General features: G+C 39.2%; 4 protein-coding genes and 1 pseudogene across 13 annotated transcripts; 3 read left to right on the top strand and 2 right to left on the bottom strand.

The window, feature by feature from the left end:
- The first annotated feature begins 33,392 nt into the window (after positions 1-33,392).
- On the top strand, positions 33,393-124,885 carry LOC127643740 (ankyrin-2-like). The gene is made up of 49 exons (XM_052126596.1): positions 33,393-33,518; positions 41,727-41,828; positions 49,792-49,890; positions 54,918-55,016; positions 55,159-55,257; positions 55,833-56,018; positions 58,744-58,767; positions 59,233-59,241; positions 59,797-59,895; positions 60,508-60,606; positions 60,881-60,979; positions 64,316-64,513; positions 64,618-64,716; positions 65,036-65,134; positions 66,219-66,317; positions 66,503-66,700; positions 66,850-66,948; positions 67,120-67,218; positions 67,621-67,818; positions 69,322-69,420; positions 69,596-69,694; positions 70,008-70,106; positions 71,891-71,989; positions 72,203-72,275; positions 73,444-73,567; positions 74,395-74,479; positions 75,132-75,235; positions 75,742-75,777; positions 78,882-79,106; positions 79,377-79,475; positions 79,885-80,039; positions 81,705-81,916; positions 82,225-82,417; positions 83,289-83,385; positions 84,210-84,438; positions 84,707-84,832; positions 88,470-88,592; positions 88,746-88,778; positions 89,026-89,047; positions 95,943-96,020; positions 96,586-96,717; positions 96,851-96,991; positions 97,162-97,363; positions 97,541-97,607; positions 110,905-110,988; positions 111,183-111,347; positions 117,340-117,513; positions 121,971-122,062; positions 122,888-124,885. Exons 1-49 carry the CDS (start codon positions 33,393-33,395, stop codon positions 123,084-123,086), a joined length of 5,796 nt encoding a protein of 1,931 aa, XP_051982556.1. The 3' UTR covers positions 123,087-124,885.
- A 5,249-nt stretch (positions 124,886-130,134) lies between these two features.
- Positions 130,135-179,156, bottom strand: LOC127643717 (calcium/calmodulin-dependent protein kinase type II delta 2 chain). Of its 10 annotated transcripts, none has more exons than XM_052126545.1 (22): positions 178,832-179,156; positions 177,477-177,571; positions 161,356-161,415; positions 161,219-161,273; positions 157,923-157,988; positions 156,883-156,955; positions 156,051-156,153; positions 155,277-155,360; positions 154,068-154,162; positions 146,969-147,091; positions 146,777-146,860; positions 146,440-146,482; positions 144,529-144,569; positions 143,078-143,137; positions 140,225-140,269; positions 138,551-138,599; positions 138,135-138,233; positions 135,907-135,927; positions 134,545-134,620; positions 134,105-134,199; positions 132,041-132,269; positions 130,135-131,737 (listed from the first exon to the last, which is right to left on the bottom strand). In XM_052126545.1, exons 1-22 carry the CDS (start codon positions 178,891-178,893, stop codon positions 131,734-131,736), a joined length of 1,662 nt encoding a protein of 553 aa, XP_051982505.1. In that variant the 5' UTR covers positions 178,894-179,156; the 3' UTR covers positions 130,135-131,733. The 10 variants fall into 10 exon arrangements, with proteins under 10 accessions (XP_051982505.1, XP_051982507.1, XP_051982510.1 ...); XM_052126547.1 differs by having other exon boundaries at positions 144,529-144,566; XM_052126550.1 differs by lacking the exon at positions 138,135-138,233.
- Positions 179,157-202,339: 23,183 nt separating this feature from the next.
- Positions 202,340-203,641, top strand: LOC127643719 (interleukin-8-like). Its single transcript, XM_052126556.1, has 4 exons — positions 202,340-202,568; positions 202,744-202,876; positions 203,176-203,262; positions 203,471-203,641. The coding sequence occupies exons 1-4, from the start codon at positions 202,505-202,507 to the stop codon at positions 203,481-203,483; spliced, it is 297 nt and encodes a 98-aa protein (XP_051982516.1). The 5' UTR covers positions 202,340-202,504; the 3' UTR covers positions 203,484-203,641.
- Positions 203,642-204,974: 1,333 nt separating this feature from the next.
- On the bottom strand, positions 204,975-227,441 carry LOC127643551 (cGMP-specific 3',5'-cyclic phosphodiesterase-like; annotated as a pseudogene).
- Positions 227,442-231,040: 3,599 nt separating this feature from the next.
- Positions 231,041-243,205, top strand: LOC127644109 (serine/threonine-protein phosphatase 2A 55 kDa regulatory subunit B gamma isoform-like). Its single transcript, XM_052127129.1, has 9 exons — positions 231,041-231,808; positions 233,124-233,221; positions 236,697-236,871; positions 237,152-237,264; positions 237,500-237,677; positions 240,374-240,538; positions 241,171-241,340; positions 241,555-241,646; positions 241,848-243,205. Exons 1-9 carry the CDS (start codon positions 231,745-231,747, stop codon positions 242,137-242,139), a joined length of 1,347 nt encoding a protein of 448 aa, XP_051983089.1. The 5' UTR covers positions 231,041-231,744; the 3' UTR covers positions 242,140-243,205.
- The last annotated feature ends 5,040 nt before the right edge of the window (positions 243,206-248,245 follow it).

Below are 248,245 nucleotides of genomic sequence, written 5' to 3'. Positions count from 1 at the left end.
CCTGGTCTCCACCTCAGTTTAGCCAGCCCAAGCCTCCACCTCAGTTTAGCCAGCCCAAGCCTCCACCTCAGTTTAGCCAGCCCAAGCATCCACCTCAGCTTAGCCAGCCCAAGCGGCCACCTCAGCTTAGCCAGCCCAAGTGTCCACCTCAGTTTAGCCAGCCCAAGCCTCCACCTCAGCTTAGCCAGCCCAAGCCTCTTTTCCAGTTGACCAGGCAGGTCAAGCCTTTTCTCAGACTCAGCCGGACCTCTCAACTCAAGCTGCTCAAAAAGGTTTCTCCATCCATTTCCCAAAGCAGGACCAAGGAAGACTGCCAGTGGGAAGAGAAAGATGAAATCAGAAATCCTGACAGGCACTTGAAGAGGAAGCAAGGAAGAGGACCATTAAAAAAGTATATAAAAAAAAAAAAGAATAACCCTGCCATCTGGAAAGTGGCAAAAGAAGAAAGCAGAAAGAAGAAGAAAGAATAAATATGGGTGTGAAAACTGTCAGTTCTGGGCCCACAAAGCCTGCACTTCAGGGGCAGCAGTCTACATTCGCCACAATTGTGAGTAATTGAACCTGTGACACATGCACACACACACACACACACACACACACACACACACTCTCAAACACACAGAAATATTTTTTCAGTTAATGTAAAATTTGGAAAAATTAAGTGTTTTTGTAACTTTAAATTGTTCATCTAATTTAATACAATGTCTTCTTTATTCTTCAATATAGTTCTTGTATAAATTGTATAGTGTGGATCTCATTTTAACAAATTACCTCTCATTGTTACATCCATCCCCAGCTAGTGTTACAACTCACCCCAGTTGTGGGGTGGGTTGTAACAACGGAACTCTTTGTATTTGACACTAACTCACATAATCTGTGATTGTGTAGTAGATGTCCAAGTGAGTTATATTTGTAGAAGACAGATATGGGTAGTATGTATCAAAATTTGAGAGACCTAGCACAAACAACCACTGAGTTACTGGCGCTCAAACAAAAGGTGTTACTTTCATCCCCGGTCTCCCCTATATATATATATATATATATATATATATATATATATATATTTGTGTGAATTTGCTCTTTTTAAAATGTTTACCAAACACAAATATGATTCTTAAATAGGATACAATGTTTTTCAGATGATGCACTCTTTCACAGACATCTCAACAACGTTAAAGGAATATTCCATATTCGATAAAAGTTAAGCTCAATTGACAGCATTTGTGACATAATATTGATAACCGCAAAAAAAAAATAATAAAAAAAATAAAGACACTTATAATAAAAGTGAATGGGGCCAATCCGTATACGTTAAAATACTCTTTCAAAAGTATAGCCACAAGACACAATATGCGTGTGAACATGATTTTATTGTTATAAACCCTCCAAAAATTGGCCCATTTTACTTCTATTGTAAGTGCCTCAATATTGTCACCTCGATTTTTGCTTTTTTAAAGAAAAGGAGGGACGAGTCGAAATAGTTTCTTGTGCTAATCAACATTATGCCACAAATGCTGTCGATTGAGCTTAACTTGTATTGAAACCAGAATATTCATTAAAGCTTTTTGGCTCTCAAGTCCCTTTCTAGCAATTGTGCTCTGCCAATATAATGCATTATAAATTTAATGCAATCTCTCTCTATTTTTACAGCATTCAAGTCAATTCACAAAGCAATATTGCATTGTGTAATTCGATTAAAGAGTTCCTAAATTCTGTGCACCAATCGATTTGTGCACAGAATTTGTACAGATGTGTACCCCTCTTCCTTAATCAAACCATTACCATAAACAAAGGCACTTCCTGTAAATAAATGTGAAAAATGAAAATTAGCCCTATCATTATCTCTACTTTTTTGCATGTACAAATCTGCTTTAGTCTATATAATATTCTGGTTTACTGGGCATTGTGGTACTGCAAATATTGGATGACTGAATGATAAATTGTTAAAGTCATTGTGGATTAAAAAAAAAAAATCATTACAAAATTTACAGTAAATGACTCATGAATGGATGCCTTATAGACAAGGAAGGAAAGCATCAGGAATTTAATAATTCTGGTTCAGATTACAATTCCTCTCAACAATTCCATCAACAATTCTTTAAGAACTTTAAAGCAGGGGTCTTCAAACCTTTTCAGGTGGGAAAATGGAGAGACCAAGAGAGTCTTAGAGCACTCTGAGGGAGACTCATGTGAGTGGTCATGATTTTATAACATATGTTTCAAAATGACTGTTAATTTAAAAGAGTAAAAGTTTGTAATGAGGAAAAAATACTTTGTGCACCTTTAATTATGTTGATTTGAGAGTCATTGTCGTGTGTGTGTGTGTGGAATGTAGACAGATTGATAATCTCAGTTGTTCCTATTTATTTGAGTAAGCCATTGTTTTGAAAGCAAAATGCAACTTATTGTACAAGAAACTGTTGGCTGTCATCTGCTAAACTGCACAGCAAGACCGACACAAAGCAGACAAATTTACTTGAATCAAGTCAAGTGGTTTTTATTGTCGTTTCAACCATATACAGTTAGTACAGTACACAGCGAACGAGACAACGTCCTCCAGGACCATGATGCTACATAAAAACAACATAGTACAAACACAGGACCACATGAGACTACACAACTAAATAAAATACCTACTGTATATAAAATACCTCTATATATATATACCTATTTACCTATATAAAGTGCATGTTCAAACATGTGCAAAAAGTACGGGACAGTACACGAAATTTCTGACAATGAACAGGACAATAGGCACAGTGAGAGTAGTGCAAAAAGAAGACAGTTTCTAAAAATGTAAACATAACATACTATGAGATAGTGTTCTATGCACATAGCATTTATTGAGGTAGCAGACAGTTATAAAGTGACAGTAATTAAAGTGCAACTCAGGACACGTGTGTGTGTGTGTGTCAAACCAGTCTCTGAGTAGCGAACCCTTTATCACAGTGCTGCTTAAACTGATCTGACGACAGTGCAGAGAAAATATCAGCTAATCCAGTAAGAAACAGCTGTGAAGAAGCGCTTTGCAGAACTTTACATTTACCTAGCCAGGTATTATAATAATAGGTCATGTTCGCTAGTCATATGAAAGAGGTGAACATAACAAAAACACCAGTAGTAGGCTATTGAAACAGTATGTCTGTGGCTACACTGAAGTTACAGTTATGATACTAGTGATTTAAATTTTAGAGCCTAGTCAAGCTGATGACTGATTACATTTGAAATTATTGTATTAACTCCAGTTATATGTAAACACACGTTAAGAAAAATGCCTTTATTTTACACAATATAAAATAAACAAGAGCTGTTCAATTATATATTAATGAAACCAAACTTTAGAGTTTTGTTTAGACCTTTTTAATTAGTGAACAAAAAGTAGTGGATATATAGGATTACTTGTTTTTCTAAATAAGAGCAACTAAGGAGCTGCAACAAGTAAAAACAGTGAAAATAATGTCCTTTGAACATCATTAGTATAGTTTTATGCTGGTTCAGAAGTGAAGGCACATCTGCCCTCCCCCTTTCCTCAAATTTGTTAAATGGGATTAAAGCACTGCCCTCAAACTGCATGGCCGCAGGAACATAGCCTTATGAAGGCTAGGCGACAGCCGGAATAACGTCACTTTCTGCACACAAACCCTAAAGAACAAGTGGACGCGTCAATTTAAAACCAGAACCCGGTTGAAGATCCTTGCTTCAAAGAAATACAAAATTTGGAAATGAGAAATGCAATCCTATTGCATTTGCTGCACTCAAGCAGTCCATTGCCAAATGTATACTTTTTGCAAAATGCTTTTTTATTTTTTTATGAAACCAGTTCTTGGTTCCAACCTCTACTTATATAGGGGAGTGGTCCAGCACTACTCACTGAGAACAACAGGCCTGCTTCAGTTTGTTATGGTGCTTGTGTTGCAGGTCTAAAAATAGGCGACCATCAGTCTAGTCATTCCTGCATTCACACTCTGGATCCCCTCAGGAGTGGGTAGTATATTTCTACCTGCAGGGCTGGTTGGAAGGTAGCTTTCTGCACGGTTTTATCTGCACTTCATCTACATGGAACCAACTCTGAGCCTAGAAGAATGAAAGCAGAAACATTCCTGTACAGAACTCTATAGGGGTGAAATGTTTGGTATCTTAGGGCATACTGCCTGGGAGGTTCAAGCTAGCAATTTACACGTCCAGGCAAAATTTATGTCAAGTCAAAGATATGAAAATAGACAAACTTATTGGAAAAAAACCTTGCTTTAAGGTCATTATAATATGATAATTTTGCGGAGCCAAGGCTTTAACTGTCGGCATAAAGTCTGGTCCACTCTTGTAGATTATACTGTACAAGAACTGCTCACTTAGACAGGAAGAGACTATCTACTTGGCATGTAAAACAACCAACTACCAACTACTAAATAATTTCACAGCAGTATCAGTCTTTGACCGAGTGGACAGAAAACCCCAAAGAAGTTAGCAGAAATGTGTCATATTTATATGAAAACTGTTCATAAAGATTCTAAACCAAAAAGAATAATTCTATTAGATTTGTGAGAAGTCGAATATATTATTACATTTCTGTTATTAGAGAGGCCATCTGCCACACCCTTTCCATCTACACTATCTCTGTTTACAGATCACTGCCTCCCATTCATTAATTCATGCTACATTAACTTAAGACCAATAGGTGCCCTTTAACTTTCCAGCCTCTGCAACTTCTCATACATATTAACTAACTAGTATAGTACTGATAATATTAGACCTATAGAAGAAAGTGGAATTATTCAGCAATTAATCTGACCATATCTTTAATATTTGAAAAAAAAAATTGAAATTAATTATGAGTCTTACATGCTGCCTTTGATGTTTTCACATTATTTAATGATTAATCTGACTTTAAATCTTTGATGTTTTCTTAATAGTGAAGCCTACCTATTACTATTGCTCATACTTAAGGTTAGGGATCTGAACAAGCATCAAACTCAGCATTGCTGTGATTACCTGGAGCCACGTGCCTATAGCTGAATCACAGCCATGCTGATATTCAGAACAATTGCACACTTCCTTGTCTGATATGGCTTAATTCTATTAGTGGTGCCCTTTTCTTTTCTTTTTTCTTTTTTTTTTTGTGCTTACCCTTGGCCTCTCTCTTGGTCTATCCATAACACTCCCTTTCTCTTTCCTTGTGGGGGAGGTATGATGTGATGTACAGGAAGGAGACTGTAATGGAGCAGAAGGATTTTATTGCATTACACAGCTGCACAATGTTGTGTTGTGGGTGCCAGGCCAGGCCTGCCCTCTGAGGACTGTTTCCATAGCGACCCTGCTACCTGCTGTCTTAATATGACTTAAAAATTTAATGATCATTATTACTGACAATGATCATCCACTATCATCATTGCCTAGATTATGATTTTGGTTTCATGCTAATGTTTTCGCACATAAGCTACAATGTTAGCAGTATATGATAGTTTGCCACTTCTTTGTACCACTCAGACATCAAGACCAGAATGTTTAGATTATCATTAGGTTACCATTACAAGATTACCAGGCCACATGCCCACTTTGTAGCTTACGAGTTGTTGTGTGTTTCTGGTGTGTAGGAAGTTAGAGAATGACTGACAGGTGGAACTCTGGCCAGAAAGATTAAATTTAGTTAGCCCAGATATTCAATTAAGGTTTTTTTGAACTTTTTGCTAATGTATTGAAAGTGTCCAGGCATTAATTTAACTAAGAAAGTATCTTGAATAGAGGTGCATTATATCTTGTTACATTGACATTGTTTTTGTTAATGCTTAAAGGAATAGTTCAGCCAAAATGAAAAATCATGCTATTCCAGATATGTATGACTTTCCTTCTGCAGAACACAAACAAAGATTTTTAGAAGAATATCTCAGTGAATGGGGTCCAAAACTTTGAAGGTCCTAAAAGCACATAAAGGCAGTGGAGTTATGACGACAATGTTGACAACAAAAAAATGTATGACAAAAATTATAGCAAAAAAGTCCATCGTCGAATAGTTGTTTTATCTTATTTTAACGTAATATGAGATAATAATGATGGTGCATGAGAGGAGCACTTCAGCTCACGCTGATTGAGGAGAGAACAAAGACACAGCTCACAGTCCAGACACACTTAAGGTGATGTAGATCGCAAAATCTGAGGAAATTATACAAAATACAAAATAAGTAAATTAATAAAGCAGAGCCGGAACTACCATTCCGCTAAAACGAAACTTGCATGCCGAGTGTCTTTAAAAGAAACACCTTGGCATTATATCTTTAATGCATCTTTTATTACATTTCAAATAATAAAGAAGCAGATATTGTAAATAAGTACAAACTCCAAAACTGGCATTTCTCTGTGCTCTCAGTGCCTCTTCTATGAGTGTCGTGAAGTGACTTGATCTAAGGTGGAGAGGTTGAAACTGCACCCGGCTGATCTACACTCTGGGGCTCGTCCCTCATGCGCACTTGCTGCAGCTAGATTATAACGTGATGGATTGCGTTGCTGTGTGTATCGTATTGTGAAGAAAATCGGCAATACACAGCATTATTAAGCAGAGAGAGTTTGTTTTTTTGTGAGTTAAAAATGGATCGAAGTGAATAAAAAAGTGAGAGAGGGTACTCTTCACCCCATTCTACAATGCAACAAAATACGTTTTTGATTTGTTTTTGTTTTGGTTTGTTTTGCAATATAAATATCTAGAACTCCTTTAAAGGTGCTATATGTAATATATTTTCTGTACTAAATCATAAAATGATCATAATAATTCATTAGAGGATTAGTAAACATGCTAAGTTTTTTTTTTTTATATATATATATTTTTAAATGGAAAACAAGAGAAAACACTTTATAACAATATATTTTTTTTTGCAGTGAAGTTAAACTTAAAAGTTTTTTTCCCCTTTAATTCAGTGAATGTCATTGAGAGGTATATTTAAAAGATGATTTTGTCCTCTTTATTGTTAGTAAGCATGTTTAATACAACCTTTTAAGACAGTTAAGAGCTAATAATGAATTGTTGCAATAATGGACCAAATAGTCGAATAATCTTTCTAATAATCGTTATGCTAGTCGATTATCAAAATAATCATTAGTTGCAGCATAAACGTAATTCATAAGACTCCAGTGGTTTAATCCATGTCTTCTGATGTAATCCTTTTGGTTTTGGGTGAGAACAGACCAATCACTGTAAATCTTGACATCAGCAGTCTGCTTGGCAATCATGATTTCAAGCTCGATTACGGTTCCTAGTGCTCTGCGCATGCGTCAAGCACTAGGAAGTATAATTTAATTTGAAATCATGATTGTACCTTGGCAAGATATAATGTAAAAAAAAAAAAATAGTTACATTTTGATCTGTTCTCACCCAAAATTGATTTGATCGCTTCAGAAGATATGAATTAAACCACTGGAGTCTGGGTTACTTTTATGCTGCCTTTATGTGCTTTTTTGGAGCTGGAAAGTTTTGGATCCCGTTCACTTGCATTGTATGGGCCTAAAGAGCTGAGATATTCTTCTAAAAATTTTTGTTTGTGTTCTGCAGAAGAAAGAAAGTCATACACATCTGGGATAGCATGATGGTGAGTAAATTATGAGAGTTTTCCTTTTTAAGCTCACTAAATATAAATGTAATCAGAAAAATTTGAATTAAACTACTAAAACAAGATACATTTATCTGAGAAGCAACATATAAGATATTCTGACTTGCTTTCAGATAATTTATCTTGAATAAAAGTATATTTTGTCTACTCCACTGGCAGAAGTATAACCTAGGTTATGGGGGGTTATGGGGCGTGGAAATCTAACATGTTTAAATATTTATGAAACACAAATCAAGACTACTCACAAGAATGGAATATGGAAGTGATCTATGATGGCTTGAGGATGGGAGAAAAACAGATGGACGAATGGATGGGGTGTAGGAATGATTTGAAAAATAGGGTGGAAATGTGGGGTGGACACGTGAAGGCATGGGTCCTTGAAAATTAATAATTGCCTCCCATGGTTGCTATGCCCCTGGATGGAAGAATGGATGGACAAACAAAATGCTTGTCTTTATCTCCTAATAAAGTAGAGGTGGTAGAAATCTGCTCTCTGTACATGGAGTTTTTAGCCAAATACAGGTTTTGCTCCCACACAGATGGAAAGCGTCCCATGGCTTTATGTGTCTGACAAGGTGATGCACTGTGCTGCATGACACTTAAGAGCATTTGTAAGGAGAGGGCAGACAGCATGGCTCATCTCACACACACAATAGTCTGCCCTTTCTAGAGAGCTAACTGAGTAGAGTGTGTTTACAGAGGCTTGCTGATGCTCTGATGTGATTGTCTACATACATTTATTGATCCGTCCTTCTCTCATTTCTCTCTCCCTCCCTCTCTCATTTCTTTCAATATTCTCCTCCACTTTTTCCATTTTTCTATTTAATTTTAGGTCACATGATTCATTATTTATCAGTTGTTTTAGGGAGCGGCTCTCGCTCTACCACACAATAGATTGCTAAACCTTCTATATTTTAGAAACCAACTCAGATGACTGCAGAACAGTTCCTCAGCATCAAGGTCACATTATCACAGTATGAGGGAAACAAGATAATAAAAAAAAGCATCTATGTATAATGTATTAATAAATACATTTATATACCCCTGGACTGCTTTAAATATTGCAAAAACTATTTTATCTGATTTTATTTTATTTCTGATACATTCCACATAATACAAGCAACTGATCAAGAACTTAAGATGTGGGATTGTTGTAAGCAATATCCGAGCAAGTCCCAATTAAACTGATATATACGGACAGGCTAACTTCAACCCATGTCTTATTTTAGAGTAAATAAGTTTGTACGTGTTTTCAGATTCATACTGAATTTATCTGAGGCGAAGTGATTAGCCCCTTTCACACATGCAGCCAGGTAAATTACAGGAAAATCGTGAGCTGTTCACACATACCGTCAAAATGGATATTTGTAGGTACTAATGATACAAAAATTAATAAAAAAATGATGTTCAGTTTAGGGTTGTTGTTATCTGAAATAATTGATACACACACAATTATTGGCCGGTGTCTGGCCATAAGTAATAAGTATTGATCATTTCACTGACGAGGTGAATAAGATACTGTATAAGCTGTCATTGCATGCTTAGTCTTCAGCACTTCCATTGTCATATACAGTATTCGCGCTCAGAAGAAAGATGTTGTATTTTAACTTTTTATTGTATATTTTTACCCAACGTATGTTCAGAATAGGAAACTAACTCAGTCCAGCTCAGCCAGAGGGATCCATGTGAGATCCAGACCAGGAACGAGCAACCAGACTTCAAAACAAATTAGTTTACATACAGTTGCAAATCTCATTTGAATTGCACATGGCATTTCCACCAGAGTACCGAGGAGAAAAAAAGAAGCTTCTGGAATCAGAGTCCCCTGCCTTACTGCTATTGGATTCCAATAAAATAGTTATTTCTTTGATTGAGGAAACATGACTCTAAGTTAATGTATCATGATTCAGACCTAAGCCAGTGGTGCCTTAAGCCCAAAGTATACTTCAGTTTTAACACAAACACTCAGCATCAACAATTGAACTCTCAGCCTTTCAAAGTATACTTCATTTGATTGTGCACGCATTGTGCATGCATAAATAGGCAGATTGTGCACACATCTGTGTACAATTGAACTCTCAGCCTTTCAAAGTGTACTTCACTTGATTGTGCACGCATAAATAGGCAGTTGGTGCATGTGTGCTACGACTAGGGTTGCCACCCATCACGTAAAATATGGGATAATCCCGTTTTTAAAGATGAATAGTCATGTCCCGTATCGAATTAATACGGGATGCAATTTGTCTTGTATCTTAAGCTGGTCAGTTGGCATCACGGCAAAAGCATTCAATACCATTAATGTAACCTTGAGATTCATTGTAAATGTTGCCTAATGTGGGTAAGGCACACATCTAAAAAGTCACACATTGTGCTAAATTGTTCTAATACTGTTGCAGGTAGTAGGATGTCCTCACCATTAATTCCTCCCAAACTCGCTGTCCATTCACAAACAAGCTTTCGGCCATGCCTCTGCTTCCACATACCCCCACTGCCCGACTCAGGCAAGGGACCATCCCCCCTTTTTATGTAGAGGAAATCTGCATCAGCCATTTGCGCCGCAGGCCTGTGGACCACCTTTAACTTAAAAGGGTAGAGAGCCAGATATCAACGGGTGATCTGTGCACTTGCACAGCCACTGGAGCGGGGCATGGTCTGAACAGAGGATGAAGGCCCATCCCAGCAAATAGTATCGGACCGCCCATTTGATCGCCAAGCATTCTTTCGCAATCATGCATGGGCCCCTCCACCCTCTGAGACAACATGGCCCCCAACAATGTATTCGATGCATCTGTCTGTAAAATAAAAGGGAGAGAGAAGTCGGGAGCATGTAACAATGGTCCGCCACACAGTGTGGCTTTTATTTTCGTTAAAGCCTGTTGACATGACTACACCCTCTGGTGAGTCTCGTGCCCCCTTTTTAGTGAGATCAGTCAGCGGGCTGGTAATGGTCAAATAATTAGGCACAAACTTTCTATAATACCCAGCGAGCACCAGAAAATGTCTCACCTCCTTTTTGGTCTTGGGTCTCGAGCAGGATTTTGCTTTGGTCTTATCAATTTGGGGACATACCTGGCCATGACCCAAGTGGAAGCCTAGATACTGTACTTCCACCCATCCAATTGCACACATCTTAGGATTCGCCGTGAGTGATGCCCATCTCAGCGACCTCAAGACTGCTCTCAGATGTTGAATGTGCTGCTGTCAATCATTTCTATGAATAATAATCTCATCAAAATAAGCAGCAGCATAAGCAGTGTGTGGGCAGATAATTCTGTCCATGAGCAGCTGAAATGTCGATGAGGCCCCAAACAAACCGAAAAGGTGACAAATTTGTGTGTGGTCTGCATACCCGGCACATAAAACGAGAGAAAAGAGAATGTCTACCGAAAGAGACTCCATTGATAATCACATGCTCAGCCGCTACAGCAGCAACATAGACTTTAAGCATTGCCGGGGAAACCCCTGGCCCCAAAATGTCCTTGCAAAAAAATCCAGAACTGTACCGACAGGGCAGTGAACTGGATTTTCACCTTGCGCTGTATACCAAGAAGACAAAATATGCCACTTAAACGTATACAGCTTCCTAGTTGATGGAGCTCTAGCATTCAGAATGGTATCAACCATAGTGGGGGAGGACCAATCATTCAAAAGTGCACTCCTTTAAGGGGCCATACCATAACTGTCACATGTCCAGTTGTGGGTGCCAAATGCTGCTCCGATCAGTTCCATAATCTGAGGATGTAATGTCCACTCTCCGGGCATCAAGCCCTGTCTGGACAGGAGAGCCGGCCCCAAATTCAATCGGCCCATAACCACAGAAGAATACGACGTGCAAGTCTCAGCATGGCACGATAACACACTCCTCTCTGGCGATTAATGTAGGACACCACCGTACTGTTGTCCGACCGGATGAGGACATGGCTGCCCTGAATCTCTGGGAGGAAAATCTTTAATGCCAGCAGCACCGTGAACATCTCTAGACAGTTTAAGTGCCAATATTTCCACCGGCTTGTTCAAACCCCATAGGCTGGATGACCCTTGTATATGTAACAGGTGTTCCCCTTCTGTCGCTCTCTCCACGTTGTGTCGGAGAAGCGACACTAGGGGTCTCTCTTGAGCGCCGATATCCACCTCTGATCTATGAAAAAAGGCCAATGAGAGTTGGCAGCCGGTATTTGCATGTCCCGCCCCCGGACATACGGGTATTTAAGCGGCGCAAATACGGGAGTTCATTCAGAAAATTTCTTCGGAGCCGATGGTCTGTCTGCAGTTTGCTGCGAGTTAAACACCACTAACGTTCCTGTTTCCTCTGACGATCTGCATGCTGTTGGATTTGACGGCGCACAACGGTGGCTTTCTCCTACTTTGCACGGCGTGCATTGTTGCCCCTGAGCGCTTCGACAGCGCAGACACACACACACATTGTGTATTTAAAAGAGTAAATTCCTATTAAAAGAGTAATTTCTCTAAAAGAGCAAAACACAGCGGCGTTGAACGTCCTTTTCAGGACGCGTCTTTTTCAAGATGCCCTTCCGCCCCTGTGTTGTTCCTGGATGCGTAGAGTGCTCTCCGCTTCAGACGGCCACAGGCGCTGTCTCATGTGTTTGGGTCGCGATCACACCGAGGCGGCGTTATGGATGGCTCATGTTCTCACTGCGAGAACATGACCATGACCACGTTAGCGTCGCGGCTTGCTTTCAACAGAGAGCAAGCCACCCCAGCTGCACCCGCATTGCTCCTTCTTCCCACGGGATTGAGGACGATGCAGTTGGCGCTGGGGCGATTTGGGGCGGCAGCGGGTGCAGTTTTGCCGGGTAGCCCCCGCGAACCTCCCATTCCCGACACGCTCGCTGGTCCCCGTCTCACGCCATGGGCGATAGCGGCTCGCCTCACGGCCCGGCTGTCTATCCTCCTGAGCCCGAAGCAGATGAGCTCGCCGCTGCATCGGAGAGTGTGATGTCTGATGCCGAGGACTCCCCTGGACTGCCGCCTTCGGGCCAGCAGGCCCAGGCTGAGGCTTACGCTCAGATGTGTGACATGCTTTCCTGAGCCGCCGTGAGCGTGGGGTTGGATTGGAGCCCTCCATCCTCCCCACAGCCTTCACGGTTGGATGATTGGTTCCTGGGGGCAGCGCGCCGTTCGCGGCCTCGCATCCCCACGGTCCGGTTTTTCCCGGAGGTGCATGACGAGCTGACATCTACGTGGAGAGCCCCACTCTCCGCTCGTCTAGGTGCCACCCGCTCCACTCTCACCACCCTCGATGGCGGAGAGCGCCACGGGTACGGGGCGATTCCCCAGGTCGATAGGGCAGTTGCGTACCATCTATGCCCCGGTAGCCCTACCTCCTGGCGTGGCCGCCCCGTACTCTCATCCAAGCCCTGTAGAACAACATCCTCGCTCAATGCGAAGGCCTACAGTGCGGCTGGACGCGCTGCCTCCACCCTGCATGCGATGGCCCTCCTGCAAGTCCACCAGGCCAAAGCACTCAGAAGCATGCACGGGGGTGGACCTGATCCTGATGTGCTGCAGGAACTGTGCTCAGCGACCGACCTCGCCCTGAGAGCGACGAAGGCCACAGCGCAGGCACTCGGAGAGGCGATGGCCACGCTACAAGAATCCTTTGTTTTTTCATTTGCCACACCCCCTGATGGGGGCTGTGGTACCCACATTCTCAATAAAAGAGCTATTTCCTTTGCCTCTGGGTCACCTGGCCCGCAAATGCCGTTCTCACGGCAATCTGCTTTCAGATTACGACTGTCCCCCGGCCGGCCGGTTCAGACGAGTCCAGAGGACGCCAGCATCAGACCTCCTCCTCAGTCACGAACCCGCCCCCTGCCGGGTGCGCGGAGCAAGGTAAGTGCTTTGAGTCTATTCTCAGCACCTCAGCCTCAGGCCGCAACGAAGCCGCCCGACGCTGCACTACCTGTTTCGCCCCGCTGCGAGGCCCCGCCGGGTACGTCCAAAATACTCGTCCCTTTGGTGCCCCTAGCGCAGAGCTGGGAAGCTGAACGCCAGCGTCCACGCTGGCTGCACCGGACCATTCGACTTCGGTTACGCAATTCAGTTTGCCCGGCTCCGCCCCCTTCAGGGGCGTCCGCTTTTCCGCAGTACACGGCGAGCATGCCAGTTCCCTGCGCACGGAAATTGCGACCCTCTTAGCCAAGGGCGCGGTAGAGCCGTCCCTCCAACCAAAATGAGGAAGGGTTTCTACAGCCCTTACTTCATTGTACCCAAGAAAGGCGGCGGCTTACGACCAGTCCTGGACCTGCGAGTTTTCAATCGGGCCTTGTTAAAACTCCCGTTCAAAATGCTCACGCAGAGAAATATTCTGGCTGGCGTTCACCATCTAGATTGGTTCGCAGCGGTAGACCTGAAGGACGCGTACTTCCACGTCTCAATTCTGCCACGACACCGACCCTCCTTACGGTTCGCGTTCGACGGCCAGGCATTTCAGTACAAAGTCCTTCCCTTCGGCCTGTCTCTGTCCCCTCGCGTCTTCACGAAGGTCGCAGAGGCGGCCCTTGCCCCGCTACGAGTAGCCGGCATCCGCAGAGACCAGGTGCTCTGGCACCTCAGCCATTTGTGGCTTCAGGTCAACTGGGAAAAGAGCAAGCTCACTCCGGTTCAGAGCATCTCTTTTCTCGGGTTGGAGTTAGACTCAGTCTCAATGACAGCATGTCTCACGAGCGAGCGTGCTCAGTCGGTGCTGGACTGCCTCGCTTCCAGGCACAGTGGTCCCTCTAAAACTTTTCCAGAGGCTCCTGGAGCATATGGCGTCCTCCGCGGCGGTCGCGCCGCTGGGGTTGATGCATATGAGACCATTCCAGCAGTGGCTCCAGACTCGAGTCCCGAGACAAGCATGGCACCACGGCACGCATCGGGTAAGGATCACCCCCGCCTGCCTCAAAACACTCCGACCCTGGACAGACCTCCGCTTTTTACGGGCAGGAGTGCCCCTGCAGCAGGTGTCCCGACGCATTCTGGTCACAACCGACGCCTCCCGGTCTGGGTGGGGTGCCGTGTATAGCGGGCACGCAGCAGCGGGCCATTGGAGAGGGGCCAAGGCGGCGTACGCTCATAAATCGCCAAGGCGGCGTACGCTCCCGCCACATGTCACAACTCGCCTGCCGTCTCCTCCTATGGAGCCAGCAGCGACTCAAGTCGCTGCGTGCCACTCACATCCCCGGCAAGCTCAACGTCGTAGCGGACGTGCTACCACGACAACGCCTGCCCGGCGGGGAGTGGAGGCTTCACCCCCAGTCGGTACAGCTGATTTGGGAACGGTTTGGCAAGGCCCAGGTAGACCTGTTTACCTCCCACTGCTCGCACTGGTACGCCCTAACAGAGGCTCCCCTCGGGACAGACGCGTTGGCACACAGCTGGCCCTCGGGGCTGCGCAAGTACGCATTTCCCCCAGTGAGCCTTCTTGCACGGTGCTGTGCAAGGTCAGGGAGGACGAGGAGCGAGTCACGTTAGTGGCCCCCTACTGGCTCACTCGGACTTGGTTCTCGGAACTCAGACTTCTCGCGACAGCTCCTCCCTGGCAAATTCCCCTGAGAAAGGACCTCCTCTCTCAGGGACGGGGCACGCTCTGGCACCCGCACCCAGACCTCTGGAACCCTGGACGGGATGCGGAAGAGCTAGCCGGCTTACCGGCGACCGTTGTGAATACAATCAACCAAGCTTGAGCCCCCTCTACCAGGCACCTTTACGCCCTAAAGTGGCGCTTGTTCGCAGATTGGTGTTCTTCCTGAACTGAAGACCCACAGAAATGCGCGATTAAGTCAGTGCTCCTGTTCCTACAGGAGAGGCTGGACAGGAGACTGTCCCCGTCCACCCTCAAGGTGTATGTTGCCGCCATTGCTGCCCACCATGATCCTGTAGACGGCAAGTCTTTGGGTAAGCACGACCTGATCCTCAGGTTCCTGAGAGGCGCCCAGAGGTTGAATCCCTCCCGGCCAGGCCTAGTTCCCTCCTGGGATCTCTCGGTAGTCTTGGCAGGACTCCAGAGACCCCCCTTCGAGGACTCAGGGCCCTCTCTCTTAAGACGGCCCTGCTGATCGCGCTCGCCTCTATCAAGAGGGTCGGGGACCTGCAAGCATTCTGTGTCAGCGACACTTGCCTGGAGTTCGGTCCGGCGGATACGTCTGTGATCCTAAGACCGCGACCGGGCTATGTGCCCAAGGTTCCTACCACACCATTCTGAGATCAGGTAGTGAACCTGCAAGCGCTGCCCTGGGAGGAGGCAGACCCAGTCCTTTCGTTGCTATGTCCAGTGCGCGCCCTGCGCATTTACCTGGACCGCACACAGAGCACCAGACGCTCTGAGCAGCTCTTTGTCTGCTTTGGGGGACGGCAGAAAGGGAATGCCGTCTCCAAACAGAGGCTCGCCCACTGGGTTGTTGACGCCATCACACTGGCTTATCACACCCAGGCCGTGCCCCTACCCGTGCGGGTCCGAGCTCATTCAACAAGGGGTGTTGCGTCCTCGTGGGCACTGGCCAAGGGCACCTCCCTAGCAGATATCTGTAGAGCCGCGGGTTGGGCAACACCCAACACCTTCACAAGGTTTTACAACCTCCGCGTTGAGTCGGTTGCATCTCGTGTTTTCTCAGGTCCGAGCCTGTAGAACTCGGTAACACGTAGACCGACCGGCCGGGTGGATCGCTTGCGCCCAGCGCCCTTTTCCTGACGTCAAGGTAAAGTAGTGCACCTTCTTCCCAGGGCGCCCCACTCCGAGTCGGGCCCCTGGTCGATTCCTCCCCAGCCCTCCGGGTCCGTGGTTCAGCGGAGGAACTCGCCGACCCAAGCCACTGCGGGTACCCTGATGGCTACCCTGTACTGGTATAGGTGCTCCACAGGTAAGGCCTCCTGCGCGGACTCCCCCTGTGTGTAATTCCACGGTTCTGTCCCCTTAAGAGCGGACCCCCATGTCTCCCTTAGGCAGTTACAGCTGCCCCGGTCGCCGTGCTGTAGCAACTCCCCCCTTTCGAGGCTGGATCTACCACCGCACCATACTTTCCACACGAGCCCTAAGACGGCCGTGTGACGTGTCTACCACTTTTCCTCCCCAAGAAAAAGGGCAGGTGTGGTCTCCGCGAGGGTCTGGGTAAGACCCCTTCCCTATATGCGTGTAAGAGCCCCGGCCGTGATTGCTCTATGCGAGAAACATAGAGAGAAAGAGGCCCAGCCAGGCTGGCCCGTTCCCATGTTGGCAAACATTGCCTTGTTCCCCTCCCAGGGTAACTAGAAGGATTCCGATGTTCTTATGGGGCATTGGGGAAGGGTACGTGCAGCCAGGTACAGACGATGCGTGGCACTGGATGAAATCCCTGCCCGCCTCTGTATCGGCGGTTCACGTACACGGTTCAGCACATGGCAAGATTGGAATGGGTTCCCTAGTGTCGCTTCTCCGACACAACGTGGAGAGAGCGACAGAAGGGGAACGTTTGGTTACGTATGTAACCTCCATTCCCCGAGGGAGGGAACGACACGTTGTGTCTTTCCTCCGCCATGTCGCTGAACTGAGCCACTGTTGTGGCCGGACCATTTCCGGCTCCTCAGAAAAATCCTGAATGAACTCCCGTATTTGCACCGCTTAAATACCCGTATGTCCGGGGGCGGGACATGCAAATACTGGCTGCCAACTCTCATTGGCCTTTTTTCATAGATCAGAGGTGGATATCGGCGCTCAAGCGAGACCCCTAGTGTCGCTTCTCCGACACAACGTGTCGTTCCCTCCCTCGGGGAACGGAGGTTACATACGTAACCAAACGTTATATTTATTTATTAATTTCACTCAAAATCTCTCTCCTTGTTATTATCCATCCATCCATCCATCGTCAACCGCTTATCCTGTGTACAGGGTCGCGGCTTGTTATTATCATTTGTTATATTTATATAATTATTTTGTGTTCTGGAAAATATTCTTTTAATATTTCATTTCATTTATTCTTTTAATATTGATTTATTTTAATTGAGATGTCATGTTTCTATGGTTATATGGTAATTTTTCAGTGTTGTTAAAAATGGTGCATGGCTCCTTTAAGATTCATGTTCCGGTTGCTCTCCTTCAGTTTGCGGTAAGCGTGACTGAAGAGAGGTTGGTGTTCCAATGTAAGAGAAGGCCACAGATTCGAGTTTTTGATTTATTTGTCTTTATTCATGCAGAATAAAATCTGGCCTAAGTAATTCCTGTTGCCTGGTCTTGTTCAATTATCCACACAACGCAGAGTTAATGAAGACCAGTCACATATACAGCGCCCCAACCCATGGAGGAATCGTATATAATTATAAATTTGTGGTGACACACCTGTCCCAACGGAACTCCCTATGTGGAGTTCATTCAGCACTGAAAAGGTCTCTCATGCAACATGCCTAGGGGTAATGACAGCGGAAGCCGTGATCATGAGCCCCAAAAGCCGGTGAAATGTTCTCACAGGGAGAACACATCCAACTCATGAACATCGCTACATTTCATCCATGGAGACAGAGGCAGAATCTGATCAGGCAGTACTAAAAAAACAGTCACTCTTTTATTTATCCCCTTTTTCTCCCCAATTTGGAATGCCCAATTCCCACTACTTATTAGGTCCTCGTGGTGGCATGGTTACATCAATCTGGGAGGTGGAGGACAAGTCTCAGTTGCCTCGCCTTCTGAGACAGTTAATCTGCGTTTCTTATCATGTGGCTCGCTGTGCATGACAACGCAGAGACTCTGCACGTGGAGGCTCATGCTATTCTCCACGAACCACACACAACTTACCACACACCCCATTAAGAGCAAGAATGACTAATCACGACCACGAGGAGGTTACCCCATGTGACTCTACCCTCCCTATCAACCGGGCCAATTTGTTTGCTTAGGAGACCTGGCCAGAGTCTCAGCACACCCTGGATTCGAACTCGCAACTCCCAGTAGCCTAGGCCCCCTAAAAACAGTCACTATTAATGTATTTACAGCAGAAGATGCCAGATAAACCATCTTCCCTAGCATAGAATGGGAAAGAATGTGCGAACATGGGGGGGGGGTGGATGAGAGCAATGTGGGGGTACAATGTGTGGTGCTTATGTTCACTGTGTGTTTTGTGTACATTTGTGTTTGATGAACATCGAATTCTGTTATTCGTTTCTTGAGACCCTTGGTCATAGAGACAGAGGTTAAATTTGGGAGGCGTTTAAAAAAAAAAAGATGTTCGTTCCCCAGCAAGCTGCAGGGGAAAACTGAACCATATTCTGGTTGTCGAACGTTCGAGGCACATACAACGGTGAACTCATCTCAATACTGACCGAAGGGCAAAAAGGAGAGAAACGGATACGTGTATACGATCCAATTTTGTTCACTGAATTGGGGCTCATCAAGCCTGTCAAGCCTGTCAGGCTTGTGTGTGTAGACCTATTTTTATTGTACATTGAGTTATATTGCACATACCCCAAGACCCTTGGTCTTGGAGGCAGAGTCAAAACTCAATCTGACTATATTCAGTGCGTGTTTGCCAGTATAAATTAAGGGGGACACTGAGCTAAATTGGTGTACTGAAAAAATGGGTTAGAACTAAACTGTTCCCAACATATAATGGGGGAACAATGTGTAGTTCCCAGATACTCTCACAAACAAAAGCATCGTCTTGACCAAATTGTTCCCCAGTATGAACCGCGGTGGGAAAAGTTAGGGAAATTCCAAATAGAGCCGAAATTAGCTCAAAGTATTCCTTAACATGATGCGCTTGGTTGGACTGCAAAGCCATTGTGTGTAGTTCCAACAGCTGACTAAAAAGAACGACGTCCATGCTGCCACTAAAAAATTGAGCAGAGTTAGCAATGCGCATCTCTTGTCTCACCAGAATGGCTGCATGGTCCACAAACGGGGGAAAAAAGAAGTAAAATACCTTGCATCTCCTGGTAACGTCCCAAAAGATTAATGGCACTGACGAAGCTCCCGTGCGTTGGTTTGCCTTCGCTCTGTTGAGAAACATTCTCTTATTCCAGCACCCTTGTTCTGCTGCAGGGCTCACCGGTCCATGCATGATCCCCTCTGCCATGAGCAATATGCTTTGAACGGGGAGGGGAGAGAGAGAAAGGACTAGGCTACTCCTCCATTGCCTCATTCATGTGCATTCTCCTAGAATGACCAAAGACAATAGGGACAAAGGGGCCAATTTGTTTCCTTACCATCATACAGATTCTCTTATACAGCGTTTTTTAATAGCGATGGTTCAAGATGTGCATGGTAACTCTTTTGCACACTTGTTTGTCAGAAAATGGGCACCGAGCTAGGCCTCAGAGCATGTCTGACTATACTTGTGCTTTCGCTAAAGGGGAGGGTGGCAAACACGAGGAAGAATACAATGTCCATTTGCACTTCAATCTTCTCAGACACAAAGCCAAAAATCCCAATGCATTAACGCAGCTTGAGTTCCTACAAAAGGGAACTTTCAGTGGAGTCAAACATCTGCTGAAGACAATGAACTGGCAAAAAAAGATGTCACACCTTATGTAGGATTAAATCCTAAAAGGAGTATACTTCTTGAACTTTAAATGAAAAGGTAGCTTACCCTGTGGAGTTTACTTGTAAACAAACAAGTTATGTTTACATTTATTCTTGAGGTCTAACAAGCATGCAGTTATTCCTTATTAATGGTATTAAATGTAAATTATGATAAAAACCAATATCAAATTATATGAAAATAAAATATATATGTTTGGCCATATCACCCACTTATACTTCTGAATTATTATTACCATTCCTTTTTACGGATGTGGGTGCAAGTGAGAGTGTCTGTGTTAGGTGCAAGCTCCAGAAATTGAATAAAGCATAAATCAAAGAGTAAATAATTGGACACTGACCCACAATACCCACTGAAACTCCACTATAATATGGTATATGGTATTAATATGGTCCAAAAACAAAATGGTACTACCATGATACTATGTTTAAAATCATAGTATTTCCATGGTACATTTCTGTTAGTGGTAGGGCAGAAATTGGATCTTCAAATCAAGTGTACTGTAGTCTACTGGAAGAGCAATGTTGTACATTAATTTTGAAAGGGTGTGGTCCTTAAGAGTGTATCTGTATTTACTTTCTCACTCTCTGTTTCTCTCATGTAATTACTGCCTTCATCTCTAGCCTTTTGTCTCTCTCTCTATATCCCTTCATCTGTCAGTGTGTGTTTGGGTGTGGTCACTGCTAAGAACAGAATCTCTGTTTTTACATTTCTACAATGATATTTTAAAGCCATAAAAGGGATTCAGCCAATGTCCTGACTATTATATTTTTTGTGTAATGAAATGTGTAATGAACCAGCTTGTGCGATTCACCTTTAGTGGGACATTTCAGGCCTGAGTTTGTGTACGGAAGAGGTGGGGATGTTTGTCTGCCAGCTTCATGAAATTTACATGAACAATTGCATATGGGACAGTTGCCTTCATGCTTACTTCCTCCATGGCAACTGTCTACATAGACAACATAATAATGAAATGGGACTTCACAGACAAATTTGAGACTCGCCAGAAAGACTTATAAGTCAATGTATGACACATTATTATTGGGTGAAGTAATACATCTTTAATGAGCAGGAACAATTTCCTACAAACACTTTTTGTACTGAATATAAATGTATTTATATTTAGTGACAGTTTGATATATTGACCAGGCTGATTAATTGCAAATTTTTGGTTGCCTATATTGATGTTACCCGCATTGGTCGATGTGCCTAATTGGCAGATTAGCTAACAGAAGTGGTCAGCTCCAAAATCTAAGGGCAGCTTTGTCAATGGATAGTACTCATTTTCTGTTTTAATTTATTTTTTAAATTAAAAAGTGTTAAATAAATGTTTTCATTGAAATGCAGCAAATTTTTGCACATCTTATTTGCTATAATTTAATTGTATTATATTGGCATTATTTCAGCAATCGGCTACCCTGCTTTGAAGATGATCAGCTTCAGCCTTAAAAGCTCAGAGCAGTCAACCATTAGCTGTATTAAGGTGCGTGCACACTGCCAGCGACATCGCACGCGACAGCGACTCAATACCATCCATTTTCAATGCGAGCACAGCGACTTCCGGCGACACGAGCTGTCGCGACCGTTGGCGCTAGATGTGGGCGTGTCCAGCGACGCGACAAAGTTGAAAAGTTCAACTTTGGAGCGACTAATGAGCGACAGCCAATAGGAGAGACGACTGGAGAGCTCACGTGATCCTTCTCTCTCTCTCTCTCAGCTCCTGCAGTAATGGAAAGATGGATGAAAGGCTAATTCTTGCTGTTAGAAATTTTCCAGTGCTCTATGATATGTCTCTTCCACGTACAAGGACATTTTTAAGAAAAATACTGCGTGGAAATGTGTATCTGAGATCGCGAGGATTTTATGGACCCAGACAGAGCGGCATTTGCATTTTAGCCGCAGATAAACAGCCGCTCTGGCAAACAGCACGCCTGGTTTCTCATTCATCTTTGATATAAAGCATTTTATGTACTGATTCCATTTATATTTAGTCTTTTCCTCAAAATGTTTGTTTTTAGTGGCAAGAAAAGAGATTCGCTGTCAACAGCAATGGAATGACATCCGTGAATGTCATTTATAAACGTTACTAGGCAACCAGTAGTGGGAACACTGGTGCGTACACACTGCCAGCGACTTTGTCGCTACAGGTCGCCAGTGGCTGGCGGTGAAGTCGCTAGTGGGCGTTCCCACTACTGGTTGCCTAGTAACGTTTATAAATGACATTCACGGATGTCATTCCATTGCTGTTGACAGCGAATCTCTTTTCTTGCCACTAAAAACAAACATTTTGGAGGGAAAAGACTAAATATAAATGGAATCAGTACAGAAAATGCTTTATATCAAAGATGAATGAGAAACCAGGCATGCTGTTTGCCAGAGCGGCTGTTTATCTGCGGCGAAAATGCAAATGCCGGTCTGTCTGGGTCCATAAAATCCCTGCGATCTCAGATACACCTTTCCGCGCAGTATTTTTCTTAAAAATGTCCTTGTACGTGGGAAGAGACATATCATAGAGCACTGGAAAATATCTAACAGCAAGAATTAGCCTTTCATCCATCTTTCTGTTACTGCAGGAGCTGTGAGAGAGAGAGAGAAGGATCACGTGAGCTCTCCCGTCGTCTCTCCTATTGGCTGTCGCTTCCGTTAGTCGCTCCAAAGTTGAACTTTTCTCAACTTTGTTGCGTCGCTGGACACGCCCACATCTAGCGCCAACGGTCGCGACAGCTCGTCGCTGTGCTCGCATTGAAAATGAATGGTATTGAGTCGCTGTCGCGCGCGATGTCGCTGACAGTGTGTACGCACCTTTAAGCTTGCTTGGTTCTATCTACATATAAGATTATTTTTTTGGTTGTTTCAAAGCATTTTTGGGGATTACATTATCTTTCTTATTTTGGGCAGCTTGAGATACCTTTGGAAGCAGCATACTTTGTTTGCTACAATTTGAGATGTTGGGAGTGTGCCTATGATGCCAAAAAATGGTGTCTAAGCAGGCTGATCACTAGATTTTGAGAGTGTGTTTTGGTCTGTGTGCCTCAAACTTTCACTTCAATTTTAGTGTTTGTTTAAACAACTACTAGGGATGCACAACAGTGACCATATTGGCCAATTTAATATAAAAAAAACAATGGATTGGTTTGATTAGACCCATGTTTGAAGCAGGAAGAATTAATGCTTATATATATTACCGTTCAAAACTATTGAAACACTTGACTGAAATTTGTCTCACGATCTTAAATATATTTTGATCTGAAGGCATATTAAATGTTTGAAATTAATTTTGCAGACAAAAATATAATTGTGCCACCATATTAATTTATTTCATTATAAAACTAAAATGTAAAAAAAAAAAAAACATTTTTGAAATTGATAAATTGGACCAAATAATAAAGAAAGCAGCCAAAATGTGCCCAACATAGTTGGGAACTCCTTCAGTACTGTTTAAAATGCATCCCAGAGTGACACCTCAAGAAGTTGGTTGAGAAAATGTCAATAGTACAGCACAGTTTTGATTTATTTTGGATTTTGTTTAGTCACAACGTAATTCATAAAAAAAAAACAAAAAAAAAAAACATTATTATAAAGAATTAGTAAGTGTTCCAAACTTTTGATCAGTAGTGTATATATATATATATATATATATATATATAAAAAAAAAAAAAACTATGCCTGGTTTCAAACATTTACTAAACAGTTAATTATTTTTTCACACGAAGCATGTCAATTGTAGAATGGAGATTTTATTGTGTAATAATGGCTAAAAACATCAAAACCGAAGGCATAACACTGATCTAATACTGATCTATATTTTCTGCCATCATATTGATTATTGGCCATAATAAAAATAAATATGATCTATTATAACAGCAAAAGTTTTTATATCACAACATCCCTTCTTTTAAAGTCAACATGAAATGGCATTTGCAAGTTAATTTACTTCCGTAGTGTGACATATTTGAAACAAGGAATAAATATTCAACATGGAAAAAAGTAGGGCAGGAAAAGTGGGCTTTTTTTTTTCTTCTTCTTCTTTTGAGAAGGTTTTTTGACTTGGGACATGATGGCTGAAGGTTAAGATCTTAATATCTTGATTGACATAATTTATGGGTGGGACTGGTTATACATGTCCCCCCTTTTTTTGCTTTGGCCAATTTTGTCCTGACCTCTTTTTGAAAGATTGCACAGAGGAAACATCTCCAGTTCTTCAGCAGTAATTTCCATGTTGTTTGCATTTGTTAAGAGTGGCGATCCAGCACTGGGATGTGCTATTTTTAATGTTATAATGAGTGCTTGTTGCTTAAGTGACAGCAGCAATGTTCTCTAGTGCACAGAGATGCACACTCTACCTTTTGGTAGCACTTTTTGGCAGCTTGGGATTTTTATGCACAACAGTCTCTAGAGTTTACACAGAATGGTGCCAAAAACATCCAGTGAGTAGCAGCTTTGCGGACGGAAATGCCTTGTTGATGAGAAAGGTCAACGGAGAATGGCGAGACTTGTTCGAGATGACAGAAAGGCTACGGTAATTCAGATAACCACTCTGCAAAATAGTAGTGAGCAGAATGGCATCTGATAATGCACAGTACTTCGAACCTTGAGGCAGATGGGATACAACAGCAGAAGGCCATATTGGGCACTTTTATGGATCATAGTGTTCCTAATAAAGTGCTCAGTGAGTGTATATTGTATTCAAAACGGTTCACACCACATGCTGCCCATGTTTATCGATATATCACAGTGGGTCTTTCTCAAATCTGTTGTTATTTGCTTTTATTGCAGTAAACTTTAGTATATTAATGTAAACCTGCATTAAATTACCATATAAATTACTGGCAAGAAAAGAAAGGCAGCAAAACCTACAACTAAAATAATGCTCAAGTAGCAATTTGGCTATTGGTTAACAATATTTTCCAGCCTAGCTGACGTCAGCCAAAAAGGAAAATTGTTTTAGAGTTGGAGCAAGTTATTTAGAGGACCAAAAAAAGAAAACAATTATGATGAATCATGCACAATAAGACCAGGAACATGTTTTGTTAAAAACATAAACAGGGTCAATTTTAATGCTAGTGCATTAGAGGGAGAGATCTGGGAAACAGGAGAGAGGATAGATTCTCAGTGAGCTATTATGATAGATCGATTAGTTGACTAATGGCTTAATGACAAACACTGTAAGCGGCCTAGAATGTATTATAGATGATGTATGTTGAAAAGGGCAGACTCCGCTATTAGAGTTTAAGTATACACTGCCTGCATTAACACAGGCGTAAAGTATACACCCTTAAAAACAGGCCAGAACTGAGTGCCCGTGAGCAAAGATGGCAGCAAGTAGGTTACGTACCTCAGGGGTGTTTTGGTGTGTAACCTTAGCATATATACACCAACACACATGGCTAATGTTCTGGGCTGGCAACCAAAATGTTGTAGGTTAAACCCTGTAAGGGTTAATCAATAAACTATCACCATTGCACCTTTTGGCAATTCACTAAACACTAGCTTGCACCAGTGAAACTGTAACTTGAAATAGTGTACTGTTACTTTGAATAAACTGCATCTGCTAAATGACTTTTAAAAAGCTCTCATGGATTTTTAGCATAGGCTCCTGACTCAGCATAATTTACCAGTCTATGCACTACAGGGCTATGATGGATGAAACTTAAGCATCCAGGGTACTGATATTCAGTAATTGTAGTGATGATGATAAATTGTATTCTCCTGGGAGTGTAGCTCTCTCCACACTGATAGTTGATACCTGGCGTCTCCACACAAACTGCTCATGTTTTGCACTGTATTGATTCTGTTCCTTGGATGTCCATTTATCAGAACAACAGACACTACAAGACCTGTTCAAACTCAAACAGGCGTATGTAAAAAATAAAATAAAAGCATTACTATTTCTGTTTCTTAAACTTAGTTAAGGGATTTGAACCAACACCTAATTATAAAACCTCAGCACATAACTTGTCCTGCACCGTTTGTGCTACGAATATGAATAATACCTCAAATCATGTGACTTTTGAGAAGAGTTGTGATATTAATCTTCTAAGCAATCAGAAGAGTAGTTTCAAATTTTTTCACATTCTGAAAGTGAAAGTAGAGATATATTGTAAAAAAAAAGATTTAAATATTGATCTGTTTTTCACTCAAAGTGATTGCATCGCTTCAGAATCAAAATTATACTTGTATAATGGGTTACTTTTATGGTGTCTTTATGTGATTTTCGAAGCTTGAAAGGTCTGGTCACCATTCTCTTGAATTGAAAGTACCTACAGAGCTGAGACATTTTTCTAAAAATCTTTGTCTGTTCAACGGATGTAATACAGGAATACACATATACCATGAAAGTGAGTCAATGATGAGAGAATAAGACCTTTAATTTTGTTTAGTCCTCATTCCTAATTCAACCAATTATTATTTATAGGGATATGGAAAGAATATTCTTGATAGCTTATTGTGATCTGGTTGGATATGATTGCAACTTACCTACAGTTGAAGTTAGAAGTAAACATACACTTAGGTTGAAGTCATTAAAACAAATTATTTTAGCCACACCACAGATTTCATATCAGCAAACTATAGTTGTGGCAAGTCGGTTAGGACATCTACTTTGTGCATGACATGAGTAATTTTTCCAACAATTGTTTACAGACAGATTGTTTAACTTTTAATTGACTCTATCACAATTCCAGTGGGTCAGAAGTTTACAAGTTAACTGTGCCTTTAAGCAGCTTGGAAAATTCCAGAAAATGTCTGTCAAGTCTTTAGGCAATTAGCCAGTTCTGTTAAGCTAACTGTCTAATTAGAGTCAATTGGAAGTGTACCTGTGGATGTATTTTAAGGTCTACCTTCAAACTTCAAAAGACCTGGAGGTCTGAAGATGCTGGAGGAAACAGGTAGATAAGTATCTATATCCACAGTAAAACGAGTCCTATTTCGACATAACCTGAAAAGCTGCTCAGCAAGGAAGAAGCCACTGCTCCAAAACTGCCATAAAAAAGTCAGACTACAATTTGCATGTGCACATGAGGACAAAGAGTTTACTTTTGGAGAAATATCGTCTGGTCTGATGAAACAAAAATTGAAATGTTTGGCTATAATGACCATCTTTATGTTTGGAGAAAAAAGCTTTAGGCTTGCAAGCCGATGAACACCATCCAACCTTGAAGCATGGAGGTGGCAGAATCATGTTATGGGGTTCTTTGCTGTGGGAGGGACTGGTTCATAATGGTTCACAAATTAGATGGCATCATGAGGAAGGAAAATTATGTGGATATATTGAAGCAACATCTCAAGACATCAGCCAGGTTGTTAAAGCTTGGTTGCAAATGGGTCTTCCAAATGGACTAAAGTTGTAGCAAAATGGCTAAAGGACAACTAAGTCAAGGTATTGGAGTAGCCATCACAAAGCCCTGACCTCAGTCCGATAGAAGGTTTATGGGCAGAACTGAAAAAGTATGTGCGAGCAAGGATGCCTACAAACGTAACTCAGGGGGCTTTCACACTAGCACTTTTGGTGCGCACCCCGGTTCGAATGACGTCAGAGTTCGGTTCGTTTGGATGATGTGAACGCAATCGAACCAAACCGCGGAAGTGAACCGCTATTGATGACGTATAATGTGGTCGTCAGTCTCACACGCATCACTTTCAAAATGAGCGGAAAGGGTTTACTTTCGTGCGTGCGTGCGTGCGCGTGTGTGTGTGTACGTACCTTGACTTAGCCGGATTGACGCTACGCACTGCAAGCAGAGAGATGATTTCTGCTTGCCTTCGCAAAAATTGTCTTCGGCGGACAGCCCGCTGTCTTTTGAACGATTTCAGTATTTTTGCGGCAGACAAAATTGTGTTTCTGTGTGTTTCTGTATCTTGATGTTGAAAACAAAACCAAAGGTTAAAAAAAAGAAGAACAAATGTGAACCGAGCAAGTCTATTCATTGAATTTTGACGCCTTTTCATTTCGCGGTTATCAAGCAACACGATTACGCACCAGCTGCAGCTGGATACAAATATATAATGTGAACACAGTCCATCGGGGGCAGGGGGGAGGGGGGAGCAATCGAACTCGGGTTCGGAACAGGCAATCGAACCAAGTGTGAAAGCCCCCTCAGTTACACCAGTTCTGTCTGGAAGAATGGGCCAAAATTCCAGCAATTTATTGTGGGAAGCTTGTGGAAGGCTTCCCAAAATGTTTGATCCAAGTTAAACAATTTAAAGGCAATGCTACCAAACACTAACAAAGTGTTTGTAAACTTCTGACCCAGTGGGAATGTGATGAAAAAAAAAAGAAGCTGAAATAAATAATTCTCTCTACTATTATTCTGACATTTCACATTCACACTAAGATAGGGAATGCTTTTACGATTAAATTTCAGGAATTGTGGAAAACTGAGTTTAAATTTATTTGGCTAAAGTGAAATGTAAACTTTTGACTTGAAATGTAAGAGCTCAGACAAAAAGCTTAAGATCAATAAACAGGTTGGAGGACTGTGATTTATCTTCCATACTTCCATACTGCCCTAATTTTCTCTGTAAGTGTGTGTCTTTGCGATTGTTACAGACCACTTTCCCTGCTTTTTAGAGGATCAGTTTTCATAAAGAATCAATTCTCTATAGAATTTCTTCTGCATCTGAACAGGTTAAGCTAATTGTTAGTACTTTTGCACATGAACAAATAACATGAGGTGCAGCACATCTTATGCTTTGTATTTTATAAGCACAAACAGTTAATGATTCAAGGCATATCTACAAATCAAAGATTAATAGTAATAATATACAATCACAGCAGGAGACTGTAATATCTAACTTTACTATAGTAAAGTAACACCGACTGTAGGTAACTATGGTATTTTGGTAGAAATATTGTAATTAATTCTTAATAGTTTATTGTTTTTGGATGTAAAAATGTACTTTTTTTTTTATTTATAATAAATGTGTTTAGGCTACTAATTTACATAGCTATCATAGCATGTTTTATAAAAACCATGGTCACGTTGATCTAGGCTAAGTAACGAGGAGTCATGCATGGTCACATATCCCTGTGGTTATGGTCTTACATTCAATTGCCTCATAAAGATGGACAGTTAAACTGTGGCTCAACAATATATATTTAAAATTTTCCTTAATAGTTTACTTTTATATAGGAATCACATAGAGGAGGATGTTTGGATCTCCAGATCCAATCCTATATTGCGTGGTTTAACCAGCATGTGTCAGTGTGCTGATTTCCAATCAACTCTTTATTTATACAGTATGTGTGCGATGCACTTGGATGTAGTTACTCTTGGAGACCAAAAGGTGGAGTAGATGCATTTTGGTGGAGATTGAGCACTGTCATGTAATGTTGAGTTTGACTTGATCATAAAGAGTATGTACTTGTGCTTCAGTTATTGTATTGAGTTATTGTACTGTCCTGTACTTTTTGCACACGTTTGCACTTGCACTTTATGTAGAAATGTTATTTAGTCTGTGTAGTCTCATGTGGTTCTGTGTTTGTCCTATGTTGATTTATGTAGCACCATGGTCCTGGAGGAATGTTGTCTGTCTCGTTTCGCTATGTACTGTACTAACTATAAATGGTTTAACAACAATAAAAAACACTTGAATTGACTTGACTTGAGTGTGTTCATGTGTGTATTATATCTTTATGAGCTTACTATCCTTCTGACAAAGTTAGACCAGACAACTACTGTAATTAGTGCAGAAATCACTGTTAGTCCATATTGGTATAAAAATTCCAATGATGCCCCTTTTTGCCATTGAAAATACATCGCAATATGTAAATTGTAGAGACTTCAGTTGTTGAGTGGAACAAAGCTGTATTTATTTTATTTTTTTCTCCCCAATTTGCAATCCCCAATTCCCAATGCACTCAATCCTCATGGTGGCATAGTGACTTGCTTCAATCTGGGTGGCGGAGGACGAATCTCGCGGTGTCTGAGACGTCAATCTGTGCATCTTATCATGTGGCTTTTTGAACTCATTACCGCAGAGACGTAACACGTGTGGAGGCCCACGCTATTCTCCACGACATCCACGCACAACTCACCACACGCCCCACTGAGAGCAAGAACTACATATTTTAGCGACCACCAGGAGGTTCCCCCATGTGACTCTACCCTTCCTAGCAACCGGTCCAATTTGGTTGCTTAGGAGACCTGGCTCGAGTCCCTCTGCATGCCCTGGATTTGAACTCGAGACTCCAGGAGTGGTAGTCAGCATCAATAATCGCTGAGCTACCCAGGTCCCCGGAACAAAGCTGTATTAAGATTGGCTGTATTGAAAAATGTACCTGTGATTAAAGAGGACATACATTTTTAAGACTGGCTAAATAGGACCTACAAAATGTATTTGTAAATCAAATCCTGTCAGAAAGGTCCCGAAATACACAATACAAGATGATTGAAATATGCAGTAACTAATAAATACATCTAACAACATTACAAAATAACACATATTTGTGAAATGTTTGTGTGTATTGAATTTTTTTTTAACACACTAGTGTATTTGTGGATTGTGTTTTTAGAATGTGAATTTGTTAATCATATTTTTGTAAATATATACATTTTTAGACTGTTCTGACCCCAGACAATTGAGAGGAGATCAGATGAGATCTTCAAAATGGTATATTCCCTTCTTCATAGCATCTGCATTAGTCATTTACCTTAGCAGACAGTAACTACGTTTCCATCCAAGGATTTTTTGTGAAAAAGTTTTAGCGCATCAAAATGAAGCTGATGGAAATGCACATTATTGCTAAAATGTCACAAATGTCGACATAATATTTTTCCGTTTAACTCAAGCGCATAAACTCAATGTCGCTACATCAAATGTCGTGAAAAAATGGGCATTAACGCAAAGATTTAGTGTCACATGAGTTTGCCCCAATCGTTAGCCTGTGTTTTCATGACGACAGCATTGTAAGCCCATCTATTGTTTGTGATTATGGATTGATAATCCATCTTTACGGCATATATAGCCGATCTAAAAACAGGACACTTCCAGGAGTGCCAACACAAATATCTTGTGCACATTGAACAAATGAATGGCCACTGTTTTGCTTTTTCACACCATTCACAATAATATATGGCAGTCACTGAATTGGACCACAATACAAAAAAACATATTTCTGTGTACAAAGATGTTTTAAATAAAAAAAATATATACACACTACTAGGAGAATAGCTTTATAATAGTTTTTTTTTTTTGGAACACTTACAGCCCAATTCTATTAAATTATTGTTTAGTTTTACTTTTGAAAAAATGCTGGAAGAATTCTCTGTATTAAATAAAATAAATTACCAAACGAAAAAAGCATTTAATTACAAGAAATTACTTACCAAACTAAAAATATATATATATTTTTAGACCTATATATGCCTTTTCTTTACACAAAATTAAATTAGCCGTACCCTGTTCTGTAGATTAAAAAAGTCGCCTGAATGACGTTCTCAGAATGTTCTACACTTTTTTCAAGAATATAAACTATCAGAACTATTTGCCAATGCTGAGTTCACTTTCAGAAAACGAGCTTTTGAACATTGTAAAATGTTTAAATAATTTAATCTAACCATCTTTACCTCGGATTGCATTTACTGCTTCTTCAGAAAATGTAAATTTGCATTATGAAGCTAAAATACATTTTATATGATAATCAAGTTCAGTTGGTCGTTAAAAGTTGCTGGAGAAATATACGGGACATAATGCAGTTGTGATGGCGATGCTTTTGATTAGATGAAGGATTAGGTGCCCATCAGAAGGGCAACTGTTCCTTTTTGATTGCAATCCCTCCTCTTCTGATTGGTTTTATTTGTGAAATTAAAATGTCAGTTAGCTGTCTAATTTCAATGAATTGTCTAAATACTCTCCCCATTTTACCCAAACTTCGGAGGAATAAAATATAAACATCTGATGGAATTGCACTGAACTCAATAAGACACTGAACCCCGAGTTGCTCCCAATGGCAGGCTAGCGCCTTGCATGGCAGCTCTGCCACCATTGGTGTGTGAATGTGAGTGTGTATGGGTGATTGGGACACAGTGTAAAGCGCTTTGGTAACCTCTAAGGTTAATAAAAAAGCGCTATATAAGTGCAGACCATTTACCATTACACATTTCTGAATGGAAACGGCTTCAGGGCATATTTATTTTGTGCAAAACCAAATTTTTTGCGACAAAGTGTTTTTTTAGGCATAACGTCATCACGCACATCCTTTTTATCGATAAAAGGCCATTTGAATGGAAATGGGCAGAAGGCGGCAAATGTCGATAACAGTATAGCACAAAAGGTGGATGGAAACAAAGCTACTGTCATCCAAAGGGATTAATAGTATTTATTTATATAGTATTTATAAAATAGTATTTGCTATTATGACAACCCCCCTGGAGCAACTTGAAGTTAAGTGCCTTGTTCAAGGGCACAATGATGATTCCTTGTGGGATTCAAACTAACAAACTTCCTATTACCAAATCTTAGCATTGACCACAATGCCACATATGTTTATCACCCCATGAGCAATCAGTATTGTCAGAACTTTGATTGCAGTAGCTTTGTCTTGGAGTGTCCCATTCCTCTCAAAGGAATTTGCCTGTGGCTTACTGTGGCACCTGTGAATTGTTTCTTGCTCACCCCTTCTTCTTCTTCTTCTTCTTCTTCTTCAAACTCCTCCCCATCTCAAAGGAACATGAATTGTGCCACAGGTCTCCCTGTAGACTAGCTGTTTGTTATGCTCCCCCTAGTATTTCTCATTCTTTCTCTTCTCTTATGCACACACACACACACACACTATCCATAAGCTTTACTTAGTGTAACGCACATAGATGGATGCCTCTACATCTGGACAGCCAGGTCAGCCCCCTTTCCTCTCTCTCTCTCTCTCTCTCTCTCTCTCTCTCTCTCTCTCTCTCTCTCTCTCTCTCTCTCTCTCTCTCTCTATCTCTCTGTCTGTCTCTAGTTCACAAATGGCAATATGTATTCAGATTCAGCAATTGAGGATTTTCTCTTTTCAGCAAACAACTGGACTGGAGTAACTTTTGGCAGAAAAAACATGTAGGTTAAGTAGAAATTACAGAGAACTGTAGAGAGGTAGAGTGGCACAGGCCATCAATTAATCTATACTTTCAGAGGAGATGCATTAGTAAAGAGCCATTTGACCATTGGGAAAATCAGAACAAGTGCTCCATCCATTGCAAGGGAGTTGCTTTACATCAATATTACAAACTATAGGAGACCTTTCCACCGGTGAAAAATTACGTTTTAGAGGAATATCATTGTATGTTTTTTTTGGCTGTGGTGGTTTGAAACTATGGCACATGCGGCAGCACACCTGAAAAAGGCTCGAGAACTGGAACAACCTCCTGAGCTGAAGGCTCTCGAAAAAGCCAGAGAGAGACGCAAGAGACACAGAGAGAGAGAAGAGCGCAAACGCAAGGTACCGACACTTTCAAACGTTACTAATGACACATTTTAAAGGAATAGTTCACCCAAAAATTTTATGTTAGCACCTTTCTTCAATACCATAAAAGTGAATGGTGACTGAGGCTAACATTTTGCCTAACATCTCATTTTGTGTTCCATGAAAGATAGAAAGACAAAAATGTTTTGAACAACATTAGGTTGAGTAATTAATTAACAAATTGTCATCATGGGTTGAACTATCTCTTTAAATTAAATATCCACACAATCTCAGATACAGCTGACCTAATGACCTATTGATCACACCTGGCATTGTTGGCTGGGATACTGTATTTATATAATATAACAAAAAGTATGTATGTCATAATCTTTTTAATAAACAGATTGTCTGATAAAGAAAAATATAATGCCAAACTCAAATAGACCTTCAATAGGCCTATGTCTTTCATAGTATGAAAATGTGTTGTTCACTAATCCAGTTGTATAGTTCTACATATATTAATCTTTATTTGTCCTATGTGAATTGTTCATTCTGCTGCTTTTAGTGTCAGTGAACCGGTTGTAGCGTTCTCTATAATCTCTCTAGCACTCACATGCACATCATGAGAGAGTGGTTTATGGAGGTCAGAGGATATGAGGATATCAAACATGGCATAATACATATTGTAAACCAAGTGCAAGCTGTACACTTTTCATTAAAGCTCTTGTAGGTGCTTTGTAAAACTTTATCTTGCACTGCTAGTCCTGTAAGACAATTTTTCCAACCATAGTATACTCATAAAACCAAAAGTATCGTCCTTTGAGTTTTATTTATTAATGTGACATACTGTATACTGTCTCTTTTTGGTACATACATAGATTATAATTAAAAAGTTCCAAATTGACACTACATACACAGTGGGGTCCAAAAGTTTGATACCACGGAATTGCTTATATTTACCATACAAAATGTTAATAGCTATTTATTTTACCAGTATAATGATATGAGTGATCAAATCATGATTTTCAAAGCCATTCTTTAAAAATAAATAAATAGGGAAATAAATAAAATCAGATTGTTTATGTTGTGTTAGACATTTGGGCACCACTGTGATTTATTATGCAACATTTAATCATTATTAACAAACGTTGTATTGGATCGTGCATTAAAAGTAAACTCAAGTGCTACCTATAATAATTAATGTGACTTTCTATGGTTACAATTTTTTGTATTTAAAGTGCTGCAGATGAGCTCTGGAGATAAGTCCTGTAGTCAGCTGTTCCCCACCTGTTTCAGAGCACAGCTACTGGAAGAGGCTTAGGAAAATAGGATCAGCCAGTATGCACATTTGTCTCTTGAGCATTGAGAATTTCATTGACTTAATATGCAATGACATAACTTTTTTTTATAACCTAGGTATGTTTTAGTGTTGTCCTTGCAAACAGCCAAGCAAAGTAAAAAAAAAAAAAAATAATAATAATAATTTATCTAATATTTAATTCTTCCTACAAATGAAATAAGGTATTTATTCCATTTGATTTAATTAAAATCTTGAATTATTGCGGAAGTGTGTAATTTCCGTGACACGGAATTGTAAAAATAAACAATGTTTTCAAAACAGCTTTCTGAATACGCCCCTCGCCTGTAGTTGTTCAAACAGTCAGATAACCCTGCCCCCAACTCACTCCATTGTTTGAGTAAAGTTGTTTGGTCTAAGCAGGTCGCTTAAAACAAACACAGTAATTTTAATAGTGCAACAGAGACACAGGGTTTACAGTTTTTGAGAAAAGTAATCTATGAATGTCTTATTTATAGTTGTCTCTGCATATTAAGCTGAGATAGAAGAAAGTATTTTAACACTGAAAAAGTTACATACTTCAGCTTTAAAGTCGTACTGCAGAAATAAGGTGTATTCCATTCAGAAGTGATCATCCCTAAGCCCTATTCCCTTCAAAGACTTTACCATCCATTGTGAGAGCTTTGGAGATCTAAAAGGTGTGGGGCTCAAAGATAATGGTAATTTGAAACTCACTTTTTAAGTCATTTTTATTGAAAAATTTTATTCTACAAATTCTACAAACATGAGCTTAACTGAGATTCATTTTCATCAGCACTATACCACATGCTGTTTAGTCAATGTGATAATGTTCTGTATCGGTCTTAAATTAAATCTACATTAGTGAAAATTATGAGATATTAGTGTAGAACAGTGAGTGAAAAACTGTCACATGTCTCTTTTCATTCCTTAAAGTTCAAAATTTTCAGTGTATAGTCACTGCACCACTATCAGCATCAAGTCTTCCATTGCTCAGACAAATTTGAGAGGATAGGTGTGCTATCACGTTTTTACTTATTACTTAAAGCTGATATAATTTCTGCACCACTAACCTCACCAAACAGAATTGCAAAAATAAGCATTGTTTTCAAAACAACTCTCTGAATGCATACCCCATCTACTGTTGGACAAACAAAGAGATAGTCCCGCCCCCAACTCAACCCCAACCATTGGTTGAGTAATGTTGTTTTGGCGGGTCTAAGCGGGTCACTCAAAACAAACTGAGCAACAGAAGCACAGTGTTTAAATTCTTCGAGAAAATTAGCTTATGAATGGCTTACTTATAGTTGTCTCTGCATATTAAGCTGGGATAAAATAAAGTATTTTAACACAGAATAAGTTACATACTTCAGCTTTAAGGGATCAGTCAACGATTTTTGTCTACCTAACAAAAATAAATATTTAAAAAGTCCTGTAGACTTGCATTAAGGAAGGAGGGCAGTATAGTATGTAGGGACCAGAATATCATAGAGGCTTGGTGATGTGCTTTTTTGTCTTGGTCAGTAAACAGCCACCTAGCAATCACAGAACACCCTAGTGACCGCAGTGCAACCCGCTAGCAACCATTCACAGCATACTTGCATGATGGTGGTGAGATTTGCAGAGCAATCAGCATTAACATTTTCGTCAGAAAATGTAAATATCCAACCTGGTCTATTTGAATCTTGTTAATATTTTTAATTGTTAGGGATTTTTGCACATATTGTCACAGTTTCCTGGTAATATTAACACCATAGCTGCTAAAACAGCAATGACTTTTACACATTTCTAAACAAATCATAAGTAAAACGGCAGATTATCAGTTAATAAATACTTCCTTTTCTCCCTGTTCACACAATGCAGTCTCATGGCAGCAAAACACTTTTATTATACTACATGTCTTGTAAGGCCAAAAACAAAACAAAACAAAAAACTCATTTAATTTGTGTGTGCAAGCTGACGTTTTGTGTGGTATTTGCACACACTTGCTACGCCACTGATGTACATTAAAGTGTAAAAGAAGAAAATATTTTAACGTTGAAATTTTACACAGCAACAGTAAATATGTTTTCTTTGCTTTGTTTTTAAAGGTACATTTTGTGACCTGTTCTTTGAACTCATTCATCATTATTGCCCCATTAATGGTGGTAAACCCATTGTAGATTAACAGTGGGAGCATGTTAGTCATCAGTGCAGTCAATGGTAGGTCGATATGTCAGAAGACTGTAGCTGAAGAGTGAACAGCTTGGATGCTGCATCAATGGAGTGGTCAATGTGGCCAGCCTCAAGCCAAACATGACCCACAAACACTGATACCAACATGTCAATCGGTCTGATTCATAGTAGGCATTACTTAACAAACAAATGGTGGTAGCTGTGCTTTACTCTTCATGGCTAATGAATTGCATCTGCAAAGGTGTATTAATTTAACTTGCAAGTTTACTGAGAGTTTTTGGCAAATTTCAGAACAAAATTCTCAAGGATTGTGAACTCATTGCTTTGGAGATTCTGGAGGCAGGTGTGCTGACATACATTGCACAGTATTTTTCATAGTATTGCAAGTTTTTTGAAGATCATGGATCATGGACTGATAAGGGTTGTTGTAAATAACACCCATTTCCTCCTGCTACACCGGTCAAGACTTTTTGACTTCAGTTGACCTGGTGGATGCACATTCCTGAAGTTTAGGAGGAAAAGGACAGGTCTCCCAGCTGTCTCCTCCCTAACAGGGCTGCCCCTTGCTGGGCCTGGCTACCTTGAATAGCTGCCTGGGCCTGGAGGAGTTAAAAATAACCCAACCCTGGATGGGGCGAATATTCAGCCTGATATAGCAATGGGAGACACGTTTACAGCTGCAGTTGTCTGTTATGCTGCCAGGCGGGAAGAGAGACAAGAGAAAAAAGAAATAGAATAGCCAAACACGGGTCATGCATTCTCACAGAAGGAGAACAGGGATCAGAGAGAGCATATAAGAGATGATGTTAGTGACCTGAGGAGAAAGATGGAGACATGAAAGTTTGGGGGATTTTTCATTAGCTGTATAGATGCTCTGAAGCTGATAATTGTATGGGCTCCTGGGTACCACATGAAGACTGAGGATAATGCAATCCCATAAAGCTAAGTGCATGTGAGCAAGTTGGAATCAGTTTCCAAGGGAGCAGTTCGATGTTCAGTGGTTTGTTATCATCGAAAAGGCTGGGCTTTGACTGAACTTGAGTTCAGAATATCACGAAGGGGCCATTTCGCCAGGTTTTGGTTCGTTGTTTATCATGGGAAATGCGGCAATGTGTAGGGCATGTGGTTCGGATAAAGGCCTGCGGACCATTGGAAGTGATCTATATCTGGACCATTACTACTGCTTTGTGGAAGATACTCTGGTAAGGTTAAATCAAAAATCCCTCATCATTTATTCACCCTCGACTTTCTTTCTTCTGTAGAACACAAACAAAGATTTTTAGAAGAATTTCTCAGCTCTGTATGTCCGTATACAGTGCAAGTGAATGGTGACCAAAACTCTGAAGCATCAAAAACCACATAAAGGTCTATATATCTTTTTAATCTGTGTCTTCTCAAGCGATCCAATAGGTTTTGGGTGGGAGCAGACCATAATGTAACATGTTGACATCTGCAGTCACCTTGACGTTCATGATTTCAAGCTTGTTTACACTTCCTAGCACCATATAGAACTCTTTGCATGTGTCAAGACTAGATGTGACTAGAAAGTCTAATCAAGCTTGAAATCATGAAAGTGCCTTGAGACTGCAATTACATGGTGAAAGATACAGTAAAAAAGAAGTTACATTTTGGTCTGTTCTTACCCAAAACCGATTAGATCGCTTCAAAAGACATGGATTAAACCACTTTAATCTTACTGATTACTTTTATGTTGCCTTTATGTGCTTATTGAAGCTTTAAAATTTGTATGGACCCACAGATCTAAAATATCCTTCTATATTTGTTTTTGTTCTGCAGAAGACAGAAAGTTACACATCTAGGATGGCATGAGTAAATGATGAGGGAAAATTCCTTTTTGGGTGAACTATTACTTTAAAGTAATTTTGCCAAGCTAGGTTGTGTTTTGGATACTGGTGCGCTGGTGTTCTCAGTAGGCTTTTAGCCATTTCAAATGTACCATCACACATATGTGATGGTTAATAACTGGGCCCCGCTAAGTAGCGTCACACATATGTGTTTCTGCAACAGACAGTTACGTTTCAAGCTGCCAGATTCAAATCGGCTTTCGCGTCAACAGGCTACGTTGGTCAAGCGTCTGTAATTTATATTCGCTCAAACAGTTACTCATACAGTCTTTTAAACCACAGAATATGTTTGTTTTATATACATACATCCAACTCGCCACCAAAGTATCATGATAAAAAGTTTGCAGCTCTCATACGCACAGTCAATACATCAAACACGATCTTCCTCCGATGCGTGCTGAAATGTTTGTTTACATTAGTAGCGGTTGTCATTTGTCAAACAAACAGCTACTCAAAGAGTCTTTTCGAGCACATAATATGTTTATTTTATGTAACAAACAGCCAAATTGTCACTTAAGGCTGTTTTATAGTATGTTTTCCAATGGATAATTCTTACTATGGGATGCTTGTTTTACAGATCCCACATGTTTTTAGATGTGACATTTTGAACTCAACAGGAGTTGTCATGTCTTTAATATTCCGATCAAAAGCCTGTGATGACCTGACACAGTAATGCTTCACTTGCCATGCAACCCGAGAGGTGCTCATGTTTTCTTTAGCATTGCAAATACTGCTGTACCAATGCACTATTACGTTGTAATTTAACCTAATTAAGTATTGAAGTATTGAATCCCTACTTAAATTAAAAAGATTGATTTTGGTCCTATAAAAGAAGTTTCTGAAAATGTTTTGAGCTTAAATATCTCCAAATTTTATGTTTTGTTTTATTTTTCAAAAACAATACTGTTTGTATGTGGTTAGTAGTAGGCATGACATGTCAAGCAGTGACAGCAATCCTGCTGTGTGACAAGGAATTTACTGTATGTTTACTGCAAGAAACCCTGATTAAAAACCTGAGAAATGGTGACCAGTTACATCACCTAAAATATGCACTGTAAGGGGGTTAATGATGGGCAAGGAGGAGGCGAGAACCGGCTTGTCAACATAAATCATAATTGAATGCAAACTTAAACCAAAAGCACAAACATAAACACACACACGACGGACATGCCCGTAATTCTATCTCTCTCGAACCATCGTCACCGGCCACCTTTATCCCTCGCGCACCTCATCAGGCCAATTGGGGACCGGGCGCGCTATGTTCCGACCCGGCCCCGCCCCCCTCCGCTCCACATGCACTTTCTCTTATACATAGATAAAAACTTACCATACCTTAAATTGTGTATTGAATGAAAAGTTATTTGTCAACAGCCCGTGTATCTATGGATGTGTTTTTTGCACAGCTGTTCAAGATGTGGTGCAGTGCGCCTGACCTCCTTTTCTATTAACCAGTACATAAAGGGTTTGTGTTCATTACATACAGGTTTTTTGTCACTATTACTACTCTAATGTCAACAGTTTTTCACTGGTCTAATAAAAGAACTAGATTTTTATGGAGGGTATCCTGCAGATGTGCACTGATTGATGTCAGATGTCATTTGATCTTTACATTAGCACGGTTCATATGACTGTCACAAAATTATTTTGTTTTATAACGAGCGCAGATAAATGCTATATGTTCTCTCTCTCTCTCTCTCTCTCTCTCTCTCTCTCTCTCTCTCTCTCTGTGTGTGTGATTTTCATGTCAGCTGTTGTCATGTCAGCTGCCTTCATTCTGTTTGCAGTCTATATATAATACTAATACATTATAAATGTAGTTATTTAGTGATAAGAATCACTGTCATCGAAAATAATGTATTTAATTTTTCACTGTTTAAAAAAGATCCCTTATTGATTTATTATGATTGTACAGAAATACCAACTGTATTTTCATGGAAACTATAGGTGGGATTCCATCCAACTATTTTATGCTCATTTTGAAATTGCACATAAGAAATCCTGAATGGAAACGCTTGATATGTGAATAAAATTTGCATAAAATGTAATGTTTTCCAGAGTCTCGCATTAGATAAAATGCATACTAAGGTGATGGAAACTGTTTATTCACAAAACGATGATGTGATTTGACCCTTCGTGCATGTGTTATTAGTGTGCAATAGCTTGACTAGCCCTCCGAAAGGTCTGACCTTGACACAATTCTTTGAACAGCGGAAGTCATTCTGAAGTTTTTAACCCACAGCTGGTCGATAAAGTGGGTTTTGAGAGCGGGCGCTCCCAGGTATGCCGAGACTGGCGGCGTGTGGGCATCGCAGCTGTTTCAGTCATTATATCAGATAGTACACTTCTGTGGTGTATTGTGGATGCATTTAATAAAATGAGATACTTGCTCCAATCTTGCAAATAAAACTGTCCCCAAAGCAGGGAGAGATCATTCAGCTGCTCCATCATGACAAGGTAGCTCCCTCATGATAATGCTCATTGTGTACTGGATGGAATTGCTCAACAATTTGTGTTTTCTTATGTCGAATGTTTAGAAATGCGCTTAAAAAATCCAAAACATTTTGGATGGAAACCCAGCAACTGAGACATATTATTAGATTAAAAATGCTTAAAATATAATTTAAGCCTTTATTCAGGCTTTGAAACATGGACTTAGTGTAGAGTACAGTACTAGTGTAGAACAGCTGTTTTTTTGAGAGTAACAATGCATTTGTAAAGTTGCATATTGCAAAATGTTTCTGCTGTCTGAAGTCTGAATTCTGTTGATTGGTGCATAATGTGGTTGCATGGTTGTGCTGCTTTAGGATGACTTGAATGTTGCCTTGTAATTCCTTTGTTTTACTAGCTCTGATGTTTCCTAATTTGTTCTCTGCTGTCTTATTTCTGCAGTCGGACAGTAATACCAGCTTCCTTAGAGCAGCCAGGGCAGGTAATATAGAAAAGGTGCTGGAGTTCCTTAAGGGCGGACAAGACATTTCCACCTGCAACCAGGTAACTATACACTTGAAACATTAAACTAAGACAATATGTTGTTGATACAATAAATCAATAAAATGATAACTAAATAAAACAAAATACTCCCAGCCTATTTAGAAGTCCCAAGTTCTGAAGGTAAATACAAACTGTCAGATACACTGAATACCAGTGATGGGCCATGCATTTAAAGTCTAGGCATTCAGTGTGATTCATGCCATTGAGAAAACACAGTTTCACAATGAATAAGACACCCTATGTCTTTGGACATCATACATCATGTCGCTAACTAGTAATACCAATTGCCATTTTAAAAACGCATCCACACATGAAAGCCAAAACTTGAAACGACACTTAATGCTCAAGCAAGCCTAATTTTAACTGCAGCATGACTGTTTTGTGAAATGAAAGTGTCCCGAACAGACATTCAAAAGTCATATTTTTTCATATGAATCTACCAAGGAGCTCTGTAATACCTGGAAAAATCTATCTAATAATATTTTCATTTAATGCAAATACATTAAGTTTCATCAGGGTACACGCTTATGCTACGTTCCATTCAAATCAGATGTGGGATATTCCTACTTGATATCTTCAACCATAAATGCATTCCATTCCCTGATATTCAGAAGATGACGTTTAAGGAAACAAACCTGCAATGCTCCCGTTAGCTTGTCAGGGGTTTGACTCTCATTAGAAATGTCTAGCAACCCAACTGATAAGCAACGCTGCAGCGCTAGCATTTGTGCTTCAGGTGTACGATTATCAAAAGAGATTATAATGTTTTATTCACCTGTTTCTGCAGGCATTTTTTAAACAAGCTTTAATATCATATAATGTGGAAATAAACAAATTTATCGATATTACTTTATAAAGTGTGTCTTGAGTGTCGACATGATTGTATAACATCATGCACCTGCATCTCGGCAAAATCATTGAGATTCGAAGAGTTGAGAATTTCTCCACGAGCCTACAAGTTGTAATTCTGACTTCAAGATGCATTCCATTGTACTTTTCGTAGTAGGAAGTTTTAAAATCCTACTTTCCGAGTTGAATGGAACGCAGCACTACTTTTCAAAACTTGAATTCTCAAGCAGCCTGATTTACACTTAGAAAACTCCTGTTGTTACTATAACAATGCAAAAAGCACTTAACAATTTACTTAAAGTGAAAGTCAGTCCTCCTTTCCTGTTTAATAAATTAAGGAATCACATGTGTTTTTAAATCCATAAGGATTTCTTTCTCAATGGCAATACCAGCAGTGGTGACAGCCGAATCATCAAACAGTTTAATCTTGTGCTTTTCATTCTTTAATTATTATAATTATTCACTTAAAGTGTGATTGCATCACTCATGGCCAGCTAGAAGGCCTTGTCATGGACATATCCTAAAGATCACAGCAACCAAGACCAAATAAATCAATCTGAGTGGCTGATGAATCTGACAATCTGACTTCAGTTGCCCATTTATTTGCACTGTTGAGGGATTCTGAAAAAATTCTGAAGGCCTGACGAGGTGGAGCTCAGACTCACTCTCTGCTTCGGGCATGTGATTTGTGAAACAGTTGTCACACATTGCTTGTAAGCATCAAGGAAAAAATTCTGACTGGATAAACGTTTCATTTTTCTATATTTGTTTGTAGATGAATAAGGAGTGGAAAGCAATTAAAAATACTTTGGCAAAAAGGTAAATAATGAAAGGATGAAAATAATTTATTTTATTTGGCATATTAGGCCCACAAAGAAGGCTTTGCTGGCCCTGAGAATTTGCCACTGCTGAATACTGACTAAATGAAATACTTATTTATACTTAGATTATACAGTACCAAAAACTAGCAATTTTGTACACACATAAACAACAGCAGAAGTGTGCTCGACTAACCTAGAACAAACACTGGGCCAAATATTGTGTTAGTATTATCCATATTACCAAGTGACAGACAAATTTGTGTCAGAATTTGATTGATTGGATGCACAGCCTTTGTCAACCAAAAGATTTTTGGGAAGTATTTTCTCCTTTCTTTTAGTTGATACGCCTATTTACAATATTTTACTATGCACATCTATTTGGTTTGTTGCATGTTATTATTTGCATACAGTTTTTTTTGCTGCTGTCTGCAACCCTATCAAAACAGATTTGGGACCCTTTTTCACTGTTTTATACTTTTACAGATTAGTGCAAATAATGTTTTTTTGTATTTTTTCTCAGCATTTTCCTCTCAGCCTCAGTTTACTATTACATTGGCTTTGGTTGGAGTCATTCATCTTAATGTAATATGACGCAATTTAACAGTTGGAAATTAAGCATACTATGACATTTTACATGTTGTATAGATGGTGTATTCACATGGATTTAATCTGAACTGTGCAGATATAATATGTTAGGTTCTTATAGCCAGGAAGTTAAAGATCCTTGTGTTCCAAGCGGGTGGCCATAAACTCCTTTCGAGCTTAAGAGACATGTTCTGTCAGCTGTGTTAGCTGATGGTCTCTGTATGGGGGATTATCCTGATTACTAGAAATGCTTATGCTTTATTGTTTTGCTTTTAGCAAGTGTTGTCCTGCCTAGGGACAAATAGCATTGGTTTTATGTCATAGAGAGATTTATTTACTACTGATTCATTTGAACATTTTTGTATTTCCTTTATAAAGCCTTTCACTTGTGTGTTTCTAGCAGCTGTTCACAACTCCTAACTTGCATAGTCAAACCCTTGCTAAAGTCTCACACACCATTGCTATTTTTAAATATAATATATTCAGGGTTGGGGAGTAACAGAATACATGTAACGGGATTGCGATTTTAAAATCAAAATATAAGTAACTGTATTCCACTACAGTTACAATTTAAATAATTGGTAATTAGAATACAGTTACATTCAAAAAGTTTGAATACTGAAGAGATTACTTTGCATTTTATTTTCATTTGTTTCATTTAATATTTAGTCCTTTCGAATGGAAAACATTTATACATATAAATGATGTGATCCAAAGAGCATTTGAACAGCGGTGAAACACTTTCTTATGATGTGTTACATTCATACGAGCAGACAGAAAAGTAAGTTTTAAGTATGTTTGGAGCAGAAGAAATAGAAATAAACCTTGTGTAAATTGTCAGCTTTACGCTAAGCTAAAATGCTATTTCTAGCCAGTTACCAGGCACGATCATATTTTTTTATCAAGAAAATTCACGTTTCTAGTAAGAACTTTGATATTAGGGCAAAAATTTTATTCTTGGCAATAATTTGTATATTGTTTTCCTGTAAAAATATCTAAAAATCCTTAAAACAAGATCAATTTGATGGATCTTGTTTTAGAAACAACACTGCATAAGATATTTAGGGTTTTCAGAGAATATATTTTGTGTATTTTGTCTTGTTGTACTGGCAGTTTTTATAGTCAAAATAAGTGAAAACATCTACCAGTGCTGAAGAAGTAATCCAAATTATTCAGAATACGTCACTGACCTCAAGTAATTTAACAGAATATGTTACAAATTACATTTTACAGCATGTATTCTGTAATCTTTAGTGTAATACATTTCAAAAGTTACCCTCCCAACCCTGAATATATTAATATAAGAACTTTCAAGCTCAATTACACTTCCTAGTGCTTGACGCATGTGCAGAGCATTAGATGGTGATACTGAAAGTGTAATCAAGCTTGAAATCAGTATTGCCAAGGAAACTAATATCAAGATGTTCCGTGAAAAAAGAGGTACATTTTGGTCTATTCTTACCCAAAACCAACTTCAGAAGACATTGATTAAACCACTGGAAAAATTGTGCGCTTTGTCAATGGGATTATTATAAGCCCATTATACATTATTGTGTATTACCCTTGTTTACCCCTGCTCTTATGTATATGAATTTTGCAATTAAATGATCCATTATGATGTCATCAGGAGTTGACAGTAATTAGCCTGTCAGTACAACAATGGACAGGCACTCCAGAATGTAACAAAATAATTGACATGTCCCTCTCTATCGTGCTTTACTTGCTCTCTATAAAACACCCTGTACTAATCCTCACTGAGTGATATTAAATTATAATCTGCAAATATTTTTGATGGATTCCCCCTTGCCTGATGCAAAAACTATTCTAGCATTTCATTATCCAAATAAATGAGATTAGTTTGTGTATGTTAGTCTCGTTAATTCTCTCTACTTTTTCTAATATCTCTGACTGTTAGCCACACTCATGATTTACCCATCGAATAGAGCATGCACTGAATTAGTAAATTGTGACAGGTGGTGATATTCGAACAAGGGGGAATGCTCAATTACAGCTCAAGAAAAAGAGATTAAATATGGAAATTCCTTGTTAAACATGTAAGCTTAATTTACTAATAAAATAAAAGATTTTTCTGATATGATATAATGAATTACTAATTATCATTGATTTCACAAGGGCTAAAATTTGCAATTACCTTTGCAGTTGCAAAGATGAAACTTAGCAAAGAGACATTTAATATGAGTATGAGTTTTGTTTACAAAGTCTAATTTAGACCTCTCTGTTGAAAAGATTTACAGTGTTAGAAATGTCAGAAATGTAGCCTAATTCAAATCTGGCTCATGACATTTCCTGATACTGGTTCCCCCATCATTTCTTATCCTCTAACCACTGTCTATTTGAATAAAAGTGAGATAAGCCCAGAAATATATATACAGTGAGGAAAATAAGTATTTGAACACCCTGCTATTTTGCAAGTTCTCCCACTTGGAAATCATGGAGGGGTCTGAAATTGTCATCGTAGGTGCATGTCCACTGTGAGAGACATAATCTAAAAAAAAAAATCCAGAAATCACAATATATGATTTTTTAACTGTTTATTTGTATGATACAGCTGCAAATAAGTATTTGAACACCTGTCTATCAGCTAGAATTCTGACCCTCAAAGACCTGTTAGTCTGCCTTTAAAATGTCCACCTCCACTCCATTTATTATCCTAAATTAGATGCACCTGTTTAGCTGCATAAAGACACCTGTCCACCCCATACAATCAGTAAGAATCCAACTACTAACATGGCCAAGACCAAAGAGCTGTCCAAAGACACTAGAGACAAAATTGCACACCTCCACAAGGCTGGAAAGGGCTACGGGGAAATTGCCAAGCAGCTTGGTGAAAAAAGGTCCACTGTTGGAGCAATCATTAGAAAATGGAAGAAGCTAAACATGACTGTCAATCTCCCTCGGACTGGGGCTCCATGCAAGATCTCACCTCGTGGGGTCTCAATGATCCTAAGAAAGGTGAGAAATCAGCCCAGAACTACACGGGAGGAGCTGGTCAATGACCTGAAAAGAGCTGGGACCACCGTTTCCAAGGTTACTGTTGGTAATACACGAAGACGTCATGGTTTGAAATCATGCATGGCACGGAAGGTTCCCCTGCTTAAACCAGCACATGTCAAGGCCCGTCTTAAGTTTGCCAATGACCATTTGGATGATCCAGAGGAGTCATGGGAGAAAGTCATGTGGTCAGATGAGACCAAAATAGAACTTTTGGTCATAATTCCACTAACCGTGTTTGGAGGAAGAAGAATGATGAGTACCATCCCAAGAACACCATCCCTACTGTGAAGCATGGGGGTGGTAGCATCATGCTTTGGGGGTGTTTTTCTGCACATGGGACAGGGCGACTGCACTGTATTAAGGAGAGGATGACCGGGCCCATGTATTGCGAGATTTTGGGGAACAACCTCCTTCCCTCAGTTAGAGCATTGAAGATGGGTCGAGGCTGGGTCTTCCAACATGACAATGACCCGAAGCACACAGCCAGGATAACCAAGGAGTGGCTCTGTAAGAAGCATATCAAGGTTCTGGCGTGGCCTAGCCAGTCTCCAGACCTAAACTCAATAGAGAATCTTTTGAGGGAGCTCAAACTCCGTGTTTCTCAGTGACAGCCCAGAAACCTGACTGATCTAGAGAAGATCTGTGTGGAGGAGTGGGCCAAAATCCCTCCTGCAGTGTGTGCAAACCTGGTGAAAAACTACAGGAAACGTTTGACCTCTGTAATTGCAAACAAAGGCTACTGTACCAAATATTAACATTGATTTTCTCAGGTGTTCAAATACTTATTTGCAGCTGTATCATACAAATAAATAGTTAAAAAAATCATACATTGTGATTTCTGGATTTTTTTTTTAGATTATGTCTCTCACAGTGGACATGCACCTACGATGACAATTTCAGACCCCTCCATGATTTCTAAGTGGGAGAACTTGCAAAATAGCAGGGTGTTCAAATACTTATTTTCCTCACTGTATATATATATATATATATATATATATATATATATATATATATATATATTTAAATGTTAGAACTGTGTGTGTGTCACGAACCCCTTTCCTCTGCCCCATCTCAGCTTCCTCACACACGCACACTATCTCCCTTCTCGCACACAGGCACTCCGCGAGCGTGCTCGCTTCCCGCTCCCTCGCTCCGCGTACGCTCTTTTTCCTCCATCGGGCTTCCACGCCCGGTTTTGCTTTTACGAGCTCTCGCTCGTAAACGATCTCCTCCCTCTGGCGCACTCGCCTCAATCAGCCTGAACATTATGACCACTTGCACTCACGCGCTTCCTATCTTCACACATTGTTTACACCTGCACTCACGCGCTTCTTGTCCCCACACATTAGTTACACCTGCACTCGTCTCGTCACCTGTCATTGTCTACACCTGCACTCGCCCCTATAAATACACTATCCCTCCGTTTGAATCCCGTTGGTTATTGTATTTAGATTCCCGTGTTTTGACCCCCGCTAGTCGCGTCTAGTTTTGACTTCCCCACTCTTGATTATCCCCTTAGTTTGCCAACTCCCTATTCCTCTCGTTTCCCTGTCTTTCGCTCCCGCTTATCCCGTCTTGTCTTGTCCATAGTTGTTAACTGTTTTCCCCACTTCGACCCCCGCTATCGTTCACCTCCCTCACTAGATCTGCCCCCTTGTTCATCTCTTTGATTCCCCGGCTCTTGACCCTACGCTACCCTGACCATTCTCCCCTCTGGATTTTCCGTGCTGTACATTTGTTTGCCTGCAAATAAACGCAGTTTTTGACTTACATTGTGACTGTCTCAACTTGTGTGCGTTACAGTGTGATGGCATTAGCCTCTGTTTTGTGCAGTAACGTTCTGCAAAATAATGTTAGTATTATGTTAGATTTATAAAAAAGTAATCAACTAAAGATTACTAACTCCTCTAAAATTATAATCAGATTTATTTTCTGAGTACTTAATTGAAAAAGTAATCACATTACTAATCACATTACTTTCTAAAACACTTGTCATCAAATTTATTTACATTTTTCTGCTAAATAAATTAAATTTTCTCCTTGTTCATCGTTGCACACTCTTCAACTGTCACATAAATGCAAACAGCATATGAACAAATGAATACACAGTTTAACCGTATTATACATAAATAATATATTTCTTAGAAATATTTGTGATTTGTAATATATGTAACACAAGTCATTTATTTAAAAGTAGGGTTTTATTTCATTAAAAGTCAGTAACTGTAATCTGAATACAATGAATTTAAATGATTTTAAAATGTAATGCATCATAATACTTTCTGTGCATAAAAGTAATTAGATTATAGTAACAACTGTAATTAATCTGTAATCAAATAAAACCAAACATTGGAATTAATATAGTGTGTTCAATAAGAGCAAAATATAAATTAAATTTATACTCAAAAAACATTTAATAATCAACCCATAAATGAAAAAATATATTTTGAGAGATATTTTGGAAAAGATTTAGAAATGTAAAATGATGTTTTATCCTACTAGCCTATCACCCCCATCAAAACACTGTGTCAAGTGTGTAAAAAAAAAGTACTGTAATCTACCCAGACCTTGCCATGTGGGCTTGTTAGGAGATGATCAATGTTATTCGCTTCATCTGTGAGTGGTCATAATGTTTTGACTCATCAGTGTACAATGATTTAAAAAGTATTGTTTATTTCTCCCTCTGAATGTAGAATGGACTTAATGCGCTCCATTTAGCTGCCAAAGAGGGTCACATAGAGCTGGTGGAAGAACTTCTGGGGAGGGGTGCTGCCGTGGACTCTGCAACAAAGGTACTAAATACACATCAACGCTTAAAAACTGTTTTGAAGGAGGGGCATTGAATCCCAAATGGAGTAAGAGATTAATCTGAGGAAAGAATCCCAGACATCCTACACTGTGGTATGATATGTACAGTTGGTGTCTGTGTCTTCTGTTTCACATGGCCGAAACGAGAGCGCACATGTAAGATTGGACCTACAGTATTAACAAATGGCCAACACTTGGTTTTGGCAGAATGCCTTGCAGAAAATTTGTTATTTGACTGGTTTTACTGATAATAGATCTACAGTTTCAGTAATTAAAATATCATCTTATTTAGCTCAGATGTCTTTCTATTTTTTATTTTTTTTGCTTCAGGAAAGGTTTGGATTCCTCTAAATTCTGTAATTGATCCTTGTATTTCACATGTGCCAAATGTAACACAGAATCACACTAATTATTCCAGGTTAAATACAATTTAAGCTCTATCGACAGCATATATGGCCATCATTTATTTTATTGTAAAAACAAACAAAAAACATTTTAACAGTAATGCTTGTTACCATGAGACTAGTGCAATACCAAACTTGTGTGATAACTTTTGCATGACATCCATGTAAGGAAACTGTACCAAGAAGTGACATGAACCGCTGATAAAGCACTCTTTATATTGAGCAAACCCCATGTCAGTAACGCATAACCAGACGTGCATATCATGGATGCTATTTTCATGAGTTCGGAAAGTGCAGTGCTACACGGTACGACCGAGCATTATGTCTTAATACATTTTCGTGAGAGTGCTAATTCTAAGTTACAGTTTTGTGCCAGCGCAAAATGTAAGTGGTCGTTGATAGGAGTGTTTGAGCTATCTGTGGGTGTATGTACACAAACTGTGGGTGGACTGTATGTTAATGAAATGGTGCAAAGTGCAATTTGCTATTTTCCTGAGAAATAGGTAATTGCCACTGATCTATATATATAACTGGATAGCTCATGACGTCACAACAGTGAAGCTACTGCGCCGCCATCTTGGTATTCCCTAACGTTCTGTATTCCTATGGGTCTCAATGGGAAATCGTTTGTTTTGGTGAGTAATTTTTACCTATCCAGTCACATTAAAAACAATGTTTTATGTCTGCATACACTGCATCACAATGCAATCTTCCTAAATATGTAATTCATTATTTATTTTGACTTTCATTTTTCCCCCCTGCTTATTCTAAATGTGAGCGTGTTATGTTACTCTTTATTGCAGCAGCATTACGTTCAGTGGCGCACGTGTTACTTCAATAGAAACAAGTTTAAGAAACTGAGGTAAGATATCAGTAGACATTTTCAAACATATTTTTAGCAGGCTTTAAAGTTTTTATTCTGAATACATAATTATGTTTTGTAGCTTTTGTTTACGTTGAACGTGCATTGTGGTTATTTTCTTAGGATAAATGAATATTAGCTATGCAGCTAACGTTAACTTAGGAATATAACCACAATGAATAACAGTATAACTCACCAAGTTAGCTTTTTTGGTCAAGTTGAATATCTAATTGCAGATCAACACCAGTTACATATGATAAATATAATGTGGGCTTTCATTAATTCTCTGTGTGTGATTTGTACTTTTTGCAGTGCAGGCCTGAATACGGTCCAGCTCACGGGCATCATTTATAAAGTGATCAATTGGAATAGACGAGGAGCAGGGCTGGACTGGTAATCTGGCCTACCGGACATTTTTCCGGTGGACCGACGCACTTAGTGTGGACTGGCCATCGGGAGAACCGAGCGGGCCGCTGTGTCGTCTGCGATAAGCTAAACGAGCCGCCGCGTTAGCGAATACTCTCCCCCAACAACTTTTGGGCCAGTTATGTAAAATCCCAGGCCGATTTCTCTTTCCAGTCCAGCCCTGACAAGGAGCACATGGATATTGTTGAAGTTAAACAAGGTAAGTTTGCCGTTTGGATTTCAATAAACATCCCACTGAATGTTAGATAAAACTGGAATTGGTTTGCAACAGGAGGAAAAGCTGTATGAGGAGACAGTTGTCAGCCTGGCTTCACTGAAGAGCTGTTTTAACAGAGTAAAAAATATTTTTTATTTGCAATGAAGATACTTTTGCAACATGCAGTATAAGTCTCATAAAATTACTGTGTTTCAGATAGTATAACATATATAACATTTAATATTAATAGAAAAGTTGACCCAAATATGTAAATTCTGTCATCATATACTCAACCTCATGTCCTTCCAAATCCATGTGACTTTCTTTTGCAGAACCCCCAAAAATGTATTTTGTATTCCATATAAGGAAAGTAAATGGTGAGCAAAATAGCTTGTTTTGGTCACCAATGGCATTCATTATATGGACAAAATTTTTTTTAAATGTCATCTTTTGTGTTTCACAGAAAAAGTCATACAGGTTTGGAAGGACATGAGGTTGAGTAAATAGCTGTGCGTAAGGTCTTAAGTTGGGGTATAAAGTTCAAGGCTTCAGTAACTACTAGTTAGTTTGCAACTAAGTCGGTGCTTAATTTGGTTGCTCCACCTGTTCTTAAGGCAAGTCTTAACTAGTAAGTCGTAAACTCTCGTAAACTCTACGTAAAGTGATGCGTAGTCGCATACTATGACGTTTACCTGCATTGATCTATTAAGCAGCGTTCATATTTGTACACAGAAGTATTAAAAATCCATGAACTTCAATTTGATTTTGTTACGGTTGATGTACAAACCTTCACTGCGGACGTCACAAGAGCAGCTCTCTTGAGAAACATATTTTGATAATTAAGATATTATTTTAATTATTTAACATTTTATACTTTTATATTTGACTGTCATTCATATGATTTTGAAGCCTGAAAAGGAAATCATACCCTTATTTTATTGTATGACTCAAGCTTGTAAAAATCTGTATAAATGAATTGGTGAGTTTGTATGGTAATAAATCATCATATTTATGAAACACCTAAAACAGTCAATTAATTGTCAAAATCACAATTATTTGATTGATGCCTATTATGCAAAACATGAGATTATTGATGTCGTAAAATATCAGTCTGCTTTTTTTATTCCATCAGTTACACCTGCTCGGAGTCTTCCGTAAATATTTAGTTTATACGTAGGGTTACGTCGTACTGAAGTTTAATATTTAGTAGTGCGTAAATTGTGACTTCGTGCTCATTTACGCCACAACTAGGCTAAGTTTAAACTTTTGTATAGCTGGTGCAACCGGCCCCTGATCTTTATATCAAACTTTTAATTTTTCTTCTATTTTGCAGTACGAGCTTGCCCAGAGTTTTCTTAAGCCATTTGGAGTGTGATGCAGCACATGTTTCCTTGGCAATGAAGTGGAGCCTGATGTTTGTGCAGCTTTCTGCAATGCACTTTGAGTATGAAGATGTGATTGTTGTATGGTTCTAGGTTGAACACATTTGCCTCAAGTTCCTTGAATGCAGAACCACCATGGAGATCCAGAACCTTTGTGGGGACAGAGATGGGCCTTGTGAGTGTGTGCTGTTGAAGAAATCTCTCAGCTGTCTTGCAGACTTTCAGGACGCTGTCTGACGGTCTTATAAATCCACCTCAGGACCTCATGTCGATCAGTGTGTTCATCTTGGGAAGAGCTCTCGACACTGAGTGCTGATAAACAGGTGGTGCACAGAATCATCTTCATAGTTGTTTTAACTGTATGCTATGTACCCCACCACAGCCTCTTTGAACATGGACAAGCTGGGAAGACATACAGTGATGTTTTTCTCTGTGTCTTCTGTTTCAGGCTGAACGTCACTGCCTGAAATGCCAGCATATCAGAAGATGCTGCCTCCAGTGTCACTGTGATATCCGGTGGAGAACTGTTGCCACTAGCTCTGATGGCATGTCTTGCTACCATTCTTTTGAAAGCTGAATAATGTGGGATTGTTGTTAAATCCATTAGCAGATTTGTTCCCACATATCTGCAAATTTTTATTGTATTGTTCAGTTTAAGTACATTTTTGTATGTACTTGGAAGCTTTTGTTATTGAACAAATAAATATGTATGATTTCCTTGAGTGTGCATATGTCAATAAACTTATTTCTAATTATGATTTAAAAGATCAGGGGATTGTTGAAATAATTAAATGCTCACAAGCTGATATGTACATATTCCAGAAATGAATGCAAATGGATAATTCCACTAAGTGAAAGTAAATAAATTTATGTGTGTGTGTGTGTGTGTGTGTGTATATATATGCACACACACACACTGTATATTAACTTGTGTGTGTGTATACTATACTACATTTTTATATTTGGTTTATATTTATTCTGAAGAGGTACTGTCTAGTTACAATATAACACAAAGCTAGTCGTTTTTATTAACAACTTTAAAATGTGTTGATGTGCATGAACCCCCCAAATTAGGTCACATTTACTATATAATCTAGTCAAAAATGATTAATAATGTTGGCAAATTATGCAGATGTATAATTTGTCAACATTATGAACAAGGAGCATCAACAGATTTAAACTATGAAGGCAGAGAAACATTGCATCCTGTAACAATCTGCAGATGGATAACTTTGCTTTAAAAAGGGGTATTAATACACTTTGGTGTTGTATTTTTACTGTTGATTATTAAAGATTATGATCGTTATGCCCACTCTACATGGGGATAACGACTAATTTGTGTTTAATATGTACATAGTCATAAATTACAACCTGTGGGCTCTTTAGCCTCATCCTTAAGTGAGTGTTGTTTCGCGGTTAAACGCTGCACATGCCGCGATGCCCTCTGTCGGTAGGGAATAGTAAGATGGCCGCCAGAGCACTTCCGGTAGCTTCACCTACTGCTGGCAGTTTAGAATTCTATGAGCAATCCAGTTATATATATAGATCAGTGGTAATTGCGCTAAGACATTTCAAAAGCACGTCTGTTTCCAGTGCGAAGCCTAAACTCAGTTTCTGCAATGGCAGTTTAGAGACTCCACAAGTAATGGTATTAAAGGTAATAAAGTTCATTTCCAATTATACAAATAAGTGCATGATTAGAGCTTATCTGACTTTCCTTCACTTTGATTGGCCTTTTCAGAAAGGAAACACTGCCCTGCACATCGCCTGTCTTGCTGGACAGAAGGAAGTTGCAAAGTTGTTGGTGACAAAAGGAGCTGATGTAAATGCCCAATCACAGGTGTGAAAAGCCCTTCACATTGATATAAACTAAAACATGTTTCACTCCAAATATCAATGGCTCCATGGCTATAAGCAAAATACAGTCCAGTTCTTTATTTACTAGAATGTTCATCAAGTTTTTACTGTATGTGTTTCTACAGAATGGTTTCTCTCCGCTCTACATGGCTGCTCAAGAGAATCACCTGGACGTGGTGCGATATCTTCTGGAGAATGGAGGCAACCAGAGCACGGCCACAGAGGTCTGTGTTATGCTGGTGGTCTGTTTTCTTTCTCTGCATCATGCCCATAATGTATCTGTGTCTTAAAAAATGAAATGCTGAAGTTTTTACAGTGTTCTTTTTGTTGACTAGTCTTCTTTAATTACTTCAATGAGAGTTTTGTTCCAAAATCCTAAGCAAAGCATACAGTATGTCTAAAACTAAATATGAGCGAGAGATGTCAGACCTTGAATAGTTTAATATCATAATTTTAAGCATCTTTATCCCTACTGGAAAATCCAGTTAATACCAACGTCAACTGATAACTGTTTGACATGGTTTTCAGCTGGTCCACTCTGAAAATGTATGGTCCTTAAATGGTCCAAGCTGGGTTGGATGGTTGATCAGATGGACTACTAAATGGTGGACCTGATTTATACCCCGGGAACTTGACCAGCAACAAACCAGCTTCCATGCTCCAAAAACAAGCTTGACCACCATAAGATGGAATGAGCTGACTTTTTCCAGTAAAGTTTGAGCCTCTTTTGAGGCTGGTCTGAGCGTAAAATTTTGTTCATCTGTACTAATCTTTGTCTATACGTTCTCTCGGTCTTTAGGATGGCTTCACTCCTTTGGCCATTGCTCTACAGCAGGGTCATAATCAGGTGGTCTCTCTGCTCCTGGAGCATGACACCAAAGGTAAAGTCCGCCTGCCTGCGCTTCACATCGCTGCTCGCAAGGATGACACCAAGTCTGCTGCTCTGCTGCTCCAGAATGACCATAATGCTGATGTCCAGTCCAAGGTGAGAGAGTTAATGAGAAATGATAATGGTTCTTTTGGTACCATGTTTTTTTGGACATGGTAGTCTTTGAGACATGAACCACGGTTTATGTCCACTTGTGAAAATGTTTCTATTTTGCTTTTTTTTATTTTCATTACAAATTATATTGCCAGCATAACAGTTATGAAAAATGTGTGCATATCCTGCATGTGAAAATCTTGCATGTGAATTTTCACAGAACATCTTGTGAAAGTGCTTAAATGAAAGTAAACCTGTCCTTTTGTACAAAATTAGTTAATGTCACAAATTGGCTTATTTTATTACTGGTCACGAAATTGTGTGGAATCGTAAATATTTCTTATATTATGTCATACATGTTTAACAATCACACAGAGGGGTACTCACTAGCATGCAAGTAATTGCACCTGCAAAATCCTAAAATGGTATTTCCAGATTTAATTTATACTTTGAATAGACTCAGATTTTTGGACTCCATTATGTGGGTTTATGTTTTCTCTTTTAATCTTTTAATGTAATTTTGAATGTGACCTTGTTTTGAGGACAGTGTACCTGTATGCTTGGTTGAAAATCTTAAGAATTAATAGTTTTCCTTATTACATGATGTGTTGTTCTGAAAGCAAAAAGAAACAAATGAAACATGGAATGTAGGCTTTCATCCGCGCAGCCTGACCAAAGCAAAGCAGGCGCGTTTACTCACGCGATTAACCGAAAGTGAAGGACTGCCGGCGTGCGATTGGCTTGCATGTGCTGCACAATTCTGTTGGGTATACTGCAGCCTCGTCACATTTTAACTTTTTGTTTAGCCTCCAATACAGCTCATAAAAACATGCTGTGTGATCATGAGGAAGGATTACATCAAGATGTAGATTGAAGTGCAGGTGCCGAATTTCATATGAATAAAATATTCTACTCCTCTCTCACCGTTGTTGGTGTGCCAGTGAGTACCCCTCCGTGTGCAAATGCTGGCACGTGCGCCATAGGTTGCTGACCCCTGATCTAGATTAACACAAAATAGTTATTGTTTTAAAGCTTTGAAGCTCTACTTTACAATGCATGTAGGCGTTGACCAAAACTGAACAAGTGCTTTGAAATTTGCAGACAAATCAGAAGTGTTCCATTTTAATAACTTATATGTATGTATACATATAAGTGTGTATAATAATTTTGCACTGTACATATTATTGTAATCGTTAAAAACTTCAAGCTGATCAAATAGCCATGTGTCACATGCTGATGGAAAGCTCTCTAAGAGTAGAATACAACCAGCCCATTTGTTTAACTCACAGACAAAAATCTTACAAGTTACAGCTAAGTACATATCTTTGATATACATTTTACATGTAAACAGGCATTGCTTATAAGCTGCGTTTAGCTTATAACTTCACAAAAAATTAACGGAACATAAAATATCACATACCATTAAAATGTAATCGTAATCGTAATATGTAATCAGATGGATAGATCATTTGATAATCCACACGAAGCCCAATGTGCACATAGCACATAATGTGCAATCTGGCTAAAATTAGTTAGCTTTCCTGGATCAAATAACTTCATCTGAAATGATGTAGTAGATACCAGCATCATGGAATGCTAAACCATTGGTATTAGTATTCAGATCATTGCAACCAGAAGTGGATGTCATCCAAATATGGGCAGAGAGGATCGTTCACTCTAAATTCAAATGGCCACCAGGAGATGGTGCCAAGTACATGACACAGACTCAATGATGGCTCAAATGACACAGAATGGAACTAAATGAGATATTGTTACTCATGCTTCATGCTTTGGATAGAAAGTATACCTTTAGTCATTGTTGTATTAACATGTGTAATTAGTTCTTATTTACAATTATTATGTTTTATTTGTTTGGAGATGTTTTTGGACACTAGGATAAAATATATTTGTAGTGCTATAAGTTTTGATTGCTTTGTCGTATCAACCCAAAAATGTACTTAGTTACAGTTGTTGACATGATTGTGAACAAAACAAAAGCAGTGTTTGGAGCTACCTTATTCACACCTAGAGATATATATATAATGTTGAAAAATAAGAAAAAAGGTTAATTTTTCAGCTGTTTCTAAGGCAAGAGTCTCATAACTGATCATAATCTATATTATAATTTTTTTTAAAGTTGTCTTTAAAACTATACCAAACAATTTATCCTCTTTGGGTTTTTATATTTGTATTTTTTTCAAGCCTTTAATTTTGGGCATGCCACTGATACAGGAAATCTTTAAAAACACCTTCAGCGCTTAAAGGGTTTAATATATAATTTTAATCATAGTAATAACTTTTAGAACATGGTACAAGGGTATTACCATATTTTTGAATAAGTAGCTTGGTAACATCATGGACTTGTAGAGATCGCACTATAGAACTATCATGATTTGGACATATTCCATGGTAATACCATAGTATTTTGTATTCAGTCAGTTCAAACCTTGTAGTTCCATGCAAATACTATGATCTATGAATATGATAATCATTCACTGTAAAAAGTTATGGTATCAGAGTTTTTACATTTGATTCATGAAGCTTACTTTTTAAAAAGGTATTTACAGTGTGTTTTAAGCAATCTCATATTTAGCTATTGACTGTGATATGTAACCTCTTACTCATTTTTCAATCATCCTTGGATTATATTTGTATTTACGGAAGTCCTGCTTTAAGATTGAAATGCTATACCATATTTTCTTCCTCTACTCATGTTCAACTCCTCCAGATGATGGTCAACAGAACTACAGAGGTATTAAGACTCTCTGCAGAATCCTGCATCCTTCTTGGCTCTCATAATGCTTACTGTATTGCATAACATTGACTATTTCTTTAACAGTGCATGGGAAGAGTAGAGTCTTGTCCTCTTAAACGGTGTAGTGCATGTCACATTGTTGTTTTTATTTTAGCAGCAGCACCCTGTTTCTTCAAAAATATTTCTCTTTTTGGGAGTTTCTTGTTCATTAATACACCTTTCTATGGTGATTTAACTTAAATGAACATTTCAAGCTATTTTGGGTTCATTTTTACTTGAACCTTTTGTTTTAACATAAGTAATTATTTTTACTAACTGACTTCCAGAAACACGTTTTAACAGTGCATGCTTTTTTCATGCTAAACAGTATTGTTACTCTTACTATCTATGTAGAAGTCTCTGTCACATTTTGCTGCACTTTTTTTGTTAATTCTGTTTTTCAAATTGCACCATGTCTGTCAGAATGGAAAGGTAAGACAAAAATGGCACCTTCAAACAAACTCAGTAAGACAGATATTTATATTTACATTTCCTTTATACTGTATATATTCATCTATAGAAATATGTAGTGACTAGTTGCCTTTTGTCATCTTTTGTTCTTTCATTGTTACTGAGAAACTTCATTGTCACTGAGAAACTTCTCATCTCTCTCATAAAGACTCATATGAGACTGGGATTGTGTTCATATATGATTCCTTTGATTACAAATCAAATCTATTTGTTTCTAACTGTATTTTATTCATGGTCTTTTTTCCCCCCACTAAGTGCATGGAGTAGATGGATCCATTTGTAGAAGCTGGAAATCCAGACATTGATTTTCCTTTACTTTTACATTATTTCCTTTCTTTAGTTTTTGCACAAATGTGATGATTCATGGGAATGCTGCATGGTAGATCATGAAAGACAAATCTTTATTCATCAGTCTTCTGCAGACACTTACATAGATTCTTACAGTATGTCCTCTTTCCCTTGTTCTGTTCCTTCTTGTTATCCCAATACTATCCCTCCCTTGTCTTCATCTTACAGAGTGGCTTCACTCCTCTTCACATTGCTGCTCACTACGGTAATGTTAATGTGGCTACACTGCTGCTGAACAGAGGGGCAGCTGTGGACTTCACAGCCAGGGTATGATCATGTACTGCTAAAATCACCTTTATAAAATAAAATCACCTCGTATTTGGGTGATTCTCACAAAACCTGTAAAGAAAATGTTGGTCATATTTAACCTTAAATTAAATCAATAAAAAAATAAAGAAAAATACAAAATATGATTTCTGCACTGTGACATTATTTTCAAGACAATTTTACTTACCAATTCTAAATATCGTTATGTTTCTGGACATTTTTATTTAGCTGTTCCTATGATTTTCAGTTATGATTATAACAGTAAAAAAAGATGCTTTTGTCTAATGATTTTTTAAATAAAAATCTATGAAAATTCAAGGCAGTACTAAGGGAGTACTACTATGATACACAAATACCTTATAATTTAAATATATATTTAATCTGTAAAAGGGAAAATCAGAGGTGTTTTCATGTGACGTTATTGATTGTAAGCATTTTTTAGATTTTTTTTTTTTAATCTTAAAAAATGCATTTTTATATGAGTAATTATTTGCAAAACATTTTGACAGTAATTTCCCCTGAATGTTGTTCTGTAGTGGTACAATATGTTTCAACTTCTATATTTCAAGTATGGTTACATGTTCTTTCATAAAAATGAAATGTTTTATCCAGAATGGCATAACCCCTCTCCATGTTGCCTCCAAACGAGGAAATACCAACATGATTGCCCTGCTGCTGGATAGGGGGTCTCAGATTGATGCCAAGACTAGGGTGAGTATTTCAGTAGTTCCATCATAATGCTTTAATAATGCTATAAAACAAGTCTGAACAACAGCTCTCTCTAGTGCCTTTACTTAGTAGTTCTTGTCATAATTCATATGAATAAATGAAGTAATTTATTATACAGATGGTTTCATGCGAGCCGTGCATAATGATCATAGTTTTTAGACTATTTAAGGTATTTGAATAAACATTGTGTATGCTTATCTTTAGTGTATGTTTTCATATACGCTGTCTGTGTTTGCATCTTTTATGTGATGAACAGGATGGACTGACACCGCTACACTGCGGAGCCAGGAGTGGACATGACCAGGCAGTTGAGATACTGCTTGAGAGAGGAGCTCCCATACTGGCAAGAACCAAGGTACAGAGAATGACATGCATTTACATGCTTACTAAAGATCTGCAAGACTTTTTGTGGACACTGGATTATTTTACCAAGCAAGCTCACAGACAAGTCAAAAAACAACCTAAGGTAAAGCTGAAATGGAGTTTCGGCTACTTTGGGGCTTATAAAAGCAGTGATCACAGCAGACATTAGACGTTGTCTTTGTTGTCTTACAGAAGCATATTTTCATTTTGTCATTCATTTGATAATCATTTAAACTGTGGTACAAAACTGACATAATAAACTATTCTGCACAGTAATATTCCTGAGGATGAGAGCTTTCATTTGATGTAAGGCATGGCAAGTTATTTTACATAGCACATTTCATAAACAATGGCAATTCAAAGTGCTTTACATATAAATGACAAAGAAACTACTGAATTAAATAAATGTTAAAACCAATTAAGAACAAGAAATAAGAATAAAAAGTAAAAATTATTTTTTTAAAAGTGCAAATTATTAAAATGAATAAAAAGAAAAAGAATACAGAACAAAAATGATGCAGTGCAATCAGTAAGTGCAGCACAGTGCTCAGTGAATAAATGCATTGCTGAACAGATGTGTTTTAAGTCTGGACTTAATGTGACTACTGTTGGAGAACAGTAAGCTGGTAGCATAATAGCTAAACGCTGTCTCACCTTGTTTTGTGTGAATCCTTGGAATTTCTAACTGACTAGTGATCTGAGAGGTCTGTTAGGTTTATATTCAACAAGCATATCTGCCATGTATTTAGGTCCTAGGCCATTGATCGATTAGTACATTAAAATCAATTCTAAATGTAAATGGAAGCCAGTGTAAAGCCATAAGGACTGGAGTAATATGCTCAGATCCTTTGGGTCGAGTGAGAATCCTGCCAGCAGAATTCTGAATGAGCTGCAGGTGTATAATGGTCTTTTTGGGAAGGCCGGTGAAGTGTCCATTGCAGTAGTCCACCCTACTGGTGATAAAAGCATGCACAAGTTTCTCTAAGTCTTGAGTGGATACAAAACATCTGATTCTTGCTATATGTTTAGAAGAAAGTTGGATGATTTTGTTATTGCTTTGATGTGACTACTGAAACTAAGGTCTGACTCAAAAATGACACCAAGATTCCTTACTTGATTTGTTGTCTGTAGGCCCTTGGGGTCAAGGTATGTGTTCACTTTGGGAATTTCGACTTGGTTGCCAATTACAATGACCTCTGTCTTGTTGTTGTTGTTTAATTGAAGGACGTTTTGGCACATCCAACTGTTAATTTCATCAATGCACTGGCACAGCGTGTCTATGGGGCTGTAGTCATCCTAAGGCTAGGTAAATCTGGGTGTTGTCTGCATAGCTATGGTACGTAACTTGGTTCTTTTTCATAATTTGGCTTAGTGGAAGAATATATAGGTTGAACTGGATCAGGGGGCCTGGGAGGCGGCCACAGGACGGGGACTGGATCAGGGGGCCTAGGAGGCTACCACAGGACGGGGACTGGGTCAGGAGCCGTGGAAGGCAGAGCCGTGGAGGACTCTGGGGACAGGGCCGTGGAAGGCTCAGGGGGAGGAGCTGTGGAAGGCTTTATTCTTCTCCTCCTCCTCCGGATGGTTGAAGTTGGCAATGCAGGCTCTGGGACGGACGAGACTTCCAGCTCGTTGGCCGTGGCAGGCGTTGGCTCGTTGGCCGTGGCAAGCGTGGGCATTGGCTTGTTGGCCGTGGCAGGCATGGGCGTTGGCTCTTTATGAGTACTCTCAGAAGCAAACATCTCTAAAATTAAATCCACGTACTCCTCCCACGTGTAATCACCCGTCTCCGGCAATTCCTTCCATTCATGGGCAAGGAGGCCTATCTGGTAAATGGACTTCAAATGATTATCAGCAAATCCAGTGCATCTGGCAATGGTGCTGAACAGATTATTCAATTATAGAGAGGTTTGCTCGGCTCAACTGGAGGAAGACCGCTGCAAGATCCATCTTTGGTCAGTTCTTCTGTGACGAGGCAGGCAAAGAATGAGGATCTAAGTGCAGCTTTATTAAAATAAACAAGAAAACTCAGAATAAAGAAAAACACAGGGAACCTAGCACAGAGCATAACAAAACATGCAAGAACTGACAAATTAACTGGGGGAAACAAGGCCTTAAATACACAAGGGAAAACAAGGAACACCTAGGAAAACTATCAGGGAATGAGAAATAATCAGGGGAAAACCATTCATAAAAATAAACTACAAAGAACTACAAAAACCTAACAGGAAACAGAAACTAAACGTGAACTTCAACATAAAAGCACAAAAACAAAAGACAACAGGGAATATGACACTTTATAAGTGCCGTCTCTGTGCTGCTGTTGGAAACCAGACTGGAAATTGTCCAAGTAGCCATTTGAGTTCAAGAATTTGTTCAACTATGAAAGGAAGATTTGAGATTGGTCTGCTTTTTTAGAAGAGGCTTGACAACTGCAGTTTACTGGGATTTCCGAAACATGCATTGACCATTTCTATTTCCATTTTTCCAGACAGTTACATTTACATTGTTTTTTCCAAAGTGAATAACAGTGCCCTTATTACAGGGACAATCCGTGCCCTTATTACAGGGACAATCCTCCCGGAGCGTTAAGTGCCTTGCTCAAGGACACAATGGTGGTGGCTGTGGGTATCGAACCAACAACCTTCTGTTTTACCTTCTGTTTACCAGTTCAGTGCTTTAGTCCACTATGTCACCACCACTCCACTCCATTTTTGAAAAATGGTGCGGTGAGTGTGTCAAGACAGCATGTCGACGTTTTAAGGTGCTGTACTATTTCTTTTAGGGTTTCATAATACTTGTCTATTTAAGTACTGTGTTTAAAACAGAATTTGTATATTTTTTACATTGTCACCTGTAGGTGGTTCTCATTTGCGACGCAGAATTTTTAAGGCTTTATTTAGTTTGCATAGTGATGGTATCAGATTGTAATACTGTGGCACTTTTATATAAATCACTGCATGAGTTCCATACTTATGTACCATGGTATTTACATCCAAGGTAATTCAAAGAATACTACAGTATTACTATGGTACATGTACAAACTAACATGGTTTAACTATGGCACATTTTGGTACTTATTTGTTAGTGTAGCCTTGAACTCAATAGGGGCGTATATTGCAAAATAAGTTTAAGATTAAAATGTTAAAATCCCCGGAAATAGAAGTCAGGCATATGTGGTATAATTTGAAAGTTTAGAATCTGAACCAAAGTACCACAGTATTACCATCTGATACCATCAATCTGCTTCTAGTACTAATATTGAAAGATAATCAATGCTAATTTTTTTATGATTGATCTGTGTTTGTTATTCTCTTCACACACACAGAACGGGCTGTCCCCACTGCACATGTCTGCTCAGGGTGATCATGTGGACTGTGTGAAACATCTGCTGCAACACAAGGCACCTGTTGATGATGTCACACTGGACTACCTGACTGCCCTACATGTTGCTGCCCACTGTGGTCACTACAGAGTTACCAAATTACTGCTGGACAAGAAAGCTAACCCTAATGCCAGAGCACTGGTAATTCTTTCTCTTTCTTGAAATAAAGCTTGTAAAATTAATGTGTGTATGTGTTTGAGTATTAATCAGTGTTCATTGTGATTTATTCATTGTGTTTTTGTCAGAATGGCTTCACTCCTCTGCATATTGCCTGCAAGAAGAACAGAGTGAAAGTAATGGAACTGCTGGTTAAATATGGCGCCTCAATCCAAGCCATCACTGAGGTAAGAGTATTGTTAAAGACTAATTGGTTTCTCTGCTTCCATTGTGGAATATTAAAATAATAAAAATAAAAAACCTGCACTGATGCACACTTTAAAATCTACTGGAAATATGTATCATCTGGGCACTTTTGGCATACTATTTTTTACATTATTTGGTAAGCAGTCTGATGCTCTAATTCTAATCTTTTATACTATAGGACTGAAATGCAGCATGAGACTTATTTCATTAGTATGTGATTCCAGATGTCATTACTAATCTACAGTCAGATATTGTTTCTCGCTCTCACCTTCTTACCTCCTCACCTCTCTTCCTCTTTAGTCTGGCCTGACGCCAATCCATGTTTCTGCATTTATGGGGCACCTCAATATCGTCCTCCTCTTGCTACAGAATGGAGCCTCACCTGATGTCTATAATATTGTAAGTACACAATCATCATGATGGACATGACGCATTTCAATGTATTTCTGAAGACTTTTGGGTTGGATCTGCGGCCTTTCAGTTGCTCTTAGTTGTGGTGTGTGAGTGTTTATTCAACTTCTAACCCTGTGAACTTCAAGAAAGTAAAGTTTTGTTTAAAAAAATGTTCACCCACTCATTTGTTTTTTTGGTGTGTTTGTTTTTAATTAGTCTACTAACAGTGACCAACAGTCCAACAGTGTATATGTATCACTGGAGATTGATGTAAACGGTCTGCACTTATATTGCTCTTTTTTAACTTTAGTGGTTTTCAAAGCGCTTTACACTGTGAACTCATTCACCCATTCACACACACACACTCACACACCAATGGCGCTAGCCTGCCATGGGGAGCAACTTGGGGTTCAATGTCTTGCCCAAGCACACTTCGGCATGTGGAGTCATGTGGGCGGGAATTAAAATACCAACCTTGCGATTAGTGGCCGAGCCGCTCTACCACCTGAGCCAATAAAAATATTCTGCTTATTTATTTACCTTGAATTACCTTGTGTTTACCTTGAATTTGCTTTGTTTTCCTCAAACATAACTTGTCTCATATTTCATCGGAATCATGCTCTTCTTTACTGACACCTCTGCCAACTTGGTAAACAACTATACTAACTTTTGAAAAACTATTTGGGGAAAAATGGTTTGGTGTGATGGAAATTACTGTCAAATCACTGGGACAGTCGTAGTTTGGAAAAGGTGACAGAAATAATTTTCATTCTATAAATATTTAAATGAAATGAAAATCTTTGTATAAAATATCATAGGTATAAACATTTGACTTTAAACATGGATTTTCATAATTTAATATTGAAAGTCTGAGTCTGGGACAAGGTGTAAAACTAAAATAAATAAATTAAAATAAATAAATTAAACCATAAAACAAAAAGTAAAAAGTCGAAATATGTTAATTTAAATAAACATCAAACCCTGGGACATGAAAGTGCCTGAAGTTAAAGAAACACCCCATATAATGTGTTCAATGTAGACAAAGCTGTGTATTTCCTGTAGATCTAATTGTTGTCATGTGTGTCCTTAGCGTGGTGAGACAGCATTGCACATGGCTGCAAGAGCAGGACAGATGGAGGTGGTGCGATGTTTGCTAAGGAACGGCGCTCTAGTGGATGCCATGGCCAGAGTCAGTCGCTACAATATTTTCAATATTCATGCATAACATATTGTCATAAACCTCTATATAGAGTCAGTAACTTTGTAATAGTAAATCAGTACAGAAACAATGTAATGTTACAAATGGAGGCTTTGAATAAACCATTTCTCTATTGCTCTCTCTCACGCTTTCTGATTGTGTTTCAATCCCCTCAGGAGGATCAGACTCCCCTTCATATTGCATCTCGTCTGGGTCAGATAGAGATAGTACAGTTGCTACTGCAGCACATGGCTCATCCTGATGCCTCCACCACTAATGGATACACACCTCTGCACATCTCCGCCCGTGAGGGTCAGTTGGATACGGCTGCAGTGCTGCTGGAGGCCGGAGCATCTCACTCACTAGCCACAAAGGTGGGACTGCATCTGGCATCTGATATGTGACTCAGTCAATTATACAAATACACACAGACACCAAAATAATATTTAATAAACAGTTATATTGTATATACTGTGTATATTGGGTTGTAATTAACAACAGATATTTATTATTACCATTATAGAAAGGCTTCACTCCTTTACATGTTGCTGCTAAGTATGGAAGCTTAGATGTGGCAAAACTCCTCCTACAGCGCAGAGCTCTTCTTGATGATGCCGGAAAGGTGAAAATCCAAAATATATAGTTAGTGTAATGTAGTATGAAACTATTATTTCTTCTTTGTGTACCTGGCAATGCATTCATATATATATATATATATATATATATATATATATATATATATATATATATATATATTCACTATTTTCTCTCTCTCTCTATCTTTCTAAAACAGTATGGTCTTACACCGCTACATGTAGCTACTCACTATGATAACCAGCAGGTGGCGATGTTGCTATTGGATAAAGGGGCTTCTCCTCATGCAACCGCAAAGGTAACAATCTTATTTGATTGCAGAATGACAGATATAATTTAGAATGCTGGTCTAAATCATCTTTATCATCTGTATGAACTGGTAGTCTCTGCACCCAGAAGTATGGTGACTTGGCAGCCTACAGTGATTAAATCATCTTTAGATGATTACGAAATAATACTATGCATTACTAATGGTACTGATACTAACGACTAGGGCTTTCCAATGGAATCAGAAGCTGCGGTTTCATTATCTGGTTTTTCACAATTTCTGGGAGTTAGGTTGCACATGTTTGCACAAGGTACCATGAGCTACAACGAGTGCTTCCAAGAAAGAAAATCTTATATTTAGTTTCTTGATTTGCTTTTATTTGTATTGGTCAATGTATAGCCCGAGAGTTTATTTTACTCTTTCCATTTGCAGAATGGCTATACACCTCTGCACATTGCAGCAAAGAAGAACCAAACCCATATTGCCTCTACCCTGTTGCAGTATGGAGCAGAGAATAACGCATTAACCAAGCAGGGTGTGAGCCCTTTACACCTGGCCTCTCAGGAGGGTCACACAGAAATGGCCTCCCTCCTTCTGGAGAAGGGTGCACATGTCAATGCTGCCACTAAGGTCTGTATCCTCATCAGATGAATGGATAGTGCTCATGCAAATATGGGTCTTGTCAGGTGTCTATGTCTATGCACAATCAATAAATGAAAGCATCTATGATGACATCATCAACGCTTGCAGACCGGCTCACTGTATATTGTTTAAACGAGTTGCTGTTTACCTTGCTAGTGTTTTAGGAATACAGTAATCTAACCTGTTTCCAGTAAATAATATTTTCTTCTCAAGTGGGGTATCTCTTATGAACATGCCCATATATGCCCATTTTGGGTTATAAACTAGACAGTAAATTAGTTAAATAGTTAAAATCTAGTTGTGTCATATTTTCCTGAGTAATACAAAGGTTACTAAATATTTTGTCATCCAAATTGTTTATAATAAATGCAGACATTGTCATGTGCTTTGACCATGGCATAGTTCCTGGCAAAAGAGATCTGTGGTCTTCAGTTACCCTCTACTTGGGACTAAAGCAACAGTCAAGCATTACACCTACAGGTGTCATTGTGTTGATACCAGAGGTGTTGCTAGACCCTGTTTAGGAGGGCTTCAGCCCTAAAAATCTGTGACTTTGCCATTTGCCACTTTACCATTTGGCCATTTGAGTTTTATTGAGGTGATTCGTGAACAAGTGATTATCAGCATCTGTGTACCAACTGAAGGTGGCATGTCATTCATTTAGTTCAATAATCTAATTTAACAAGGGGAGAAAGGGGCTGGTTGTTATGAATTATGACTGAAAGTTGAAATCTATACATGTTGTTAGGCTAATATTGTTGTCTTTTTCATAGCTTGATGCATGCACAGCAGTTCACAAAATAGTAGCTATGCTTTGTTGTCATTCATGGAGAAAATGCTTATGATGCTTAAACAGTCTGCTGAAGTCCCAAAGTACATTTGTAGGCACACAAATTGTAATAAAGTATAATTAGACCCATTATGATCATGAATGAATGTGCTTCCTCGATGATTTAATGACTCACTCAAAATGATTTTCATTTGCTCCCACCTACTGGTAAAAAAAGTGTGATTTGCAAAAATGGACACTAAACGAATTAAGGTAAATTTAACTTATCTGAACAAATCTTTGAATGAATTCAAAAGACATCAAATAGAGTTAATTCACTCCACTAAACAAATGTGTCGTTTATTGTAATAATAGGGTTTTGTTATGTTTTATATAAATGTAAAGAAGTTGCAAAATTATCGATTCATATTCTATAATTATTGTTAAAAATGTAGAACAAAAATGGAATAATGAGGACAGATGACGTATTGCCAATAAATAGACCTATTCAATAATATAAAGTGTCCATGGAGGGGAATACATTAAATGTGTACATCTTTAAGTGTCATTGTGGGCTGAAGCCCCCTAAGATTGATATCCTGGAATCACTGCTTGTTGACACCTGACTTTACTAGTGAAATTAGCATTACAGTATTATAGGACAATGTATACACCGTTGTAAACATTATAAAGTGCATAATAGTATTCCGTTCCTTTTTCAGAGTGGTCTTACACCTCTTCACCTCACTGCTCAGGAGGACAGAGTGCAGGTTGCTGAAATACTGGTCAACCATGATGCAAATGTAGACCAGCAGACCAAAGTAAGCTTAGTCTGTAGTTTTATATTAACATGGTTCTCTTACGGTATTGCTAGATGAAAGCACAAAATAAAAGTTTTTGGAAGAATGAATACTACCATTTATGATCAGTACAGGCTGTGGTGTTTAGCCATGTCGTATTTCTGTATCTGAAGTTAATGTTTGTTATTTCTTAAAGCTGGGCTACACTCCACTTATTGTGGCTTGTCACTACGGAAATGTCAAAATGGTTAACCTCCTTTTGCAAAATGGTGCTAATGTCAATGCGAAAACAAAGGTAAGAGTATACATTCTAGTAATGTTTTTTAATCCTATAATTATGTGATTTAATAACCTAATTATTATATAAAAAGCCAATCTTTTATTGATTTCATGATTACATAAAACAAGCATGCTATTTATTAATTTACTAATTGTTTATTGTAAGTTTTTTATTTTATTTAGCTGAATATTCTTAATTTTGAGCCTTTAATATTTTAACAGAATTGTACATTTCTGTTCAACGTTATTTGACTTGCAACCTGATTATTTATATGATTTGTTATTATTTGGATCTGTTTTCTCTATTGATGGACTTGTTTTCATTGCAGAATGGATACACACCACTTCATCAAGCAGCTCAGCAGGGAAACACACATATTATCAATGTCCTACTGCAGCATGGGGCCAAGCCTAATGCTGTCACAAAGGTGAGAGACACAAAATAATAACAGTTCTTTACATAGGCTCGGATTTTTAGCAAAGGCTGCTGCAGTTTAGGTGGACGATATACACATGCACGTGCAACGAGGGCATCAGAGAACCAAGTGTCTCCCTGGGGATTATGTCTATCACCGTGCACACACACACACACACACACACACACACACACACACACACACACACACACACACACACACACACACACACACACACACACACACACACACACACAAACATATATGTTGGTCTACCTATCATTATGAGGACTTTCCATAAATGATTTTTATACTGTACAAACTATAGATTATAGCCCCTAAACCTAACACAACCCCTAAACCTAATCATCACAGAAAACGTTCTGCATTTTTACATTTTCAATAAAACATAGTTTAGTATGTTTTTTAAGCTATTTAATTTATGGGGACACTAGAAATGTCCTCATAAACCACATTTATAGCATAATACCCTTGTAATTACCAGTTTGTAACCTAAACAATTGTCCTCGTAAACCACACACACACACACACACACACAGAATGCAAATGGAATGTTTTCACCAGCATTAGTAATTCTACCATATTCAAAACTGTTGTTGTTTCAGTGTGAATGAGAAATAACTATAAAACACAATATAATTATTCAGACAGAATACAGTAGCTGTTACAATGAACCCTTATGGCTAAAATATCAAGTTTTAAGAAATGCCCAACCTGTTACTTGAAGACCCCAAATGTGGCCTTGCACTCAGGTGTTGCTAGTAAAGGTCTTCATGAGATTTGATTATGATTGATCTCCTTGTATATGTGCATAAATCCAAAATCTGTGAGTCTTTGCTGGATCATTTTACTTCATAGCCAAGTGAAAACGAGCTCCAATAAGTTTAAATACATATGATAGGAGGCTTGCAGAACGGCCAAGCACTGCTGTCCCATTGTGTGCAAAGTGTTTCAATTACGTTTACATCCATCGATTGTACATGTGATAAAAAGTGAGGAATATAACAACACAAACAATTCACTTTAAACATAAACAAACACCATATGATGAAGTTAGGGAAGACAGATCAAAAGTACATGTCTGCTAAATCTAGGCAATGTGTGGCCAGTTTGAAGATGCTAAAATATAACATAGTTTTGATTTATTTGGGATTTTATTTGTCACAACACAATTCCCATATTTCCATTTCTATTATTCCATAGTTGTGATGACTTTATTATTATTCTAAAATGTGAAAAAAAATAAATGAATAAATAAATAAAGAATGAAAGTTCAGTGACCCTAAATATTTGAACGGTAGTGTAAACTGTAATATTGCATTACAATAGTTATTATTAAACATCAGTAATGATACAACAACACAATTTAATCGGAATTTATTATCAAATTCCTGTTTCATTGTTAATCACTTTTTGCTTTTTGTGCTTTTGTGCAATTAAACATAAAAAAGGGAGAATAAAAAGTTCACTAGTATCCATTACAACGGCTCTCTTTAGTCCGGCAGAGCCCTGCCCACAAGCATAACAAATCTCTCTAACAAAAATGGGACTTTTAACTTTATTAATATTTGTATCATATATTACAGATATACTGAAAATTTGTATTGTATTATACTGTATACTGCATAAATACAATGAAATATATAAAATCTTGTTGATACTATTTTCCAGTCTTGCTCACTAGGGGGTGCTTCAGCACCCTCAGCACCCCATTTCCCACGCCTTTGGTTCTGTATTTTTCACCTCTAACCTACAGCTCTTTCCATTTCTCTCAGAACGGGAACACCGCTCTCTCTATTGCTAAGCGTCTGGGGTACATCTCAGTGGTGGACACTCTGAAAGTTGTTACTGAGGAAATGGTCACAACGACAACTGTACGTAACCATGCCTTTGCACATTATGAACTTAAAGTGTGTAAATCCATATACAGTTCAACACTGAGTTTCCACATTGAAAATCTGGAGGGAATAAATACGAAAAATACGAAACATTTACAAATTTGTAAATGGAAGCATTTTCATAACTGGACTTTTGAATCCTTATGCAAATACATTCAATGCCCTGTTGGTTTGATTATCATTTTGTAGACGGTGACAGAGAAACACAAACTGAATGTTCCAGAGACAATGACAGAGGTTCTGGATGTTTCTGATGAAGAGGGTAAGTTTCTGTATTTCATTGGTAGCTTATATGCATAATCAGAAATTCATACTATCTGTGTAATATACTATCTGTGTAAAAGCTGCTGTGCCTCTATAGCATTACATAATATGGAGGAGGAGCCTTTTACTGATGTCTCTATGGAGATATATGAAGGTATATAGCGTATAGATATAGAGTGAACAGAACTGACCACTTTACTAACTTTACACTTACTACATTTGTCAAATATTTGTTCAGTTCATTCTGTGTCTATTCAAGCGTGTGGTTTGCGGTTTGTGTGCTAACTGGAACGGTGCATGATTGTTACGTGAAGAAAACTCAAATACCGTATGTGGAAAACTAACTTTGATTTTACTTATGTGTGCTAATGTGAGGATGATAAGCGATTTCAAAATCACAAAAAAGGAGATAATAATATTTGAAAAGTGTGGGGCACTGAGCATTTTAAGAATAATGCCAACATTAGTTATGTTAGTAATAGTTGTGCTTGCAAGCATAACTATTACTATTATCCATACCACTCATAAAATTAGGAAGTTATAAGTGTATTGTTGACTAATCTGCCTAAAAAAGATGTGAGAATACAGAAAATCAGTGGCATGCACAGTGGGAGTGCTGAGGGTAAAAGTGCCTCCCAGTAATCATTAAATAAATAAATACAAAATTGAATAATAAAAAATACTTCTACTAATAATAACTACAAAATACTAATAACAAAATAGTTCAAATGTGCATGACAGTAGTAATGAGTATTTTGTAATTGGTGAAACAGTGGAAGCAATCTGAATGGTTGGTGAAATGTGCCAGAAATCAATAAAATATAAATAAAAATAATTAAATGTTTTACCTTTAAGATTTTAGTTTAGTGTGTGTGTGTGTCTCTCTTTTTCTTTACTCTCTTTTTTTTGCAATCTTTATTTTTACATTTTATCTTAAAACTGAATTTTTGTAACAGACGCTATTTAGTCTGAATTTAAAAAGCACTCTGTTTAATTTTCATTTTATTCGGTCAAGAGTTACAACTGTTTACAAATAGCTTGCCCAAAGATATGTCATGTTTTGAACTGGGCTGTTTAATTAACTACAGCTAAGATTCAGTTGATTACATTAATCAATAAGCAGTTTATTAGTCTCTAAATTGGTTAGTTAATCTCTGTTTGATCAGGTGAGGACACAATGACTGGTGATGGAAGTGAGTACCTGAGAGCAGAGGACCTGAGAGAATTGGGTGATGACTCACTGCCTGGGCACTACCTGGACAGCATGAGCTACAACCACAACCTAGACCGGTAAACACCACCCACAGGCACAAAGACACATACATATATTTGAGAGGTTTCTGTGGACTGAAGTCAAGGAATGACACCTATTTTTAATCTGACGTTAATGCACTACTGTAATGTCTTAAAGTGATAGTCCACCTAAAAATGAAAATTCTCTTATCATTTACTCACCCTCATGCCATCCCAGATGTGTACCACTTTCTTTATTCTGCTGAACACAAACAAAGATTTTTAGAAGAACATCTCAGCTCTGTTGGTCCTCATAATGCAAGTGAATGGGTAACAAATGTTTGAAGCTCCAAAAAGACATAAAGGTAGCATAAAAGTAATGCATTTGTGTCCAGTGATTAAGTCCATATATTCAGAAGTGATATGATAGGTGTGGGTGAGAAACAGATCAATATTTAAGTACTTTTTACTATAAATCTCCACTTTGACATTCTTCTTTTGTTTTTGGCAATTCGCAATTTTTGTGTCCAGCAGAAGAAATAAAGTTATACACATCTGGGAGGGCATGAGGGTGAGTAAATGATTCGAGAAGTTACATTTTTGAGTGAACTATCCCATTAAAGTCTTACAAAATATACCATGGTATTACTTTGGTTGATTGGATTTTAAATAACACCATGGTATTCTTTAAAGTATCTTGGGTAATACAGTGGTATATAAATACGGTAGCTACTGTATCTGTTACTGTCACTGTACAGCCTTAGTACTTTATTTTAAGTGTACTCTGGAGGACATTTTTAGAAATGTTTTCCTCACAAGTATAGGAAATCAAGTACACACATACATTTTGTCATCTTGCTCACTTGCTCGCTGTCCCACCCTAGGTCGCATGATACCCCCAGTCATCTCAGCTACAGGGGTGAAGGAATGCTGATTGAGGACATGATCACCAGCCACCAGATTAAAAGGGTGAATTATCACACCTAATATTATATATATATACACACACAGCGGGCCTCACTCATGATACACAAGCAGAACAAATTTGTGTTCAAAGCCATTTTGACATAAATAATAATTAAATGAGTGAAATTAACCTAAATAAATAACATAATTTAAAGTGTTTCTTTGGTGCTTGCATTTGTTTCTTCAAAGTAAAGTATATTCCCAATTCTGCTTCATAAAATGTATATGTTCAGCAGAATTGCTTGGCAGAAAGATGCAGTTTATTTTCTTAAAAATATGAACGCCCTCTAACATGACTAGTTGGGATGTTCCTTTATCTGATATGAACTCTATAATTTGGTTTCACTAATTTAGTATTGGCATCGATACAGTATATCAAGTTCAGTTGATAACGTGTGGTCAATGTTAATGCTGTTAAAGCTATAAATAAACACGTCGGTGGCAGGTGCGTTCACACGTAAAAAAAAAGCACTGTCGTAGCTTACAGCATTTTGATCAAAGACCTTCCATTTTATACGTAATCTAATCCCAATTTACTCACATGTTTACGAATGTTTCATGAATGAGTCCCAGCGAGCATACAGCTTATTTGTATTTAAAATTTAGATTTTTTTATTTTATGATATTTTACAATCCGAGATTTTTTGTTTGTTAGGTATCTGCTTTCTCTCGAGGCAATGAGAAAGACTCATATCGACTGAGCTGGGGTACTGAACATCTTGATAACGTAGTGCTAACCAGTACTCTTCTGCAGTCAGGGTTAGTAGGTCTCACACACTCTTGAACACACACAAACACATCTAAATGGGGACATATGGCTGACTTCTATCGTTTTCCAATTTAATTCCAATTAAAGATGTCCTCAGATGTCCTTAAAGTAGGTTTTGTTATATTTAGCTACACTTCTGTGGACAATGTTTTCACCAAAATATAGCTCAGTAAAACCAGATACACTCCTATCTTGGCTCCTATCTTGGCTCCCCCTTTTCACACACTAGTACAACATACCTCAGACATGGCATACACTAAAGTACATATCCTTAAAGCTGGCATTTCATTGTGTGCAACTATTTGTAGTTCAAAATGGATGATAGTTGCTCAGTTTCCTCTCATATTGTGTTGTTTCTTTCTTTCTTTTCTTTCTTTCTTTCTTTCTTTCTTTCTTTCTTTCTTTCTTTCTTTCTTCTGTCCTTCCTTTATTACTCTCTTTCTTTTCCTCTCTCATTCTATGCTATTTGTGATTGTATCATGTGTTTTGCTTTTAGCAGATCTACCCCATGCCTTGACCATGACAACAGCAGGTGATCTTCCACTTCTCTTTTTTTCTTCCTCTCTTCATCTATGTTAACATATTATTGCATGTATTTTTAACAACTGACTGCACTGAGATTTTCAAGTAAGCCCTGTTGTTTCCATCAAAATTTTAATAAGCATGTTTTGGTTGACTCAGCAGGACATGTTTCAGCCTTCATAAAGAACCCCATGACTAATATCCAGTATTTTTCTCATTGGCTGGTGGTGCGCCGATATGATAACCATATGTGACTTTTATTATTCCTTGACATTTTCTGGGATAATATCCATCTTAAATTTATGACTTTTGGATATGCATTTACTCTAGATTGTATTTGATACATGGCTGCATACCAGCTTCTCAGCTGCAGCTGTTATCTTACAGGATTTTCTGTAGCAGAATGACTCATACTGTATGTTCCTCATTAGTATGTATTGTTAAAATTCCATCTAAGACTTTAGCTGCACTTCTATGCCTCTATTTTGATTGCGTATCTTCACTTTAACAGTTTGACCACATGAGGCTTTAATTAGCTTTGGCATATCATGTCTATGTGAGCTTGGTAGAGAAAAGTATTCTTAGAATCAAGGCTTCTTGGAATATGCTCATATTTAACATATGTATTCTTATTATGTTAGCAATGACATATACATATTTAAGGTTATAAAATCCCTCTTTTTTTTATGCACTCCTGACCACAAATGAGCTCATCAACTCTTTGAATTATTTGAGTTTAAATGGTGATACTGAATTAGAATGTTGAGACAGTACATTGATACTGAATGTAAACAATTTGAAATGTAACTTTTAAACTTTGATTCCAAATTGAAGTTTTATTCTAAAATATATTTTTGTTAACTTTATTTAAATTTGTTATTCCTTTTTATCAAAACTCATCGCCTCTTAGTCATTTATTTTTCTGCTGACTTCTTCACGCATCAGCTGGTATGAAACTGGACACATTTCCTTCCCTACTTGGTTTTCTCCTAACCCCTCTTGAGCATGTACAAGGTTATAATTTTTTATTACTCTGTATCTGTAGAGGCTTATCACAATTCATGAGCAATACATAACATAAAGCAACACCTAAAAACACATTGTAATTTTATATACAGTTGAAGTCAGAAGTTTACATACACTTACGTTGAAGTAATTAAAACATATTTTTATCCACTCCACAGATGTAATATTAGCAAACTGTAGTTTTGGCAAGTAATTTAGGACATCTACTTTGTGCATGACATAAGTAATTTTTTCAGCAATTGCTTACAGACGGATTGTTTCACTTTTAATTGACTATAATCACAATTTCAGTGGGTCAGAAGTTTACATGCAGTAAGTTAACTGTGCCTTTAAGCAGCTGGGAAAATTCCTGAAAATGATGTCAAGCCTTTAGAAAATTAGCCAATTAGCTTCTGATTGGAGGTGTACCTGTGGATGTATGTTAATGCCTACCTTCAAACTCAGTGCCTTTTTGCTTGACATCATGAGAAAATCTAAAGAAATAAGACTTCAGAAAAAAAAGTGTGGACCTCCACAAGTCTGGTTCATCCTAAGGAGCAATTTCCAAATGCCTGAAGGTACCACGTTCATCTGTACCAACAATAGTACTCAAGTATAAACACCATGGGACCACACGGCTATCATACCGTTCAGGAAGGAGACACATTCTGTCTCCTAGAGATGAACGTAGTTTGGTGCAAAAAGTGCAAATCAATCCCAAAACAACTGCAAAGTACCTTGTGAAGATGCTGGAGGAAACAGGTGGAATATAAAGTATCGATATACATAGTAAAACAAGAACTATATCTACATAACCTGAAAGGCTGCTCAGCAAGGATGAAGCCACTGAAAATTTGTGGGAAGAACTGAAAAAGCGTGTGCAAGCAAGGAGGCCTACAAACCTGACTGAGTTACACCAGTTCTGTCCGGAGGAATGGGCCAAAACTTCCAGCAACTTATTGTGAGAAGCTTGTGGAAGGCTACCCAAAAAGATTGACCCAAGTTAAACAATTTAAAGGCAATGCTACCAAATACTAACAAAGTGTATGTAAACTTCTGACCCACTGGGAATGTGATGAAAGAAGTGAAAGCTGAAATAAATCATTCTCTCTACTATTATTCTGACATTTCACATTCTTAAAATAAAGTGATCCTAACAGACTTAAGACAGGGAAAGTTTTCTACGTTTAAATGTCAGAAATTGTGAAAAACATAGTTTAAATGTATTTGGCAAAGGTGTATGTAAACTTCTGACTTCAACTGTACATGAGCCAGTAATTTTACAATTTATTTTAATGCAGTCATGCAATTAAAGGAAAAAATAATTTCTGTGCCGCTAGCAGCAACAAACGTTATTGGGAAAATAATTATGGTTTCGAAACATATGAAAGCCCACAGAAGCCAGAAAATAACAAAACTGAAAAAGAATAATAATACATGGCCTAGTCGGGCTTCCATAAGTTTGGAAGCAAGAATTTACACACTTCACATTTAAAGGATTTGTTCACCCAAAAATTCTGTCATCGTTTACTCATCTTCATGTCATTCCCATCCCAACACAAAAGAAGATGTTAGGCAAAATGTCATCGTGGCTGCTCTTTTCCATACAAAGATGTAAAAATGGACGACGGCTGAAAAGCTCCAAAACATTTAGCCATATGCGAGCCATGTGTGAGGAACAAACTGGAAATGAAATTGTAATTTGCACAACAAGATATGCAAGAACCAATGATATTTGATGTCTGATGTGACGTCAAACCTGGTGTGAAGTGCCTTGAGGTGCCATATTTGATAGAGCACAAATGAGATTTGAGAGCTACGGCGGCAGATTTCCAGCAAATGTTATTAATTTTAGTATTAAATGGAACAAAGCAGCCGGGACATTCTGCAAAATGACTGTGGTGTTCCACGGAATAAAAAAAAACGGGTTTGGAATAACATGAGTATTGTAAATGGTGAATTTTTATTTTGGATGATATAGTCCTATAATGTATTTATAGCAATAATTGATAACTGCTTAATGATAATGGAGATGTTATGCATGTTTGCAGTGCTGTGTGATTCACCGTCAAATACCCTCATTTCTCTTTCTTGTTGTCCTGAAATCAGCTTCCTCGTTAGTTTCATGGTGGATGCCCGAGGCGGAGCTATGCGTGGCTGTCGACATAATGGACTACGAATTATTGTGCCGCCTAGAAAGTGCTCAGCACCTACAAGGGTCACATGTCGTCTGGTAAAGAGGCACAGACTGGCATCTATGCCCCCTATGGTAGAAGGAGAGGGACTTGCAGGCAAGATCATTGAAGTTGGGCCTACCGGAGCCCAATTCCTTGGGTAAGGGGATGCAGAGTGTTCAGAGAAATGCTCAGTATCACTATGAATGTTTGTGTCTACCTTTATGAGTGCGCTTGAGTATGGAGGACGAGGGTATATGTTTTGTCTAATAAAGTGTTGCTTTTTCAACATGTCTAAGATCACTTGCTTGGAGGAATGACAGCAATGCTTATTATCAATGTATCTATCCTCTCTGCACATCTGAGTTTAGTGATAGGTTCACAGTTTTCTTGTATTTTACATCTTTTCTATTCGCTGCAATCGGAACAGTAAACTCCACCTTCCAACAGCCCCTCCTCCTCTAAATGAGGGAGAGAGTCTTGTGAGCAGAATTCTGCAGCTGGGTCCGCCCGGCACCAAATTCCTCGGGTAGGGCAGATCCTAATGTCAAAGATCCACTGGATACCAGTCACATATTCCCCTAATTATTTTGTATACAACTCCATCTGTGCTACATTAGTATGATGTCATATCCTTAATTTTTTAATAATTGTACTTTTTATCATTTATAAATTGAAATAACATTTTCCTCCCTTGAAACCTTCAGATATCATTGGGTTATTATCTTTTTCTTGCTGTTTTATTTGCTATGGGTTCTATGTATTTTATTATCCTTGAGTGCTTGCATTATCCATGGTTTGTTTACTTTCTTTACCTTGGCACATGTTTATCTTGTTTCCTATGTTTATTCTGTTTTTGCACACTTTTAAAGACTCCACAGACGTACGTGTTAAGAGTCAAAAGTCTAAAAATGTAAATACCCTACCTTATTTTTCAGGCCTGTAATAGTGGAGATTCCCCACTTTGCTGCATTGCGTGGTACAGAGAGAGAATTGGTGATTCTGCGCAGTGAGACAGGAGAGAGCTGGAGAGAGCATCACTGTGATCATACAGAAGAGGAGCTCAATCAGATACTCAATGGCATGGACGAGGGTGAGTGTGGCCTTAATAGAGAGCCACCTGTCTCATCTTGATTGCAATGAATTTGGTGCTACACTCAGCTCAAACACAGCTATGCAAATATTAATTCATTTGCTGTACATTTGGTGCAAAAAAGGGCGCAAATGTTATGTTGAAGCTGTCACACAGCATTGAGCAAGTGGGGTTATGGGGTTATCTATTTTTCATGGAATATTATCATGAAACGTTCTGAAAATCTAGATAGGTAGAAATGTTGTTGAATATATATATATATATATATATATATATATATATATATATATATATATATATATATATATATCATTTAAATTTTTTATTATTATCCTTAAATTAAAAGTTGGAATCATGTTTTCAACCATATTGAAATAACTTTATTTTAAAATGATTAATTCAAAAGTGTACAATCCTAGATTTTTGTAAACATTTTGAGGTCTAATTATTTTCAATAAATACAAAATATATATAGAACTGCATGCTTACAAAGTTTTGCATATATATATATAAAATATATATATATATATTTTTAATTATTATTTATTTATTTATTTCAAAACTTTGTAAGCATGCCAATCTGGTTCTGTTCACACCATCTCCCTCCAAAAAATCTTATTTTATTACACTAGATGGAAGCAAGTACTAACATTTTTCCTCTATCACCTATCCGTCACAAAAATCTGAAATGTAGGTGGTGCTCTAGCACATTTTAACCCTGCAGATGTGCTTATTAATAGACATTCAGTCAAAACTTTATTTCATGCACCACTTCCATTGTTTTATCGAATATCTCAGGCCTCTGAGTAGACTAGAAGCTCAATCTATTCATTTTAAAGCTTAAATCCTCCCCTTTACGATGATGTATAACATTTTAGCATCAATAGTCAATAACATATATTTCCGATGATTTGTTTAGCATGCTTTTCCTGCTGGACCGCATATTTTGTTGTGGACATCTAAGATATAACATTAGATTATTCACACAAGCAAGCTCACAAAGTACTCACTAAGTAAAAAATGGCTCTTTATTTTTTTAAATGCCAAAGGTAAAAGCAGATATTAAGTTTTAAGCTATTTGAGGCTCACAGCAGCAGTGATTGCCGCATAAAAGAGATGTTAGTATTTGATGTCTTACAAATATTACAATATATTTCACATTGTGGTTCTTTTGAAACTCTTTTAAATTGTGGTATTAGGGCAACAAACTGTACGTCACATTCCTTAGAATGAAAGCTTTAATTTGAAATATATTTGTTTAGATATTATTTATGTGCTATTTGAAAGACTTTAACGTTCATATTAATATTTCTACTGCAGACCTCTAGATGGCGCTGATTTGCGATGCAAATGTTTTCAGGCCTTAGTTTGCTATTTTATGTATAAAATATGTATAACATAAATGCCGAAGTGATGGTTATCTATGAAAAGTTTTGATTCTAAGCTGTCAAATGATACCCCATATGCCTAACTTATGTATTCAGAGACTTTAACATTTTAAGCTTAATCTTTTTTTGTGACATAGCTCCCCTTTTGTTGGAGTCGTTAACATTTAATGTATATGTGTTGTTTTATATCTCACTCATAATCTGATTTTATGTGGGATAAATGGCTTAATATTGTGAAAGAGTTATTCGAGATATCTTTGTATCATATTTACACCAGAACTGGACCCTCCAGAGGAGCTTGAGAAAAAACGAATCTGCCGCATCATCACACGCGATTTCCCACAATACTTTGCAGTGGTGTCCCGCATAAAGCAGGACAGTCACCTGATTGGTCCAGAGGGTGGGGTGCTGAGCAGCAAGCTTGTTCCTCAGGTCCAAGCTGTGTTCCCAGAGGGAGCACTAACCAAACGGATACGAGTGGGACTACAGGTATTTCATACAAGCTTTTTCACTAGCCTCATAATGTGCCTTAATGTGTTGTTTCTCATCATACTTTTCTCAATTGACCTTTTGTTGGACAGTTATTTAGGCCAACACTGTACAAAAAATGTGTATCACTGTGGATCCATAGTACTAACAACACAACAACATTTAATGGCTACTTTATGTTAGTTACTTCCCAACACTGCACAGTACACAGTGCAAAGAAATTCTGTTAGCCCTTCAAGAATAAATGAAAGAGAATGTTGAAGTTCCACTGAAATGGATCTCATTTCTTGGTTCTCATCCTCTCATAGGCCCAGCCCATCAGTGAGGATCTGGTGAGGAAGATTCTGGGAAACAAAGCCACATTCAGCCCAATTATTACCTTGGAACCCAGAAGACGCAAGTTTCACAAGCCCATCACCATGACAATTCCTATTCCCAAAAATTCAACTAGTGATGGGACAGACAATACACCTACTCTACGACTGCTATGTAGCATTACTGGTATGTGTGACAAAGATAAGAAAAATAAATTATCTCAGAGTTAACTTTTAGAAGTAACAACATAATAATATCAATGATATTTTGTACTGTATAACGATACTGATCTTCTGAAGAAACACCAATCAGCCACATCAGTGAAAACACCTGCCTAATATTGTGTAGGTCCCCAAAACAGCACCAACCTGCATCTCAGAATAGCATTCTGAAATGCAATTCTTCTCACCACAATTGTACTGAGGGATTATCTGAGTTACCGCAGACTTTGACAGTTCGAACCAGTCTGGCCACTCTCTGTTGACCTCTCTCATCTGTCCACAGAAATGCCGCTCACTGAATGTTTTTGGCACCATTCAGAGTAAATTCTAGAGGCTGTTGTGTGTGAAAATCCCATGAGATCAGCAGTTACAGAAATACTCAAACCCATCTGGCACCAACAATAATGCCATGCTCCAAATCGCTGAGATCACATTTTTCCCCATTCTGATGGTTGATGTGAGCATTAACTGAAGCTCCAGACTTGTATCTGCATGATTTTACACACTGTACTGCTGCCACACGATTGGCTGATTAGATAATCACATGGATGATTGTTGGTGCCAAACACTTTTTTGAAGAGAGAGGTCAACAGAGAATGGCCTGACTGGTTCGAACTGACAAAATCTACGGTAACTCAGAAAACTGCTCTGTACAATTGTGGTGAGAAGAATATCATGTCATAATGCTATTCTGAGATGCGTGATGGCGCTGTTTTGGCTGCACGAGGGGGATCTGCACAATATTGGGCAGGTGGTTTTAATGTTGTGGCTGATTGGTGTATGTCATGTGTTCTATTGTGTTCTATAAAATAGTGTTATGCATTCGCTTTTGATAGGTGGTACTACTCCAGCACAATGGGAAGACATAACTGGATCCACACCACTAACATTCATCAACCACTGTGTTTCATTTACAACTAATGTATCTGCAAGGTGAGATAAATTTATATTATTTTATGCATTTAATGTTTTAGGTATCATGAACTAATAATGAACGATATATTTTTGACAGCATTTATTAATCTTTCTTAATGTTAGTTAATAAAAAAACTATTTGTATATTGTTAGTTTGTGTTTGTTCATAGTGCATTAATTACTGGTAACATGTACAAAGTTTGATTTAAAAAATGTATTACTATATATTATACATTAACTTTAACAAAGGTTATAAAGTCTGTAAAAGTATTGTTCATATATGTAAGTAAGTATTGTTCATATAGAAGAGAGCAGAGAGGTGGGTAGAACAAGAATATAGATATTCTTATCCATATATGCACCATAACTTAGTGTCAAAGCAAATTACCAAATTAGTCTTTTTATAGCCTATATACTAGATGAAGGATTTTGTTATTATTCACAATATAAGAAGTTGGAGACACAATGTATGTGCTGAAGGTGGCACATTTCCATATGATAAATATTCCTTTGCATGCCATCACTTCAATTTAGAACACTTATGGTAGAATATTGTAAAAGATTAAATATATAGATACAGCAAAAACCAATGGGGTGTCAGTCATTGTATTTATTTCACCTATAAAGCCCGCTGTTATGCTGTTGAACCAAGCTGCTTTAACTGTAGAATCCTCCAGAGCTGACCACAGTGAAACAGAGAGGAATAATACAAATATATATAAGTATGAGTTTTTTAATGGAACCGATTGTTCCATAAAGCAACTATTGGCACTGTGTAATCGGTAAAACCAATACTACCAATACAAGGTCTACCTCTATTTAATAGATATTTCTTCTTCCAGGTTCTGGCTTATAGACTGCCGTCAGATCCAGGAGTCTGTGAACTATTCCACTCAACTGTATCGTGAGATCATCTGTGTCCCCTATATGGCCAAGTTTGTCATCTTTGCCAAAACATTTGACCCAATCGAAGCACGACTGCGCTGCTTCTGTATGACGGATGACAAGATGGACAAAACTCTGGAGCAGCAAGAGAACTTCACTGAAGTGGCCCGTAGCCGAGATGTTGAGGTAAGTGTGGATAAGGGCCATAAGGCCACAAACGTCTTGTTCTACAGCCAGAAAATGCTAATTTAGTTTATTTTGGAGTTCTAGAAATCTTGGTAATTTCATTACCAAACATTGCATGAGATGAAACTACTATAACTGAGACTGACCTTTTTTTACATTTGTCAGTGTATTTATATGAAATAAGAAAATATTATTATATAATCTGAAACTCTGCTTGCTAGTAAATAATGCATTTGATACCAAAATACTATATGCCTGATCTGTCCAGGTATTAGAGGGAAAGCCAATCTTTGCTGACTGCTTTGGAAATCTGGTCCCACTGACCAAAAGTGGACAGCACCATGTCTTCAGTTTCTATGCATTTAAGGAAAATCGTCTTTCTCTCTTCATCAAAGTAAGCACCCAGTTACCACCCATATTCAAGGCTGCACAATTATCATTATGAAGAGTTAACTTTTACAAGAAAGTGACGAGAGCAAAATTCAGATTTTTGTCTTAAGTGGAACAATTACTTAGCTATAACGTCATGGTTACTGTTGTAACCTCCATTCCCCGAGGAAAGGAATGAGACGTTGTGTCGAATGAAGTGACACAAGGGGTCTTCCTGGGATGCCAAACGTACCTCTGAACCTGAGAAAAGGCCAATATCAAGTTGGCAGACAGAATTTGCATGCCCCGCCCTGAACATACGGGTATAAAGGGAAGCGAGGCAGCGAGTGCCAGTCAGGATTTTGCACTGAGGAAATAAGGTACGGCCATTTACAGTGGTAGGTCTAGTGCTGTGGCATATAACATGTGACATAAAAACGGCACGCACTGACGGTGTTACGTGAAATGACGAGACAGGTGCAAGCAGGCTACTACGTGCTAGAGGCACCTGTGTCGGCTGCACGTAGCCCTCCCCAATGCCCCAAAGAGATGTCACATACAGACCTTAGGTTCCCCGCACCCCTGAGGGGGGGAACAGGTGCTACATGACTAGCATGGGAGCAAGCCCAGCAGCCGCGGCCTTCTCTCTCACTATGTCTCTCACATAGGACATGAAGTGGCTGGGGCTATCTTAACGCTATGAAATACGTCGGGGAAGGCGGTCTTTCCCGGTCCTATTCTTTCAGGGGAAAAGTCTATGCCCAGTACATGTGGCCGTACGTGGGAAATGGCTCGGTGGTAGGTCCAGCCTAATGAGGGGGGACTCTACAAGCACGGCGACCGGGGCAGCGGGGCTGCTCAAGGGAAACGCTGGTCCGCCGACAGGGGGATCGTACTGCGGGAAATACATCACAGCGAGTTTGCCTGTAAAGGGAACTAAGCCCATGGAGAGGGCCTTGAGCTCAACTGAATCAAGCGGCTCGAAGGGGGGTTTCTGGAGGCCCAAGAGGACCAGGAGGGGAGTAGGCTAGGCCGGGGAGTGTTCAGTCTCCGGGCACCTTTCAGGAACCTGATAATCAAGTTGTGCTTAGCTAGGGACTTGCCATCTACTGCGTCGTGGTGGGCTGTGATAGCAGTTACATACACCTTCAAGGTGCAGGGGGACAGCCTCCCCTCCAGCCTCTCCTGCAGGAATGAAAGCACTGACCGAACTGCGCACCTCTGTGGGTCTTCGGCTCGGGACTAACACCAATTCGCGAACTGGAGCTCTGGCTTGGTTGATCATGTCTACGACTGCAGGTGGTAGATCCACTAGATCTTCCACATCCCGTCCAGGGGCCAGACGTGGAGGTTCCAGAGGTCTGGGCTCGGGTGCCAGAGGGTGCCACGTCCCTGAGAAAGAAGGTCCTTCCTCAAGGGAATTTTCCAGGGAGGTGCTGTCGCGAGTAGCGTAAGATCCAAGAACCAGGCCCAGGTGGGCCAGTAAGGGGTCACTAGGATGACCTGTTCCTCATCCTCCCTGATCTTGCACAGCACTTGTGCAAGAAGGCTCACTGGGGGAAATGCTTACTTGTGCAGCCCCCAGGGCCAGCTGTGTGCCAGCACGTCTCTGTCCCGAGAGGAGCTCCTGTCAGGGAGTACCAGAGTGGGCAGTGGGAGTTGTCTTGGGAGGCAAAGAGATCTATCTGTGCCTTGCCGAATTGGTCCAATATCAGATGGACCACCTGGGGGTGGAGCCTCCACTCTCTGCTGGGCAAAACCCTGCCGCGAAAGCGCATCCGCCGTCGTGTTGTGGTTGCCAGGGATGTGAGTGGTGCGCAGCGACCTGAGTCGCGGCTGACTCCAAAGGAGGAGATGGCAGACGAGTTGTGACATATGACGAGAGCGCATGCCACCTTGGCGATTTATGTATGCTACCATTGCGGTGCTGTCTGAACGGATCAAGACGTGCTTGCCCCGGATTAGTGTGAGAAACCTCCATAGGGCAAGAGATACAGCCAACCACTGTAGGCAGTTGATGTGCCAACTCTGCCAGGGTCCTGTCCAGGGGCCAGCGGCAGCTTGCCCATTGCACACTGCGCCCCAACCCTGTCGAGAGGCGTCTGTGGTTACCACAACACGTCTGTCCAAGGGTTGAAAGTCTGATGGCAAGAAGGGGTGATTGTCACACGGTATGTGCTGTGGTGCCATGCCCATCTCGGGACTCGAGTCTGTAGCCAGTGCTGAAGCGATCTCATATGCATCAACCTGAACAGCGCGGCCGTGGCTGAGGATGCCATATGCCCCAGGAGCCTCTGGAATTGTTTTAGAGGAACCGCTGTACCGGGCTCGAAGAGAGCGAGGCACCTGAGCACTGACTGAGCCCGCTCATTGGTGAGACGCGCTGTCATTGAGACCTGGTCCTGGAAGGGATCCTGGAGACGGGGGGCCTTACACCGCCTGTGAGGTGCTTGACGCTGGGGCTGCGAGCTGGGCCCAGGTTGAGGTGGAGCTGCCTGTTGTTTGGTCGCAGTGTGTGCTGGTTGGGTGGCGCCGCGGCATGATCTGAGAAATCGCCTCCGTCTGCTTCTTCACCGCCGAGAACTGCTGGGCGAAGTCGTCGGCGGTGTCGCCGAAGAGGCCGAGCTGGGAGACGGGGGCGTTGAGAAATCGTTCTAGTCCAAGGGTTCCAGTCCAAGCCCATGCTCACAGCAGCCCGCTCTGCATGTCCGCCTCAGACTGGGCGGGCTGGCCCGAAGGCAGCAGCCCAGTCGAGTCTTCCGCGTCAGACGCCTGGACGCTCTCCGATGCATCGGCGATGTCATCATCCAAGTCCAGGGGCTCAAAGGAGAATGCCAGCTGGCTGTGAGGCAAGCCGCACTCATCCCGAGCTCGGACGGAAGCGAGTGAACGTGTCGGGGTGCAGCTGGTTCATGGGGATTTACCCGGCGAAACCGAGCATGTCGTTATCCCCATATTGCCTTCATCGCCATCCATGAACGTCACCTCGGTGTGATCGCTGTCCCGGCACACGAGGCAGCATCTGTAGCTGTCGGTATTGATGAGCAATCGACCGCATCCAGGAACAACACAGGGGGAAAAATGCAACTTGAAAAAGCCGCGTCCTGAAAAGGACGTTCAGCGTCGCTGCGTATTGCTCTTTTGTGAGTGGAAAACTCAAACTATTTTAGAGAAATCAAAACTCTTTTAGGAGGAGAACACTCTTTTAACAGTGACTGTTACACAACGTGCAGAGAGAGAGAATGCCAGCTGGAAATGCGGCGTTGAGTCAACAGCAATGCTTCTCGCTAACAGAGGTGAGTAAAACAGTGGTGAACTTCAGCTTATTTGTTGCACAACCGTTCGGCTCCGAAGAAAAATTCTGACTGGCACTCGCTGCCCCGCTTCCCTTTATACCTGTATGTCCGGGGCGGGGCATGCAAATTCTGTCTGCCAACTTGACATTGGCCTTTTCTCAGGTTCAGAGGTATGTTTGGCATCCCAGGAATACCCCTTGTGTCACTTCATTCGACACAACGGCGAGTGACAGAAGGGTAACATTTAGTTATAGAGTTTATAATCTGTCATTCTGATCAGTACCAATTAAAATGACTGATAACTAGAGTTCTAGTTTAATCATACCCTTTCACTTGGTCATCTAAGTCACAGACTCATTTCAACAGATTCGTGACAGCGCTCAAGAACCATGTGGCAGATTGTCTTTTACAAAAGAGCCAAGAACGTATCGCAGTCTAAACCACAATGCAATATGCAACCTGAACATTTGCCTACCTGTCTACTCAAAGGTAAGTGTGTACAAACAACTACATTGTAGTAGAATTATAATAACTCATAGTCAGTCCATATGCATACATAGAAACAACAAAGACACCAATACCTTTAATTAAAATTATTTTAATTAGGCAATATTTAACGTAGCATTTCACTTGCATTTTAAGGAATCTGATTCCGATCAAGATGCAGATGAAGAGGTAAAAACACATATTACTTTATTTTTTGTATTATTCATTTAAAAAAAAAATATATATATATATATATGTATATATATATATATATATGTATATATATATATATATATATATATATATATATATATATATATATATATATATATATATATATATTTTGATTTCTCCATCATATGTTTGTTTCTTTACCAAAGATAGACACATTATTTATGCTATTGACCTTCTCTGTTTTAACCTGATTCCTTTGCAGAGTCAGAAGACACATGAAAAATGTAAGCAATATTTAAGTGCAATTATATGGCTTTTAAAATTCTATACTTTTCACTTTTCTTTCTTCCATTTAAAAAAAAAAAAAACCTCCTCAATTCTTTTAAGCAGTGTTGTTGGCCTAGTACTATTGTGTTAGGACATGGGTAAACTATTATTTAAAGCACCTTTGTAAGCTATTTAAGTAAGGGAAATTGTAGTCGTGGATCCTTGATTGCTGTGCTATGGCTGAAAAACATTCCTCCTTCCATTTTTATGTTGATGGCCTGCTGTTTTGATAAAACATTACAATCAATTACAGTCACCCTCACAATGGTATCTACTTCTGGCATGATACTTTTTTTTAATGTTCAGAGTATAATTTGTTACATGCCAAAAGAGATACTGGAATCCAAACCTTTTCCCTTGCAACAAAAGAATACTGGCCAGGCAGCTCCACATATTTTGCCTCTAATGAAACAATTTGCTTGTCACAAAATTCACCTTGCATGGATCATTTTCTTTGCATGGAAATAACTTGACTTACACATATTATATTATTGTATATGTGTATAAGAGTGTCTGCTAAGCCTGGATGTGTGGATTTCTTTTTTACATGTATAATTTTTGTAACATTTTATCCCTATCACTCACATTCTTTTTTTTTATATGATTCACGTTATATGTTTATTAATGTTTTTCTTAATTGTTTCCCTATCATTTACCTTTGTTTTACAACAAATTCTCATATGCTTAATATCTCCATGATAGACTCAAAGGTCTATATAAGTATACGCCATAGCATTTGACGATTTGAAGGTGTCTAATGCGGAAAGCCCCTGATTGTATCTCAGTGCTGCTGTTAAGGGCTTAATAGTTTGGATTGCTATTAATGTATTGGTGTTTGTGTTGGCATGAGGTCTTCATGTCGAGAACAATCTTGAGATGCCACATCAATGCAGCTCCACTCTGTGTTATGTTTATTTGCCCATTTGTTCTATGTGCACAGATTTCTGTATTACTTAGTCTTATGTACTCTTTTGTTTTTCTTTATACTTTCCCTCTTGTGTAAGTGTATGAGTGGATACTTGAATCGATATAACATGTTTAAGCAAGTTATTTCCTGCCCATTTTCTCCCCTCACTCTGTAATTATCTTGCTTTGCTTAACTGCTCAAATACCTCCCCAAATTCTTCGGATCCAAATCAAGTTAAATCTAGTGATGTTCTTCATTCTGTCAAGTAGTTTCCTCATCTTATGAACTGAAGACAGTTTGTATTGCTCCTGCCCTGACTCGTTTTCCAATGTTTTTTGTCCTCTTCGTTTCCCCTTTTGTTCATTACAAACTGTTCTGTTAAAATTGAAGATTATGTCTGTTCTGAGTCAACGGAGCTCTCCACGCTGCAGATCATACATGATCCTGCCACCCTTGCAAGTCCAGATCTGCTTTCAGACGTATCTGATATGAAGCATGACTTAATTAAAATGTCAGTCCTCCTGACTTCTGAAAAATCAGAGCAATCCATCTCCTCGGATGCAGGAGAGCGATCAGACAAGGCAGGGTTTGTGGAGGCAGATGAGCCATTTGAGATTGTTGAGAAAGTGAAAGAGGACTTGGAGAAAGTAGAAGAGATTCTTCTTGAGGAAACACTGGATGAAACAAAGAGAGAAGGGGCTATTGATGAGGACTGGGTACTTCTCAGTGACACAGACGCTGATGAATCCAAAAGCAAAAGCATGGTTGAAGTTCAGGGAGTTCGAGTCTCAAGAGACAATACATTCAGTTCTCCTCCTAAGAAGAATATGTCTGGAATGGTTTCGTATCTCAGCAGTAACTTAGAAATGTGCCTACAGGAAACCTTTGTACCAATTAGCTATCCACGGGATGTCGATACTGTTCAAGAAATCTTTAAAGAGGTTGTTTTGACCCATGGTAGTAAATGTCCAGCAGAAATAAAAAAGCCAGCAAGAAAAAAGCGCAAAGATAGGGAGTTTGCAAGTGGCAGCTCAGAGGATGATTTGGAAAGGATGAGTAGGAGTCAGTCTGAGGAGTCTCTAGATGAAGATGCCATAATTGGGGTATCTGAACCCATCCTTGGATCAATTCCGGTGTCTCCTAGAGTTGTAGAAATCCCAATTGGATCCATAAAGGACAAGGTTAAGGCACTGCAAATGAAGGTTGAAGAAGAAAAGGAGGTTGAAATTCAACAGTGGAAATCCCAAAAAGTGAGTACCTTCCAGAGCAAGACATATTTCACCGAAACAGAGAAATCAAGCAAACTTCCTCCAAAATCACCTAAGTCCCCAAAATCACAGACAGAACGGCTACAGGAAACCATGTCTGTAAGAGAGCTGATGAAGGCATTTCAAACTGGTCAGGACCCATCAAAAAGCAAGTCTGGACTTTTTGAACATAAAGCAGTTACGACTATATCCTCAGGAAGTTCTGATATGACGCTAGATCTCCAAACAAATGATAACCAAATGACAGTAACAAACCAACGTTTACAAGACAGATTTGTTGTAGAAAAACAGATCTTTCCACAATTAAAATCTATTGACCCAGACACAATTCAACATAATGAGGGAATGATCAGTGATGGTGCAACACTACATGAAAAATCCCTGACGACACCAGACAGTACTTGGTCCAGCCAAAATGAAGTGAGTTATCAAGCTGTAACTTCAAACATTATTTTTAACTTTGAAGAGGAAAGCCCTCCAGAAAATCATAAAATGATTGACCAAAATGGAAGATCGTCTGAGGTACAAGGCAGATTTGAGATTGAGGAACCAGAAATGATAGAAAACAAAGACACAAAGTTGATAGCTGAGAGACTATGCAATGAAGATGACATCTGCCAGGACAGGAGATTGTCCGTTGAACCTCAGATCAGCCCAGAGAGGAAACCATCAGAGGACTTCAGTGCAGATATTAAAGCAGAACTTGAGGACAGTCCTGAATATCTGCTCTTTAGGCGAACCTCGGGTCAAGCAAATAAACGTTATTTAATGTTTACTGAATGTATGTCCTTAGAGGAGGAGGAACAAATAGAGCATGCAAATGTGGATCCATATGATTCAAACATAATAACAACATTTGCTACTGCAATGGTGCAAGGTGAGCCCTTACTTCAAAGTGAAAAAGATGATAGAAAATTGGAAGAAAGTAATGATAGTGACAAACATGAGGCCTTGGCATCCTCGCCCTGCAATAGTATCTGGACCAGAATGCCCCATTCCAGCACAGGTGACAGTGAGAAACATGAGGTACTTGCTGAAACCACTCAATCTTGTCCTGAAGCCCTTGTTTTGTCTTTGAAAACAACTACTTCAGAAGACAGACATCCAGTGGCTCAGGAGACAGAATGTACACCCCAACAACCAACTTTGGTGACAGCTTATGGAAGAGCAGAGAATGGCAAGAATGACCATTTCTATTCAGTAACTTCCCTAAAAAGCAATGTTGAATTAGCATCCCCTGATGATTCAAAGACTGATTCATCTTTCCTATCCACCAAAATTAAGTCACAATCCACAGACAATTCTAAGAGATTAATTCAAGACACAATTCAAGTTATACAACACATGGAGTTTAGAGACAGTGAAACAAATGCTCAAGATATAGAAATTGATTCAGCTTGTAGAGACAATATGAAGCCTATAGAAACTGATGTAGCTCTTGAGTCTGGGGAGATACCTGAGCATAGTCTTAACAGGCAAGATGCACCAAATAGACCCTCTAATTTGGATGCTCTACAGCCTGCAACTATGAGTGACTCTAAAATTCTCTACCAAACAGACTCTCTTGAGACAAGTCCTATCAAAGAAGATGATTCATCCCTTAAAACCCCAGACTCCATTGAGACAAGCCCAACCATGGAGTCCCCATGTCCTGATGCTTTAGAGGGTTGTCCCACTATGCAGAGACCTAATTTCCAAGAATCTGGACAATTTAGTTTTGTTGGAAGTGCCTTTTCAACAAGTCAGACCTCCATTTCTCACTCCAGAGAAAATGAAGAAAAGGAAATCATTTTCGAACAGGAAATTCATGAAGAAAGTGAATCATCCCAAGCATTAGGAACACAGGAGGCCCCAGATGTGCACAGTCTTTCCATGACCTTGGAGCTAAAAGAAGAGGTAAATCACCATGAGGATTGTGAAGATATTGAAACTTTACAAAGGCAGTTTACTCCAGAAGAGGAGATGTTTAAGATGGTGGCAAAGATCAAAACGTTTGATGAAATGGAAAAGGATGCAAAAATTAAAAAAGTAAAATTTGATTTTGATTGTGTTTCTAAACAACCAAGAGAGGAAGATGTGCTGTCACCACATAAAAGTCCAATGGACTTCAACACTGTGTCAGCCAAAGAATTGAAAGAGCAACACTTAGAGAACCTGACTCAATCTGACCCATCTGGCCCTGCATTTCTTTCTTCATTGTCAGATGCTGATTACGACAGGGCTAAATTGGCTGAGTCACCTCACAAGGTCTCAGGAGAAACCACATTGAACATTCAGAGTTTAGAGACCAAGAATATAGATGAACAGGGTGATAGCCATTTGGGGACAGTTGGTGTACAGCCCTGCACAGATATACCATCAATGCAAACACACATAGAGGACAAGGAGAAAGGCTGTGAACAGCTCCCTTCACATTACCATAGCATAGTAATCGGTGAAGCTCACACTACTGACACTACAAAGGAGGATCTAGTTGTTACATTAACAGAGAGCGAAATGGACATTGATATGGACAGTGATGTTGATCTTAGTGATTCTAAGTCTCCTGTTGAGTTTACTTCTGAAAAAATGTCTGAACCAATTTCCCCCATTGATGTTATTTTTTCTACTACTGCTGCAAAGAAAATGGAGGATGAAGCCCTAAACTATGTAGATGATAAAGGAAAACTAGAAGAAATTACAGTACCTCTTTGGAGAGACTTAGTACCCTGGAGTGCCGAAGTGGAAGATGATGAGGCATTTGATGCACAAATAGAGGTTGAAGAACAGAAGACACATGCTCTGTGTGCAGACAGACGATCTCATGGAACCACACCTGACACAACTCCAGGACGCACTCCTACTGAAGATGGGACACCAAATCCCTTCCTTTTCCAAGAAGGAAAATTTTTTGAGATGACCAGAGGTGGAGCCATTGACATGACCAAAAGGACAATGGAGGAAGAGGAAGAAAGGTTAGGCTTTTTCCCCATAAATGAAGATTCAGCTGAAGAAGCTACTTTTGAAGAAGTCACGTTTAACACCAGTGACTCTTTTGCTGTAGCTTCTTTGGAGCTGCCTGCAGATGATTTATTGCAGCAAGATAGTTTTGCTGAAGAGCCTGATGAAAAGTCTGATATCTTTAGTAAAACTGGAAGTGAGACTGATCCAAAATATCCAGAATCAACTGATTTCTCCATCCAGAGTGAACTAGAGAGACCCACAGAGAATACTGTATTCCATGAAGACATTCTCATACCAAACATTGACACTGTCACTTCTACAGTAACACGAACAGTATATTCTGAGCAGGACCTGGAATCCTCTGACTCTTCAGTTGAAGATGAACAGCATTCTGTTGTTGAAATGCCCATATCCACCCAAGAATCTATTGTTAGTAAAGAGCAATTCCAAATATCACCTTTATTTTCCACTCCATTAAAGGACATTGTTACTGAAATAAAAGACACCGCACTGAAACCAAAAATAGCTGTGAAAGCAGGCAGCTTTGACCAAACTTTAGTGCAAGGCGACTCCATTGAGCAAAATCAAAGGCCTAGATCCGAGGCAGATATTGGTGACTTAGAGTGGTCCATGTCTGTTGTGGAAAATAATATCAATATAGACAGCAGCCACCCCAAACCAAATACTTCATCCTCTAATCAACCTGAACTTCCTGCTAAATGCTCTCAGGAATTGGACCTTTCAAAGAAGACAGAGTGTAATGAAACTGTTGGAGACAGAGCCCCTCTTGACTTAGAGATAGAAAGTAGTTTGAAAGGAGTTCGACCCCCTTCCATAGGTGAGGATGTTTTTGAGACAAGGCCAAACTGGGACGATTATGTGGAGACACAGATGCAGAGAATCTCAGACAGCACTTCCCCAGACCAAAGTAAAGGTACCTCTACTTGGCTCTTGCCCCCTATTCCTTACTCAAGAATTTACCTTAATTCCATGCAAGTCTCTTTTCTTTTAAATGTGTTGTATTTTCTTTGCTGTTATGTGTTGTCTTGTGTCTGTTGTTTTCTATCTTGTGATGTGTTGTGTTGTGCTGTACTTTATCTCATCTTAACATGTTTTTGTGTTTATGTGTGTCAGATGTTTTGTGACTTTTAATGTCATGTTTTTTGAATCCATTTGCATATCAGTGTATACATGAAAAACTGAAATCTCAAGATTGACTGTCTCTACATTTGTTGGCTAATACTCATAATTCCTGTGTAATGCATGTCCACTACTGCATGTTTCCTCTGAGAAATGGCAAATAAAATGACATCACGTTACATGAAATTTAAAACACACTTTATTTGTGAAGAAAGTTTTAAAATAACTAGTTAAAGATAGATCAATCAAACAGATCTTTAGTTTCATTGTTATCCATATATGCTATTAAGAGATCAAAACATTGCTTCTATTAACATTTTTATTTTTGCACTCTGAGTACCACTATTAGAAATTTTAATGAATTTGGAAAGGATTTACAGAGTGAGGATTACAATAAGTAACAACTCTACTCACATGTTTAGTTGATATATCAAATACCCCATGAAATGGAGTTGTAAATAGTCCATTAGCAGTCCATATAGTTAATATACTCAAAAAAATGAAAAGGAATTTGTTGTGTGAAGGACCTTTCAGTTTTGAATGCATTTCTAACATTAAAATATTAATGGAACCTACATTGGCTAATGTTTACAGTGGACTGGCATGATGATGCAGATAGGAAAGAAGAGATTTTGGCCATTATTGCTGACCTTCTAGGTTTTAGCTGGACTGGTGAGTACTTAAGTATTCATTATGTACACAGGTTCTCATGCCACAGAATACCTTTACATTTTCAATTGCATTCTTAGACATTTTTTTTTTTACCAAAGCAACTTACAATATGTTTTCTGAAATGTGTTGAATAGCAGCACATTGCTATTACTGATACTCATGTAATTTGAACATGCCCCTAACCCTAAATATTACATTTTGGTCCATGTACATGAATCATACCACAAATCCACTGTAGCAATCTTAAGAAAACCATAGCAAACACATAGTAACATGCTAAAAAAAAAACACCTTCGCAGCCACATTTCAATGCTGTTGTAATCACCCTCAACACTAACAACGTGGAGGCGAGTTTGGTAGGGGCAAGCACCTCTCACACATTTTTTCCCCCAGAAAATGTACAAATCTAGATTAGTCATAAAGTTTAAATTGAGTATTTTCAGTATTCCAACATTTTAATGGTTCAGCAATTAAACAGATTTTTTTTTTTAAACAATAATATGTTAATGGGAAAGTGTATTGCATGTACCGTTTTTAAGCAGCATGCACATAACACTATTTTCAGAGCTGGCCAAAGAGCTGGAGTTTAATGAAGATGCGATTCAGCAAGTTCGTGCTGAAAACCCAAATTCACTACAAGAGCAAAGTCATGCCCTTCTACAGCACTGGGTAGAGAGAGAAGGAAAACATGCAACTGGTGGGTCCTGTTCTTATTTATTCTCTTAAAAGTCAATATGCAAATAAATGCCTGCCTCTTTAGCAGACAATCAACCCTAATGATCAGACAACATTTTAATTAATAAATTCTGATTTTGTATCAAATTCCACAGAAGATACATTGATTAAAAGACTTACTAAAATTAACCGCATGGACATCGTCCATCTAATTGAGATTCAATTGCACAAGTCAGTCCAGGAGCAAACCTCAAGAACATATGCAGAGATAGAGAGGACCCTGGATCACAGTGAAGGTAAGGCAATAGTTTGAACGCATTCTTATTTTGCATGAACACTTTAGTTTTTTTTTTGCTTGGATGGTGCGTACTTAAAAAAAATATCTTATACAGTACATACCATAAACATAAGAATAAAATCTATGTAGTTCACATAGTTTGTCAAAGAGGGTATTTTGTCTTTGAAGCTCTCTCCTCAGTCCAAGAGGATGTTGACAGTCTTCAGGTTGTGCGGAGAGTGGAGTCATCACAAAGGCATCCTCCAGCCGTGTCAGAAGAAGACTTATCAGTGGCCTCTCTCCTTGACATTCCTTCATGGGCTGAAATGATGGGAAATACCCATTCAGAGAGCATTCATGAAGATCTGATGGAGGAACTGGAGATCAACGAGTGAGTGATGCCTAGCGCTACTTGTTTCTCCAGGGGAAAATATATATAAATTGATGTTCATGTTAAAATTTTTAAATATTACATTTTACATTCTCAGAAACACTCAGTTTATAAGTCTTCTGGCGGTGCACTGCCTGATATTTGGGTAATTCACCTGCCACTCTCTATGTCTCCTAGGGAGAGTTGCACCAATTTATGGCTACCCAAAGAGGTCAAGAAAGAATCTTCAAATGAAGCTGCAAATGTAAGTTCATGACATTGTGCAGGTTTAGCAAAATCAGAGGCTTCAACCACAGCGACAAATAGTCTACAAACGACAGATTGAACAAAAAATTTACTGTACTAATTATTGGTGGTGTGCAAATGCTTAAGGGAAATTCTGAACCTCTCCGCTCATTCTTATCAATCACATGTGGCTAAACAATACAATTTTTAGCTGTTTTTTTCTTTGGGTCCCTAATTTGGTCTCTATGTCTTTGGGACCCATTTTGTTTAAAGCCTTTAGTCTATACTATTTAATCTGAGCTTGTGAAGGAAAGGACTTTGATTATAATTAGATCTTGGAGATTAGAGAACATCCATAGGAGAGTGCATACCTCAGCCACCCATTATCTCAAACTGTTACGGGGCATCTCAATAGCTGGTGGCGTTACTGGATGAACGTCTAATAGTTAGTTAGAACTTGTTTGATGGGAATGTTGTTCCAGGACCAATACGTTTTATAAAAATTTTCCAAACAAGCCTTCCACAGTAATAAGACAGAAATGCACTAAAATAGCATAAATTCAAGTAACATTAAATGTTTCCCAAAGTGTCAGTTGAAGGTTGACTAACTGAAAGATTCACGCCAGAGCATGTGAGTGAAGCAGAGCAGTGTGACACTCCACTCAATAACCCGCTCCATGCATGTGCGCTCTGCTCAACCGCTCATGGCCCAAGCGGACGCTCCGCTCAACTACCGCTCACTCTCAACGGTAAAAAAAGGTTTGCTCAAATCCCGCTCCGACATGAAATTTCTCTGTAGTATTCCTGTTTCCTAGCATATACACATGGGGGTAGCTACAGTAGCCCGAGCAACTGCCCCTTTGCCCACATGGGCTGAGGTTCCCCTCTGGGTGAAATGTAGGCTAAATTATCAAATACTTAGTAATGCACACATCTGAAATTATGTGATTTTATTGCTGTGTTTTAGTATGTAAAATCTGCTGTTTATTTTGTACTGGTTTACAACGACTGTTGTAAATCTAAAGGACAGTGGTTAATTATATAATAATTATTATATTAGTAGGTACATTGTGCCCCCTTTGTTTTTCCTTATATATTTTTAAAGCAGCATAAAGTGAATCTGGACTCATCTGTGTCAAACGTTCATGTGCTGTGCTTGCACTCTTCATATGTACAGCAGGGTTTAACAATGAATTTAACAAATAAAAAAAATCGTCCTGCATGTGAGGTTTTGTCCTATATATATATATATATATATATATATATATATATATATATATATATATATATATATATATATAGGACAATATATATATATATATAGCTCATATATATATATATATATATATATATATATATATATATATATATATATATATATATATATATATATATTAGATGAAATCATGTTTAATGATCCTCTAATGTGCAGACATTTATGGCTTTTGTCTCTGCGCATGAATGTAGCAAGCGATGTCGGAATATGTTATCTGCAACAACTAATCTAGAGTCAGTTTTGTACGTTTCACTTATCGTTAAGGTGTGGATTTGGCTTTGGGAAAATGACCAGCAGTTATGTACCACTTTATCCCGAGGCAAACATTTAAAGCAACAGGCGGTCCATTAAGTGAGAGAATTCCACTATGAAATTCTCTATGTGAGAGCGGAAAACTATACCAATCAAATGTTCAATTGTACAATGGAGGCATGAAAGCAGAATGCTCTGCCTGCAAATAAGGACGCACTGATCTGAAAGATCATACCTGTTTATTGGTTTTGATGTAGGGATTTTTTGAGTGTGTTTGCCAGGATTCAAGAAAACATGCTTTGCCTTTATACAGTATTATTAAGCTTACATATTCAATTGAGGGTGCTCTAAAGTTCACACCTCTGCAGAACCGGGCCTGCATCTAGCCGGCAGCTGCACTGACATGACTGCAAAAATAATAAGATACCTTACTATGTACTTATCTATTAATTTATTAACGAATAGTACTGTAGCCTACTAGCTCACCTTTTGCTGTGCTACCATGTTCGCATAACACATCCTTGTGCTTTCTAGCAATGTGATGCATCCGATTCCAAAATAAATATTTGCTAATTCTCACGGTCTCTCCACACTCCCTTTCGATTTCCATGTTCTTAACTTTGATTTATACTTTGCATTTATTTAGGCTATAAGGTATGCAACTTCACTAAAACAATGTCAAGTCAAGTAATTTTTATTTGTATAGTGCCTTTCACAACACACATCGTTTCAAAGCAGCTTTACAGAAGATCATGCATTTATGATAGTAAATTGTGTTTAAAATTAAGTCATTATTTAATAATAATTGTATTTATAACCCCAGTGAGCATGCCAAAGGCTTATTGCTTATTTCGCAGGTTCCAAAACCAGCATATCACAAAAGCGCATTCTGGGTTTAATGGGCTGTGCTGAACGGCCTGATAGAGCAAAGTGGAATCTTCAAAAAGGTGCTCTCCGCTCAGGTGGAATTATCACCACTCCGTTCAACGCTCAGTTCTCGCTCCGCTCACATGCTCTGATTCACGCTTCTTTGAAATCCACATGAAAAGTGTTTGCAGAAAACATCTTGTTTTGCTTTTAGCACTGGCACTGTCCATGTAATGATACTTCATCTGAATTGTCTGGTAAGACAGAAGTGCAACACAATGGCAGGGAAATGCTGATGCTTCACTCCAGCTGGTCGTGTGAATGTGGCTTATCACAAGTCCCAGCTGAGTTTGTTTTGTACAAAAAAATAATGGTTAGATTTCCTTTCTCCATCATTTGATCAATGACACGGAATCACTGTTATGCGTGTATATGTGATGTGTACATCAGTGTAATGTCCCCTGACACATTGCAAAGGTTCCGTTCTATTCCAACCAGTGTTTACAACTAACAAAGGGCTGAATAAAATTTCTGAATATAATGTCAAATTGGTAAATGCATTATTCACGTTAAAAAAAATATACGTTTAACACTTTAAATTAATTGCATGCGTTGACACGTTAATTTTGACACCTCATCATTAGTTTTACATAATTTTGGTCATAGTTAGGCCTACATGTTTATTGTTTACATGCATAATTTTTTAATATTAATATGTACTAGAACATGCGCTAAAACGGTACTGTCTCTTTAAGAAATATAATGATTGTTGAGTCACATGACTTCTTCATTCGAATATAATGGTTTTTTTTTGTTGCATTTGATCAACAACTGACTCTAAAAAATAGAAAGGGTATTAAAAGATACATTGTCGGTGACAAATGGATTGCAGGGATCTCATCTTTGGACACATTATACGGAATGTGTCAAACCAAACCTTTCCTCTCAACATGCAGATTAAGAATCAATACTGAGATCGTTCAAATAAAGACTGCGATTAATCTGAAAATCTATAGGCTATTTTTAGGCCATCCCTAATACCTATTATTTTTAAGTCATACATTTTGTTTTATAGATTAAACAAAATCTAATTATTTTCATGTACTACCTGGAACCTGCTTACTTACTTCCTAAGGGTACCTGTATACCTGGTTGGGAATCACTGATGTATAGGCAATGGCATCTTCAGTTTTATCTCTTTCCCTTTTCATACTTTTCCATGCCTCATATAATTTATCCTATAGGTTTCAGAATCATGTGAGGAGGAACATCAAGTGCATTGTGAACTTTCAGACCATGAAAATGCTTGTCTCTCTCCATCATCAGTGGGTTTGAAGAGTCTGTCAGAATTCCACCAACAACCAACAGAGCTATCTCATAATGTCTTTGATTTCAGTCAGGTTTCTATTGCCAGATTTTCGTCAGGTGAAAATTCAGTTTTGTTAACAACTGAACCTGACCACATAGTACCCGATCTATTGAAACACACTTCACCAGAGAGTCAAGTGGGAGAACCTCAACTGGAAGAACCACAGTGTCAAGATGAAAGTTCTGTGTGTCTGGATCAAGTCTCACCAGTGTATGAAAAAAGTGATTTAGAAAGTAGTGAAAAATCTATACAAGGACAGCTCTTTGAAGCTAATAAAACTCCTGACACCCCACATTCATCTCCATGCCATGAAAATAAACTCCCTGAAACTGATGGGTTTGTCCCTGAGAGCAACCAAACTCCTGGACAGGCTATTAATCCTTCATTTTCACTTCATGCTCTTCCAAGTACCATAAACAAAGCTGGTGAAACTGTCTTACACATTGTTGAAATGTATCAGGGGGTTTCAAGAGTGACTCCAGACCTCATTAAGACCTCCCCAGAATCAGATCAGGTCTTTCTTACACCAGAACAGTTCAGTGATTTGGATCCAGTGCCATCAATGCAAAGCCATACAGTAGAGAAGAAAAATCTAGCTGAAACATCTCATACAATTTACTCTGCATCTTCATCTACCCATCATGAGATCAAAATTTTAGATCAAGAGCAATCTGAAACCAACAGCTCCCAACAGCAACCCTCTGAGCCAATTTTTACCAAAGTTGCTCCTACGATAGAGGAACAAACTGATTTCCATGAACATGGAACCTCATGTCTGCAGCCATTAGACTCTCCAGAGCACAAACAGGAAACCTTGGGGGAGTATTATGATGTTAAGGAAGATGAATATTGTCCTGAGAAGGAGCAAGTATGTACACCAGTGGATTTAACTCATGGATCTCTCAAAGATGACCCTCATGGCTTTAAAAATGAACTGTTGTTCCAATCTGAGACTGACACAGACATGTGGATTCAAATGGAAACCGAACAGCTCAGAGAAACTTCACCCTTCTTTAGATCTGACATCAGTCCACAAACACCAGAAACGGTCAAAACTTTTGAACATTTTGACTGTGAGAAGAAGTCCTTTGAAGCAGGATCAGCAAGTATTGAAGAGGCAGTGCCTGGCAAGGCTGTTATATCCAAAGGTTTCAACAGACAACATTCTGAATCATTTATGTATGGTGCAACATCCCAGCAGTCAAAAGAAAAGCATTTTCGCCGTTGTCTGTCTGAGTCTTCTCAACCATTGGTGGTCACTCTTAACATGAATCCAGCACTTGCGGAACCTGTTTCCCAAGAAGCTATTGCTTTACTGCTCTCTCAAGATAGTGATGACAAGGCCATCATTTCCAAAGATTCAAAACGACTGCAGTCTGAAACATTTATGTCTGGTGCAAAATCCCAACATTTTGGCCGCTGTCTCTCTGAGTTCTCTCAACCCCTAGTAGACAGTCTTAACATGAATCTAGCATTTGAGGAACTTAAGAAAACAGCTCTAGCAGAAAACCCAACATCTGATCAACCAGACATCTCAGAGGTGTGTGTTTCACCAGTTCGTGTAGTTGAAATTCACCATCATGATATATCCCAAGTATTACATTCAACAATCGAAAAAACATCAAGAGAGTTAACAGAAGATATTACATCTCAAACTGATCAGAGTGAAAAAAAAGAATTAGAGGGTGGCTCAGACTTGCATTCCTCCACTGATGTACAAAAACCTTGCGAAACCTTGGTTAAAAAAACAAAACCCAAAGACCTATTTAGCATTAATCAACAACATGAAGACTCTGATCTTGAGACTTTCTTCGACTGCAAACAGACCATTTCAGACTACTCTGAACCCGAGGAAGAAGAGACTTGGAAAGGCACCTTGGCCCTTGGTAACAAATTCTTGAAGTCTGCTATTCATGAACTACAACAACTAGTTGTCAAAAGTCCCACCCATGAAAGCCCTCACTGGTCTAACAGATCATCAGACAGTGAAGATTTTGAGGTTCCTCCCATTATCCATAAACCCAATGATGATGCACAGAAGAAAGACATATGCTTTCCAAGTCAGCAGAAAAGTCTGGATTTTTCTGCAGAAACTCCTCAGGAGCTTCCTCCTCGAGGAGGGGATGAGTATAATGATGATGATGATGATGATGATGATGATGATGATAATCTGAGGAGGGTAAGAGTCCTGAGCATGACCCTATCCTTCTCTGAGCTACCTCATTTTAGTTCCTGATGAGTTTTCTATACACTGTAAAAATTAATAGATACTCATGGCACCATTTGGGGTTCCTCACATGCCACACAGTTGGAATCCTTTCAAGATATATTTTAAGTGCCTCAGAGTTTAATTTTTTACAGTGTACAGCAAAGAGATGGTTTGTGATTTCTTTGAGTTAACCTTTCTTTTCATTATTTAGTTGGATTTAATTAAGCTGCTTAGGAAAGTACCTAACTCTGTATGGGAACTCAAACAAAAACAAAGCAAAAAGCTCTGTTTGATGAAATTATCATGTCACATTCACTATTTAATATCATTGTAATCATTCTTAATCTACTAAATGGCTTGTTCTAATAGGGCTGATGAATGTATTACATTTATGATGGCATTTTAGTCTAGATCCTAACATATTACAGCGACAATAACTGTATGGTCAAAAATAAAACATTAAGAGTTCTTTTTTATTATTATTATTTGTTTAACTAACAACTATACAACTGATTGATGGTTCTGGTTTGATTTACATGATAATTTAAGAGATGTTTCACACAAGAACGTCATTCTATACAGATGGTGCATGATTTCAAGTTACCAATGTTTTGATGTCCCTTCTCTTATTTTATGTGTACCTTTGCCTTAGTGGGTTAAACCAAACAAAATGTCTAGGTTATGTATGTAACCTCCGTTCCCCGATGGAGGGAACGAGACGTTGTGTCAGAGAAGCGACACTAGGGGTCTCTCTTGAGCGCCGATATTCACCTCTGAATTATGGAAAAAGGCCAATGAGAGTTGGCACCCAGTATTTGCATGTCCCGCCCCCGGACATACGGGTATTTAAGCGGCGCAAATACGGGAGTTCATTCAGGATTTTTCTGAGGAGCCGGAAATGGTCCGGCCACCACAGTGGCTCGGCTCAGCGACGTGTCAGGGGAGACACAACGTCTCGTTCCCTCCATCGGGGAACGGAGGTTACATACGTAACCTAGACGTTCCCCTTCTGTCGCTCTCTCCACGTTGTGTCAGAGAAGCAACACTAGGGGTCCACTTATAAAAGTGCCATGCGCTGAGCCGTGTACGTGAACTGCTGTTACAGGAGCGAGCAGGTATTCTTACGTGCAGGACGACCAACTGTATCAGGCTGCACGTACCCTTCCCCAATGCCCCATTTAAGCCATCAGGATTCCTTATCGTTACCCTGGAAGGGGGAACAAGGTGCTGGCCGCGCCTCTTTTCTCTCTATGTTTCTCGCATAGAGCAACTAAGGCCGGGGGCCCTTACACACATTGAGGGAAGGGGGTCTTAGCCCTTATTAGGCGTGGCCTCCCCTCTCGGGTAGGCCACGCCTACCCGAGAGGGGAGGCAAGTTTAAGTGGCAAAACCATCAGAGGCCTGACTTAGGGCCTATTTGGAAAATTTGGTGCGGTGGTGGATCCAGCCTCATAGAGGGGGGAACATACAGCACGGCAACCAAGGCAGCCGTGACTGCCTAAGGGAAACACGGGAGTCCGCTCGCCACAGGGGACAGAACCGTGGTGTTACACACAGGGGGAGTCCGAAGGAGGCCTTACCTGTGGAGCACCTATACCAGTACAGGGTAGCTTGCGGTACCCACAGTGGCTTGGGTCAGCGAGTTCCTCCGCTGAACTGCGACCCACGAGGGCTAGGGAGGAATCAACCAGTGTCCCAAACCTGGGATCTCCTGGGAATGAAGGCGCACTGTTTCCCCTGGTTAGGGGGAAGGGCGCTAGGTGCAAGCGATTCACCCGGTCAGATCGTGGGCGTGCTATCGAGTTCTACGGGCTCGGTACCTGAGAAAACACAGGATGATATTGACTCAACTCGGAGATTGTAGAATCTCGCAAAAGTGTTAGGTGTTGCCCAGCCCGCTGCTCTACAAATGTCTGCTAGGGCAGTGCCCCTAGCCAGTGCCCATGAGGACGCAACACTCCTGGTGGAGTGGGCTCGGACCCACAAGGGGGGGGCACAGCCTGGGTGTGATAAGCCAGGGAAATGGCGTCGACAACCCAGTGGGCGAGTCTCTGCTTGGAGACAGCGTTCCCTTTCTGCTGTCCCCCAAAGCAGACGAAGAGCTGCTCAGAGCGTCTGGTGCTCTGTGTGTGGTCCAGATAAATACGCAAAGTGCGTACTGGACACAGCAGTGAAAGGGCTGGGTCTGCCTCCTCCCGGGGCAGCGCTTGCAGGTTCATCACCTGATCCCTGAAGGGTGTGGTAGGAACGTTGGGCACGTAGCCCGGTCATGGTCTTAGGATCACGAAAGTGTCTGCTGGACCGAACTCCAGGCAAGCGTCGCTAACAGAGAACACATGAAGGTCCCCGACCCTCTTGATGGAAGCGAGCGCGATCAGAAGGGCGGTCTTGAGAGAGAGGGCCCTGAGTCCAACTGAGTCAAGCGGCTCGAAGGGGGGTCTCTGGAGTCCCGTAAGGACGACCGAGAGATCCCAGGAGGGGAACAGGTTAGGCCGGGAGGGAGTTATCCTCCGGGCATCTTTTAGGAACCTGACGATTAAGTCGTGCTTACCAAGAGACTTGCCGTCTACCGTGTAGTGGTGGGCCGCGATAGCGGCGACATCCACCTTGAGGGTGGAGGGGGACAGCCTCCTCTCCAGCCTCTTCTGAAGAAACACGAGCGCTGACCTAACTGCGCACTTCTGCAGGTCTTCGGCTCAGGAAGAACACCAGTCCGCGAACAGACACCTCTTTAGAGCGTAAAGATGCCTGGTAGAGGGGGCTCTGGCTTGATTGATTGTATCTATGACGGTCGATGGTAGGCTGGCTAGATCTTCTGCATCCCGTCCAAGGGCCAGACGTGGAGGTTCCAGAGGTCTGGGTGCGGGTGCCAGAGCGTGCCCCGTCACTGAGAAAGAAGGTCCTTCCTCAGGGGAATTCGCCAGGGAGGGGCTGTCATGAGGAGCATGAGGTCCGAAAACCAAGTCCGGGTGGGCCAGTAAGGGGCTACCAGAATGACTTGCTCCTCGTCCTCCCTGACCTTGCATCGCACCTGTGCAAGAAGGCTCACTGGGGGAAATGCGTACTTGCGCAGCCCCGCAGGTCAGCTGTGTGCCAACGCGTCTGCCCCGAGGGGAGCCTTTGTCCGGGCATACCAGAGCGGGCAGTGGGAGGTTTCTTGGGAGGCAAGCAGGACTACCTGAGCCTTCCCGAACCAGTCCCAAATCAGCTGGACCGACTGGGGGTGGAGCCTCCACTCTCCGCCAGGCAAGCTTTGTCTTGACAGCACGTCCACTATCACATTGAGGTTGCCGGGGATGTGAGTGGAACGCAGTGACTTGAGTCGCTGCTGACTCCAAAGGAGGAGACGACGGGCGAGCTGTGACATGTGGAGGGAGCGTACTCCGCCTTGGCGGTTTATGTAGGCTACGACCGTGGTGCTGTCTGTCCTGACTAGGATGTGTTTGTTCCAAATTAATGGGAGAAACTTCTGCAGGGCCAGAAAAACAGCCAGCAGCTCTAGGCAGTTGATGTGCCAGCGCAGCGGGCCTCGGTTCCACCAGCCTGCGGCTGCGCGCCCGTTTCACACGGCGCCCCAACCCAATTTGGAGGCGTCGGTTGTGACCAGAACGCGTCGGGACACCTGCTGCATGGGTACTCCTGCCCTTAGAAAGCAGAGGTCTGTCCAGGGTTTGAAGGTTTGGCGGCAGGCAGAGGTAACTTTACGTTGCAGCGTGCCGCGGCGCCATGCTCGTCTCAGGACTCGAGTCCGGAGCCAGTGCTGAAGTGGTCTCATATGCATCAACCCCAGCGGCGCGGCCGCTGCGGAGGATGTCATATGCCCCAGGAGCTGTTGGAAACATTTTAGCGGGACCACGGTGCCCGGCTTGAAGGAAGCGAGGCATTTCAGCACTGACTGAGCACGCTCGTTGGAGAGACGTGCTGTCATTGAGACTGAGTCTAACTCCAGACCGAGAAAAGAGATGCTCTGGACCGGGGGGAGCTTGCTGTTTTCCCAGTTGACCTGAAGCCCCAAACGGCTGAGGTGGCTGAGCACCTGGTCTCTGTGTGCGCATAGTAATTCTCGGGAGTGGGCCAGTATGAGCCAGTCGTCGATGTAATTGAGTATGCGTATGCCGGCTTCTCGGAGCGGGGCAAGAGCTGCCTCTGCGACACGAGGGGACAGAGACAGGCCGAAGGGGAGGACTTTGTACTGATATGCCTGGCCGTCGAACGCGAACCGTAGGAAGGGTCGATGTCGAGGGCGAATTGAGACGTGGAAGTACGCGTCCTTCATGTCTACTGCTGCGAACCAATCTAGATGCCGGACGCCAGAGAGAATTTGTTTCTGGGTGAGCATTTTGAAAGGGAGTTTGGACAAGGTCCGATTGAAAACTCGCAGGTCCAAGATCGGTCGTAAGCCGCCGCCTTTCTTGGGTACTACGAAGTAAGGACTGTAGAAACCCTTCTTCGTTTCGGTTGGAGGGACAGGCTCTATCGCGTAATAGAAGAGGCGATTTCTTCGCGCAGGGAATGGGCATGTTGGCCGTGTACTGCGGAAAAATGTACGCCCACGAAGGGGGGCGGAGACCTGGCAAACTGAATTGCAACGTGGCGTCCCGAGGCTCTGGTGCTGAGAATAAACTCAAAGCACTTACCTTGCTCCGCGCATCCGGCAGGGGGTGGGTTCGTGACTGAGGAGGGGGGACAGGGGGTCGTGGGGCTGAAGGCGGGGACACGCGTCCATGGAGCCGGGACTGTTGAGGCCTGAAAGCAGAGTGCCGTGAGAACGGCATTTGCGGGCCAGGTGACCCCAGAGATAACAAGGAATTAGCTCTATAGAGTGTAAAGAATTTAACAAAAGCTGGGCTTGCTCAGCTCGTCATGCACGTCCGGGAAGGAATCCGGGGGGCGGCTGTGAGCAGCGAACATGCCCGCAGAACCAATTAAGCCCAGGGAAGCATAGCGGACCTTCTTGCGTCAGGCTCAGACTGGGCGGAGACCCGAAGGTGGCGGCCCAGGCGAGTTATCCGCATCCGATGCCGCTGTTACGCTGTCCGATGCAGCGGTGATGTCATCATCCAATGCCGGGGAGCTCGAGGGACCGGACGGTAGGCTGTTAAGCGGACCGCACTAATCCCGAGCTCGGGGGAAGCAGGCAAGCGTGCCGGGGAGGCAGGAGGTTTTCGAGGGATTTACCCGCTAAAGCGCCCCGCTATTCTCCCCAGATCGTTCTCCATCGCCACGGTGCCTGCCTCAATCCCGTGAGGAAGGAGGCGAGGCGCTGGGGCGGCTGAATTGGCTCTCTCTCACTACAAGAGAAAGCAGAGATCGCAACGCTGCCGCGGTTATGTTCTCACACTGAAAACATAACCCATTGGAGCCGAATGCTCATCCCGAGCTCGGACGGAAACAAGCAAGCGTGCCGGGAGGCGGGGGTTTCGAGGGGGTTCACCCGGCGAAACGGAGCCCGTCACTGTCCCCAGATCGTTTTCATCGCCCGCGGCGCCTGCCTCAATCCCGTAGGAAGGAGGTGAGGCGCGGGGGGCGGCTGAAGCGGCTTTTTTTCACTACAAGAAAAAGCCTACGACCGCAATGCTGTCATGGCTATGTTCTCGTACTGAAAACATAGACCATTCATAAAAAGGCTGCCTGTGTGTGATCGCAACCCAGGAATGCAAGGCAGTTTGTTTGGCCGTCAGAGGTGGGGAGAATCAACGCATTCAGAAACTATACAGAGGCGGAAAATCGTCTTTAAAAAGACGCGTCCTGAGAAGGACGTTCAACGCCGCTGTGTTTTGCTCTTTTAGAGCGAAATTCACTCTTTTAGAATAACTCTTTCGAGTTGTCTGCGCTGTCGAAGCGCCCAGAGGCAAGAATACACAGCCGTGCACGAATGAGAAAGCCGCTGTTATGCACCGTCAGATCCAACAGCATGCAGAGCATCAGAGGATTAAACAGGAACTTGGTGTGTAACTCGCAGCAGACTGCATGCATGACCATCGGCTCCGAAGAAATTTTCTGAATGAACTCCCGTATTTGCGCCGCTTAAATACCCGTATCTCCGGGGGCGGGACATGCAAATACTGGGTGCCAACTCTCATTGGCCTTTTTTCATAGTTCAGAGGTGAATATCGGCACTCAAGAGAGACCCCTAGTGTCGCTTCTCTGACACAACGTGGAGAGAGCGACAGAAGGGGAACTTCACTTGATATTTGATCTTTAGGGCAGATGCTCACAAATTCTGAGTTCGGTCTTAGGAGTGTATGAGAGGGGGCAGCAATACATTTATTTGTGCAAACAAATTTATGATTTTTTGTTATATCTTATATATATTATATATTACATTTCATATATACTGCTTGGTTAGGAGATTGATGATGCATTAGGTGTGCTGTCGGATAGCTCTGATGAGGATGTGCTGACCACCAGAGTGGTCCGAAGGAGAGTAATTATTCAGGTACAGACCTAATAATTAGGGTCTCAGAACTGCCTGGAGAGTGCTTGTTCGATATTAGAGCTTAAGTGTGAAAGCTCTTTCGGTGTTTCTTAACATATGCTATGCATTTGAAACTTTGTGTGCCAAGACTTGCTGAATAATCTATCCCAAAACTGTCATACAATAGTCTCTAACTGGCCTGTAATTTCTTTATGACTGCAGTATAAAAACAATGACCTTTCTAATAATTTACAATTTTGCAGACGATGGGAAATTTAAGAGATTACATTTTGTATTTCATAGTTACCGTATGTTTCAAAATACCTTTGTGAAATGTATAGATAAGACAAAGCTGACTTTGATATTGAAACCTAAAATTGATTGGTAATACAGAGCAGTTAGAGACCATCTGGAGGCTGTTTTTTGGGTGTTCCATTAACATTGGGCTTCAAAAATAGTGATATATCACTGTAATTAGCAATAATATCAAGCATTTTGACTTATTATTTACCTGAATGTGTGCAGCTCTAATTTCCTTTTGAAGAAAGTTTCATTTTGTACACTGAAACTACCTGATATCCTGCATTTTTCAGCTGTGGTTTTACCTCCCTGCTCTCCGATTGTTGATAGAAGTTGTCCATTTTACACCGACATGAAGTACATTTTACCTGAGAACATTTTATGATGTCTCCTATTATGTTTACAGTTTTACTGGAGTTGTTGAACCTAGATCACCATAAAATGGACAACCTCTACAGCAAGTGTGCTCCTTCCTATATTATTGTAATAATATTTTCATCATATTTCTACTTATCTCCTCTTTTGCTAACCCTAACCTTTACCCAAGTCCAGCGCAGCTGTTTTCTCATATGGAGAGCACTGCTTTAGTATTAGACATTGATTGTGTGTCTGGTTTCTTCAACAGGGTGATGATGTTGCAGATATTCCTCCACACTCTGTAACCGAAGAGCAATACACAGATGCACAGGGAAACTTTGTAGTAAAGAAGGTACCCATTCAAGATTTCCATCCATCCATCCATCCTAAATTTGACAGTGTTGCCTGCCAAATTTTTTTTATATATATTTATATTTTTAATATCCTTTAGAAAATTATTTTTCACATTTTATCCTTACTTTCAACCTTAAAAGTTCTTTTTTTATGGTGATTGTGACACTGAATGCATGTCTGTTACCGGTCCAGGTGACCCGGAAGGTGATTCGACGATGTGTCTCATCTGATGGTGCAGAGAAAGAACAGGTGAGGGTGGAGGGCTCCACTCAGCAGCCTGTCAGTGTGGCACAGAGTGATGGGTTTTCCAAAGTAATGAAGAGGACAGTACTGAAGAGTGAAGGACATCAAACAGAGGTATGTGTTTGTGGGTTTACTTGGCTTTACTTTGGGGACCTTTTTTTTCCCTTGGATTGAGTTTAACGGATTTGTTCACCCAAAAACATTTTCTTATCATTTACTCACCCTCATGCAACCCCAGATAAGTCTTTCTTCTGCTGAACACAAACTAACATTTTTAGAAGAATATTTCAGCTCTGTAGGTCAATGCAAAGCAAGTGAAAGGTCCAAAAAGCATATAAAGGCAGCATAAAAGTAATCCATAAGACTCTAGTGGTTTAATCCATATCTCCAGAAGCGATATGATAAGTGTGGGTAAGAAGCAGATCTAAGCAATTTTTTACTGTAAATCTCCTCTTTCACTTAGATTCTTCTTCTTTTGGTTTTGGCGATTCACTTTGTGCATGGATAATTTATAGTAAAAAAGGGACCTTCAAAGTTTTGCCCACCATTCACTTGCATTATATGGACCTACAGAGCTGAGATGTTCTTCTAAAAATCTTTGTTTGTGAACAGCAGATGAGAAAGAAAGACATATCTGGGATGACACGAGGGTGAATAAATGTTGTGAATATTGTAATTTTAGGGTGAACTATCCCTTTAATATGACTAAACCTCCCTGTAGGTGTAACGGGGCTGCCGTAGGCGGGGATCAAACCCGGGTCTGTGGTGCTCAAGTGTTTGGTGTTCTACCACTGAGCTAACTCCCCGATAGTTGAACCCAAGCATTTCTTCAAAAAAAATATAATCTTTTAATAGTTTTAATAGTTTTTTCCACAAAAACTGAGAAATAAAAGAGACACAAGGGTCAATAAGTACAACAGGGAAAAGACTTATCTGAGAACTGGTCATGGGAGGAACATGGAGCAAAGGCTCAAGACTGAACACAAAGGGGAGAAACAAACAGACTTATATAGGGTAAAACACAGGCGAAGGGAATGAGGGTTGATGAGCGGATGGTTGAAGTGGGTTAGGGGCGTTGGTGCCATCTGCAGGAGTGGAGAGGAGCATTGCATGGGAGGGCCAGGGGAAACACCCCCTGCTGGTAACAGCACCCTGAAGAGGAGATCCCTTACAGGAGTCCCTCCCCTAGGAACGGCTCCTGACATTCTCCAGTCAGATCCCTCGGGATTGGTGGAACTCTGCGATGAGGGAGAGATCGAGGATGTCTTAAGCGGGGACCCAGGTCCACTCCTCCAGGCCATAGCCCTCCCAGTCCACCAGATATTGGGTTGTCCCCCGGACCCGGCGAGAATCCAGCAGTCTATGGACGGTGTATGCTGGTTGGCCATCAATGACATGAGGTACTGGGGCAGACTTCCTAACAGGAGACAGAGTGGAGCAAACAACAGGTTTTAAGCGTGAAACATGAAAAGTGGGGTGAACCTTCATGGACCTGGGCAGACAGAGTCGGTAGGAAACAGGGTTGATCTTCTTGAGGACCTTGAATGGGCCAATGTAGCGTGGAGCCAGCTTTCTGGACTCCACCCACAGAGGAAGATCTTGGCTAGATAGCCAGACACTTTGCCCTGGACGAAGCGTGGGACCCACCCTCCAACGTCAATTAGTCTGCTTCTGTTGTTGTCGGCCAGCTTTCAGTAACGCAGCATGTGCTCTCTTCTAAGACGTACAGACATTCGTACAGACATTCAAAGGGGGACATGCCTAGGGAAGAATGGAAGAGGGTGTTATGAGCAAACTCAGCCCAGATTAATCGAGGACTCCAGGTAGAGTGGTTATCAGAGACCAGACATCTTAAAGTCCTCTCAATGTCCTGGTTGACTTTCTCAGTCAGGCCATTGGACTGGGGGTGGAAACCGGATGACAGGCTAATGGAGGATCCGATGAGTCAGCCAAACGCCTTCCAGAACTGTGATGTGAACTGTGGGCCTCGGTCAGAAAACATATACTGCGGGAACCCGTGGATCCTGAAGACATGCCTCATTAATAGTTCAGCAGTTTGGTTTGCAGTGGGGAGCATAGGCAAATGTAAGAGGCGACAAGTTTTAGAAAATCTGTCTACCACCACCAGAATTACCGTATTTCCTTGGGATTGAGGTAGACCAGTGACGAAATCCATGGAAATGTGGGACCAAGGGCGTCTAGTGGAAACAGCAGGCCATGAGGGTGGGTCTTGGGTTCCTTGTTCTGGGCGCAGGTGGGACAAACAGCGACGAATGTCCGGACATCGCCCTGAAGCTTGGGCCACCAGAACCTCCTCTGGACAAGCTTGCAAGTCCTGGTAGTTCCCAGGTGTCCTGAAGGGAGGGAGGCATGAGCCCACTGCAAAACCTCAGAGCGAGACGGATAGGAACAAAGAGGAGCTCAGGAGGGCCATTACCTGGTCCTGGTTGCTGCAATTGGGCCCTCTTGACAGCCGTCTCAAGGTCCCACTGGATGGGGGCAATCACCCAGGAGGTAGGGATAATGGGTTCTGGACAGGACTCCCCCTCTGGTGGATCAAACTGCCTCGAGAGTGCGTCAGGTTTGAGGTTTTTGGAACCTGGGTGATAGGAGAGAGTAAAATTGAAACGGTTAAAAAAGAGGGCCCGACGGGCTTGTCGGGAGTTCTTTGCCTCCTGGATGTAGGTGAGGTTCCTGTGGTCCGTCCAAATGAGGAAAGGGTGTTTGGCCCCCTCCAGCCAATGCCTCCACTCCTCCAATGCCATCTTAATGGCCAGCAGTTCCCTGTTCCCAGTATCATAGTTCCTCTGCGTTGGGTTAAGCCGCTGAGAAAAAAAAGGCGCACGGGTGAAGCTTATTATCATTCTTACCCCTCTGTGACAGGACAGCTCCGACTCCCACATCTGAGGCATCCACCTCCACTAAGAAGGGTATCTCTGGATCAGGGAGGATAAGTATGGGGCAGATGTGAAGAGTCGCTTTAGCATGTTGAAGGCTTGGTCTGCTCTGCTGGTCCACGTAAACTGTCCGGTTGATTTCTTGGTGAGTGAGGAGAGAGGCTCTGCAACAGAACTGAAGTTTCTGATAAATCTTCTGTAGAAATTGGAGAAGCCAAGAAAGTGCTGTACCTGTTTCACAGAAGTTGGACAGGGCCAATCCAAGACTGCTCGAATCTTGCCAGGATCCATCTGGAGGCAGCCCATGAACACACAGAAGCCGAGGAATGAGACTGAAGGGACGTGAAATTCACTCTTCTCCAACTTCACAAAGAGTTTATGCTTAAGTAGCCGCTCAAGGACCTGCTGAACATTCTGAACGTGTTCTTGGGAGTTGTGGGAGAAAATGAGAATGTCGTCCAGATAGACAAACACGAATTTGTAGAGCATCTCTCTGAGGGCGTCATTATTGAATGCCTGGAAGACAGCTGGGGCATTCACCAGGCCGAATGGCATTACCTGGTACTCGTAGTGGCCCGTTGGGGTGTTGAATGCGGTCTTCCACTCATCTCCCTCCTGGATTCTAACAAGGTGGTAAGCATTCCGGAGGTCTAGCTTGGTGAAGATGGTGGCACCCTGCAGGATCTCAAATGATGTGGACATGAGGGGAAGAGGGTAGCGGTTCTTGACAGTTATCCGGTTTAGACCTCGGTAGTCAATGCAGGGTCGAAGGCCGCCATCCTTCTTTTCCACAAAGAAGAAACCGGCTCCTGCAGGCGAGGTGGAGGGGCGGATGAACCCATTATCCAGAGACTCCTTGAGATACTTCTTCATGCCTAATCTCTCAGGTCCAGAGAGGGAATAGAGTCTACCAGGGGTGGGCAGGTACTGGGAAGCAGCTCGATAGCGCAATCATAAGGTCTATGAGGGGGCAGTGAGGCAGCTCTGTCCTTACTGAAAGCTTCGAGGAGGTCTGCATACTCCGAGGGTACTCGGGATAACTCGGGAAGAGGGGTTACAGACCTGGGTTTATCCGGCTCCATCTCGAGAGGAGCCAAGACTTCCGTGGACAGGGTCTCGGGAGCAGAGGTATAGTTCCGCCTGGCGATTCCTGGAGAGGGTCTTGGGAATGCTCCTAGTGGATCTGGGACACAGCAGAAGGCGGAATCAGAGACACGGCAGTTGGTTCCCCATGTTCTAACCACCCCTCGGGACCAGTCAATGTGAGGGTTGTGCGCTTTCAGCTACGCGAAGCTGAGAATTAGAGGAAGCTTAGGAGAGTGAATCAAAAGGAACGGAATCTGTTCCTGGTGTTGCCCCACCCTTAGCTGGAGAGGCGGGGTACATTGACCAACCTGTCCGGAACCCAGAGGGCTGCCATCCACTGCCATAATAAGAAGAGGTCTAGGTAGGTTAACAGACTGTATAGAGAGGCTCCTGGCCAACTCGAAATCCATAAAGTTTCCTGCGGCCCCTGAATCTACAAAGGCACTAACCTGATGATGCCGAGTGCCGTGGGTAAGGGTGGCTTGGAAGGTCAAACCAGCGGTCGCTGAGCAGGGGATGGTCCCTACTCTCGTCCTGGCTCCCCTCCTGGACGAGAGTTGGCTTTTCCCGACAATTCAGGGCATGCAGAGCGAAAATGGCCTGACCTGCCACAATAGAGACAGCATCTCTCCCTCATCCGTCGGTTGTACTCTGCCTGGGAAATCCTGATTTTACCTAGCTGCATGGGTTCCTCAGAGTTGCTAGGGAACGAAGGCAGTTTAATGGGGTTAGCAGACTCCCGCAATCTGACCTCCTGTTGGTGTTCTAGAAGGCGATGGTCTACCCGAATGGCCAGATCAATGAGAGACTCAAGATCAGGTGTGGGATCTCGGAAAGCCAGCTTGTCCTTAAGCTCAGGAGACAAAGCATGATGAAAGGTGGCTCTCAGCTCTCCGTGGCAAGGGTGCGGAACTCGATGGCGAACTCCGCTACACTCTGGGTACCTTGAGCGAGGTGAAGCAGGCGAAGATCCACATCTCCCTTACTAGCGGGGTGAAGGAAAACTCTCCTCATCTCAGAAATGAAATCTTGACAATTGGTGGTAAGTGGAGATCCACAACAGGGAAAAGACTTATCTGAGAACTGGTCACGGGAGGAACACGGAACAAAGGCTCAAGACTGAACACAAAGGGGGAGAAACAAACAGACTTATATAGGGTAAAACACAGGTGAAGGGAATGAGGGTTGATGAGCGGATGGTTGAAGTGGGTTAGGGGCGTTGGTGCCATCTACAGGAGTGGAGAGGAGCATTGCATGGGAGGGCCTGGGGAGAATGCCCTCTGCTGGTCTGGAGGAGAACAGCACCCTGAAGAGGAGATCCCTTACAGTAGGGACATTCTTTTTTTTAGGAAAAAATATAAATAAGCTGGAGTGTGTAATATCTGCACCACTAGCATCTCTAAACGAAATAGCACAGTTAATACATTTTCAAACAGATTCCAAAAAGGTACCCCATCTTCCATTGATTGTACAAAGAGATAATCCCAAACTCTCTGTCAGGCTGGATGGGTCTCTCATAAAAACAGAGGAATGCTTTGAAAATGCCACAGTGTTAAACTTTTAGGTAAAATCAACCTATACATTTCTTACTTATAGTTGATCCTGCATATTAAGATGGCATACAATATATAGACACATTAGCTTTAATTCAAATGCATGAGGTTTTCTTTTCAGCTAGGGTTCAGGTTTGAGTTAGGGTAAGTTTGTTTCATAATATTAATCTTTACATGAAAAACAATAGGAGTCTATGGTGTCCTTATATAAATAGCTAAGATAGATAGCTTTAGATGGCTAGTATTTGCAGGTATGTGTTTTAACTCTTGTGCACATTCATTTGAGAAAGAGAAAGAAAGACCTTTCTTAGTTAACCTTAGTTTGTAAAGCATTATTACAAATCATCTCTAATATATATATATATATATATATATATATATATATATATATATATAAACACACACACACACACTCTTACACACTTGATTAAATAATGGAACAAATAAAAATCACTTACACTAAATTAACTTAATCTGAATTGAATCACTTAAACTAAATTAACATTTTCGAAATTCGGGAATATGGAACATTTTGTTGAATAAAAAGACTGTGTTTAACCTTAATATCAGGTGACTTTCCATGAGAAAGACAGCATGTCAGCCTCAAAGGAGGGGCCTGCTGGAGGTCAAGAGGTCAGGAAGGCTGCCCAGACAACGATGGTACATGGAGAAATAATGGAGAAGCACGAGGGGGATCCATTCCTCGCCACAGACCTGCCCTCTGCACGAGATGACTTCACCCAGGTGAGATGCTCATTTCAGCAATCATTCTAGACATATTCATAACATCATATTGTGAATAATAATGTTATTTTAATGGAAGATTCCTACATTCACTCATCCTAACATAATGCTGATTATATTTAAGCAATAAGGTTAAGAAGCTGTACTGCAGTTGTTGCATGCAACCCCTTCAGCATCGCCTATATTCACAGTATAGCTCGGCTTCGAGTGCCTTATTGCTTTTATAAAAATGTTACTTCATAATAAAAATATTAATGACGATTACATTTTCATTAAAACATAATTTTATTAAGCATATTTATTAATGTAATCCTTACACTAGAAGATGAAGCCCCTGACATGTAAACCTGCCTAGTAATATTTATCATATTCTGCCTCTGTGGCTGTTGTGCAGAGAATTTTGCAGTAAAAAGGTGAACAGGTGTTTAACAAGCAGGGTATGGAGGGTTACTTTTAAAATGTGTTCCACTACAGATTACAGAATACCTTCTGAAAAAAAAAATTTGTAGCACATTCTGTTAGATTACTCAAAGTCAGTAACGTAATCTAAATATTTTGGATTACTTCTTCAGCACTTGCAGATTTAGTTTTTTTTACACATTTTGAATATAATCAAGATAATAACAAGTAAAACAATCTACCAGTAGAGTAAGATAATATGCAATAATAATATGCAATAAAATGCATTTAAAAAAAATACATTCTCTGAAAAAAGCCTAAATATATTATGCAGTGTTGCTTCTAAAACAAGAAAAATAAATGTGTCTTGTTTTAAAGCCCATGGTGCAGGTTAAACACCACTGTCGATTAATGGGTAGATAAAGCAGTCAAGATATGTATATAAAGTTAGAAATGTCTCCAAAATGGTGTTAAAGTCCAGTTTTTGTAGTTTTTGGTTAGAAACGGTTATTTTTTACGCGATTCGGCGATGACGTCACATGAGGTAGACGCGGTGGAATGTAGCCTCAGCCGTTCTCAGCTACTTGAACTAATTCTAGCAGACTAGCACTGGCTACTATGGCGTCTAACTGGGATGAGGAAGAACAAATATGAAAAAGGGTCAGCAAAATGCAAATGGGTGTAGTGGTGAAATAAGGGGTGGGTATACTATGAATACTTAGAACAGTGATTCGCAAGCACATTGGGTGTACAAGCACATTGCAGGAGTACATGGAAACATTTAATCATTTATTTTCAACTTGGAAGTACTGAGAATTATTTACTTATCATCTTTGAAATTCCAAGAAGATAAGTAAATATTCCCAGTCATTTCATAAGTCCATCAATAAAATGGGACGTGTGTGCTACAACTAACGTTAGTTTCCCAGTGGAAACAATAACCTATGGCACAGCCATAAAGCTTTCATGATGATATGGACTTTTACTTCAGGGCAATTTTGTTATTATTCTAATTTTTATTCGTGAATCACGAAATATGCTCTTCTAATGTCAGAGTGATCGTGCTTGTAAGTTAGTGGAGGCTGTGTCAAAGGGAACACGGTATACAAAATACACACAGAGCTAGCTAACACGCAGCTTGTAAACATTAACGTTAGCATGATGCTTACCGTGGCAATTTCTCAGCTACGACAGACGGTGTCTCTCGACCTCGGGACGGGGCAAGCAGAGAGGTTTGCGGTCACAGACGGCACGGTGTTAGGAAGTAATTTAGCACTCCTCTCACTCTTTAATCCAAGTGAGACCATCTTAGCATCCCCTGAGTGGTAATCCTCCTCTTTGAAATGCGCGCTGCATATTCTCGAGTAGGTAGTGACAGAGCTAGCTGAAAAATCTGCCCGCCTAATCTTCACAAACTGCACACAGCTTCGGAAGATCCCTTTGTCCTTGGGGAAGGAATGGACCCTACAGGGGAGTAGCACCAAATTTTGGGCCCTGGGTACAAACCATCTTGCTGGGCCCCCGTACCAAATATGTATGTATAGAAAACTGACTTCTAAGGGGCCCCCCCTGCCTCGGGCCCTGGGTACTCGGTACCCTTTACCCCCCCAGTCCGACGCCCCTGGGACCCTATGTCCAGTTTTGCTGGAGTTCTTGCACCCGCCACAAACACAGTAATAAACCATTTTGACTAACGTTATTTATGATCTACTCTTTATCTATCTCTAAGCTATCTGTTATGCTAAGCTATCTCTCACTATCTATGCTATTCTATCTATGCTATCTGTCTATATCTATCTATCTATCTATCTATCTATCTATCTATCTATCTATCTATCTACTTACTTATAAATCTGTCACTGTCACTCTTTCACTAGTTAGCTACTCCTCGTCTCACTCTCCCTCAATTGTAAGGCGGGCCACGGGCTTTCTTCTGTCGTCCAACAGTCAGCGAGTACCTCATGTGACGTCATGGAATGCATTGTGGGAGAAATAAGAATAATCGCTAAGCTGTAGCTAAAAGCTAACATATCACCTACTTTTCCGTATTATATTTCTTTTTTGTAGTACCCTACAACATCAAATACAATGGATAACTGTTTAAATGTTTATTACCAACTAGAAAATTGCCAAAAAAAAAACAAAAAAAAACCTGCACCATGGGCTGTAAGGATTTTCATATATTTTTACCTGACAACGATAAAAAAGTTCTAATCAGGAATAAGATTTTTGCTGTAATAGTAACTGTCTTACTAGAGAAAAATAAATATGATCTAACATGGATTTTCTTGATAGAAAAAACATAATCGTGCTTGATAAAAGGTGCATTTAAAAATTTTATTTTATCTCAGCATAAAGCTAAATATTCACATGACAATTTACACAAGGTTAACTATTTCCACTGCGCCAAACTTGCTTCAAAACCCCATAGTGTACAAAACCACATCATCTTCTGATCGCATCATTTATACAGATGAATGTTTTCAACTGAAAAAACGAAATACTACATGAAACAAATATTTTGTATATTAAAAGATGCTATTAGCGATATTAGCCATTCTACCTGCCACGAGACTGAGCCGTTGATTTAGCCACGACGCGTCTTTCTGAAACACCACACCGATACCATTGAAACCGACAAAAAGCATGTTCCCTCAGTTGTCAAACACAACAGTAACGAAAGAGCACCTGAACTGACAAATTATACATCAGAATTTGGCATTTAGCCTCAATATTTCCCTGCAACGGCAACACTGTGAGAACGCGCTAAATGATTGACAGGCAGAAAGCGTCAGAGTCCACGTTCCACGGACACGATATCTCACAACACTTATTTCAGTGATATCTTTCAGGGTGTAGACATTTTTTTTTGCATATCTTTGCCAAATATGAACAATGTGTTATGAGGCCCTACGTTAGGCCAGCGTTGTTTGTGCAGTATCTTTGTTGAATGATAAACAACATTTGATTATGAAAACCCTCCGACGAGAGAAGAGTTGTTTGAGATATCTTTGCTGAAGGGTGAGCAATGTGGCGTAAAGCCATTCGATAACGGCGACGTTGCGTGCAATCCCTTCGTTGAAAGAAAACAAAGTTTGATTATGAAAACCCTCTGGCGAGGGAAGAGACTGTTTAATGGTTATCACTCGTACATTGATGGAATCCCTGAGTTTCACATGAACGGGAAACCCCACTATTGCAGCAAATTCCGCTGCAGCTTTCGATAGAAAGTTAAGGAAACAAACACAGCAACAACTTTGCAATATTTGGAAATAAATTGAAGCAACAGAGAATGAAATGGTGAAGTCTTCCTCGAATACTATGTTTGTTATTTACACAAGCGTCGAGGTAAAATTACATTGCTGTGGAGAATGCAGCTTACTGACTGAACCGCATGTATACGGGAGAGAAGAGTACACCGCTTATACAGTGCATGTACTGTATATGGGAATGCTGCTTTTATGCAATACGCCGCTTTGTAGCAATAAGACGTTTTCTGTGTACATGTAAACGTAGTCACAGTTTTATAAGTATAGCTACAAATCTTTAACAATATGCATATTAACATGTATCAACATAAACCCTAAAACCATAAATCAACTGTAAAAACAATTATTGAAACAACTTTATAGTTTCAAATAAAAGAAATTTAAATATAAAGTTTTAACAGAATTAATGTGTGCTTTTATAAAAATATAAGCTTCACGTTTCTGCCTTTAAACCCTCCAAAAATGGCCCCATTCACTTCTAAAGTAAGTGCCTCACTGTAACTTCGATTTTTCCTTTTTAAAAGAAAAGAAGGGAAAAGTCCAAATACATTTTTGTGGTAATCAACATTATGCCACAAATGCTGCCGATTGAGCTTAACTTCTATTGAACCAGTAATATTCCTTTAAGGCATCCTCTGCAGCACATTGTAAATTACCAAATATAGTTGCTCTTTTTATATCTCCATTATGTTCTTGATTGTCTCTCCTATCACATTGTATCCTGTCTTGAATAACACTAACACATAAGGATAATTTAGTGTTAATGTAGTGTGTGCCTCATTTCCTCAGGCTCTAAGCTACTTTGGGGGCTTTAGGAAGGTGCAGATTCCTCGAGTGATAGAGCAGGAAATACTTCAGCCTGATGGATCTGTGATCAGGAGGTTTGGGAGACAGGCATTGCCTGTGTGTGTGGGGGTGTGCATAAGTGTGTGAGCGTGCAAGCAGATGAAGCCTTATTTAATGGCCTTTGAAGCCTTTATTAATTACTATACTGTAAATCTTTATTAACCCTCTGGTGCATGGTGTCCACCACAGTGGACAGATCTTTAAAAGCCGTTCAGGTTAGGATGTTCCAAAACACCATAGATGATCACCTTTCAACGTTTCCCATAATTCTGCATGATTGGCCTCTTTATGTGTACTTGTGATTTTTTATTTCTGACAACATAAATTCAATATAGTGGTGTACTGAGAAATATCTGGAACATTTTCCATTAACTTAACATTAATTGTAATTGATAGATGTGTCATTTTTGGGGGGGAAAATGAAAGATTTGGAATTTTTATATTGTTGCTTCCAAGAAAAATATTTTTTGGTGTACGTACCTTAACCAAGCATGTTTTTCATTGTATTTCTCTCTAATTGACTAATTGAGTGTGTCTTCCTCTCTCCAATCAGTCCCATCTGACTCTACACTCACAACAACATGCCACGCTGTCAAAGTGTTTTTTTAAGTTTTTGTTGGTCTTGTTAATACCATGTTTTTTTGACATGCACCGTGATAATATCATGGCATTCTTTGAAGTACCTTGCAGTTAACAGCATGGTATATGATAATCATTCAGTACCATTTTTTATAAGGGTTTAATCACTTGATCTTGATTAATGCCCTGTGGGAGGCTGACCTTTTTCTTTCTTTCATTCTTTTCCTTCCTTCCTTCCTTCCTTCCTTCCTTCCATACCTTCCTTCCTTTCATTCTCACAGGACGAGGATGCAGAAGTCTAGAACTCAGAGGCGGTCAGTAGTGAGGGATGCTGGGGGACAGAAGCGTGTGTGCGTGGAGCAGATAGAAGATTGTCCTGAGCACCATGACAACCTACAGCATCACATCCATCAACTTATTCACCACTACTGTGCCCAAAATGACAGAGAGAAAGAGATGGACGAAGCTGAAGAAAAGTGATGCTTTCCCCCTTAATTTTCCTTCCCCATTCTCTATCGATCTTCTCTTTGAGCACCTCCCACCTACCCACCCTATGCACCATGCTCATGCAATCCCAGAGTGCACTTCACTCACAGTCTTCCTGTCAAAACTGGTTGTTTGACCAGTTTAAGTCAATGGACAATATTTTCACTCTCTTTACTCTCTTTCACTCCCAGTTCGCCATATGTGTTTTTTTCTGCCTTTCATTGTGACCAAAAGGGTGTATGCTTCCTTTCGTTTCTTCATTTTAATCCATTGTTTCTCTTTAATAACTTAATAGCTGCAAAGAACACGAAACAAAAAAAAAAAGAAGGGGTTTTTCCGAGCAGAAAACTGTTCACTCTCAAATCTTAATCGTTCATATTCTGAACATTTAAGCTTGAATTAACAGAACTTGTATTGCACTGCCTACCACGATTATTGAACTTAAAATATCTTTGCATTATATCATGCCACATCATGACATGCTCTTGAGATGTCTTAAAACTTCTTGCCTTCTTTATCAGCTGCTGGGGTGTTGTGTGTCTGTGTAATCTGTCAATGGAGAGTATATATAATATGCATTTTTTAAAAGACAGTAGTGCACATTATCCACCTGTAAGGATATTAGCAGGCATGCTTAGCTAGCAGCAGTCACATAATAACAGTCAGACTCTTTCTATGGTTAGATGACTGTCAATTTTGTCTCACTGTCATCTCACCCCTCTCTCTTTGTGTCTGTGATCTGTAGCAACCCTACCCTCATAATTATCATTACTGGACTTCTAACATTTCAACACAGGCTTTTTGTTGTAATAGGTCACTTTAACATTTGCTTATGGTTTAAAATGTTCTTTGAGGTAATGTGGCAAGCATTTTAAGAAGGACTCAGGAAGTTAAGTTGGAATGCTCTTGGATTTTTATTCAATGAGGCAAACTACATGTTGAATGTTAAACATGCAATTCTATTTTCAGTTTTAACTAATTCATCAATTCTGTTTTCAGTTAGAATTCATGCTTTCTTTATGGGTGTGTGTGTGAGTGTGTGTAGATGTGAAAAGGAAATTTGAGATTTTATTTTTCAATTATATTACTTTCTCTGTCTTGTATATATTGCTCAATATCAGTATGTGTCAGAGATTATTGCTCTGAGGTATTTGTGAGATTTAATGCTTTCAAAATGTTTTGTTGGTTTTGAAAGTGAGTAAAAGGGGTTTAAAAAAAATTATGTTTTATTTATGTTGTATTTAATTTAAACGTGTGTCATAACGAAACGTGCGAAACAGAATGGAACTGAATGAATCTGTGCATTGTGATATACTCAACATACTGTATGCCCTTAAGGATTCACCAAATCACAATTGGCTTCAGATTCCTGGGAAGGATTGTACAATGTGATATTGTTTGATTTATTTCCTATTTAACTGCAGATAAATGCAGCTGTGTTAGTTGAGTTTGTCTTTTGGTGCTGATCTGTGGCCAGCTGTGCTTTCCCCTTATAATAGTTAAGATTAAAATAAGGATGTGGGGAAACTTGCCCTAGAACAGCACTAAATGTCTTCCTCTAACAAGAGCAATGTCATTAGGTTGAACACTGCTACTACTTTCACTGTGACTGGCCTATGTTTGATTTACTGAATCCGCATTCTGTCTGTGGAGATAAGAATATGCATATATAGTACATAAATATCTATCCATAAAGGCATGTATTAGTTTACTATATGACTTTTAAAAAAGACATTTTAACACTATAAAAAGGCTGCAGTGTGTGTATATGGCTGAACGAGAATAAAAGTGTTTAAGTGTCATAAAATGCATGTCCTGGCAATTTTTTCTCTCTCAATTTGGTATGCTCCTGAGACCTGAGGATGACTGCTGTGTGCATTTTCCATTTGACTTTTTGATTTGTAACTATTAGAGCCTAATACACATGGGCCTAAACATTTATGGGAACATATAGTATGTGGGCAGTGGGACTAAGTTGTGCAATTTTAAACAATTGTAATCAAATTGTTTATTATATATCAAGAAGTGTTGATTATTTGTGTTTTTAAGATGTTACAGACATTACATCAGAAATTAGAATAACTAATTCTGATTCAAAGTAATGGTCAGCATCATCCAATCACTGCCAACCATGTTAAAAAAATATTATACAATATAAATTCTGAATCTATTTACTGATTACTATTGTACCATGTCTCCCAAACATCTTGAGTGGTTCAAACATCATCTGCAGCCTGAAACTGAACTTTTGGTTGGATTTTAGGAGTATTTGTGCTTAGCTGTATAGAGAGCTATAGGATGCTCCCTATATAGTAAATGACTTAACATCCAGTGTGCTGTCTGTCTGCACTGGTCTCAGAACAGTTCGAAATGCAACTTATTTTCATCCTAACTCCATATAAAGCATCTGAAAGCAAAATCTTTCAGCTTTTGGATGAACCCATTGATTCTCAATGTGAGAATGCACTGTAAATATAGAACTTCTAAGAAAAGAAATATGCTAAAGTACACTTTAGTCGCTTTAATCGCTCAAATTTTTCAAATGGCAAATCAGATGACACTAGAGACTAATCTTTTGACAAAAACAGGTTTCAATGTAAAATCATATAGTTGTTCTTACAAGATGTAGTTTTGTTGGTAGTTCTCCCAAAGACAAACTCCACTGTGGTCGGCGCCATGTTGTTTTGTCAAATGACTCCATGCTTCCAAAATGTAACCTTTTACTGACAGCACAGAGTTTCCTGAACTGAGATCATTCAGTTTAAATACATTTAAATTACGTGTTGCATTTACTGAAGCCAAAATACAATGTCCATGCATGTATTCGCATGGTCACTTGAGGGTATAATATTAAAGGGGTCATGATTTTTTACTTTTGTTCCCTGAAGCTTTGCCACACTTACTAGCCAGCTGTAGGTTTGCTACCAAGTATTGTTTTCAATTGCTCCGTTCTTTAATAGCCTCTTTGCAAAACAATCTGTGCAAAAATCAAACTCCCAAGGTTGGACTGAAATGATCAGTTGTTTCTAAAATTGGGCTCTTTCAGAAAGATGTGCAGATTGTAGGTGCTACACACAGCCAGGACAGCACAAGGCTGGACTTGACTTTACCACATTTTGCTCCCACATCACTTTTTGTGTTTAGGAAGAACAGAATCTATCCTACTTCCTCCACATTATCTCACTGTGTGTGGTTGAAGGCCAAGTTTCATAATGCCAAAAATGCTGATGGTGACATAAATGTGGCCAGTTATGTTGCGAAATTTTGGAATTAGATGATTTTTAATATGACTCTTTTAAAGGAATATTGCAGGTTCATTACAAGTTAAGCTCAATCAGCAGCATTTGTGGCATAATGTTAATCAGGGCCGGCCCAAGCCTTTATGGGGCCCTAAGCAGAATTTGATTTGGGGGCCCCTCGGTGCCGCCAATATGATTGAATATTGTCAATGCTTGATTATTCGCACACTATAAATCTAACACACCCCTTATCAATTGTATTAGTTGTAGCTGTGTTGCTTACAACATACCAATGTCTGCCTGGCATGATTTTACCCTTCTACGGTTTAAATGTAACAGTAGCACACCTATATTTACCCAATCCTGTTGATCCTCTGTTACCAGTTTTGTGTACTTCCTAGAGAACAATTTACAGCAGGAGCTGTAGACAGTATCATTTCTTTTTGAATAAGTGAGCAGCTCCACTTACATTTTGTCCCCATTAATTGACTTTCTGTAGGTGTAGTGGAAGCTTCGGCCATCAGGTTTTTCAGGGAATGTGAAGTTTTCCTTTATAGGCAGTGGCCCTCTGCTTACCAGATCAGTCCTTTCTGAGTCAGACAGGATAGATGACCACATCAGTGGATGCACGTGCTGGGAAGTGCTCCTCGCCTGCAGAGGATGGACCTGATGAAAGATGAAAATAATAATAAAAGCTAGCCATGTTAGATGTCATATTAGAAAGTAATGCAACTGTCTTTCAAAAACAAAGGCATGGTTTATCCATATAAATATATTGATCTGGGATTGTTGAAAAATCATCATCAACTGTAGCACTGGAACTTGGGGCAGGTGGCGTTGGTTGTGACCCACGTCCAAAATATTTCAACAGTGCTCCTAGGGAAGTTTCATAAGAGTACATATTTGACAGAATATTTGACAAAATATGTTATTTTCTCAACACAAATTATTATACACAGCAGCAAGTCATCTGTACACCTAAACAACAACTCTTAATCTATAACTAGCTAATTGAGGCATAATGATATTGGAATATAAGCAAAGACCCCAAAATGGTAGACTAATGTAAATAATGTTAAGTTGTTATCAGTACCAAGTTTATGGAACAGAAGCTTATTTTTATTACAAAAATGTATACCCAGGAAAGTTATTTTTACACAGAAGACAAAAACTTTAATCTAAAACTTGCTAAGTAATATGTTGTACTAATAATATATTAAGATGTCAAGGCTATTTATGGATGATTAATCAAACTTTCCTAAAAAAGAAACTATGCTACATAGGCTATGTTAACTAACTAGCCAGCTAATGTTAGCTCGTATCTTAGCCTAGCTACTTAACATACCTTTATCGTGCTGTTTTTTCTCTTCCTCTGTTTTCTTCTTTTTCCTTTTCTTTGCACCAGAGGGATATGTCCTTTTTTGTGACATTGCTGTATTGCTGTCTGAATGTGCTTGCATCCTGCAGCTCGTTAACATAATATTGCATTTAATATTGCATTTTTTTTATAATTACCATTGTCCATTGACAGTATAATCACAAAAAAAAAAAAAAAGTGCTCTTGGGGGCCCCCTGGTGGCCACCGGGGCCCTAAGCAGCCGCTTAGTTCGCTTATGCCTTGGGCCGGCTCTGATGTTAATTACCACAAAATTTTATTTTGACTTGCCCCTCCTTTTCTTTAAAAAAAGCTAAAAATCAGATCCACGACAGACATGGTTTTTGTCTTGAGGCAGCTGATGGAGAAGAGCCGAGAACACCACAAAGACCTTTACATTGCCTTCATCGACCTCAGCAAAGCTTTTGATACCATCAACCGTGAACTGCTCTGGAAACACCTCTCTAAACTTTGGGTACCACCCAAGTTTCTAAGCATCCTACAGCAGCTGCATGACAGGATGCAAGCCAGAGTGCTCACGGGAGAACTCCAGTCAGAGTCCTTCGAGGTAAACGCTGGGGTGAAGCAAGGCTGTGTCTTGGCTCCGGTGCTCTATAACATCCTTCTCTCTGCCATCACCTGCCTCTTCCACCGTGTCATGGGACATGAAGACGGTGTCCATATGGAATACCGACTTGACGGAAGCCTCTTCAACATACATCGGCTCCAGGCACAAGACAAAGACAAAGACCAGCCAAATCTTCAGTATGCTGATGACTGTGCCGTCTTAGCTCACAGCCCGGACTCTATGCAGCACGCCCTTAACACAATATCCAGTCTGTACCAATCCTTTGGCCTACAGGTCAACATTAAAAAAACCGAGGTCATGTCCCATCTCACTACCCCTATATGTGTGTGTGTGTGTGTGTGTGTACATATATATATATATATATATATATACACTCACCTAAAGGATTATTAGGAACACCTGTTCAATTTCTCATTAATGCAATTATCTAATCAACCAATCACATGGCAGTTGCTTCAATGCATTTAGGGGTGTGGTCCTGGTCAAGACAATCTCCTGAACTCCAAACTGAATGTCAGAATGGGAAAGAAAGGTGATTTAAGCAATTTTGAGCGTGGCATGGTTGTTGGTGCCAGACGGGCCAGTCTGAGTATTTCACAATCTGCTCAGTTACTGGGATTTTCACGCACAACCATTTCTAGGGTTTACAAAGAATGGTGTGAAAAGGGAAAAACATACAGTATGCGGCAGTCCTGTGGGCTGAAAATGCCTTGTTGATGCTAGAGGTCAGAGGAGAATGGGCCGACTGATTCAAGCTGATAGAAGAGCAACTTTGCCTGAAATAACCACTCGTTACAACCGAGGTATGCAGCAAAGCATTTGTGAAGCCACAACACGCACAACCTTGAGGCGGATGGGCTACAACAGCAGAAGACCCCACCGGGTACCACTCATCTCCACTACAAATAGGAAAAAGAGGCTACAATTTGCAAGAGCTCACCAAAATTGGACAGTTGAAGACTGGAAAAATGTTGCCTGGTCTGATGAGACTCGATTTCTGTTGAGACATTCAGATGGTAGAGTCAGAATTTGGCTTAAACAGAAGGAGAACATGGATCCATCATGCCTTGTTACCACTGTGCAGGCTGGTGGTGGTGGTGTAATGGTGTGGGGGATGTTTTCTTGGCACACTTTAGGCCCCTTAGTGCCAATTGGGCATCGTTTAAATGCCACGGCCTACCTGAGCATTGTTTCTGACCATGTCCATCCCTTTATGGCCACCATGTACCCATCCTCTGATGGCTACTTCCAGCAGGATAATGCACCATGTCACAAAGCTCGAATCATTTCAAATTGGTTTCTTGAAGATGACAATGAGTTCACTGTACTAAAATGGCCCCCACAGTCACCAGATCTCAACCCAATACAGCATCTTTGGGATGTGGTGGAACGGGAGCTTTGTGCCCTGGATGTGCATCCCACAAATCTCCATCAACTGCAAGATGCTATCCTATCAATATGGGCCAACATTTCTAAAGAATGCTTTCAGCACCTTGTTGAATCAATGCCACGTAGAATTAAGGCAGTTCTGAAGGCGAAAGGGGGTCAAACACAGTATTAGTATGGTGTTCCTAATAATCCTTTTGGTGAGTGTATATATATGTGTGTGTGTGTGTGTATATATATAAATATTTATATATGTGTATATATATATATATATATATATATATATATATATATATATATATATATATATATATATATATATACACACACATACATACGTGTGTGTGTGTGTGTGTGTATTATATATATATATATACACACAAATAAAGAAAAGGAGGGATGAGTTGAATTTTTTTTCTGTGGTAATAAACATTTTCCCAAATGTTGTCGATTGAGTTTAATTTTTATTGAACCTGGAATATTACTTTTAACTTGAACACTTTGCTTAATGCTAGCCAAAAAGAAAAAAGAGAAAGTAGACAAAGCTGACTCATGACATTGTACATACAGTACATATCACACCTTTATTGTATTTTTCATTAAATATGTTGATTTGTTAGCGCCACCATGGCAACATATTATATATTTCACATCCTCGTATTGGCTTTGAAGTTTCTGTATCAGCCGAGGAATCTGTATCAGTCTTCTTAAGAAGAGAAAAGGATAATGAAAAAAAAGAAATATGAGAAAATATGGTGTTGGCATAGTCCAGTAGTGGTGAGGTTTTTCCTCGAGGAAGGCCATTCCATTCTGACATCGCCCTCTATTGCGTCATCTTCCAATTGAGTGGGGCACAGACGCAATGTCGCCACTAGGGGCAGTGTACCTGCTTGAAACTCAGGCTCAGCTCACTTTCTTCTTTAGGTTGGCAAAATAATGTCAGGAAAAATATAAAGCACAAATATGTGTGAACATGATACATGTAGTTTCTCATAAGCTACTTATGTTTCTTTTCTCATACAGCCATGATATAAAGTAAAAGGATAATACTTTCACAGCCACTCGATATAGGAAAATTAAGCTACATTACATCTAAAGGTATAGGGTGATAGTTCTAGATATGTTGGGTCATAATGATGATGGTCACTATCATAATTACATTAACTGATCTTTATGATATTGATAGAAATAAAACAAACATTTTGATAAGTAAACCATGAATTACACAACATAAATAAGAGAAAAATAACAGAATATCATGGTCATACAAAATCTAGTCCTCCATGCATTAGTCAATGCTTGTCATCTTGATGTATCAAATATGCTACATTTATTTTCTCATATTCTATGACATAAAGGTAATCACACAGTCCATATTAATATGCTGCAATTCTTGTAAATCATAGTAAGTAAATCAGAATATTTAAAGAGCCAAACATTGTAAGTTAGCGAATACAAACAAAGCTTTTTGACAGCATTTGCTCAAATTAAAAACTTTGCTGTGAGCCAGAATTTAAAGTACGTAGTTTTGAAAGTTTTTTTAAACAAATTTTTTTTTGCTTTTAATTTTATAATTTTTTTATCTGAATGATCACGACATATGTACATCGCCAGAACAATAGCAAGCTCAATATTAACATTCTTATCGTTCAAAATGTGAGACGTTGCACACAAATAAATAGACATAAAAATACAGTACAGACTTGGGGAGAAGTGATTCTCTTTACATATCTATACATTTAAAATGCTTACCAAAAACAGCTTAAAAAAGAAATAGGAAATAAAATGTTAAAAATACACTCCTTTTAATAATGTCCATATATGCAAATGGCCCACTGGTTTTGGTGTATGTGATGACCTTTAGCAAAATGTTTGAACGCTTTGGTCCATGTGCAATAACATGTAAACGACCCTCAGAGAGGAAGGGGAAAGGGCGTGGTTGTTGGAAAGCAGGTGTGGCTTAGAAGACATGCCTCCAGCTTGACTGACAGACAGTTGGGTTTTTGCTGATGGTTTCTCCTCGATGGGGAAAAACTGAAGCTTAATATTCCATTAACTACAAAATATACACAGACAAAGACACATTACTAAACAATTAAGAAACATAGGATATGAATTATAACTATTTATTATTATGCCTATACCTAATTATTTAGCATACACAAATTATCATATTTACTAACTGTCAAATCCTTATTAGGTCCAACAAAGCCACTATGAATCATACTGTATCCACTGCATGATTTCAATTAGACGGTCATTAATAATTATAACAATATATATTGTATAATTATAAAAAATCATAACATAATTAAAGGATTTATCCCTTTAAATAGTTGAGATGGTCTATGAGTCTTACTTGATGGGCACGCTGGGCGCTCCAGAGCGATGAAAGTGAATGTTCAGCCACTTGCCATCTCGGCGGTGCCAGACACGAGTCTCCTCTGATTGCATGGTGCGTGGCATACCGCTGGCATCCATGTACTGGGTGAGACGTATGTACGCGATACATGCTGCGTCCTCCCCAATCAGGTGGACATGAGGGTTCAGCAGGATCGTGTGGACAGGTTTATTACCTTTGGACAGTGCTAATAAAGAGAAATAAAAGCAGACTAGATGTGGCAAGAATGTAAGGAAATACTGCTTATTCTTAAAATCAATAAAGTAGGATTTTATTTATTTATATTAAGGTATTTTGCTAGATATTGTTCTGAGCGGGGACACATATTATCAAGGACTTTGGGCAAAACTGCCACCGAAAGTGACAAAAAAGCTCCTGATATGAAAATACCCCAATAAAGAGTTATTTTGTTGTTGTAATGTGTTGTTTATTATTTTATATATTTCTTACACTCCAAAAAAAATATTTTGGCCTATTTTTAAGGTTTCTGCATTTCAAGTTCATAATAACTTTCCATAAAATGTAATAATGTAATCTTTAACAAAAATAAATGTATATAATATATATATACACAAATAGTTTTGTGCAAAATTCTCACATAAGATGCTTCAAAAAAACATTTGTCTTAAGATGGTTATTTATATTTTTTGTTTTAGTGTGTCAACAGAAAATATACATTTTAGACTCCCAAAAATGTATATACATTTTAGACCCACCCACCTCCCACCCCCTACCCCACACTGAACATTGAGTCTGAGATTACAAGAAGAGACAGAAGCAATTGAGACAGCCAAAATAGATAGAAAAACTGTGGCTATATTCTCCAAGAAGCTTGTAACATCCTATCTGATAACAACCAAGAAAAACTGTGTCCAGGTGTACCTAGGAGAATTGGTGCTGTTTTAAAGGCAAAGGTGGTCACACCAAATGTTTATTTAGCTTTTTTAAGTTTACTAGACTTTGTATGACATTAATTGATAAATGAAAACTATTTATGCCATAGAAGACATCCTCACTATGAAACATTTTTCCCAAGTGCCTAAAACTTTTGCACTCTACTGTATAAATATTTTCAATTTGATGGAAATTTGTTCTGAAATTGATTTTTCTTTTTGAGTGTAATATATAATTCTAGGCTATCTTGTAATGGGTTTTGTGCCTCTGCAGAAACTATAGTGACCTATACAGATATACAGTTATCTGTATTTACTAATATTCATAACTTCTGGGTATTGTATAACATTAGTACTGTTGCTGTTTTTTTCTCTTTGTTTTATGCAACCAAGTGTTTGCCAATAAAGTATTTTATACATTTATACATCTACATTATAGGTACAAGGTGGTTCCCCATGAATTTATGCTCGTCTCAGTTTATCAATAATGTACTGATTTCCTGGCACATTAATGTTTATTAATTTGTTAAGCGTGTAACCATCAGTCTTTCAAATAAACAATTAAAAATGTGTTATTGTAATTGTTATATTACATACAGTATTTCTGTGAATTATTTTCATGTTCAATAAAGTACATCATCATTAAATCTTTGTATGGCATTATTATATTACAGTCTTTTATTGTTTGCAGTGCATAGACCTACTATTGTAGTATGACGGTTCACTTGCATGGTCAACTGAGGCTGTAGATTGTAATATAAAAATAGAGTGTCTTCAGTTGGACTCATATCGAAAAGGAAAGAGCTGCGGGCATTGCTCCAAAAAGGGGCGTGAGCTCCAAACTGCCATTGAAGATACAGGGAACTCCTTCCCTAATCCTTTCCCTAACCTTAACCGTGAGTGGAAGTTACAAAGTGTATCTTTAATGCACTAACAATGAACAATATAATTTTTATGAACTAACATTAACAAAGATTAATAAATGATGTCAAAATATATAGTTCCTTGTTTATTCATGATACCTAATGAATTATGTTAACAAATGGAACCTTATTGTAAAGTGTTACCAAGAAAGTTCATTTCTGGCACTGGTTCTGAGTTAAAAAGTCAAAATTACTGATCTACATACCGTTCTCAAAGTAGAACCTGTGGAAATCATGCCCCTCCACCAGGTTTCCCAATGCCTCCGGCTCAAAAGATGTCAGACCAGGGTCGCAAATCTTTCTGTGAGAAAAAATGAAGCTAAAATTTACTTTTGTGGTTAACAGATATAGTACAAAAGCACCAGGAGCATTCCAATATTAGAATATCAAAAATCAACACTGCATTCTGTTAACATACAGTATGTGGTAGTTAAGTTGACTATATGAATTTCTTTGGATTCCTGTCTGCCAATCAAAAGCTGTAATGAAGTGAGGCTTGGTTCTAATTACAGATGGAGCACCTGTTGTGATAAAGACAGGTGACCATTAAATGTAATCTCCATAATCAAGAGAATATAAAGCAATGCATCAGTGTTCTTAAGAGGTGCTGTGGTAGTCATAGAGACGGGTCCGTGTGTTCACTTACGCGTAAACCTCAAAGTCGCCATTGTTGATGGATTCAATCAGCTGCTCGGTCACCTTTATGATCTCCTGCTTACGAGCTGAAACACACAGAGACGCATCTAGTGTGTGAGTCAGCAACCCTCACACCATGACAATCCAAATTATTAATCAACAACCCAATTTATTTCAACACTTTGTTTTAGGTGTCCGAAATTATGCAATTCACAAAATGCAAACGTTTGTTTAGAAAGTACCAGAAAAAAAAAAATCAAAGATTTACAGAGAACCTTTATAGCTTATTTTTGGTAATTACTGACTTGCTAAGAAGTTGTTTGAATATTTTATCATGACTATGTGCAGGGTTGGGGAGTAATGGAGTACATGTAATGGGATTACGTATTTAAAATACAAAATATAAGTAACTGTATTCCACTATAGTTACAATTTAAATCATTGGTAATTAAGATACAGTTACATTCAAAAAGTATTTTTATTACTGAAGAGATTACTTGTATGCATTTTATTTTCATTTGTTTCATTGAATATTTAGTCCTTTCAGATGGAAAACATTTATCCAAATAAATGATGTGATCCAAAGTGCATTTGAACAGCAGTGAAACACTTTCTTAAGATGTTACATTCATACGAGCAGACAGAGGAGTAAGTTTGAAGTAAGTCTGGAGCAAAAGAAATAGAAATAAACCTGGTGAAAATTGTCAGCTTTACGCTAAGCTAAAATGCTATTTCTAGCCATTTTACATGCACGTTACCAGGCACGATCACATTTTTTATCAAGAAAATTCACATTAGATCATAATTTCTTTTTTCTAGTAAGATCTTTGATATTAGGGCAAAAATCCTATTCTTGATTATCATTTTTATATTGTTTTCCTGTAAAAATATCTAAAAATCCTTAAAACAAGATCAATTTGATGGATCTTGTTTTAGAAACAACACTGCATAAGATATTTAGGTTTTTCAGAGAATATGTTTTGTGTATTTTGTCTTGTTGTACTGGAGTTTTTAGTCAAAACAATGAAAAAAATCTACCAGTGCTGAAGAAGTAATCCAAATTATTTGAATGTGTCACTTACCTTGAATAATCTAGCGGAATACGTTACAAATTACATTTTACAGCATGTATTCTGTAATCTGGAGTGGAATACATTTCAAAAGTTACCCTCCCAACCCTGACTATGTGCAATTTAGTTTATTAATTTATTATTAATAAGATAAACATTTTCCACTTGATATACAATGGGCACCTAAAGGAAAGTATATTCCAGAATTCCTACTTGTCTACGTTGAGTTTAGAATGAGCAGTGTTTACTGGTAGAAAATCACAGGCAACACTTTCATTCAAAGTATTAAAGTTTAAAATTACCTTTATTGATAACTTGGCAAGCTAAGGGACAGCAAAGACATGGCTCATAATTGGTCAAAAAGGCAATATCTTATGAAAGCACCAAATAAAACTAGTGCAATGTATCTACATCTACTGATGATGACAATAATTCCAGCCCACCGGGCAAAAAGACGTTAAATGTCCTTTGTACTTTTAATATTTAACTGTTAATTTAATGTGAATACTTAATTAGATCATTAAATCACTCATTCAACAGCACTACGTTTATAGTGTCTGCAAATTAATAAGTGAAAAGAAAAAAGGAATGGATACGTTTTCTATCTGATGTCTTTCGCCCGGAAGGCACTGAATGACAAATGAGATGGAAAAAGGTTTGCGGCTCTTAAATGAGAAAAAGAGGACTTTACTTTTCTTCAGAAAAGCATTCCATATAATGCTTGCTTTATCTTACAATAGACATGCTGTGTAACATGGGGCCTTTGACATTTTTTCAACACCATTTTCATTATCCAGAATAATACAGCTGGTAGTGTCTCTGGAAACACATTTTCCTCTGTCAAGCAATGTCTGGCTCATATTTCACTCCAAAATCAGAGGAAAAAAAATGTTTATTTTGCATAAGGAATAAAGAAAACAAAGCCAGTTTTTATGATCATTAAGATTTTTTTGCATGACATTATTTTCAAGACAATTAAGATTATAATGCAAATACATCTGTATATGTAATGTATCAAATTATAAAGTTTTTAATGATATCCATCATGGTAGTTTGAGTTTGAATTAAAAAAATATATAATTGTGTCATCGTCCAGACAGGATGATTTTTAATACTCGTTAAATATTATAATTTTTATTTGATTTAATTAATTATTTATTTTTTGCATACAATTATGAGAATTTGGGGGAGATGTGCTTAATTGTCATGAAAATAATGCAAAAATCTCAATGGTCCCAAAAATCGGCTTTATTTTCTTTATCCAAAATATTTTTTTATGTCTTCTGATTTTGGGGCAAAATATGACCTGGACATGTCTTTGTGAGATTCACCAACCTGGATTTCAGAAATGACTAAAAAACATTTTCAAGTGAGAAAAACACAAGAAAACAATCAAATAAAATAAACATATTTTAGAAATAGAATTACTCACTTTTTTTTGTATATCAGATGCATTTTATCATATGGTAATGTCAACATTAATATTACTTAGAACAGAAATAATGAATCTGATGTTGAAAAAAAGTGTATTGTCCTTTCGATACTGGTTTAGGTCCATTCCATATAACTGAGCTTTAACAAATTCAAATTGTTTCTATTGGTTATATATTATCAACTTTGAATATGCATAAATGAGGCTATTTTGGGGGGGTTGGTCGTAGGGGACTCTAAACAGGAGGAGCAAACATCAGGCTCTCAGGCAAGATGCTGAAGCAAGCACGCTCCTTGTACAATATGTCTCTCCTTATAAGGAATGTTGGATGCAGTACAGGACAATGCAGAATCAAGTCCTTGGATATTGGGTCAGTCTTTTCATTTAAAGGCAGCTTTAGCTGGGTCTCTTGAGGTGACTTGTGGTGCAACCGAAAGGTCTCTAGTGCTTTCAGAGAACTGATGGGCCTTCAATGGGTTTTTCTGCCAAGAATGAGAGCTCCAAGGACAAATGATGGTTCTGCCACACAGAGAGGGCATTTGAGACAATGAGAGAGTGTCTTTTCATGTCTGTACACTTCAAATTTATTTTCCCATTTACTCAAGCATCCCTATATTAATTCAGGGATTTTCTTTTAATCCATCAGGCTTTTCTAACACATGCTACACACATTTGCATCCCCCCCTTCCTTCATAGATTGCGCTTTTTTTTGTTGCAGTTTTGGGCCTTTTCTGCACGCATTTAAAATAAATAAAAAAAATCAACATTTTAAATGCTAATTTGGATTGGATTTGGATATTCCTTCTAAAATTACTATAATAGTCACAGAGAACTTGATGATGTTGTACTTCATGGGCTTACAAAATCCAAAAATGCACAGCTGCAGCCCACAAAGGAACAGGGCTACACAAACGTGTCTGATAGAACAGCTGGATGGATTAAAATGTTCTGAGCATTGATGAGGTATGAAGAACATCCTTAACATGTTAGATTTTAGTAATTGAGGGGCCTCTCGTTCATACAAGGGGGGTCGAAGCATTTGAACGACGTATGAGGAGGAACGAGGTTATTTTTCTCTCCTGCCCATTACGGACTTACTCTGCACCGAGGAGTTGGGCACCTGCTTGGGCTCAGAGTTTTGCGGGCGGACTGCAGGTTGCCAGATTGAATTAATGCTGAGGTTTCCAAAGCGTCTGGCTGTATATTGAACCAATGAGAGGAAGAAATAACAGGAGCAAGACAAACGAAAAAGAAGACATTTCAAACAGCACACTCGACAAGAAAAACTGCAACAGATGTCCTGAAGCAGGGAACGAACGAGGGATGGAGGGGAGGAGAGTGTGGAGTGGTCAACGATGGGTTTTGTGTAAACATTGGGTGGGGAAGTAATAAATAAGGAGGAGTGCACAGATGATTGAGGAGAAGTACAAAAGGGATACGTACTTAGGAGGGGAAACATCAACAAACAGCAAATCTACAGACAGACACACGGGCTGAGAGACACTGAGTTTTACCTTTAAAGTCCTCGTCCTCGATTGTAGTGTTGGCACTCTCTGTAGATTCCTGTAGAAATATCACAAATCTATGTCACATTCCATAAAAGGTACAACATTAAATAAATATAAAATATATACAAAAATGAATAGAAATAATATTAATAACATTACATTTTTTAAAATACAAATATTTATATACAAATAATTTTTAAAAATAAAAATAGAATTATTTTTAAAACAAATCACAATTAAATCACAATTGTTTAAAAAACAATTAATTATCTTTTTATTTCTACACTTAAAAATTATAAATAAAAAAAAACAGATTTTTAGAAGAATATCTCAGCTCTGTAGGTCCTTTTAATGCACGTGAATGGTGACCAGACATTTCAAGTTCCAAAAATCACATAAAGGCAGCATAAAAGTAATGCATATGACTCCATTTGTTTAATGTCATCTGAAGCGATGCAGTTGCTTTAGGCGAGAAACAGATCAATATTTAATTCATTCTTTACTATGATTCTCCACATTCACTTTCAGAATGTGAAAGTGAAAGTAGAGATTTTGTGTAAAAAAGACGTAAATAGTGATCTGTTTCTCACCCACACCTATTAAATCTCTTCTAAACACATAGATTTAACGTCTGGAGTCGTATGGATTACTTTTATGCTGCCTTTATGTGATTTTTGGAGCTTGAAAGGTCTGGTCACCATTCACTTGCATTTTATGGACTTACAGAGCTGTAATATTCTTCTAAAAATCTTAATTTGTGTTCTGCAGAAGAAAGTCCGATGACAGAATTAAAATTTTTGGATGAACTATCCCTTTAATAGTGGCTAGCTAGCTGGGACTTATTATTGATTAACTTATATCTACCATAAATTAAAGAAAATATGTGATATATGTTTCTAAAATAACAGGGCTAAACACTACAAGTTAGATTATTTACTTGCCTTCGCTTCATAAAAAGTCTAAATGATGTGGATTTCCTGAAAGTCACAATTTAATGATGTGTTCCATTTTTAATGGGGGGAAATTATGTGGGGTAAAGCTAGATAAAAGCTAGATAAAATGCTCTCTTGTGACTTAATATTTAAAAATATTTTTACAAGGAAATTACTAAAAATGAACAGATTATACCAAAATCATGACACTGTATTGTTTAAATAATTAGATTAAGTCAAGAAGGTCAAAACCACTGGGTAGACATGGCCCAATATGACAATTTATGTGTAAATTGTGTTATGTATTGCACGGGTTGTTGTAAACAATGCTTTACTAAATAATGCTTAAATGTGTTTTATATGATTATTTTACTTTCTTAGTGATTAAGTATCTATATGAACTATTTAATTCACATATCCATTAAATGTTCTTCTGGTAATAAAACTAAAACAAAATTTAAAAACAAAACAAAAAACAAATGTTACGATTTCATGTTGGGAACCCCTAAAAGGTTCTATATAGAAACATTTCACCTGGCTCAAAGAACCCTTAAACAGGGTTCTATATAGAACCTTTTTGGGGTTCCAAATATGAAGTGTACTCATCATGTTGTTAATTTTATGTTAGGTAAAAGTACAACATATCTTTCTCTCAGAACTTGTGACTTTTTGCCTTTATTGCTCAATTTGATATTAATTTGAACCTTATATATGGAAAATCAATACAAAGTGAAATACATTATATTACTTTGTTTCTGTCCACAGGGTTGTGGATAACAGTTGTTTGTGGCTCCTGAAGAAGTGAAAAGGAATGAAGAATAGATTAACAGTGATTAAAAGTGTGAGTAGGCACAATGGGTGATAAATGTACAGTACCACTCTCAACATACATGAAATTGGCTATTGAGAAGAAACTAATATATGACCAACATAAGGCAGTCAAAAATTTTTTTAAACATCAACCCATCATTAGTGATGTATTATGTAGTGCTGTATGTGCTATTATCTGCATGTCTGTGGTTTCTTAACGAGGGGGGTCACAAGACAAAGACTGAACCTTCACCATGGCACCTTCAGCTCAAACACACACAACATTCACCCTCTTCTTTCGCTCGCTACAGACAGTGTACAGTACCCTCATAACATTGCCTGCCAGAGCTTTAGCAAACACGGTCTATAAATAAACCTGGAGTATTTGAGTCCTCTGTGTATGCTCTGTTTGTCCTCTAATATTATTCTAGAAGTCGAATGATTCGCCATATACTGATCTTTAGCATGTCTCCTTTTCCAGCTCAGCTGGTTGCCTGAGAGGTACAACTGGAACCGTCATTTACATGTTACCCACTAATTATTTAGTCTTACATAACATTTTTCTCAGCAGACAATTTCTTATCAAAATGACTTGCAATAAAGTGCACTTTAATCATGCCTATTACCAAAAGCACAAGAAAGCATTTAGCACTAACTGTAGAGATACAGATACAGTATCTGGTAGTATGGGATGTATTACATGTACAAGATAGCTCATACTGTATACACTGAAATAGTAATTAGATTATTATATTTTCTGAAGAAAATCTAAGATGTGCGTTCACATGCAAAACCCACTGCCATGATAGAACTGCTATAGAGTGTTGCTAAGCAGTTGCTAAGGTATTCTGAACATTAAGGACATTAATGTGGCCACTCTAAAGTAAGAACAATTTGGACCAGTTTACTCTTGGAATATGTATTATATCTTCTTTTTAAAAAATGTTTCACTGGACCACTGCTGATGTGATTCCTAGGTGACCCACACACACACACACACACACACACACACAACAAATGTTGGTGCGGCTATCCTTATGAGGACTCTCCATAGACATAATGATTTTTATACTGTACAAACTATAGATTCTATCGCCTAACCCTAACACAATCCCTGGCACTAGTTTGTGTAGCACTGAGTTTCTGACTCTATAGAGAGTTCCATATCGGTTAATCATGAGATTAGATGCTGCCTTAGACGGTAGCGGCCTATGTAGGCTGTACAGTACAAAAATCATTATGTCTATGGAAAGTCCTCATAATGATAGACCAACGTGTGTGTGTGTGTGTGTGTGTGAGTGAGAGAGAGAGAGAGAGAGACAGAAAGAACGATAGAGACAGAGAGAGCGAGAGAGAGAGGGAGAAAATGAAACTGTTTACATGTGTGTCAGTTTGAGTGCTTCACCGTGTTGTCAGTCCGAGAGACATGATAGTTTGCGCATGTCTGCATCATTATACAAAGCAAACAATGTCAAGCTACAGATGTTAGAATCTCTAAGCATATGACCCTACCAAAGCAATACCAACACCAGTCATGCACTGTAAAGCATTCACTCCAAGCATTGAAATTATGCCAGAGAACGACACTCAGAGCCTGATTCGACAAGATTTAAATTGAAACTAAAAGGGTAAAAACGAATGTGGAAAACAGCAGGCTAATGGCAATACACCATGACTGCGCAACCAAAACCAGAAGCATTGTATGGAATTTTGTACTTGAAATGCTGTAAAGCTACAAAACATCAATGAGTAGCAGTCGCTTTTGATGTTTTCAGAGACATATTTATTTAATACACCTATCAATTTCCTGGAATTCAAAGTTCAAATGGAATCATAACACATATGCAACATAAAGGTGACATCTGAGAGGGTCATGCAAGGTCTCAGTTTGAACTTTGGGAAATAGAAACACCAACAACGCCAGATTTACAAACCTTTTATTTTCCTTTGCAAAGCATACCTTGTCTTAAATTTGCTTTGAGTTGACTATATCACTCTGTGTATAATGTCACAGTTTTCAATTCTACTGGATAATAAGAATATTTGTGAGACCCTAAAATAGTTTAAAGCTACATCTGTTTTTCTAAAGCCCTTTCATGAAATCTTAGATATATTTTAAGTAGCATACGAAAAAAAAGTTATTTAATAGGTATTTTCCAAAAACTTGTGAATTGCCTTCCTAGACAGTATCATCGGCATACTCCAAATGTAAAGGCTGTTCCAAAACATAGGCAGCAACATTATTTTGCCATCCAAGATACCTTGTTGTAACCAAATTCTAAGGCAGCAAGATGTGTGCTTCATGGATCCGGCAATCCAAGAATGCATTGTGTCAGACAGTGAAAAAATACATTCAAGAAGGTGGATAGATTCGAGAGAAATGTTGACTAAAAATATAGGCCAACTACATCCATTTCATTCCATACTAAAGTAAATCTATTTAAAATGGACTATTTCACACAATTTACATATCTTCTTTATCCTCTAAAGTGTTGCATTGTTAGCTTAGCAACATGCTAACAGAATCAATTGTGAGTCCTGTCTCTTGTGTGCTTCACATGAATGGCACTAGTTTGTGTAGCACTGAGTTTCTGACTCTATAGAGAGTTCCATATCGGTTAATCATGAGATTAGATGCTGCCTTAGAAGGTAGTGGCCTATGTAGGCTGTAGACTATGCTTTGGTATAGAGCTATTATTATGAAAAGTTAAGTAAATCTGGCTCGTTGTTTAGCAAGGGAGGGTCTAGTGAGGTGAGGTCATGCAGGGGGTGGGGTCGTTGTCATGGGTACCAATGCTGGGGCAGGGCCTGTGTCTTTGGGGCTGCTGGCTAGGTTGGTTTTGTTGTTAACCTGTAAGTGGGATGAGGAGCAAATCACATATTATCAAGTATCTCACTGACGGGATCTACTATATCAAACTAGGGTTACAAAATTATACAAGACTGGGAAAAGAAGTGCAGGAGTTCTGTGACAAAAAACATCCACAACTGGAAATACACAGATATACTGACAGACACAGATATACATGAGGAAACTGATGAGGTCAATTGATGTGATGAATACAACAACAGCTTACACATGTGATGAACAAAAGTGTGAACATATACTGTGCCACAAATAATAAAATAATTAATCAATAAAGTTTTATACAAGCATCTAATTTTTATGCCACTAGTGGCACTAAATGGATTTGAAAAAATAATGACTGTTTTCAAACAGGTTTCCCAAACTCCACCATCTTTTTTTCTTTGGCCAAACAGATAGTCTCACCTCAAACACTATTGTTTGAGCCAATGTTTCACATTAAGTATTTTAAATAGGGCTGTTGATTAAGTGCGTTAATTCAGTAAGATTCATTATATACAAAATAATATATAGTAATTATTTAAATATAACTATTATAATTATTTCATCATTATATTTTGAATTATTGTTACTTGAGGGGCTTTCTTAGCAAATATTTATGTATGCGATTAATTGCAATTAATTAAATAAAATTATCGGCACACCACGTAACTAATTTTATAAAAAAATGTATTCGATTGACAGCCTTAATTTTTCACATTGTCAAATTTACACGAAGCAGCATTAAAATCTTGATTATTTTTGGATTCATTCATTAATTATTTTCTTATTTTGGATTATAACATTGACTTTATCGATTAACTTCATCAACATTAATATCTACCATGTAATATATCCATAATGTTTGATATATAATAATGACCACATTTATTTCCAATAGCTTGCTCTTCAATTTTTTCTTCAACTTTAATAAAATCTTTTAAAGACCAAAACATGTAACATTAATAGTGTAAAAGTACATGAAATATGCATCCACAGTATGTACATAAGTAAACAAGACAAAATAAAAGTGAGAATGAATGGTAATTCCATTTGTTTTCCGGCAAATTCAGGACATTAACTAACCATTTCAAGGTCCAAAAAGATTTTTGTTTCCAATGTTTTTTTTCTAAATAGAACCTGAAAATTGGAATTGAAATGGAATTGATTGAAATGCCTCACAGTACTCTAATTGAAACTGCATTGTTGTTGAATTGGAAATGGATCCAATCAAAAACATCAGCATTTCTTAAAATACAACCAACAAACAACAGTATAAACCTGAATGATGCACAATTATCTAATTTTAGGATATTCTCAGGCATTCCCATGAACATATGGTTTTTTTTACATCTTGGTTTTGCAAAAAAGTTTAACAGGAAACAAATTTAACCCACCTTCACACCATCTGTCTTCTTGTTCAACAAACTTTTGGCTGCTGTTGAGTGAAAAATAAGAGGGAACCATAAATATGTACATACTGGAACATTATAAATCCCTTAAGGAACATGCAGCAGGCATTCTGGGATTATCGTTCTCTTTATTGTGACAAGACCTTGGGCAGGGAACATTTTAGACAGTCAAACAAATCATTCATTTATAGGATTGGAACTCTATTGTTTGGTGCACACAAAGCAAAGCTAAGGGATAAAAAAGTTTAACGCAGGTCACAATCAAAACCATTAATCTAGCAAATTGTTTCTTAGAGGATAAGTGTGTTTGTGATTAAAAAAAGGTAATTTAGTATTTCAACTGCTTCCAAGTATAATTTGCTCCTGAGAATATTTTGAATAGATTTTGAAGGGAAAATATAGCATTCAAAATGTTACAAAGGTAAACAATTATTTTCCCAATTATTTCATATTTTGACTCTATATTTGACTCCATATTTAAACTTCAACTCATGCTCATAAACACCATATTGTAAAATTAAAAACTGCAAGAGTAACAAGAATAGAACTTTATAAATAGTGTGGCATAACTAAGGAAAATTGTTTTAAGTGAAAAAAATTATAGAATATAAATAAGAATATTAAATTAAACTCAAACATGAGTTCTTGTACAATTCTTATACAGTTCTCATACATAGAGCACAAGGTGTAAATATATACATGTAAATAAATAATAAAAGCATGCTTATTGTGAAAGATGCCAGTGTAAATATATATTTTAGCATACACTTGCTAAAGTTCATGTTGGTGATAGTATATTTTTCACAATATAGCATGCTAATATAGTTTAAAGTATTGAAACTACACACATTTGTCCTCAAAGAAAGAGTTGCTTTGAATTCAGCTTATCAAAATGACCATAAAGCTATTACAGTATGTTGGTTCAACGCTTTCTATTATTCCATTGTAACATAATTTATATTCCAAATATATTGAATTTACAGTTGGCATTTGTAAACATTTGCACTATAGCTTATATATATATAAATGTAACATTCCAGTAAATGAACATAGATGGAAATGTAACCAGAAAATGCGCAAGCACTCAAGATACTTATTTTATGAGCGAGACTCCCTCAGTAACATGAAACTAGGAATTATTATTGTGGTTACATTCATAACACACCATATATCATTACATTATTCAAAAGTAACATTTCAGTTATAATTCCTGCTTAACACGTGTGTGGCAGGGCAGAGGGCGGGGCCGGGTCGTAGGATCACGACCCGGCCCCGCCCTCCGCCCTGCCACAACGTGACCGCATAAATGTTTATGTTTTAAAGATCTTGCATTTTGAAAGATTAAATGTAAGACCTAGACAAATGTGACATTATGAATGTAACCTTGATCACATGCAAACAAGGGTAATTAGTATCTCATGGCAACAGGGAAGTGTGTCAAAGGGACAGCAACAGGGAAGTGTGTCAAACAAGCAAACCAGTTGACAGACTGGTTAGAGTAAAAACACGTCCCATTCTAACGTCGATTCAGGTTCTTACCTCACGGGACAAACAGGACCCACCAACCACCCCCCCACAACACACACACACACAAAAAAGGAGACAAAGCAATGTTGAACAGGAAGGAAATGTTAAATAAAAAGTCAGGGGGAAAAAATCCACCACACTATAACAACCTTTGTACATAAAAATAAACACCAAAATATATATGTATATAAAAAAATATATTTAAAGAATAATTAATAATAAGATAATTTTAGGATAAAAAAAAATATTATAAATCCAGAACATATGAGACAGAATAAAGTTACAGCTGTAGAAGAAATCAAAACTTTATGTTGCAAACACAAACATGAACAACCATTCACACATACAGATCAACAGTGCCAGACATACCTGAGAAGTTTCTTGTGACCAGGAGAGTGGTCAAAATTGCACCCTGATTGCATTTTAAGTTTGGAAAGTGAAAGAGAAGGGAAAACAGCAAGAGAGAAATGAAAGGGTGAACCATTTAAATAGCTATTCAATTACTATTACTATTATTACTTAAATTAAATAGCAGGAAAATGCATATCCTAATTTCCTTAAAAAGTTATTTGCAGGATAACTTGCCCACCACTTGACCAGAGCCTAGAATATCTTGGCCATTGAAAAATCCATATAATTCTAGCACAAGTCAAAATGGATATGAAAGAAGTTGACGAAGGGGTAAGAAAACCAGACAAAAGCTAACCTTGAGTTTCCTTCTGGCATTGAACTTCTTCAAGCACTCCACAGTTTCCTGTCTGTGCATCATGGAGGCTACAGTGGAGCGTTGCTGGTGAGGGACAGAAAACAATGATTACAAGTGATTAGTGAGGATTAGGAAATGATTTTGTTGTCGAAAAGGAAGATTGTGTCTATGTATGTGTGTTGAAACACATACGCAGATCCAAGGGTGTTTGAGGGCTTCAGCAGCTGTGATGCGTTTAGAAGGATTGATGGTCAACATCTTATTAATCAGATCTTTAGCTTCAGGGGTCACTGTGTCCCACTCAGGAGAGGGAAACTATAAAAAGAGATAAGATGGTTCCTTATCACAACACAAGAATCATTAATGATTATATATGACCTGAGAACCCAAGGAACCAAAGATTAATTATGTCAATTTATTATCAGAGATTTCAAATAGATTAAAAGATTATCGGCAGATTTAAAAGAAGGTTAAGTCTAGTTTGATTCAGAGGTCTACTCATGGAGCGAGATGCAGAAAAAACAGCAAAATTATCAAAGACCTCCATCTGACATATGACTTATATAGACTAACAACTACAAAATAGCGCAGACGGAAAGATCCTGTGTTAAAGACCCCTAAGGCAGCATTGTAACCCAAATGGAACCTCAAAAGTCACTGATTTGAAATTAGAGATGTCCCGATACCATTTTTTTGTAGTACCGATACTTTAAAAAAAAAATTCTGAACTGTACAGTATATCAACCATTTATTTAAATGTTATCATCAAAATGGTGTTTAAATAAATAAACTAAATAAAATTGTAATTAAATTAAAGTATAATTCATTTTCAACATGATATTATATTATTTTTTTATCAAACAAAGTTATTTTATTCAGAACCTCACATCACAATCTAAAATACATTGGACTAAACTGTGTCTGGAGCATCAATGGAAGGAAGTGACTGCAGTTCAGAAAGTGATCCAGAAATGGAGGATGAAACATATGATGGGAACATGGAGAGAGAGAATGGTGTAAAATAGTTAGTTGGGAAAGAAAAAGAAGAAAACTTCCAGTCATGGATCGTGTATTGATAGTGGAAAGCAAGACCATTCTGTCAGGAAATATAGGGAAGAGTTTAAGGTAATGTTGAAATTCACAGACACTGATACTATGATAGACCCTATCAAAATAACTAAAGCCCTGAAAAAAGCTTTGGGAGGTATAGAAAGTGCAAGGAAAATGAGGAACATAAATTTACAAATCTTGTGTAAGGATGAAAAACAGCAAAAAGCTGCATTGGACATAAAATTGATGCTAGGCAACAGTTTCATGCACTATACCATATAAGAAAGCTTGGGTAAGAGGTGTAATCACTGGAATACCAACGGATGTCTCCACTGACAGAATTAAAATTTGTATTGAAGGTGTTAAGGTGATTGAAACTAAGCATCTATTCTACAGTGTTTAAGAAACAATGTAAACATTTATAGATTTTCCATAATGCTGCAATTTGAAAAGGAAAAGATCCCTGATAGAGTATTTATTGGATATATAATTTACACTGTAAGATGTTACATTCCTGTCACTTAGATGATTAAATTGCACAAAATATGGTCATGTAGATGCAGTCTGCAGAGGGAAACAATGTTGTGCAAGGTGTGGTGGCAATTATGAGTATGGTAAATGTGAAAAAGCAAATTGCTATAATTGTGGGGGTGAGCACATTGCTGGATATGGAGGTTGCATTGCTCATAAGAATGCTTTGAAAGTGCAGAATATCTGAGTATCTGAAAATCTGACATTTGTTGAAGCAATTAAAAAAAGTGAAACAAGATGGAGCAATGATTTTCAGGTGAAGGGAAATCTCAGGCAAAGCCTGGGAAAGCTCCAGTTGTAAGGAAAGTAAATGTAGATAGCTTGGTTATTGGAAAGGTTGACTTCATTTAATTTATGGCAGAAGAAATTAACTGTTCAGCACAAACAGAAAGCAGAACTGAGAGAATTCAAATTATAATCAAAGCTGCAGAGAGGTACCTGAACATGGAGGGAGTTAAAGTGGAAAAAATAAATGAAAAATGTAAGTCTCAAATTACAAACACTCAGGCACCATGTGGAAGTACATAATGGTGTTAATTATTGTGCAATGGAATGCAAGAAGCTAGATTGTGAATGAGCTAGATTTAAAAAATGTAATAAATGAAAAAGAACAGAAACCACATTTAATATGTACAGTATACAAGAAACATGGATAAACACAATTAGACATTATGTTGCATGGATACATGGTCATTAGGAAAGATAGGAAAACAGGAAATTAAGGTGGTGTGGCCACCTTTATAAAAAATGGATCAGGATGTAGTGATATAGATCAGAATGATGAATATGAAACAGTGCTGGTTGAGATAATTGTAGGAAATCAAATTATTAGAGTAATTAAATAATATAACCAATAAAATAGAATAAGCAAAGAAGAAATAGAAACTATTACAGGGAAATTATAAAATAATATAGTGTGGTGACTTTAATGCACACAGCACTTTGTTAATAGTTCAAAGATGGTAGAGAGACAAGAATAGATATTGTGCATGGTAGTGGTTCAGCTATTGATTTAACATTGGTTTCTGAATGGATAGCAAGGATATCTGTTTGGGATATTTGGGAAGATCATACAATAGGTAACGATCATTTTGTAATCCAGTGCAAAATAGATTTAGATGTTTCTGAGAGAATAAAGGAGATGGTACCTAGATGGAAATGTATTTGGAAAGCATATAAGTATCTTTGTGAGGTAAGGCTACTAGAATTAGAGTTGTAGTTGGAAGAAGAAATAGAGGAGTCTAATGGGCAAATATGTGGGGTTCCCTGTCTGTCGCTCACTTTGACGTTGTGTTGAATGAAGTGACACTAGGGACTTTCTTGAAGGCCTCGGTAACCACTGAACTTGAGAAAAGGTCAAAGAGAATTTGGCAGACAGAATTTGCATATCCCTCCCCCGGACATATGGGTATAAAGGGAGGGAATGATGCATCTGTTCATTCAGATTTCTTCTTCGGATCACTGAGATCACTACTGTTCCATTCACCACAGTAGAGCATTGCTGTTGGATCTATGGCACATATCAGCGGCATTCTCCTTCTCTGCACGGCAGTGCAGCTTTACCCCTGGGCGCGTCGACAGCATTTCCTTAAAGAGTAAAAGAGTATATTTTCTCTAAAAGAGTATACACATTGGCGTTGACCGTCTTTTTAAAGACACGTCTTTTTAAAGATGACTTTCCGCATTTGTGTTGTACCTGGATGCGGCAGATATCTCTCCACTTCTGACGGTCATAAGAGCTGCCTTGCGTGCCTGGGCTGCGATCACACGCAGGTAGCGTTTTATGAATGTTCATGTTCTCGCGGCTTTCTTTCCTCCGAGAGCTGCCCCCATGACGTGCCTTTTGATGGGATTGGGGCCAGTGCGGCTGGCGATGAAGGTGATTTGGGAAGTGCAGCAGGCTCGGTTGCTTGCTTGTTTGACTCAGTCTCAATGACAGCGCGCCTCACAAACAAGCGCGCGCAGCCGGTGCTGAACTGCCTAAGTTCGCTCAGACAAGGCACAGCGGTTCCATTGAGGCGGTTCCGGATGTTTCTGGGGCATATGTCATCCTCAGCGGTGGCTGCGCCGCTCGAATTGATTTATCAGCACTGGCTTCAGACCGTTTGCAATGGGCACACAGCCGCCGGCTCCTGGACGGGGCCCCGGTTGGGTTGGCGCATCAACTGCTAGGAGGTTTCTCCCACTATTTCGAGGCAAGCACGTCTTAATTCACTCAGAGAGCACCACCACGATAGCATACATAAATCGCCAAGGTGGCGTGCACTCTCGTCACATGTCGTTGCGCGCCACTCATATCCCGGGCAACCTCAACAAGGCAGCGGACACGCTGACACGACAGGACATGCTCAGCAGTGAGTGGAGGCTCCACCCCCAGGCAGCCCAGCTGATTTGGGAGCGGTTTGGCAAAGCACAGGTAGACCTATTTGCTTCACAAGAGACCTCCCACTGTACTCCCTAGCGGAGGCTCCCCTCAGGATAGACGTGCAGGAAACACAGCTGGCTCTGGATGCTGCGCAAGTATGCATTTCCCCCAGTGAGCCTACTTGCAAAGATGCTGTGCAAGGTCAGGGAGGATGAGGAACAAGTCACTCTGGTGGCCCCCTATTGGCCCAATTGGATCTCACACTCCTCGCGACACCACCTCCCTGGCGAATTCCCCTGAGAAAGGACCTTCTTTCTTAGGGACGGGGCACCCTCTGGCATCCGCACCCATACCTCTGGAACCCCCACATCTGGCCCCTGGACGGGATGCAGAAGATCTAAGTGGCCTACCACCTGCTGTCATAGACACTATCAACCAAGCCAGAGCTCCCACTACCAGGCAACTTTATGCCCTGAAGTGGTGCTTGTTCATGAATTGGTGTTCTTCTCAATCCGAAAACCTGCAGAAATGCGCAGTCGGGTCAGTGCACTCATTCCTGCAAGAGAGCCTGAGGGGGAGGCTGTCCCCCTCCACCTTGAAGGTTTATGCAGCCACCATATCGGCGCACCGCAACGCAGTAGACAGGTTCCCACGACCCCCTTCAGGGACCAGATAGCGAACCTGCAAGCGAAGCTTCCCCGGGAGGAGGCAAACCCAGCCTTTTCGTTGCTGTGTCCGGTGCTCACTTTGCGTACCTATGTGGACCGCACACAGAGCTTTAGATGTTCTGAGCAGCTCTTTGTCTGCTTTGGTGGACAGTGGAAAAGGAACGCTGTCTCAAAATAGAGGCTTTCCCACTGGGTCGTTGACGCCATCACTTTGGCCTATCACACCCAGGCCGTGCCTGCCCCCTTGCGGGTTCGATTACACTCAACGAGAAGTGTGGCATCCTTGTGGGCACTGGCCAATGGCACCTCCCTAGCAGACATTTGCAGAGCAGCGGGCTGGGCAACACCCAATACCTTTACGAGATTTTACAATCTCAGGGTTGAGTCAGTCTCGTCCCATGTTCTCTCAGGTACGAGCACGTAAAACTCGGGAATGCGGAACATCTGACCAGGTGTTCTGCTTGCAAATAGTGCCTTTCCCCGCCACTGAGGTGATCACGTGCGCTCTTTTCCCCCAGCAGAGTACACCAAACTCGCGTTCCCTGAATGTTCTTCCTCCCTAGCCCTCTGGTCCGCAAATTCAGGGGAGGAATTCCCCGACCAGACCCACTACGGGTACTAAAATTACTCTGTACTGGAATAGGTGCTCCACAGGATGGGCCTTTGTGGACTAATCTCCCTGTGTGTATTTTCCGTGGTACGGTCCCCATACTGGTGGGCCCGAGCCTCCCTTGGGCAGTCCCCGCTGTCCCCTGGTCGCCGTGTTTGTAGCAACTCCTCTATAGGATCTATAGGGTGGTATAATATATACGTGCATGGTTTAATGTAATTAATGTGTATATGTATGTACATATATAATTATTATGATTATTATTATTATTATTATAAAAACATCCTATTGATGCTCCTCACTCCAGTCCAGTTGGTGGCAGTAATGCACCAAACAAAAATAATAATAATAAGAAAAAAACAGTAGCTTCCCCCAGAAAAGCCAGATGCTTTGTGACTCAAAGTGATTATTAAACCACAGAAGGCTGCAATTTAACTTTTTAAAATATGTACTCTGTATGTGCCTCACGCTAAAAAGTGAATTTGCTCTCTGTTCACTGTCATCTGCTACAAACTGAGTTCTCGATGCTCATGATGATGTTTTCCCTGTATGAGCAAAGGAGTAGCTTTAAATGGTAAATGCAGTCGGCACCACACTGTCAGCACACGCTGCTTATGTAAACTATATATTTATATAATTAAATTGCAGCTATTGTGGTAAAGTAATCTCACTAGGACATAACGTGATTTTAATTTGTGCACTGAATGTTTACGTATTGACATTTGTAAGACATATGGTATCTGAGCATTTTTATGAGTACAAGTACATAAGCATGGTATTGGACTCAATTCCGATACCAGTATTGTATCGGGACATCCCTATTTGAAATGCTTTACCTAGGTAGCAACTAGTGCAGCACACAAATAGGGCTCCTAAAGAGAAGGACACCAGAGACTCGATCCACAATTGATGCCAATAGAGTTTGAAGTTAGCAAATGTTGCTAAGCTAACAGCATAATAGGCATAAAAATACATAGGCTAAAATAGTACATTTTAATTACATTTAACTTTTATCGATAGTTTTCAGTATTTAATAAAACTGTTTTTTCTCTCTCGACCCAATAGCCATCTTGGATGTTAATATTTAGGCAGAGGCTATGGCGATAGATGCTATTCACACTAAGTGCAAATAGCTACAGATGCTATTTTCACTAAGTGTATAAAGCAACAAAAAGCATCTTCTTTGTGCAAATAGCGGCAGATACTCTTACACCCATTTAAATACTAACATATAGTATAATGGCATCACTGCAGCACCCTAAACCAACCCCTACCCCTAACCTTACAAAAATAACCATGGATTTACTGTAACCATCATATCACCATGGTATTTTTCTAGTTAAATTACATGTTAGTACATCAGAACTATATAGGTTCCACCAAAACACATGGTTACTACAAGATTACTACAGTAAAACCATGGTCAATTTTATCCAGATCAAATCCTTCTCTCAACTCTCCGACCTTCCCCGAATCTCTTTTTTTTTTATTATTATTATTTATATTTAGTAGTATTGTATGAAATATTAAGAGTAGAGACATGGTAAAAAATATGTTAAGGGGTGGGATTCAAACCCGGATCTCCAGCATGACAACACATTCACATTCCATTGTTACACCCACAACTACCACAGCCGCACATGGAGGTTTGTCGTAAAATCCAGAGTTTCCACCAGACTATTGGAGCAAAAATATTCACTTAGTTATCCAATCTCTTAATCCACTAAATGTCTAATGAATTAACCAGTTTAATGTCTTGCTTGGTTGAAAAATTGTAATATCCCTGCCTTCATTTGATCAGCAGTTGACCCCAAATAAATCTGTCATGTCTGTCTTGAGTTTGGTCTGAGCAGTGTTGGGCGGAGTAAGTGTAAACAGACACACACAAGCGATACTACCTTAGAATATTTTTTTTTTAAAAGGTATCTAACATGGCAATATAATTTTACTGCTTACTGGTAGGCATCTCAGCAGGTTTTTGAACAGAGTTTTAGCCTGTCCTTCTCAGTGAACATTCTGCAGTGAAACAGTATGCAGATCATCAGAAATACAGCTAGCCAGACTCACATCATAGGCACCAGCCTTGATCTGCTGGTAGAGGCGATGCTGGTCTTCATCCCAAAATGGTGGGTATCCAACCAGCAGAATGTAGAGAATCACACCTATATGAAACAGAGCTCCCATTACTGGTACTGTACATTCACATCTTAAAAACAAATACTTAATTGGGCACAAAGTATGATGGAATCTAGTCAATTGAGGATGAGCCAAAGGGTGAACATACAGTATGTAATCCTCCTGTTATGATTGCTGTCAATTTAGATAGTTTCTACTCTGAAAAATCAGAATTTCAAAAATCTCTTTAATGTCTAAATGGGGATGTGATGAGGAGGAGGGCAGGGCCGGGCCATCACTGCATGACCGCACCCCCACAAGGAGAGGGAAAAGTGCAGCAGAATGCGGCAGTTCAAGAGAGAGAGCCACATGAAGCTGCAGTGTGTGTGTTTGTGTTCTCTGTCTTTTTGTTTAAGTTTTTATTAAACCATTATTTTGACGGCTACCACCTCCTCCTTTCCAATGAAACTAGTAACCTTGTTACATTGGTGACGAAACTCAGGAAGGAGGAGGGATGCGCTATCGTGGAGTTCTCGCCACTACCAGCTAACCGAGGAGCAGCTGCATTCCGCTGCACTTATCCCTCTCCTCAGATGATTAGCCCGATTGGGGGCTGGACGTACAACGAGTATTATATAAAAGACATAATACAAGAGTAATCATACAGTACCAATGCAACATATACTGTAAAGGTGCCATGGTAACAGGGCTGTTTCTAACTATAAGTGGTATCGATCCACCAAGGTGCAAGCAAGGTTTACAATAAATAACTTGGAGTTTCCTAGTAGGAATTCGCTTAGGGCCCCCATATGATCAAAAATGGCCCTGCATGATATTATCATCTGCAACTATAACTTTACCATGGTACCACCTCAGTACTTTTTGGTAAGAGGGAAGAACTTATTCCTGATGGTAATTCTGAATAACTGTGCAATCACCTTTACATCAAGGCTACACTGAAATATTTACTCATCTGCTTAAAATGAACTAGTTTTAAGCTGAAAAACAGAAATACAATTTACCAGAAACACTCCATTAGGCTGATTAGATTAAACGCAGCTAAAAGGCTACAATAATCAGTTAATGATCTTTAACAATGACATCCATCAAACCTCAGTGATGAGGCTCATATTTGTGTGACCTGATCAGTCCTGTACTTACCACAGGCCCACATGTCCACAGGTTTGCCATAAGGATCTTTCCTCAAGACCTCTGGGGAGAGATACCCTGGAGTACCAGCAAAACCTGGATAGGAAGTGGGTAAAAGGAATGAATGCACATTCTACCATTTTAAATGAATGATTTTAGTATTAAAAGCTGTAGTTTGCCAAGCTGGCAAGAAAAAGCTATTTCTAGTCATGCATTTGTTGGTATTAACAATATACTGTAGCTTTATAGCAATGGGTCCTACAGAATTCTGTTTTTGCAGCTCTATGTAATACTATACTATATTATACTATACTACACATCACTATAATATACTACTATACTATACTAATTTACTAATGAATACACATTTGATGTTTTATTTTAATTTAATTTTGTGTAACTTAATTCTTTTGGGGATCCTGAAAATTTGTATTCCATCCGCCTAGGAATGTCTGTGATTGTGGTATATTATTTTTACACTTCTCATATATTTTGACCTTCGTTGAATACAATAAAGCTACATTTTTAATTTCATTGACTATTCATTATGGATTTTTCTGCCAACTTGCTAGGTAAAATAACAGTTGGTGGTTCAATTAATGCTGGCATCCCATCCAATTTAAATTAATAAGGACAGCCAGATCCTTGAAACTGAATAGCCATGGTGTGATCCTTCCCCTTTAGTTAATAATAATTGTAATTCAAAGTCATTTAGACAACCATTTCTTTTCAAACAGTGCTTAAGCTGGTCTTGCACCAGAGATGGGTGTATGGTATGATACTTACCAAACCATGCCTGCTGATCACCTTGGACCTCTATGGCCAAACCAAAGTCTGCTAGCTTAACTGCAGCCCCCTTCATCTTACTGGCCAACAGCAAATTCTCAGGCTTTGAGTATAACACACACACACATATCGATGAATGATTGTAATTCTCTCTTAGTTAATGGACTTTCTACTTAAAGGGATAGTTCACCCAAAAATGAAAATTCTCTAGTTTACTCACCCTCATGCCATCCTAGGTGTGCATGACTTTCTTATTCTACTGAACACAAACTAAGACTTTAGAAGAATATTTCAGCTCTGTAGGTCTGCACAATGCAAGTGAAAGGGTACCAACATTTTGAAGCTTCAAAAGCATATAAAAACAGCATAAAAGTAATCCACTTGACTCCAGTGGTTAAATCAATGTCTTCAGAAGTGATATGATAGGTGTGACTTTCTTTCCTCTCTTTGTGTTCAGCAGAGGAAAGAAAGTCATACACATCTGGGATGGCATGAGGGTGAGTAAATGATGATACAATTTTCATTTTGGGGTGAACTATCCCTTTAAATCAGCTATTTAAGAGAAAATCTCTTTCAACGTGTTGGATGAAGGACAAGACATTTTGGATGAAGTTCAAAACAAATGTAGATTGATTGTCAGTAGCTAAGAGGCTTTAAGAAGACTAAAGGATAAAATATTAAATTCTCAGACACAGCAGTGTGCTTCACAAGATAATTTTCTGTTAGACAATACCAGATCCGGCTACGTCAGACTGTTCTAAATTTGGCACTAGTCTGTGCTACATTGAGCGCCACTGTCTGGAGCAGAGTGTGTGAGTATGTGTGTTCTGACCTTCAGATCTCTGTGGACGATCCCATTAACGTGGCAGTGATGAACGCTCTCCAAAATTTGCTGAATGCAGTGACTGCAATAGAGAAAGAGAGAAACGTAAGACAGAAGGGAAGTATAATTATGAAAGGCAAGAAACACAATCAGTATTGAGAAAAATAAGAATGCAGTATGTTGTGGGTGATTGTACATAGAATTACACATTCATCAGAATGCTTGCAGTCATTAATCATCTATAAATAACCTGCTGCACATTGCTCTTTCTTTCCATTATGCCAAGCCCCAAAGACACACACACATTTTGCTTTACACATGCAAAATTACACTCATACATGGAAGCAAGACTGAAAAAGGAAGCAGTGTGTAATTTATTATCAGTATAAATAACTTCGTTAGAGACACACAGAGAAACAGACTTGATATATTGGACTTCACAAAAGAGTCATGTGACCTCAAAAGAACTGAAAGCAGATTTTACGGAGAGAAACGTTGCCAGTATCAAATTTACTAATGAGTAGTGCCACAAGCAAAAGCTCTGTCCACAAAAGAATCTGCAGATTTTCACCCCATTGGCACACCTGTCAAGTTCTACACATCCCCCACCCCTTGCATATTTGTTTATTCATAATTTTTTTTACAAATAGTAATGTCGTAATCTCAGCTCTGTTTAACGTCTGGTGCACGTTGTATGATTTTGGCCACAATTTTGCTGTTTGAGAAAATATTTGTGATCATAAATCTTAATTGCCTTTACAATTAATCTTAGCCTCTAACAGCGTATAAAATTCTTTGGTCGCAATTTTGGGTCACAGCTCGTAAGACTGTTTTATCGCACAGTCTGTCTTGGCTTACAGTATACCCAAGATCTTACTTGGGATCTTATTGTACAATCTGACAATCTGAAAAAAAAAAAAAAAACAATCATAACGGATAAAACAAATTATATTATGTACCATTCTTAACGCATTTTACATCCATTCTGCAGAAATACACATATTTTTAACAAAGTTTGAGCAAAATAAAAAGTCTGTGTTAATACTTGCCTGGCATCAGCCTCACTGTAGTACTCTCTTGCTACGATATCTTCAAACAGCTCACCTCCAGTAACCCTGAGGACAAAGTGTAAAATTGAAAGAGCTCAAAGGTCATAGCAAAACTGATTTGTAGGAATAACGTATACACTTTTCAGGACAGCCATATGATAAGGTACTGTAAATATAAAATAATAAAGTATAATAAATGTTGTTAAACGATGGTACAGTACAGCTTCCATAAAGCCAGTACTTAGATTTAAAAAATATGTTATATGTGTAATTGCCTTACTCCTAGTGAAGTACAACACTACCCACAATTCACCAATTAGTGAAGCAGGTTAGCAACCATTAGCTAACTAGTTAGCTAGTTGCCTACCTAATTTTAGTTACTATTAATTAATAAAAAAACAAATTAATAAAAAAAAACTGTAATCTCTGCTTTGGCAGTAATTTACTGGCGCTATTGAAACTTTGTAATGCAGCACTTTTGGTGTTAAACCTGGTTTATACCTTGAACGAAGCCGCCGTTTATACTACGCATGATGTCGTTTTAAAATGTGCTCGTTTAGGGTGATGTCACGGTGTTTAACTAACTGTTCCAGCCACAAACAAAACCAATATTGCAGGTTTTTCTCTCCGTGGACCGCCGCATTTAGCGCTGTGAAGCTTCTTTGCTTTATTAAACATGTCACGACCTCTTTCACTTTTAAAAACTCAAATCTCTCTCCCTACTCATTTATCTCAGTCACACTGTCTTTGAGTTTGCATTGCAGATCACGTAAAACAAAAAAGGATACTTCCACACAATCTCTGAGAGACAGGCGTCAAAGTTATCCATTTTAACAACAGTAACCGGTAACAACTGTTCGCTGCCACGCGTGGTTGTAAATAAAAAGCGTCACCTCCAAACCACACCCACAGATAGTTTTAACCAATCATTAACGCTCTTCGACCAGCCTAGTTTTGTTGGGTCAAGAATTTAATATATGTGCACAAACAGGAAAAATCTCACCAAACGAACACCTTGGCAGAACAAAAACGTCACTGCATTTCGTCGTCATTTGTCTGTTCTCCCAGTAAGTATAAATTAGCCTTACATTCCTTAATATGAATCGCTTGTGTTGTACCCCTCATTTTGTAAGCATTTGCATCTGCTAAATTAATAAATGCAAATATGGAAGTAGCATGTTGTAGCATTAGATCATAAAATACAGTAGTTGTGCTTTATTATATGAAAATGCATTAAGAAGACACAAACAACAGACTTACTCAATTACATAATTCGCTGATCTTTGTGCAATTTCTAGTTGATTCATTCCCTCGTAAAATATGTTAAATAAACAGGTTTGTATCTAGGTCTTTTTCTCTCATTTCAAAATACTTAGCTCACAAATATCTGAGGTAGATATCGAATCAAGGCTTAGAACTCGTTAATAAATAATTTTCTGAAATGCCTATTTAGACAATGAATGGGAAATAAAGAAGTTCGCAGTCACTGTTGAGCTCTATCCAGAATCCAAAACTAGAATAAAACAACAAGAAAAAGAAGAAAAATAAAGTGATTTTGACCTCTTGTAAATGGTGTTGTTAGGCATGCAATGAAGTAAAATACCAAAAACAAAATGAAAATTCTCTCATCATTTACTCAACCTTATGCCATCCTGGATGTGTATGACTTTCTTTCTTAAGCTGAAAACAAATTAAGCTTTTCAGAATAATTTCTCAGTTCTTTTGGTCCATACAATTCAAGTGAATGGGTGCCAAAATTTGAAGCACCAAAAATCACATAAGTCAGCATAAAAGACTCCAATGCCTTCAGAAGTGATTTCATAGGTGTGTGTGAGAAATCAATTTTACTATAAATTCTCCTACCTGCTCAGTCAATCTCCACTTTAACTTTAACTTTTAAATTCTTCTTCCTGTGTTTTTGGTGAGTAATATTCTTCATGCACATCCCCTTATTGGTAAGGGAAAAGAAATTCTAGCAAAAATGGAATATTAAATATTGACCCACACCTATCATTTAAATTCTGAAGATATGTTACCTCTGGAGTTACATTTATGCTGCCTTTTATGTGCTTTTTTTGTGTGTCAAAATTTTGGCACCCATTTTCTTATATTGTATGGACATACAGAGCTGAAATATTCTTCTAAAAATCTTACTTTGTGTTCTGCAGGAGAATGAAAGTCGTTGAAGTCGACTTTCTTTCGAAAACGAAAGTTGACGTTGTTGTTTAACCATTGTAAAATCACTGCTACGGTGTATTGCTTTATACAATGGTGGTTACAAATACTAATGTTCAATAAACAGTAACATTTATTCATAATAATAATAATAATAATTGGAAAAAAGTAATCTAGTTCTATAGCCTAACTGAAGCAATGTCACAAGTATGCATTTACACCTTACAACAGCTCTGAATGCAGCTCATCTAATCAGAATTCTGAATCAGAACTGTTTTATAAAACAAAGTTAAATATTTCTTCATACAAAACCCAACACTGTTCAAAAATAACCATGAGAATTCGGGTCGCAAACTATAAGTTGGACATTACTGAACATGACAGCTTATGTCTTCTCTTCTTGCTTCTCTGTCTGTCTGTCCTTGTGTTCTCCTCTGTTTACCTGTTTTTCTCTACCCAGCCACGTCAGCTACTAACAGAGCATCTCATAAACCATTTAAGACGGGTGACGTGTCTTGACGCCATTCACACAGCAGTCAGCACAATCCACTGGCCTGCTCTATTTCTTAGAAAAGCTTTTTTATTCCAAATTCATCAACTCCATAATGTAATGTTGAAAGGAGTGGATGGTCTCACAGGCTCACATTTTTGCCATAGGCTGCCCTCTGGGCACTGTGCTGCTATCACATAAATATCAGTAGCACTTTTGAAAATGGAGCAGTCTAATACTAACCACACAGACTCTGAGACTTAAAGAGAAATAAGAAGTGTAAAGAAGCAGAGGAACCAGAAAAGGAGCGATAGAGACAGATGGAGAGGTTTTGAAGGAATACTTCACACCAAAATGAAAATTGTGTCATCATTTATTCACCCTCATGTCGTTCCAAACCTCACAAAAGGCATTATCTACAGTAACAGAATATCTAAGCTGCTCTTTTTAATGTAATAGGGCCCCATCAATTTTCATTTTATGAAAAAGAGTTGCTAAATAACTCTTTTTGTGTTCCATGGAACAAAGTAATACAGTCTTGGAACAACATGGTGATGAGTAAATGACAACAGAATTTTCATTTGTGGGTGAACTATCCCTTTAATGACATGTTATATAGTGATATACTCACAGATCAAAAACTAGGTAATGGAAGCCCTCCTCCGATATGCTGTCATGGAGTCGCACTACAAAGAGAATTGGTCTCTATCATTTCCTCATCTTTAGTCGGCATAATACAAATCTCTGATAAATAATGTCTTTCATTACCAATATTTGGGTGTTTCAATAGACGGCAAATCCTGGCCTCTCTCTCCAGCTTCTGGTGATCTGAAATGGAGTTCAAAAACAGATTTGTTGAGATAATACCCAACATGGACACATTTTAAGCAATGAAAAATCAACTTAATCTAAACCACAGGCAGATCAGTTCATGAAACAGACTTTTATCACATATATAACTCTTTCAGTGAGCGTTTAGATCACAGAAGGAAGAAACAGAACATTCCATCTCATAAACAGTCTTGTTGAGAGTTCTATGCTGAAAAAAGTCTGCAGATCTTTGATGAACCACCAGGGGATAGTGCGCTGAAGCTTGTGAGCATATATGCTGGGCAGATGGCACCCTGACCTGCAAAACACTATAAATAACCACATGCTCTCTTCTCTCTTCTGTACTAATCTGATATAAAAACCTACTAAAGTTAACTCGCAAGCTGGAAAAACACAAATCCAATGTATAAATTTAAAGGATCTGAAATGAAAAAAGATTGAATACAGTTTTTCTCAATCACTTTGGCTCATTTTTTTAAACAGCCTTAACATTCTCGAAACTGTAAATGCAATTGTCACAATTGTTTTATGGGACATCACAACTCTATTGCATGTCTGAAAAATGTAGTAACTCACCCAAAACACTGAATTCATGTTTCAAAACCTAGTTATTGTGTCAGTAAATGGGCCATTGCCACCAAAATGAATAGTTTATTTATTTTTTGTCATCTGTGATCCATACTGGTCAAAATATTTTTTCACCATGCAGCAACCCTGGAAATGTTTGCTATGTACAAATTTCATTTTTGTTCTACTTTTTGTTGACCCTGACTGCTTACTGTACTATACAAGAATGAACGTTTTGTCTAGTTGAATGCTATTGTGTAACACACAGAGCTTTTTAGATACCGATACAACAAAAGATAAAAGTTTACTGGGGAAACTCAATACTGTACAATACTGTAGTACACAGAAAAAGGATATGCGCATTTGTATGTATACAGTAAAATGTATTTTTGTAGCAATGTGTTACATGTAAACAGAAAATTCAATTTCCTGTTCCAGTTCAATTTTCACATATTTAAAAAAAAAAAAAAAAAACAGCAACAATGAAAAAACCTGCAGTAGTTCTGTAAAAAAAAACTATAAATTGTACCTCCTCACAGTATAACACTACAAGTTCCCATCTTCTTGGTGGGCATCCTGTCGCTCTTACTAGCCTAGCCAGAGATTTAGCAGACATCACAAATATTCCATGTCATAGATATTTATGGAATATACATGTATTTCTGACAGATTTGATAACTGAATGGATCATTTTGGAAGTGATGGCTCAGACAATGAAAGAATATTTAGAAGTTGTGAAGAGTATGGCAATTTGACTGAGAATCAACAAATCAGTTTTGATCAGCAAGCCATGTGCATTTAGTTATTTTGCAAATTATAGACAATTGTACTTACTCTTTTGCACATGTGTGCTAAAACACGTGCAATTGCTTAAATGATTAAGAAATATTAATCTGGTGTGAACAAGAAACTAATTGTTTAGAGATTTGAATTTATTGTATTGAAAAACATTATTCTCATTTGAGAATTGGGCCAAAGCGATTGAGAAAAACTATAATAATGACAAAGTAAAGGCAAATATAATCATAAATAAGAGAGCAAATTTTGTTTCAGGAACTAGGGTTCGCATCATTCCAGAAAGGTTTTATTTTATTTTATTTTGCAATAATAACTGGCTGACTGGACAATTTGGTGCTTTTTAAACACAGCTACACACCCAATAAATTAATGAAAATGAAAAATGTATATAAGTTGAAAAAAATTTATTATGCAAGACAAGTTAGACAAGAGTCATGAAACAAACATAACTATGTAGTAAATCAGTTGCTTAAGACAACGGTCAATTATACAGTTTAATGGTAATTAATACCACTAAGGTATTTGTTATACATTGTTGTAACCTGATCTCTTGTTGCATGTTAAATTTAACAAATACCATCCAATTATCATCTTAGAAATTGAAAAGGTTATTTTGGATTTTAAATCCAATTTTGTGCTAAAACGCCTTAAATCTTGGCAGTTAATCAAAGAATGAGTCAAGAAGGATATATTAAAAACATGGTTAAAATTTCTTCCAGCTCATTTATCACATTGGAAATGGAAGGTCAAATCAAGCAAATTATATTGCTCAGTTACATCTGGGAATGCCATGTATAAAGCTCATTTTCATGCTGTGCTAAATATGCATACTGTAAAAATACTAGGGGTAGTGTGGTAGTAGGCTATTCTGAATGTAGACATAGTTAAAGCTGATTTATAGTTGTGAATGACAATCGCAATGTATAAACTAACAAAGACGCAATCGCTGACACATTGCAGAGGCATTGCCGATGTCAGTGAGATATCTAGAATGTTAAATATCTGGACCTGTCTGCCATTCCAAATCGTGCATTGTGAAACATTTTTGACTAAATACAACTGCAGCGTTGACCAACAGCCAATGAGAGAGAGCAAGAAATGGGAACGGGAAGTTTAAGTGGGAGGAGTCCTGATGTACCTGCAACAGAACACCAACTAGCAGGGCTATGGTAACAAGAAAGCCTCATTGGACCAAAGAAATGGAAATATTTGTGGAACATTGGCAGGATTTCCTCTATTTCCTCTGAACTGAACCACAACCGGGTGGAGAAAGAGAAGAGTTGAAGAGAAATTGCCAATTCTCTTAGAAAGTCAGGTAAGCTAATAGGTAGATTTTTCAGTAAGAGGTACTTTTTCATATTGTAACCAATAAAATATATTATTAAAAACATAAACATCATATTCTGAAATGCATAACATATGATCATGCATTTGTTTTTTTTATCTCGTATCACTTCTCGCTTGTACTCTGTTGTGAAATGTAATCTGGAGTCCAGGCAGAGTCGTCTGTGACCCCTGTCGACGATTCATCGTGTAATTTAAAAATGCTACGACTTCCATGACAAGACAGACAGTTGTGTAATCTGAATGGTACTACGATCCGACATCTTTGAAAGTTGTGTAGTGTGTAAGAGACATAAGAGAACAAATTAGGTTGGGAGGGCGATGAGGGTTTGAAAAAGTAGTATTCACATTAGCTCAAATCTTTGAATTTTTACGAATGTGCCTCTGTATATTTGAGTTCATTGGGTATTACAGTAGCTTAGGGTTATCAGTCTATTTTGTTTCATAAGGTTCTTTTTTCTTCTTTCTTTCAGTCCCCCACAACTCTCTCTTTTTATAACTAATAATCTCCCCCCACTACCCCCCAGCTCCACAGGTAGTCCCCCTACCAACCGACCAGACATCTGTTGTCTAGCAACTCCTCCACCAATCAGAACGCAAAGGCCTCTCTTCCTCTCTGCAGTGGAACCAGCCCTGCATGCAAATAGCAGAACCATCTGGATCATAGAACCCTTGCAATTACAGCACAACTCTAAAAAGTTCCACACCAAACTTAGACACAATCTTCTGTCACCTTACAGAAGTAACATCACTAATCAATATTTAATTCCTATTGATCCATGACCATTATGGACCATCTAATCGTGGTTAAACTATTAACTTTTTTCCCTAGTGTTTTATATTTAAATATCATAGTACTAATGAAAATGCATGTGTGCATTCCCAAGAAATGCTCAGACCTACACTAAGGCAGCTGAAATATTCAAACACTTAACAATGTCAATATTAATTTGACTCTGGACCAATAACTACCAGCATATAAATAATTACACGTTCAATATTGACAACAGCAATGAAACAAGAGTTGCAGTAGCCAGAGATTATAGATTTTTATATTTAAAGTAAACATACTCACATGTACCTACGCATACATACTGTAATTATTTGTAATAGTTAGATACTTCATATTTAGGACATAAATGAAAAATCTTAAAAAATACTATTAACAGAATTTTGATGCATAAAGAGAAGGCAATGATGGATGGATGGATTTATTGAGTGATTAATTGATTGATATACAGACACGCACATTTTGTGTTTACAAGGCTAAACACTAGGGCAATCAATCATTGTGTTACTTCAGAGATCCTTCCATACCATCAACAATGGTTTGAATACGTGTGACAAACAGGATGACAGCAGTTATGTTTGTACAGTAGTGCATGGTGGACTATATGAATTAGGCTTGTCAGTAGAACAGCAGTGTGTGCAGTACATTATGTTTTTAATGCTGCCCGGTCAGTTGCATGAAAGGCCTACATTTGAGAATCCTGCCTCCTCCCCTCTTTTCTCTGCTGTTCTCTATTTTACTTGCTATCTGAAGCCTTCCGCACTGCAGCAGTATGTGTGTGCGTGAAGCTGTGTGTGAGAGTATTCCTTCATGTTTTGTGCTGCTTTTCCATGAGATTAATGAGAGATTTGAGATCATGAGAGAGAGAGAGAGAGAGAGAGAGAGAGAGAGAGAGATAGAGTTTAAAAGCAATAAACCTCTAAAATGAATGGCCAGACCTAGTCCTTTGACTTGGCTAAAGCAATCATGCTTGATAAATAAATAACAAGGTTCACAATCTTCTGATCTGCACCCAGCTGCCCATTTTCAGACCAAAGAGAACAAATTTACCCAGTAACTTCTTTATCACCCAGATACAGCACCCGTTAGAAAAGAAGAAACAGTAACAATATATCAACAGCAATGTTGTAGTTAATATGCTATTAATGTGTAATTAAGGTGTATTGTCTAGTAGAAGTACAATCCACACAGATATCAAAAATAATTACTAATTGTATTTGCAATTGCGTTTACTTGTTTAACACAATTCAGATACAATTGTAAATTGTTGCAGTCACTTCTGATCAGGCCTTTCAGCATAAAAGTATCCAGTTGGTTTTGGGTGAGAACAGACCAAAATGTATTTCCTTATTCACTGTACATCATGCCATTGCAGTCTCTAAGCATGATCATGATTTCAATCTCAAATACACTTCCTACAATCTCATCTAGTGCTCTGCACATGTGTCAAGCACTAGGAAGTGTAATCAAGCTTGAAATCATATATTTTTTTATTTGAATTAAATCAATATTTTTAATATAATTTCAAATACTGTATATTTTCTGAGGGCAGAGAAGTGTGACAAAGCGCCCTCATGCAACATTTATACAGTACTAAAGTTATCAATAATGAATACGTTACATACATTTGATTGCCAAATATTGGAATAATTTCCAATGTGTGCAGTTAACGATAACACCTCCCATACAAAAATCACTTACAGTATGCTGCTCCCTATATGCATATTACGCAGTCTGCATAGGACACCAACTCCCTAGGGGGGCACAAGAAACTCCACCGGCTGCACTCCCTCATACGTTATACGCTATTTCAATGACCCGATAGCAGTCGTGGAACACAGACGATCGCCTAGCGCACGCACTTTCCCACCACGCCTCACAACCCCTATAATATATACTAAATATTGCTGTTTGAGCAGTCAGACCCCCCCAACGCAGCAACTATGATGTGTATAATGGTGCGAGTTTGGGCCTGAACTATCTATTTATTTATTTGATCAATGGCAGAGGGGGCTTGTTCCCTATCGATTCAGTTCACTCAACATTGCATTTAAACACTATGGGGAAAATCCCTTTTCCATGACCTAGTTGAAGCACTTGTATCATAGCACCAATCTTGTTATTGGCAATCATGTTTGAGCTCCACCCCTTTAGGAGCATTTTCCCTATATAAGCAGATGATCAAACATAATTTCTTCAGAATTTCTTACTTCAAGATCGATATTGTCTCGTCTTGACTATTACAGATAATCTCATCTTGATCAGCCCACTCTTCGCCTTTGATGGACACCCTTCAGCGGACAGGATTCTCTGCAGCCGCATCAGGACATCCTTTGCCTGAGTCCAGTGCCTGCAGTGAAGATTCACCCGCTCCCTCTAGTTTCTGGCAAAGAAGTCTCTCAGCCTCACCGCTGTAGATAGATCTATTATAGATCTAAAGCATGCATACTTTCATATCCAAATTGTACCGCATTGCAGGCTGTTCTTGAGATTTGCGTTTGAAGGGATGACAAACCAATTCAAAGTCCTTCCCTTCAGATTGTCTCTGGCCCCACACACGTTCACTAAATGTGCCGATATGTCGCACGGCCCTTTGAAGATGAACGGCATGCACATTCTGAATTACCTCGACGATTGGCTATTACTGGCCCGCTCAGAGGCTCTGCTATGCAAGCACAGGGACTTGATACTTCAACATTTGAACAGCCTGGGTCTCAATGTCAACTGGGCGAAAAGCACACTTTCTCCCAGCCAGCAAATCTCCTTTTTGGGGGTTCGACTTGACAACAGGAGCATGCATGCGCACCCTCATGAGCGAACACGTACATACCATTCACCACTGTCTCAGTTCAAACTGGGGAAAGCATTTCCACTGAATTCCTTTCAGAAAATGCTGGGGTTTTATGGCAGCAGCATCCACCGTCATACCGTTAGGTCTTTTACACATGAGACCTCTCCAGTGCTGGCTCAAACACCATGTAGTAAGTCACGCCTGGCATCGTGGGTGCGTGCGTGTCCCCATGACTACCTGCTCTAGCATCATGGACAGCTCCAAACCTTTATCAACAGGGTGTGATTCTGGGTCAGGTTTTCAGATGAAAAGTGGTGATTAAGGATGCATCCAACACGGGTCGGGGTGTGCTGTGTAATGGACGCCTGGCTTTCAGCACATTAACTGCTCGGAAATACTAGCAGTTTAATTTTAGTGGTGAAAAATTTTAATTCTGACATAGTGAATCATCATGTTCTGACTCGGTCTGACAATATGTCAGTGGTAACGTACATAAATCGCCAGGGCTGCACTCTATCACTACCAATGATGAGCCTGGTGCAACACCTCCTCATGCGGAACACGTGCCACCTCCTCTCCCTGCATGTGTCATATGTTCCGGGCAATCTGAACTGCAGAGTGGACATGCTGTCGCACCAGGGACCGATGGTGGGGCAATGGAGACTTCATCCTCAGACGGTTATGAGGATTTGTGAAATGTTTAGCAAAGCGGAAGTCAACCTATTTGCCACCGCAGAGACAGGCTACGAAATGCAAATAGGTTTTCCCCGGGTATGTCTCCTCCACTCAGTCATCAGCAAAGTCCAAGAGGACAAGGAAACGGTTCTGTTGGTTGCGCCAAAATGGCCCAACCAGCCATGGTTTCAGGAAATTATGGAGATATTAGGTGGACCTCCAAGGGAAATACTGCTGAGGAGGGATCTGCTCTCTCAAGGGCATGGCACGATTTGGCATCCCCAGCCAAAGCTGTGGAACCTACATGTACATGACCCTGAACGGAGCAAAGTGCAAAAGCCAGAATTGGCTCAGTCTATAAGGAACACCATTTTGCAAGCTAGAGTGCCGTCTATGCGATGCCTCTATCAACGCTTGTGTCCCTATGGAGTGTGTGTGCATGAGCATGTGCAAAAGGTAGCTGGATTCAGTTCATTTAATGGCCACAAGTGTCATTAATAACAATGTTATGATGTTAAATGACAGTAGCCTATGCATTGCTTTGGTGTAATTTGTAAGACAATAATTCTATAATAGTTTCCTAAACAATATTTAAAGACATTATTGAAACTCATAACTAGGGCTGTCGATTTAACGTTAATTCAGTGCGATTAATTTTACAAAAAATAATGTGTTAAAAAAATGTACGCAATTAATCGCAATACCCCCGGACCATAATAAGGAAGATTCCTGACAAATGCAAGCTTCTAGTACCACCTGTTTACTCCAGAGGGCAGTAAGTGAAATTTCAGCTGTATGAGCAATGCACAGTTTATACAGTGAACAAAACATTTCAGTAGGCAGAACAACACAACTTGCGTTACGTTCTTGCACTCAAAAAACTTGAAGGAGTGCAAATTCGAACTAAGGGATCTCAAGATGTGATCAAAGATTGAGAATTAAACTATATTTAACTTGACACAGTGACCTAAACATTTTATGTTTATGACGCAACTCACCTGAGACATCTGAGGCAGGTGTAAATGTACAGGCCCTTAAACAAGCCCACATAATAAATCTCCAACTGATTGACAAATTCACTTGTGAAATGGATTGCTATGAACTGTGTGCCAATGATTGACTTATGATCAATAATATGGTAGTAAACAATACATTGTATTCTAAAGCCGCTTTTTGTATTGTCTTATCAATGATTAACTCTTCTGCTACAAGAATGTAATGCATTTTAATTATCTGAATATTTTTTATTATATATATATATATATATATATATATATATATATATATATATATATATATATATATATATATAAGATAAATATTTAAAGATAACTATGTATAATTATATATTGATATAAATATGTATAATCATTATATATTGAATTATTTTTATATAAGGGGCTTTCTCAGCAAATATTTGTATATGCGATTAATCGCTATTAATTAATCGGGACACCATGTAATTAATTAGAGTAAAAAAAAATCGATTGCCAGCCCTAATCATAACACTTTTATTTAGGCTATGGTTGTGTTTTTTTCTTCTCTATATAGGAGTCAACCAAAATATATTTCAGTACGGCATTGTGGTAACTTATGAGACATTGGAAATTCAATTTCAAATGGACTTTGCTTTTCCATCTGAAATTTGGCAGACATTGTATGTTGACGTACATAAAATCCATGCAATTTTCTATTGTTTCTATTATCTATTTCTATTTAATTAAATGTTCCAATGAATGTGTCCATGAATAGTAAATATCGCAAATATTTCAGTCATATCAAATTTGCAATTCCTTTGTGGAGAATACTAACAATCATTTAAACTGATTAAAATGTAACTGTATGTACCATATCTTGACTGCAGGCATATTAAAGGCATAGTTCACCCAAAAATTACAATTCTACATTTACATAATTTACCCATTAGACTTTCTTTTGTCTGTGGAACACAAAGAAGATATTTTGCAATTTTACAGCCTCATTCACTATGCACTGTCATTGCATCTTTTTCCATACTATGAAAGTAAATGGTAAGGCTTACATTCTGCCTAGGATCTCCTTATGTTTTCCACAAAAGAAAGAAAGTCGTACGGGTTTGGAACACATGAGGTTGAGTAAATGATGACATAATTTAAATTTTTGGATTAAATGTCCCTTTGAGTGCACACATGCAGTGCTCATGCACAGTACAGGATACTAAGGATGTACGTCTGCAACTGCACAGACAAGAGCATAGAACAGAACATTCAGTTCTATATGGAAGCATAGGATGGGATGAAACATTACACAGGCTATTCTGCAAATTATGAGGGTGTTTAGTTCCTTTTGTTTAAGTGTCAGAGACAGAAGAAGCAAGACCTCTGGTTCTCTTCAGGCAAGTGACCCTATAACTCCACAAGTCCATAGACTCTCCTGTGAGTTAAAGCCCACAGACATTAGATTAGAGAATCTGAAACGCTGGTCAAAGAGTGAAAAAGAGAGGGACAGGAAACTGAGTGAATGTGTCTAATTAAAAGTGGCCTAGCCATCTCTCCTTAGAATTCTATGGCCTAGTTTATTAAAGTGGGCATTGAGTTTTATCTGTGCTTTACAACACAGTCTGAGCACTGACCTACTAGTTCTGCACATAGCCTAATCAGAGAGAGGGAGAAGGCGTATGGACCAACATATCAGACAACCATCAACTATATACAGTATATAGGTAATCAGGGGGATGCATTCTTCTTGATTCATGCAGTCTTGCAATTGATTTCAATAGAGTTTGGTCAAAGTACAAAAATTCACTTGGCGGTCATATTTATAACACCTCTGACAGCAGTTTTTCAATTGATATAGAACATCTACTTGAATATAGAGGAAAAACTGAAATCTCCAAAACAATTAGCCAAGATTACAATTAAATAACACATTTCAAATCAGCAATAAAATCTGACAACAATGTAACAAAAAAGCTAATGGCATGATACTCTAATAAGTAAAATAAATGTGTAGCACATGTAAACGCTGTGTGACATTTTCATTTTGAATTACAATTAACTGTTTTTATAAAAGCTTTTCAGAACTGAATTACGTCACACTCCGGATTTTGGAACGTGGAAGTAAACGTATGAATGGGAGACCACAGCAAATATAATTTTTACTCCAAGAGCAAAAAAAAAAAAATCCACTATTACATTTTAAATTCTTTCCATAAGAAGAAAAAATAGAGAGTGGTGGATTAAGACAGTCAGATGGGAGAAGATGACAAATTTATTGTCACTCTCTAAGCAGCCATAATCGAAACCCCCTCGCAGCTGTGGTAATTCTTTTTTTTTTTTTATTAATTCCAGGGTAATATAACACAAAGCATAATGTTATAAACTCACTCTCAATATTTAAAAAGAATTATCATATAAAAAAGTTTGCTAGATTTACACTGCTAAATAAGGTGGAAACGCATCATCACGATCTGTGAAATAGGTCTATATTAGTATTTTTTAAATCAACATTTCTTTTGACTGTTATTTCATTAAATTTTTGTATGATTTTTTTCATCACATCATGAAATGCATTCTGGAATTGCCCCATCTTTGAAATATGCATGTGATACTGCTTAATATTTTTACCAAAATGAGGTATCTTAGAAGTATCTTTACATACGGATCCCACCTCTGATGCCTTAAAATTCTGTCTAGGAAGACAACTCACTAGGAATTGGAAAAGAACTATTCTGCGTGTGTGTGTGTGTGTGTGTGTGTGTGTGTGTGTGTGTGTGTGTGTGTGTGTGTGTGTGTGTGTCTATGGAGGCGTATGAGGTGCTGTCTGAGAAGCCAATGAGTTTATTTTTAGCTTTGCAGCACCAGAGCCTCACATGTGATTGTACCCTCACTCTCTCAATCTATCTCACTCTCTCTCTTCCCAAGAGTGAATGACTCAACATAGGTCAAGGAGATTCAGAGGTAGTGAATGTTCTTTGATGAAAATCAGTTCTGACAGGGATCATTTGAAGTCTTTGTTAATACCAAGAATATTATAAAATACTATGTCTGTATTCTAACTGAAATGTCCAGCCTCATACCTTACTGTGAATCCTTTATTATGAATTAAGTATGTGAAAGAATACAAGAACTATTGCATTTGCCTTTGAACAGACTGCTCTGCAATTTACTTTCTCTAAGAATGACTCAGACAGAATAAAATACCTTTGAAATGTGAAACAATCAATATTCTAAAAATGTCCACAGCAAGGTTGGAAAACGTATCATGTTATAAGAAGAAAATCTATTCTAATGGGACTAATGTGAAAGTCTATATTAAATTATTTGCAACTTAACTCAATTACCTAAAGCAAGGCTAAACAAAGGTTTATTAATAGTCAATGCTGATACCGAGAGTCCACAGTGTCCAATCCCCCATATAATGCCAAAAAATTGCCTATATAATACAGTTTAATAACAGCCAATTATTACTAATTATAAACAACATTTACATTAAATTCACTCACAAAAAAACAGAAATGTATTTTTCATTGAGTAACTATTTGTACATTTTGGAATCAACACCAGTTAATCTGCCCTTTTTCAATGTTTTTTTTTTTTTTTTTTTACTTGCTCATGGTACACATTACACATTACTTCTATCCCTCATAGCCTTGTTTTCATGGATCAGATCACAGCTGAAGTGTCACCAAAAGGGAATTGAAAAAATAAAGATGATTTATAAATAGGTTTCCTCAAACGCTCCCCCCATCTTCCTCTGAATGAAAAAAAAAAAAACAGTCCCTCCCCAAACTCATGCCATTAGTTGAGCCAGTGTTGCAAACAAACTTAAAGTTTTGATAGCGCCACAGAGCAACAGTAAGGAAATTAGGGGAAATCAGCATTCTAGCTAATGGCTTACTTACAGTTGTCTCTTAAGCTGGGAGAAAGTATTTTATCATTGAAAAAATTACACTTTACCTTTAAATGACATAGTTAAGTAAATCAATGAGTATATGCAACGTACAGCTAAGCACAGCACTGCAACGCTCAAGAGTACTGAATGAGGTCAGATGAGAGGTCGGAGAGTGATGTTTTCTCAGTTATCTGCACTGAAAGACTATGGTCTTTTTAGTAATTAAGCTTCTTCCTTGTAACATTAACCTATCCAACATTAACATTAACAGTCCATCTTGACATGAACAAAGACTATCTGGTCTTTCAGGTCTACTGCATTTCTGCTTGCTAATTCCTTATCTTATCCTCTTCACCCACCTCCAACACATTCTGTCTTCTTCCATTCTGTATTCTACCCCCAGTGATTCAACTTTGATTTACTCACTGGGGGTCTAAACACAAATATATACAGTTAGAAGTTTACACACCTTAGCCAAATACATTTAAACTCAGTTTTTCACAATTCCTGTAATTTAATCATAGAAAACTTTCCCTGTCTTAGGTCAGTTAGGATCACTGCTTTATATTAAGAATGTGAAAAGTCTGAATAATAGTAGAGAGAATTATTTATTTCAGCTTTTATTTCATCACATTCCCAGTACTTGATGGCATTGCCTTTAAATTGTTTAACTTGGGTCAAACGTTTTGGGTAGCCTTCAACAATCTGGAATTTTGGCCCATTCCTTCGGCCAGAACTGGTGTAATTGAGTCAGGTTTGTAGGCCTCCTTGCTCGCACATGCTTTTTCAGTTCTGCCCACAAATTTTCTATCAGATTGAGGTTAGGGCTTTGTGATGGCTACTCCAATACCTTGACTTTGCTATCCTTAAGATATTTTGCCACAAATTTGGAGGTATGCTTGGGCTCATTGGTCATTTGGAAGACCTATTTGCGACCAACTTTAACTTCCTGGATGATGTCTTGAGATTTTGCTTCAATATATCCACATATTTTCCTTTCTCATGATGCAATCTATTTTGTGAAGTGCACCAGTCCCTCCTGCAGCAAAGCACCCCCACAACATAATGCTGCCACTCCTATGCTTCATGGTTGGGATGGTGTTCTTCGACTTGCAAGCCTCACACATTTTCCTCCAAACATAACGATCGTCATTATGCCCAAAAAGTAAAATTTTTGTTTCATCAGACCAGAGGAAATTTCTCCAAAAAGTACGATCTTTGTCCCCATGTGCACTTGCAAACTGTAGTTGGTTTTGGAGCATTGGTTTCTTCCTTGCTGAGCAGCCTTTCAGATTATGTCAATATAGTTCTCATTTTAATGTGGATATAGATACTTGTCTACCTGTTTCCTCCAACATCTTCACATGGTCCCCTGCTGTAGTTCTAAGATTGATTTGCACCTTTTGCACCAAACTACGTTCATCTCTGGAAGACAGAATGCATCTCCTTCCTGACCAGTATGATGACTGCGTGGTCACATGGTGTTTATACATGCATACTATTGTTTGTACAGATGAACGTGATACCTTCAAGCATCTGGAAATTGCTCCAGATGAACCAGACTTGTAGAGGTCCACAATTTGTTTTCTGAGGTCTTGGCTGATTTCTATTGATTTTACCATGATGTCAAGAAAAGAGGCACTGAGTTTGAAGGTTTGAAAATACATCCACAGGTACATCTCCGATCAGAAGCGAATTGGCTAATTGTCTAAAGGCTTGACATAATTTTCTGGAATTTTTCAAGCTGCTTAAAGGCTCAGTTAACTTGTATGTAAACTTCTGACCCACTGGAATTGTGATATAGTCAATTAAAAGTGAAACAATTGTCGGAAAAATTACTAGTGTCATCCACAAAGTAAATGCCCTAAACGACATGAAGGTATAACCTACAATCACATTTTCATCAGACCACACAATGATGACTTTTAAGACATTACAGCACAATATGCTGTAAAGCTGCTTTGAAACTATGTGTGTTGTGAAAAGCACTATACAAATAGAAATTACAATAGATACAAGATTACCCTGTCTGTTTATTTTGCGAAAAAAGACAGATTGACTACATTATCCCTTAAATAATGTCTGAATAATTGACTGTTGTCCCATGGCAACTGATTTACTACCTGGCTGTACTAATGTCTATTGAACCGTTCCACTGTTTCTTTCTCCCTACATTATTAAATAATTTAGACTCAAATGAATAATTCATGTATTTATTAAATAATTTATTTATTTATAAGGTAAGTAACTGTGCATAGGGTAAATATATTTTGATTTGCACCATTGGCAGATTTGTGTCATTTCATTTAAGCACTAACCTCACTAAATTTAGACAAAAGCTGTTCTGTGAACTGTTCAGTGGGGGGTGAAATTATATTGAAATCAGACAAGATTTTTACGGTGAATATAAGATGGTTTAATTAATTAACGTACCTCCCTAACCTAAACAGTGTCTTAAATGATAAATGAGAGGTGAAAAAAAACAGACATCCTTACAGTTAACCAATGCCTAAACCTAACAGAATCAACATGACAAGCATATTTTCTGAAGCAACAACATGATTTTGTGTCGCGTCTACTGCACTTTCACTTCACTTTTACTACAATCATCCTTGACTGGACTCAAGGCTCAGTCTCCAAATCCAAAGACAAACACTCTATTAGGTGAGCTAGAGTGGAAAATATTTATGCTGGAATACATGTGTAAATGTAGGTGTGTCCGTAATACAAGCGTTAAAATGTATCGTATTTCAAATAATGCATTTAGAGTGAAGTGTTTCGATATAATAGAATAGCAGGTGTGAGCAATAGAGAGAAAAATAAGACTGACTAGTAAATATATAAATATATATAGTCATAAACAGCCATAATATCCATGATTTGTGTGAAAGTGAATGAAACGCACAGTTGTTGTAACGCCTCTAGTGTTCATTTCAAAACGTAGAAAGCAGCATGTAATGTAGTAATAGTAACGTTCCCTCTAAGAGACAAGGTTGAATTTTTAATGCAAATTCTCAGGGAAATGTATCTTGTTCTAAGGATGTTAAGGAATTTTTACTGGAAAACAAGACAAATATACTGATTAAGAATATGATTCATTGCAGTGTGAAAAAAATTAAATAAATCTGACACAGACCTGTCAATAACCACCTCCTCCTAAAAGGTCATCCTGTAGCCTGCCTTAATCTAGGGCTAGGGGTCATGATCCCATCAGCAATGGGGTGTGTCTCGTGAGCATGTGCCTATATGTGTCTATGCGTTTATATCTGATAGAATCTGCTCATATAATCGCAATTCCTGAGCTTATCGTGGAAAGAGGTTAAGACCATCTCTGACATGGAACAGCATCCAGTGTAGCAGAGCACTGCAGTGCTCACTGTGTATAAGAGAGAGAGAGAGAGAGAGAGAGAGAGAGAGAGAGAGAGAGAGAAATTAATACAACATAAACTGCCACACCACCCGATGCTGTATTTTATAAACACTTTCCCAGCATTCGTTGTTGCAGTGACACTGATCCCGGAATCTAGGTGTCCATTTCAACCTCACGGTGAAAAGGGAGGGAGGTGTAATTCAAGCCTGACGATCCATAAAATATCCTCATTTTGTCATCCAAATCCACAACAAGGTAAAAGGTTAAAATAGGGCCACATGACTAATATGTTTGGCTCTTAGGAGAAGAGATGCTGTGTGAGAGGAGAAATGATTGGCTGTACTGAGCGTAGGAAGGTAGCCGATTGGTTGTTTTGTCCTATAGCAGCCGAGCCTGCAGGCAAACAGGCCAACAGCAACAATTACCCTGACAGATCTGAAAGAACTGGGTCGTTCTATGTCCACACTTTCCAGCAGGGGATAAGACCAGCCAATGCCTTTGAAAGCACACACATACACATTACCTATCATTGTGCTTTAATAAGTGCACACAGACACACTTCAACAGTAAACCTACTAGACACATATACATCCAAACTCATATACAGCCAGACTGATACGTGGATATTTGTAGTTCTCATATGTATAATCCCTTAGTGCACACACACAAAGTTCCAGATGAGGCCTAGATGCGGTCTCTTGCATTAGTTTAACCGGTTGTATACCTCTTATATCAGCATGTTGCCATCTTTGACGCTCCATAAAATGTACTCAGATCCTTTATTTTCAGGACAATCCTGCCTTACACTTGACAGTAGCACACAAAATAAAAATCACGCTGTTGTGACCTACCCCTGGCTGACAGCTTCTTAGTGTTGATGATTTTGGCCGCATATTCTTGGCCGGATGATATCCTCACGCATCGCCTCACGACAGAGAACGCTCCCCTGAAGAAGTGGGAAAAAAGAGAAGAAAGAGAAACAGTGATGAAAAAAATGGGCATGAGGCCCTAATGCCGAACAGATAGAGCATATGGCACTGAGAGCAGAATCTGTGCCATCGTGGAGGCACAGCCTGAGCGCTTCCAAGGTTACACAACTACAGTTTTCATGGCTGTTTATCCATGTGTGTGTTTGATGAGCATGCGTGGGTGTTATCAAAATGCTTAGCATATTCACTGGCCACATGCACACACCAAATCCATCTGTGTACTCAGTAGAAATGAGGGGGTTAATTACACATCACCTTAAATGCCCCCTATGGAGTGTTTGCTCCTCTCTCATACAAAATGATGCATTTTATTCACGCCTTCAACATAAAATATAACGATAATGTTTATTTTGTGAAATAAAAATGTGGCGCAAATAGATAGGCTGAAACAGGCACACAGTGTACATTATGCGTCTGCGCAGAAACGTTTCGGCAACTTCATATTTTTGTACGGACTGTGATTCAAGATATTGCGCGAATGACGGGGAAGAGTGGGAGATTTATACATTTAAGGTCACAGTGGGCTTAAAAAACACTCAATCCGGGTCAGTTTAGATGCATCAGCACGTCCGAATAAATATATCTCATCATGATCGCAGTTGAAATGAACTAAGGCAATGAACCCCGTATGATACAGATAAGGAAAACTGATGTGGCCCCTACTACACCCCCTTTGCCAGACGCAGCGCAAGGAATCCCCAACGTGATCATTAACAGCATGGGAATGTGTGTCCGCACGGTTGTCGCATTGCCATAAGTATTTCTGTCTCCGGGGGGAAATTTTCGAGTCCCACCCCCACACAAGATATGTTCAACGCCCCCCCCGTTCTGACGTGGTGGTCACAATGGCAGCGTATCCAAGAGCGGTGCCAAGTGCCAACCTAGACAGCCTTTTTGGGCATCACGTTCCGTTCCGTAACAAACGCGCGCCTGTGATGTCCAAAAAAATGCTATGTGGGTAGGCAGATCACCAGCCGATGTACCAAGCGCTCACGGCAAGCTTATTGTAGGCGTTCGCTGCAGTTAAAAGCGGAGCTGTCAAATTGAAGACGCGTCGCAATCTTATCATTCTATTGTGCGTGCAGCGCGTTCCTGATAAACAATGACATTTCGCATGCATGGCAACATCAGACGCGCTCTGGGGCAAATCGCGCATATTATACAACATAAGCACAGAAACAAAATTATCCTGCATTAAAAAAAAATACAGCACTCACTTTCCGAGCTCCTCAAAGAGCTGGTATTCGTCCGTGAATCTGGTGCAAATGGTCAGAGCCATTGTGATGGGGAATCGGCAGCGCGAGGTGGAGGGTGATGCGGAGAAGCGCAGTCAGTCTCCTCTCGTCCCTCCTGTACACCGAAACTAGAGCACTTGAATGATGTTTCTTGGCTTCTGCTTTGGGTTGTGGTCTTTTGAATTGGGATGCGGCGATCAATGTCAGCTGATCAGATATGTAGCGGTCGATCACCAACGGGAGGAAGAAGCGCGTTTACCTCCGATGGGTCCATGGGCTCATCATTATGCGTGTTGACGTTGCCATCTCTCTCTTGGACGTGTTCAGATACAGCACCTCGCCCCCTTCTCCCCCTCCCTTCAAATCCATGCCACGCCTTCTCAAAGAACACCCACTTGTTTACTTATTGTACGAATTATATAGCATATAAATAAAAATATAAGATCCATGGTTGGAACATGGCGTATAAAAATTATCCCTACTAGTACATAAAATTGTTAACACCATTACAAATGACTGTAAACATTTAGCAAAATAAGCATATCCTATATCCAAAATGTAACATATTAATCAATTCAAATAATTTTATAAGACAACTGTGTGTAAGATGTTCGTCTTAAATTGATGACATGTAGGCCTAATTTGTAGAAAATTGCCTATTTTGTATATTTTCCATTTTTTTAAACTAAAGCCTTTTAACAACGTGCCAGCCAACCATCTAAAGCATATTTTTAGTCATGAATTTAAAAATTACGAAATATTTGTTGACGTTGAAATTGTAAGGGTTTTTTTTTACCCCAAAACTTAAAGGTATAGTTCTCCCAAAAAGAAAAAGTATCTCATAAATTACTTAACCTCAATCCATACTACTTTATATGTGTATGACTTTCTTTCTTCTGCTGAACACAATTGAAGATTTTTAGAAGAATATTTCAGCTCTGTAGGTCATCACAATGCAAGTGAATAAAGGCAGCATATAAGTGGTTAAATCCATAGAAGCGATATGATAGGTGTGGATGAAAAACAGATAAATATTGATGTCCTTTTTTTAACTATACATTCTTATTCCTACCCCATAGGTGGCGATATGTTCAAAGAATGTGAATCGGCAAAAAAAATAAATATTGATCTGTTTCTTACCCACACCTATCATATCCCTTCTGAAGACATTGATTTAACCACTGGTCATATTGAATACTTTTATACTGCTTTTATGTCCTTTTGGAGCTTAAAAATGTTGGTACCCATTGACTTGCATTGTGAGGATCTACAGAGCTGAAATATTCTTCTACAAATCTTTGTTTGTGTTAAGCAAAATAAAGAAAGTCATACACAACTGGGATAGCATGAAGTTGAGTAAATGATGAGAGAATTTTAATGTTTGAGTGAACTATCCCTTTAAGTTTTAAATTGCACTTAGTTAGGTTATCCTAATGTTTATTCAACCAGAAAGAATGAACACATTTTAATTGTTCTAATCAACCTAAATAGTCTGAATCAACAGTACCAAAATAATAATTTTGCGGTTGAAGCAGATAATCAAAATGCAATAATGTGCAGGTACTACACTATTGACCTGTTTCGGTGACGTCAATTTTCCCACGCAGCCGCCATATTTGTGACCATCATCGGGAGGAAACAATTTATGTGAAAGGAACGACTCGGTTACTAACGTAACCTCGGTTCCCTGAGAGGAGGGAACGAGTATTGCGTAAGTTTCTTACGCTATGGGAAAACTCCGTTTCTCGAGAAATATTGAAGTCTTTATGTAAAACGTATTGCAGCTGCACAGCAGACAGCAATGAGTGAGGCAGCTCGGTCATTGGCTGTGCTGCGGCAACTTGCTCGAACCAATGGCGGGGCGACTCTGAACGCGCGACCAATGGGCGCGCGCTTCACGCTCGCGCGCTCAGAGCCCGCCAAGATGGGCGTGGCTAGGGCTATATATTAGGCGCCCTGTCATGAGAGTTCTTTAGGTTCAATCGACTGAAGCGAACTGACCAAGCACAAGCACGGCAGCTTACGCAATACTCGTTCCCTCCTCTCAGGGAACCGAGGTTACGTAAGTAACCGAGTCGTTCCCTCTCGAGAGGTCTCTCCTATTGCGTAAGTAGCTTACGCTATGGGAACACCATGCAAAACGCTGTGCGTGCTGACTTCGCTCTATAAAGCCAGAGGCTTTTTTAAGGCCTGAGCCTTAAAGCAAAGTGATTATTCAACGAGCCGGCCAACGGCGAGCTATATAATGGGATAATACAGAGCGCCTTTGCCCCAAGGTGGCGCATGGTGGGGCGCTCATTGTAAAAACATCAGCACATATCTTATGTACTGATTTTTTTACTTACTGATATGCATAAAAAAACCTCTAAGTCAGTCAGAGACGGACCTTATAAGGGAGGAGATAATGCTCAGCAAATACATACTCCAGTTCATACTATAGTCAGGCTGATAGAATGTTGGAATGCCATGAGGGGACCTGTAGGTTATAAAACCTGATAAATGTCGAAGGCGAGGCCCAGCCTTCTGCCGCACAAATATCTTCAATGGGTATCCCACTCGACCACGCCCACGAGGAGGCCATGCTCCTCGTAGAGTGAGCTCTGACGCCTAAGGGGCATTGAAGGCCCTTGGCTTCATAAGCCAGTGCTATAGCATCCACTATCCAGCGCGATATTCTTTGCTTTGAAACTGCGAGACCTTTAGTGCAGCCGCCAAAGCATACGAATAATTGTTCCGTCTGTCTGAACGGGGCAGAACGTTCCAAATATACTCTGAGCGCCCTGACCGGGCAGAGTAAATTAGTGTCGCTTTCGTTTGCTGGAGACGATAGTGCTGCCAGAGATATAACCTGTACTCTGAAGGGTGTGGAGAGCACTTTAGGAATATACCCGTGCTTTGGCCTAAGGACAACTCTGCAGTCGTTAGGTCCAAATTCCAGGCAAGCAGCACTTGATGACAGTGCATGCAGGTCGCCCACTCTCTTGACTGAGGCGAGCGCCAGCAAGAGCGCAGTTTTGAGCGAGAGCTATTTAAGGTGCACGGTTCGGAGAGGTTCGAACGGGGCACTCTTGAGTGCGTCCAGGACCGTGGCCAGGTCCCAGATCGGCACCGAGGGGGGGCGAGGAGGGTTCATCCTCCTAGCGCCTCTTAGGAAACGAATGATTAGGTCGTTTTTCCCTAATGAGCGTCCCTTGTCAGGATTGTGTGACGCCGCTATGGCAGCCACAGACTTTGAGCGTGGAGGGTGTGTGGCCCGCCTCCAGCAGCTCTTGTAAGAAGGCGAGTACACTTGGTATCTCGCACGATTTGGGGTTCAAGCTCTTGGTATCACACCAGTCACTGAACACTTTCCACTTTTGGGCATATAAGCGCCTCGTAGAGGGCGCTCGAGCCTCAGTGATGGTTCTCAACACTCCACTGGGGAGGTTCTCGGGAACCCGTTGAGGGGCCATGCATGAAGGGCCCACAGATCGGGGCGGGGATGAAGAATCATCCCGTTGGCCTGCCTGAGGAGGTCCAGCCTCAACGGAATCGGCCATGGGGCAGTTGCATCATCTGCATCAGTTCTGGAAACCACATCTGGTTCTTCCAGAGTGGGGCTACCAGGAGCACTGCACATTTCACTTCCCTGATCCGACTGATGACCTGAGGTAGCATCGCGATCGGGGAAAAGCATACAAGGGGCGGTTCGGCCAGACTTGGGCGTAGCGTCCATGCTTTTGAGAAGAAAAGAGGGCAGTCGCATTTTCCCTGGAGGCTGAAGAGGTCGACCTCTGCCTCGCCAAAGGTTTGCCATAACCACTGAGCCTTCAGGGGTGGAGAGACCATTCCCCTGGGAGAACTTTGTCTCTGGACAGCATGTCCGGCTCCCTGGTTCAGGACGCCTGGCACATGCGCTGCTCTCAGTGAGCGCAGGTTGTGCTGTGACCATAAGATGAGCTCCCTGGCCATAGAGTGCAGGGAGCTCGACCTGAGTCCACCCTGGCGATTTATATACGATACTACCGTCATGTTGTCCGTTCGGACCAGGACGTGTTCGTTTTTCAGGTACGGAAGCAGGGCTCTGAGAGCCAAGGCGACCGCTTTCATTTCCAGACAGTTTATATGTAGGCACTTTTCCGGGTTTGACCAAAAGCCGGAGACAGGCCTGCCCTCGTAAACGGCCCCCCATCCTATTTTGGAGGCATCTGTCGTGATCATTTTTCTCCGTGTGTTCACGCCCAGACTCACGCCGGTTTGATACCAGTCGACGGCTTTCCAGGGCGTCAGGGCTTTTATACAGCCGTGATTCGCTCTGATTAAAAAGTGGCCCGAGCGCCATGCGTGAGTGGGGACACGGCTCTTGAGCCAGCGTTGGAGAGGACGCATATGCAACAATCCTAGCTGGAGTACAGCTGATGCCGAGGCCATGAGACCGAGCATCCTTTGAAATCATTTGATGGCTTTGATCGCTCTGAATGATGTTGCATGGTGCCGAATAGCGAGCGTGCACTCTGATGAGAGGCGCGCCGTCATCTGCACTGAGTCTAGCACTATTCCCAGAAAAGAGATATTCTGGCTGGGGGATAGCACGCTCTTTGCTAAATTGATTCTCAGACCCAGGCATTCTAGATGGCTGATAATCCAAGATCTGTGCGTCGTTAACTGACTCTCTGATTGTGCTAGGATTAGCCAATCGTCCAGGTAATTCAGTATTCGCACTCCCCGCTGTCTCAGGGGGGAAAGTGCTGCGTCGATACATTTCATGAATGTACGGGGGGCTAGTGATAGGCCGAATGGTAGTACTGTGTACTGGTATGACTGTCCCTCGAAAAAGCGAATCTCAGGAATGGCCTGTGATGAGGCGCTATCGGAATGTGAAAGTAAGCGTCTTTCAAATCCACTGATAGAAACCAATCCCCGGGGCGAACTTGCGTGAGGATATGTTTGGTCGTTAACATTCTGAACGAGCGAACCATTAAAGCTTTGTTCAGTTGTCTGAGATCTAGGATGGGGCGGAGGCCACCGTCCTTTTTCGGGACGAGAAAGTAGCGGCTGTAAAAACCCGCCTCGCTCATAGAGGGAGGAACAGATTCTATAGCGCCCTACTCTATCAGTTTGAGCACCTCGCCCTTCTCTATCAGTCTGAGCACCTCACTTTCGTCTCGACCACCGCTGAAATGCGGGGTGGTCTGCGAGCGAATTGAAGCGAGTAACCGTGTTTTCTTATGTTCAAAACCCATTTCGGCATGTCAGGGATTTTTTCCCAGGCTTTTGCTCGCACAGATATGGGCTGAATGCTGGCTGGGGGCGTGTCGCAGTGACGTATGGGCCCTGCCAGCGAATTGCCTTGTGCTAACACTGAGCTTACAGCTCTCAGAGGCGCGGGAGCGCGCTGAGCAGCTTTGTTGAGTGCCGAGTGCAGGGGTGCGTGTGAGATTACAGGCACGCGCGCTATCTCCGTAATGCTCGCAGCATGAGCTGGAGAAATGTTTGAAACTTTATAGATAGTGTTTACGGGTGGTGGAATAGGCATACATTGTAATAGGCACGCGCACCACTTTCATAAAGCTTCCCGTTCTTAGCGGGGAGTTTCTTGGCTCGCGCGTCGCATCTGTGATGCTCGCGGCATGAGCCAGAGAACTGTTTGAAACTGTATGGGCAGCGCTTATGGGTGGGGGTGCATATACCGTAGGCATGCGCGCCATTTTCATAAAGCCTCCCGCTCGCGGCTTATGAAAGGTGTAGTGCATAAGACTCTGTTTACAATGTAGTCTAGTGGTGTGAATAATGTCTGTGCTTCATAATCTTATGATGTGTTGTTTTATATATATTAAACTATATATTCACATTATTGTGCTTTTTTATTATTTATTATTTACTACAACATGTTACTATTATACCTTTATACAGTCTTGGTTATGAATAATATCGTCTTATGTGCATTTCCAGTTTAATTGTATCTGAATCGATTATGTTATAAATATAATTGACAAGTAGCCCACAGCTGACATTTTTAAATAAATGAGCAAAGACCCAAAAGTATTTTATAGGTGCTTGATTTTGGCCAAATGAAGCCCTGTCATTAAAAATAAAAACTTAATTGAGAGAAAATTTTACATTTTGGTAATCAAACGGCAGTATAACCTTTGTATGATGTTATAAGTAGAAACACAATTTTCGCCGGCATTTGCCAATTCCAACAGTGCAGCACAATGAAGAAATATGGAATTTTGGTCTCAAACATGTGGCGCGATCATACAGTGACGTCACATGAAAAGGTCAATACCCTTCTGTAACTAAAATACACTAATTTGGCCTACTTGTTCTGGCAAAAAGTACATCAACATTAAAAGGAAAAAACCGAATCACAAAGGCTAGTAGAAATAAGTAAAAAAATAATAATAATAATATCCATATATATAGAGAGAGAGAGAGAGAGAGATATTAGATTTTTTTTTTTTTTTACAAATTTCTAGTAGCCTCTGTGATTTCTACACAAGCTACCGACCACAATCGATAACCTCAAAGCGTACATGCTAGAGCTCGAAAGTATGACGCACGTTTGGTATTTACGCGCATGCCCACGTGGCGGAGTGCAGTTCTCTATTTTGACCACACGAGCGCATTGTTGAAAAAGCAATCATTAAAGAAATTATTCAACCTTACTGATAATTCAATAACACAAAATCTCTTTAGATGTTAATTGACGATGTCAAATTGGAATAGGCTTAAGGTTTTTGTAGGTGTAACGGGTATAATTAATAAGAGAGAATATTATTGTTATTGTGGTTATTTCATTGTTAATATGTAATTGGCTCCTGTAGTCTGTTATGATGCAGTACCAAAAGACTCCAGCAGAGGGTAGGGCGAACATGGAGAGTTTAATAACGGGCACATAGTTTTTCTTCCTGCATTTTATAATACAGAGATCGAGAGAAACGCAACAAGTGTTTGTCTGTCGTGTCTGTTATTTAAATGATCTATGTTCCACTTTTCCAGGGAGACTACATAGGCTATACCTATGCCAAAATGTTCTCAATCGTTCCATTTTTTTTAATAGTTTGCTTGCTTATAGGTAAACATGTCAAAATCTAATTAATGCAACAGTTTTATTTATATTTGTAAATATATACTCTGGTAATCATGGTAAAATATTATCAAATTATATTGAAAATACATTTTTAGAAATTAATTGTTAATTAATTGTTTTGTTTAATTTAATCAAATGTTCTCTGCTAAGTGGGCACATGTATCCAGATGACACAAACTGTATGCCTTTTTTGTTGTTTTGTTAGTGAGACATAGTTTGACATTTATTCTTGGTCACAATTGTAACCAGTGGGAAACTACAGATTTAATTTGCTCAATAGTATCCAATAGAAAAATACAAGCAATTAAGTTACATAATTTATTTGTTTATTTTTAATTGTATTTTAGTTAAAAGCAATTGTGGACAAAAGGGGAATGATAAACCAAGAATAACTGGATTACAATTTTTGCATTTATTGTAACAATACTTTGGAATCTGAAATTTTAGAGTCATTCAGTCACATCTTGAAACATGTGACTCTGTGTTTTCCCACTGGTCACAGTTGTACTACTCATTTATTTGTCTTGTAAGTATGATTTACATGATACATAGTAATCTTATTAATAAATCAATAATGCACCCTTTAACACTATTTGTACAGAGTATAGTAGTTGTATGTGTATTATTACAGGTTTTATTTGCCTCATTTTATGGAGATTTAACCCAGACATCATCTCTCAGAGGGACACAGTGGAAATAAATGGTTCTGGTCATGTGACACTCATGTAAAATTTTTCACATGAAATAAAAACATTAAGTAACTGTATAGTTAATAACTCCTTTTAGACCCTTCAAATAATTTAAAACAACATTTTGGTCACAATTGTAACCAGTGTGTTAAGGGAGTGTGCGTACTCCCAGTGTGTTCCCCAAAGAGTTCAGAGAAGGAAGAGACATGAGAAAAAAAATTAAATTGTGAATGGTTTTCTTTTGCCACCTGTCTGTGCTAAAAACATAACTACAAATTTACCAAAATCTTGAAGCTCATTATCATCCTCAAATATAAGGTAAAATTAAGTACAACAGTCTCAATTGAATTAATTGAATTTATGGTTCCGATACAGATTTGTTTAATGCAGCAGTAAACACCAGTAAGGGAATTTTTCCTTTGTTCATTTATTTTTAGATTCAGTCTGAATGTGTCATGTCTGGACCACAGGCCACAAGCTTTTTTTGTAATTTTATATTTTATTTAACTTACCCTCATAGCCTCATCGATATATATGTCTTAAATACACCATCATCAACAACAAACCAGGAATGTACTCATTAAATGCGCTACATTTTTTACTGTAGAACAAATACGTCCTTTCAAGTGCAGGCCATAGGAAGAACCGGGACTTTTCCCGGTGGGCCAGCCGCAAAACAGGGCAGAACAGGCGACGATATGCTGAAATGGGCCACTGCATTATGCCGAACTGGATAAATTGGGCTGCAAAACGGCATCATGATATGCAGAAAAGGACAACAACTTTATTTACTTTATTTTATATGGTTTCACATGAATCACACGATGCTCAGTTTCCCGAAAATACACTTTTATAGCCAGCTGTCCAATAAAGAGTTATCTGTGCTCCACTAAAACAAAGTTGTCTAAACACTTCTTAGCAACTCATCTTAGCAGTTTACAAGTGGAGTCTCTTAAAGCTTATTATTTGCCTTGATAAAATAAACATCACTATTTGGGTTTACAATGAAATGTAAATGCGGTTGCAGCATCTGTAATCACCAATCCTCAGAAGATTCAAGCATTGTTATGGACAAATTACATGTTAGACAGTATTATTACAATTACAGTATGATTATAGGACTTACTTAAAATGTTCAGTACTTTTTCCTTTTTTTAGCATTTGACCATTGGCAAATTCTCAGGGCCAGCAAAGCCTTCTCTGCTGGCCTAAAATGCCAAATAAATAAATATTTTTCATCCTTTCATTCTCAATCACCTTTTGCCTATGTATTTTTAATCGCTTTCCACTCCTAATTAATCTACACACAAATACTGTAGTGAAAAACGAAAAGTTTATCCAGTCAGAATTTTTTCCTTGATGCTTACAAGCAAAGTGTGACAACTGTTGCACAAATGGCCTGCCGGAAGCAGCGTGTGAGTCTGAGCTCCACCCCGTCAGGCCTTCAGAATTTTTTCAGAATCCCTCAACAGTGCAAATGAATGGGCAGATTCATCAGCCAATCAGATTGACTTATTTGTTCTTGGTGGGTGTGATCTTTAGGATATGTCCCAGACGAGGCCTTCTAGCTGGCCTTGTGTGACGCAATCACACTTTAAGTGATGTATGTAATTCAAGAGAGAAAAGCGTCGGCTTTCACTGCCACATCACTACTGAGAAAAATATCCTTATGGATTTAAAAACACGAGATGTTCTGCATAATAAAGTCAATTGTTAAGTGGTTTTTGCACTGTTATAGCAACATCAGGAGTTTTCTATTTGTAAATCAGGCTGCTGGAGCATTCAGGGTTGGATCAAGTTTTGAAAAGTAGTGCTGCATTCCATTCAACTCGGAAAGTCGGATTTTACAACTTCCTGCTAGGAAAGGTGCAATGGAATGCATCTTTAAGTCAGAATTGCAACTCGTCCTATTTCGCTGAGATGCAGGGGCATGATGTCCCACAAACGTTTCAACACTCAGTGAGATATACAAAGTAAGTGATCAAAATTCACTTTATTAAGTAATATCAATAAATGAGTTTATTTCCACATTACATGATATTAAAGTAATTGGTCTGCACTTATATATTAACCTTAGCGGTATTCAAAGCGCTTTAAACTGTATCTCATTAACCCATTCACACACACATTCACAGCACAGCAGCCATGCAAGGCTCTAGCCTTCCATTGCGAGCAACTTGGGTTCAGTGTCTTGCCCAAGGACACTTTGGCATGTGGAGTCATGTTGGCACAGGAATCGAACCACCAACCTTGCGATTAGTGGACAAACCGCTCTACCACCTGACCCATAGTCGTCCCTAAAAAAACCCTGCCAAGCTAACGAGAGCATTGTAGTTCCGAATATCGGGGAATGGAATGCATTTATGGTCGGAGATATCAAATAGGAATATCCCTCATCCAAGTTGAATGGAACGCAGCATAACCATGTACACTGACAAAACTAAATTTATTGCAAGCAACATTTAAATTGCAAATATTTTTAGATAGATTTTTCCCGGTATTATAGACCTATTTATATAAAAAAAATTATGATTTTTGAATCATAAATCGTTCGAGAGACATTGATTTCACAAAACAGTCATGCTGCAGTTAAAAGTAGTAGGCTTGCTTGAGCATTAAGTGTAATTTCAAGTTGTGGCTTTCGTGTGTGGACGCGTTTTCAAAGAGGGGTGTCTTATTCATTGTAAAACTGTGTTTTCTTAATGGCATGAATCACAATGAAGACTTTTAATGTACGGCCCGCCACTGCATTTGACCATGTCATTGTGTGTTTCTGGTGTGCTTACAATTATGGACAAACTTTTTCAACGATTTCATAAAATGAATCAGGAAATAAGTGTGTGTCAGATTCTGTACAGATTTGGTTGCATCATTTGCAAATAGGACAGGAAATTACACATCCAGAGTCAAAAATGTAACTTTTATAGAAAGTGCTGAAGTGGCAAAAAGATATTGAACACAGAATTTGAATGAAACAATTATGAATGTCATTGTATTAGATGACAAAATATTGCATATGTGACATTAAAATTAACCAAAAATTGCTTTAGCTCCAGTTAGTTAAAAGTGCAAAATTGTGAGAACATGGAGCAAACAAGCACATTCTCTTCCTTGTTTAAGTTTAGTTGTGAGAAAAGCTCATATATGTGCATATTCCATTTGGACTGATACTTTGTTATCTAATCCAATTAAATAAATGCATTTTTTAAATGTGGCTGAAGTGTCCAAATGCTTTCTGAGACCACTGTATACTGAATACAGATAATGTAAAAGGTTTCATTTTAATGTGTTTTGCAACACACACAGACACAAACTACATGTCATGTTGAAGGATACAGAATACAGAGAAATTCCAATGTTTCTTTTTAAATGATCATTTTCTTAGTACGTTATACAGTATATGTAATCAAGGGAAATTGTTCTTTGTAATGTAGGGCATAGCTTCTATATATGGTCTTTGCCCCACTTTGGATATAAGCATCTACTAAATGACAACATGTAAAAATGACTAAATGCAAAAAATCTTCCAGGATTTCACAATCTGTATATGCGGTGTAGACCTTAAACAGAAACAGACATTCTTGGCATGACTCCTTGATATTTGTGCTTCATTATTGTAACTGACTTAATCTGCAAAAGCATCAGCTAAGGATTCAAAATAGTTTGTCGTGTTGTGCCAATATCTTTTTATCTCAGATTTACACTCTTCACTTGATCTTCTGCAGGTATAGGTCAAGTTATTTGTGTACAATTCCACAAGATTCCCTTACATTAGATTATTTTGTACTTTAAGAGGTTATTCTTTTTTGAAAGAATGTGAAACACATTTAATAATGTGTTGTGTATGAGTATATTCCTTGTAAAGCAGGTAGAGTATCTCTCAGCCAAACATCTGAACCTTACTTCCAGCAATGGTGACTTTGAGAAAGAAAATGGAACATATCTAAATGTAAAAAATTATAGGGAAGATTGGTTAAATAATGTGGTTAAAAATACAAAATCAAAAAGTTGTTAAATGTATTTTGCCCAACCCAGACCTGATTTTTTTGTACTCCAAAAACTATTAATATTAATGGTTGATTATTAAAAAAAAAACACAGGTATATCCTTCAAACTGATTCAAAGTATACATTCAAAAATATACCAATGATTACCTATAAAGGGTCAAAACCATAAAAAATTTTGTTGTAAAAGCATGTCCATCAAATAAACCTTGTTTAATAGGCTACTCTTACAGGTCAAATTTCAACAGGTAATGTTAAATGTGGAAATTGTACTAACTGTCAATTTACCAAAAACAGATATAAATCATTGATTGATTGATTGATTGCTTTATTATTATCCCCTTAGGGAAATTTTTTTTGCTTGTGTTTCAACATGCGTACATTTAAGACCAACAATATACGTGTAACAAATATGCAGATTTATATATAAAATAAATAAAAACAAATTCTAATCTTCACTGAGACCTGCTCAGTGAACACCCACACTACCTATCATTTAATAATTTTACTGCCTGTGGCAAGAAGGAATTTTTTCCCCCTGTTTTTAAAAATTGCTGGCATCCTGAATCTTCTACCTGAGGGTAATATCTCAAATTTATCAAACAGAGGATGTCTATTGTCTGATATAATTTGTCTTACTTTACTAAGGCATCTAGTTTTATAAATGATAAGCATAAAAAGTTTTATAACATGTAAAACTAGCAATGTGATCTATATAATTCAATGTCCATGTAAGAAGCTTTATGTTGGAGAAACATCTCGTCCTTTAAAGGAGCGAATGACAGAACACAGACGCACAATAAAAAAGGAATGATAAAAATAGTCTTAAAAACAGTCACTTTAATATATGTAATCATCCATTATCATCCTTTTTTTTGTGTGTGTGGGGGGGGGGTATTGAATATATAAAACCGAGTACAAGAGGTGGGGATTTTTTTACTTCTTTTTATTATGTTACTTATGTTGTTGATTGATTTCTATGTTTTTATGTTTGGTGTTGAAAAATTGTGTCTGGATTTATATATATTTTTTTACATATTTGTTTACATCTGTATTTTTAATATGGTCATTTGTGAGGTATACTAGTGAATTGTTAACTATTTGATACACCATTCTTACACTGTGATTAGTTGAATGTCTTGACTGATTGAAAGATTGAGTTAATCCACTGCCCTAATTAACCCAATAATTAGCAAGGATTCAATTCCAGATCCCAATATGATTGTTTTGTTTTAATTGTGCTTGCATTAGTCAGAGTTGTTTTAAATGAGCATGTCATGTATTTTTATCTTAACCCCTGATGAAGGCCCAAGTGCCAAAATGCATTGGTTAATGTTATTAATTTTAAGTTTAATAAAGGTTTTCACTGCAAGTGTTGCTGGAATCCTCTGTGCCATTCCAGTTAGAACAGGAGGAACACTTTGTAAATAATTTGTCTGTTTGGCCATGGAAGTCCAAATTTTAACCCCTTTTACCATTCTAAATTAAACTGGCCAATATGAAAGTTTATAATGTCCTTTAAGTTTTTTTTAACAGTGGCTTTGTTATTATAAGGCCATAAGCACAGGTCAGACCATGGATGGCTCCACAATCCCGACTGCATCATACAAGTTTTGCTCTGCGCTGTCCCAGAACTCTGACTGTATCTCTGGAGCATGCTGGTGTGCACTGCGGTGGTTCATGCATAAGCACGCTTCATTCGTCCGGCACAGATGCACAAATAAGTTAAGAGAAGCATATATAGTGCTTATAAGGCACTGAATGCAGGATGAATACAATAAAATTTGAATCGACTGCGGCCACCCTCAAAAGTGGCTAGTAAGGGTGACGGAGTTACCCACCACTACTGAGTTTCTACCCATATTTGGTGGGTGGGCGTGTGTTAATGTCAAGCCCTGACTGTGACTGACTTATCTGTCATTGGCATTGAGCCAAAAGGTTTGCCAAGCAACAGACCTTCTTGCAGCTCCACGTGGCCTAACAGCTCTAAATGGCTCACTCGTGCTAGGACAACTGTCCTCTGATGGTGGGTAGTGTGCAGACGCATACAGTCGAAGACTGGGCACTGAGCACAGTCGGGAATGGCTATGTGCTTCAGAACGACGATGTGTGATTCTCAGAAAGGCTCCTACAGAAAGTATTTTCTAGTTAAAAATAAAGGAGGAGGGCTGTGCCCATACTGGACTTGAGGCGACTGAACTGGACACTCAGATGTCTCCATTCAAGATGGTTACTCGGAGACAGATTTCATCAAATTGCCTGTCTGTTTGACTGTTTTGTGTCAGTGGACCTGAACAACGTGTACTTTAATGTACAAATAGCCCCTCACCAAAGGCCATTCTTGAGATTCACCTTTGAGGGGGTGGCAAATCTGTTCAAGGTCATCCCCTTTAGGATTATCTCTGGCTCCTCGCACATTTACTAAATGTGTCAATTCTGTGCTTTCTGTATTGAACTACCATGTATTGAACTACCTTAACTATTGGCTGCTTTTATTACATTCTGAGAAATTGGTGTGCAAGCACAGGGATCAGTTGCTTTCACACCTGGAGCTTTTGGGCCTCAGAGTCAATTGTGCAAAGAGTGTCTTTATGCCCAGTTGGCAGGTTTCCAACTTGGGAAAGAAACTCTACTCAGCAGCCCACGTTCAGTTTCTTCTCCCATGCATGATGACTTTAAAGCTGGGAGTAGCCTTAATGCTGCAAGAATTTCAGTGAACATTAGGGGTTGTTCCTCTGGGTTTACTACACATGAGACCTCTCCAGTGCTGGGTCAACTTGAGAGTGCCTTGTCATATGTGGCAATGCAGTCACTTACACCTCCTGGTGAATAATCGCTGTGTAGCCGTTCTCATAATTTGAAGAACACCCTTGTTCTCTCAGAGGGGTGTTGTGCTGAACCAAGTGGCCAGACGCATGCATCCAACGTGGATTGTTCAATGGTTGTCCGGCTTTCAGAACCTAAACAAGGTTGAGTCACGTGGCACATGAATCGCCTAGAGCTTCTTCCAGTCCTCTTGACTTTGAAATCCTTTCAGGCAGACTTGCAGGGCTTTCACGTTCTGGTCCGTATGTACAGCACTGCGGTTGTGTTGTATGAATATATATATATATATATATATATTTATATATATATACATGCTGGTGTTCTTTCCTCCATTTGGATTGGAAGAAACTGCACAAGTTTTGTCCGTTGAGGGAATTGGGTACTTACGTTGTCTCAGTATGTCAATTAAGTCTATCAGATCAGCTCATTGCTTGCTTCGTAGGCGGAGTTTAATTCAGTGCTCTTCACTACCCTGTCAGCTAGTGAGCATTGCTCTAGCGCATGTGTATCAGTAGTAAGACGTTATGGTATATGATTCCCAGAGCGTCAGCTAGTGACGCAGTGTTGAGAGACCAACTTGAAAGGGAACGTCTGGTTACAAATGTAACCTCGGTTCCCTCAAAAGGAGGGAACGAGACGTGTGTAGCATGTTGCACTACTGAGTTCTAGCTGTTAAGAGACCGAGAGGGGACTCCTCCCTTCAGTCAAAAAGCCGTCGAAATGGTTTTTATGTCCGCGATGACGCACGCATGAGGGGCGGAGCATCAAGCACCATTTTCCAATAAGATTGATGTGATTTAATACGTGCTTCACAGATTGGCACTCCTGGGAAAAGTTCTCATAGTGTCAGCTTCTGATGCAGCGTCTCGTATCCTCTTTTCAGGGAACTGAGGTTACATTTGTAACTGAGACGTTCTTACACCCTCTTGAAATGTCCTTAGTCAGGTTAAATCATGTTCTTATGCTTTTTCCATAGATCTTTTTTTGAGACATTTTTGTTTTAACCTTAGTTTTTTGTTTCAAACAAAAGGTATTTCTCTCAAAGCAGTGTAGATAAAAACAGGTTTTGATTGTGACAGATCACCCCATTTAGTGAGGCACATTGTCACAATAGGTCAACATGTGTTAAAAATGAAATATCCTTTTTTTAGGAGCAGTAGCAGTGGAAATGTTCTTGATCCGCTTCTATGTAAATTATAGGAAAGTTAACCCGGTGTTGAAATTTGAAGTTTATCTAATGCCTCGTTTTGATGAACCGTTCGATCGGTTGGCCGTGGCTCGCTTGTATTCAACACTGGATTTGACAGAGGGATATTGGCAGATCCTCTAAATGCAGATGTCCTGTGAAAAAATGGCCTTCTCCACACTGTTTGGTTTACAGCAATATTGTGACTCTTTCATTGGGTTTGTTTGGGGCCCCGGATATGTTTCAGCATCTTATGGAGAGGGTCCTCAGACCGCACATGGCGTATGCTGCTGCCTATTTGGATGACATCATTATTTATAGTAATGATTGGCAGTGACACATGCAGTATCTGGGGGGGGCGCATTCTGATGTTGTTGCAACAAGCGGGGCTCAAAGCAAACCCAAAGAAGTACGCAGTTGGGCGGGTGGATTTACGGAATCTGGTTTCCACTTGTGTCATGGTCAGGTGTGGCCCCAAATTGATAAATCTGCAGTGATTGAGAGCTGCCAGATAACCAAGGAAAAATATTGGGTGAGACATTTCCTGGGGCTGGCTATTATCAAAGTTTTGAGCCTAATTATTCGGACGTCACCAGCCCTCTGACTGATCTCACTAAAAAGCGAGCTCCAGACCCGGTCCAGTAGACAGAACCATGCCAACAAGCATTCATGCAGGTAAAAGCTGCACTTTATTGTGGGCCACTTCTGCATTCCCCTGACTTCTCTCTCCCTTTTGTTTTGCAGATGGATGCATCAGACAGGGGGCTGGGTGCTTTACTGTCCCCGGTGGTAGAGGGGGAGGAGCGCCCAGTGCTTTACATGAGTTGGAAGCTCTCTATGAGAGAGAAAAAGTAAAGCAACATAGAGGAGTGTTTGTCCATCAAGTGGGCAGTCCGCACTCTCCACTACTATTTGTTGGGATGACCATTCACCCTCTGATCGGACCATGCCCCGCTGCAATGGCTCCACCACATGAAGGATGCCAATGCCTGAATCACCCGTTGTTTTCTGGCACTCCAGCCATTTGAGTTCAAGGTGGTCCACAGGCCATGGGCGGAGATGGCTATCGCAGACTTCCTCTCCAAAAGGAGGGGGGGGGGGGTAGCCCGGATGGTTCAGGCAGTGTGGGTATGTGGAGGCAAGGGTGTGATTGAGCGTTCATCTGGGGAGGGAGGAAGCGGTAAGTGTTTTCACCTGAGATGAATTGCTCCATAGAGTGAGAGAGAAACAGACGCCACAAAGCTGTGTGGGTGCATGTGTCTGGGAGAGACACCTGTAGATATTTTGTGTGTTGCCCATTGCCGTGTTTGACTTGCCTTTGATGCTGCACCATTACGCCTTATGCAAACGTGTTTATGTTTGAGAATAAAGAGTGACATACCTGAGTTGGAATTGCCATCTCCTGCTTCCTCATTTATTGAAACTTGTGACAATAGACTATCAATGAATTGCCAAGAAAAACCTTCATCAGCCAACTAACAATGGACAATGCATCTATGTGAACTTCTGCAGTTAATCCAGGATGAACTTCATAGGCATTAGTCATTAATCTTACAGTTCTTACAAAATCTTGGTTTAAACACTGGCCTTTAACACATTTTAGACCATGACTTGCACTGCACATAAATAAGCAATATTGGTATTATATTCATGCTGTTTAGCCAGAGGGGAACTGGACCCCACAGTGAGTCTGGTTTCTCCCAAGGTTATTTTTCTCCATTAACCAACATCTTATGGAGTTTTGTGTTTCTTGCCAGTCGCCTTCGGCTTGCTTACTGGGGTTCTAAATACGATTATTATTTACTTATTTATTTTCATACACTATTTACAATAATTTTTAATCAAACAATGACGACTTTATAGATATTACATTTTCATTCTCTGTTAATGCATGATTGTCTGTAAAGCTCCTTTCAAACAATACATGTTGTGAAAAGCTCTATACAAATAAAAATAACTTGACTTGACTTGACTGCAAAGCTCAACAGTTGACTCATAAACGTCTGATAAAGCATAGATTTTATCCCATGTTTTGAAAACCTACCAGTTTTGTTGAAATGTTAACAAATGTTCCCAGAAGCCTGGCTCCAATTGTTTCCTTTTCTTTTTTTTCTTTTTTTTTTATTACTTGTGGCTTTTTTTCTTCATCTCTTTTACATTGCAACTTTTCCACTGAATTTGAAAAATGATAGTAGCAGACCTTAATGATACTCTCAACATGTTTTTTTTTATTTTTGATCCAACATTGTGCAAAGCTGGACAAACTCTTTCTCAAGCGAGAGACATTTGTGGTTTTGCACTAGCCTGTTTTTCAGCTTTTCTTTTGTATTCTAATCTGTTTATTCAACCATTTCAGATATTTAATTAAAGTCAGATCTGGAAAAGATTAGAAGTTTAAGTGAAATGTGCCGGCAGCAACAAAGTGTGTTTTTGTTATATCAGTAAATGATAAGTATTTCCAAAAGTCTAAATACAACTGCAGCATTTTGCACCATTTATTTTTGCAGAAAGCATGCAATAATTGTCAAAATAGCACTACTTGAACTCCCAGTACCACACAATTCACAACCTCAGTGTATAAAAAACATGGTCATAGGAGAATTCACTTGTTTTGGATGCAAACAATACAAGAAATTAGATGCCATGGGAAAGTAGGAAAATGGAGATAAAAAAAACAAAAACAAGGAGAACATCCCTAATAAGATCTGTGCTACTGTCACTGAACTTCTCCATGAGTGAAAAGTACATGACTGAAACAACTGTGAGCTGGAAAACCTTAATAATGATAGACTTTGAGGATGTTTCCATGGAGTCTTGACTGATAAGGCATGGAAAGCATGGGTGTAAGTTTGGTTTGAAAGTTGTAGGTACATTTTGCAATGTGGATAATATTCAAAATGTTGGTTTTAAGAGAATACAAGAACATCCGTTTGGTAATATAGGCAAAACAGCATTATTGCCTCATATACCTCAAAAGTCACAATTCCCATTTTTCTGGCCCACCATAATAAATATTAGCCTGCTTTTATGATATATATTTAATTAAATTATTATTATTATTATTATTACATTGCCTGACCCAAAAAAGTTGCTGTTTGGATTTAAATGAGCAGATCCTTAAACAATGATTGGGTAATCATTGCAGTCAATAATATGTTTCAGCTAGCAGCAATTCTTTTAACCCTAATTTATGCAGTGTGTAGCTTCTCATTTCTTAAACAACCATGTTGTAAGACGTATCCCATGGTTGTGGAAAAGATGTTACTATGCTTCAGAATGGGCAAATTATTGCCCTGCACCAAGCAAAGAAAACAACTAAGGAGATTACTGAAATCTCTGTAATTGGGTTAAGAACTATCCAAAGCATTATTTAAACCTGGAAGGATAGTGTTGAACCATCAGCTTCGTAGAAGAAATGTGGTCAGAATAAAATCTTGATCAGAGTCACATCTTAAAAAATTGACAGTAGTCAATCAAAATGTTAGTAGTGAAAGTAAGAGCATTTACACATGCACAATGCAACGAGAACTTACAGGATTGGGACAAAACAGCTGTGTAGCCAAAAGAAAGCCACTTGTTAGTGAGGCTAATCTGAAAAAATTACTTCAAATTGCTAGGGTGCTTAAAGATTGGATTTTGCCGCAATAGAAAAGGTCATGTGGTCTGATGAGTCTAGATTTACCCTATTCCAAAGCGATGAGTGCGTCAGGGTAAGAAGGGAAGCACATGAAGCGATGCACCCATCATGCATAGTGCCCGCTGTACAAGCTACTGGAGACAGTGCTATGATCTGGGGTTGCTTCAATTGGTCAGGTCTGTACTGAATGACCAGGTTATCGCATCAATTTTTCTTCCCTGACTGCATAGGCATATTTCAGGACGACAATGCCAGATTTCATCGGGCTCAAATTGTGAAAGAGTGGTTCAGGGAGCATGAGGAATAGTTTTCACATATGAATTGGCCACCACAGATTCCTGACTTTAGCCCCATTGAAAGTCTTTGGGATGAGCTGGAGAAGACTTTATGGAGTGGTTCGACACTCCCATCATCAATACAAGATCTCGGCCGAAAATGGACGTAACTCTGGATGGACATAAATGCTGTGACATTGCATAAGGTTGTCGAAGCAATGCCATGACGAATGCATGCCATAATTAAAGCTAAAGGCAGTCCAACTAAAGAGTGTGTGTATATATATATATACATTACTTTTGGTCCCTTAAAAAGTGGGAGGCACATATACAAACTGTTGTAATTCCTACACAGGGGCGGGTCTACGTGGTGGCCAGGGGGGGCACCGGCCCCCCCCTGAAATTCGATTGGCCACCCCAGGTGCCCCCCCTATAAGATGTCTTGTGATTGGTTCATTTTACGGCCAATCAGTTTATAGACTCTACTGAAGTTCGTGATTCAAAGAAGTTTTTTTTTTTTTTTTAAAGCTTAATAAAATCATCTTTATTGCCAAAAAAAAGGATACAAATCACAAGTGACTTATCAAAATATACATAACAATTTTCTCAAATAACTACTGTCTACAATTTGTCAATTGTTTCGAAAAACTTTTTTTTTTTTTTTTTAAATTATCCTTCAACAACACAAACAAACAAACAAGGTAAATCAACAAAAACTCTCTATACAGTAACAAATTTCCATTATCATCCAAGAAATGGGCAATAGCCCAAATCCCTTTAGATATCCATTCCTCAAGATATACAGATTTTCTGCCAAATTTTATATATCTACTATTCCAAACTGGAGTGTTGTGAGGAGTGAAGTTATGTTTGAACAATAGTTTCCAATAGAGCAGCACTTGCTGATGGAAGGCTGAAAGTTTAACTGGTAACGAGGTGCACTCAAAGTCACAACATAACAGAAAGTGTATTCCCCCCAGTTTGTTAAAGATAGCATTGGGGACAATAAACCAAAAGGAGTGGCTATTTTGAATGAAGGATTTTAACCATTTCAATTTCAAAACACCATTCATAATGTCAAAATCAATAGCATTCACCCCACCGTCTTCATATTTTTTTAATCATGTCCTCCTTTCTAATGTACTGACACTTATTTCTCCAAATAAATGTAAAATTCACCTTATTTATTAATTTAATCATTCGTGTCGATATGGGCAAGGAGAAGGCTGGATAGATGAGTCTGGACAAACTATCCATTTTAGATAAAAGAACCCTTCCAAAAATTGTAAGATCCCTCTGCAGCCATCTATTCAATATGGACTTACATTTATCTATGTTAATCAACACATTTTTATTCTCCATAACATCTTTATCTTTAGAAATAATAATCCCCAAATATTTAACTTCCCTTTTAATTTGTATATTAGATAATGACTGCAAAGGAAACTCATGCAGTGTTAACATTACACATTTGTTTAGGTTTAAATGTAGCCCCGAAGCTTTAGAAAACTGGTTAATAGAATGTAAAGCTAATGGAATTTGATATTCATTCTTTAGAAACAATGTTGTATCATCAGAAAACTGACTTATAAGTATATGTCTATCCAACACTGAAAGACCTTCAATACCATTATTTTTAATCAATATAGATAATAACTCTGCAACCATTATAAATAATAATGGTGAGCTTGCCAGTCACCACCGAAACAGAAGAATCCAGCTGTTTTAGTTGAGGTCTGCCTTCTTTCTTTTTCGACTGTTTTCCTCTCTTTCTGCTACTGTTTTTATTGTTTCTAAACTAAGGACTGTTCTTTAATATATTAGCAGAGCACAATGTAATGGTTCCATATTTTATTTTTAAACTGTGGTGTTTTCATTTGAACTGTTACAGTGCTAAAACTTTAACTCTGTGTTACTCAGCTTTTTTGTAAATTAATCTGAAAGAAATGTTGAATGAAACACTATGATGTTTTGGCCAAACCATTTGAATTATTACAGTGGGGGGATTTATTTTTTTTTTTTAATTATTATTATTTGAAAGAGATTGTGAATAACACTACTGTATATTGTAATGGCCAAACTAATTAAAAGAAAATAGTTGACATCGTTTCTGCTTCTGGGTTTTTAAAATTGCTAATTTTTAAAATTGCTTTTATTTTATAAACTTGTTAGTTTTATGAAAACACTAAAAATAATAAACACTGGCTCTCAAATTTAACTTAATGGATATATACAGGGATGACAAAAAACTAAATTAATCAAAAATGTGCTTTATTACTACATTTGTTTACAAGTAACTTTATTCAAGTTAAAAAAATAATAAAATCAATAGGATTTACGTAATATACTGTAGAATTTAGCTTTTTTTTTTTTGGTCACTGGCGGCCACCCCGTTTGGAGGCAGTGCCCCAGCATGGCCCCCCCACTGAAAATGCTCTAGACACGCCCCTGTTCCTACACCGTTCACCTGATTTGGATGTAAATACCCTCAAATTAAAGCTGAAAGTCTGCAGTTAAAGCACTTCTTGTTCGTTTCATTTCAAATCCATTGTGGTGGTGTATAGAGCCAAAAAGATTAGAATTATGTCGATGTCCCAATATTTATGGACCTGACTGTATGTGGAAAAACTTGTTGGATTTTATGATAATATGCGATGCGATAAACCTATATATTATATTGTTTTTCAGTAGATCTACATTGAGAAAACAATGCTATCCAAGGGATATAAAGTGACTTTCTGTAAAATGTATTTTACAGAATTAAACAAATGGAAATCCAAACAAAATGTGGGCTAAATTAAAAAAGCTACATGATGCCCAACTTGAGATGACATCTCAAGTTGGGGATTTTAATTTTCCCCTGTTAACTTTCCAACTCCCCTCATTCCCACATATATTAACCCCTACCTGGTACTGTCATTTATCAATAAATTAGCAAAAAATACTTGGAGAAAAGTGTAACACACCAGCAATATGAAAGCATTATTATCTGAATTAAATAATTATTCTTCAAAATCTAAATAAATAAACGATTGCATTTTCTCATTATTTTTCTTAACATTTATCATGCATTTTCTTTGCAACGTTATTTTAATTACTATTTTACTTTTAATAAATTTACTTAAAACGTCTGTAAACTTCTTTAGTTAAGATTCACACCACTCCAATTTTATTTATAAATAAATAAATAAAATAGAAAGACTGAACAATTTATACTGGTAAATATTAATGGGACGTTTTAATCCAAATCAGCAAATACAAGATAAATACAATTATAGAAATCTATGTCATGTTTATGCATCATCCATAGGGTATTTGCAAGCATGATATATTATCAGCCTTTATGAATTTTCGAAATTTTGCGTGGCCTATAGGCTACTAATCTACCCAGCTGTCAAAAAGACAACAGGAATTGTTTAAAACATATTAATGCTCATTCATTAATGCTGCTCATAGTTATACAGTAAAACAGAACTATACAATAGAGCGTAATATGTTTTGACCAATTTTGTCAGAATAATGTAATGTACAATGATTTACTTTTTCTATTGCTGAAAAATACCATGTTGTGCAATAACACACGTCATTGTGGATCACCTCTAAAATTCCTCAAGTTCATTAAAGCAGCTGTCACTTTTTTATCACAAACTTGTGACATGCTTATAGGTTCACATAGCTCAGTTATGACATCAGTACAAACTTTCCCAGATTAGTATTGCACAATTCCCTTTGACTCATTTCCAGGTTTGGGCTATAAAAGAGCTGCAAGTTCCACACTGTGGCATCTGCAAATCACTTTCACCTCCAGAGACATCACATATCTAGCTGTGCTGATCCGGGTAGCACTTCAGTAGCTTTGGTTCTGCATCATATACGGCAGTCATAAAACAAACAATACTCGGTAGCTAGTGAATCTAGAATTCTTTATTAGTTTTCATTCTTAAATCTGAGCTTCGCTTTAGCAGAATGAACAGCAAAATCGTCTACCTGTCTATCATTGTGTTGCTGGCATGTCTGACCATCAGTGAAGGTAAGTGAATTACAAAACCAAATTTTGCTTTGAGGGAATTTTTTCACTTGCAATATGTAAAAAAATAATTAATATAAATTTCAGAATAAAATAATAAGTCAATTGCAGTTAGGCATGTATGTGATAATAGGACATGACTAAATAATAATAACTGATTCATATGTTTTTCTTTCAGGAATGAATCTGAGAGGTCTGGGTGTAGATCCACGCTGTCGCTGCATTGAAACAGAGAGTCGGCGCATTGGTAAACTAATCGCGAGTGTGGAAATCTTCCCCCCCAGCCCACACTGCAAAGACACAGAGATCATGTTAGTGTTTACTCTCTTGGTTTAGGAATTGTTTATAACATGTATCATCTTTACTCAGTTTAGATTTGGTGTGTCAACAAAAGAAATAATCAAACGTACCTGCTATAATGAATCCATCATATTATTTCTATTGCCATATGTTTTTACGTAACAGCATGTTGCATCTAATATCTTACTTGGCCTGAACATGGTTTTAGCTAAATTGATGAATAATGCAATTTATTTTTTAAATTATGCAAATATTGTGAATATCCAGCTTGTCAAAAACTTAATGGTTTTTGCCCTGTTTTCCATCACAGTGCCACTCTGAAGGGTACCATGCAGGAGATCTGTTTGGACCCTACTGCCCCATGGGTTAAGAAGGTTATTGAGAAGTTTCTAGCCAAGTAAGTGTCAATAAACCCTCAAACTGTACCATGTGTTTGGTATAATGACTTGTGCTAACATTTGGTGTTATTGATTTTAGTATATATTGAAATATAAAATACAACATTCTCTAATGTTCATGTAGTATTATATAGATTTTGTTTCTTACATGTCTTATCATATTTGTCCTAGAATTAATCATGATTCTTGTTCTTTCTCTGTTTGCAGCAAAGCACCATGAACATGTAAATCATCTAATGTGTTTTTAGATGCAACGTTGAGCAAGAAGACTATATTTAAAACTGTTTGTTTACATGTTTAATGTTATCTATTTATATATTTTGTACTTGAAAAATGTATGTTATTTATTATTTTTGTAATAAAAGCAATATTGCACTTCGCAACATTTATCTGTTTCCTTAAGTACTTATTAAATTCTCCATATTTACTTGATACATACAGTATTAGTAACATACGTAGTCAGGCCTTTTTACATTTTATGTATTACATACACATCATGTGTATTTTGCCCCTTTCCCTTCATAAGAAATATAATGTGTTACTTAAATGATTTGTTATATATCATAGCATGTTTTCAGTGGCAGCAGGGAATGTTATCATAAAGTGTTGAATATACAAATTACTTGGGTTAAATCTGGGTTAGCCCTGGTAATAATGAGGTGAACATAAACATCCTTTAAAACCTGAGGGGTTTTATCTGTGTTTGAGCAATTAGCTGTAGTACTGTCAGTCTCATAGATCATCGCCCTGCAAATATGTACAGTACGGCGCCTAGTTAGAGCAATACACCTGGCAAACTTGTTTATAAACAAGACTACACTTGTTGCACAGATCACGTGCAGATGTGTGTGACCACATCAAGGGAAAACACCATTCTGTTGCACCAAGATTCACTCCCCCGTTATCACTTGTCATTTCATTGCACTTTAATATTTTACTGACATTTTAGAGGATGAAACATATTTCCATACATTTGATGCTAATCAAGCAATCCTGGCCATGAATATGTGCCAAGTCAATGTGCAAGTATTTAATTAAATGAATGCATTACTAATACAATATTAAGTTGTTCTTGAAACACAACTGACTAATATGTGTGTATAATTATAACTTATAAAATAATATTTTCTAGCTTTTTCATTACAAGTACATACAATGAATTTACTGTAAATGGAGCCTTTTTGAGGAAATAACAAAATTATGAAGAATCAAATGACCAACACAAAGTTGTCCTTCCTTGCTGTTCATGTGATTAATAGAACAAAAAGAAAGAGAAACAATTTTTAAACAATGTTCAAACAAATGTATTTTTTATTTAAATTCACTTCTAAAAACGTTTATCATTCATTCATTATTGAGATAAAACCAATTCAAATCAAATCTTGAGCAATTCATGATATATTCCATACAAAGTCAAGTTGGGCTCATTTGAAAAGCATGAATGGAGTCATTATTTATAAATGGGTTTGATATAATGATAATAAATGTCACATTCAACCTATCCTATATAACAGGCTTTTGTGTTGACTTCTTAATGGCGAGGATTCATTATTACAGAGTGAATCATTGAGGGCACAATGATTATTTTTTTAATCACACCAGTGTGAATTTAATAATGTGTGGGAATAATCTGAATATTAGACATGACTTGCAGTCTTGATCCTACACTTGTTTGTTCACTTTATGGGTGGTCTACTGAAAGGGGCCAGCTTTAACTTGTTTCTCCTCTATTTCTAAATTGTTCATCTTTTGCTTCCTTATTTTCTTCCTCTTCTCTTCCACTATCTACAAGCCATTGCACGTTTTTTATGTTCCTTCTGCAGCCTTTTATCAAAGGGGAACAGTACTCAAATATGGTTATCAGGGCATGAGAAAAAAGAGAGGAGTGAGAAAGAGAGAGAGAAACAATGGGTACCTTGTGAAAATGAAAATGTCTCTTGTCTAAGTTGCAAAACAAAGGCAAAAACATTGAAACAGTTGTAAGTCTCTTACTCACTAAAGACACATTGCACACATTTTTAACAGGATGTGTGCAGGCATGCACTCACCTCTTCTAGTGGTGAGAAACTCCTGTCTACTCTATATACTCCACCTACATGTGAGGTAAATCCACATAAAAAATGTGGAGTTGTCACGGTCCATCATATCCTGTCAGAAAGACAAGAATTTTATATCTGATTGTATCAAATACCTGTACTATTGGTAACAGATATAATCCTTTGCTTTTTTGGAAAGTTAAAAACCTTAATGCCTCCCTCGCTCTTAAGTATTAATTTAAGTAAAAAAAAGTTACATAAATTTACACATAACTCTCAACTTACAGTCGTTTGAATGTTGAATTCATACTTCTCTCTGTCTCCTTGTGCAATGAACTCTGTTGCTACTAGCTCAGCAATATGTTGAGGTATAGAAAGGAAACATTGTGTGAATATGAATATAAGTGTTTTTGTGTGTGTGCTTGTATGCAAATGTGGTTGTGGTGTGTGCTTACATACTGTATGTCTGTATGGATGCAAATGTCAATGAGTGCGTGTGTGGGGGGGATGCTCACCCGTTTCTGAATTGGCCATGGTTTGGTTATTGCACATCGCTTGCTGTCATTAGCATTGACCTATTTAGATCAACAACATCAGTTAATATGGGGACAGGAAGTGCTCAAGAGCAGAAATGTGGTATGTGTTTCCTGTTCATGTGATGTACTGCAGTCAGACAAAATGAGAAAACTTTGTAAAGAAGGAAAACTAATTCTGTGGTATGTTATGTTTACAGAAGGGGGCAAAAGTTTATTCAGAAAATAGATGTGTGCATATTTTTTTAAATAATGTTTGTTTATTCATACCTCAGCAGTTCTCTATGTCTGTTATCATTCCATAGACATCTGTTATTTTGGGAAAGTTCAAAGAATTTAGTTTTTTTTTTCTAAAGACAAATAAAAACAAGCAGACACACATAAAATGTATGTCATAACATAGTGAGTGTACATCAGTGCACATAGCTTGTTTTGGACAAAGAAGCTTAATCTATATATACAACAACGTTTGTTGCCAGAATGTTCTCCTCAATCATCTGCTTACAGGCCCTGTATTCATTCAGTGAGAGCGAACTGAGAATCTGACTACCCTGAGAGAAATGTTCGAAGTAAGAAAAAACAGTTATGCATAGATTTTTTGTCTTTTCTCAATTTTTGGAGAGTTGGATGGATAAGTAGTTTGATTGGGATGGATTGATAAGTAGTTTGATTGGGTTGAATGGATGGATGCATCATTTGACTGGGATGGATGCATAGATGGAGCGATGGATGGATGAGTCATTTGACTGGGATGGATGGATAGACAGATGGATGAATGATGGATGGATGGATGGATGGATGGATGGATAAACAGATGGATGGATGGATGAGTCATTTGTCTGGGATGGATGAATAGATGGATGATGGATAGACGGATGGATGGATGAGTTATTTGACTGGGATGGATGGAAAGACGGATGGATGGATCAGTCATTTGACTGGGATGGATGGATAGATGGATGGATGAATGAATAATTTTACTAGGATGGATGGATGGATAGAAGGATGGTTGAGTAATTTGACTGGGATGGATGGATGGATAGACGGATGGATGGAAGAGTCATTGGACTGGTATAGATAGATGAATGGATGGAGGTCAAATGGAAGAGTCATTTGAATGGTAGAGATGGATGGATGGAAGGATGGATGTATGGATGAGCCATTTGACTGGGATGGATGGATGGATGGATGGACGAGTCATTTGACTGGAAAGGATGGACAGATGGATGGATGGATGGATGGATGGATGGATGGGTCATTTGACTGGGATGGATGGATGGATGGATGGATGGATGGATGGATGGATGGATGAGCCATTTGACTGGGATGGACGAGTCATTTGGCTGGGCTGGATGGATGGATGGATGGATGGATGGATGGATGAGTCATTTGACTGGGATGGATGGATGGACAGATGGATGGATGAATAATTTGACTGGGATGGATGGATGGATGGACAGACTGGACAAGTCATTTGACTGAAATGGATGGATAGATGGATGGATAGATGGATGGATGGATGGATGGATGGATGGATGGATAGATAGATGAGTCATTGGACTGGGATAGATAGATGGATGGAGGTCAGATGGAAGAGTAATTTGACTGGGACAGGTGGATGGATGGTTGGATAGATGAGCCATTTAACTGGGACGGATGGCTGGATTGGCAGATGGATGAGTAATATGAGTGGGATGGATGGATGGGTGGACAGATGTATGGATGAGTCATTTGACTGGAACAGATGGACGGATGGATGGATGAGTCATTTCACTGGGATGGATGGATGGATGGATGGACTGATGGATGGACAGATGGATGAGCTATTTGACTGGGATGGATGGATGAATGGATGGATGGATAGATGGATGAACTGACTGATGAATGAGCTATTTGACTGGGATGGATGGATGGATGAGTCATTGGACTGGTATAGATGGATGGATGGATGTCAAATGGAAGAGTCATTTGAATGGGAGAGATGGATGGATGGAAGGATGGATGTATGAATGAGCCATTTGGATGGAAGGATGGACGAGTCATTTGGCTGGGCCGGATGGATGGATGGATGGATAAGTCATTTGACTGAAATGGTTGGATGGATGGATGGATGGATGGATGAATAATTTGACTGGGATGGATGGACAGATGGACAAGTCATTTGACTGAAATGGATGAATGGATGGATAGACGGATGGATGGATGGATGGATGGATGAGTCATTGGACTGGGATAGATAGATGGATGGAGGTCAGATGGAAGAGTAATTTGACTGGGACAGGTGGATGGATGGTTGGATGGATGAGCCATTTAACTGGGACGGATGGCTGGATTGGCAGATGGATGAGTCATATGAGTGGGATGGATGGATGGGTGGACAGATGTATGGATGAGTCATTTGACTGGAACAGATGGATGGATGGATGGATGGATGGATGGATGAGTCATTTCACTGGGATGGATGGATGGATGGATGGATGGACTGATGGGTGGACAGATGGATGAGCTATTTGACTGGGATGGATGGATGGATGGATGGATGGATGGATGGATGGATGGATGGATGAATTGACTGATGAATAAGCTACTTGACTGGGATGGATGGATGGATGGATGGATGAGTCATTGGACTGGTATAGATGGATGGATGCAGGTCAAATGGAAGAGTCATTTGAATGGGAGAGATGGATGGATGGAAGGATGGATGTATGGATGAGCCATTTGACTGGGATGGATGGATGGATGGATGGATGGATGGATGGATGGATGGATGGATGGACGAGTCATTTGGCTAGGCCTGATGGACAGATGGATGGACAGATGGATGAGTCATTTGACTGGGATGGATGGATGGATGGATGTGTGGACAGATGTATGGATGAGTCATTTGACTGGGACGGATGGACAAGTCATTTGGTTGGGTCAGATGGACAGATGGATGGATAGATGGATGAGTCATTTGACTGGGATGGATGTATGGATGGGTGGACAGATGTATGGATGAGTCATTTGACTGGAAAGGATGGACGGATGGATGGATGGATGGATGGATGAGTCATTTGACTGGGATGGATGGATGGAAGGACAGATGGATGGATGAGCCATTTGACTGGGACGGATGGATGGAAGGATGGACCAGTCATTTGGCTGGGCCGGATGGATGGATGGATGGATGGACAGATGGACAGATGTACAAGTCATTTGACTGAAATGGATGGATGGATGGATGGATGAATAATTTGACTGGGATGGATGGATGGATTGATGGACAGATGGACAAGTCATTTGATTGAAATGGATGAATGGATGGATAGATAGACGGATGGATGGATGGATTAGTCAATGGACTGGAATAGATGGATGGATGGATGGATGGATGAGTCAATGGACTGGGATAGATAGATTTATGGATGGATGGATGGAGGTTGAATGGAAGAGTAATTTGACTGGGACAGATGGATGGATGGATGGATGGATGGATGGATGGATGGATGGATGGATGGATGGACAAGTCATTTGACTGGATGGACGGATGGATTGATGAACAGATGGATGGATGAGCTATTTGACTGGGATGGATGGATGGATGGATGGACGAGTCATATGAGTGGGATGGATGGATGGATTGACAGATGGCTGGATGAGCTATTTGACTGGGATGGATGGATGCATGGATGGATGGATGGATGGATGGATGGACGAGTCATTTGGTTGGGCCAGATGGATGGATGGACAGATGGACAATTAATTTGACTAAAATGGATGGATGGATGGAAGAGGTATGGATGAGTCATTTGACTGGGATGGATGTATGGATGGGTGGACAGATGTATGGATGAGTCATTTGACTGGAAAGGATGGACGGATGGATGGATGGATGGATGGATGGATGGATGGATGGATGGATGGATGGATGGATGAGTCATTTGACTGGGATGGATGGATGGAAGGACAGATGGATGGATGAGCCATTTGACTGGGACGGATGGATGGAAGGATGGACCAGTCATTTGGCTGGGCCGGATGGATGGATGGATGGATGGATGGATGGATGGATGGATGGACAGATGGACAGATGGACAAGTCATTTGACTGAAATGGATGGATGGATGGATGGATGAATAATTTGACTGGGATGGATGGATGGATTGATGGACAGATGGACAAGTCATTTGATTGAAATGGATGAATGGATGGATAGATAGACGGATGGATGGATGGATTAGTCAATGGACTGGAATAGATGGATGGATGGATGGATGGATGGATGAGTCAATGGACTGGAATAGATAGATTTATGGATGGATGGATGGAGGTTGAATGGAAGAGTAATTTGACTGGGACAGATGGATGGATGGATGGATGGATGGATGGATGGATGGATGGATGGATGGACAAGTCATTTGACTGGATGGACGGATGGATTGATGAACAGATGGATGGATGAGCTATTTGACTGGGATGGATGGATGGATGGATGGACGAGTCATATGAGTGGGATGGATGGATGGATTGACAGATGGCTGGATGAGCTATTTGACTGGGATGGATGGATGCATGGATGGATGGATGGATGGATGGATGGATGGACGAGTCATTTGGTTGGGCCAGATGGATGGATGGACAGATGGACAATTAATTTGACTAAAATGGATGGATGGATGGAAAGAGGTATGGATGAGTCATTTGACTGGGATGGATGGACAGATGGATGGATGAATGAGTCAATTGAATGGGATGGATGGACAGAAGGATGATTCATTTGACTGTGATGATGGATGGACGGATGGATGGATTGATGAGTCATTTGACTGGGATGGATGGATAGATGGATGGTTTGATGGATAGATAAGTTATTTGACTAGGATGGATAGACAGATGGATGGGTGGATGGATGGATTGATTGATGGATGGATGGATGAATGGATGGATGAGTTATTTGACTGGGATGGAAGGACAGATGGATGGATGGATGGATGGATGGATGGATGAGTAATTTGAATGGGATGGATGGACAGAAGGATGAGTCATTTGACTGGGATGGATGGAAAGATGGATGGTCTTATGGATGGATGGATGAGTCATTTGACTGGGATGGATGAATGGATGGATTAGTCATTTGACTGGGATGGATGGATGATGGACAGATGGATGGATGGATGGATGGATGGATGGATGGATAGATGGATGGACGGATGGATGAGTCATTTGACTGGGATGGATGGGTGAATAAGTCATTCGACTGGCATGGAGGGATGGATGAGTCATTTGATTGGAATAGATGGACAGAGGGATGGATGGATGGATGGATGGATGGACAAGTCATTTGACTTGGATGGATGGACAGATGGATGAACGGGCTGATCAGTCATTGGACTTGGATAGTTGGATGGATGGATGGATGGCTGGACGGATGGATGGATGAGTCATTTGACTGGCATGGAGGGATTGATGAGTAATTTGATTGGAATGGATGGACAGATGGATGGATGGATGGATGGATGGATGGATGGATGGATGGATGGATGGATGCGAGTCATTTGACTGGGGTGGATAGATGGATGGATGGGTGGATGGATGGATGGATGAATGGATGGATGAGTTATTTGACTGGGACAGAAGGACAGAAGGATGAGTCATTTGACTGTGATGGATGGATGGATGGATGTGTGGACAGATGTATGGATGAGTCATTTGACTGGGACGGATGGACGAGTCATTTGGTTGGGTCGGATGACAGATGGATGGATAGATGGATGAGTCATTTGACTGGGATGGATGTATGGATGAGTCATTTGACTGGAAAGGATGGACGGATGGATGGATGGATGGATGAGTCATTTGACTGGGATGGATGGATGGAAGGACAGATGGATGGATGAGCCATTTGACTGGGATGGATGGATGGAAGGATGGACCAGTCATTTGGCTGGGCCGGATGGATGGATGGATGGATGGATGGACAGATGGACAAGTCATTTGACTGAAATGGATGGATGGATGGATGGATGAATAATTTGACTGGGATGGATGGATGGATTGATGGACAGATGGACAAGTCATTTGATTGAAATGGATGAATGGATGGATAGATAGACGGATGGATGGATGGATTAGTCAATGGACTGGAATAGATGGATGGATGGATGAGTCAATGGACTGGGATAGATAGATTTATGGATGGATGGATGGAGGTTGAATGGAAGAGTAATTTGACTGGGACAGATGGATGGATGGATGGATGGATGGATGGATGGATGGATGGATGGACAAGTCATTTGACTGGATGGACGGATGGATTGATGAACAGATGGATGGATGAGCTATTTGACTGGGATGGATGGATGGATGGATGGACGAGTCATATGAGTGGGATGGATGGATGGATTGACAGATGGCTGGATGAGCTATTTGACTGGGATGGATGGATGCATGGATGGATGGATGGATGGATGGATGGATGGATGGATGGATGGATGGATGGACGAGTCATTTGGTTGGGCCAGATGGATGGATGGACAGATGGACAATTAATTTGACTAAAATGGATGGATGGATGGAAAGAGGTATGGATGAGTCATTTGACTGGGATGGATGGACAGAAGGATGATTCATTTGACTGTGATGGATGGATGGACGGATGGATGGATTGATGAGTCATTTGACTGGGATGGATGGATAGATGGATGGTTTGATGGATAGATAAGTTATTTGACTAGGATGGATAGACAGATGGATGGGTGGATGGATGGATTGATTGATGGATGGATGGATGAATGGATGGATGAGTTATTTGACTGGGATGGAAGGACAGATGGATGGATGGATGGATGGATGGATGGATGGATGAGTAATTTGAATGGGATGGATGGACAGAAGGATGAGTCATTTGACTGGGATGGATGGAAAGATGGATGGTCTTATGGATGGATGGATGAGTCATTTGACTGGGATGGATGAATGGATGGATTAGTCATTTGACTGGGATGGATGGATGATGGACAGATGGATGGATGGATGGATGGATAGATGGATGGACGGATGGATGAGTCATTTGACTGGGATGGATGGGTGAATAAGTCATTCGACTGGCATGGAGGGATGGATGAGTCATTTGATTGGAATAGATGGACAGAGGGATGGATGGATGGATGGATGGATGGACAAGTCATTTGACTTGGACGGATGGACAGATGGATGAACGGGCTGATCAGTCATTGGACTTGGATAGTTGGATGGATGGATGGATGGCTGGACGGATGGATGGATGAGTCATTTGACTGGCATGGAGGGATTGATGAGTAATTTGATTGGAATGGATGGACAGATGGATGGATGGATGGATGGATGGATGGATGGATGGATGGATGGACGAGTCATTTGACTGGGGTGGACAGATGGATGGATGGGTGGATGGATGGATGGATGAATGGATGGATGAGTTATTTGACTGGGACAGAAGGACAGATGGATGGATGGACGAGTCTTTTGAATGGGATGGATGGACAGAAGGATGAGTCATTTGACTGTGATGGATGGATGGACGGATGGATCGTTCGATCAATGAGTCATTTGACTGGGATGGATGAATGGATGGATTAGTCATTTGACTGGGATGGATGGATGGATGATGGACAGATGGATGGATGGATGGATGCATAGATGGATGGATGGATGGATGAGTCATTTGACTGGGATGGATGGATGAATAAGTCATTTGACTGGCATGGAGGGATGGATGAGTAATTTGATTGGAATAGATGGACAGAGGGATGGATGGATGGATGTATGTATGGATGGATGGACAAGTCATTTGACTGGGACGGATGGACAGATGGATGAATGGACTGATCAGTCATTGGACTGGGATAGTTGGATGGATGGATGGATGGATGGATGGATGAGTCATTTGACTGGCATGGAGGGATGGATGAGTAATTTGATTGGAATGGATGGACAGATGGATGGATGGATGGATGGATGGATGGATGGATGGATGGATGGATGGATGGATGGACGAGTCATTTGACTGGAACAGATGGATGGATGGATGGATGGATGGATGGATGAGTCATTTGACTGGATGGATGGATGGATGGATGGATGAGCTATTAGACTGGGATGGATGGATGGATGGATGAATGGCCGAGTTATTTGCCTTGGCCGGATGGATGGATGGATGGATTGATGGATGGTGGATGGACAGACAAGTCATTTGATTGGGGTGGATAGATGGATGATGAATGGATGGATGAGTTATTTGACTGGGATGGATGGACAGATGAATGGATGGATGTATGGGTCATTTGACTGTGATGGATGGATGGATCAATCGATGAGTCATTATACTGGAATGGATGGATAGATGGATGGATGAGTCATTTGACTTGGATGTATGTATGTATGTGTGGATGGATGGATGGATGTATGTATGGACAAGTCATTTGACTGGGGTGAATAGATGGATGGATGAATGGATGGATGAGTTATTTGACTGGGATGGATAGACAGATGGATGGATGGATGAGTCATTTGACTGGCATGAAGGGATGGATGAGTAATTTGATTGGAATGGATGGACAGATGGATGGATGGATGGACGAGTCATTTGACTGGAACAGATGGATGGATGGATGGATGGATGGATGGATGAGTCATTTGACTGGGATGGATGGATGGATGGATGGATGGATGGATGGATGGGCTATTTGACTGGGATGGATGGATGAATGGATGGATGAGTTATTTGACTGGGACGGAAGGACAGATGGATGGATGGATGAGTCATTTGAATGGGATGGATGGACAGAAGGAGGAGTCATTTGACTGTGATGGATGGATGGACGGATGGATCGTTCGATCAATGAGTCGTTTGACTGGGATGGATGGATAGACAGATGGATGGATGGACAGACGAGTCATTTGACTAGGGTGGATAGATGGATGGATGGGTGGATGGATGGATTGATGGATGGATGGATGAATGATGGATGAGTTATTTGACTGGGATGGAAGACAGATGGATGGATGGACGAGTCATTTGAATTGGATGGATGGACAGAAGGATGAGTCATTTGACTGTGATGGATGGATGGATGATGGACAGATGGATGGATGGACGAGTCATTTGACTGGAACAGATGGACGGATGGATGGATGGATGAGTCATTTGACTGGGATGGATGGATGGATGGATGGATGGATGGATGGATGGATGGATGGATGGATGAGCTGTTTGACTGGGATGGATGGATGGATGGATGGATGGATGGATGGCGAGTTATTTGTCTTGGCCGGATGGATGGATGGATGGATGGACAGACAATTCATTTGATTGGGGTGGATACATGGATGATGAATGGATGGATGAGTTATTTGACTGGGATGGATGGACAGATGGATGGATGGATGGGTCATTTGACTGTGATGGATGGATGGATCAATCAACAAGTCATTAGACTGGAATGGATGGATAGATGGATGGATGAGTCATTTGACTGGGATGTATGTATGTATGTATGTATGGATGGATGTATGGATGGACGAGTCATTTGACTGGAACAGATGGATGGATGGATGGATGGATGAGTCATTTGACTGGGATGGATGGATGGATGGATGGATGGATGGACGAGTCATTTGACTGGAACAGATGGACGGATGGATGGATGGATGAGTCATTTGACTGGGATGGATGGATGGATGGACGGTTGGATGAGCTATTTGACTGGGATGGATGGATGAATGGATGGATGAGTCATTTGACTGGGATGGATGGATGGATGGATGGATGGATGGATGGACGGATGGATGAGCTATTTGACTGGGATGGATGGATGAATGGATGGATGAGTTATTTGACTGGGACGGAAGGACAGATGGATGGATGGACGAGTCATTTGAATGGGATGGATGGACAGAAGGAGGAGTCATTTGACTGTGATGGATGGATGGACGGATGGATCGTTCGATCAATGAGTCGTTTGACTGGGATGGATGGATAGACAGATGGATGGATGGACAGACGAGTCATTTGACTAGGGTGGATAGATGGATGGATGGGTGGATGGATGGATTGATGGATGGATGGATGAATGATGGATGAGTTATTTGACTGGGATGGAAGACAGATGGATGGATGGACGAGTCATTTGAATGGGATGGATGGACAGAAGGATGAGTCATTTGACTGTGATGGATGGATGGATGATGGACAGATGGATGGATGGATGGACGAGTCATTTGACTGGAACAGATGGACGGATGGATGGATGGATGAGTCATTTGACTGGGATGGATGGATGGATGGATGGATGGATGGATGGATGGATGGATGAGCTGTTTGACTGGGATGGATGGATGGATGGATGGATGGATGGATGGATGGATGGATGGCCGAGTTATTTGTCTTGGCCGGATGGATGGATGGATGGATGGACAGACAATTCATTTGATTGGGGTGGATACATGGATGATGAATGGATGGATGAGTTATTTGACTGGGATGGATGGACAGATGGATGGATGGATGGGTCATTTGACTGTGATGGATGGATGGATCAATCAACAAGTCATTAGACTGGAATGGATGGATAGATGGATGGATGAGTCATTTGACTGGGATGTATGTATGTATGTATGGATGGATGGATGGATGGATGGATGGACGAGTCATTTGACTGGAACAGATGGACGGATGGATGGATGGATGAGTCATTTGACTGGGATGGATGGATGGATGGATGGATGGACGGATGGACGAGTCATTTGACTGGAACAGATGGACGGATGGATGGATGGATGAGTCATTTGACTGGGATGGATGGATGGATGGACGGTTGGATGAGCTATTTGACTGGGATGGATGGATGAGTTATTTGACTGGGACGGAAGGACAGATGGATGGATGGACGAGTCATTTGAATGGGATGGATGGACAGAAGGATGAGTCATTTGACTGTGATGGATGGATAGACGGATGGATCGTTCGATCAATGAGTCGTTTGACTGGGATGGATGGATAGACAGATGGATGAATGGACAGATGAGTCATTTGACTGGGGTGGATAGATGGATGGATGGGTGGATGGATGGACTGATGGATGGATGGATGAATGGATGGATGAGTGATTTGACTGGGACGGAAGGACAGATGGATGGATGGATGGATGGATGTATGGACAAGTCATTTGACTGGGGTGAATAGATGGATGGATGAATGGATGGATGAGTTATTTGACTGGGATGGATAGACAGATGGATGGATGGATGATCGATGGATTAGTTATTTGACTGGTTTGGATGATGGATAGACAGATGGATGGATGGATGATGGATGGATTAGTCATTTGACTGGGATGGATGGATGAGTCATTTGACTGGGATGGATGGATGATTCATTTGACTGGGATGGATGATGGATGAGTCATTTGTCTGGAATTGATTGATAGACGGATGGATGGATGGATGGATGGAAGGATGAGTAATTTACAGGGATAGATGGATAGACAGATGGATGGATGAGTCATTTGCCTGGGATGTTTGAATAGACGTTGATGAGTGGGTCGGTGTGGATGGTTTGTTGGATGGATGGATGGATGGATGGATGATTAATTTGATTGGGATGTGTGGAGAGACAGATGGATGGATGGCTGAGTCGCTGGTTGGAATGGAGCGATCAGTGATGAATGGGTGGGTGTGGTTGGTTGGTTGGATGGATGGTTGTATGAATCATTGGAATGGGATGGATGGATGGATGAGTGGGTGGATATGGCTCAAGATGGTGCCACAGACGTCCGCCTCGGTGTGTGTGTGCGCGTTGTTTTGTTTTGTGTTTTAACTCAAAACAAAAAAAGTTTTTTGCGCGGTACCAGGAGCTCTTTCACCAGAGATGAGCTCATGAACATAAGGGGTACAACTCCAGAGGACTTATTTCCTACTTTTCTTCTCCCTATACTGGAAATTTTGGACATTCTGGTCAAAGGTGCGCTCACCTTTGCTCATGCAGTGAAATGCCGAAGGAGAGGGAAACTTGCGCTTGTGCGTCTTCGCCAGTGAGGATTACGCACACCGTTACCGGGAATATTTCTCTCTAACGTGCCCAACAAACTGGAGGAATTACAACTGCTGTTGGGGAAAAACAGAGACTTTTCTTCATCTACTGTTTTGTGCTTCACGGAGACGTGGCTTTGTGGATTAATACCGGACTCTGTGCTGCAGCTGGCAGGCTTCCAAATTTACAGAGCGGACAGAGACACAGAAATTTCCGGCAAAACTAAAGGTGGAGGAATCTGTTTTTACATCAACAGCGGTTGGTGCAATGATGTGACAGTGATCCAGCAGCACTGTTCTCCTGACCTGGAATCTTGTAACACCACAGTCAGGAATGCTTATCATGCCGTCCCCTGTGCTGCACTGGGAAACTCTGACCACGTCATGGTCCACCTGATTCCTGCGTACAGGCAGAAACTAAAGCTCTGCAAACCTGTAGTGATGACATCAAGGAAATGGACCAGTGAGGCTGTTGAGGATCTTCAGACATGTTTTGACACTACTGACTGGGATGTGTTCAGCACTGCTACAAACAGTCTGGATGAGTACACAGAGGCTGTGACGTCATATATCAGCTTCTGCGAGGACTGCTGTATTCCATCACGCACCAGGGTGAGTTACAACAATGACAAACCTGGTTTACATCCAAACTCAGAAGGTTATGGTTTGATAAGGAAGAGGCCTTCAGGAGTAGGGACAAAGACAGATTTAAAGAGGCGAAATACAAGTTTAGCAAGGCGGTGAAAGAGGCTAAACAACGGTACTCTGAGAAGCTCCAACACCAGCTCTCAGCCAACGACTCTGCATCTCTCTGGAAAGGGCTTAGGCAGATCACCAACTACAAGGCCATCAACGACCGACGCCTAGCCAATGACCTGAACAAGTTCTACGGCCGCTTTGAAAGACAAAGGGACAGTCCTGAAACCATCCCCCACGACACCTCCCAACAGCTCCAGCCACAGTGCATCACCTCCCCCACCTCAGCAGGGGCCTGGGCACCCCCACCAATGCCCACCTTAAAGGTACCCCCCTCCACCCTCCCACCCACCTCAGTGACAACTCTTTCCATCCATGAGAGGGACGTCAACAAACTCTTCAGGAGACAGAACCCCCGGAAAGCTGCTGGACCGGATGCTGTCTCCCCATCCAGCTTGAAGCACTGCACTGATCAGCTGTCTCCAGTGTTCACAGACATTTTCAACACCTCACTGGAGACATGTCACGTGCCAGCCTGCTTGAAGTCTTCAACTATAATCCCTGTTCCCAAGAAGTCAAGGACCACAGGATGTAACGACTTCAGACCCGTCACCCTGACCTCTGTGGTGATGAAGTCCTTTGAGTGCCTTGTGTTTTCTCACCTCAAAGACATTAACGACCCCCTCCTGGACCCCTTGCAGTTTGCATACAGAGCCAACAGGTCTGTAGACGATGCAGTCAACTTGGCCCTTCACTACATCCTCCAGCACCTGGACTTCACAGGAACCTACGCCAGGATCCTGTTTGTGGATTTCAGCTCTGCTTTTAATACCATCATCCCGGCTCTGCTCCAGGAGAAGCTCTCCCAGCTTTTCTGTCTCTGTGGAACTAACTCCCACAATTAACACTGTGGAGTCTTTCCGCTTCCTGGGAACTATCATCTCCCAGGACCTCAAGTAGGAGTTGAACATCAGCGCTCTCATCAAGAAAGCACAACAGAGAATGTACTTCCTGCGGCAGCTGAAGAAATTCAACCTGCCAAAGTCAATGATGGTGCACTTCTACACAGCCATCATCGAGTCCATCCTCACATCCTCCATCACTATCTAGTACACTGCTACTACTGCCAAGGACAAGGGCAGACTACAGAGAAGGTGATTGGCTGCAATCTGCCACCGCTCCAGGACCTGTATGCCTCCAGGACCCTGAAGTGTGCTGGAAAGATTGTGGCTGATCTCTCCCACCCTGGCCACAATCTCTTTGAGTCACTCCATCAGGACAAAAACCTCATGCCACAAGAACAGTTTCTTCCCATCTGCCACTTGCCTTATCAACAAGGCCCGGTACCCACCCTGACACTCTCCACACTCCACCTCTGGCTCTACATTCCACTGTACTACTCTGTTCTCTTTTATTTTATTCTTACTTTTAATTGATACTGTGTGGACATATTTATATTGCTTATATTTTAATTCTTGTTTCATATATTGTTCATATAGATTGTGTGACACGTGCCTACAACACCAAAACAAATTCCTTTTATGCGTAAAAAACTTACTTGGCAATAAAGCTTTTTCTGATTCTGATTCTGGTTGGTTGAATGGATGGATGGATGGATGGATGAGTCATTTGATTGGGATGGACAGATAGACGGATGGATGGATGAGTCATTTGACTGGGATGGATGGATGAGTCATTTGACTGGGATGGGTGGATGGATGGATGGATGGATGGATGGATGAGTCATTTGACTGGGATGGACAGATAGATGGATGGATGGATGAGTCATTTGACTGGGATGGCTGAGTTGTTTGGTTGGGATGGAGGGATGAGTGATAAATGATGGATGAGTGGGTGGTGTGGTTGGTTGGATGGATGGATGGATGCATGAGTCATTGGAATGGGACGAATGATGGATGGGTGGGTGAATAGACATATGGATGTATGAGTCATTTGACTGGGATGGATGGATTTGATGGATGGATGGATGTCATTTTACTGTGATGGATGGAGGAGTCATAAGACTGGGATGGATGGATGGATGGATGGATGGATGGACGGACGGACGGACGGTTTGTTTGATTGGGATGGGCAGAGAGACAGACGGATGGTTGATTCATTTGACTGGGATGGGTGGAGAGATGGATTTAGAGATTCGCAATGCTCCATGGGAGTGGGCAGTTGCTGCTGAGCTCTTTTGCCACAAATTTTTCCATGGTAAAAGCAACCTGATTGGTCGACCTGATTCTCTAATTTTCAAGATGATGGGTAGTGTATTTCTTCAACAGGAGTTTGGCAATTAAACAATCACATTGGCTTCTAAAATATAAATTTCTCTATGGAGAAAATTTATGTTTTTTAATTCAGGAACAAAACATAGCCTGTTGTGCTCTATCGTCAAACCACAAACACAGGAGTAAATTATCCTACCCACATGAAGTTGCAAGTTGTCACTATCAGATAAACAGGTTTTTCTGCTGTTGCACAACAAATTTGCAATTAAGCTGCTGAGTCACTTCCTTAATGGAACTAGGCTTGAAAGATTTAAGCTAATTACATCATGTGTATATGTAGAACTGGAGTAATTTGAGGTACTTTTCACAAAAGATATAAAGAAATGCTAAAATAAGAGTTTGTGGTCACCTCCAAGGCTTGAATTTCCTCTTTTGAAGCAGAAATTTGATAAGATAAAACCTGTAGATGCAATTCACAAACATATATGTACATACAGTACACAGCAGAATGAAAAGGTTACAGTATGTTATTTGCAACAACAACAAAATATTTATTTAAAAACATTTTCAGCATTTAAAAGGTTTCTTCATGACTAAAGTGAGTGATTTCCACTGACGTTCAGTGACTCAAAAGGGAATGTGTTGACTTTTCATACCTCTTTACTAACAGCCAGCTTGGCTCTGTTTTTGTCTGTCGTCTGCTGCATGATGCACTTCTGTAGTCCCAAGGCACAAAAAACACAAAGTCCTCCAGGAGGTGCTCATCAGCTCTGCTAAAAACATCTGTCTTAGTGAAGTCCACATTTCTTTTATTGGCTAACTGGCACACACCTATTTTGAAGATTTTAGGAAGCAATAACGTCTCTTAAAATTGTTGTGAATTAAAGGCTTATGCATAAATGCTCAAAATTTGTTTTTTAGACAAATATAAATTGTGCCTACATAATGAATTTCTTTAAACAACTAAGATTTTAATTTATATACAATTTTGGAATGGTTGTGTTCAACCGGATATTGAAGGAAAAGCAGCCAACAAGTGCCCAACAAATATAAGAACTGTATACCTCATTATGTTGGTAGAAGAAGCTAGATATAGTTTTGATTTTTGAACAATCTTTGGCATATTTCCCATTCTTCAATTTGTGTCATTTAATAATTTAGATTTTAATTACACTATTATTCAAAAATTTGGAAATTAGTAATAATAAAGAATCAGTAGGCTTGTCATACCAATGTCATTGGTATGCCCTTTACTTATACTTCATGTAAATATTATCTCAACTGATATATCATGATGACTGAATGCTTTGATCCTATTGGAAAGAATACACCTGAAGTGCATATTTACTCATGACGTTACTTCTCTGTTTGTCTCTCAGAGGTGTGCAGATTAAACTTCTCATCTGAAAGGCCTCAGAAATCTGGCCTTGGAAAGCAACACACCGCCTACAAATAGAGCATGTCAGAAAGGAACTAGGAAAAACCTAGATCAGAGGTACTTTTTGGTCATATGATATGGTATGTTTCCTTATAAAGATACAAGACATTATAAAAGGGAAGAAAAAATATGAAAATGTTACCTTTCCGAGTGGACGTATGGCCTTTTAAGGATGTATTATATAATGGTGCTCAAGTTTTTTTGAGTAAGAGTACATGAATAAAATCTTGACCATTTGTGGAAACATCAGGTGAACTTACAGGCATGTTGACATGTTGATCTGTGGTAATTTTTACATACGTGTAGCTGATGTAATTTGTGTCAAAATCCCTGAAGATTACAGTTATGATTGTCATTTTACATTCATCTATCATAAACATGCTTCAACCATTGTATGCATAAATATTAAAAATATAAAAAAACAATTAAATTGTTATACTTTTTTGTTTACTAAAGTAATAAAGAACAATACTGAACACAATAACGATCAAAATAACTTTTATAACCACTGTATAAATTAAACAAGCTTACTAAAAAAAACTATTATGGGTTAAACAAACCAAAGTTTTTTGTTATCTTGTGTATATCATGATCAAAGTATTTATATATATTCAAAATCAACCTTGCAGAATACTGGACAGAGAAAATTGTTTCTTTATGGTCTGTATGGACCACCCATGAGAAAGACCCCTGCGAGACAACAATAAACAGTACTATCAGTATCAACTTTAGTAATTATTTGAGATGTTTTTCAGTATCAAAAACATTTCATGAACTTGATGTGAATAATTTTATGTTATCTAAATTGAAAGAACAAAACTTACATTTGACAGTTGCTTAAAAACAAATATGATGGCAGCCAAATTGCTGAGCATGATTTCTACAGAGGGGTAGTCATGTGATACAAGCTGGGCCAACTTCAAATGAACCTGTCAATCAAATATTATAAAAACAATTAAGTGAATTTTAGACTAGTCCTTAACGATTTAATGTAAGATCTGAGTAAACATGCGTATGTTCATTATAAATCAGTAATATTGTGTACATCAAAATACAATGGCATTGCCATCTGACACAATCTTTTTATCATGGCACTGTCACAGTACTTTTTCATAAGGGTATATTGTGTCTGTTCTGCTTTCATACTTTTCTAAGCTATTTTGGATTGTTTTGCAGTACTTCTCATGCTATTGCTTATAACATTACATTTGGAAAAAGGCATTTGCTAAATTTATAAATGTAAAGTCTGGGTGATGCCTGGTTATGTTTTCTTTCTTTTTCAGAGCTCTCAAATAGCTGACTGATTTCTAGGATCAAGCCTTACAATGCTATGTGTGATGACAGCACCTAGAAACTAAATTATAGGTCATTCTCTTGACCCATTTAATCAAGTCTCATTATATTGGCCCATATTATGCTGTTTATTATAGATATGTGACCTGTTTTTTTGTACTATATTTTCTGCACTGGAACTTTATTACAAGCTTTCTTGTACTTTGTGACACCACACTCTGAAAAAAAGAACAAATCAACTACTTCATTTTAGTCAAGAGCTTGAAATTAAATTAAACAAGCTGATTACAAGCAAAGTTTTTCCATCAATAATGGCCATCCTGACACCCTTATATTAAATATTGATTAACATTTACTTTTTTCATCCTTTTCTGAGAAATAACAGTCTGAACAGGGGCATGGTTGTCTTTTATTCATGCACATGACAACATCCACAACCTGTTTTTCCAAAGTACAAGGCACATTGATTAGTCCACAGACCAGTTTAAATCAACAAATGTTCATAATTGAGATAATATGCTGTATAAAACATATTAAATGTATCATTATAACATACAGTATTACACATAGTGACAAAGAATAAGCATATAAACTATGGATTAATGGTCAATCTATTATCAGGGCAAATAATTTGATCAGACCAGTCCTGGACTGACTAAATAGGCTTAGTATTTTCTGTCATATGGGGGAATCCTGGCCCAGAGTCCATCAGTGTCCTGAAGTGACTGTGAGGGAATGTAATAATGACACAATGTGTAGTGGTCAAAGCATTAAATCCACTCAAAGCAGGCATACTGGCAAACAAGCAGGAAGGCAGGCAGAGTGATTGGCAGGTAGGTATGCAGGAAGGTGATACACAGCTGAATCAAATCAAGTTGCTCAATAGATACAATTTCCAAACAAATCTAAAAAAGCTTCCAATGCAGTAAGCCTTCCAATAACAAATTAAAGAGCAACAGAAGCAATAGAATAGAAGCGGAAAACGTTTTGTTCACCAGCATCTTCCATTGTCTAACTAAGAGATTCTAACTGAGCTATGGAAGACATATTAACTCCCCAGATTACTTCAATGAGTCTCAAGCCAAAGGCCAATAAATCCAAACCATAAATACATATCCCAAAAGGATAAGGAAGGTTTTAAATTCAAATATGGCTCCTACACAATGCATTTGTAATTAACACATTAATTTGTTACCTCATGAGCATCCCTGATGTTTAGAGGCCTCTCTGTGCTGACAGCATATCCCATTATGCACATGACTCAGACATTTATACCTGTCTTGTCCACTGTTGTTATGGAGAGAGAACAGTGCTGAGCCTGAGTGATCTCACAAAGGTGCAGCAAGACTTTAAGATGGATGTCTTTACTCTGGAGAAGACTAACCATACAATTAAGCCTCACCATACAGGTTGAAAAGACCAACATGGCAGTATATGTTGTGTTTTGGATGTTGAAATGGAATGCTGGTATGCTGGTGATGCTACCAGTCACTACTGTACAATCAACTTAACCAGCAAGAATATCTTTGTCAACCAGCTTCACCTGCAAGATCGTTCTTTTCAACCAGCGTTACTATTTTGCAGGTAGCATCCACCAGCTAAAACAGCACTGGACCAGCATTATTATGTCCTTTTCTGCATATCGCAGTGCTGTTTTTTGTCCATGCTGCATAACGCGTCGGCTCATTTTAGCTTATCGCGGCCCGTTTGGTTCTCCCGATGGCCAGTCTGCCCCTGATCGGCCCTAAAGTGCGTCGGCCCACTGGGAAAATTCCCGGTATGCCAGATTACCAGTCCAGCCCTGTCTGCTCCTATATAGAACTATTTTCTTAAAAGTGAATAACTTCTCTAAGCACTTTTACAGTAAATTTCCATATTTAAGGAAGTTAAAACGATGTAAAACATGAGGAAACACAACAGAAGACAGTACATTTAATAGAAACTATTGCTTTAACCCTGATGTTAAAACAATTATATCAGGATTTTATGGATTTATTTCTTTACTTAATCCAATTGGAATAAAATTCCTTGACTTCGTTCACATATGGTATCTGAAAACACACAAAGGAAATTTGGACCATTTCAAAAATATATATATATATATATATTTACATTGGTTTTATTTCACCTGTTGTGTTCATGGTCAAAAATGACCGGCAATTGGAAATAAATGGATTATAGACTACAAAATACAGAAATATTAATTGTTCAGGAGCATCCCAATCCTTTAGATTAGCACATATGTGGATGTGTGTTTGCATACACAAAGTCCTCAGACATGTACACACACACACACACACGCACACGCACACGCACTCATTGGTGCGGCTATCCTTATGTGCACTCTCCATGGACATGATGATTTTTATACTGTACGAACTATAGATTCTATCCCCTAACCCTACTCCTAAACCTAATCCTCAAAATAATATTGTTTAATTTTTACATAAAAAAAGAAAAACATAGTTTAGTATGTTTTTTAAGCGATTTGAATTATGGTGGCACTAGAATATCCTCATAAACCACATTTACAGCATAATATCATTGTAATTACCAGTTTGTAGCCTTAAAAACATACCCAAACATGTAAACACACACAACGTCAGTTAAGCACACTTTTGTGCATTGTCTTTTCATGTACACTCTTTGAGGAATATTTCAAGATGTACTTATTATACTATGTTGTGTTTAGGCTCGTTTAAGTCAGGATAGTCTGTTATAAATTACGATAAGCCATTGTCTATGTTACATGTATGTTTCGCAAATTATTAGGAATTGTTTTTTAAAAAATACTCCTGTTTATTATATTTATGTGTGTCAGTGAGAATTCCATACACTAATACTCTCTGCAGTTTGGCCTCTGAGTGAAAAAAAAAATTGTTCGCTGCATTTTACTAATTGAGACCTTTCCAATGATATAACATGGCCATCTCATAATTTGTATGTTTTTACCAATCTAACAAATTTGCAAATTATGAGAACAAAGCAGTTCTAATTTGTCAGCAAATTAATTGGTAGGACCAACTATATGCATTGTAAAGTCCAGATTCTAGGATTTAAAATCATATTTTGTTTACATCAAGCAAGTGGATTTTAATTCATTCCATAATTATTATTATTTAAATAAATTCTGCAGGGAGTACCCCTCAATAGCTCCCACTATAAGCTCATTTCAATGAATCCTTCTGTCAATATTTTGTTTTTTAAATATATTCAAAAAAGAAGTCATAATTGCTAAAAAAAAAAAAAAGATGGCAAAAAGATCTAATGCAATATCTTGGGATAAAATATACAATATGAGAAATGTACAGTATATTAACATTCCCAAAGCCTGTAATTTCTGACCGGGAACACAAAAGACGTAAACACAAATGAACACAACACAATGGTTAAATATATAGCACATCATAAGAATTTTATCAACACTCTTTGAGATCAGGTACAGCTCACCTTAATGATCTGCTGAAATAAGACCAATAAGAGTGGTCATCCAGCCATGCCTTCACCTTCTCACTCCATTCCAATCCCAAATCCTAGTCTCTGGGATTTGACCCTTGTGCTCACAGAAAGGTGAGAAGAACCATGCTGCATTGGTGATCACGCTCTGCTGTTTATCACTTTCCTTACCCTCCACATGTGCACCCTCCTCTCCACTCTTCTTTTTCCCTGTTCTGAATCGGGACTCTTGAGACCCCCTTCGGGCTGATGTATCTCTATACTGGCCCTCAACTGGAAAGGATGGCAGGGACTCTGTGTGCAGACAAGGCATATTTGTTCTCTCCCTTCTTCTCTCTCAGAGTGAAAGAGAAGATGCAGATGTGCAAGTTTCTGAAGCATCTACAGTCTTGAGGGAGAGATAAACCCTGACACAACGGCCAGAATTCAAGGCAGGGCAAAGGATTATTCCTTGCTCCCACCAGCTATACACTAGCATCCTAACGCTACACAGTGGAGGTGGAGGCTAATCTGTTACATAATATTGAATCCCTGAGATAACACCAGCATTGTGAGGAGGTTCTATTCTGTCCATTCAGGGAACTAGATTAGTGTCCCAGAAAACTATTAATGACTTGGCACTCTTTCAGTCTCACTGTCATGAACCCATTCTACTTGCCAAAGAGCTATTAGGAAATGTCAGGTGGACATGAACAGACCAACTCCACAAGATCCAAACCCAGACAAGAGGACATGCTGATTAATAACTGGAACAGAGCACATAATGACATAGACATAGTGGAAATGTTTGGCAAGAATGCATACCTAGCATACTAGCCATATGGAAATGTGATAATTTTGCAGTAAGTGGTATAAATATATACAACTCTTCTGCAAAAATATCACTTTATCTGGATTAACTATTTATAGGTATGTGTTTGAGTAAAATTTATATTTTTGTTTTATTCTATAAAGTACTGACAACATTTCACCCAAATTCCAAATACAAATATTGTCATTTAGGGCATTTATTTGCAGAAAATGACAACTGGTCAAAAAACTAAAAAGATGCAGTGTTTTCAGACCTTGAATAATGCATATAAAAACAAGTTCATATTAATTAATAAACAACACAATACTAATGTATTAACTTGTATTAACCAAGGAAGAGTTCAGAAATCAGTATTTGGTGGAATAACCCTGATTTTCAATCACAGCTTTCATGCTCTCTTCCTGTCTGTCACATTGCTGTTGGGTAACTTTTGGTGTAAGAAATTCATGAAGCTCAGCTTTGTTTGATGGATTGTGGCCATCCAACTTCCTCTTGATCACATTCCAGAGGTTTTCAATGGGGTTCACACACAACATTTATGTTAAATTCAACTAAATTCACTAGTTTAAGCATTTGTAAAATATTTAATATTTTAAATAACTGTTTTTTGATAGCATTACTGGCACTGAAAAAGAGTTCAAGGAGTCAATATGCATGTTAATGTCATTTTTATTATACGTTTATCTATGATGATACTCAGCAACTATTTTTTGATAGCATTTTTAATTTCATCTACATAATGTCTTTCAGACGATGTCATTAGCAGGGCATTTCCAAGAATGCAGTGACTAGCAAAAAAGAGGAATCAGCTAGAGGCCTTTGTGGAAAGGTTTTCATTTTTAACCACTCTCCATTTACTCAAAAGCTCTTTGCCTTCCCATTTCATATTCTGACCTCATAAACAATGAATTTGCAGTTGATATATGCTTTGTTTTAATACCTTTTCTGGACATGTTGAAATATGGAACTTCCCTACAACCTCTTGTAAGCCTCTATGAATGTTTCAGAACAAAACAAAAAACTAATACAGTGAAACTTGTAAGAACAGCTCCATATTTGATATCAGTTAAATTAATTAGGCTACTCCACCATATTCTATTTTCTTTTTAATCAAGGCTTAGGTCTATGATATTTTTGATGCTTTTTATTTGAAACAGTTTTGCCAAAAAAGCACTTTTAAATGGAAAATTACATTTATACTAGCGGCCTCTACTGGCGAGTCTGGCACTCTCGAAAACAACTGCATAAAACTCAAAACGATTAGGGCCTATGTGTATTACTCGATCGTACTGACGTTAAATGTATACATTATTTCTCAGACCGCAAATAGAGGTGGTAAGTAAGAAAGTACACTTTAAGCTAAGAACACAATAGCACATCAGTATTTCAAGCATAGATAAGTATTTAGCTCAGACACGAGTCCCAGTAAATTTGTAAAAAAATAATAATAATAATATATAGCCTTTAGAAATGTACACCGACCAGAGAAACATTTTCCCTGTCGTGTGATCCGCTTTTCTGTCGGCCGTTTTGAACAGGAAGTAACGCCAAACGATCGCAAATTAATCACTATGACGCTGATATGTACATACACTTAATTTAAACAAATCCCGCAACCAAAACAATCCTATCGTTTGCCCGCTAAAGGATGTGCAGCTTTTGAACGACCTGTTTCAGGTAAAGGCTTTTTTCAAAAAGAGTACCACAACACTATAACAGTAGATGAACGCAACTTTCAGTTTATATTTTGAAGTAGTTCAAATGACCTGAAATGGTTTTTATGAACCATTATAGGCTATTGATTAGATCTAAAATGACCTCTTTTAAAATAAAAAATAAAAAAAACATCAGTGAGGCACTTACAATGGAAGTGAATAAAAGCCTACTCACTGTTTCAAAAGCATAGCCACAACACGTAAACAATATGTGTGTAAACTAAACTTTTCCGTGAGTATAGCCAATATTACTTCGCTGTCATTACGATGGAATGTCAACAAACCCTAAAACCACTTTTTGCTCTTTTTTTTTTTTTTTTTTTAAACCATTAATAAAGCAACGTTCCACAACGTTATTTTGAAATTGAATTTAAGCAATATCTATGGTTCAATAAGTTATGCTCAATTAACAGGATTTGTGGCATAATGTTGACTACCACAACACAAATTATTTAACCTCGCCCCTCCTTTTCTAAAACGAAAAAAGGCACTTACAATGGAAGTGAATGGGCCCAATTCTTGGAGGGTTGAAAGGCACAGATGTAAAGCTTATAATAAAAAAAATTGGATATAACTTTGCACAAAAAAAGGTAAGTACGCAATATGATCACACTTGAATCATGTTAACACACGTATTGTTTACGTCTTGTGGCTATACTTTAAAAAAGATTATTTTAACCTTTATCTATTGGCCTTATTTACTTCCATTGTAATTTACTTACATTGTAAGTGCCTCACCATAACCCAGATTTTTTCTTTTTTTAAAGAAAATGTTAGACAAGTCGAAATAAATGTTTATGGTGATCAACGTTATGCCACAAATGCTGTCGATTGAGCTTAACTTGTATTGAACCTGCAATATTCCATTAAAATAAGATTAATCCATGTTACATTAACCTAGAAAGTCCAGTGAGTGTTTACTTTAAAAGTAAAAGTGTTTACTTGTATATTTTTATTTGTTGCCAGTTTGGATTTTGGCTGCTAAAAATCCAATCCTTTCCCATCCTGTTGTGCATGAACATTCACAAACACTTGGGGGAGCCACTCTACAAGTTTTACAACATTTTTCATAGCCACCTCCCCATGTTCTCTCCATCTTAACTCCTTTAATGAATTCAAATCTGTTTTTACATTAATTTACAGCTCTTTCCTCTTACACCGAAGCTTATTTTCATCCCATTTCATAGTTCCCTCCTCCTTCATCCTTCCCCACTTTGATCTCCTACTCTTTAAGCTGCTTTCACCTTGCCCAATTCAGATCAGCAGATTGCACTGATACAGCCTTGCAGTCATGCTTCTCACTCCCCTGAATTGCTCTGCATTCCCGATCCTCTTCCCTCCATCTCTCTGGTTCCCTCATCTACTCTCCACTCCAGGCTCATTCCTCTTGTCACCTGCAGTGGGAGGAGCAACCGAAGATAGCTGAGCTCTGATTGGCTAAGCATGGAGGAGGAGGCTTCTGTGACATTGTGATGCTGTGCAGATGCTCAGCAGCAGTGGTAGTCTAAAAACACAGGCAAGCGGCATCCTCTCTCTTTTTCCCTCTTTCTCTCCCTCCCCCCTCTTTTTCATCTCTCTCTTTTTCTCTCTCCTTTCCCCTCGCACACACACACACACACACACACACACACGTACGCATACACACGCGTACTCCGTCACACTGCAGCAGAAGGAAGAGAACACACTGTGAAGCTGTGAGGTTGGATCAGGCCTCTCTGCTCATCTCTCCAGTGGAACACAACCTGTCTCTCTCCTCCGCTCTCCTTCAAGGACTACTGCACCCAGGGAGTGCCTGCTGTCTCTACGCTTGGACTTACTGCAGCACGACGGATATACCTAGAAGGCCTTTCTCTTTTTTTACTCTTCGTTTCTTGTTGCTAGGCAGTGTTGGCTGAGCATCAGGCCCTCATATGTGTGTTTAAGCGTGTATGCATGTATGTGAGTGTATGACAGGGTCCTCTTCTCCATCTGACTGAGCACACGCTTGAACGTGGGACAGTTTTACATCCCACCTGTCATTCTTTTACGGGTGGCATCCTTTGCATCCTTATCACTTGCTGCTCTTCTTCCTCCTGAACAAGGCGGACTGTATCCCAGGATGCTGAGCAGCAAGCCACTCTGCTAGGCCGCAGCATGGGCAAAGCACCGGGGGGGTGGGACAGCACGGATTGGTCGGCTCTGTTCCGGACGGGCGCGCTTACGCACTCCGCCGCTTCCGATGGGTGAGGACGGCGAGAGCTCCAAAATCAATCACAGCTTCCTCCGAGACTATGTCACTGAAGGTATATATACACACATTCACACTAGCATGAACACACCCTATTACAAAATCCACAAATACAGTCACTCACACCAGTGTTCCCTTGAACACACACTCGCAGTCTCGCACATATGTTATTTGATCCTGTTCACCTCTCTGAAGTTCTAAATATAACCTTGGTCTCAGTTCTAATACAGCTGACTCATCAGATTTTAGTCACCTAGTCCCACCACACACATTAAAGCCTGTATTAAGTGTGGCTGTTTACAGTAAACACAGTTATTGCGTCTTATTGTTAGTACGGCAAGGCTGCACTGTCAACCATTCAGAATAATGGAATACTATCTATACATTGATTGGCTCTGTTGTCACATGCATCTTAAAATATGAGATGATAGGTTTTGATTGTGAAGGATACTAGTATATACTGCTAATTCTATTTGTACATTTTCTAAAAGTGACTTGTTTCTTTTCCAGGTTTCTTTTTTTTGTCAGCATAATCAAGTTACAGTGCAAAATTACTTAATCAAAAGCAGGCCAGGCTATTTTTATGTGGTGCCATCATTGTGCTGGAAGACGCGTATTTATCAACTTAAAGGGTCTGCACAATGTGAAATCGACTAAAAGTGTTTGCGTCTGCAAAATAACAGCCGTGCAGCTTGTGCAGTGCAAGCACATGTCCATGAACTGCTGTTACTTAAGTAATTAGTACCATCAAAGTTTTTTTGGCTGAGATTTTCAGGAAAGACTGTTAAGTAAAATTATAAGCATTTTGTTCAGAGTATACTGTTATTCGCCACCTATCTCTTAACATTTTTTAAATGTGTAAATGTTGCCATTGAAAGGTAAATAATGAAACATAATGAAACTGGAAAAAATGAAACCGCCATTGTTGCAACCAGCAGTTGTTCACACATCCCTAAAATCATAAATATGAGTTATTAAACACTGCACTTAAACCAATTGAAACTGTGAAACTGTGCAAAGTTTTGTCTTGAATTGATTTATGCTTTATGTTAGCATTGAGATTAAAAAAAATATGGCCTGGACTGCTTTTACAGAAAACAACAAAAAGCATGTATTCTGTTACTATTACTGTTTATTACTATTAATAGTTATAGAAATAATGATAAATAATAAAATGATTTGTATTAGTATTACTACTGTTTTTGTTGTTAATTATTTTATATATTTAAATAATAATAATTATTAAAATAAAATATAATTATTACAACAAAAATGATAGGAATACAAATTAAAATCAATGTATTATTATTATTATTATTATTATTATTTTCACTGATAGATTAACACCACCCCTCTCTTTTTCTCTCCAGCTGATGTCATTTCTACAGTTGAGTTTAACCAGACTGGGGATCTGCTGGCCACAGGGGATAAGGGAGGGAGAGTGGTCATCTTCCAGCGAGAGACAGAGGTGGGTCAGAGTGTGAGAAAAGCCCTGCAGTGGGGGATTGATAATGGGGATTTAAGCAGTGTTTTAATAAGCAACTTGATGAATTACATGACGAAGAGTTTGACTTTGGGGGGAGGGGACTATCAAAGACAGAGTTCCCACCTATCCTTAAAAATTCTTAAAATGTCTTATTCAGTTTTCAAAAACGTAAGGACAAATGTAAGGTTCCCATGGATCCTTAAAAAGTCTTAAATATTTTAGATTATACAACAGAAGTCTTAATCATCATTTAAACAGGTCTTAATGAGGCACAGGTGGTACCATCCTGATCATGTGCACACATACACTTGTACCATGCATTCCTCTGGCTGAAGCAAACACTTACAAACAATATATTTTAGGTTTTCTAATAATTAGATGATTGAAGATTATCAACTTATAGCATACTGAATTAAAAAGCTAACCTGTTCAACATTAAATAATTAAATACAACATAACAGCTAAACTTTATTTATAGTTAATTAACAGCAAATTTGGTTAACCTCTTATACCGATAATAAGCTCATCTCTGATCTCAGGTATGTGGGTGGATATGGTGGGAAGGGATGATGTATAGACCAATCGGCCACTGTTTTACAGCTTGAGGACAGGGATGATTGTGGAGCATTTGAAGCAGCAGGGAACTTCACACTGCTCTAGTGATCTGTTGAAGATCTGTGTGAAGATGGAGCTGCTGGTTAGCACAAGATTTTAGACTAGTGGGTGAAACACCATCTGGGCACTTTTCTTTACTTGTCTTCTGTTTCTGGAAGACCTGGCACACATCATCTTCACAGATTTTAAGTGCATGTTGAGAAGGAGGAGAGGGTAGTAGGATGGTGACAGGAGGTGTAAATGTTTGTGTGCTGTGAAGGTCGGAGTGGGTGTGGGTTGTGTGACTGGGCTATCTGCAGTAAAACACTTTTTACAATCTTTACTATAGGTTTAGCTGATTTTAGTTTCTGCCTGTAGGATGGAAGCTGAAGATGAACCAGGCAGTGATCAGAGAGTCCTAAAGCTGCATGTGGGACAGAGTGATGTGCATCCTTTATTGTTATGTAGCAATGATCCAGTGCATTTCTGTCTCTGGTGGGGCATGTAATGTGCTGTTTGTATTTTGGCAGTTCACGTGTGAGATTTGCCTTGTTAAAATCTCCAAGAATAATAATAAGTGAGTCCAGGTGTTGTTGCTCCATGTCTGTGATCTGATCAGCCAGTTGTTGCAGTGCTGCATTCATACACGCGTTTGGAGGAATATAAACATTCAAAAGTATTGTAATAAATCTCTCGTGCAGTCCTACGGTGGTCCAAGAACTCGCTACAGCCAGCCGGTTTAATTTAAAGGGGTTTACACTTTATTTCAAATACATAAGCTAAAACTCAATATCACGGGTACAGATATGAAGAAATGGGAAGAGAGACACTGGAAAACCTGCAACACATCACTCCATCTACACACAGTGAGTTTCACGCTTAACCATCACACAGTGTTTTATAGTCAACGTAACATACAGCCTGCACAGAACACAGTGACTACAAGTAGGGCGTGTTTCCCCAATCTTCGTTCCCCGATCTCCCTCCCTGTCCCCGCTGTCTGCTACACAATCAAAACAGTTCATACATGCATGAATAAATTAAAAACGCTTCCCTCTCCACGGGCGAAGAAGACCCATCCATATGGTGCGGATAGTGCCAGCAGCAACCCGTATCTGCGTTCGAAAATGCCAATCCACAAGCCGGGGCATTTAGTTCATTCGCATTGTCCGTTCAACGTTCGCGTCAGAGGATTCTCCCGCTCGGAGTCGCAATGGCAGGTGGATGACAATCAAGTGGAATTCCAAGGTAATTGGTGACACTATAATAGTTTCCCCCCCTCTAACTCGCTATGCTCACCCAGAGGCAACTAACTAGCTCACTATCTTCATCTCCGGAGGGCCTATTGTCCCCGAGAGACAGCCAAGACATTCTCCACAAGTCACCACCTCCGAACCCCTCTTCACTTCCTCACACCTCTCTTTTAAAGTCCTTTGTGTACAACTTCCACAGGTGAATGTCATCAAAGCAATCAGTGATCGCCCAATGACGACACACTACAGTATACACAAGGAAAACCCCTGCAGCAAGTAGAAAGGCTTATGAAGGTTTATGAAGAGTACCTCTAAATTAGGACTGCACATCTTCTTCAGCATTGTTACGTCTGTACACCAACATTTGTTGATGTAAATGCACGCTCCATGGCCTCTCGTTTTCCCCGTTAACACCACGGTGCGATCTGCTCTGAACAGCTGGAAGCACGGCAGATGTAATGCGCTGTCTGGAAAAGCTTCACTCAGTCAGGTTTCCATAAAGCAGAATTTGCAAAGTCCTTATTTTTACAGGTTGCAAAGTCCTTTTTTTTACAGGAGAATTAATTTGTCTTGGAATTTGTTTTGTTAGGAAGAGAGCAGAGATTCGCTAGATGAATGCTTGGCAGTGCAGTTCAAAAGCCATGCTGTCGGAGCTAGACCAGCACACCGGCTCGCTTCCCACATTTGCGTCTTTTAGCGCACTTGAACAGCACCGCAGCTCCTCCGACTAAAATGTCCAACAGAACATCTGAATAATCAAAAACCAGTAAAAGATTGTCTGGCATGTGCTGCCGAATATTCAGCAGCTCGTCTCTGGTAAAAACTGATCAGAAATAAATTACTAAGCAAAGGACAAACAAACAAAAACAGCAAAAGAACTGTAGAGCTCCATACCGAGGTTGCCATCCACAGCGCCATCTTTGATGTATGATGTAGATGTATGATAATGGTTTACATAAACCAATTTTAATGTAATATAAATGTGGAAATCATGTCTTGAGTATTTAAAACTTGCACATATACTACCCTGTTTTACTGATAAGGTCATGCTGAATGTGTGCCCTTGCCTGTTTAAATAAGAGTCTGTGATGCATGATTTATTTTGAGATTGTTTTGAGATGGGTTTTTATGGTGTGGGGATACAGTATTCATTTTATTTGTTCAGGTCTTGAAAAATGTCTTAAAAAGTCTTAAATTTGATTTTAAAAAATCAGCAGCAACCCTGCAAAGGTCATGATGATTTAAAAAATGCTGTGTTGCATAAAAATATTGCAATAATCTTTATTTTTATAGCTCTACTACAGCATAGAAAACTAAATATGCATGAGGTGATTTTAATAGCCCAAAGAGTTCTCTGACAGAATTTAAATTAATCTGAGTTAAATTGCTTCATAAAGCCACAGTACAAGATATTTAATGTGACATAGTGCCATCTGGTTCTCAGATTACTCTCACGCCTTCATTGCGGAATGCTGTCACAATATGTATATGCATTTTCTTTGTATATATATATATATATATATATATATATATATATATATATATATATATATATACACACACACACACTGTATTTCTGTTATGTATATGTGTCTTCTTTCTTGAAACAGTCTAAAGGTGAATCTGAGGAACTTGGAGAATCAGGTGAGTATAATGTCTACAGTACGTTCCAGAGTCATGAACCAGACTTCGACTATCTGAAGAGTTTAGAGATTGAAGAGAAGATCAACAAGATCCGATGGCTGCCACAGCAAAACGCTGCCCACTTTCTCCTCTCAACCAATGGTAAGAAAACTCTGCCTACCCTTCAATGGTTAAAACTTGTCTCATATTTGTCTTGGTAGGCTAATCCTCATGATAAGAAAGAGAAACCATCCATCAGAAGGAAATAATTATTGGTCTTTTGATTCATCTGTGCTATAGATAAATATAAAACACTGGACAGTGATAGTAGTTGCATTACACATTTTCAGTAAATGAGCACTAGCATGAATGTACCATTGAATCATAAGATATTATTAGAAATTAATGGTTGATCATTGCTCTGGTATGTTAACTCCGACAGATAAAACTATAAAGCTATGGAAGGTGAGCGAGAGAGACAAGCGACCAGAGGGCTACAATCTGAAAGATGAAGAAGGGAGAATTAAAGACATTTCCACCGTGACCTCATTACGGGTATTTTCACAGCTGGCATTTTGGGTTAACCATTGAGTGATGGATAGCTTATCAGTGTGTGAATGACTGGCGTGATGTAGCATTTGTTTTAGTCATTGATTTTGGTCACACATAATAACTTTCATAAATAACATTAGTTACATTATAGTATAATCCTTTACAAATCAGTAGTTCACAATAGTTGATTATGAAAACAGAAGCCCGTAGTCAGATGCCAAAATCTATTTCCTTCAAGGTGCCAGTCTTGAAGCCCACTGACCTGATGGTTGAGGTTCGGCCCAGGAGAATCTTTTCTAATGGCCACACCTACCACGTCAATTCTATCTCAATCAATAGCGATGGAGAGACCTATCTGTCTGCGGATGATCTCAGAATCAACATGTGGCACCTGGACATCACAGACAGAAGCTTCAGTATCCTTTATGTGGTCTATTCAATGTTTTATTCAGTTTAGATTTACAGGGACATTGTACATCAATAAACATTTCTGTATATGCGCCAGTTTAGCTATTATAGCTAATTTTCAACTTTAGTCCCTGGGCAGGACATCCAAATAAAATTAAAAAAAAAATTGAGATAAAAATTGAGGACAAATATAACAATAATAAAACTGATTACAATCTTTAAAATTCAAGTGAAAATAAACATTATAAAACAGTATCATATACAGTATATATACTTTTAAAAAAAATTATATATTAAAAGCATATTTAATTCAGAATTGAAAATTATGGAGTATTATCACACTGTTGATTTTCTTTTAAGTGTATATGAATGTGTGATATGTTTTACTGGTCCTGATATGAATAGGCAAAATATTCCATGTCTGACTTGCTATGACAGCAAAACTTGACTGACCAAAAGCTGATCTTCGCATGGGTACTTCACAGACCCCTCTAGCAATAGATCTAGTGGATCTGCCCATTATTCTTTTTTTTAATAAACTCTGAAAGAGGAGAAGGAGCTTAACCATACAAGATTTTATATACATGACCAGAATCTGTTTGTATAATTAAATTATCCCAGCTTTGTGAGGTTTGTGACACAATTTTTAGTCTCAGCCTCCCATGCACACCCACTGTTGACTGACAGATCATATAATGCATATTACGCACAATAGTGGAAAACGCTGGCTGAAATAACCAGTTCTAATCTGATCAGTTGGTTGTTACACAATTTCTGGGTGCACAGGGCACACATTTAACAGTCAGCCTGGAAACAAAGTTGTGTTATAAGGTTCAAGAGTGCTTAGGAAGAAAAAATTGGTGAATTTGCCAAAGTTTTTGAGGTTTGTGGCAGAATTTTTGAGAGACATTCAGAGTTTTGTTAACTCTACAAACTGTAATTGGTCGCTTTACATACGTATCACTCAGATGGTCTTTTCCTGTCTAAGTGTGCGGTTTGTGGCTGCAAAGTCAAAATCTGGTTTTACACAGACACACAGCCACTGAATAAAAAACAAGCCTACTAATTGTGTCGCCTTACACTTCATTGGCACCAAAAAAAGACAATCTACAGCATATAACAAAATAATTGGGATTTAAGCATGAATTTTGCATCCGTGAGATCTATTTGATATGAACTATGAACTTGATTAATTGTTTTGTGCTTGCACAGGATGCCTTGCATTGATGTGTATTCAGTCTTGCAACTGGGAGAGTTTTTGTGTTCCAGACTGCGAGCAGGGCGTTAACATAGAAATTAAATATCAATGAAAACAATGAAATAATTCACCAAGGAAACACTCTCATCTAAAACTCATAATAGCAACCTGCAGGAGATATGTTTGTTGTGTGTGCATGCATGTAATGTGAGTGCGGTCGTAGTAACTACAACACAACTGAAATACTTATAATATTGAGAGAGCCGAACAGACATAGTTTATAAGCGACCACTGTCAGTATGTACTTTCAGTTGTAAACCCTGTGATCTTAGTTTTACATGAAGCTTATTAAACTCCTCCATGAGGATTTATTAATGAATAACTGTATTATAATAAAATGATAGTTCACCCATAAATTTAAATTCTCTCATCATTTACTCACCCTCATGCCATCCCAGATGTGTATTACTTTCTTTCTTCTGCTGAACATAAACAAAGATATTTAGAAGAATATCTCCGCTCTGTTGGTCCATACAATTCAAGTCAATGGTGGCCAAAACATTGAAGATCCAAAAAAGCACATAAAGGCAGCATAAAAGTAATCCATAAGACTCAGTGGTTAAATGTATATCTTCAGAAGCAACAGGAATGGTGTGGGTGAGAAATAGATTTTAAGATTTAACATTTAAGTTTTTTCATTATAAATTTTCCTACCTGCCCAGTAGGTGGCGATATGCACAAATAATGTAAATCTTCAAAAACAAATAAAGATGGAAGTGAAAGTGGAGATTTATAGTAAAAAAGGACTGAAATATTGATCTGTTTCTCACCCACACCTATTATATTGCTTCTGAAAATATGGATTTAACGACTAGAGTCTTATGGATGAGTTTTATGCTTCCTGGACCTTCAAAGTTCTGGCCACCATTCACTTTCATTGTATGAACCTACAGAGCTGAAATATGTTTCTAAAAATCTTCGTTTGTGTTCATCCAAAGAAAGAAAGTCTGCACTGGGATAGCATGAGGGTAGGTAAATGATGAAATTATTTTTTTTTACCCCATCTTGGGTGATATTGTTCTAGTTAATGGTTTTGGCTGCTGTTGGATACATTGCTAGGTAGTACATGTGCTCTGACTTTTTTCCCTTTTGCTTCCTGTTTCCTCCTTTTACAATTAGTTAAATGGCAAAAATGCTAAAAATCTGGGCTCATAAACATTGTAGATTGAAACCCCTCAAATGCACAGTTTCCGCAATCCAAGACCACACAGTTATGACCAATTATGTTGAAAAATATTTTATTTCCACCCTGCTGTGCATGTGAAAAACTTAATTTGTTAAATAAGCAAAAAGAAAACTTTTATCAAAAATCTTTTCTCCTTTTAGGTTTAGGTCTCATTTTGAAAACATCTACCCTTGAAAGTACATATTTTTATATGTGCATTCTTTCCTACACGCTTTCAGAACTGTAAATGAGATGCTTCCCTTGACCACTGCCCCTCCCAGACATTTTGGACATTAAGCCAGCCAATATGGAGGACCTGACAGAGGTTATAACAGCAGCAGAGTTCCACCCGCACCACTGTCACTTGTTTGTTTACAGCAGCAGTAAGGGCACGCTACGCCTCTGTGACATGAGAGAGTCTGCACTCTGTGACAAGCACTCCAAAAGTAAGTATACACTTTTTTTGCAAAAGTATGACTCCAGCCTTTGTTGCATATATAGCTGTAATGTTACTCTGCAGAGTCTGTACTCTCTCATTTCATATGTATTAGTGCTGTTTGTTAGGACCATAAACATTTCTAGGGATCAGAATATCACAGATTTATTCTTCAGAGTAAAGGTCTGGTATACATTACAACTATCTGTAAATCCTGCTTCATGTTTCTTTATGCCCTTGAAATTTACATAACCAGAAACAGCTGGAAAAGCTCAATTCAAAAAGACAGTGGGGAAGCATTGAAATAGAAAACAATTAAAAGAGAACAGCTGCACTAGCTGGTGTGGAAATTAGCACTATAGCATTTGTAGCAAGATTCACACTTATAACAGCATTAAAAGACAAGCAATCCACAGTGTAAAAGGCTTTTCATTGCCATTATTATATGTGAAACCATTGAAACTGTTCCCCAACAGAGTTTGATTGCCACAAAATGCCTGCTGATTGAAGGCTAGAGTGTAAACTTTGAAGCTAGGCTCATCATTGCAAAACCGCTGCTCTGAGATGTGAAATGCTGCCCTATCCTAATTATTTCATGTGAATTTGTACACTGTTTGAATCTGCATCTTTTCTGTACCTCAGTCTTTGAGGAGCCAGAGGACCCAGGCAATCGTTCATTCTTCTCTGAGATAATTTCATCGGTTTCTGATGTCAAGTTCAGCCATAGTGGACGATATCTGCTCACCAGAGACTACTTAACTGTAAAGGTATGGGACCTCCATATGGAGAAGGGCCCAGTGGAGACCTACCAGGTGAGAAACACAAAGGGTAACATGCAAATTACACCTTATTCGCTATGAAGTTTAGTAGTAGTGCATAGTCATATCCTAGCATTTTGGCTTTGACTTTTGCACCACCCATGTTTTTCAAAAAAAGTTTACTTCTTGATGTCCCTTGTAATTTCTCAGAAATGTAGGAAATGTAAGAATGAAGGTGAAATGTAATAGCCTGTTCTTCCTTTCTCAGGTTCATGAGTACCTAAGAAGTAAGCTTTGCTCTCTGTATGAAAACGACTGCATCTTCGACAAGTTTGAGTGTGTCTGGAATAGTACAGACAGGTAAGCAATTCTGAGGCTTCAGATGATTATACAGGTATCTTATTTAATAGGCATATTTCCTGTCTTCTACTCAAAACGTCTTTCTCTTCCTCCCTTGCATTTCTCTTATGTTCTTTATCATCCACTGATCTCCTCATTTGTACTCTTTGTCATTTCATACACCCATTATATTTTGCTGTCTTTCATTGTACACCTTCCAAGTGTAATCATGACAGGAGCGTATAACAGTTTTTTCCGGATGTTTGATCGAGAGACCGGTCGTGGTGTGACCCTCGAGGCGTGGCGCGAGAGCAGTAAACCACGAGCCGTGCTACGGACTCGCCGCATTTACTCCGGGGGCCGTCGGCACCGGGGTGAAGTGGGCGTTGACAGTCTGGACTTCAGTAAAAAGATTCTGCACATGGCTTGGCACCCGGCCGAAAACATCATCGCCATAGCAGCCACTAACAACCTCTATATCTTTCAGGACAGGGTCAACCCGGAAAACCAGTGACATAAGAACTCTAAGAGGCAGAAATAGTGATCTTCACAGGGCCACAACACAAACATCCATTAAAAAAACACACACACATATATGCACTAAAATGTATTCTTTAAAAACATCAATTACAAAACAATCATATTATTGTCCCTGTGGAGATGGAAATAGTTGCCAAACTCCTACAGTACACATATGGAATTTACGGTTAAGCCGTTCCAACAGAAGAGATCTGCACAGGTGCAGGAGCGTTTATGTATAGCCAGAGACTTTATCCAATATCTCTCTGGTTAATTACATGGCAAGAATGTTGCAAATGGTACGTGGAATTTACGTGACGGTACATTTACGGAATTTACGATTGACTGCATGCTCAGCCAATCCTGGACTCGATTGATAAGTGACTGATGGTGTTGTCAACCATTCCCAGAATGCACTGACCTGTGACTGACAGCTAATAGGGATGGTGAAAAGGGTGGTGCTTCTAGGCTGAAGACTAAGAAAGAGATGGCTCCAATTCTCCATGCCAGGTTGCCATGGAGACAGGTTACTCAGCTGTGATGGTAACAAGAGTGCTCTAAGCAGTCTTCCTATCACGTGCTTCCCAAAATCCTATCCCACAATGCATCTGCTAAACAAGCACTCATTTTCCTTCACAATGAATTTATCATTTGTGGAGACATGGATGCAGAGAAGAACAAATTACTATAACACTCTTGGAGGAGGTTCAAATTCCAGAACATGTCTTGAATATACACTATCAGATCGAAAGGATTGCTCCTTCAGGACACTCACTACTTCATTGAAACACTGTTTTAACTGGATTACACCTCACAATGTGTTATATCTACACCTGTGTGGTAAGAAAGGATGGACCGATGTTAAAATGTAGTTATAGCCTCTTTATTTTTGATTGTACTGATCCCTTAAATAAAGTTAAATCATTAGAAAATAAATGTGAAAAATTTGCAAAACAGCAGAAACGATGAAGACATGGAAAATATTGCAATTTACAGAAATGGCATAGATTTGTCTTGAACATTGGGGGTTGCAGCGTGACGAAGTTACATATTTCCATTGATCATGGTATAAATAGTTGGGGGGGGGGGGGTTACTTTTTTGATTATTGGGGGGTTACATTGGACTTTATGCTGACACATATTGGCATGGATGTAGCATCACACAAAACCAAACGTTTTCAATTACCGGATCCTATTGTAGGCGTATTTGTCACCTATGATTTATTTATTTATCAACCAAAAGTGTCCAGTAATGGAAGGGTTACCCAGATAAAGTGAGTATTATTCGACTTGTCATGTGACAGCAAGGTGGAAACCATGACATAAATAAAACATCTTTTTCTTTTCTTTTTCTGTTGTGAAAATGCTGATATAACTGGAATTTTCATCACATGTGAAAATACATCAGTACAATTATTTTTTTAAAGTAGAGGTAAAACTTTTTTTACGGTTTAAAAAGTTACGAAGTGCATGTTTAAATGAAAAATGACATGTACAAAGCAGCTGAAACCTGCTATCTTTAAGACCACTCAAGTTTACATGTAACATCCTATTCACTCTAGAAAGTACATGGAAAGTTATTGTTCCACTGAGGTGCCATTCACCTAAAGCGTGACTGTTTGTGTGGTGTAGATGTGGTAATGAATAGTTGGGTGTCTGTGTAGCCTTTATGACACAGAGGACAGTGATTGTTTTTGACATATGGCAAAGGTTGATTGAATGTAATTGTCAAACACATGCTTTTAATTAATCCATTTTATAGTGTTATGATGTTAATGGGGTGCTTTAAAATTGACGAGTGATCTTGCTTGCTCGCTTTCTAATTTTTCGTGACTTTATCTGATCGTCGCTTTTCTGTCTTTTCCAGTGTCTTTCACGTGTTTCCATGTCCCATTTTTCTAGTGCTCTTTGCTCTACATATACAAAGGCTGTGCCTCTTACAATCAGTCTATCCATCTCTTTTCCTGTCTTTATCTCCTCTGAGATTTGTTTTACTCTTGATACAGTGCTTGCATGGCAGCACTGTATTGATATTTCTCAAACATTCTGGTCAGGGGTTTGTTCTAAACCCCAAACCCTAAGTATTAAACTTAAGCAGTTCATTCAGCCACTACTGCTTAATGTACAGATCAATTCAAACTTTTTGTTGATAATTTCAGCCTTGTGAATGCTAGCTATTTTTGGTTTTATAAACTTAAGAAATCTATGAATAATGTTTGAAAATTGTCCCATTGACTTACATTGACAATCTAACTGACAACAATGACGTTTTCGTAATATTTTAAAACTGTATTCATATTGGTCTTCTTTCTTCTTTTCCTATTTGCCTACTGAATTGTGATTGGTCTTGTCATTTACATCTGTTTAACCATACAGGAGCCTTTGCACTGCAAAGATCGTGTCATGTTGATTCTCATACACAGTTAACATAAAACAAGACACAGATTGAGTGTCACAACAACACCAAAGCGGCTCTGATGTGGCATTTCATTTACGCATAACTAAGGCCTAAAACCTAAGATTGGCTAAAACTTTAACATTACTCTTGTGCTGCCTTGCAAGCACTGGTATTTCCAGTTTCTTTCTTTTTTTAAGTTTTTTTAATAACTACAGAATGCTGACATCACCTACTAAAGTTCATATAATTTTTGTTATAATGCTTCTCTTCTTTATCTCTCTCACTTTGTTTCTTTCTATCTCACTAAATACGATGACCATCCGATGCACTGTTACCATGGCAATAGGACTTCTGCCATTACACATTCTCTCATGCTCTAGTCTCAGACATGATATGAAACACACTCACGTTCACAATGCAATTAGGGAATAATGGCTTGAGTTTTTCAGGGTACTCTCTCTCCCTCTCTCTCTCTCTCTCTCTCTCTCTCTCACTCACACACACACACATACATTCACATACATAGGCCTATACATGCAAGTATACATACAGAAAAGCATGTTTATCATTATCCAGTGTTACTAATGTGTATATATATATATATGATGCCTAAACATATTCTATTGACACTTAATGGAAAAATAAAAGAGCAAATGCAGGAATATGATTATATGACCTCTGTATACCACTGATTACATTCTTCTTTAAATTATAATGTTTTCAGTGTCAGAATTGTTTTTCATAGTGTTGTTTCTCGCTCTTTCTATTTCTTTATCTGTCACTAATACACATGCACACACACCACACATGATTAAAATAACTACATGCAGCAATCCAGCCTCCGACCTTACAGATTGTGAATGTTAAAGGCACTTTACACCCACTATCAGGTTTTTTCCATATCACACATAAAAACAACAAAAAGGAGTAATATGACTGTGTTGGTATATGTACATTAGACTATTGAATGATGTGGGCTAATATCTGTAAACCATAAAAATAATTCCTGCAAAAGCTTAATTTATATGGTTATCTTTGCACAAACACTCCATACATAAATACTCAATGCATTCTGTAATCCATGACTAAATGTGATCAGTCAGTCAAAAGTCAACAAAAGCACACAACATATACACATGTACTGTAAATAATAATCACACATGGGTCATAGCCATAATTTTGTGGGTATCATTTTGGTTTGCAAAGGTCTGGCTAAATAAAAAATATAAAACATACCTAAAAATATCAAAGACACCTCTAACTTACAGTTGAACAGAACAAAACATTTGAATATCAAAAATATTTGAATATCTGTGACACACTAAAATTACCTTTTTTAAAACATCAAAAGCACTACGGAGAATGGAAATTTAACAAATCTTTCTAGAAAACAAAGTTTATGTATGGAATGAGGGCAAAAATACTCATTGGATAATAACTGAAAATATTTACTGGTAGCATTTTGAAAAAATTACAAATAAACAAACAATACATTATAAAATGCTTTACAGATTGCTACTACACATCCAATCAAAAATCATTAAACTTTGCATCATGTATATATTTGAATGTACATGAATTATGGATCATTAATTAAGCATGATACAATGTTTGTAAATTACTACATAATTAAAGTTATGAAGTGTTAACCAATCTAACTGCAATCTAATAATTTTACTATTATTTTTACACAAAAGTAATACATAAACTCTGATGTAATTAACAGATATTTATATTAATAAAATGTTTTATTTAGTGACATGCAGACTGCCAAGAAACCTCTACTATTAACCAATAAGGAGCATAAACATGAATTTCAAGTCTCTCCTCCACATCTGGGGCCTTATGTATAAAACTTGGCACAGGTTTCATCCAAATGAATGTGTATTCCCAAAGTTTTCAGATTTATAAATCTCTACATATGCTACAACCAGGGCAAATTCACTTTATAAATCCCAGTTAGAGAAAGATATTGGTTACATGCAGGAGCTTTATTCTCCGCCCAGTTTCTTCCCCAAAATAACTATACATGGAGCTTACAAAATTTTTACTGTGCATGTCCTCACCTGCATATAATTTTCAGATGCATATTGCCATAGAGATACGTATACTATTGTTGATGACAGTTAATGTTGCATGTGCCTATAAGATATAGATATTTAAAGAAAAAATATTTACTGAATTATTGTCTTTTAAATACCAATTTACCTAAGAAACAAATATATTATAAGAGAAAGTAAATTAAAATAAGTGTATTATTCTCACACCATTGGCATTTTATTTTTTTGGATTGTTGAAATCATACTGTAAATCTAACAAATCTAACAGTCATTTTAAAAATATTTTTTAGCTATTCAAAAGTAATAAATGTTTTACTGAAAGTGAAACAAAACTGATTAAGAAAATTATATCTGCAGTGTAAATGTGAACTTGGCACAAAAATGATCATTGCAATTCTAGCTGGGATGAAGTTGGGCAGGCAGCACATTTTATGTGCAATGTTGTGCAGTACCCTGTCTGTGTGTGGCGATACAGTAATATTTCTGATAAAAACCTATCAAACAGCTGACTGCCAGTCTTTCAAATGGTCTGTTTAACTACTGAATTTGACCACCAGTGTCTGGTATTGCACCATGTATTTCACCATTCCACGACAGTCAAATGCGCATCACAGTTTTATCTTTATTCAAATGTCTTGATTTTTGTCATAGAATGTAATTTCAAGCAGATGGATGTTGTCATTAAAAGCATGGTTCCCCAGTATAACAGCATGGGAAAAGTATTTTTTTCCAACAGGATCCATTACCAATATTTACTTATTACAACTTATATTCCGTATAATGCCTTTTCAATTAGTTGCATGAAATTAAATATCGTATATCGCCACACTAGCGCCACCGAATGGAATTGCACAAATAAACAATGTTTTCAAAACAGCTTTCTGAATACCTCCCTAGTCTGCTGTTGTTTAAAGAGTCAGATAGTCCCACCCCTAACTCACACCATTGGTAGAGTAACTTGTTTGGGTGGGGTCTAAGCGAGTCTCTCAGAACAAAAAAAATGACGTTTTATAGCACCAGAGAGACAGTTATACAGTTTTCGAGAAAATTAACCTCGGAATGTCTTACCCATAGTTGTCTCTGCATATTAAGCTGGAATAGAGGAAAGTATTTTAACTAGAGCTGCCTAAGTTAACGTGTTAATGACCTGTTAACGCAATATTCCTTTAACGCGCATCCTTTTCTTCTTTTACTTTTTGTGCTATATGATGCAATAATACACTGGCATATGCCTAATGATTAACGTGTGATTATACCAGAGTCTCTCCCGCGAAATCCAAACACAAGTGGTCAAAAAAGCAGCATAATACGACCTGTTAATGGTGATGGTCTCGCTTGTCCACTTCTGATTAAATCACCCCAAACGGGTGCGAGCCGTTCATTTATGTTGTTTATTTACATGTAATCATGAATTAACTCTAACGTTGAGTTTGTGCATGAATTTCGGGATCTGCTCACCTGTTAATCAACTGATGCACTTAAGGAAGACTTTTAAACTGGCACAAGAGATTGGAATAACGCAGGTTGCTTTTTAACTTCGCAAACTGTCGGGAAATCCTCAGAGGCAGCACAGCGGAATTTTTTTTGAATTTGTCTGACATTTCCTGCTAACCGTAACCCTGCTGCACAGTCTCCAAGGTTCT

The sequence above is a fragment of the Xyrauchen texanus genome, chromosome 5, assembly GCF_025860055.1.
Source record: "Xyrauchen texanus isolate HMW12.3.18 chromosome 5, RBS_HiC_50CHRs, whole genome shotgun sequence".
In the NCBI taxonomy this organism is placed as follows: domain Eukaryota; kingdom Metazoa; phylum Chordata; class Actinopteri; order Cypriniformes; family Catostomidae; genus Xyrauchen; species Xyrauchen texanus.
Note: the sequence above shows the minus strand (reverse complement) of the source record. Positions and strands in the feature narration are given on the sequence as shown.

Bases quoted from the DNA above. Each gene is read 5' to 3' on its own strand.
- LOC127643740 (XM_052126596.1), top strand. From the start codon at position 33,393: ATGGCACATGCGGCAGCACACCTGAAAAAGGCTCGAGAACTGGAACAA. The intron at 69,421-69,595 runs GTAAGCTTAGTC...TATTTCTTAAAG, and splicing joins ATGTAGACCAGCAGACCAAA to CTGGGCTACACTCCACTTAT. The intron at 84,439-84,706 runs GTAAGTGTGGAT...TGATCTGTCCAG, and splicing joins CCCGTAGCCGAGATGTTGAG to GTATTAGAGGGAAAGCCAAT.
- LOC127643719 (XM_052126556.1), top strand. From the start codon at position 202,505: ATGAACAGCAAAATCGTCTACCTGTCTATCATTGTGTTGCTGGCATGT. The intron at 202,569-202,743 runs GTAAGTGAATTA...TTTTTCTTTCAG, and splicing joins ATGTCTGACCATCAGTGAAG to GAATGAATCTGAGAGGTCTG. The intron at 202,877-203,175 runs GTTAGTGTTTAC...TTTCCATCACAG, and splicing joins TGCAAAGACACAGAGATCAT to TGCCACTCTGAAGGGTACCA.
- LOC127644109 (XM_052127129.1), top strand. From the start codon at position 231,745: ATGGGTGAGGACGGCGAGAGCTCCAAAATCAATCACAGCTTCCTCCGA. The intron at 237,265-237,499 runs GTATTTTCACAG...ATTTCCTTCAAG, and splicing joins CCACCGTGACCTCATTACGG to GTGCCAGTCTTGAAGCCCAC. The intron at 237,678-240,373 runs GTATCCTTTATG...TGCCCCTCCCAG, and splicing joins CATCACAGACAGAAGCTTCA to ACATTTTGGACATTAAGCCA.
- LOC127643717 (XM_052126545.1), bottom strand. From the start codon at position 178,893: ATGGCTCTGACCATTTGCACCAGATTCACGGACGAATACCAGCTCTTT. The intron at 177,572-178,831 runs GTGAGTGCTGTA...CCACTTCTTCAG, and splicing joins CTCTTTGAGGAGCTCGGAAA to GGGAGCGTTCTCTGTCGTGA. The intron at 144,570-146,439 runs GTATGTCTGGCA...TTCACTCAACAG, and splicing joins GGTCACAAGAAACTTCTCAG to CAGCCAAAAGTTTGTTGAAC.